The sequence below is a fragment of the Brassica napus genome, chromosome A6 (genome assembly GCF_020379485.1).
Source record: "Brassica napus cultivar Da-Ae chromosome A6, Da-Ae, whole genome shotgun sequence".
Taxonomy (NCBI): Eukaryota; Viridiplantae; Streptophyta; class Magnoliopsida; order Brassicales; family Brassicaceae; genus Brassica; species Brassica napus.
Window position 1 is genome coordinate 7222100 of NC_063439.1, and position 271417 is coordinate 7493516.

The 271417-nt window shown below is 37.3% G+C and overlaps 47 protein-coding genes, 4 long non-coding RNA genes, 1 other non-coding gene and 3 pseudogenes across 71 annotated transcripts in view; 30 read left to right on the forward strand and 25 right to left on the reverse strand.

The window, feature by feature from the left end:
- Window positions 1-1427, reverse strand: part of LOC106349874 — a 2518-nt pseudogene extending 1091 nt beyond the window's left edge.
- A 5975-nt stretch (window positions 1428-7402) lies between these two features.
- On the forward strand, window positions 7403-8158 carry LOC125609896 (receptor-like protein 36). Its single transcript, XM_048781505.1, has one exon. The coding sequence runs from the start codon at window positions 7403-7405 to the stop codon at window positions 8156-8158; it is 756 nt and encodes a 251-aa protein (XP_048637462.1).
- Window positions 8159-24544: 16386 nt separating this feature from the next.
- Window positions 24545-27247, forward strand: LOC125610240 (receptor-like protein 12). The gene is made up of 2 exons (XM_048782425.1): window positions 24545-25940; window positions 26070-27247. Exons 1-2 carry the CDS (start codon window positions 24545-24547, stop codon window positions 27080-27082), a joined length of 2409 nt encoding a protein of 802 aa, XP_048638382.1. The 3' UTR covers window positions 27083-27247.
- Window positions 27248-27546: 299 nt separating this feature from the next.
- Window positions 27547-28713, forward strand: LOC125609897 (probable protein phosphatase 2C 8). The gene is made up of 4 exons (XM_048781506.1): window positions 27547-27605; window positions 27766-27871; window positions 28149-28193; window positions 28522-28713. Exons 1-4 carry the CDS (start codon window positions 27547-27549, stop codon window positions 28711-28713), a joined length of 402 nt encoding a protein of 133 aa, XP_048637463.1.
- A 9956-nt stretch (window positions 28714-38669) lies between these two features.
- Window positions 38670-41372, forward strand: LOC125610241 (receptor-like protein 12). The gene is made up of 2 exons (XM_048782426.1): window positions 38670-40065; window positions 40195-41372. Exons 1-2 carry the CDS (start codon window positions 38670-38672, stop codon window positions 41205-41207), a joined length of 2409 nt encoding a protein of 802 aa, XP_048638383.1. The 3' UTR covers window positions 41208-41372.
- A 299-nt stretch (window positions 41373-41671) lies between these two features.
- On the forward strand, window positions 41672-42838 carry LOC125609898 (probable protein phosphatase 2C 8). Its single transcript, XM_048781507.1, has 4 exons — window positions 41672-41730; window positions 41891-41996; window positions 42274-42318; window positions 42647-42838. The coding sequence occupies exons 1-4, from the start codon at window positions 41672-41674 to the stop codon at window positions 42836-42838; spliced, it is 402 nt and encodes a 133-aa protein (XP_048637464.1).
- A 1338-nt stretch (window positions 42839-44176) lies between these two features.
- Window positions 44177-47098, forward strand: LOC106349873 (receptor-like protein 38). Its single transcript, XM_022687241.2, has one exon. The coding sequence runs from the start codon at window positions 44191-44193 to the stop codon at window positions 46849-46851; it is 2661 nt and encodes an 886-aa protein (XP_022542962.2). The 5' UTR covers window positions 44177-44190; the 3' UTR covers window positions 46852-47098.
- A 10978-nt stretch (window positions 47099-58076) lies between these two features.
- LOC125609899 (meiosis-specific protein ASY2-like) lies at window positions 58077-60622 on the reverse strand. The gene is made up of 4 exons (XM_048781508.1): window positions 60385-60622; window positions 60185-60319; window positions 59243-60105; window positions 58077-59171 (listed from the first exon to the last, which is right to left on the reverse strand). The coding sequence occupies exons 1-4, from the start codon at window positions 60620-60622 to the stop codon at window positions 58077-58079; spliced, it is 2331 nt and encodes a 776-aa protein (XP_048637465.1).
- Window positions 60623-67245: 6623 nt separating this feature from the next.
- Window positions 67246-68946, forward strand: LOC125609900 (receptor-like protein 30). Its single transcript, XM_048781509.1, has 2 exons — window positions 67246-68037; window positions 68155-68946. Exons 1-2 carry the CDS (start codon window positions 67246-67248, stop codon window positions 68944-68946), a joined length of 1584 nt encoding a protein of 527 aa, XP_048637466.1.
- A 357-nt stretch (window positions 68947-69303) lies between these two features.
- LOC106346828 (probable protein phosphatase 2C 8) lies at window positions 69304-71726 on the forward strand. Its single transcript, XM_013786273.3, has 10 exons — window positions 69304-69700; window positions 69838-69946; window positions 70089-70125; window positions 70211-70255; window positions 70373-70425; window positions 70565-70726; window positions 70816-70899; window positions 71041-71130; window positions 71216-71263; window positions 71427-71726. The coding sequence occupies exons 1-10, from the start codon at window positions 69345-69347 to the stop codon at window positions 71535-71537; spliced, it is 1095 nt and encodes a 364-aa protein (XP_013641727.2). The 5' UTR covers window positions 69304-69344; the 3' UTR covers window positions 71538-71726.
- Window positions 71727-73991: 2265 nt separating this feature from the next.
- LOC106346886 (G-type lectin S-receptor-like serine/threonine-protein kinase At1g61480) lies at window positions 73992-77738 on the reverse strand. The gene is made up of 7 exons (XM_013786350.3): window positions 75799-77738; window positions 75581-75691; window positions 75308-75471; window positions 75022-75232; window positions 74688-74925; window positions 74448-74598; window positions 73992-74368 (listed from the first exon to the last, which is right to left on the reverse strand). The coding sequence occupies exons 1-7, from the start codon at window positions 77051-77053 to the stop codon at window positions 74075-74077; spliced, it is 2424 nt and encodes an 807-aa protein (XP_013641804.2). The 5' UTR covers window positions 77054-77738; the 3' UTR covers window positions 73992-74074.
- Window positions 77739-79095: 1357 nt separating this feature from the next.
- On the forward strand, window positions 79096-83320 carry LOC125575444 (zinc finger BED domain-containing protein RICESLEEPER 2-like). The gene is made up of 3 exons (XM_048782427.1): window positions 79096-82572; window positions 82702-83029; window positions 83110-83320. The coding sequence occupies exons 1-3, from the start codon at window positions 80500-80502 to the stop codon at window positions 83190-83192; spliced, it is 2484 nt and encodes an 827-aa protein (XP_048638384.1). The 5' UTR covers window positions 79096-80499; the 3' UTR covers window positions 83193-83320.
- Window positions 83321-84145: 825 nt separating this feature from the next.
- On the reverse strand, window positions 84146-89307 carry LOC106346888 (eukaryotic peptide chain release factor GTP-binding subunit ERF3A). The gene is made up of 20 exons (XM_013786351.3): window positions 89131-89307; window positions 88511-88552; window positions 88342-88422; window positions 88078-88128; window positions 87917-87970; window positions 87720-87824; window positions 87436-87547; window positions 87304-87349; window positions 87087-87158; window positions 86930-86992; window positions 86676-86830; window positions 86524-86588; window positions 86291-86441; window positions 85906-86011; window positions 85686-85821; window positions 85516-85580; window positions 85224-85388; window positions 84775-84847; window positions 84593-84673; window positions 84146-84504 (listed from the first exon to the last, which is right to left on the reverse strand). The coding sequence occupies exons 1-19, from the start codon at window positions 89132-89134 to the stop codon at window positions 84615-84617; spliced, it is 1605 nt and encodes a 534-aa protein (XP_013641805.2). The 5' UTR covers window positions 89135-89307; the 3' UTR covers window positions 84146-84504; window positions 84593-84614.
- A 2242-nt stretch (window positions 89308-91549) lies between these two features.
- On the forward strand, window positions 91550-92027 carry LOC125609901 (uncharacterized protein At4g04775-like). The gene is made up of 2 exons (XM_048781510.1): window positions 91550-91714; window positions 91791-92027. The coding sequence occupies exons 1-2, from the start codon at window positions 91550-91552 to the stop codon at window positions 92025-92027; spliced, it is 402 nt and encodes a 133-aa protein (XP_048637467.1).
- Window positions 92028-100603: 8576 nt separating this feature from the next.
- LOC106346889 (guanine nucleotide-binding protein subunit beta-like protein) lies at window positions 100604-102283 on the forward strand. The gene is made up of 2 exons (XM_013786352.3): window positions 100604-101577; window positions 102040-102283. Exons 1-2 carry the CDS (start codon window positions 100693-100695, stop codon window positions 102139-102141), a joined length of 987 nt encoding a protein of 328 aa, XP_013641806.1. The 5' UTR covers window positions 100604-100692; the 3' UTR covers window positions 102142-102283.
- Window positions 102284-103635: 1352 nt separating this feature from the next.
- On the reverse strand, window positions 103636-105814 carry LOC106351424 (protein MOTHER of FT and TFL1). Its single transcript, XM_013791226.2, has 4 exons — window positions 105429-105814; window positions 105101-105162; window positions 104948-104988; window positions 103636-104078 (listed from the first exon to the last, which is right to left on the reverse strand). Exons 1-4 carry the CDS (start codon window positions 105621-105623, stop codon window positions 103855-103857), a joined length of 522 nt encoding a protein of 173 aa, XP_013646680.1. The 5' UTR covers window positions 105624-105814; the 3' UTR covers window positions 103636-103854.
- A 1746-nt stretch (window positions 105815-107560) lies between these two features.
- Window positions 107561-111038, reverse strand: LOC106346890 (mitogen-activated protein kinase 8). 2 transcript variants are annotated; one of them, XM_013786353.3, is made up of 11 exons: window positions 110574-111038; window positions 109667-110075; window positions 109455-109582; window positions 109295-109354; window positions 109070-109219; window positions 108819-108974; window positions 108589-108726; window positions 108417-108490; window positions 108208-108327; window positions 107921-108119; window positions 107561-107819 (listed from the first exon to the last, which is right to left on the reverse strand). In XM_013786353.3, exons 1-11 carry the CDS (start codon window positions 110814-110816, stop codon window positions 107751-107753), a joined length of 1746 nt encoding a protein of 581 aa, XP_013641807.1. In that variant the 5' UTR covers window positions 110817-111038; the 3' UTR covers window positions 107561-107750. The 2 variants fall into 2 exon arrangements, with proteins under 2 accessions (XP_013641807.1, XP_013641809.1); XM_013786355.3 differs by having other exon boundaries at window positions 109667-110066; window positions 110574-111031.
- A 5573-nt stretch (window positions 111039-116611) lies between these two features.
- On the forward strand, window positions 116612-122021 carry LOC106346891 (probable serine/threonine-protein kinase SIS8). 2 transcript variants are annotated; one of them, XM_048782428.1, is made up of 13 exons: window positions 116620-117623; window positions 117817-118257; window positions 118491-118594; window positions 118883-119994; window positions 120081-120121; window positions 120209-120277; window positions 120382-120482; window positions 120627-120705; window positions 120804-120902; window positions 120986-121054; window positions 121188-121237; window positions 121327-121503; window positions 121597-122021. In XM_048782428.1, exons 1-13 carry the CDS (start codon window positions 117120-117122, stop codon window positions 121730-121732), a joined length of 2982 nt encoding a protein of 993 aa, XP_048638385.1. In that variant the 5' UTR covers window positions 116620-117119; the 3' UTR covers window positions 121733-122021. The 2 variants fall into 2 exon arrangements, with proteins under 2 accessions (XP_048638386.1, XP_048638385.1); XM_048782429.1 differs by lacking the exons at window positions 120804-120902; window positions 120986-121054; window positions 121188-121237; window positions 121327-121503; window positions 121597-122021 and having other exon boundaries at window positions 116612-117623; window positions 120590-120704.
- Window positions 122022-122615: 594 nt separating this feature from the next.
- Window positions 122616-124799, forward strand: LOC106346893. 2 transcript variants are annotated; one of them, XM_013786357.3, is made up of 10 exons: window positions 122616-122773; window positions 122885-122954; window positions 123084-123151; window positions 123239-123300; window positions 123501-123582; window positions 123707-123940; window positions 124021-124149; window positions 124225-124286; window positions 124383-124499; window positions 124615-124799. In XM_013786357.3, exons 1-10 carry the CDS (start codon window positions 122723-122725, stop codon window positions 124643-124645), a joined length of 906 nt encoding a protein of 301 aa, XP_013641811.2. In that variant the 5' UTR covers window positions 122616-122722; the 3' UTR covers window positions 124646-124799. The 2 variants fall into 2 exon arrangements, with proteins under 2 accessions (XP_013641811.2, XP_013641812.2); XM_013786358.3 differs by having other exon boundaries at window positions 124621-124799.
- LOC106346892 (golgin candidate 2) lies at window positions 124700-128643 on the reverse strand. The gene is made up of 10 exons (XM_013786356.3): window positions 128379-128643; window positions 127010-127990; window positions 126598-126708; window positions 126435-126494; window positions 126177-126234; window positions 125933-125982; window positions 125748-125840; window positions 125454-125579; window positions 125329-125376; window positions 124700-125244 (listed from the first exon to the last, which is right to left on the reverse strand). The coding sequence occupies exons 1-10, from the start codon at window positions 128430-128432 to the stop codon at window positions 124879-124881; spliced, it is 1947 nt and encodes a 648-aa protein (XP_013641810.2). The 5' UTR covers window positions 128433-128643; the 3' UTR covers window positions 124700-124878.
- A 209-nt stretch (window positions 128644-128852) lies between these two features.
- LOC106409504 lies at window positions 128853-132873 on the reverse strand (annotated as a pseudogene).
- A 2096-nt stretch (window positions 132874-134969) lies between these two features.
- On the forward strand, window positions 134970-136548 carry LOC125610242. 2 transcript variants are annotated; one of them, XR_007340257.1, is made up of 5 exons: window positions 134970-135220; window positions 135327-135535; window positions 135937-136103; window positions 136186-136318; window positions 136405-136548. It is a non-coding gene; the product is annotated as an uncharacterized LOC125610242 (long non-coding RNA). The 2 variants fall into 2 exon arrangements; XR_007340256.1 differs by having other exon boundaries at window positions 136186-136548.
- A 362-nt stretch (window positions 136549-136910) lies between these two features.
- On the reverse strand, window positions 136911-137725 carry LOC106346894 (probable calcium-binding protein CML27). Its single transcript, XM_013786359.3, has one exon. The coding sequence runs from the start codon at window positions 137572-137574 to the stop codon at window positions 137071-137073; it is 504 nt and encodes a 167-aa protein (XP_013641813.2). The 5' UTR covers window positions 137575-137725; the 3' UTR covers window positions 136911-137070.
- LOC106346895 (thaumatin-like protein) lies at window positions 136911-141499 on the reverse strand. The gene is made up of 3 exons (XM_013786360.3): window positions 141269-141499; window positions 140795-141119; window positions 136911-140712 (listed from the first exon to the last, which is right to left on the reverse strand). The coding sequence occupies exons 1-3, from the start codon at window positions 141324-141326 to the stop codon at window positions 140364-140366; spliced, it is 732 nt and encodes a 243-aa protein (XP_013641814.1). The 5' UTR covers window positions 141327-141499; the 3' UTR covers window positions 136911-140363.
- A 652-nt stretch (window positions 141500-142151) lies between these two features.
- Window positions 142152-145202, reverse strand: LOC106346896 (ERAD-associated E3 ubiquitin-protein ligase component HRD3A). Its single transcript, XM_013786361.3, has 6 exons — window positions 144575-145202; window positions 144014-144505; window positions 143674-143889; window positions 143138-143461; window positions 142767-143009; window positions 142152-142671 (listed from the first exon to the last, which is right to left on the reverse strand). The coding sequence occupies exons 1-6, from the start codon at window positions 145097-145099 to the stop codon at window positions 142435-142437; spliced, it is 2037 nt and encodes a 678-aa protein (XP_013641815.1). The 5' UTR covers window positions 145100-145202; the 3' UTR covers window positions 142152-142434.
- A 236-nt stretch (window positions 145203-145438) lies between these two features.
- Window positions 145439-146579, reverse strand: LOC106346898 (protein FLOURY 1-like). Its single transcript, XM_013786362.3, has one exon. The coding sequence runs from the start codon at window positions 146314-146316 to the stop codon at window positions 145564-145566; it is 753 nt and encodes a 250-aa protein (XP_013641816.2). The 5' UTR covers window positions 146317-146579; the 3' UTR covers window positions 145439-145563.
- On the reverse strand, window positions 146571-156663 carry LOC106346899. The gene is made up of 42 exons (XM_013786363.3): window positions 156469-156663; window positions 156074-156149; window positions 155829-155909; window positions 155654-155734; window positions 155467-155543; window positions 155281-155335; window positions 155147-155195; window positions 154835-154972; window positions 154445-154523; window positions 154197-154275; window positions 154062-154108; window positions 153738-153932; window positions 153429-153504; window positions 153198-153278; window positions 153045-153125; window positions 152848-152924; window positions 152728-152782; window positions 152589-152637; window positions 152350-152487; window positions 151855-151936; window positions 151697-151775; window positions 151413-151459; window positions 150853-151064; window positions 150612-150699; window positions 150368-150487; window positions 150169-150287; window positions 149986-150058; window positions 149783-149902; window positions 149600-149668; window positions 149305-149475; window positions 149170-149217; window positions 148959-149100; window positions 148757-148854; window positions 148465-148609; window positions 148292-148377; window positions 148107-148217; window positions 147857-147931; window positions 147613-147678; window positions 147332-147520; window positions 147116-147223; window positions 146957-147037; window positions 146571-146876 (listed from the first exon to the last, which is right to left on the reverse strand). The coding sequence occupies exons 1-42, from the start codon at window positions 156574-156576 to the stop codon at window positions 146694-146696; spliced, it is 4134 nt and encodes a 1377-aa protein (XP_013641817.2). The 5' UTR covers window positions 156577-156663; the 3' UTR covers window positions 146571-146693.
- Window positions 156664-157770: 1107 nt separating this feature from the next.
- Window positions 157771-158733, forward strand: LOC106351426 (non-specific lipid transfer protein GPI-anchored 3-like). Its single transcript, XM_013791229.3, has 3 exons — window positions 157771-158240; window positions 158347-158400; window positions 158473-158733. Exons 1-3 carry the CDS (start codon window positions 157880-157882, stop codon window positions 158595-158597), a joined length of 540 nt encoding a protein of 179 aa, XP_013646683.2. The 5' UTR covers window positions 157771-157879; the 3' UTR covers window positions 158598-158733.
- Window positions 158734-158920: 187 nt separating this feature from the next.
- LOC106351427 lies at window positions 158921-162888 on the forward strand. The gene has a single exon (XM_048782430.1). It carries the CDS (start codon window positions 160825-160827, stop codon window positions 161347-161349), a length of 525 nt encoding a protein of 174 aa, XP_048638387.1. The 5' UTR covers window positions 158921-160824; the 3' UTR covers window positions 161350-162888.
- Window positions 162889-163066: 178 nt separating this feature from the next.
- LOC106346900 (nudix hydrolase 4-like) lies at window positions 163067-164266 on the forward strand. The gene is made up of 2 exons (XM_013786364.3): window positions 163067-163416; window positions 163528-164266. The coding sequence occupies exons 1-2, from the start codon at window positions 163229-163231 to the stop codon at window positions 163967-163969; spliced, it is 630 nt and encodes a 209-aa protein (XP_013641818.2). The 5' UTR covers window positions 163067-163228; the 3' UTR covers window positions 163970-164266.
- A 161-nt stretch (window positions 164267-164427) lies between these two features.
- Window positions 164428-167678, reverse strand: LOC125610243 (probable endo-1,3(4)-beta-glucanase ARB_01444). The gene is made up of 2 exons (XM_048782431.1): window positions 165517-167678; window positions 164428-164954 (listed from the first exon to the last, which is right to left on the reverse strand). Exons 1-2 carry the CDS (start codon window positions 167137-167139, stop codon window positions 164571-164573), a joined length of 2007 nt encoding a protein of 668 aa, XP_048638388.1. The 5' UTR covers window positions 167140-167678; the 3' UTR covers window positions 164428-164570.
- A 484-nt stretch (window positions 167679-168162) lies between these two features.
- LOC125610244 lies at window positions 168163-170305 on the reverse strand. 4 transcript variants are annotated; one of them, XR_007340261.1, is made up of 8 exons: window positions 169864-170303; window positions 169457-169752; window positions 169264-169365; window positions 169131-169166; window positions 168925-169056; window positions 168740-168801; window positions 168546-168653; window positions 168163-168450 (listed from the first exon to the last, which is right to left on the reverse strand). It is a non-coding gene; the product is annotated as an uncharacterized LOC125610244 (long non-coding RNA). The 4 variants fall into 4 exon arrangements; XR_007340259.1 differs by having other exon boundaries at window positions 169131-169163; window positions 169457-170305; XR_007340260.1 differs by having other exon boundaries at window positions 168546-168645; window positions 169457-170305.
- Window positions 170306-174738: 4433 nt separating this feature from the next.
- Window positions 174739-175937, reverse strand: LOC106346901. Of its 3 annotated transcripts, none has more exons than XR_001270583.3 (5): window positions 175701-175937; window positions 175388-175628; window positions 175121-175307; window positions 174999-175037; window positions 174739-174920 (listed from the first exon to the last, which is right to left on the reverse strand). It is a non-coding gene; the product is annotated as an uncharacterized LOC106346901 (long non-coding RNA). The 3 variants fall into 3 exon arrangements; XR_001270584.3 differs by having other exon boundaries at window positions 175382-175628; XR_007340262.1 differs by having other exon boundaries at window positions 175121-175628.
- A 5618-nt stretch (window positions 175938-181555) lies between these two features.
- Window positions 181556-183445, reverse strand: LOC106346902 (protein REVEILLE 7-like). Its single transcript, XM_013786366.3, has 5 exons — window positions 183188-183445; window positions 182974-183078; window positions 182775-182886; window positions 182627-182688; window positions 181556-182532 (listed from the first exon to the last, which is right to left on the reverse strand). Exons 1-5 carry the CDS (start codon window positions 183197-183199, stop codon window positions 181819-181821), a joined length of 1005 nt encoding a protein of 334 aa, XP_013641820.2. The 5' UTR covers window positions 183200-183445; the 3' UTR covers window positions 181556-181818.
- A 1233-nt stretch (window positions 183446-184678) lies between these two features.
- Window positions 184679-187013, reverse strand: LOC106351429 (general transcription and DNA repair factor IIH subunit TFB4). The gene is made up of 11 exons (XM_013791232.3): window positions 186805-187013; window positions 186645-186733; window positions 186285-186564; window positions 186005-186051; window positions 185802-185839; window positions 185670-185715; window positions 185530-185583; window positions 185374-185442; window positions 185172-185248; window positions 184987-185082; window positions 184679-184895 (listed from the first exon to the last, which is right to left on the reverse strand). Exons 1-11 carry the CDS (start codon window positions 186833-186835, stop codon window positions 184820-184822), a joined length of 903 nt encoding a protein of 300 aa, XP_013646686.2. The 5' UTR covers window positions 186836-187013; the 3' UTR covers window positions 184679-184819.
- Window positions 187014-188816: 1803 nt separating this feature from the next.
- On the reverse strand, window positions 188817-193419 carry LOC106346903 (kinesin-like protein KIN-7A). The gene is made up of 14 exons (XM_048782432.1): window positions 193214-193419; window positions 192665-192909; window positions 192479-192568; window positions 192288-192388; window positions 192089-192205; window positions 191937-192018; window positions 191776-191843; window positions 191630-191689; window positions 191401-191525; window positions 191111-191309; window positions 190917-191027; window positions 190732-190833; window positions 189339-190666; window positions 188817-189260 (listed from the first exon to the last, which is right to left on the reverse strand). The coding sequence occupies exons 2-14, from the start codon at window positions 192897-192899 to the stop codon at window positions 188936-188938; spliced, it is 2943 nt and encodes a 980-aa protein (XP_048638389.1). The 5' UTR covers window positions 192900-192909; window positions 193214-193419; the 3' UTR covers window positions 188817-188935.
- An 11851-nt stretch (window positions 193420-205270) lies between these two features.
- LOC106346904 (LEAF RUST 10 DISEASE-RESISTANCE LOCUS RECEPTOR-LIKE PROTEIN KINASE-like 1.2) lies at window positions 205271-210952 on the forward strand. Of its 2 annotated transcripts, none has more exons than XM_048782434.1 (4): window positions 205271-206318; window positions 208095-208127; window positions 208308-208945; window positions 210281-210952. In XM_048782434.1, exons 1-4 carry the CDS (start codon window positions 205592-205594, stop codon window positions 210785-210787), a joined length of 1905 nt encoding a protein of 634 aa, XP_048638391.1. In that variant the 5' UTR covers window positions 205271-205591; the 3' UTR covers window positions 210788-210952. The 2 variants fall into 2 exon arrangements, with proteins under 2 accessions (XP_048638391.1, XP_048638390.1); XM_048782433.1 differs by lacking the exon at window positions 205271-206318 and adding an exon at window positions 206372-207861.
- Window positions 210953-212419: 1467 nt separating this feature from the next.
- LOC106351430 (transcription factor BEE 1) lies at window positions 212420-214149 on the forward strand. The gene is made up of 6 exons (XM_013791233.3): window positions 212420-212876; window positions 212964-213086; window positions 213168-213233; window positions 213337-213405; window positions 213492-213569; window positions 213880-214149. Exons 1-6 carry the CDS (start codon window positions 212508-212510, stop codon window positions 213964-213966), a joined length of 792 nt encoding a protein of 263 aa, XP_013646687.2. The 5' UTR covers window positions 212420-212507; the 3' UTR covers window positions 213967-214149.
- An 8212-nt stretch (window positions 214150-222361) lies between these two features.
- LOC106349900 (kinesin-like protein KIN-14O) lies at window positions 222362-228637 on the reverse strand. Its single transcript, XM_048782435.1, has 19 exons — window positions 228584-228637; window positions 228400-228456; window positions 227845-228063; window positions 227639-227766; window positions 227472-227555; window positions 227265-227342; window positions 227043-227135; window positions 226919-226948; window positions 225711-226805; window positions 225567-225648; window positions 225386-225481; window positions 225101-225280; window positions 224858-224964; window positions 224603-224781; window positions 224318-224482; window positions 223970-224223; window positions 223385-223880; window positions 223083-223282; window positions 222362-222983 (listed from the first exon to the last, which is right to left on the reverse strand). The coding sequence occupies exons 3-19, from the start codon at window positions 228008-228010 to the stop codon at window positions 222925-222927; spliced, it is 3492 nt and encodes a 1163-aa protein (XP_048638392.1). The 5' UTR covers window positions 228011-228063; window positions 228400-228456; window positions 228584-228637; the 3' UTR covers window positions 222362-222924.
- A 1193-nt stretch (window positions 228638-229830) lies between these two features.
- LOC111198577 (non-specific lipid transfer protein GPI-anchored 10) lies at window positions 229831-230992 on the reverse strand. Its single transcript, XM_022687257.2, has 3 exons — window positions 230498-230992; window positions 230318-230401; window positions 229831-230154 (listed from the first exon to the last, which is right to left on the reverse strand). The coding sequence occupies exons 1-3, from the start codon at window positions 230832-230834 to the stop codon at window positions 230009-230011; spliced, it is 567 nt and encodes a 188-aa protein (XP_022542978.2). The 5' UTR covers window positions 230835-230992; the 3' UTR covers window positions 229831-230008.
- A 397-nt stretch (window positions 230993-231389) lies between these two features.
- Window positions 231390-233885, forward strand: LOC106349901 (putative aluminum-activated malate transporter 3). The gene is made up of 7 exons (XM_013789861.3): window positions 231390-231571; window positions 231738-231967; window positions 232041-232178; window positions 232275-232544; window positions 232637-232776; window positions 232848-232994; window positions 233057-233885. The coding sequence occupies exons 1-7, from the start codon at window positions 231390-231392 to the stop codon at window positions 233687-233689; spliced, it is 1740 nt and encodes a 579-aa protein (XP_013645315.2). The 3' UTR covers window positions 233690-233885.
- On the forward strand, window positions 233774-233845 carry TRNAD-GUC. Its single transcript has one exon. It is a non-coding gene; the product is annotated as a tRNA-Asp (tRNA).
- An 8-nt stretch (window positions 233886-233893) lies between the features above and the next one.
- Window positions 233894-235953, forward strand: LOC106351433 (peptidyl-tRNA hydrolase, chloroplastic-like). The gene is made up of 8 exons (XM_013791234.3): window positions 233894-234329; window positions 234414-234498; window positions 234747-234814; window positions 234909-234959; window positions 235046-235119; window positions 235307-235365; window positions 235460-235536; window positions 235614-235953. Exons 1-8 carry the CDS (start codon window positions 233991-233993, stop codon window positions 235725-235727), a joined length of 867 nt encoding a protein of 288 aa, XP_013646688.2. The 5' UTR covers window positions 233894-233990; the 3' UTR covers window positions 235728-235953.
- A 79-nt stretch (window positions 235954-236032) lies between these two features.
- Window positions 236033-240170, forward strand: LOC106346906 (actin-related protein 4-like). 2 transcript variants are annotated; one of them, XM_013786369.3, is made up of 20 exons: window positions 236035-236221; window positions 236313-236404; window positions 236548-236715; window positions 236800-236873; window positions 236950-237030; window positions 237123-237183; window positions 237267-237316; window positions 237429-237483; window positions 237706-237783; window positions 237863-237916; window positions 238181-238234; window positions 238308-238368; window positions 238518-238569; window positions 238917-238983; window positions 239104-239166; window positions 239258-239320; window positions 239406-239468; window positions 239562-239626; window positions 239780-239848; window positions 239940-240170. In XM_013786369.3, exons 1-20 carry the CDS (start codon window positions 236209-236211, stop codon window positions 239983-239985), a joined length of 1329 nt encoding a protein of 442 aa, XP_013641823.2. In that variant the 5' UTR covers window positions 236035-236208; the 3' UTR covers window positions 239986-240170. The 2 variants fall into 2 exon arrangements, with proteins under 2 accessions (XP_048638393.1, XP_013641823.2); XM_048782436.1 differs by having other exon boundaries at window positions 236033-236221; window positions 239406-239626.
- Window positions 240171-240208: 38 nt separating this feature from the next.
- LOC106346905 lies at window positions 240209-244141 on the reverse strand. Its single transcript, XM_048782437.1, has 14 exons — window positions 243794-244141; window positions 243206-243296; window positions 243028-243112; window positions 242762-242846; window positions 242568-242637; window positions 242192-242261; window positions 241991-242036; window positions 241638-241887; window positions 241351-241556; window positions 241201-241275; window positions 241050-241119; window positions 240883-240963; window positions 240699-240778; window positions 240209-240572 (listed from the first exon to the last, which is right to left on the reverse strand). Exons 1-14 carry the CDS (start codon window positions 243904-243906, stop codon window positions 240494-240496), a joined length of 1401 nt encoding a protein of 466 aa, XP_048638394.1. The 5' UTR covers window positions 243907-244141; the 3' UTR covers window positions 240209-240493.
- A 3680-nt stretch (window positions 244142-247821) lies between these two features.
- Window positions 247822-250934, reverse strand: LOC125610245. 8 transcript variants are annotated; one of them, XR_007340266.1, is made up of 6 exons: window positions 250749-250934; window positions 250503-250610; window positions 249644-250418; window positions 248858-248987; window positions 248282-248438; window positions 247822-248074 (listed from the first exon to the last, which is right to left on the reverse strand). It is a non-coding gene; the product is annotated as an uncharacterized LOC125610245 (long non-coding RNA). The 8 variants fall into 8 exon arrangements; XR_007340269.1 differs by lacking the exon at window positions 248282-248438 and having other exon boundaries at window positions 247856-248074; window positions 248858-248983; XR_007340265.1 differs by lacking the exon at window positions 248282-248438 and having other exon boundaries at window positions 247856-248277; window positions 248954-248987.
- Window positions 250935-252690: 1756 nt separating this feature from the next.
- LOC106346909 (shewanella-like protein phosphatase 2) lies at window positions 252691-254085 on the forward strand. The gene has a single exon (XM_013786371.3). The coding sequence runs from the start codon at window positions 252728-252730 to the stop codon at window positions 253949-253951; it is 1224 nt and encodes a 407-aa protein (XP_013641825.2). The 5' UTR covers window positions 252691-252727; the 3' UTR covers window positions 253952-254085.
- Window positions 254086-254165: 80 nt separating this feature from the next.
- On the forward strand, window positions 254166-257190 carry LOC106346908 (annotated as a pseudogene).
- Window positions 257191-257928: 738 nt separating this feature from the next.
- Window positions 257929-259165, forward strand: LOC106351434. Its single transcript, XM_013791235.3, has one exon. It carries the CDS (start codon window positions 258745-258747, stop codon window positions 259105-259107), a length of 363 nt encoding a protein of 120 aa, XP_013646689.2. The 5' UTR covers window positions 257929-258744; the 3' UTR covers window positions 259108-259165.
- A 1283-nt stretch (window positions 259166-260448) lies between these two features.
- Window positions 260449-261915, forward strand: LOC106351435 (plant cysteine oxidase 3). Of its 2 annotated transcripts, none has more exons than XM_013791238.3 (5): window positions 260449-260724; window positions 260932-261083; window positions 261162-261315; window positions 261408-261608; window positions 261685-261915. In XM_013791238.3, the coding sequence occupies exons 1-5, from the start codon at window positions 260529-260531 to the stop codon at window positions 261810-261812; spliced, it is 831 nt and encodes a 276-aa protein (XP_013646692.2). In that variant the 5' UTR covers window positions 260449-260528; the 3' UTR covers window positions 261813-261915. The 2 variants fall into 2 exon arrangements, with proteins under 2 accessions (XP_013646692.2, XP_013646690.2); XM_013791236.3 differs by having other exon boundaries at window positions 260467-260724; window positions 261405-261608.
- Window positions 261916-262312: 397 nt separating this feature from the next.
- On the forward strand, window positions 262313-265763 carry LOC106346910 (2-isopropylmalate synthase 1, chloroplastic-like). The gene is made up of 12 exons (XM_013786372.3): window positions 262313-263109; window positions 263200-263413; window positions 263496-263576; window positions 263665-263757; window positions 263873-263959; window positions 264208-264308; window positions 264551-264584; window positions 264672-264746; window positions 264834-264917; window positions 265003-265137; window positions 265223-265368; window positions 265465-265763. The coding sequence occupies exons 1-12, from the start codon at window positions 262412-262414 to the stop codon at window positions 265595-265597; spliced, it is 1881 nt and encodes a 626-aa protein (XP_013641826.2). The 5' UTR covers window positions 262313-262411; the 3' UTR covers window positions 265598-265763.
- Window positions 265764-265995: 232 nt separating this feature from the next.
- Window positions 265996-266958, forward strand: LOC106351436 (tetraspanin-16). Its single transcript, XM_013791239.3, has 2 exons — window positions 265996-266486; window positions 266568-266958. The coding sequence occupies exons 1-2, from the start codon at window positions 266040-266042 to the stop codon at window positions 266865-266867; spliced, it is 747 nt and encodes a 248-aa protein (XP_013646693.1). The 5' UTR covers window positions 265996-266039; the 3' UTR covers window positions 266868-266958.
- Window positions 266959-267020: 62 nt separating this feature from the next.
- On the forward strand, window positions 267021-269252 carry LOC106351437 (tetraspanin-11). Its single transcript, XM_013791240.3, has 3 exons — window positions 267021-267888; window positions 268057-268360; window positions 268745-269252. The coding sequence occupies exons 1-3, from the start codon at window positions 267382-267384 to the stop codon at window positions 269224-269226; spliced, it is 1293 nt and encodes a 430-aa protein (XP_013646694.2). The 5' UTR covers window positions 267021-267381; the 3' UTR covers window positions 269227-269252.
- Window positions 269253-269292: 40 nt separating this feature from the next.
- LOC106346911 (60S ribosomal protein L6-1-like) lies at window positions 269293-270571 on the reverse strand. Its single transcript, XM_013786374.3, has 4 exons — window positions 270248-270571; window positions 269922-270028; window positions 269645-269826; window positions 269293-269553 (listed from the first exon to the last, which is right to left on the reverse strand). Exons 1-4 carry the CDS (start codon window positions 270505-270507, stop codon window positions 269398-269400), a joined length of 705 nt encoding a protein of 234 aa, XP_013641828.2. The 5' UTR covers window positions 270508-270571; the 3' UTR covers window positions 269293-269397.
- Window positions 270572-270749: 178 nt separating this feature from the next.
- The window catches only part of LOC106346912 (kinesin-like protein KIN-8A), a 3097-nt gene continuing 2429 nt past the window's right edge, over window positions 270750-271417 (reverse strand). Inside the window, exons 5-6 of the mRNA XM_013786375.3 lie at window positions 271115-271417; window positions 270750-271033 (exon numbers count right to left, since the gene is read on the reverse strand). The exon at window positions 271115-271417 is cut by the window's right edge and continues 756 nt beyond it. Of these exons, the coding sequence (XP_013641829.2) occupies window positions 270977-271033; window positions 271115-271417 (360 nt within the window). The 3' untranslated portion in view covers window positions 270750-270976. The remainder of the gene's footprint in view (window positions 271034-271114) is intronic.

Consider the following 271417-nt stretch of genomic DNA (forward strand, 5'->3'; position numbering starts at 1 on the left):
GTGTGAGCTGTCTGAGACGTGGCTCAAATTTTCTTAAAATCATTGATATTTGCAGCAGAGATGTCTATCTGAAGATAATTTTTATGTGCTTCAAAGAATGCAAATGGCTCAAAAAGGGTATCCCAGTCAGCTTTGTTTGCTTCCATAGCCTGCAAGACATCAAACGACTGTCATTTATCAATCAATCTTCTTAGGAGCCAAAACTATCAGGACTATCAAAATCTTACCTCACATATATCATTGCCTCTCTGAAACTCTCCTGTCATAATCCGCAAGGTACTTGCAGAGACAGTATAACTGGAGTTCATACATGGATAAGCAGGAGTAATGATGGGCACCATGTGCAACCGGTCCTTTGGATTTCTTCTAGGATCCCAATCTTGAAGACCAAGAGATCCTTCATCCATAGAACAAAGAAGGACTAGATTCGGCCAACGCCATTGCATGTAGACCCTAAAGAACTGAGAGGCTTACATATTTGGGAGTGCGTTAGGTTAAAGTTGACATATCAAATTGTCAGAGAAATCCAGAGACCTAGCAATTTTCAAGAGAAAAACTTGACATAAGTGGCATTAATGAAATTAAGTAAAAGAGTTGTGGAGAAGAATTCTTCATACATTAGAGAACACTCCACGTCGGTTGACCCAAAACCGCACGCATCTTAATGTTGTCCTGAAGTTCTGCTCATAAACAAAACAGGGATTTAGACTAAGCAAATCATATGGATGAACTATAAAAGTTTAATACTACGCTATGTAACATCAGTAAGCATAAAACCTCAATGTTAGGAACCAGGCGCAAGATCTGGTCAGTAACATATACACAATGCCTCCGTATCACATACTCTTACGGGTAGAAAATGCAGTATCTGTCAGGTAAAGTCCAGATTGATCAGTCAATCCATATCTTCTCAAAACTCCAGAAATAAAAGCTTGTAGGATCGTTAGTTTCAGATTGATATTAATGTCCACGTTTTCTGATGATAGCATGAGTATGGTGGACAGGTTGTGAAACTGGACTGTGGACTTAGGTTCCGTAGCCAATGTGTCAAATAGAAAACCCACAATTATTTAAGGGACATATAATAAATGGCGTCTTGCAAGGGAGGGAAGGAATGAGTCAAGGGCGGTTCGTTTGGTTGCCGCAGGTACCAGCGGCAGCGGCAGCGTCAACATTCTGCGTCAACTCTTGTTCGTTTCGTTGACGCAGGAAGCTGCGTCCGAACGCCGCGTCCTGCGGCTAACGCCGATAAAACCTGCGGTCGCGACATAATATGTGGCAGCGTTAGCGGCAGCATCAGCGTCTGCAAAACGAACAACAACTGTCCTCATTGACACTGACGCCGAAACCTGCGGCAACCAAACGAACAGGGCTTCAGTGGTGTAGACTTCTGAGCCAAGTGGGGGAGAGTGTGGGGACAAATTCATTGATCACAGAAGGCTTGACAAATCAAGAGAGTTGACGCAAGACTTGAGAAGCCAAAGCTCTTTAAATGAGCCCCATAAGCCTTACACAACTCATTACTTACCACACAAACTTCAGAAACAAAAAAGAAGGATGATTTCAAGCCAGTTTTTTTTCTTCATCTTCTTTCTTTCCCATATATTCAATACTCTTGCTTCTCCTACGCTCCAAAGGGATGCTCTTTTGGAGTTCAAAAATGAGTTCCCGTTCAGTGCACCAGACCCAGATGAAGCTCCTTTTTATACCTCTAATTTAAGTTCGTGGAACACGAGCAGTGATCACTGATCGCAAGCTGTCGTCAATGGAAGTGATTCTGATCATGCTGCAAATTAAAGACTTGGCTCTTCTGTATTGATGTTATTGTAATGTAGGTGTGCTCATTTTGCGATCTATGATGGGCATGGTGGTCGCTTAGCTGCAGAGTTTGCTAAGAAGCATCTTCACCTTAATGTTCTTTCATCTGGCTTACCACGTGAGTTGATCTGTTTTAGAAGAAACTTTTTAGCTTGAAGATTGAATAGATCTCTCTTTGAGTTTGTGGAGAGCTTTATAATCATAAATTACATGATCAGTTTACAATGAATAAAGCAAGTAGGACAACGCTCTATTATCCCCTCTTCCGGTTTGTGATGAAGGGGAAAAAGGAACAAGAATAAGCTATCAAAACACATTCAATCTTGAGGCTGCGAAAACAACTGAGACAACTAATCAAGTTAGTACACTGTTGGGGGAAAATTATGAAGTCTTTTACCTGGTTATGGTAGGCCGTTTCGGAGGCCGCTCAGCAAGGGTGGTAAAAGCTAAGGACATGCGTGCTTGCTGATCCTTTTCAACGTGAGACTTCATACCATCATGTCTCCCATTGCTCAGACATTACTCTTCTAATCTTACGTGGTGGTGACAACACTGTAATCGCCGCATGTTTACTGTAAGAAGCTTTAGGTTCCTGCTTCCTGCTTGAGAATGGCTTTTGGAGCTTAGCACTTAGCAGGGGAAAGTAGGAGAAGGTGCGGAAGTAAAGTACTGAAAACGTATGAAAGTGAAGGTGTGAGAATAGAACTAAATATACTTTTGCTATAGACAGTTGATGAGCTTCCGACACCTGTGTTCTAAAGCTGCTTAACAGAAATCCTAGCCTCTGGGTCATAGACTTGTAGGTAAAACATCTCGGTTTCTCAGATTTGAAGGAAAACACAATTTTTTGGTTTTGGCTAAAAAATATAATTTCTCGGTTTGGTGGGAAAAAACAATTTCTAGGTTTTGACGGAAAATATAATTTTTTCGATTTTAGCGAAAAGACACAATTTTTTTCGGTTTTGGCAAAAAAACATAATTTCTTGACTTTGACGGAAAACGCAATTTCTTGATTTTTGTGGGAAAACACAATTTCTTGAATTGGCTGAAAAAAACAATTTTCAGTTTTGACGGGAAAACGAAATTTCTTGTCTTTGAAGCTGATGTTGCTGAAGACAAAGGAGCCAGACATACTATGAAAGATGTTTCTGTGGTTTTGCCCGAGCTTCTTTGGATTTCCCAGGAAAACTAAGGTAAATAAAAGAAAGTTTGGTAATTAAGAGCACATCAAGCTGGTTCTGTTATGGGAATTTAAGAACATCCTTGGTCTTGTTGTGCTGTAAAGTTTAAAGGCGTGATTTTTAAAATTGAAAACGATGTTCTTCGTTGACAAAAAAAGAAAGAAACGATGTTCTTCTGAATTGATGTTATATTGTTATGTAGCTGTGGTCATTTTGGGATTTATGATGGGCATGGTGGTCGTTTAGCTGCGGAGTTTGCTAAGAAGCATCTTCACCTGAACGTTCTTTCATCTGGGTTACCACGTGAGTTGGTCTGTTTTACTTTGTTCAGATTCATTAATAATGTCTTATTTTTTTGCGCAAAGCTAGACTGTTTTGGTGTCACTCACTCAGTAGGCCTCACTTGGCATTCTTTCTCATCCTTTTCTTGTTGTTCCAAATTTTGATTGCTGCTTCAGATGGACGTCAAAGTTGCTAAGAAAGCCATACTTGATGGTATATAAGTTCAGTCTATACCTCTTTTTTTAGCTATCTATCATTGAAACAGATGTCCATCTTTTTAAATTAACATTTCTATAATTCACCTAATTCATATAAAAAGTTAAAAAAAAAAACAAAACTCATATTAGTGAAATAGAAACGAGAACGAAAGCATAATTTTATAGAAGTAGAAAATAAAATCATTTATGTAGAGTTAATAGTAAACAAATCGAAAGCCGAAAACGTAATCCCTTTCCATCATTTTATAATTATTGTTGCCTATCTGGTTTTTGTGATTTGGGTTAGCCACAAAACTTAATTTTCTCTTATGCATATGAAGTCTTAAAAATAATTAAAATGAGTTGTAATACGTTAATCTTCAACAACGATGTTACATTTAAGAGACCAACATTTTTATTCGTCATTTTATAGTCGATAAAGATTGTACTGTTACAAAATGTTAAACCATTTAATGAACAAATATTAGTATAAAAAAATCATTCCGCGTATGCGCGCGGATTATCATCTAGTTGATATTAATGTTCATGTTTTCGAATGCGCCACATAGAAAAACCACAATTATTTAAGAGACATGCAGTATAATATTTATAAATTAATACTCGATAAATTCATGTTCGGAATGAATTATCATCTAGTTGATATTAATGTTCATGTTTTTGAATGCGTCACATAGAAAAACCACAATTATTTAAGAGACATACAGTAGAACCTTTATAAATTAATATTCGATAAATTAATAATCTCTATAAATTAATAAGTTTCACTGGTCTCAACTTGAGCCGGTTCCAAATTTGACACAAATTGATAAAATAATAAGATAATATTTTTTAGAAAATTCTATGTAAATACGTGGTCCCATTAAAATTATAAATTAATAATTAATATGTATACATATTTTGTATAAGTAAGAACCTATTATTATATTATTTGTTTTATATTCACAATAGAATTATATTTATATTTTCATAACACTTAATATATTTTCATAACAATTAATATATTTTTTATGAGATTTAGTAATATTATATCTAAAACCACATTTAAGTTCTATGCAATATATATTATATACACCAAATAATATAATAAAATTAATATAAATGTCAAATTTAAAAAAATAACAATTAATATATACTCCCTATGTTTCATATTAAGTGTCGTTTTTGGTTTGTGCACACGAATTATTATTTTTTTTTTTTTGACAGCAAGAAAATTTACAGACTCATAAAGACTCCGTAAACCAAGGTGGTGACTCTGTATCCATATGTATGACGAACGACGGTTGTATCCTAGCACTGCGTGCCAAGCGGTCCGCCATTTTATTGTCCGTCCTCGATACATGAATAACTTCTGAATTGGTGAAACTTCTTCTCAAAAGCTTGATATCCTCCAGGTAACTCTCAAATGCTGGCCATTCCTCTGGTTCCGAAACCATCTTCACCAGTTGAGAACAATCCGTTGCGAAAGTAACCTGATACTGTCGTAAATTTTTCATACATTCCATTGCCCAAATCAGTGCCTCTATCTCCGCATGAAGAGGTGATAAACTTGCCCTTACATTCCTTGCCCCTAACAGTCTCTCAAACCCTGGAAGTGTACTGAGCCAACCTTGGCCTGAAAAACCATCTTTATCCTTCCAAGAACCATCCGTAAAACACCATCTACCTGTGGTCACTAAGGGCAATCTGCCTTGAACTTCAGGAGCGACCCTTGGATTGTTGATATTCTGCGCTTCATTCCAAAGTCTTGACTCTAATTCTGCTAATTTTAACGTCTCTCTCGGCTCAACATCAATATTACTGAAAACCTTATTATTCCTGCCCTTCCAAATATACCATAGTATCCATGCAAACTGATGATCCTCCATTTTCGGATTAACTCTCCAAAATAAATGATCCATATTAGTAAAAAGGGAACCAGTTGGAAAAATATTTGGGTTTGATGGGATCTTTGATAGTGCCCACACTTGTCGTGCCGGAGGACATTCAAAGAAAACATGATTAACTGATTCCTCTGGATTTCCACACCGTGCACACGAATTAAAGAAATAATTAATTTTGTATATTTTCTATATAAAAACACAATTACCAATACACCTAAACATATTTCAACCAATAGAAAAATAAATTACTGAATAAAACTAATAAATTTTGCATTGAAACAAAAACGATACTTATTTTATAACGAAAAATATTCTCTACAATAACAGTTGATATGAAACAGAAGAAATACAATAAAATTAAATATTTTTTTATCTTAGAATAAATATATTTTAAAATAAAAAATATAGAAATAATGAAGTTTTTATAAATTAATATTTTATAAATTAATAAAATTTTAAAATCTCAATTTTATTAATTTATAAAAGTTCTACCGTCTAATAAATGGCGTGCTACAAATAAGACGAAGGATTGAGTCAACGATTTAGACTTTTGAGTCAAGTGGTGGAGAGTGTGGGACAATTCATTGGTCATAGAAGACTTTGCGAACCCAAAGCTCTTTATAAAGGAGCCCCGTAACCATAACACAACTCATCACTTACCACACAAAACTTAAGAAAAAAATAAAGGATGATGATTCCGAGCCAATCTTTTTTCATCTTCTTTCTTTCCATTATATTCAATACTCTTGCTTCTCCTACTCTCCAAAGGGATGCTCTTTTGGAGTTCAAAAATGAGTTCCCAATCAGTGAACCAGATGATCCTCTTCAAAAATCCTTGAGTTCGTGGAACACAAGCAGTAGCGATCACTGTTCCTGGGAAGGGGTCACATGCAATGCTAATTCCGGTGAGGTGATATCATTCTCCCTTCAGTTTATCTTTCTCAATGGGTCTTTGAAAGCAAACACTAGTCTTTTAAAACTCCAACATCTTCACCACCCAGCTCTTATCGATTGCTCTCTCAGAGGAGAGATTCCTTCTTCACTAGGAAATCTTTCAAATCTCAAACATCTTGAAATTTCTAGTAATCAGGACTTGGCAGGTGAAATTCCATCCTCCTTAGGAAACTTTTCTCATCTCATGTATCTTGACCTTTCTGCAAATGATTTGGTAGGTGAAATTCCATCTTCACTAGGAAACCTAAACCAGCTAACATTTATGAGATTTTCCACAAACAACTTGACTGGTCACATTCCTAGTTCATTTGCCAATTTCAATAAGCTGTCCAATTTAGATCTCTCAAGAAATCAATTCTCCGGTGGAGATTTACCTCTTATACTATCAAATTTAACCAGCTTGTCCGAACTAGACCTTTCCAATAATCACTTCAAATCCAAGCTTCCATCTAACATGAGTCGACTCCATAACTTGAAAGTATTTGACGTGAAAAGAAATTATTTTCTCGGGAATGTCCCTACATCCCTCTTTATGATTCCAATGCTACTAGGTGTTTATTTGCGTGGAAACCAGTTCGAGGGACCCTTAGAGTTTGGGAATACATCTTCATCATCATCTGAGTTATTCTGGCTAGATCTTTCTTCTAACAATTTCTTCGGACCAATCCCAGAAGATATATTTAGATTTCTCAAACTCTAAACTTTAAATCTTAGCCATAACAGTTTTACTGGGCCAATCCCTGGATCTATATCCAAATTAATTTCCCTCAATGATCTAGATCTCTCCTACAATAAGTTGGAAGGTCAAGTACCAAGTTTCTTGTGGAGGATAGAAACCTTGGCACTTCGTCATAATTATTTCAGTAGCCTCGAGGAACCACTGCAAGTTGTTCTCAATGTAAGTCACGCTGATCTTGGTTCAAATTCATTCCAAGGACTAGTATCAGATGTTGATCTTAGTTCAAATGCACTCCAAGGACTAATTCCACAATGGATATGTAAGTCTACATCATTGAGCTTCTTAGATCTCTCAAACAACCATCTCACTGGTTCCATTCCTTCATGTTTGATGAGTTATACTGCTTCTCTTGGCGATATAATTCTAAGAAATAACAACTTGAGCGGATTCCTTCCAAATATCTTTACCAATGCCATCAAGTTACGATCACTAGACGTTAGCCGTAACCGGTTAGTGGGGAAGCTTCCAAAATCTTTGATCAACTGCGAGTCTATGGAATATCTGAATCTGAAAGGAAACAAGTTCAAGGACACCTTTCCATCTTGGTTGGGATCTTTGGGATCATTACATGTTCTGTTTCTCGAATCAAATGCATTTTATGGTCCAGTCTCTTCACGTTTTTGGTTTCCAAGTATGCGAGTCATTGACATATCGCACAATAACTTCAATGGAACATTGCCACAAGATTATTTTGTGAACTGGCTTCAAATGTCAACGGTAGAGGGAGCTGAATTTTCTTATCAAGATGGAAAACCATTCAATTATGAGGATTTGATAGAGATGATGTATAAAGGTGTAGACACAGAGTTTCCACGGATCTTTCTTGGGTACAAAGCCATCGATTTTTCTGGAAACAAATTCACGGGACGGATCCCTAAATCAGTTGGCCTGTTGAAGGAATTGATTCATGTCAACTTTTCAAGAAATGCATTTACAGGCAGTATCCCTTCATCTTTTGCAAATCTAACAAATCTCGAGGCACTAGACCTCTCTCACAATAAGCTTTCGGGTAATATTCCTCGTGATCTTGCTGGACTCTCCTTCGTGTCATACTTGGACTTCTCCCATAACCTTCTCCAAGGATAACTAAAGTAAAGAACTCTCAAAGATTTCCAAACACAAACTTGTTTTATTAAGAATCTCTTAGACAATCCAACAGGACTTAGTCTAATCCGAATGATACAATGTCTAACCTGACTTGTGACGGACCAATTCTTAATCTACCCAGTGTACTAACGATGAAAGCTTCACCGTTTGCCAACCTAACGTGTGCTACTGAACAAACCTCAGAGCACGTAGAAACAGTTCTCAAAAGCGTAACCTAGACACCCTGCCTAGTTACCTTTTTATATACTCTTCCCTAAGATATCTAATCTCCCTGATATCTCTCCAACAGACGAGATCTCTGATTGTTTCTCTCTGAAGCAATATCTTCGAAATGGTTATCTGCCATGTCATTACCTTGTAACGACTTGTCACGCGATATGTCACATACCGGTTCAATCGTGTAGCACTTGCTCTGTTCGGTTCAACCGTGTAGCACTTGCTCTATTCAACATTGAACCGGCTCCAACTTGGAGCTAACATTCTCCCCCTTTTTGTCTGAATGTGACACTCTCAGCATCCTGCACATGTCAGAGCCCAACCAAGAATTCACAAGAACAAGAGCTCATAGAATACTACTGAATAGATACCATTAGTAACCGAATTAAAGCATAAGTCATGAGTTACAATCCTAAAGATAGAACGGTACAGAATCCGAAAACATGAAATGGAACAAATTACATGACACAGGTTCTAAGCCTATGTTTAGTTGTAGTGGTTCATCCATGCTGCTCAGCCACTCTCTGTGTCTTCATTCTCTCTTTGGAGTGGATATTCTCCCCCTGCAGAGATGCACATTAAGACAAAAACCATTAGATAGTGATCAAAAACACTTTTACCCCGCAAAGACATCTTACTCCTGAGCCTGCTGCGAATTCCTTTGAGGAAGGTGATCGTTTGGTCAATGTCTTCTTCGAGATTAGGTCCCTTCGAATCCGCTCTAGAGCCAAGACCAGCTTTCTTGTCCTTGACAACCAGCTTAGGAAAGTCTGACTCCACTTCATCACTGTTGTCTGGAGGTATAGTGCGCTGAATAAGGATGACTTGCTGGATTAAGGTGGGCAAGATGATCCTTCTCTTCTTTTCAGTCTCGGTGTTCTCAGCCATTCTCAGATCTGGTTGTAGATGACCTTCCCGAAGTTGAATCCTTTCCGAGGGGGTCGCGCTTTACCTACAAAGAAACCCTACCACACTGCAAATACACATTACTTGGCCCAAGATAAAATGGCCCATTAAGCATTGACAGAATCGTGAAGAACAAGCTAGGCTTAATGATTCATGTTTTTTGATGGGTTACACTATCCATTATGTGTGTCACACACTCTCTTTGCATGACACATTCGTGAGAGACCTGGTGAGCAATCATCAATAGGTCATGAACCTGGGTAACCTGAGGTTCTGAATACAAGGTTTTACGTACAGGACTACTTACATAGAGTCTGTCACGATGAGCCAGTCACTGAAGTTCAAAATTATGCACAAATCTAACCACACATCAAGTTACCAGCAAAGCCTTCTTAGTATCATACTGAGCATACACCAATGAGTAGCTGTTTCTCAGCTGAGTAGCTGTCACACATCAGTTCCAACCGTTTGAGCCACACACACTGTTCCAGAGGTTAAGTTGCTGACACATTACCTGCCTCCCACTTCATGCTCATCGGGAGGATTAGTCAACTTCTTATTTCCCCAGAGGTCAGACCATGTTTATGCTCAATCAGAACAGTGATCTATACCAGTTGAGAGTGTGGTAACACCCTGATCCAGACCGATTGTTCGTCACACTGAACCATTGTTCAAACATCTGCCCAATCAAGACAGTGATTGGCTCCAGAAGCACGAGTATGGTGATACCCTGTTCCAGGACGAGTGTCTATCACACTGGACCTTGCTTACCCCTTCTCTTTGTTTTTTTTTTCTTTTGTGGGCACTTCACCGTTTATTACCTTTAGTTGTTTTCAGGTGTTTCTTGATCCACTCCAGACAGTGATCATAGCTCAGAACTAAAATGCGGTGACATCCTGATCCGAGAAGAGTGTCTTTCTCCATGGGATATGTGTCAGCACCGTGTTCCACAGGTCTGGTATGTGTCTTTCAGCTAGTTGAATTTGTACGCTCAGGGTTTTGCTTGGTGTGGACTCGATATGTGTTTATTTTTGTACATGCAGACCTTCCCAGCTGACCCCATGATGCTCTGTTCAGAGATCTACGATTCCCAGGACCTTTCGAAGCCCCAGGAAAGTGTTGAAATCCAGCGGTTTTGTGAAGATATCTGCAAGCTGATTCTCAGATGGTACATGTTCAATAACTATCAATTTTTGCTTAACCAGTTCTCTTACAAAGTGGTGTCTGAGATCGACATGCTTAGTACGAGAGTGCTGCACTGGGTTCTTAGTTAGGTTAATGGCACTCATGTTATCACAATGAACAAACATAGAGTCAGAGAGGTACCCGTAGTCCACCAGCATTTGCCTCATCCAGAGTAGTTGAGTGCAGCAACTCCCCAAAGCGATGTACTCAGCTTCAGCTGTGGATAGCGACACACAGTTCTGTTTTTTGCTGTGCCAAGACACTAAGTTGTTTCCAAGGAAGAAACACCCTCCAGACGTGCTTCTTCTGTCGTCGACACATCCTGCCCAATCAGCATCGCAATACCCTGCTAGATTCACATTAGTCTCAAATGTATAATGTAGACCAAACTCTAGTGTACCTTTCACGTATTTGATGATTCGTTTGACAGCATTCATGTGGGATTCTTTAGGCGAAGCCTGGTATCGAGCACAGATGACCACGCTGAGGCATATGTCTGGTCGGCTTGCAGTGAGGTACAAAAGGCTGCCAATCATGGCTCGATATAGTTTTTCGTCCACACTAGTCCCTTCTTCATCTTTAGACAGTTTGGTCGTTGTACTCATGGGGGTTCTGGCAGTCTTGCTGGTTTGCAGACCAAATCTCTTCACCAAGTTCTTACCATAGGTGCTTTGAGTGATGAAAAGTCCATCATCCATCTGTTTGAATTGAAGCCCAAGGAAGTAGCTGAGCTCACCCACCATGCTCATCTCAAATTCCCTTGTCATTGTGTGCACAAATTCGTCAACTAGGGTCTTTGAGGTGCTTCCAAAGATGATGTCATCGACATAAACTTGTATCACCAGAATGTGTGAGTCAATCTCTTGAATGAACAGTGTCTTGTCCACGCCTCCTCTCTTGAAACCGGAAGCCATGAGGAACTGAGTCAATCTCTCATACCAGGCTCTAGGGGCCTGTTTCAGTCTGTAGAGTGCTTTCCTCAGCTTGTATACATGATCACGGAAATGTGGATCTTCAAATCCCTTTGGCTGGCTCACGTAGACTTCTTCCTGGAGCAGTCCATTTAGGAAAGCGCTCTTGACGTCCATCTGATACAGTTTGATTCTCAGCTTACACGCAATTCCAAATAGCAGACGTATTGACTCTAAACAAGCCACCAGAGCGAACGTCTCATCAAAGTCAACGCCTTCTATCTGTGAATAGCCTTGTGCCACTAGTTGGAACTTGTTTCTGACCACATTGCCGTTCTCGTCAGTTTTGTTCTTGTGTAACCACTTGGTTCCGATGATGTTTGCGCCGTCGGGTTTCGGAACTACGTCCCACACGTGTAGTCTTGTGAATTGTTCCATCTCCTCATGCATTGATGCAGTCCAGAATTCATCCTCCAGTGCCTCTTGTAAGTTCTTTGGTTCCGATAGAGAGATGAAGCATTCCACTTTTGCTAGCTCTGTGAGAAAGCATGCTAGCTTGACCATATCTTTGAAGTTTATTTTCTTCTTCCGAGTTAGGCGTTCATCATACACTCCTCCAATGACGTCGTCAGGTGAGTGGTTTTTGTGCACATTGACTTCAGAAGGTATAATCTGGTCATCAATCTCAGAGATCTCTTCCTGAGGAGGAGTTAGATCAGTATCTCCAATTATTTCTTGTGTGACACACACGTTTCTTCGAGTTACACCTTCTTGATAGAAGCCAACTCTGTCGTCAAAGACTACATTCACTTTGTCATCAATCAGCTTAGTTCTTGAATTATAGACACGATAAGCTGAGCTATTTGTAGAGTAACCAAGGAACATCCCAACATCACTTTTAGCATCGAACTTCCCCAAATGATCCTTATCATTCAGAATGTAGCAGAGACATCCAAAGACGTGGCAGTAGCTGAGGTTCGGTGTCTTTCCTTTGAGGATCTCATATGGTGTAGTCTTGGTCTTAGGCTTGACATACATTCTGTTGATGATGTAGCACGCTGTATTCACAGCTTCTGCCAGGAATCCAGATGGAACCTGATTACCAGCTAGCATCGCTCTGGCCATTTCTTGAAGTGTTCTGTTTTTCCGCTCAACGATTCCATTTTGCTGAGGTGTTCGTGGTGCAGCATACTGATGTTGTATGCCTTGATCTTCACAGAACTTGTCAAACAGGTTGTTCTCAAACTCTCCCCCGTGGCCGCTGCGAATTTGGACAATTCCTCCTCCTCTCTCTTGCTTGAGTTGCAGAGCTAGGATCCGAAAGCTTTCAAGGGCATTTGATTTATGTCGCAGAAATCTTACCCAAGTGAACCTGGAAAAATCATCAACTAACACAAAGATGTATCGCTTTCCAGCAACACTTTCAGGTGAGATTGAACCCATAAGGTCTATATGAATTAATTCAAGGACACGTTTTGAGTTGATTTGAGATACCTGTTTATGCTGAACTTTAATCTGCTTACCTTTGCAGCAGGCACCACATATGCTATCTGTCTGTTCTGAGAGGGCTGGGACTCCTCTTACTACCTCAGCCTTCACGAGTCTTGAAAGACCATTGGTGTTCATGTGTCCAAGTTTCTTGTGCCAGAGTTCTGTCTGTGATTCTTTAGCAGTTAGACATTGGCTTGATGGTTTCCACATGTAGCAGTTGTTGCCCGAACGATATCCACACAATACGATGTCTCCTCTGTCGTTTACTGCTCGACACTCTTTTCTGTCAAAGATGACTTGGAGTCCTTCGTCACAGAGTTGGCTCACACTGATGAGATTGGCTTTCAACCCTTCGACATGGAACACATTTATGAGACGTGGAAGATCAGCTCTATCTGTCAAGCCAACACCAAGTATCTTTCCTTGACCTCCATCTCCGAAGGTTACTTTTCCACCTTGAATTTCTTCTACATTCTCCAGACATTCCAGGGTTCCAGTCATGTGTCTAGAACAGCCACTATCAAAATACCATGGGAGATCAGGCTGCTTAGCGCTGTCAGTTGATGTGTATGCCACGTTTCCCACTATCATCTCATTACTCATGTCTTCATGTAGAGGATCACAGTTCTGAGGGAGTGACATTTCATCTTTGTGGTGTGACACTGACACTTCATCAGATGGTTCCCAGTCTCGAATAAATGCAAGATTGCACATTATAGCTTTTTCTTCTCTCTGATCACTGATAGGAGTGAGTTCAGGTCCTGATCCAGTCATTTCATCAGCGTTGATCCTTAGTGATGAGACTCTGTTTCCATATTTTGGATACAGATCAGTCTTACCAATCCACACATGTCCCACTTTGCTAGGTTCCATGAAACATCTGCTAGTCCTCCATGCGCGTTGAAGTTGATTTCTCATGAAATAACAGTTAGATGCCTTATGACCTGCTTTGCAGCAAAACATACATCCATTCTTTCGTTTTGTGGAAGATACATTGGAGCTCTTTGTGACCGTTGGATTGACGGAACCAACTGTCTGAGGTGTGCTTGTACTAGTCTGTTGAGAGCCTTTCACAAACGTTACTCCTTGGGCCAGATCCTTTGACTGTGAACAATAACCTTGATATCCAAGTCCACGGTAGGTGGCTGGTGATTGTCCGACACTCAGAATGTGATCAAGTTTGTCAGATCCAGTGTTAAGCATCCTCACTTTCTTGTAGTTCTCACTGAGCTCGTACTGAAACAGTCGACTCTTTTCCAACTCCTCATTCAGCAACAGCTTGGTTTGATCATATCTGGTCTCCAGGCTTTTTAGGCTATGTGCCTGATCTGAGATGGTTTTCTCAAGAGAATCTCGTTTCTCTTTTTCTCTGTTTTCAGTATTCACAGGAGTGATTTCATCATCTTTTTCCGGTTGTTCCAGTTCAAGAATGTTTACCTGAGCCTTTAGCATTGCTCGATCCTTGATCAGTTGAAGATTCTCAAGACTCAGCTCAGTGAATTTATCAAACAGAAGTCGGTACTCAGGTTTGAGATCGGAGTTATCTCCTTCTGGTTCTATCTCAGATTCTGAATCTGTCATAGAGATTGTCTCACATGCGTCATCTTGGCCAACCAGAGCTACAAAGTTCATAAGTAGTTCTTCATTGTCACTGCCCTCCTCAGATTCTGTGTCGCTGAAACAGATAAGTGATTTGTCCTTTTTGAGGTTGTTAGGACACTCGCTCCTTGTGTGTCCATACCCCTTGCATTCGATGCATTTCAGTTCCTTTCTTTTGGTCAAAGGACATTCATTACGATAGTTACCGTAGCCTTCACATTCATGACATTGTAGTTGTTTTTTACGGTTTCCTCTTCCTGAGTCATTTCGTGCGTTCGAGCGATCACTGTCTCTGTTCTGAAATCGGTTGCTAGACCTGTTCTGTCCCTTCTCAACCCGTTTAAGCATTTTGTTGAAGTTCTTGGCCATAAGACTCATGTTGTCCTCAATTCGTTTGACGCGATCAATCTCCTTATTGTCTGCAGTAAAAGCAATTCCTTTTTGCTCTTTGGGAAGTCCTTCTGCTCGTTCCAGGTCATGAACTTTGAGAATCCCGGCCAGTTGATCAAACTTCATCTCATCAGTGTTGATAGCAATCTTCAAGACAGCTTTGTATGCCTAAAATAGCGGAGGGAGACATCTCAACACTTTTTTCACAAGTTTCTTTTCATTATATTTCTTTCCAAGAACAGAGGCTTCGTTGGCTATGGAACTGATCTTTGAGATGAAACTCCCAATTGATTCATCATCCTCCATACGTAGATTCTCGAATTTAGAAGCTAGATGGTCAATTCTAGTGCGTCTTACACTTGTGTTTCCCTCAAAGTGATTGATGAGTGTATCCCACGCTTCCTTGGCTGATTCACATCCCTGGATGATTTTGAATTGATCAAGATCAACAGCTGAGAAGATCGTTGTGAGAGCCTTAGAGTTGAACTTTGATGCAGCCTTATCAGAGTCAGTCCACCTTTCCTTGGATAAGGGTCCCATGGACTTGTCATCCATCACCATGGTGGGAGCAGTCCACCCTTGTTCAACAGCAGTCCATGCGTCTTCATCTATCCCTCGAATGATATGTCTCATTCTTGCTTTCCAATGACGAAAGTTCCCCTCATCCAACATGATTGGTTTTTGTAGTGCAACGAGTTCCTTCATAGTTTCCATGTTTGTCGCAGGATCTCAACCTGTGAGTAGACTCGATGAGTCCACAGAGGTGACCTGCTCTGATACCAAATGAAAGATCTAGGATAACTAAAGTAAAGAACTCTCAAGGATTTCCAAACACAAACTTGTTTTATTAAGAATCTTTTAGACAATCCAACAGGACTTAGTCTAATCCGAATGATACAACGTCTAACCTGACTTGTGACGGACCAATTCTTAATCTACCCAGTGCACTAACGATGAAATCTTCACCGTTTGCCAACCTAACATGTGCTACTGAACAAACCTCAGAGCACGTAGAAACAGTTCTCAAAAGCGTAACCTAGACACCCTGCCTAGTTACCTTTTTATATACTCTTCCCTAAGATATCTAATCTCCCTGATATCTCTCCAACAGACGAGATCTCTGATTGCTTCTCTCTGAAGCAATATCTTCGAAATGGTTATCTGCCACGTCATTACCTTGTAACGACTTGTCACGCGATATGTCACATACCGGTTCAACCGTGTAGCACTTTCTCTGTTCAACATTGAACCGGCTCCAACTTGGAGCTAACATCCTGTTCCACGAAGCATTCAGTTTCAAAGCCAAAAATTGTTCTTCGTTCGAAGACAACCTTGGACTCTATGGTCTCGAGGAAATCTGTGAACCTATGAATGTATCTCATCCTACACCGGGAGATTTACAGCAGTCCGAGGAATTTTCATCAGAAGAAGTATTGAACTGGATAGGTGCTGCAATAGCCTTCGGACCTGGTATGTTCTGTGGATTTGTTATCGGACATATCTTCTTCACTTCACACAAATACATATGGTTCATGGAGAATTTCGGTCGAAACCATCCTGGTGGAATCATCACTGTTCGTTAAGCCCATCTCTCTCTCAACTTTGTTTCTTTAAGTTTCTTGTATGTCTTGTAATTTTCGGTTACATATGATAGAATTGTTATTTTATTTCTCAATGCCGGTTTGCGTATATATGTACTTGTCTGTGAAGTTGGAAGACTTTCAGGACACAGAACACATTACATAAATCTTAGCCAAACAAGTTTTACATGAACCTAATTAGGACTTGCTTTTAACATCATCGTGACATCGTGAAGCATATAATATAAAAATCTTAATTTATATGAGAATTCCTTTAACTTGGCATCTTGCTTTTAACTATTACTCTCCATTGGTTTTGCCTAGACAAGTGAAGTTTAGCCTGCCAATAAGAAAAGAGACAATAAAGAGCAAGCAAACATTGTCAAATCAAAGAAACAGAGTCAAATGAAGTAGAGAAATGCAACCCACTTATTTCACTGTTGCACTGAAGCTCTATGCGTCACCTCAGGTTGTCGCATTGGAAGAACCTTAAGATTAAAGAAAAATCAGACAGGAACAAGATAGAGAGACAAGTTTTGAGTATCAAAACTGATCATAGAAAAAGAACCTCGAGTTCTTCCAGTGCTCCATCATAGAATGGTGAGCATTTGAAATAGTCGCAACGAATGAAGGTAGTTGCAGTAGCCGTCGAGATTGCGTCTTTTTTATTAAATATGCTCAATCACTTGATTTCCAAAATCCAAACTGTCTTCGAGCTCCTCTGTTTCTTGACTAAGAGCTTCAGCAGTGGTTATCTTCTTTATTGGCCAACTCTCAGGTGTATCTTTATTAATAGCAGCAGCATTCTCTGGTGGAACCTTACTGATGGAATCAGAATTACCATTGTAAAATAATCTTTCATAGGACTTGAACGCAGGCCCGTCCCTGCTATAAAGCAGCTAAAGCAACTGCTTTAGGCCACTCAATATAAACAAATCAAACATTAAGGCCATATGTCACAGAGTAATAGTTAGGTTGGTTTAGTAGTTTAATTTGAGTTAGCATCCTGTAGTTTCGATCCTCCCTTTTTGTCCAACATAGTTTTAGTTTTTACTATTCGATGACTTTATACATTTTCGTATTGGTTGATTGTTACTATTTTATTGTTGGTATTTATATAAGAGGCCACATAATTTTTTTGTGCTTAAGGCCACCCCAAAATTTGGGACGGCACTGAACAAACGGATCCAGCCTTCACTATTTTCTAAAGGCACTGAAACAGCAACGTGTTTGGAGTTCCTTAACTGATCAGTGAGTGTCTCATCATCTCACCGTTTTCTCTACTTCCCATCTCCTGGACTGTTAGAACCACCATTACTCTCAGAACTCGCTTCGTTAGTACTAGTAGTTGCACTTGCTGTAGAAGAAACTCTGTCCTCTGAACGGCGTTTGCTGTCCGCCTGTCCCATGGTATGAGAAGGTCTGATTCCACTAGGAAACACAGAGCTCGGGATACTTGCTCGCTTTATATGGCTGACACTAATCTACATCCCGGGAATCCACAACATGTAACAGTTAACGGTGTGTTTAAACTCCTCAACGGTTCTTTTGATGTCGAATTGCTCGCTTTCAACATGCAATGGAGTGGTCAGAGATGCGTGTTGAAAATCATGTGGATGATATAGAGAATCATGAAGATATAAAACATAATTGTGAATATTGTTATTGAGATATGTATATATTTAGTTAAGGAAACTAGGTTTAACGTTTATATTCTTATCTTCCTATATAAGTTGTACATGTATAAGCTTTATCATTATGAGAGTCAATACAATATTCTTCCAATCGTATACTCTCATCATTCTCTACAGATGAGGGTGGCATTGAAGCATGTCATAAGTGTGTCTCTCAATTTAAGAATACAATGAATAAACAAGAGTGTCACCTTCAGTGTGAGGTGTCTAAGACGTGACTCAACCCAGCCTTCCCATTTTCTTAAATCATCAACACTGCAGCAAAGAGTCAATCTGAAGATGGTTTTTATAAGCTTCAAAGAATGCAAATTAAATGGCTCAAAAAGGGTATTCCAGTCAGCTTTGTTTGGTTCCATAACCTGCAAGACATCAAACGATTGTCACTAGTCACTTAATCTGCGTAGAAGCTAAAACTATTAGGACTATCTATATATTTGCCTCTAACTAGTCAATTAATCTATATCCTGTCATAATCCTCAATGTACATGCAGTGACATTATAACTGAAGTTCATACAAGGATAAGCATGAGTAATGATGGGCAACATGTGCAACCGGTCCTTTAGATTTCTTCTAGGATCCCAAACTTGACGGCCAGCGCTGTTAAGTAAATAAGATTATACTAAAGGATCTCTTTGTAAATACTTATAAGTACTAGTAGCCCTACTGTATTCTTGTATAAATACTTTTCACATACTGAATAATATATTCATTCAGCCAAACCTATATGGTATCAGAGCTTGATTAAAACCTAACCAAAGAGCCGCCTCTTCTCTTTTTGAATTTTTCTTTTCACGACCCTCTCCCACCATGTCTGGAGTCAACTCGCCGGCCTCCTCAACTGAAACCATTGCTGTCTCAGCCACCAAATCGATTCTCAACATCAATATGACCAATGTGACCAAGCTTACCGGATCCAATTTTCTGATGTGGAGTAGACAGGTTCATGCTCTTCTTGATGGCTATGATCTAGCCGGCCACATTGAAGAATCTGTTGTCGTGCCTCCTACAACGATAACCACTCATGATGGCATCGCACCCAACCCGGACTACACTCTCTGGAAGCGACAAGATCGCTTGATATACAGCGCGTTGCTCGGAGCCATAACCACAACGATTCAACCCATCTTGTCCACTGCGTCGACTGCGTCGGAGATATGGCAAACTCTCACGATGACCTACGCAAAACCAAGCAGGGCGCATATGAAGCAGATCCGCCAACAAATCCAGAACTGGAAGAAAGGAAGTAAGCCCATCAATGAATACTTTCAAGGACTTACCACACGGTTTGATGAACTCGCCTTGCTTGGCAATGCATTGGATCATGAAGATCAAATTGAGTTTATTCTCGATGGTCTTCCTGAAGAGTACAAGACCATTGCTGATCAGATCGATGGCCGTGAAAATCCTCCTACCTTACCTGAGATTCACGAGAAGCTTCTTAATCAAGAGGCTAAACTCCAGAGCACCACTCTTCCGGCTTCACCAACACCTGTTACAGCCAACTTCACCAATCACCGAGGCGCTCAAAACCAAAACCGTGGCAACTACAACAACAACAACTCGCGTCGTGGTGGCTATCGCGGACAGCAAACCTGGCAGCAACAACAAATGATTACCTCACCCCAGCAGAACAGCTCACGACCCAATGGCGGTTATCAGGGAAAGTGTCAAATCTGCAGCGTCTTTGGCCACAGTGCGCGACGGTGTCCTCAACTTCATGGTGGCGCCTCCAACTCGCAGAACAACCTCTCTTGGCAACCTCGAGCTAATGCGGCCCAAGCACACGCTGCACTCTACAACCCAAACGCTTGGCTCTTGGATAGTGGTGCGACACACCACCTTACTTCAGACTTGAACAACCTTGCTCTGCATCAACCATACGCTAGAGGTGATGAAGTTGCAATCGCCGATGGTACAGGTTTGAAAATCACTCACATTGGTTCTGCCTCTCTTCCTGCAGCTTCTAAAACACTTAAGCTTCAAGATATCTTATGTGTTCCCAGTGTAAACAAGAACCTGATATCAGTTTATCGTCTCTGCAATGCTAATCAAGTTTCTGTGGAATTCTTTCCTGCCTCTTTTCAGGTGAAGGATCTCAGCACGGGGGTCCAGTTGCTTCAAGGTCGCACGAAGGATGATTTGTATGAGTGGCCAGTGTCCCTAACCCAGCCTAAAGCATCCTATGTCTCCTATCCCGATACCAAAACCAGTTTTGCTCAATGGCACCAGAGACTTGGCCACCCATCCTCCTCTATTTTAAAAGCTGTTGTTTCCCATTTTTCTCTTCCATGTTTCAAAAACTCTACTTTTGTTTCTCCTTGCAACGATTGTTTGCTTAATAAAACTCAGCAACTACCTTTTCATCAAAGTACAATTGCCTCAACCCATCCTCTTGAATACATCTTTACAGATGTTTGGCAATCTCCTATCTTATCTCCTCAAAACTATCGCTACTACCTTGTCCTAGTTGATCACTTCACTAGGTACACCTGGCTGTTTCCTCTCACTAAAAAGTCTGATGTTAAGACCATCTTTGAAACCTTCAAACCCATTGCAGAAACAAAGTTCAAACACAAAATCTCCACCCTATATTCTGACAATGGCGGAGAGTTCCTCTCTCTACGTCCATTCCTTGCTCAACACGGCATCTCCCACCTTACTACCCCACCCCATACTCCACAACACAATGGCCTCTCTGAACGCAAACATCGCCATATTGTTGAGACAGGTCTCTCTCTCCTCTCAGCCGCAAAGATGCCCCTTACATACTGGCCTTTTGCCTTCGCAACAGCTATCTTTTTGATCAACCGCCTTCCCACACCCGTCCTCTCCAATATCTCCCCTTTTCAAAAACTTTTCAACACACCCCCAAACTATCAAAAGCTCCGCACTTTCGGCTGTCTTTGCTTCCCTTGGCTCCGTCCATATGCCTCAAATAAACTCCAAGACCGATCCTTACCATGTATCTTTGTTGGTTACTCTCTCACTCAGAGTGCTTATCAATGGCTTGAGCCCATTTCTGGTCGCCTATACATCTCTCGCCATGTTCGTTTCAATGAAACTGAATATCCTTACCCAACCATGACCAAACCAGCTACAAAAGACCATTCTGAACAGCCTGTAGTTCCTCTGTCCCCACCCGTAACCTTTATCCCATACACACCGGCACTCGTACAAACTCCGGCTGCGACTATGAACACTGAACCCACGGGCTGCGATCCTACGCCACCAACTCCTGCGCCATCACCTCCTGCTGCATCACCGGTTCCAGCATCACCCTCCCCGACGGAAGCAACTTCTGCTCCGCTTACTGCTCCTCTGCCAGCACCTATCGCAGAACCTGCTGCAGTTCCGCAACCTGTCCAACCCCGACACTCTATGACTACACGCTCACGGAATAACATCACTAAACCAGTTGCTCGCTACAATCTTACTGCAAGTCTCCAAGAAGATCCACATTGGATTCCCTCGACTTGGCAACAAGCTATGAAACACAAGCACTGGCGTGATGCAATGTCTAGAGAATTTACCTCCACTAATGAAAACTACACATGGGATCTTGTTGAAGCCTCAGAAAAGATGAATGTGGTTGGTTGTCGTTGGGTGTTCACAATTAAGTACAACTCAGATGGTACTATTGAACGGTATAAAGCGCGCATTGTAGCCAAGGGTTATCATCAGCAGCAAGGAGTTGATTATGAGGAGACTTTCAGTCCAGTTATTAAGTCCACAACCATCAGAATTGTTCTCGGCTTGGCTATCAATAACGACTGGCCTGTCCGCCAAATAGACGTCAACACTGCGTTCTTGCAGGGTCACCTAAATGAAGAAGTCTTCATGTCGCAGCCACCTGGTTTTACGGATCAAGATCGACCTGCTCATGTCTGTCGTCTCCGCAAGGCTCTTTATGGTCTCAAACAAGCACCTCGTGCGTGGTACTCTGAACTCAAAACATATCTCCTGCAGTCTGGCTTTATGAACTCCTTAGCTGATACGTCTCTCTTTATCTCCAAGAAGAACTCGCAATTTGTCTATGTGCTTGTCTATGTAGATGATATATTGGTCACAGGAAGTGACCCGCGAGCTGTGCAAGATGTTATCGCCTCTCTAGCTCATCGGTTCTCTATCAAAGATATGGGAAACTTGAGTTATTTCCTTGGTATTGAAACAATCAGAACCCTGCAAGGTCTTCACATGAAGCAACGGAAATATATTACTGATCTCCTGGTGAAAGCCAATATGTTGAACACTAAACCTGTTCCTACTCCTCTTGCTGCTCACCCCAAGCTCACACTGAATAGCGGTACGCCACTACCTGATCCAAAAGAGTATCGCAGTGTTGTAGGAAGCCTTCAGTACCTTGCTCTTACTCATCCTGATGTGTCCTATGCTGTGAACAAGCTTTCACAATACATGCGCTGTCCCACTACGGAGCATTGGCAAGCTGCTAAGCGTGTTCTCCGTTATCTCTCGGGCACCTTGAATTATGGGATATATCTTCGTAAACAGTCTTCTCCGACGCTCCATGCTTTCTCGGACGCTGACTGGGCTGGAGACTCAGATGACTTTGTCTCCACTAATGCCTACATTATCTTCCTCGGCTCTCAACCCATTTCATGGTCGACGAAGAAGCAGAAAGGAGTTGCGCGCTCCTCGACAGAAGCAGAGTACCGTGCTGTCGCTAATACTGCTTCTGAACTTCGATGGATTGCTTCATTACTCACTGAGCTTGGCTTCCAGATCACGACAGTCCCAACAGTTTACTGTGACAACATTGACGCAACCTATCTCTGTGCTAACCCAGTCTTCCATACCCGTATGAAGCACATCGCTCTTGACTACCACTTTGTTCGTGGTCAAATACAGAGTGGTCTTCTACGAGAAACTCATGTCTCGACGCACGATCAACTCGCAGATGGTCTCACCAAACCTCTACAAAGAACTCATTTTCACTTGTCAAGGTCCAAGATTGGTGTAGCTATAACACCACCATCTTGAGGGGGCATGTTAAGTAAATAAGATTATACTAAAGGATCTCTTTGTAAATACTTATAAGTACTAGTAGCCCTACTGTATTCTTGTATAAATACTTTTCACATACTGAATAATATATTCATTCAGCCAAACCTATAAGCGCCATTGTGTATAGACCATAAAGCTACAAGCAATACCACCAATAAATCCAGAGACCTAGCAATTGTCAGAGGAAGACTTGACATCAGTAAGCATAAAACCTCAATGTTAGGAACCAGACTCAAGATCTGTTCAGTGACTCTACAACCATCGAACAGTTTGCTCATCAGCATTCTGTAGGATGGAATCATGTGATATATCTAAGTCCTGCACCGTTAATATCAGGCAGAGAACATAAATACACAATGCCTCCATATCACATACTCTTGAATCTTGATGATAGAAAATGCATTATCAGTCAGGTAAAGTCCAGCTTGATCAGTCAAATCCATATCTTCTCAAAACTCCAGAAGAAAAGCTTGTAGGATTCGTGAGTGTCAGATAGATATTCATGTTCATGTTTTCTGATGACAGGATGAGTATGATGGACAGATTGTGAAATTGGACTGTGGACTCAGCTTTTTTTCTTTTTTTTTTTACTGTGGACTCAGCTTCCGTATCTAACGCGTTAAATAAATAGAAAAACCACAATTATTTAAGGGACATATAATCGTTGGAATTGTATCCTTTGATTAAACAAGAAAAATGTGAAAGGAGCAACAAGTCAAGGGAGTTAGTGAAAGCTTTTGTTTTGGAATGTAAAAGTTTTTGAGTTTGCTTGTTGTATTAGTCTAAGTCAAAAAGTATGGGCAAGATAGGGAGATTAGCACTTCTAAGTCTAGGTCAAAAAGTGAGGGAGAGAGTGGAGAAAACAGAGATTGCTATCATGTTTTCTTATATAAATATGTGTGTGTAATGTTGTGTTAAAACATCCTTGAGATCAATGTAAGAAATGTAAACAAAAAAAGAATTTTCTCTTCTCTCTCTATAGGAACAAGAACAACGACAAGTGAGAGTAAAAAGAGTAAGCTTGCGTACAAAGAAACACAAGTATAAAATCAGAGAGTGAACAAGAGAATAAAAACAGAGAGAAAAAAAGAGGCTGGCCATGAGTGAGAAAGGTTAAGCCAAGAGAAAAGTTCAACAATAATAAATGGCGTGCTGCATGGGAGAGGAAGGAATAAGTCAATGGGTTTAGACTTCTGAGCCAAGTGGGGAAGAGTGTGGGGACAATTCATTGATCACAGAAGACTTGAAAAATCAACTGAAAATCCAAAAAGAGTTTACGCAAAACTTGCGAAGCTAAAGCATTTTATAAAGGAGTCCCTAAGCTTTACACAACTCATTACTTACCACACAAAACTCAAGAAAAAAGAAGGATGATGAATCCGATCCAATCTTTTTTCTTCTTCTTTCTTTCCCTTATATGCAGCACTCTTTCTTCTCCTACGCTCCAAATGGATGCTCTTTTGGAGTTCAAAAATGAGTTCCCGTTCAGTGCACCAAACCCAAATGCTTCTTTTGATTTCTCTTTTAGTTGGTGGAATACGAGCACTAATCACTGTTCCTGGAAAGGTGTCACATGCAATGCTAATTCCGGTGCGGTGATATCACTTGTCCTTGAAGACATCGTTCTCAATGGCTCTTTGAAAGCAAACACTAGTCTGTTAAAACTCCAACATCTTCAGAACCTTACCCTTTGCAATTGCATTCTCAGAGGAGAGATTCCTTCTTCACTAGGAAACCTTTCTCATCTCATGCAGCTTGACCTTTTTAACAATGATCTGGTAGGTAAAATCCCATCTTCACTAGGAAGCCTTTCTCATCTCAAACATCTTACCCTTTCTTCCAATGATTTGGTAGGTAAAATCCCATCTTCACTAGGAAGCCTTTCTCATCTCATTCAGCTTGACCTTTCTTACAATGATTTGGTAGGTGAAATCCCATCATCACTAGGAAATCTTTCTCACCTCATAGAGCTTGACCTTAATAGTAATAGCTTGATAGGTGAAATTCCGACTTCACTAGGAAACCTAAACCAGCTAACATTTATGAGCTTTTCCTCAAACAACTTGACTGGTCACGTTCCTAGTTCATTTGCCAATTTCAATAAGCTGTCCAATTTAGATCTCTCAAGAAATCAATTCTCCGGTGGAGATTTACCTCTTATACTATCAAATTTAACCAGCTTGTCCGAACTAGACCTTTCCAGTAATCACTTCAAATCCAAGCTTCCATCCAACATGAGTCGACTCCATAACTTGAAAGTATTTGACGTGAAAAGAAATTATTTTCTCGGGAATGTCCCTACATCCCTCTTTATGATTCCAATGTTACTAGGTGTTTATTTGCGTGGAAACCAATTCGAAGGACCCTTAGAGTTTGGGAATACATCCGCATCTTCTAGGTTAGTCAGCCTAGACCTCAGTTCTAACAACTTCCACGAACCAATTCCAGAAGATATATTTAGATTTCTCAAACTCGAAACTTTAGATCTTAGCAATAACAGTTTCACTGGGGCAATCTCTAGATCTATGTCCAAATTAGTCTCCCTCAGGTTTCTAGATCTATCCTACAATAAGATGGAAGGTCAAGTACCGAGTTTCTTGTGGAGCCTAGACACCTTGACGCTTTCTCATAATTATTTCAGTAGCCTCGAGGAAGTTGTCGTCAATGGAAGTCACTCTGATCTTAGTTCAAATTCACTTCAAGTATTGGTTTTCAAAGTTGATCTTGGTTCAAATTCACTCCAAGGATCATTTCCCCTATGGATCTGTAAGTCAACATTACTCTTATTATTAGATCTGTCAAACAACCATCTCTCTGGTTCCATTCCTTCATGTTTGATGAATTCCACTGTTAATATACTTCTAAGAAACAACAATTTGAGCGGATTCCTCCCAGATATCTTTGCCAATGCCACCGACGTACTATACTTAGATGTTAGCCGTAACCAGTTAATGGGGAAGCTTCCAAAATCACTGATCAACTGCAAGTATATGCATTATCTGAATCTGAAAGGAAACAAGTTCAATGACACGTTTCCATACTGGTTGGGATCTTTGGTATCACTACGTGTTCTGATTCTCGGATCAAATGCCTTTTATGGTCCAGTCTCTTCACATGTTGGGTTTCCAAGTCTGAAAATCATTGACATATCGCATAATAGCTTCAATGGAACATTGCCACAAGATTATTTTGTGAACTGGCTTGAAATGTCAACAGTGTGGGTAGATTACGAAGGTATTCGAGGTTCGTTATACATGGGGGCAATCAATCATACGGATTCGATGGATATGATGTATAAAGGTGTAGACACAGAGTTTCCACTGATCTTTCTTGGGTTCAAAGCCATCGATTTTTCTGGAAACAAATTCACTGGACGAATCCCTAAATCAGTTGGCTTGTTGAAGGATTTGCGTCATGTCAACTTTTCAAGAAATGCATTTACCGGCAGTATCCCATCATCCTTGGCAAAACTAACAAACCTCGAGGCACTAGACCTCTCTCACAATAAGCTTTCCGGTAATATTCCTCGTGATCTTGCCAGACTCTCCTTCATGTCATACATGGACTTCTCCCACAACCTTCTCCAAGGTCCAGTTCCACGAAGCACTCAGTTTCAAAGCCAAAATTGTTCTTCGTTCGAAGACAACCTTGGACTCTACGGTCTCGAGACAATCTGTGGACCGATCCATGGTCCTCATCCTACACCGGGAGATTCACATCAATCCGAAGAATTTTCATCCGAAGAGTCAGAAGAAGTGTTGAGCTGGATAGCAGCTGCAATAGCCTTCGGACCTGGGGTGTTCTGTGGATTGGTGATCGGATATATCTTCTTCACTTCACAAAAGCACATATGGTTCATGGAGAAGTTCGGTCGAAACTATCCCCGTGGCATCATCACTGTTGGCTAAGCCCATCTCTCTCAACCTTGTTTCTTTGAGTGTCTTGCAAGTCTGTACTTCCACTAATTGGTTCGTCAAAGTGTTGTGTTTGTAATTTTGGTTCAGTTAAACATTGTTGGGTGTTTTTGTTGTAATGGTAAAATTTGCAGTTGTATTGATTGACTTTTACTTGTCTGTGAAGTTGGGAGATTTTTAGCATGTTCTTTTACTGAAAGCCGCGACCAACTCGAGAAATTTGTTCGTAATTTTCTTCTGCACTGGTCGCTGGTGACTGAAAATAGAGAAGCAAAGGAAGCTGGTTTGGCTGCAATGGAGAAACCGAACCAGAAACAAGCGGCTGACTCGTTCTCCAGCGAGGATTTGATCTTTCCGCCGGTGAAGAAGTCAGAGGTAGCTCGAGCTGTATAAGTGAGGAGAAGAAAGGATTTGTCTTTGAAGCTGATTTTGCTAAAGACAAAGGAGCTAGACATTCAATGGAAGATGTTTCGGTGGTTCTGCCCGACGCTTCGTTGGATTTCCCTGGGATACTAAGGTAAAAAAAGAAGATACTTTCGTATAAATATAGTTTGGTAATTAAGAACACATCAAGCTGGTTATATAAGAAAATCCTTGTCTTGTGTTGCAAAGTTAAATGCTTTATTTTTCAAAATGAAAAACGATGTTCTTTTCTATTGATGTTATTTGTAATGTAGGTGTGGTCATTTTGCGATTTATGATTGGCATAGTGGTCGTTTAGCTGCTGAGTTTGCTAAGCACCTTCACCTTAACGTTCTATCAGCTGGCTTACCACGTGAGTTGGTCTGTTTTACTTGGTTCATGGATTATTATTAGTGTCTTTTTTTTTTGCAAAGCAATACTGTTTTGGTTTAACTCTCAGTAGGTTTCACATTCTTTCTCGTTCTTTTCTTGATCCAAATATTCGATTGCTGCTTCAGCTGGACGTCAAAGTTGCAAAGAAAGCCATACTTGATGGTATATAACTTCAGTCTATACGTCTTTTTCCAGCTATCTAATCATCTCATTGTGGCTATTAGCATCCATTGATTCTGAACTGTTAACACAACTTTGTTACCAGGTTTCCGGAAAACCGATGAGTTGCTCCTCTAAGAAAGTGTTTCAGGTAGTTTTCTCTACGCGAATGTCTGAGCTTTTCTCTTGGATGTTGGTTGCTTTGCTAATATCTCCTCCATATAATCGATATGAGTTTATTCAAATTTCTTCTTACCCCTAAGTCCCTGACCTTTGTGGATGGTGCAGGAGGATGGCAAGATGGCGCCACAGCAGTGTGTGTCTGGATTGTTGATCAAAAGGTGTAACCACTTGATGACAATCATATGGTCGTTCCTCCTTTTGAATGCGATATATTGACTCTATTTCTAAATGGACTTCACAAAGTTACTCGACCTTTCTCCAGTATCCACACCTTTTAAACTCTCCTGCATTTTTAGGTTTTTATTGCCAACATTGGTGATGCTAAGACTGTTTTTGCACGATCCTCTACTACCAACGAATCAGGGAATCATACAGAAGCATGTACTCCACTCAAAGCAATTGTTTTAACCAGAGAGCATAAAGCAATTTATCCACAGGAGCGTTCTCGCATTCAAAAGGTTTTTCTCTATGATGAGCAAGACAAGTGATATCTATAGTAAATCGAGTACCACATGCTCTGTTAGTAACTTGGTCTGAGTTTCGCAGCAGGCGGTGTTGTAACCTCAAATGGACGAATACAAGGGCGTCTTGAGGTTTCTAGAGCTTTTGGTGATCGTCAATTACTCTTCCGGTTTGTAATTAAGGGGAAAGAACCTAAATCGCCTGCTTACACCAGCAGCAGTAAAAAGACAACCTAACATGTTGTGGTCTCACCAGAGAGTGAAACTGGAGGAATGTAAGAGGAAGAGGAAAGAACATTACTATTGGAACTCAAGGTAATGTTTCCCTGCGATGAAGGAAAACGAATACGTAAGCATTGAAAACACAAAATACCAAAGAAGTATATCAAGTACTCTGACTGAGAGTATAATAAGGTCCAAAGAGATGAAGCTTGGACTAAGTTTAATTATATCCATTATGAGTTAAGATTATTGAACCTGTAGAAACGGTCTTCAAAACTGCAGTCTGCTGCACCATATTGATTTGCATAAAACAAATGTTCTAGTGTTCTATACCAAGCAAACACCTATGTATCATCAAATATATGAAGATAATGAAACAAGTAGAAACAATGCGAAATAAGGTGCATTGAACATTTGTTGTAATCATGGGTATTCAATGTAATTTGAGCTGAGACTGTTTAATACATGTCTCATTTTGGATCATCGTTAGGCCATATCAGAAAATCCATTATAAGCGACGACGAGAAATTCCATCATTTCAAAAAAAAAAAAAAAATTCCATCATTTCCGAGATCAGCATACAACAAGAGATGTCAAAAGAGTTTCCAAGTGAATTTTCATCATTTCAGAGATCAGTATACAAACAATATATTTCTTCTTTCACAATACATTTCTCTATATCACCAGACCAGTCCTAGTTATATTATATCAGGAAGAGAACACAAATACTCAATGCCTCCGTTTCACATACTCTTGATGATAGGTAAAGTCCAGATTGATCAGTCAAATCCATATCTTCTCAAAACTCCAGAAAAAGCTTGTAGGATGGTGAGTTTCAGGTTGATATTAATGTTCATGTTTTCTGATGACAAGATGAGTATGATAGAGAGAAAAGGGTCAGGTTGTGAAAAGACCACCACAATAATTTAAGTGGAACCTTAAAATAATAATGGCGTGCCGCAAAGGAGAGGAAGGAATGAGTCAATGGTGTAGACTTTTGAGCCAGGTGGTGGAGTGACCACAGAAGACTTGACCAATCAACTGACGATGAAATCTTCACCGTTTGCCAACCTAACATGTGCTACTGAACAAACCTCAGAGCACGTAGAAACAGTTCTCAAAAGCGTAACCTAGACACCCTGCCTAGTTACCTTTTTATATACTCTTCCCTAAGATATCTAATCTCCCTGATATCTCTCCAACAGACGAGATCTCTGATTGCTTCTCTCTGAAGCAATATCTTCGAAATGGTTATCTGCCACGTCATTACCTTGTAACGACTTGTCACGCGATATGTCACATACCGGTTCAACCGTGTAGCACTTTCTCTGTTCAACATTGAACCGGCTCCAACTTGGAGCTAACATCCTGTTCCACGAAGCATTCAGTTTCAAAGCCAAAAATTGTTCTTCGTTCGAAGACAACCTTGGACTCTATGGTCTCGAGGAAATCTGTGAACCTATGAATGTATCTCATCCTACACCGGGAGATTTACAGCAGTCCGAGGAATTTTCATCAGAAGAAGTATTGAACTGGATAGGTGCTGCAATAGCCTTCGGACCTGGTATGTTCTGTGGATTTGTTATCGGACATATCTTCTTCACTTCACACAAATACATATGGTTCATGGAGAATTTCGGTCGAAACCATCCTGGTGGAATCATCACTGTTCGTTAAGCCCATCTCTCTCTCAACTTTGTTTCTTTAAGTTTCTTGTATGTCTTGTAATTTTCGGTTACATATGATAGAATTGTTATTTTATTTCTCAATGCCGGTTTGCGTATATATGTACTTGTCTGTGAAGTTGGAAGACTTTCAGGACACAGAACACATTACATAAATCTTAGCCAAACAAGTTTTACATGAACCTAATTAGGACTTGCTTTTAACATCATCGTGACATCGTGAAGCATATAATATAAAAATCTTAATTTATATGAGAATTCCTTTAACTTGGCATCTTGCTTTTAACTATTACTCTCCATTGGTTTTGCCTAGACAAGTGAAGTTTAGCCTGCCAATAAGAAAAGAGACAATAAAGAGCAAGCAAACATTGTCAAATCAAAGAAACAGAGTCAAATGAAGTAGAGAAATGCAACCCACTTATTTCACTGTTGCACTGAAGCTCTATGCGTCACCTCAGGTTGTCGCATTGGAAGAACCTTAAGATTAAAGAAAAATCAGACAGGAACAAGATAGAGAGACAAGTTTTGAGTATCAAAACTGATCATAGAAAAAGAACCTCGAGTTCTTCCAGTGCTCCATCATAGAATGGTGAGCATTTGAAATAGTCGCAACGAATGAAGGTAGTTGCAGTAGCCGTCGAGATTGCGTCTTTTTTATTAAATATGCTCAATCACTTGATTTCCAAAATCCAAACTGTCTTCGAGCTCCTCTGTTTCTTGACTAAGAGCTTCAGCAGTGGTTATCTTCTTTATTGGCCAACTCTCAGGTGTATCTTTATTAATAGCAGCAGCATTCTCTGGTGGAACCTTACTGATGGAATCAGAATTACCATTGTAAAATAATCTTTCATAGGACTTGAACGCAGGCCCGTCCCTGCTATAAAGCAGCTAAAGCAACTGCTTTAGGCCACTCAATATAAACAAATCAAACATTAAGGCCATATGTCACAGAGTAATAGTTAGGTTGGTTTAGTAGTTTAATTTGAGTTAGCATCCTGTAGTTTCGATCCTCCCTTTTTGTCCAACATAGTTTTAGTTTTTACTATTCGATGACTTTATACATTTTCGTATTGGTTGATTGTTACTATTTTATTGTTGGTATTTATATAAGAGGCCACATAATTTTTTTGTGCTTAAGGCCACCCCAAAATTTGGGACGGCACTGAACAAACGGATCCAGCCTTCACTATTTTCTAAAGGCACTGAAACAGCAACGTGTTTGGAGTTCCTTAACTGATCAGTGAGTGTCTCATCATCTCACCGTTTTCTCTACTTCCCATCTCCTGGACTGTTAGAACCACCATTACTCTCAGAACTCGCTTCGTTAGTACTAGTAGTTGCACTTGCTGTAGAAGAAACTCTGTCCTCTGAACGGCGTTTGCTGTCCGCCTGTCCCATGGTATGAGAAGGTCTGATTCCACTAGGAAACACAGAGCTCGGGATACTTGCTCGCTTTATATGGCTGACACTAATCTACATCCCGGGAATCCACAACATGTAACAGTTAACGGTGTGTTTAAACTCCTCAACGGTTCTTTTGATGTCGAATTGCTCGCTTTCAACATGCAATGGAGTGGTCAGAGATGCGTGTTGAAAATCATGTGGATGATATAGAGAATCATGAAGATATAAAACATAATTGTGAATATTGTTATTGAGATATGTATATATTTAGTTAAGGAAACTAGGTTTAACGTTTATATTCTTATCTTCCTATATAAGTTGTACATGTATAAGCTTTATCATTATGAGAGTCAATACAATATTCTTCCAATCGTATACTCTCATCATTCTCTACAGATGAGGGTGGCATTGAAGCATGTCATAAGTGTGTCTCTCAATTTAAGAATACAATGAATAAACAAGAGTGTCACCTTCAGTGTGAGGTGTCTAAGACGTGACTCAACCCAGCCTTCCCATTTTCTTAAATCATCAACACTGCAGCAAAGAGTCAATCTGAAGATGGTTTTTATAAGCTTCAAAGAATGCAAATTAAATGGCTCAAAAAGGGTATTCCAGTCAGCTTTGTTTGGTTCCATAACCTGCAAGACATCAAACGATTGTCACTAGTCACTTAATCTGCGTAGAAGCTAAAACTATTAGGACTATCTATATATTTGCCTCTAACTAGTCAATTAATCTATATCCTGTCATAATCCTCAATGTACATGCAGTGACATTATAACTGAAGTTCATACAAGGATAAGCATGAGTAATGATGGGCAACATGTGCAACCGGTCCTTTAGATTTCTTCTAGGATCCCAAACTTGACGGCCAGCGCTGTTAAGTAAATAAGATTATACTAAAGGATCTCTTTGTAAATACTTATAAGTACTAGTAGCCCTACTGTATTCTTGTATAAATACTTTTCACATACTGAATAATATATTCATTCAGCCAAACCTATATGGTATCAGAGCTTGATTAAAACCTAACCAAAGAGCCGCCTCTTCTCTTTTTGAATTTTTCTTTTCACGACCCTCTCCCACCATGTCTGGAGTCAACTCGCCGGCCTCCTCAACTGAAACCATTGCTGTCTCAGCCACCAAATCGATTCTCAACATCAATATGACCAATGTGACCAAGCTTACCGGATCCAATTTTCTGATGTGGAGTAGACAGGTTCATGCTCTTCTTGATGGCTATGATCTAGCCGGCCACATTGAAGAATCTGTTGTCGTGCCTCCTACAACGATAACCACTCATGATGGCATCGCACCCAACCCGGACTACACTCTCTGGAAGCGACAAGATCGCTTGATATACAGCGCGTTGCTCGGAGCCATAACCACAACGATTCAACCCATCTTGTCCACTGCGTCGACTGCGTCGGAGATATGGCAAACTCTCACGATGACCTACGCAAAACCAAGCAGGGCGCATATGAAGCAGATCCGCCAACAAATCCAGAACTGGAAGAAAGGAAGTAAGCCCATCAATGAATACTTTCAAGGACTTACCACACGGTTTGATGAACTCGCCTTGCTTGGCAATGCATTGGATCATGAAGATCAAATTGAGTTTATTCTCGATGGTCTTCCTGAAGAGTACAAGACCATTGCTGATCAGATCGATGGCCGTGAAAATCCTCCTACCTTACCTGAGATTCACGAGAAGCTTCTTAATCAAGAGGCTAAACTCCAGAGCACCACTCTTCCGGCTTCACCAACACCTGTTACAGCCAACTTCACCAATCACCGAGGCGCTCAAAACCAAAACCGTGGCAACTACAACAACAACAACTCGCGTCGTGGTGGCTATCGCGGACAGCAAACCTGGCAGCAACAACAAATGATTACCTCACCCCAGCAGAACAGCTCACGACCCAATGGCGGTTATCAGGGAAAGTGTCAAATCTGCAGCGTCTTTGGCCACAGTGCGCGACGGTGTCCTCAACTTCATGGTGGCGCCTCCAACTCGCAGAACAACCTCTCTTGGCAACCTCGAGCTAATGCGGCCCAAGCACACGCTGCACTCTACAACCCAAACGCTTGGCTCTTGGATAGTGGTGCGACACACCACCTTACTTCAGACTTGAACAACCTTGCTCTGCATCAACCATACGCTAGAGGTGATGAAGTTGCAATCGCCGATGGTACAGGTTTGAAAATCACTCACATTGGTTCTGCCTCTCTTCCTGCAGCTTCTAAAACACTTAAGCTTCAAGATATCTTATGTGTTCCCAGTGTAAACAAGAACCTGATATCAGTTTATCGTCTCTGCAATGCTAATCAAGTTTCTGTGGAATTCTTTCCTGCCTCTTTTCAGGTGAAGGATCTCAGCACGGGGGTCCAGTTGCTTCAAGGTCGCACGAAGGATGATTTGTATGAGTGGCCAGTGTCCCTAACCCAGCCTAAAGCATCATATGTCTCCTATCCCGATACCAAAACCAGTTTTGCTCAATGGCACCAGAGACTTGGCCACCCATCCTCCTCTATTTTAAAAGCTGTTGTTTCCCATTTTTCTCTTCCATGTTTCAAAAACTCTACTTTTGTTTCTCCTTGCAACGATTGTTTGCTTAATAAAACTCAGCAACTACCTTTTCATCAAAGTACAATTGCCTCAACCCATCCTCTTGAATACATCTTTACAGATGTTTGGCAATCTCCTATCTTATCTCCTCAAAACTATCGCTACTACCTTGTCCTAGTTGATCACTTCACTAGGTACACCTGGCTGTTTCCTCTCACTAAAAAGTCTGATGTTAAGACCATCTTTGAAACCTTCAAACCCATTGCAGAAACAAAGTTCAAACACAAAATCTCCACCCTATATTCTGACAATGGCGGAGAGTTCCTCTCTCTACGTCCATTCCTTGCTCAACACGGCATCTCCCACCTTACTACCCCACCCCATACTCCACAACACAATGGCCTCTCTGAACGCAAACATCGCCATATTGTTGAGACAGGTCTCTCTCTCCTCTCAGCCGCAAAGATGCCCCTTACATACTGGCCTTTTGCCTTCGCAACAGCTATCTTTTTGATCAACCGCCTTCCCACACCCGTCCTCTCCAATATCTCCCCTTTTCAAAAACTTTTCAACACACCCCCAAACTATCAAAAGCTCCGCACTTTCGGCTGTCTTTGCTTCCCTTGGCTCCGTCCATATGCCTCAAATAAACTCCAAGACCGATCCTTACCATGTATCTTTGTTGGTTACTCTCTCACTCAGAGTGCTTATCAATGGCTTGAGCCCATTTCTGGTCGCCTATACATCTCTCGCCATGTTCGTTTCAATGAAACTGAATATCCTTACCCAACCATGACCAAACCAGCTACAAAAGACCATTCTGAACAGCCTGTAGTTCCTCTGTCCCCACCCGTAACCTTTATCCCATACACACCGGCACTCGTACAAACTCCGGCTGCGACTATGAACACTGAACCCACGGGCTGCGATCCTACGCCACCAACTCCTGCGCCATCACCTCCTGCTGCATCACCGGTTCCAGCATCACCCTCCCCGACGGAAGCAACTTCTGCTCCGCTTACTGCTCCTCTGCCAGCACCTATCGCAGAACCTGCTGCAGTTCCGCAACCTGTCCAACCCCGACACTCTATGACTACACGCTCACGGAATAACATCACTAAACCAGTTGCTCGCTACAATCTTACTGCAAGTCTCCAAGAAGATCCACATTGGATTCCCTCGACTTGGCAACAAGCTATGAAACACAAGCACTGGCGTGATGCAATGTCTAGAGAATTTACCTCCACTAATGAAAACTACACATGGGATCTTGTTGAAGCCTCAGAAAAGATGAATGTGGTTGGTTGTCGTTGGGTGTTCACAATTAAGTACAACTCAGATGGTACTATTGAACGGTATAAAGCGCGCATTGTAGCCAAGGGTTATCATCAGCAGCAAGGAGTTGATTATGAGGAGACTTTCAGTCCAGTTATTAAGTCCACAACCATCAGAATTGTTCTCGGCTTGGCTATCAATAACGACTGGCCTGTCCGCCAAATAGACGTCAACACTGCGTTCTTGCAGGGTCACCTAAATGAAGAAGTCTTCATGTCGCAGCCACCTGGTTTTACGGATCAAGATCGACCTGCTCATGTCTGTCGTCTCCGCAAGGCTCTTTATGGTCTCAAACAAGCACCTCGTGCGTGGTACTCTGAACTCAAAACATATCTCCTGCAGTCTGGCTTTATGAACTCCTTAGCTGATACGTCTCTCTTTATCTCCAAGAAGAACTCGCAATTTGTCTATGTGCTTGTCTATGTAGATGATATATTGGTCACAGGAAGTGACCCGCGAGCTGTGCAAGATGTTATCGCCTCTCTAGCTCATCGGTTCTCTATCAAAGATATGGGAAACTTGAGTTATTTCCTTGGTATTGAAACAATCAGAACCCTGCAAGGTCTTCACATGAAGCAACGGAAATATATTACTGATCTCCTGGTGAAAGCCAATATGTTGAACACTAAACCTGTTCCTACTCCTCTTGCTGCTCACCCCAAGCTCACACTGAATAGCGGTACGCCACTACCTGATCCAAAAGAGTATCGCAGTGTTGTAGGAAGCCTTCAGTACCTTGCTCTTACTCATCCTGATGTGTCCTATGCTGTGAACAAGCTTTCACAATACATGCGCTGTCCCACTACGGAGCATTGGCAAGCTGCTAAGCGTGTTCTCCGTTATCTCTCGGGCACCTTGAATTATGGGATATATCTTCGTAAACAGTCTTCTCCGACGCTCCATGCTTTCTCGGACGCTGACTGGGCTGGAGACTCAGATGACTTTGTCTCCACTAATGCCTACATTATCTTCCTCGGCTCTCAACCCATTTCATGGTCGACGAAGAAGCAGAAAGGAGTTGCGCGCTCCTCGACAGAAGCAGAGTACCGTGCTGTCGCTAATACTGCTTCTGAACTTCGATGGATTGCTTCATTACTCACTGAGCTTGGCTTCCAGATCACGACAGTCCCAACAGTTTACTGTGACAACATTGACGCAACCTATCTCTGTGCTAACCCAGTCTTCCATACCCGTATGAAGCACATCGCTCTTGACTACCACTTTGTTCGTGGTCAAATACAGAGTGGTCTTCTACGAGAAACTCATGTCTCGACGCACGATCAACTCGCAGATGGTCTCACCAAACCTCTACAAAGAACTCATTTTCACTTGTCAAGGTCCAAGATTGGTGTAGCTATAACACCACCATCTTGAGGGGGCATGTTAAGTAAATAAGATTATACTAAAGGATCTCTTTGTAAATACTTATAAGTACTAGTAGCCCTACTGTATTCTTGTATAAATACTTTTCACATACTGAATAATATATTCATTCAGCCAAACCTATAAGCGCCATTGTGTATAGACCATAAAGCTACAAGCAATACCACCAATAAATCCAGAGACCTAGCAATTGTCAGAGGAAGACTTGACATCAGTAAGCATAAAACCTCAATGTTAGGAACCAGACTCAAGATCTGTTCAGTGACTCTACAACCATCGAACAGTTTGCTCATCAGCATTCTGTAGGATGGAATCATGTGATATATCTAAGTCCTGCACCGTTAATATCAGGCAGAGAACATAAATACACAATGCCTCCATATCACATACTCTTGAATCTTGATGATAGAAAATGCATTATCAGTCAGGTAAAGTCCAGCTTGATCAGTCAAATCCATATCTTCTCAAAACTCCAGAAGAAAAGCTTGTAGGATTCGTGAGTGTCAGATAGATATTCATGTTCATGTTTTCTGATGACAGGATGAGTATGATGGACAGATTGTGAAATTGGACTGTGGACTCAGCTTTTTTTCTTTTTTTTTTTACTGTGGACTCAGCTTCCGTATCTAACGCGTTAAATAAATAGAAAAACCACAATTATTTAAGGGACATATAATCGTTGGAATTGTATCCTTTGATTAAACAAGAAAAATGTGAAAGGAGCAACAAGTCAAGGGAGTTAGTGAAAGCTTTTGTTTTGGAATGTAAAAGTTTTTGAGTTTGCTTGTTGTATTAGTCTAAGTCAAAAAGTATGGGCAAGATAGGGAGATTAGCACTTCTAAGTCTAGGTCAAAAAGTGAGGGAGAGAGTGGAGAAAACAGAGATTGCTATCATGTTTTCTTATATAAATATGTGTGTGTAATGTTGTGTTAAAACATCCTTGAGATCAATGTAAGAAATGTAAACAAAAAAAGAATTTTCTCTTCTCTCTCTATAGGAACAAGAACAACGACAAGTGAGAGTAAAAAGAGTAAGCTTGCGTACAAAGAAACACAAGTATAAAATCAGAGAGTGAACAAGAGAATAAAAACAGAGAGAAAAAAAGAGGCTGGCCATGAGTGAGAAAGGTTAAGCCAAGAGAAAAGTTCAACAATAATAAATGGCGTGCTGCATGGGAGAGGAAGGAATAAGTCAATGGGTTTAGACTTCTGAGCCAAGTGGGGAAGAGTGTGGGGACAATTCATTGATCACAGAAGACTTGAAAAATCAACTGAAAATCCAAAAAGAGTTTACGCAAAACTTGCGAAGCTAAAGCATTTTATAAAGGAGTCCCTAAGCTTTACACAACTCATTACTTACCACACAAAACTCAAGAAAAAAGAAGGATGATGAATCCGATCCAATCTTTTTTCTTCTTCTTTCTTTCCCTTATATGCAGCACTCTTTCTTCTCCTACGCTCCAAATGGATGCTCTTTTGGAGTTCAAAAATGAGTTCCCGTTCAGTGCACCAAACCCAAATGCTTCTTTTGATTTCTCTTTTAGTTGGTGGAATACGAGCACTAATCACTGTTCCTGGAAAGGTGTCACATGCAATGCTAATTCCGGTGCGGTGATATCACTTGTCCTTGAAGACATCGTTCTCAATGGCTCTTTGAAAGCAAACACTAGTCTGTTAAAACTCCAACATCTTCAGAACCTTACCCTTTGCAATTGCATTCTCAGAGGAGAGATTCCTTCTTCACTAGGAAACCTTTCTCATCTCATGCAGCTTGACCTTTTTAACAATGATCTGGTAGGTAAAATCCCATCTTCACTAGGAAGCCTTTCTCATCTCAAACATCTTACCCTTTCTTCCAATGATTTGGTAGGTAAAATCCCATCTTCACTAGGAAGCCTTTCTCATCTCATTCAGCTTGACCTTTCTTACAATGATTTGGTAGGTGAAATCCCATCATCACTAGGAAATCTTTCTCACCTCATAGAGCTTGACCTTAATAGTAATAGCTTGATAGGTGAAATTCCGACTTCACTAGGAAACCTAAACCAGCTAACATTTATGAGCTTTTCCTCAAACAACTTGACTGGTCACGTTCCTAGTTCATTTGCCAATTTCAATAAGCTGTCCAATTTAGATCTCTCAAGAAATCAATTCTCCGGTGGAGATTTACCTCTTATACTATCAAATTTAACCAGCTTGTCCGAACTAGACCTTTCCAGTAATCACTTCAAATCCAAGCTTCCATCCAACATGAGTCGACTCCATAACTTGAAAGTATTTGACGTGAAAAGAAATTATTTTCTCGGGAATGTCCCTACATCCCTCTTTATGATTCCAATGTTACTAGGTGTTTATTTGCGTGGAAACCAATTCGAAGGACCCTTAGAGTTTGGGAATACATCCGCATCTTCTAGGTTAGTCAGCCTAGACCTCAGTTCTAACAACTTCCACGAACCAATTCCAGAAGATATATTTAGATTTCTCAAACTCGAAACTTTAGATCTTAGCAATAACAGTTTCACTGGGGCAATCTCTAGATCTATGTCCAAATTAGTCTCCCTCAGGTTTCTAGATCTATCCTACAATAAGATGGAAGGTCAAGTACCGAGTTTCTTGTGGAGCCTAGACACCTTGACGCTTTCTCATAATTATTTCAGTAGCCTCGAGGAAGTTGTCGTCAATGGAAGTCACTCTGATCTTAGTTCAAATTCACTTCAAGTATTGGTTTTCAAAGTTGATCTTGGTTCAAATTCACTCCAAGGATCATTTCCCCTATGGATCTGTAAGTCAACATTACTCTTATTATTAGATCTGTCAAACAACCATCTCTCTGGTTCCATTCCTTCATGTTTGATGAATTCCACTGTTAATATACTTCTAAGAAACAACAATTTGAGCGGATTCCTCCCAGATATCTTTGCCAATGCCACCGACGTACTATACTTAGATGTTAGCCGTAACCAGTTAATGGGGAAGCTTCCAAAATCACTGATCAACTGCAAGTATATGCATTATCTGAATCTGAAAGGAAACAAGTTCAATGACACGTTTCCATACTGGTTGGGATCTTTGGTATCACTACGTGTTCTGATTCTCGGATCAAATGCCTTTTATGGTCCAGTCTCTTCACATGTTGGGTTTCCAAGTCTGAAAATCATTGACATATCGCATAATAGCTTCAATGGAACATTGCCACAAGATTATTTTGTGAACTGGCTTGAAATGTCAACAGTGTGGGTAGATTACGAAGGTATTCGAGGTTCGTTATACATGGGGGCAATCAATCATACGGATTCGATGGATATGATGTATAAAGGTGTAGACACAGAGTTTCCACTGATCTTTCTTGGGTTCAAAGCCATCGATTTTTCTGGAAACAAATTCACTGGACGAATCCCTAAATCAGTTGGCTTGTTGAAGGATTTGCGTCATGTCAACTTTTCAAGAAATGCATTTACCGGCAGTATCCCATCATCCTTGGCAAAACTAACAAACCTCGAGGCACTAGACCTCTCTCACAATAAGCTTTCCGGTAATATTCCTCGTGATCTTGCCAGACTCTCCTTCATGTCATACATGGACTTCTCCCACAACCTTCTCCAAGGTCCAGTTCCACGAAGCACTCAGTTTCAAAGCCAAAATTGTTCTTCGTTCGAAGACAACCTTGGACTCTACGGTCTCGAGACAATCTGTGGACCGATCCATGGTCCTCATCCTACACCGGGAGATTCACATCAATCCGAAGAATTTTCATCCGAAGAGTCAGAAGAAGTGTTGAGCTGGATAGCAGCTGCAATAGCCTTCGGACCTGGGGTGTTCTGTGGATTGGTGATCGGATATATCTTCTTCACTTCACAAAAGCACATATGGTTCATGGAGAAGTTCGGTCGAAACTATCCCCGTGGCATCATCACTGTTGGCTAAGCCCATCTCTCTCAACCTTGTTTCTTTGAGTGTCTTGCAAGTCTGTACTTCCACTAATTGGTTCGTCAAAGTGTTGTGTTTGTAATTTTGGTTCAGTTAAACATTGTTGGGTGTTTTTGTTGTAATGGTAAAATTTGCAGTTGTATTGATTGACTTTTACTTGTCTGTGAAGTTGGGAGATTTTTAGCATGTTCTTTTACTGAAAGCCGCGACCAACTCGAGAAATTTGTTCGTAATTTTCTTCTGCACTGGTCGCTGGTGACTGAAAATAGAGAAGCAAAGGAAGCTGGTTTGGCTGCAATGGAGAAACCGAACCAGAAACAAGCGGCTGACTCGTTCTCCAGCGAGGATTTGATCTTTCCGCCGGTGAAGAAGTCAGAGGTAGCTCGAGCTGTATAAGTGAGGAGAAGAAAGGATTTGTCTTTGAAGCTGATTTTGCTAAAGACAAAGGAGCTAGACATTCAATGGAAGATGTTTCGGTGGTTCTGCCCGACGCTTCGTTGGATTTCCCTGGGATACTAAGGTAAAAAAAGAAGATACTTTCGTATAAATATAGTTTGGTAATTAAGAACACATCAAGCTGGTTATATAAGAAAATCCTTGTCTTGTGTTGCAAAGTTAAATGCTTTATTTTTCAAAATGAAAAACGATGTTCTTTTCTATTGATGTTATTTGTAATGTAGGTGTGGTCATTTTGCGATTTATGATTGGCATAGTGGTCGTTTAGCTGCTGAGTTTGCTAAGCACCTTCACCTTAACGTTCTATCAGCTGGCTTACCACGTGAGTTGGTCTGTTTTACTTGGTTCATGGATTATTATTAGTGTCTTTTTTTTTTGCAAAGCAATACTGTTTTGGTTTAACTCTCAGTAGGTTTCACATTCTTTCTCGTTCTTTTCTTGATCCAAATATTCGATTGCTGCTTCAGCTGGACGTCAAAGTTGCAAAGAAAGCCATACTTGATGGTATATAACTTCAGTCTATACGTCTTTTTCCAGCTATCTAATCATCTCATTGTGGCTATTAGCATCCATTGATTCTGAACTGTTAACACAACTTTGTTACCAGGTTTCCGGAAAACCGATGAGTTGCTCCTCTAAGAAAGTGTTTCAGGTAGTTTTCTCTACGCGAATGTCTGAGCTTTTCTCTTGGATGTTGGTTGCTTTGCTAATATCTCCTCCATATAATCGATATGAGTTTATTCAAATTTCTTCTTACCCCTAAGTCCCTGACCTTTGTGGATGGTGCAGGAGGATGGCAAGATGGCGCCACAGCAGTGTGTGTCTGGATTGTTGATCAAAAGGTGTAACCACTTGATGACAATCATATGGTCGTTCCTCCTTTTGAATGCGATATATTGACTCTATTTCTAAATGGACTTCACAAAGTTACTCGACCTTTCTCCAGTATCCACACCTTTTAAACTCTCCTGCATTTTTAGGTTTTTATTGCCAACATTGGTGATGCTAAGACTGTTTTTGCACGATCCTCTACTACCAACGAATCAGGGAATCATACAGAAGCATGTACTCCACTCAAAGCAATTGTTTTAACCAGAGAGCATAAAGCAATTTATCCACAGGAGCGTTCTCGCATTCAAAAGGTTTTTCTCTATGATGAGCAAGACAAGTGATATCTATAGTAAATCGAGTACCACATGCTCTGTTAGTAACTTGGTCTGAGTTTCGCAGCAGGCGGTGTTGTAACCTCAAATGGACGAATACAAGGGCGTCTTGAGGTTTCTAGAGCTTTTGGTGATCGTCAATTACTCTTCCGGTTTGTAATTAAGGGGAAAGAACCTAAATCGCCTGCTTACACCAGCAGCAGTAAAAAGACAACCTAACATGTTGTGGTCTCACCAGAGAGTGAAACTGGAGGAATGTAAGAGGAAGAGGAAAGAACATTACTATTGGAACTCAAGGTAATGTTTCCCTGCGATGAAGGAAAACGAATACGTAAGCATTGAAAACACAAAATACCAAAGAAGTATATCAAGTACTCTGACTGAGAGTATAATAAGGTCCAAAGAGATGAAGCTTGGACTAAGTTTAATTATATCCATTATGAGTTAAGATTATTGAACCTGTAGAAACGGTCTTCAAAACTGCAGTCTGCTGCACCATATTGATTTGCATAAAACAAATGTTCTAGTGTTCTATACCAAGCAAACACCTATGTATCATCAAATATATGAAGATAATGAAACAAGTAGAAACAATGCGAAATAAGGTGCATTGAACATTTGTTGTAATCATGGGTATTCAATGTAATTTGAGCTGAGACTGTTTAATACATGTCTCATTTTGGATCATCGTTAGGCCATATCAGAAAATCCATTATAAGCGACGACGAGAAATTCCATCATTTCAAAAAAAAAAAAAAATTCCATCATTTCCGAGATCAGCATACAACAAGAGATGTCAAAAGAGTTTCCAAGTGAATTTTCATCATTTCAGAGATCAGTATACAAACAATATATTTCTTCTTTCACAATACATTTCTCTATATCACCAGACCAGTCCTAGTTATATTATATCAGGAAGAGAACACAAATACTCAATGCCTCCGTTTCACATACTCTTGATGATAGGTAAAGTCCAGATTGATCAGTCAAATCCATATCTTCTCAAAACTCCAGAAAAAGCTTGTAGGATGGTGAGTTTCAGGTTGATATTAATGTTCATGTTTTCTGATGACAAGATGAGTATGATAGAGAGAAAAGGGTCAGGTTGTGAAAAGACCACCACAATAATTTAAGTGGAACCTTAAAATAATAATGGCGTGCCGCAAAGGAGAGGAAGGAATGAGTCAATGGTGTAGACTTTTGAGCCAGGTGGTGGAGTGACCACAGAAGACTTGACCAATCAACTGAAAATCAGACAAGAGTTGACGCAAGACTCGCGAAGCCAAGGATCTATAAAGGATCCCCATAAGCATTACACAAATTATTACTTACCAAACAAACATAAGAAAAAAAAAAGAAGTATGATGATTCCGAGCCAATCTTTTTTCTTCATCTTCTCTCTTTCCCTTATATTCAACACTCTTGCGTCTCCTACTCTCGAAAGGAATGCTCTTTTGGAGTTCAAAAATGAGTTCCCGATGAGTGCACCAGACCCAGAGGATCCTTTTGCTTCCTGTTTTAGTTCGTGGAACACAAGCAGTGATCACTGTTCCTGGAAAGGTGTCACATGCGATGTTAATTCCGGTGAGGTGATATCACTCTTCCTTGAGGACATCTTTCTCAATGGCTCTTTGAAAGCAAACACTAGTCTCTTAAAACTCCACCATCTTCAGCACCTAACCCTTATCAACTGCCATCTCAGAGGAGAGATTTCTTCTTCTCTAGGAAACCTTTCTCATCTCATGCAGCTTGACCTCTCTTATAACGAGCTGGGAGGTGAAATCCCATCTTCAATGGGAAACCTTTCTCATCTCAGTCATCTTTACCTTTCTAGCAACTACTTGGAAGGTGAAATTCCATCTTCAATAGGAAATATTTCTCCCCTTATAGAGCTTGACCTTTATGGTAATCACTTGATAGGTGAAATTCCATCTTCACTAGGAAACCTGTCCCATCTCACGACTCTTATTCTTGCTGAGAATCACTTGATAGGTCAGATTCCGCCTTCAATGGGCAACCTAAACCAGCTAACATTTTTGAACTTGGGCCCGAACAACTTGAGTGGTAACATTCCTAGTTCATTTGCCAATTTCAACAAGCTCTCCCAATTATCTCTCTCATATAATCAATTCTCCGGTGGAGGTTTACCTCATATACTGTCAAATTTAACTAGCTTGTCCTTATTAGACCTTTCCAATAATCACTTCAAATCCAAGCTTCCATCTAACATGAGTGGACTCAATAACTTGGAGATATTTTCTGTAAGTGGAAACTATTTTGGCGGGAATGTCCCTACATCCTTGTTTATGATTCCTTCACTAAAAGAGGTTTATCTGAGTGAAAACCAATTAGAGGGACCCTTAGAGATTGGGAATATATCATCGTTTTCTGAGTTACAATATCTAGACCTCGCTTCTAACAACTTCTACGGACCAATCCCTGAAGATATATCTCGATTTAGCAAACTCCAAACTTTAGATCTTAGAAATAATAGGTTCATTGGGGAAATCCCTGAATCTATGTCCAAATTAGTCTCCCTCTACTCTCTAGATCTTAGCAATAACAGCTTTATTGGGGAAATCCCTGACTCAATTTCCAAATTAGTCTCCCTCAATTCTATAGATCTCTCCTACAATAAGTTGGAAGGTCAAGTACCAAGTTTCTTGTGGAGCCTGTCTTCCTTGAAGCTTTCTCATAATTCTTTCAGTAGCCTCGAGGATTCAATGCAAGTTTTCGTCAATGGAAGTCACTCTGGTCTTGGTTCAGATTCATTCCGAGGACCAGTTCACCATGTTGATCTGGGTTCAAATTCACTTCGAGGATCATTTCCCATATGGATCTGTAATTGTACATCATTAGTCTTCTTAGATCTCTCAAACAACCATCTCTCTGGTTCCATTCCTTCATGTTTGATGGATTCCAGTGCTTCTGTTCGCCAGATAATTCTAAGAAACAACAAGTTGAGCGGATTCCTTCCAGATATCTTTAACAGTGCAACCAAGTTACGATCACTAGACGTTAGCCGTAACAAGTTATCAGGGAAGCTTCCAAGATCTTTGATCAACTGCAGCTCTATGGAATATCTGAATATGAAAGGAAACAATTTCAAGGACACGTTTCCATCTTGGTTGAGTTCTCTGGGATCATTACGTGTTCTGTTTCTCGGATCAAATGCATTTTACGGTCCAATCTCTTCACATTTTGGGTTTTCAAGTCTGCGAGTCATTGACATATCGAACAATAGCTTCAATGGAACATTACCACAAGATTATTTTGTGAACTGGCTTGAAATGTCAACGGTTTGGGTAGATAAAACCAAATGGTATGAGCATATTATAGACAAAGGCCGTCCAAGTTCGGTATACATGGGGGAACTATACAATTATACTGATTCGATGGATATGATGTATAAAGGTGTAGACACAGAGTTTCAACTGATCTTTCTTGCGTACAAAGCCATCGATTTCTCTGGAAACAAATTCACGGGACGGATCCCTAAATCAGTTGGCCTGTTGAAGGCGTTGATTCATGTCAACTTTTCAAAAAATGCATTTACATGCAGTATCCCTTCATCCTTGGCAAATATAACAAATTTAGAGGCACTAGATCTTTCTCACAATAAGCTTTCTGGTTATATACCACGTGATCTTGCCAAACTCTCATTCCTGTCATACTTGGACTTCTCCCACAACCTTCTCCAAGGGCCAGTTCCACGAAGCACTCAGTTTCAGAGTCAAAATTGTTCTTCATTCGAGGACAACCTTGGACTCTATGGTCTCGAGGAAATTTGTGGACCGATCCATGTTCCTCATCCTACATCGGGAGATTCCCAACAGTCCGAGGAATTTTCATCCGAAGAGTCAGAAGAAGTGTTGAACTGGATAGTTGCTGCAATAGCCTTCGGACCTGGTGTGTTCTGTGGATTGGTGACCGGACATTTCTTCTTCACTTCACAAAAACACAAATGGTTGATGGAGAATTTCAGTCGAAACCATCCTGGTGGGATCAGAACTGTTCGTTAAGCCCATCTCTCTCAACTTTGTTTCTTTAAATGTCTTGTAAGTCTGTACTTTCAATAACTGGTTCGTCAAAGTGTTGTGTTTGTACTTTTCAGTTTGAATTTCGTTCTATTAAATATTGTTGGTGTTGTTGTTGTTGTTATGGTAACGTCATTTGATAGAATTGGTATTTTATTTCTAGACAGCATATATACTTGTCTGTGAAATTGGACGACTTTTTCAGGACATAAACGAGAACACATCTTTTATATATATTAAGAGCTTGATTGGTTTTCCCGCTACCACCCGCAAACGCAGCTTTTGCGGTTGGTAGCGGTTGACAGCGTTTCGAAACAATCATACAAACCGCTATAAATCGCTTCAAACCGCTCCGAACCTCTTAAATTCAAAAGCTGGTTCCAGCTAGCGTTTGCGGTTGCGGGCGGTTGCGGGAGGATAATTTTTTTTTCTTTTTTTTTAAAAACCATATAAATACAAAAATAAAAATATTCAATAAATTTTTTAAAATGAAATTATAAAAATACTAAAATATATCTATGATATTTTAATTAATATTATAAAATTTTAAAATAAAAATATTTTCTATAATTTTAAAAATTTAAAACTATAACTTTGAAAATATAATTTATATATTTATTATAATATTATGATTTTTGATATTTTTATAATTATATAAAATGTAAATATTGTTAATTTATTATTTAACCGCTGCTGTATCTAGTAGTTAACCAGTCATAAGTATCCCGCAAACGCACCAATTTTTAACCGCAGAACCAGTCGTACAAATCTCTTAAAACCGCTAAAAACCGCAACCATCCGCATCCGCAAACGCCCGCAACCGCAACCGTAACCGCTGCGTTTGAACCAGTCAGGTCCTAAGAGAAGTCTTACAACATTTAAAGTAGTCATGTGTCATCACCATTAACCGTAATTATTATTAGAATTTTTAGAGAAATAAGTTGGTCCATCTAAATATATAATAATTTTTTTTATTAAACTAACCATAAATTAATTATTAATGTTCTCAATTCTTTTCTTAAATAAAAATTACAGAATTGTCTAATTTGACTAAAGTATATATCAAAATTAATGATATTGAATAATAAAGATTTGATACAAATTAGTGTATTCTCTATCATTTTTGTTTAATTTTAAGTTATCAAAATAAATTAAACAATCATATTAACCATATAATAAAATTTTTGATTTTTCCGTATATGTTATATTTTAAACTTTTTAAAAAGTCTCACATTAAAATTTTTATGATCCATTATTTAATTTTTTTATAACAAAATACAAATTATTAAAAATCATGTAAGTATAAATTCTCTTATATATATTAAAATCTTCTAACTAAACTATATGCCATAGAAAATACATAAATATCTTAATTTTAAAATTTGCTTTGAACAATTTTTTTGATAAAATCTTTGAACAAATACTGACAACTTAATATTTAAATTTAAAATTTGCATTGAAATTTTTATAGAAATTATAAATTACTAAAATTTTCAAAAACATTGCATAATAAAAATTTGTTATTAACGATTTAATTTTTTTGTTATAAAAAGATACAAATAAGTACAATGCATCATTAAAAAATTTATTAATATTAAAATATACTATTTATCTATGTATATATTATGTAAATTTAATTATATAAAATAGAAAATAAAAAAGTGATCGTTTGGATTAATAAAATTTATTTATGTATTTACACCAATTTAGTAGTTACTGATTTTTTTTTATTATCCAATAAATATATATTTATTTTATAATATATAAAAGAATATATAATACGTAAAATAATTTATATACATGATGTTCATCCCGTGCAAAGCGCCGATTTTAATCTAGTTACATAGATATTATCCATACGAGTTTTACATCGAACTAAAAGTATACAGGACATGCTTTTAATTAACATCAAAGAAAAACATAATATAAAATCTTATTTTACATAAACTAAGAAGAACCCTTCAACGTGTTATTACTTGGATAAACTCTGAGATTCTTGCCAGTCTAGGCAAACATCGTTATTACTTGCCGTTGGTTTTGCCTAGAGACGTGAAGTTTAACATTCGAGAAAAACAGACAACAAAGAGCACACAAACATTGTCAAATCTGACAAACAAAGTCAAATAAAGTAGACAAACACAAACAACTTACTTGATTATCGGCTTTCGCTGTTGCACTGAAGCTCTGTGCCTCACCTCGGGATGTAGGCATGTAGCATTGGAAGAACCTTTAAGAAAAAAAAATCAGACACGAATAAGATCGAGAGACCAGTTTGAGTATCATCGAAAATGATCATAAAACAGAACCTCGAGTTCTTCCAGTGCTCCACTAGATAATAGTGAACCATTTGGAGGTATGCACTAGCCGCCGAGGTTGCGTCTTTTTTTCTTAAATATGCTCAATCGCTTGATTTCCAAAATCAAAATTGTCTTCGAGCTCCTCTGTTTCTTGACTAGGAGCTTGAGGAGTATCTTCTCTATTGGGTGACTCTCTGGTGTATCCTTACAGAGAAAACCACCATTCTCTGGTGGATCCTTACGGATGGGATCAAAATTACTATTTGTACAATAATCTTTCATAGGACTTGGGCAAATGGATCCAACAGATGGATTCGGGCTCCAGCCTTCACCATTTTCTAAAGACACTGAAACAGCAAACGGGTTTGGAGTTCCTTAACCGATCAGTGAGTGTCTCATCGTCTCCCCGTTTTCTCATTCTTCCCATCTCCTGGACTGTTAGAACCACCTGCACTTTATGTAGAAGAAACTCTGTCCTCTGAACAGCGTTTGCTGTCCCATGTCCACTAAGAAACACAAAGCTCGGGGTACTTGTTCGATTTATATGGCTGACACTAATCTCCATCCCAGGAACCCACCACATGTAACCGTTAACAGTGTGTTTAAACTGCTCGATGTTTCTTCTGATGTCGAATTACTCGCCTTCTGCTGCTGGAACTCCTTGTTTACGTTGCAGACCCATGAAGTAAGAGCAATGGAGTGGTCGGGATGCCTCTTGTAAATCATATACATTAGGGTGGCATTGTAGCATGTCATAAGTATTAACATCAGGCAGCGAACACAAATACATAATGCCTCCGTATCACATGCTCTTACTGATAGAAAATGCAGTATCTGCCAGTCAGGTAAAGTCCAGATTGATCAGTCAATCCATATCTGATCTCAGAACTCTAGAGAAAGCTTGTAATATCGTGAGTTTCAAATGGAGAGAAATTAGTCTGTGGGCTCAGCTTCCATATCCAATGCGTCAAATATTGACTATTGAAGAAGAATGTTATTGTCATGTCTATAAAAAAACCACAATAATTTAAGTGGCTTAAAATAATTGCGTGCCGCAAATGAGAGGAAGGAATGAGTCAACGTTTTAGACTTATGAGCCAAGTGGGGGAGAGTGTGGGGATCACAGAAGAGTTGACAAATCAACTAAAAAATCCAACAAGAGAGATGACGCAAGACTTGAGAAGCCAAAGCTCTTTAAATGAGCCTCATAAGCCTTACACAACTCATTACTTACCACCCAAACTTCAGAAACAAAAAAAAAACAGAAGGATGATGATCCCGAACCAATCTTTTTTCTTCATCTTCTTTCTTTCCATTATATTCAACACTCTTGCTTCTCCAACGCACCAAAGGGATGCTCTTTTGGAGTTCAAAAATGAGTTTCCGTTCAATGCATCAGACCCACGTGCTCCTTCTGAAGCCCCTTTAAGTTCGTGGAACACAAGCAGTGATCACTGTTCCTGGGAAGGTGTCACATGCAACGCTCATTCCAGTGAGGTGATATCACTCTTCCTTGAGTACACCTATCTTAATGGCTGTAGGAGATGGATTACATCCCTCCACAAGGCCCATCATATAACAGGCCCTAGCCCGACAAGGTCGATCGAGCTTAGTCGGCTTAGCGGCTAGAAACGTCAGCTCGACCCTAGAGTACTTTAAGCCGGTCAGCTGAGCCGATCAGCTATACTCGGCTCGGACGAAATAGTATCGAGGCCCACATACTCGGCCTTTGGGCGACAAGGCCCAAAGGATAGGCGCGATTAGGGCATCACGCACAAGGGTACTATAAGAGAGGAGGAGGAGGCAACGAGAAGAGGACTTTTGGAACAAATCACATACTAAGCGGCTAGATTTAGGGTTTCCTAATCATCTCTTTGATCTTGTCGTTTAAACCTCTGATCTTGTCTCCTATCTTTGATCAGTCTTGTAACCCATTGTGTTGATTCTAATAAAACGTCTTTAGTCACCCCATTTTCTAAGTTCTTCATTCTAATCAACCGAATCCTGTACAAACAATTGGCGCCCACCGTGGGGCTGACTAAAGCAACGTTCTAGATCTACATGGCTCAAGACGACGCCGCCTTCGGCGCCCCAGGCGAGGAACCGACGCCTACGCCTGCGGCCGCGCCGCCCATCACCTCAGAATTCATGAGCTCCGTCATGGCTCGACTCGCCCGCCAAGACGAAGTCCAAAAGACAACCAACGACCAACTCGCTGCGTTGGTCGCGGCGCTCACAGCCCCTGAGGGACAAACTAGCCGTCCCCAGCTGACACGCCGCCGCCTCTTCAACACAAATCCTACGGCAGCCGGAGTCGACCATATCTCTGACGACTCGGAGCCTAACGAAGCCTTTCTCGCAGACGCTCCCCCAGCAGGCTCAGATCTCACGACAATACGCGAGCTCGCCGAGCTCAAACTCAGCCTTCAACAAATGGGAGAGAAGATCCACCATGTAACCAGCGCAGCTCCGCAAATAGAGAGCGTACTCGCCGCAACCTCGCGCACTCCTTTTACTCGCGCGCTAACTAGCGTCCAACTCGGAAAGATAGAAAAGCTGCGCCTACCTGAGTACAAGCCCGGCGGAGACCCGGTAGAACATATGACCGCTTTTAACATCGCGATGGCGCGAGCTCGTCTCCCCGACGACGAAAGGGACGCAGGTTACTGCCAGCTGTTCGTCGAGACTCTTCACGAGCAAGCCCTGACTTGGTTCTCCCAGTTGGAGGAGAACTCAATCGGATGTTTCCGCGACCTATCAGCAGCTTTTCTCAAGACATACATCATGTTCACAAAGCGCAGCGCCACCGCGTCCAGCCTATGGAACCTCAATCAGAAAAAGGATCAGAGCTTGCGCGACTACATGGAGAAATTCAAAGCCGTAGTGTCAAAGATTGAGATCCCAGACGGAATCGCTATCGATGCATTGCGCAACACCTTGTGGGTCCACTCCAAGTTCCGAGAAGACCTGTACCAGAATCCAACCAAGTCGCTCCAAGACGCTATCGCACGCTCCGATAACTTCATCCGAATGGAGGAGGACACCAACGCAATCCTCAGCAAGATGAGCGCACCCAAGGCTCCAGCGGCTAAGAACGCAAATGCGCGACAAGAACCGCGCCAGCACGCTCCAAACGACAAAAACGGTCCCAAGGATGGTTACATGTATGTCGTGAACGAGAATAACACACCAATCTCCACTCTCGTAGTTCGCGGGGAGGGGTGGAACAAGTGGGTAAGAGAACTCGAGTCATCCGACAAAAAAGTCGATTCTGTTTGCACCACCCAACCCGCAGCTGGAGTCGGATCAGCAGCAGGACCTTCCCGGACCGTCGACCTCACCAAGCATTGCAAGTATCACGACGTCAAAGGACACGATACCTCAGAATGCAAATCTCTCTACGCGCACTACCTCTCGTCCCTTGCAAGCGGCGAGTTTAAGTTTGAGCCATTGAAAGCCAAACCAAAGAACGGTAAGAGCTGGAGTAAGAACAAAGAACGAAGGTCCCAGCGCAAAGCCACTGGCAGAGGTCGACAAAACGACGCTCCGCAACGAGACGACGAGGAAGAAATCCCACGGGATAACGGCGGGGGAGACTCCTCAGCCGACGAAGAGCATCCGGCTAATCGCAGGCGCATTGAGGTTATACTCTCTCAGCAGTCCTTGTCGTCCGACGAAGACAACGACGATTCGCCTGTACCCGGAGACCTGAGAGACAGCCTTAAACGGCGCCTCGCGCCGGAAAACGTAAGCGATACCACACGCAGAGATCTCCGGACGACGCTCGATGCACGGAAGTCTCGGCGCATCTCGACAAACGATGGCAACAACAACGAAGGGCCAATTGGCGACCTCCGAGACAAACTCAATGCCGGAGTAAGCGACCTCCGCGTGAAGCTTAACAAGTCAAAACCCACAGACTTACGACGACAGTTGGAGCGAGCTAAAGGTCAACCTCAACTCCCACCTCCTGATACTAGCGTACCAAAAGACCTCCGCGCCTTACTGAACTCCAAGCGAGTACAAACGGGGCAGTCTTTAAACGTCATCATGGGGGGTTCCCCTAGCGGCGACTCAGTCCGTTCCGTGAAAGATTATCGCCGACAAGTCGCGACGTCTCAGAAGTGGCCGAGTAAACCGTCAAGTCATCCTCCAATAACCTTCTCATCAGATGACGCTGAAGGTGTTCACGCGCCCCATAATGATCCCCTCCTCGTCGTCCTTGGAATTGGAGAGTATGATGTCACCAAGATCCTTATTGACACCGGGAGTTCCGTTGACCTCATCTTCCGAGGAACTCTGCAGAAGATGGGAGTCGACCTCGACGATATAAAAGCATCCTCCAGAACGCTAACAGGATTCAACGGGTCATCCGAAACCATATTGGGAACGATCCGTCTCCCGGTGCGCGCATGCGGCGTTACTCGAACGGTCAAATTCGCCGTCGTTAGCACAAAAGCTCCGTATCACGCTATACTCGGTACTCCTTGGTTACACTCTATGCAAGCTGTCCCTTCCACCTACCATCAATCCGTCAAGTTTCCGGGCACGGACGGGAAGATAAAAACATTGCGTGGGGACCAAAAGGCCGCTAGGGATCTCCTAGTCGCCACGGTCAAACTCCAACGAGCGTCGCTACCCGTGAACTCAGTGTCCCCTCCAACCCCAAAAGTCCACTCTCAGGAAAGCGAAGTTCTCGAGTTACCTGTCGACGACGTCGACCAGAGTCGAACCGTGAGAGTTGGAGCATACCTCTCCGATGAGATGCAGCAGTCAGTCCTGGATTTCCTCAGACAGAACGTGTCCACGTTCGCCTGGTCTATGGCAGACATGAAAGGCATCGACCCGAGTATAACCACTCACGAACTAAACGTCGACCCAACGTTCAAGCCTATCCGACAGAAGAGACGCAAGCTCGGCCCTGATAGGTCTAAGGCAGTAAACGAAGAAGTTGACAGGCTACTCGGCGCGGGTTCGATTGCTGAAGTTCGCTACCCTGAGTGGTTGGCAAACCCGGTAGTCGTCAAAAAGAAAAATGGTAAGTGACGCGTCTGCGTCGACTTCACCGACCTGAATAAAGCCTGTCCAAAGGATAGCTACCCTCTTCCCAGCATCGACCGTCTAGTTGAGTCCACAGCTGGGAACGAGATGCTCACCTTCATGGACGCCTTTTCCGGATACAACCAGATAATGATGCACCCGGACGATCGCGAGAAGACGGCCTTCATCACAGATAGGGGAACCTATTGCTACAAGGTCATGCCATTCGGTCTGAAGAACGCCGGAGCAACCTACCAGAGGCTTGTCAACAAGATGTTCGCAGATAAGCTGGGCATCACCATGGAAGTATACATCGACGACATGCTGGTTAAGTCGCTCCATGCAACCGATCATCTCCGCCATCTACAAGAATGCTTCGAGACCCTCAACAAGTACGGCATGAAGCTAAACCCAGCGAAGTGCACGTTCGGGGTTTCTTCTGGCGAGTTCCTTGGTTACATTGTCACACAGCGAGGAATCGAGGCGAACCCAAAGCAAATCTCTGCGGTTCTAAACCTCCCAAGTCCGAAGAACAGCAGAGAAGTGCAGCGACTCGCGGGCCGCATAGCCGCTCTAAATCGATTCATCTCCAGATCCACTGACAAGTGCCTCCCATTCTATGATCTCCTGCGCGGAAATAAGAAGTTCATTTGGGACGAAAGATGCGAGGAAGCATTCACTCAACTCAAACAGTATCTAACTACACCCCCAGTACTCGCTAAGCCTAACGTCGGCGACGTTCTGTCTCTCTATGTCGCAGTATCACAGGCTGCAGTCAGCAGTGTTCTGATAAAAGAAGACCGCGGCGAGCAAAAGCCCATCTTTTATACGAGCCGACGCATGACAGGACCGGAGACGCGGTATCCAACTCTGGAAAAGATGGCTTTAGCAGTTGTTGAAGCAGCGAGAAAACTACGACCGTATTTCCAGTCGCACTCCGTGGAAGTACTGACCGATCAGCCTCTCCGAACGATACTCCAGAACACTAACAGATCTGGCAGACTCACGAAGTGGGCCATCGAACTCGGCGAGCTCGATATCATCTACAAGAATCGCACGGCGGCAAAATCCCAGGTCCTTGCCGACTTCTTGGTCGAACTGGCCCCAGAATTAGAGCAAGATCTCACACTCCCAAGCTCAAACTGGACTTTGCACGTCGATGGCTCGTCAACTAACAAAGGAGCAGGCGCTGGAGTCCAATTGCAATCCCCGACCGGCGAGCTGATCCGACAGTCTTTCAGCTTTGGCTTTCCCGCTTCAAACAACGAGGCGGAATACGAATCTCTCATCGCAGGACTCCGCTTAGCAAAAGCCGTCAAAGCTAAACGTCTAAGCGCTTACTGTGACTCCCAGTTAGTCGCCAGTCAGTTTAGTGGCGACTACGACGCCCGCAACGATCGAATGGACGCCTATCTCAAAATAGTGCAAAGCCTGGCGGCAGAGTTCGAATTTTTCGAACTCATCAAAGTTCCGAGAGGCGAGAACGTCTGCGCCGATGCCCTCGCCGCCCTTGGCAGCAAGCTTCGTGATCAAGTAAAGAGAACCATCCCGATACATCGTATCGAGAAACCAAGCATCGACGTCCTAACCGATCAAACCCTCATCGCCCAAGTCGCTGAACCCGCCACTCCAGACGACGATGGGTTTGGCCCTGACTGGAGAAATGAATTCATCGACTACCTCTCAAAAGGGGAACTCCCAGCAGAAAAATGGGCGGCTCGCCGGCTAAAAACCCGCAGCGCCCATTACGTCGTTCTCGATGATGAACTGCATAGATGGACTGCGAGTAAGGTGCTCTTAAAATGCATCCATGGCGACGAGACAGCAAGGGTTATGGCGGAAACGCATGAAGGCGCCGGTGGAAATCACTCGGGCGGACGTGCGTTAGCAATAAAAGTAAGGAGCTTAGGTTTCTTCTGGCCAACAATGAACGCGGATTGCGAGTCTTATGCGAGAAGCTGCGACAAGTGCCAACGGCACGCACCCAGCATCCATTGTCCAACCGAACTGTTGCGAACAACCACCGCTCCCTACCCGTTCATGCGATGGGCGATGGACATCATAGGACCACTCCCCTGCTCCCGCCAAAGACGCTTCATCCTCGTCCTCACCGACTACTTCACCAAATGGATCGAAGCTGAAGCATACGCTCAAGTTACAGACAAAGAAGTCCGCGGCTTCGTCTGGAAAAACATTATTTGCCGCCACGGACTGCCCTACGAGATCGTCACAGACAACGGATCGCAGTTCATGTCAGGCAACTTTAAGGAGTTCTGTAGCAAGTGGAACATCCGACTAAGCCCGTCCACTCCACGCTACCCGCAAGGTAATGGCCAAGCCGAATCCTCCAACAAACTCATCATCGACGGCATTAAAAAGCGTCTGGACCTCAAAAAAGGACACTGGGCTGACGAACTCGACGGAGTCCTATGGAGCCATCGCACGACTCCACGAGGATCGACTAAATCGACACCCTTCTCTCTCGCCTACGGTGTTGAAGCCATGGCTCCCGCTGAAGTTAATGTTTCAAGCCTCCGACGCTCCAAAATGCCTCAATACGTCGAGCTAAACAAGGAGATGCTACTCGACGCCCTCGATGAGATAGAAGAACGGAGAGATCAAGCCCTGCTGCGCATCCAGAATTACCAAAATCAGATTGAGAGCTACTATAACAAAAAGGTCCGGGCCCGACCTCTAGAACTCGGTGATCTCGTCATGCGCAAAGTGTTTGAAAACACTAAAGAGCTTAACGCCGGTAAACTCGGCGCCAGGTGGGAGGGACCATACAAAATCATCAAAGTTGTTAAACCTGGCGTATACCGACTCCAAACCTCGCGCGGAGAAGAAGTCCCGCGATCATGGAACTCAATGCATCTTCGACGTTTCTACTCGTAGAAGTATTTACACGTAAAAAAAAAAAAAAAAAAAAAAAAAAAAAAAAAAACCGAGTAGATGCACCCCCGCGGTCACTTCTACTCGACCGAGTAAATGCGCCATCAACAGTCACTTTTACTCTGGAGAAAAACGAACTACGAATGGCTTGATCCTCAACCGAGATACGTAGGCAGCCTTAACAGGTCCAGCTGTAACAAAAAAAAACAGAGTAGATGCACCCCCGCGGTCACTTCTACTCGACCGAGTAAATGCGCCATCAACAGTCACTTTTACTCGGGAAAAACGAACTACGAATGGCTTGATCCTCAACCGAGGTACGTAGGCAGCCTTAACAGGTCCAGCTATAACAAAACCAAAGTCAAAACCTTACCTAGGTCTCAATTGAACAAACAATGACTTTCACATCATGATTCCCGTGCCTCCAGCAGAGGATACGCGGACACTCACGCTCCCTTTCTCGCAGCTATGTCCTGATCAGACACTTGGCTCCAGGACCTTAACAGTCACGGTTCACCTATGCCCAAGCATTGAACCGACTAAACAAGAGTGAATCTCTGCCTTTTCTCGACTAACGAGTAACGGCTTAGCTACCCGATTGCTTAATTGTCACTGAGGAAACGGACGGAAGGACCTTTCACTCTTATACTCAATTCTTTGTTATCGACTTTTGGACAACTCCAAATCGAAACATGATGATAGCCGAGTAAAACCAATTACCGGTTCATCACTTGTCTATTTGCAACAATTAAGGATATGAAAATCTTATGTTTCAAAACACAACAGATTAATGAAAATGCTTAAGAGTTGCAAATACTGACAAGAAACACAAAATGGAAAGAGTTTTAAAAGTACAACAACAAGGTCTATCAAGACCACCGATGAAAGCATCCTAAAATATAACATACAACAAGATCAGACCACAACATCTTGGTCGTCTCTACTCGGGTCGAGCGCTTCGGTCGTCTCCCGTTCAACGACTTAATCACCAAGGCCTTCAACCGGAGCAGGAGGGTCGGAAACTGGCAGGATCGGGTCCATCTCTTCAACAAGCGCCGGCGATGACCTGGTCTCCTCCTCGCCCACTTCGTCCCCTTCTCGCTCCTCAGATGAAGAAACTAAGACCGGATCTTCAGCGGCTACATCCCCCATGTCTGTTTGAATCGCGTCCCCAGTCTCCTCGGGGTCGTTCCCGTCAAGGCGCTCCTCGATGGCAGTTCCTTCGGGAACGACGGTACGCTCCGATAAAGCAGAAGTAATGTCAACCATCGGCTCATCGATCGGATCTTCAGTCGCCTCGCGGGAAGTGATCAACTGGGAGGCTGACTCGTGGCCAATCAGACCAACATTCGATCCATACGGGTCAAGTACTCCCATGAGCTCTTCATTCACAAATCGAGAAGGAAGGTTGAGAGGAGAGAGAGCAAAGTCATCCTCAGAGAACGGCTCGAGGTAAAGATTGGCGACTTCAGCTTCATACATCTTCTCCTGCTCCGAGAAGATGTTGATCATACTCGGCGGAATCGCCACCCCGCTATCTTTAATCATCTCGAGGCACTTTTTGGTTCCTGAAGCCTGCCCGTACAGGTTCTTGGCCTTCTCTCGCGCCATGAGACGATCCAGATAGCCCTTCACCTTACCTATACAGCGAGTAGACTTGTCCGCCATAGCCGTCTGGACCTTGATCCTCTCGCGGGTGACCTCCTGAACCCTAGAATCCCTCAGACGTTGCCTCTCTTTGACCAGCGTCCCGACGACAGCGTCCCTCTCTTCCTCGAGTTCAGCCTTCTCCTTCTCGAGGGAAGCGACCAATCGCTCTAAGCGGGTTTTCTCGCGGAGAGCGTCCTTCTTCGCAAGACGGTCAGACTTCAGCTTGTCCTCCAACTCCTCAAACTTAACTCGGAGGACCTCTTTCTCTTTGGCCGCTTTGTCGCCGGCTTTTTTGTTCTCAGCGCGTAACCTCTCGATTACGCTCAATCTTGTCCGTGCGAGTTTATCCGAGGCGCCCAGCTGGACCATCGTCTGCTTCAGGGTGCTGTCGTACTTCTCCACGAGGTAATTCATGCTCCCGTCGCTCTGCGTGAAGCATTAAAAACTTAGAAAAATTTTAAGGAAGAAAAAGGGAAATAGGAGAAAAGCGAGTTTACCCGTCTGCCCGCCATAGCCGCATCAACATACTCCTTTTTGAAGTATAAGTCCTCGACCGGCGGCAACTCTTTGGTCCCACCACGGATCTGGCGAGTCAGTTCAGCACACCGAAGTGGATTCAGGACCAACGGAGTCGCCTCGTCGTAAAGGAACTCTACGCGGTCCGGAAAGCGAACTCCTCCCCCCGTCTTCCGCGGAAGCGAACCTCCGCTTCCCGCACCGGTCTCCCTCGCAGAAGACGAAGGGGCTCCCTTACTCGACGGAGATTCACCCCGAGATCCATCTCCGACTTCGGTAGCCGTTTCTCCACTTCTGGAAGGAATCTCGGGAGCTGAAGTCCCATCGTCTTCCGCTGCTTTCTTCTTCGACTTCTTCTTGGGACGCTCCTCAGGCGATCCCCGAGTAGAATCGGCTGGATCGTCTCTTTCCGCATCATCATCCCTTACGGCAGCTGAGGTTTCCCTATCCTCAACAGAAGCCTCCTCGCGAGACCTTTTCTTGCTCCCTTTTTTCTTCTTCTTCTTAGCCGCGACTTCAGTGACATTGGCAGAAGATGGCGCCACTTCCAAAGGGACACTCCTGTCCTTGGCTTTGGACTTGTTGGTCTTCTTCTTTGGGGAACTCTGAGCTGGCGGCTCGGAGTTCGCATCTCCGTCTACGGGAACAGGCCTGGCCTCCGAGGCGCCGGCAGAAGACGGTGTCGTCGAGAGCATTTGAAGCTTCCCTTTTAACAAAGCACTCAAGTCGGGAACTCCCTCCATTTTTCTAGCTCGGTTGAGAAGTTTCTGTTGCTTCCGAGTAAATAGGGAAAGACGTGATTTGCGGGGACCGAGTACACAAGGAAGTCTCGATTCCCAATCAACTATACAAGAAAGAGAAATCAGATACGAAGACTACAGAAAGATTCAAGAGCATCTCTCTAATGTAAACAGCCACTTTACCTCTGGCGATCCTAGCTTGTTGTCGACGTATCCACTCCCGACTAAGATCCGGCCACCTGAGATGACTGTGCGTCGCGATCAGTTGAGCGGTTTCAAAGAACTTCTCGGGATAGGCGATCGTATTGGGATGACGAACTGCAAAAGAAAAAGGGAACGTCAGAACCATCGATCAGAATACGAGTAAACAGACAAATTTCTACCAAGTTGCTTATTCCATAAAACGCGATAATCGTCCCCCGGCGGCTCCTCGAAGGCATGCTCGTCGGACTTAATGAAGAAATATGCACGTTGCCAATCCTGCGTCTTGTTGGGATGACCGGTCAAAACGTTGTAACTCGCTCTCATCTTTACCGAGAAGATCCCGTTAGGCTCCGCCTTCGTAAAAGTTAGCTCCTCAAATACTCTCACGCTCATCGAAACATCCATCTCCGCGGCCATAACCATCAACATGACGGCTATGCGCAGCGACCCGTTCAGCAGCTGGGAGATGGCGATATCCCGACGAAACGCGTAAGACGTGATTAGTCTGGGGATTGGGAACTAGAGCTTCGTCTGATCCTTGAAGTAGGATTCATACACGCACTGGTAACCAACCGGTGGCGACCACGGCCGCTGTTCAGCCGAAGGAATAATGAAGGTGACTCCGGCGCCACCACACTCCCTCAGCAATCTCTTCACGGTCTCGTGGGAAGAGCAGGAACTGAGAACGTTTCCCCACGATTGAACTTGCGGGTCGCGTAACGCTTCGGGAGGCAGCGAAGGTAGTTCTTCGAAAATCCCGCCAGGGTGATAAATCACAGGACGGCAGTCTACTTCGTCGAACGGAACACTTCTCGGGGCGGGAAAACGGTCTGACTGGCCGATGCCACCCCTTCGACGAGCCCGTCTCCTAGGCCTTACGACAAGGCTAGGCGCTTCAGAACCACTCGCCTCCCTATCCTCGTTCACAACGTTTTCTTCGGCTTCTTCGCGAAATTGTCTATGGGCGTCAGCGACCAGAAGACGCTGGGAAAGGCTCATATTCTCCGTATCCCGCAGAGCATCACGATGGATTATGTCGAAATCCTCCAACGGACCCCCGTCTGCATCCCTAGCCGGGCTCGGCGAGGTAGCTATGTCTTTCCCTTTTTCTTCGCGCGATAGCCGATTCCCTGGAGCCATATCCTTTCTACTCGGGGAACGACTAAACTAGCTAGACCACTAGCAAAAAACCCTACGCTACGGAAGGCTTATCTAGAGAGAGAAAATAAAAGTAGAGAGAAGGGAGAGAAAGTGGAGTACCTGAGCTTGCAGAGAAGAATGACGAAAGCGAAGGAGAGACGCCTATTTATAGCAAAAACGAGGCGCACCCTTCGAAGCGTCATCATTAGGTCTACAAAGGCCTAAATGGGCTTCAAGGGCCGCCTAAATGCCCAAAAACCTACTCGCGACGGTTCGGTTTCTCACCCAAACTGGTTTTCAATCAAGAAACCGGACCAAAATTAATCTCCGGTTCTGGCCCGAACCAACTCAACAGAGTTAACCATCCAAAGACCGCTTGGGCTCTTCATTCGAGGAGTTTACCTCCCGAGTAAAGCATAACGCATCGTGAGAAGACACAACACGGAGCGACCAGATGCGGTACGCGACTAAAACCACACACCGATAAAACGAGCCATCGTCGACATTAGGTCCTATTATATGAACGAACCCGACCCACAAATTCACTGAGACCGACAAGCCGCTCACAAGTGAACTGGGGGGGGACTTATTGTAGGAGATGGATTACATCCCTCCACAAGGCCCATCATATAACAGGCCCTAGCCCGACAAGGTCGATCGAGCTTAGTCGGCTTAGCGGCTAGAAACGTCAGCTCGACCCTAGAGTACTTTAAGCCGGTCAGCTGAGCCGATCAGCTATACTCGGCTCGGACGAAATAGTATCGAGGCCCACATACTCGGCCTTTGGGCGACAAGGCCCAAAGGATAGGCGCGATTAGGGCATCACGCACAAGGGTACTATAAGAGAGGAGGAGGAGGCAACGAGAAGAGGACTTTTGGAACAAATCACATACTAAGCGGCTAGATTTAGGGTTTCCTAATCATCTCTTTGATCTTGTCGTTTAAACCTCTGATCTTGTCTCCTATCTTTGATCAGTCTTGTAACCCATTGTGTTGATTCTAATAAAACGTCTTTAGTCACCCCATTTTCTAAGTTCTTCATTCTAATCAACCGAATCCTGTACAAACAATGGCTCTTTGAAAGCAAACACTAGTCTTTTAAAACTCCATCATCTTCACCACCTAACCCTTTACAATTGCGATCTCATAGGAGAGATTCCTTCTTCACTAGGAAACCTTTCTCATCTCAGACATCTTAATATTTCTGATAATAATTTTTTGACAGGTGAAATTCCATCCTCTATAGGAAACCTTTCTTATCTCAGTTTTCTTGACCTCTCTCATAATTATTTAGTAGGTAAAATTCCATCTTCCCTAGGAAACTTGTCCCGTCTCACAGTTCTTGATCTTAGTGACAATCCTAGCTTGATAGGTGAAGTTCCGCCTTCAATTGGCAATCTAAACCAGCTAAAAATTATCAGTTTTTACTCAAATCTAACCTATACTAAAAGCAAGATATCAAGCCCTCTAAACGTGTCCACATCAGCTGAAAAAATCAGCCAATTAGAGATCCTTAACTAGCCATGTCATTTAGGTTAAAATATTGAAACAATATTGACTTCAATTGTATTCACTAAAAACTTGATCGATTGGTTTTACTTCGTCTTTATGTTCTCTGGAAAACGTTTTGGTAGTGATCGTAATAAGCACAAGTTTCAGCCAAAACGTTTTGCCTCAACACAATCAGTCTCCGATTTCCCTCCTCTCTTACTAGCCGCTGATGCCGCCTTTCAGATCTCCAATAACCCTCAAACCACCACCAAAAAACATAAACATAAGCCGCTTCAAAAACCAGGCCATACTGCGTTAAGACTGATTTCCCTACAATGTTCCATCTCTTCTCTCCTCATACATCTCCACCAACCGCTTTGACTATGTCCTTTCTCCACTGGTTTGTTTCTGATCGATTCTCACGTTTGTGTCTAATATTTTCTTTGGATATGGCGCTTCAGTGTTTTATATATCTAATGAAGTTTTTTTCTCGCTCTCTGTGAAATGTTGTTATGCAGATGGCCCTTCGTATAAGCCGATCTTAGTGGAAGGAAACGGACACTCAGGTTCTACCAGTCTCTGGCTCTGAATTACTCTTACAGGTTGTTTTGAATTTCTTGCTTTTTGTTAATTTTTTTTCAAGATTATAGTCTTTTCTGTACAAGAGAATCTTCAATTAAGCTCTAACTTTCTATTCCTTCTTTCTTTCTTTAGTTTTGTTTAATGTGATTCTACTATGAAGTTATGGTTGAGGGCTCCGCTGGTTAACTCTGATGGTGATTCAAAGGATGCTTTCCCAAATAATCTGGTAAGACGTAGGACCAAAATTGATGCAATGAATTGATTTTTAACCTCTAGCCATTAATTTTCATTGTCTTTGCTGAATTTCAGGTTTATGTGCTTAACGGCTGCGTTTTCTGTTTTGCCGTAGGTGTTCTCCATGTGATGTTGAAACGTGGGTTTGCTTTCAGTGTCTACAATATGAACATCCTCTTGGAGGGTTTATGCAAGAATCTGGAATACGACAAAACTGTTACTTTGCTTCTTGAGGTAAAGTTTGAGTTCTCCGCCGCCGGATGCTGTTAGCTACAGCTATGTTATAAGAGGCTTATGCGAGGGGAAATAGTTGTAGAAAGCATTGGAATTGTCGAATGATATGCAAGGCATCCATAATAAGCACTGATATAAGTGTATAACCCTTTCACCACATCGTAATAAACTCAATTTTGAACTCATGTTATTATTCACAAATTAGTCTAATTTGGGTCTGCAGTCGTTTTTAACAAATGCTCAGAGGTTCTATGATGTCATGTTAGTACATAGGATTGCAGTTTGTTGGCGTTTTTGGGCTCTTTTAACCATTGCTAGGTTTGAGTTTAATTTTAATTTTTATTAGATAAGAGTTTGTAAAATGCAGATGGAGAATACAGTTTATGCATTGAATAACAGTATAAACACAAAAGCATATGATAATTTTGACACATAATCTTTCTTGCAACATGCCATCAATTTTGCTGCAAAACATTGGGGTCTTCAGTGCCTTTTACGAGATAAGTGAGTCATATTCTGCTCGACTCTTTGGCTGACTTCACTTGCTTGCCTGTTTCTAAATATGTTGTGTAGCCAGGGGATATCATGCCTCCTCACTGTTACTATGGAATGAAAGCTGAAGCTAAATGTAGAAATAGAGGCCCCGACACTTGAGTCTGAAGGTAAATTTGCATTCCCTATCTTTGCAAAACTTATGTTCAGTGATTGAGTAGTGTGCTTGGTACAGCTCAAGAATACAGAATAAAGCCTGCTTACTTTGTTTCTCATAATCTCCTTCACCAGCTTGAATAGGGGAACACCAAACCCATTTCAACATCGCAGGTATTAAGAAAAATTCTGCAAACTTGGTATCAGAAGCTGCAAAGGTAAAGTTAGCCAATGCAACATCATGTTTGTATTAAGTATTAACTATTTAGTTCACATGAGCACATCATAATAAGATGTCAAGCCATTCTTCAGTATTATATCATAACCTTTCTTTCTTTAAACTAAAAAATTAAAACGACTACCTCTTCTATTAGGTTTTTCTTTTCTTTATATATGCGACTAAAAGTAGATGTCACTACTATGTTTTTATTTTCTTTTTCTCTTACTAGCTTAATTGGGTATTTTTGTTGTTTATTGGTGTATAAGGGTCGTCTGCTCAAGAGATTAAAAATTTCCTTAAGAGATTTGAAGTTGGATCTGGTCCTCTACTTAGGGTTAGTCTCCTGATTATTATTTTTTTTACTGAAGTTGTCTCTTGATTTTTTATCCTTATAAATACTGTATTACTTTTGAAAATTTAATTTTTTCAAAAGCTTGTAGTGTGTTGATTGATTTTTTTCATGGTTCTGACTGGTATATATATATATAAATATATATATATATATGCATGCCTATACATACACTCTCTTATACTCTTTGTTATACGGTCAAAACAGTGTTCCAACAATGAATTCAATACAATAGAGCACATTGGTAGACTTCTACTCTTCAGTGATCTCTTAAGTTTTCAGAGGTTCAAAGAGTTCTATGCTTCAACCACTATCTCCACTGAGGATGAACCTTACAAAGGTCTTAGTAATCTGGTAAAGTGCTCCAATCTCTTTCATAATGTTGTTTATATTTTTATTTCTTCCTCATAACTTCAATTGATCTTGCCGTGCAATGAATGCATGACAATACATGAGTGTTTTCAGTGACTTACGGTCCAACAAGCAAATGACAGTTTTCTTGATAATAAACGAAATCTTAACATTTGAGATCTATATCTTTATCTTTTGCTAAGTTTTTTGTTGGTTTTTTTTTGTTGTGACTGGACTGGTTTGGTTAGTTAGCCCCTGCAGGAGACTTATTTTCTTACTTGGATGATCTGGCAAATTCATTGGATATTCAGGCTTACATAAGAGAGTGTGTTTGGACAGCCGGAAATTGATTTCCCATCCCAACACCGTCTAGCTAGCTAGCATCAATAGCGTATGACACCGTTAGATTGCCATTAAAAGCAAATCCACAAAAAAATGATTCATCTCCTTACCACTTCGGTTTTCTCCTTGTGAAATTAATAGAATTTTCTCATATGTATTCACCCTCTTAATGTTTTGTGGTTTTTGGGAATGTTTGTGTTTAAGTAAAAATAAGAATTTCGTTTCAGCAATTCAAATAATATGTCTATGGTTTTATATCAGGATGTCTACTCATATTGTTTTATAAAACACATATACAGTCAAAAACTGTTAAATACATTACACAAAATCTTGATCTTAATTTGATATGACAAAATAGATAGATTAAGATAATTAAACTATGAACTTTTTTACCAAATACAAAAAAATAATATTTAATTTAAGATAATGTAATAAATTTAGTTAAGCGAACATTTTAAATAAATGTCGCAAGTCATACTCTTAACTAAAATAAATTAACTTACTATTTTTTACATTTAGTTACTATAATTATAGAAATTAGTGCATTCATTATAGAAAATTTATTATATTTTTAATATGTGTGAACAAATGAAAAAATTATATTTGTGGATTAAGGGAGCAATAAAAAATTCATATAATATAAATATAACAAATTAATTAAATGATTAAAAAAGCATTTATTTGAATTTCACTCTTTTTACAATTAACTCAAAACTAAGTGATATAGATAGTCAATTAAAATGGGTTTATCTTCTTATTTGATGCTGTAAAAATGGAGGTCATTGTTGGTTTACTTTAAATAAGTACAAACGACACATAAAATAATAAATGTTAAAATGTCAATCATTTTGACACAGAAAATTAATGTTGATCAACAATGTTCTAATTTTCTATTCAGAACATCAACGCAGCTCATTTTAAAGAATTATATCAAATACAATTCAATTATTTTTTTCAAAATTACAACTTAACTACTGATCGCCTCAACAACAAATATTTTGAACACCACTAAAATTTTCAAAGCTTCGTAAAGAGGAACAAAAAAAGTTATTCACACATGAAGTCAACACTTAACTTAGCATCCTACAATAAATAAAGCTTTCCGTAACAAACAACATTTCAACGACAAAACATCTCATTTACCCATATTTGCAAAAGCTAAACATTCGATATTAACTAAAACTCATTTTATAATATTTAAAATTCAAACAACAATTAAAATTTTAAGTTTTTATGTAGCAAAAATCCGCGCGTAGCGCGGACAAACGATCTAGTAAACTGAATGGTACCATTCCTAGTTCATTTGCCAATTTGAACAAGCTGTCCTATTTACTTCTCACAGGTAATCAATTCTCCGGTGGAGATTTACCTCTTATACTATCAAATTTAACCAGCTTGTCATATTTTGACATTTCCGATAATCACTTCAAATCCAAGCTTCCATCTAACATGAGTGGACTCCATAACTTGGAGGTATTTAGAGTGAATAGTAACTCTTTAATCGGGAATGTCCCTACATCTCTGTTTACTATTCCTTCCTTAAGACTGGTTTCTTTGAGTGAAAACCAATTAGAGGGACCCTTAGAGTTTGGGAATACATCATTAGCTTCTGAGTTACCATACCTAGACCTTGCTTCTAACAACTTCAACGGACCAATCTCAGAATCTATATCTCGATTTCTCAAACTCGAGTTTATTGATCTTAGCAATAACAGTTTCACTGGGCCAATCCCTGGATCCATGTCCAAATTAGTCTCCCTTGATGATCTAAATCTGTCTTACAATAAGTTGGAAGGTCAAGTACCTAGTTTCTTGTGGAGGATGTCTACCTTGATGCTTTCTCATAATTCTTTCAGTAGTTTCGAGGAATTATCGCAAGCTGTCGTCAATGGAAGTGACTCTGATCATGGTTCAAATTCATTCCAAGGACCAGTCCAATTTGATCTTGGTTCAAATTCACTCCATGGATCATTACCTCGATGGATCTGTAAGCGTACATCATTAGCCTTATTGGATCTGTCAAACAACCATCTCACTGGTTCCATTCCTTCATGTTTGATGAATTGTACTGCTTCTCTTGGCTATATAATTCTAAGAAACAACAACTTGAGTGGATTCCTTCCAGACATCTTTACCAATGCCACCAAGTTACGATCGCTAGACGTTAGCCGTAACCAGTTATCGGGGAAGCTTCCAAAATCTTTGATCAACTGCGAGTCTATGGAATATCTGAATCTGAAAGTAAACAAGTTTAAGGACACGTTTCCATCTTGATTGAGTTCTTTGGGATCATTAAGTGTTTTGTTTCTCGGATCAAATGCATTTTATGGTCCAATCTCTTCACATTTGGGGTTTCAGAGTCTGCGAGTCATTGACCTATCGAACAATAGCTTCAATGGAACACTGCCACAAGATTATTTTGTGAACTGGCGTGAAATGGCATCAGTGGGGGAAAAGGATGGCTTTACATCTAGTGACGGCATAGACACATTTATGGAACACATGGGAGGAGGAATCTATGAGGATTCGATGGATATGATGTATAAAGGTGTAGACACAGAGTTTCCACTGATCTTACTTATGTTCAAAGCCATCGATTTTTCTGGAAACAAATTCACGGGACGGATCCCTAAATCAATTGGCATGTTGAAGGAATTGCGTCATGTCAACTTTTCAAGAAATGCATTTACAGGCAGTATCCCTTCATCTTTGGCAAATATAAAAAACCTAGAGGCACTAGATCTCTCTCACAATAAGCTTTCTGGTAATATTCCTCGTGATCTTGCTAACCTCTCCTTCGTGTCATACTTGGACTTCTCCCACAACCTTCTCCAAGGCCCTGTTCCAAGAAGCACTCAGTTTCAGAGGCAACATTGTTCTTCATTCGAGGACAATCTTGGACTCTTTGGTCTCGAGGACATCTGTGGACCGGTCCATGCTACATCGGGGGATTCAGATCAATCCGAAGAATTTTCATCCGAAGAGGCAGAAGAAGCGTTGAGCTGGAAAGCTGCTGCAATAGCCTTCGGACCAGGTGTATTCTGTGGATTGGTGATCGGATATATCTTCTTCACTTCACACAAACAAACACATATGGTTCATGGAAAAGCTCGGTTGAACCATCCCGGTGGCATCATAAGTGTTCGTTAAATACTGTCTCCTTCAACGCTGTTTCTTTAAATGTGTTGTAAGTCCGTACTCCGATGATTGGTTGGTCAAAGTGTTGTGTTTGTACTTTTGGTTGTATTATACATTGTTGGTGTTTTTGTTGTAATGCGGTAAATTTGAAGTTGTATTGCTTTTATAACACCTTGTACTATCTTTTTATAACTTCTCGAACCCCCAAAACGATAATCAGAGACAACGAAATCTCGTGTGGGAATCTATAACCTGGGGGGGAGTTCTATTTATTTAGACTCCTTCAATTAAATAACCCGACCCGATTTGAAATCCGTGTGAACAAAAGTGCAGGGGCTAAAATGAAATAAATAGATATTATGGGTGCTAAAAGTATAAATTCTTGCAACTTTGGAAAGCTTTAACGAACCATGGCGCGGCGGCTAAGATTAGCTGCGATGGAGAAACCGAACCAGAATTACGCGGCTGACTCGTTCTCCAGCGAGGATTTGATCTCTCCGCCGCCGGTGAAGAAGGCGAAGAAGTCAGAGGAGACCGGATGTGATAATACTAAAGATCCGAAAATCCCCAGTGGCGGAGAAGAAGTCATACCCGCCGTTGATAATAGAGCGGCCGAAGAAGGTAGCTCGAGCTGTATAAGTGAGGAGAAGAAGAAAGGATTTGTCGTTGAAGCTGATGTTGCTGAAGACAAAGGAGCCAGACAGGCAATGGAAGATGTTTCGTTGGTTTTACCCGACGCTTCTTTGGATTTCCCTGGGAAACTAAGGTAAAAAAAAAGAAGAAGTAACTTTCGTGTGAATGGTAATTAAGAACACATCAAGTCTTGTTATGCTGCACAGTGAAAGGCTTGATTTTTCAAATGAAAACGATGTTCTTCTGTGTTGATGTTATTTGTTATGGTAGGTGTGGTCATTTTGCGATATATGATGGGCATGGTGGACGTTTAGCTGCAGAGTTTGCTAAGAAGCATCTTCACCTTAATGTTCTTTCATCTGGTTTACCACGTGAGTTGGTCTGTTTTACGTTGTTCAGATTATTTATGTCTTTTTCTTTTTTTGCAAAGCAAGACTGTTTTGGTGTCTCTCACTCAGTAGGTCTCACTTCAACTTCTTTCTCGTTCTTTTCTTGATCCAAATCTTCGATTGCTGCTTCAGATGGACCTCAAAGTTGCTAAGAAAGCCATACTTGATGGTATATAACTTCAGTCTATAACCACTTTTTGTAGCTATCTAATCACTTCATTGACTTTGAACTGTTAACACAACTTTGTTACCAGGTTTCCGGAATACCGATGAGCTGCTCCTACAAGAAAGTGTTTCAGGTAATTCGTGACATGCTTTGTCTGCGTAGGAGCTTTTCTCTCGGCTGTTGATTGCTTTGCTAATTATCTCCTCCATAGAATCTTTCTTCTCAGTCCTGACCTTTGTGTATGGCTCAGGAGGATGGCAAGATGGCGCCACAGCAGTGTGTGTCTGGATCGTTGATCAAAAGGTATAACCGTGGGATGCCAGTGATATGGTCGTTCTTCCTTTGGAATGCGATATGTTGACTCTAATTCTTAAATGGACTTCACAAAATTACGCAACCTTTTATACATTATTCACACCCGTAAGCTTTCCTGCATTTTCAGGTTTTTATTGCCAATATTGGTGATGCTAAGGCTGTTTTGGCACGATCCTCTCCTACCGACGAATCAGGGAGTCATACAGAAGCATGTAACCCACTCAAAGCAATTGTTTTAACCAGAGAGCATAAAGCAATTTATCCACAGGAGCGTTCTCGCATTCAAAAGGTTTTTTCTCTATGATGAGCAAGACAAGTGATATCTATAATAAATCGAGTACCACATGCTCTGTTAGTAACTTGGTCTGAGTTTCGCAGTCAGGTGGTGTTGTGAGCTCAAATGGACGTTTACAAGGGCGTCTTGAGGTTTCTAGGGCGTTTGGCGATCGTCAATTCAAGAAGGTAAATTATTATTTGGCTTCCCACTTTGTCCTGAGCTCATAATCCTTCTGACATTTTACCATTTGGCTAGTCCAGACATTTATTCTTGACTTGTAAATTCTATGGTGGTTGTTCGCATCTAACAAAAGGTATTGATTTCAGTATGGTGTCATTGCAACTCCGGACATTCATGCGTTTGAATTAACTGAGAGAGAAGACTTCATGATTCTTGGTTGCGATGGATTGTGGGAAGTAAGCTCATAGTTGTATAAGAACATCCTTTTCCTTTTTTATATCCAAAGTTTACTCATAATTGACATACTGCATCCGTTTTCAGGTGTTTGGACCAAGTGATGCTGTTGGATTTGTTCAGAAACTCTTGAAGGTAACCACAAACACGCTAGTCAAATCGCTTTGTTCTTCATTGCACACTCTTTAGCTAGATGGACACAAGTTTTTTGGGTAGCCATGTGAGCTAATGTTTGTGTAGAACTTTGTGCATACAAGTAAAGGGCAATGAGAGATTTCTAAGAGCTGTGATTTTGCAGGAAGGCTTGCCTGTAAGCACAATTAGTCGTCGTCTTGTAAAGGAAGCTGTGAAGGAGCGTCGTTGCAAAGACAATTGCACAGCAATCGTGATTGTCTTCAAACGTGGATGACGAAAAGAAAAGCCTGTGGGCATCTGTTTTTCTTATTGGTTTTGGCTTTGCTTGAAGTGTTCCAAACCTTTTGTTGCAACACACTTTTTTTACATATCAATGTATCGGTGACCACCACTAGAAGGAAAAATGACTTTGAAGACTAAACAGATCTCTCTTTTGATAACGTAATCTCTTCTTTCTTCAATTCGGGTTCCTCTTTGAAAGATGATATTGAAACAACTTTCAACATTAACTTCCATTTTACGTTGGTATAATCATAAGTAACGCCACACACTGCTTCACTGAAAGTTTCAATCCTTATCCATTTTACGCAATACTGAACTTAGAAGCACGCACTTGTCAATGGACCAATGCAAAACCCCAAAGCTGCATCTGTCAGGTCGCATGGAGCAAAGGCAGGAAGAAATAAGGTACTTTTATAACGAGCATTAAGGAACAAATGGTGTTTCCTCAACTATTTAAACAGCAAACTCCAAAAAGTCGAAAGACAGACTCACAGCAGAAGGGTAAAAAAACAAGGGGAATTTGCCAAATATGACTCACAACTTGATTTTAAATACGAATTTATACCCAAACTTGAATCAAATGCAAAACTAACTTAAAAGCGTTGTGAAATTACAGCCAGACTCTTGTAACCAAACAAAAAAAACAGAAACCATTTTTACGAATATATACCCAGTAAGTCGTCTCAGATGCTAGAAATCTTCTAGACGACTTCTAAGTAAATCTTCTGGTGTAGCTGATCTTAAAAATAATTTATAATTTTTTTAAAAAATATTTTGATAAGCGAAAAATTAAAATCATGTAACTATAGACAGTTTTAAGTGATATAAATTAAAATATAACAAAACTGAATTGTTTTCAACATATATGAATATAGGTAGTGAATCATGGTATTCTTTGGTCTAGGGTTTGACAATATATGTTGTAGTATTGCTTGTATTCTTAGGGTTAGATTTTGGAAAGCTTGAATGTTTTTTTGAAAAATTAAATTTTTACCTGTAAATGTTTATTTTTGTGTATAGTAAACACTTTCGAAGTTTAATTTGATTTTATGAAGTGTTTAGTTAGTTAATTAAATTTAGGGATTATGTTTAGGGTCTAGACGACTTTGGTGAATAATTTTAGCTGGACGACTTACGTGTAAGTCGTCCAAATATTCCCGCCTAAAATTTTTTTTAAAATTATTTTCCCGTTTAAATAATTTAAACTAGACGACTTATTTGTAAGTCGTTTGGGAAGTCTTCTATTTTATTTTCCTGCTAAAAATATTTTGATTTCCCGCCCAAAATTTAAAGTCTTCTGGGCGACTTACAAGTAAGTCGTCTAGGAAGTCGTCTAGGAAGTCGTCTGAATCAAAAATATTTTAACCTAATTTGATTTTTTGTCTCTCTATATAAAAAAAAAATGGGGGTAAGAGCACCATTAACCCTGGCTCTTAGTCATGGGTTTTACCAAAAAAATAATTAAAAAATCAGTGGATCCAACTCACTTTTTAAAAACTGTTTCTTCCTCCTCTTTTGTAATTGTTGAATCTTGGGTGGTTTTTGGACTATTTACGGATTCCACCAATACGTGGTGTCCTGCAATTGATTTCTTTTTAATTAATTTTTTTATCACACAAGAAAAAAAATCAAAAACCTACCTATGAAACCGTGCATGGGATAATGGTGTTCTAAGAGCATGTGCAACGCGGGATTTTAGCTAATCCTTAACGTTAATCCTTAGCGTTTTAGGATTAAAAAAACATTAAAAAAAAAACGGGAAAGCTAAGGATGAATCCTTAATTAAGGAGAAGAAGGACCAAGTCCTTAATGTGCTGGCGTAACGGGATTGGTTCGGGGTTAGGGTTGTCTTTCGTAAGGGTAGAGAAAAAACACGCGACCAAAGTCATTATCTCGAGTAGCCGAAAAAAAAAACCAGAGGCGATTTGCGATCGTCATTGTTGAAGGTAAATCCGAGCCTTCTGATTTTTTTCCTTCTCGAGTTGATGCATGTTGATTTCATCACTTTTAAGGGTTCGATTGTGGGGTTTAAATAGATTTTGGTTTTCAAATCAGATTGGGGATTTAAATCGAATTAGGATTTTCGTCTGGGTTTGCTATTTTGTTCTTTTCGATTCGCTTGTTTGTTGTTCTCGTCGCGATTAAAGGTTCGGAATTGAGTTTACAATCGATTAAGGGTTTTCGTCTGGATCTGATTTGATTACAATCAAGTGAATCTGATAAGTTTCTAAGATTCAATTCAAATATATATATATATATATATTTAAGAATTTCATATTGGATAATACCATTAGACTTACAATTATAATTAGAGTCTTTAACTATTCAAAAAAAAACATTATTATATTGCTAAGGATTTCAATGGTGGGTAACACCGTTGGAATTGCTCTAAGGAAGCTAATGTTTCGTGTTTAAAAAAAAAAAAAAAAAAAAAAAAAAAGGAAGCTAATGTTTCAAATTATCCCCAGTTTTGGAAAAAAAAAATCTGCTCACTTTGAATTCCATAAAATTGGATCACACATTCCGTTCTTAACGTCCAAGGATCACAGTTTGTGATATCTCATTATCAGTGATCAAACCTTTAGATAGGGATTCTTCTTCTCGAGCATGAATTACAAATGTGGGTTCTTTTGGTGATGGAAGATCTGATGTTGTGGTGAGCATGGAGAGCAACTCAAGTGTGTTGGGTCTGTCTGAAGGTTGGTGCTGAACACAAAGCAAACCAATCTGAACACATCTCTCAACTTCTAATGGCTGACATGATTCAGCAACATCTTTATCCAAAAGATCAACTCCTCCGGTTTCACACCAAGATTCCCACGCCTGTTTGTGTATCGTTTAATAAGAGCAAGAAACATTTTGAAACATTTGCAAGTGTATGTAAACCTAAATTATCACTTACATAAGCAATAAGAGTTTTTCCTTCTTCTCCATGGCAGAATCTTGAGATCTTTTCTCCACTGATGATTTCCAATAGCAGCACTCCGAAGCTGTAGATGTCTGACTTCTCAGAGAACATCCCACTCCATGCATACTCAGGAGCCATATATCCTCTGTGCAAACATAAATTTATTTGAATCTAGTTTAATATATTACAATGACTATGAATTTTGCTAACCATATGTTGAGAATCTATTCTTACAGGGTTCCTACAACTCTGCGAGTGTTTTCCTGATACTCGGTTCCCTGATACATCCGAGCCAATCCAAAATCTGATATTTTTGGGTTCATTTTCTCATCTAGAAGGATGTTGCTCACCTTCAGGTCTCGGTGAATGACCTTGAGGCGTGAGTCACGGTGGAGATAGAGAAGTCCGCGAGCAATACCTTGGATGATATTGAATCTCTTTAGCCAGTCAATCTCAAGCCTTTTTCTTGAATCTAAGCAATGATACAGTGTTAAAAATATCAGACAAAGTGTTATGCACAGTGAGAAAAACTACTGATAGGAAAGTACTGAGACAAGAATAGACCCACCAAAGAGAAAAGTATCAAGGCTTTTGTTCAACAAGAACTCATAAATTAATAGGCTCTCTTCTCCTTCAATGCAACATCCTAAAATCCGAACTAAGTTTTTGTGTTGTAGTTTTGAGATGAGTACTATTTCATTCATAAACTCTTCTTTGCCCTGCCCCGAGCTGCTAGAAAGCCGTTTTACAGCAATTTCTGTCCCATCTTGCAGTTTTCCCTGTAACAGATTGCACAAGGCCTATCTTGAGAACATTAACAAAGAATAGCAGAGGAAAAAACTATACTCTCTTACCTTGTAAACTGAACCAAATCCACCTTGTCCGAGTTTGTTTGATAGACTGAAATTATTGGTGGCAGTTTCTATGGTATTCATCTCAAAGAAATTTAAACCTTCGACATCTTGTGGTTCCAGATCATTTCTCCATGCATATTGTGAAGCATTATTTGATTTATTAGCTGAAAATTGAGTTTCAAGAATACATAATAAAGGCATCAGTGTATACTAGTATTACCGAGAAAATGTACAGATAAATAAAAAGAAATAGTTGAGAGATAAACAATGTACCTTTATGTTTCACTCTGTATCTCCAGAAACCAAACGCAGAAGAACCCAATACAATAAAAAGAAAAAGGCTTGCAACACTAGCAGCAACAATACTCTTGCGATTGTATCCACCTGAGATTTATAAAAGAAAAAAAAGATTAAATCAATAAGCCAGGTTCCACTACCAATAAAGTTGTACTTTACGAAGTATCTCTTTCGTGTTATCTTGTAAACCGTACCTAGTTCAGAACGTGCAAGACGAATGGAAAGAAGCTCTCCTCCCGCAGAAAATTTCACCACGTCTATTAGCTCGTGACTCCACACCAAGCACCCTATACCATTAATAAAAGAAAAGGCCAAGCAAGAACAATTGTGGAGGCAAAATTGGTGACAATCTTCAGTGAACAAGATGGGAGTTGCTGAGCTTGCAAGTTCGTAACTATCTGGAGGCTTTGTATTGGCAATAGGATGGAAGACGTTTACATCCTTGCCAGTAGAGCTTCCTTGACAATGTAGTTCGGTACGTCTCACACAACCACCGGTCCAGTTTCCTCTTTGCCACTCCTCAGTATATTTTGGTACAAACCCTTTTAAGCATTTGCACTTTGGTGGTACACACAATCCAAATGGTCCACATTCACCATAAATATCGCATGAAGTGAGTAGAGCATCATATTTTAATATCCAGTCACTCCCACTATGCCAATAAATCCTCACTGAGCCATCTGATGTTAGGATTATACGTGAACGAAGTCTTGTTTCAATATAAGTGAAAGATCCTGACCCGTTTGCATCCTGCTGGAAGCTGAATGGACTTGCATATGTCACATCCATTGCTGGTATCCCCGCGTACCTTGTTTTAGTCCATGGACCGCTTCTCCAATAACGAGTTGAGCCTCTCATCGTATACACCTGTGATGGCACCTGTGGTGTAATCTCAAGCACAAAGTCACCAGGCGATGGATCAGTGTAACTTTTCCAAGAAGTCAACACTCGCTTCTCACCCGTGGCGAGATTATACATCATGGACGACAAAGGGAGCATAGTATCACTAAGATGCGCCAAGCTTTCCCATACAGTTCTTCCGGAGACATTTTCCATGACAATAAGATTTCCAGTGTCTAAAAGCTCTGCACGAGACCCGTTTGATGCGGAAGTTTCTCCAATGGACCAGACAACGCCATGCTTGCCATTAAATAATAGAAGAGTTCCATTGCTGTTGATAGCTAGATTTGCCGTGGAGTCTGTAACAGGCTTTTCTCTATTGGCCACCCACACAACCACCCGGGGAATGATACCCTTGTACCAGATTCCGACATATTGATTCTGCGAGTTATTAGGACTGAAGAACCCGAGTTCATAAACTCCATTAGAGGAACTGAGAGTTTGTCCTATTGACAAAGGACTCTCGGTCGTTATCCCTGCAAACCTCAAACTTGGAAATATGATAAAAAAGAGCAAAGAAGTAAAGAAAACGATCCTCTCCTTCCCCATGTGCTTTAGTCTCTCCAATAACTAACTTCTTCAGATTAGTTTAAGAAGCGAGAATATAAAAAGAGCAAGAACGCGAAAGAAAAAAAAACACCCTCAGGGACTTTTAATAACAATGTGAAACACCACACTTATGTTCCAGAATTATTCATTACTTTATACAGAAAGCTTACCGTAGTTGCCACGAAGAGAGTCCTACTTATTACCCAATCAAGTACGTAACACTATCTTTTCATATTATAGGACCCAGTGGAAAGATAAAAGTCCAACATTTTATCCCGTCAACCACACATTTATGGACCTCACGTTAACGTCTCGTCTTATGTCCATGTTCTTGGAATCAAGAGCTTGCGAACAAAAAGAAACTTGAACACGGCCGAGCAGCTTAAATTTTTATGGGTCTTAAAAAAAACCCCATCAAATTTATATTTCTTAAGGTTTATCAAGTTTTTTTCCTTTACAGTTTTTGTAAGGGCATGATTAACCCGGCCGGTCTCTCAACTGACGTTCTTAACTCATGGTTTGACATTTTTTTTTGTTTTTTTTTCACTTTTCGGCTAAAAAACGGTTTTTATATTTTTTATCTAAGAGACGATTTTTAGCTTTTTTTTAATTAAAATCTTAGAAAAGGTAAGAACCATCTTTTAACCGAAACTAAGAACCCCGATTAAGAGACTGGAGCTAATCATCATGGTCTAAGTAATATCTTCTGTAAACTGATAATAAAAACAAAAATACACAAATATAATATTTTTAGACCTTTTTCCATCCATTCCTTTTTTTTTAAATATGAAGTTGGACGATGGAACCATCGTACTTTTTTTCCATAAGCCGCCTCAGTTTGTGATTTTTCCTTTTGCGAAAATTATTCTCAAGCACGTCTAAATAACATTATTAACTTAAATCTCACCTTGTAACTTTGATTAATTTATATTATTATTTACGAAATAATTTTTCGCAACAGAGTTTCACCTTAAATCACTTTGCAAAATCTAATCTATTAAATCTGAAGTACAAATTAAGACTAACATTTAAACTTGCACAATATTTACAATCCAGTACCACTGAAATTTAAGAAACTAATTTCCTAAAATAGTTTGAGTATTAATATACCAAACAAGTACTAGTGCAGATACTTTTTAATTATGATTAAAAATGATCAATTGTTTAAAAATCAAATTCATTCATTTTTAGTCCAAACTACTTTCTATAATCTAGTTTACCAATAAATAATATTATATAATTTAGTTAAGCTTATCCCTTAATATCTTCCACTTTTACATTCTTTCATAAACGGAAATATAAACAGAAACGGAAAATATGTGAATAAAATCAAAGAGTATCCGTAATATATGTAATATCATTTTTCATAATTTCAATAGTATTTGGAATTAGTTTATTCATTTACAGAATTTATAGCACACTATTATTTTAAACACCTGTAGCTATATTTTCATTATTTAATAAATAAAAAAATCAATTTTAGAATATATATATATATATAAATAAGATACAAATTAATATGTTAATATATTATTGGTAGTATATTTTAATATAAATATAAATACGATAAAATAAATATGATAAGATATATAAACTATTTAATTGATGGTAGAAAAACAAAATATTTTATTTATTAACATCTGTAGTTATATATCTCATTATTTAATAAATAAAAAATAAAAACCACAAAATAAATCAATTTTACAATATTTAAATAAGATACAAATTAATATGTTAATATATTACTGGTAGTATATTTTAATATAAATATAAATACAGTTATATACAAATACGATAAGATATAGAAATGATATAATTGATGGTAGAAAAATAAAATATAATTATTTATTGTAATAAATAAAATATTATGTTTTAAAATGTCATTTTAAAACAATTATAACGTGACATATAAATTATAAATATATATTATAAAAACAATAATCTAGTTAAAAAAGTGAAACTTAATACATGTACGGTTACACGGTTCTAAATAAAATAAAAATAAATTTATGCGGATATACATGTCACATTCAATTAGGGATGGCAACTTATGTACTGGACCGCGGGCCTGGGCTTGTAAGGGCTTGGTCTGGGGCGGGCTTGGGCCGATATAATCATAACCCGCAAATTAGCGGGCCTTGCGGGCATGGGGTTGCGCGGTGCCGGGTTCATTGCGGGACGGCCCATATCACCCGCGGGATAGCCCATTGGGACCGCATCTAGACACTTCTTCGTGTTCCTCACCTGAAAACAAAACAAGATAGAGAGAGTGAAAAGCGATGGAGGCATGGAGCTTCGTCGATAATGGTGTGACGAACTGGAGCTCCGGCGAAGGCCGTTCGATGTCCGATCGACGAGGCGTCGTCAGTGCTTCTGGTGACCGAATCGCGTTCGAGCTGCAGCATCGAAGGTTTCTATTCCTCGTCGTTCCATCACCGGAGCTGTTCATCTTCCTCGTTCCATCACCGCCTCACCGGAGCTTCTCTTCTACATCGATCTACCACTGCATGCCGTAGATTATCACCGAGCCACCACCGGATCTTCTCTTCTTCACTGAGCCACCAGTGTAGCTTCTATTCTTCACCAAGCCACCACCGGAGGTTCTCTGCTTCACGGAGCCACCACCGGACCTTGTCTTCTTCACTGAGCCACCACCGGAACTACTCCTCTGCAGCCGTAGCTTCTCTTCTTCACGGAGCCACAACCGTAGCTTCTCTTCTTCACCGAGCCACAACCGTAGCTTCTCTTCTTCACCGAGCCACCACCGGAGTTTCTCTGCTTCACGGAGCCACCACCGGAGCTTCTCTTCTTCACCGAGCCACCACCGGAGCTACTCCTCTGCAGCCGTAGCTTCTCTTCTTCACCGATAAAAAGGTAGTGGTATCATTACTCGTTTAGCTAGCTAAGTAACTTAGTAGCTCACCAAAGACGTTTTTGTTGTTGCATTGAGTTTGATGGGGAACAAAGCGAGAACTCTTGAAGATATTGTGGACGCATGCTTGGCATATGGAGTGATGTCTCGATATAACAACCAAAGGACCTCGGGTTAGTGCTTCTTACAGATAACTAGTAAGCATTGCTAGGATCACGGTTTAGATAGGGGAACTCATTGTTTAGATATGAGTCACGGTTTAGGTAGGACTCGGGAATGTTGTTCGATCTGTTGTTTGAATTGTTGTTTGAGAATGTTGTTTGAACTGACTTAGGAAGTTAGGAGTTAGGACTCGGGAATGTTTGAGAATATTGTTTGAATTGTTCTTTGAGAATATTGTTTGAATTGTTTTAATTTTTAAGTTTCCTAATTTTACAAAATTTAATTAAAAATAGGGATCAAATTTAAAAAAACCCTACATCCACTTAGGTCACGACTCTAGCCGTAAGTTAGAATAAAAAAACTAAAAAACTAGCAAACTTAGAAACGTGAGTACGTGACTACGTGAGAGACGATGGGATCATCCAGAGACGATTCAGAAGAGCAATTCAGTTTGAATACTGACTACTCGCCACCAGCTACCTGTGACTTGGGGACTCAGCAACTCATTGCCAGACTTGCTGCAGAAGAAGAAAGGAATGATCTGAGAGCTGATGAGGCTGATGATGGAAAGAAGCAAGCACGGAAAAGAAAGTTGATTAGTCTGGTCGATTCAGAAGAAGAATCTGATGTTGAAATCACACCTCCAACCCAATCAACCAAGCCTCGCAGACAAACAACTTATGGAACAGCCAAGCGGAAGCCCATGTTACAATCCACTCTGGATGGTGGTAGTGGCTCGTCCGCACGGGCTCGTAGTCAGAAGAATGTTCCGTTGAAAGCCGTGATTAGGGGAGGAAGAAGAAAGGCATCAACTCAGCCCTTGTCTAGTGAGGCGCGAAAAAAGAAGGGCTCCTCTAGTCGGTCGCAGAAGAATAAGAAGAAGATTGATGAGGATATACCGGATTTTGATGATGATTTCGAAGAAGTTGAGTTGGATGAGGCTGAAATCAATTTGGAAGAGATGGAGAATAGGCAATGGTCAGACGTTTGGAAGGATTTCACTGTGGTTGAAAAACCAAATGGAGATTTGAAAGCTGTATGCAATCATTGCAAGAATGAGTATGCGTGGTATTCTCACTCGCATGGAACAAGTGGGTTGAGGAGACATCGAGGGAGATGTAAAATGTACCCAAGGAATGGAGGAAGGCAGCAACAACTCAATACCGAGGGTAAAGTAGTAGCTCGCAAGTACGATCATACTGTGTTTAGGCAGTTGGTAGCAAAGACAATTGTCCAGCATGATCTACCATACTCTTACGTGGAGTATGAAAGAGTGAGAGAGACATGGAAGTATTTGAATGTTGATGTCCAATTCATCTGTCGAAACACGGCGAAATCAGATGTTTATCGTTTGTATGAAAGCGAGAGAGAGACACTGAAACGTGAGTTAGCGAGTCTTCCTGGACGAGTCTCCTTCACTTCCGACTTGTGGACATCACTGAAACGTGAAGGATACATGTGTGTGACAGCACATTACATTGATCGGAATTGGAAGTTGAACAGCAAGATCCTGTCATTTAGTGCTCTACCACCACCACATAACGGAATGAGTGTTGCGGTTCACCTTCTTGAGTCGCTGCAAGAGTGGGGTCTCGACAAGAAGGTTTTCTCTATCACATTGGATAATGCTTCAAGTAATGACTCGATGCAAGACATAGTCAAATCGCAGCTGTTGTTAAATGATGATTTGTTATGTGGAGGAGAATTTTTTCATGTCAGATGTGCTGCTCACATCCTTAACCTGATAGTGCAAGATGGTTTGAAGGTTATTGGAGGCGCTTTGCACAAAGTTAGAGAGAGTATTAAGTATGTGCTAGCATCGGAAGCGCGGGAAGAGTTGTTTGAAAAATGCGTGAATGCTGCAGGCATAACTGAAAACGCGGGTCTGATCTTGGATGTGCAGACAAGATGGAACTCGACTTACTTTATGCTTGAAAGAGCCATCAAGTTCCGTAAAGCTTTTGTTAAGTTGGAGACATTTGATAAGAGAGGTTATAAAGTGGCGCCTACAGCTGAGGAATGGACGCGAGCTGATAAGATATGCCAATTTTTGTGCCCTTTCGCAGAGATCACAAAACTGATGTCAGGTGCTAATTACCCCACCTCGAACTTGTATTTTTATCAAGTTTGGTCCATCCATGAGTGGCTTCAAATGAATGAGTGCAGCGAGGATGAGATCGTCCGAAAAATGGTGCCACCAATGAAAGAGAAATTTGATAAGTATTGGGATGAAGTTAGTGGTGTTTTTGCAATGGCAGCAGTCTTTGATCCACGTTTCAAGCTTTCAATTGTGGAGTGTTGCTTAGGGAAGCTTGACATGAGTACACGTGATGTGAAGTTGAAGAACTTGCGCCAGAAGCTGAGTATTTTGTTCGAGTCTTACGACAAAAAATCCAAGGCTAACTCACCGTCTACGGAGCCACGTGAGACGGTTCCACAAAATGTCACTTCTGCAGGTTCCATGGGACTGTTTGGAAACTACCAAGTGAGTATTTAAAATCGTTTTTAAAGTATCAACTTTCTGTTTTTTTTAAATCGTTTCTTTTTTTTTTAAAGTATAAACTTTCTGGTTTTTTTTTAAATCGTTTCTTGTTTTTTTTCTATAATTTCATAGGAATTCTTTAAATTTCGCAAAGTCAACGGAGCTGCTACTGGAAAGACAGCTCTAGAAGCTTATCTTGATGAACCTCCTTTGGACATTGATAGTTTAGAGAGCTTGGACATTCTCCAATTCTGGAAAACTAACACTCATCGTTATGGTGATTTGGCTGCAATGGCTTGTGATCTGCTCAGCATTCCTATCACAACAGTGGCTTCAGAGTCCTCCTTTAGTATTGGATCGCGAGTTCTTAACAAATACCGGAGCCGTTTACTCCCAAAAAATGTGCAAGCTCTGATATGCACTAGGAATTGGATCAAAGGATATGAGGCTTATGAACATGGTAAATATCTCACATTATAATTACTTGTATAGTATCATTATCTTAAACACTAATTAATTCCAACTTTTTAAAATTTACAGAAGACGAAATTGATCCTGCAGAGGAGACATTACCATCTTTTGACTCCATTGCCAATGAAGAAAATGATGATGCGGAAGTCTGATATTTTTCTTGATTTGCTGTTTTGTTTTGTTTCAATTTCTTGGATTTGTTTGACTACAATGCTTGGGTTTTTTTGGCTTTATTACATTGGTGTTTTGGTTAAGACAATATGAAAATCCAATTGCTTTTCTTTTTGTTATCAACAAAGTGACTTTGCAATCATTTAAACAACACGGTTCAGCTGCACGACTATAATCTTACTCGAATACACCACCATAATCCTAACTGCACGACTAGAGACAGAGGCATGGTCGTATAAAAGCCATCCCTAGTCCTATACACGACCAATTCAAACAACACGGTTCAGCTGAAGTAATGGCTCGAAGCAGAAGCAGCTTGAAGCAGCTAGAATGGTGTTTTCTGTGACGTCCCGCGGGACAGCCCGCGAAGGCTTACACATTTCGCGGGACGGGATTGGTCAGCTATTTCAGGACCGCGTCCCGCGCGGGACGGTCCCGCCGTGTACCGCCAGAAGAGAAGCCCGCAGAGGGTCGGGACGGGACGGGACGGGAGAGCCCAATTGCCATCCCTACATTCAATGGATGATATCACAATATAAACTACAAAATTATTGTGTTTAGAAATAACAAATTAAAAAATTATTTAAACGAGTAAATTTTAAAACATATATGATCAATTATACAAATAAATATTTATTAATAAAAAAATGGCTAGAAGGAAAAATGACTTTGAAGACTAAACAGATCTCTCTTTTGATAACTTGATTTCTTCTTTCTTCAATTCGGGTTCCTCTTTCGGAAGATGATATTGAAACAACTTTCAAAATTAAATTCCATTTTACGTTGGTATAGTCATAAATAACGCCACACACTGCTTCACTGCAAGTTTCAATCCTTGTCGGATCTACGTAATACTGAACTTAGAAGCACGCATTTGTCAAAGGACCAATGCAAACCCCAAGTCTGCATCAGCCAAGTCGCATGGACCAAAGGCAGGAAGAAATAAGTTACTTTTATGACGAGCATTAAGGAACAAATGGTGTTTCCTCAACTATTTAAACAGCAAACTCCAAAAAGCCCAAAGACAGACTCAGCAGCTAAAAGGGTAATAACAACAGTAGTAATTGTAAAATTTAGCTCCAAAAGAAGTAAAAACTCTCACTCATGTTCATCATAATACTCTTTCTAGCTTTTAAATTTTTCAGAAAACGGTCTCAAGTTACACCTCTGTAGCAGTAACTCTCAAACCTCACCATACAGATGGTACTAAGATTTGAGTTTAGGGAACTCCAGATTCCTTCGTCAGAAGCACTTTCCTGAAGCCCCCTCTTGGTGCAATTCGAAAGCCGTCTCCTGCAGTTCAAAGAACCAGAAACCAGCTCAGATCGGATGTTTCTTCAATTTGGTGGTTTCAAATAATTGAAATCGTAAGACTAGTCACCTTTTTCCTCGCAAAATTGGGATCAAGCGCTTGAGGAAGCACCTGAGAGCGCAGTCACTTTTCCAACAGCAATTGTTTTCCCTGTAGTGAGACCCCAGATAGATTTGTAAACCATGCACATAAATTAAGATGAGTGATCATATTCTGCATTGCATTTAATATAAGTCTCAGCAAATCTTTACCTTCAGTTCGCAGAGTGAATCTTCCAAGTTGCGGAAAATCTGAGAATTTTTCAACACAGATTGAATTGCTAACCTGCAGAGATGAAGAAATGGATAGCAGTGAGCAGGATTAGAAAGACTAGATAAAAATTTGCTAAAGCTGTTAAACAGAAATCTCGTGCAGACGCTCTCAATGTTCCTGGTAAGCTTTGCAACAACGGTTTATTTACAAACAGAAAACGGCTGTGAACATTTTATTACTCTTGTCAAGCAGTAGGCAAGTAGAAAACTTACACATTCAAACCACAAACAATATCACCAAAACATTGTAGCAAGCTCAAATGAAATGAAGTTAAAATATTTCATGCTTTTTCTTAGATTGGCATAGGAACTTAAACCATAACTTCGCTGAAACATATGGCAATAAATAAAATATAAAAGGAAAGAAAGGCAAGCAGAAGGAACCAGACCTGTATACGGCAGACAACAGCAGCACCATTCTTCACAAATAGAATTTTCTTTTTCATGGGTTTCCTAGTCTTCATATCAATTTGGCTTATCAATTCAATTATCTCACATTCCTCAACAACCGCATGAATGTGGAGAATAGCCTTGTAACCAGCTGTAAAGATCGCCTACAGGAGCAGAAAATAATGATGACTCGAGGGATTAAAATTCTGAATGTATTGTAAGAACGCAGCAACACTATTAAGAAGTGCATATACTCAAAAGTTGTCATTCCATAAGAAAAAATGTGCTTACATTGTCAAGCAGCTCAAGGATTTGTAATTGGGCAACGAACTCAGTAACGGCAGGTACAGGCTTCACTGCAACAGAAAACAAAACAAAAACGACAAATTAGTACCACTTCAAAAAGGGAATATTATGATTCGAGATATCAACGAAATCACGTTAAAAATCATCATACTCACCCGTGCTAGATAAAACAAAACCTGCAAGGATATCCTCGTCTTCAATGCCAGTTATACGGACTCTCAAATTCTCACCAGGTCCAGCACGCTTAACTTTGTCTTCATCGCAATATATAGCAACCACTTTCACGTGTTCCTAGATTAGTAGATGATAGTTATCAGGAAGACAATGAACCGGCAATTACATATAGTCATACGAGAGAAGACGTTTGGAAAATACCTTGTTTGGCATAACAATCAAGGAATCACCCTCCCGAATGCTGCCCGATTCTACTTTTCCCATAACAACAGTTCCCATGTCTTTGAATTTATCAATAATGGGCATCCTATATAATACAATTCATAAGATCAATACGGGTTAACAGTTAAAAATATACAAAGATATGCTTACAGACAATAATTCTCATTTCAACTATAAAGAATGAGAAAGAAACTATAGAAGACATTTCCTACTCTGTAGTGCAAAAAATGGTGCGGAAAACAATGCATATGGTCGCTATGGTCAAGAAGCAACATGGATTAACGGGATTTCATGAATGCATCAACTAGTATTTTGAAAGACACATTCGAATGAAAAAAGAATAAGAAGCGGCATTGAGGTTCACCTGAATGGACCATTAGGATCCCGTGGCGGAACTTCAATAGCATTGAGGACTTCAAAAAAGCTAGGGCCGCTGAACCAAGGACAAACGTTTCGATCCATACTCTTGTCTATATTAATCCCCATCAGACCAGATATAGGCAGGAAGATAACATCTTCAAAACAAAAGAGTGTAAAACAAGTTAAACATGCAATTAGACCATAGCTCATTTCTAACGTTTATAGTTCACTGCATACCTTTCTTTGTGTTGTAGCCAGAGGATTTCAGAAATGGTACCATTTTTTGTTCAATTTCATCGTACCTGCATAAGAGTACATAAATACGAGGGTGAACAGAAAGAGATATGCAAATCAACAGTGCCAGGGATTAGAAAGGATTTTGTACGTACCTCTCTTTCGACCAGTTAACCGTTGGGTCATCCATCTTGTTCACAACAACCACCAGCTTTGACACGCCCAATGTTTTTGCCAGTTGAACATGTTCACGCGTCTGCCCGCCCCTCTCATATCCTGTTTCAAATTCACCTTTACGAGCCGATATCACCTACAACCGAGAAACAAAGGCAGGAAATTAATAGGTTCCCTACGAGAGACAAATGCTACAGTTAAGGAATCAGAACAAATTGACATAGTACTAACGAACCAGCACACCAATGTCGGCCTGAGATGCTCCACTAATCATATTTGGTACATAACTCTTATGACCCTGCAAGTTCAAAAAAAGGAAAAGAGAATTAGAAAGATACACTTGACATGAAAGACAAATGAACAAAAAACTATTACTTTAGGTTGATCCTTACCGGAGCATCCAGAATTGTAAATCTAGTGCTCTCAGTTTCAAAATGAGCCCTTCCAACTTCAACAGTTTTACCCTGTCGATGTAGCAAGTAAGCCATACCACATAGGAAAGTTTAGAATTAACCATAAACATTGCTGGGAATACTACAGACACGTGAACTCTGTCATCTGGGACACATTTACAGCAAACAAAGAAACACTAATCACCGCAGGAAGTACCTTGGCCCTCTCTTCTTCATTTGTATCCATTATATATGCCATATACCTAGCATAGAGGACAATAACAAGTTTATGGAAACAGAATAGAACATAAGCATTCCTTGTCAGTTTGGATTAATCAGAAATACTCACCAGCTTTCTCTACTTTTTTCTTTTGCTTCCTTTTCATACTTTTGGATTTGTCGGTCGTCCACCTGACCGCTAAGGAAGAGAATTTGTCCTCCAATTGTAGACTTCCCAGCATCTACAATGGAAACGGTTGACATGTGAATATTAAATCAATTAGCTTTGAAACCATGTGTCTACACAAGGAAACATTTACAATCTAAAATGGAAAAGACTTTCCCGGAAACTGCAGAGGAGTTATCAATAAAGAAAATTGAATTGATGGAAAAAAATCAAGTAGGTGACCATACCAACATGTCCAATGAACACCACATTCAAGTGTCTCTTTTTGTTTGCTTCTGCCTCTTCTTCAGCTTCCTCTTTGGCGGCCTTCTCCTGGGCTGCCTTCTCTTTAGCTATATTGATTAAATAGACGAGAGAGATAATTCAGTCGTCAACTAGACAACACGATCACAGAAAGATGAGAAACAAACGAGTATATAAGAACCTTTTGCTGGGTTATGCACTGGATGGAGCATTTCCTGATCATGATCCTCGGGAGCTGAAACCACCAATGTCCAGGAAAAAAAAAACATCACCAACGAGGTATACCTCACAAATTTTAACTACCTTTTAGGGAAAATGAAATAGAAAGAAAGATCTATCAACCTTGTTGCACATCAGGGACGGGCGCTGATTCTTGAACCTCATCTTTCAGGTCTGTAGAGAGAGGATAAATATCAAGTATTAGATAATTAGAATCAGCATTCAATCTCATGACAGCATAAACCTTGGACCCGCCTCCCTCAATCACAAGCTAACATCATACATATGTAACAGACACGGTGAAACTATAGGAGTAAACCGACCCACAAATAGACAATTCAAACAGTGTGACAGAGAAAATATAAACAAAAAGTGTAATGCCACAACCTTCATCCATTTTATCTACGATCTCAACTCCATCTGAGTTCTGATCTGCCGGAATGACACCTCCAACTCCATTGTTCTCTTCTGCACATTTCAACACCAACGTTTTAGCACCATGCGAATTGCAAACTAAGAAAAAGAAATGTTAAGCTTATCATCTCCAAGGAATTACCTGCGGAATCAAGCTGTAATGCGCGGATATCAGCCTCAATATCTACATAGTTGACAAAAGATATAAGATGGATGAAATATTAAAAAGAACAGACACAATAACTCATAACAGACATATTAATGATCAAATTGGAACCCTACTAATAACACTATTATGATGAACATGTTGTAAGCTCGTGAACTCGACAGTTAGATCAATTATGTACAGAAACACCTCACAAAGAACTACTTGATCACCAAAAATCACAAACTGGTATAAGCGAAAAGAGAAAGTCAATCAGGTCGAACAAGTTCCATATAGAGCAAGCCATAGCATAACCCTAACCCCCAATGCTACAAACCTAAATAGATCCGCAAAAACTCCAGATAGCATAATAAATTAACAAATCTCAGTTCTAAACAACACATTAAAAGTCAATCCAGTGATTCAAAACCCTAAATCCGATTACTAATTCTCACGCCGAAACATCTACCACGCGAGTAACGAATCCATCGGCTCCAAAACCGATGTAAGATTACAAGCATACACACATAACAGAGAGTAAGGTTAGATCGAGTAATACAGACGAGAATCGAAGTAGGAAAAAGCGACAGAGATAAACGGAGCTCGAGAAAGCCTACCCATGGGGGATGATGGTGGGAATAGAAGGAGAGGAAAGCAGTTCTAGGTTTTATTAAGAGGCTGTAAACTTTGCCCAGGTGGAAGTTAATATATATTCCGTCGCTGTGTTTCCTACCTTTTGATAATGTATGACTTACGTAATGAAATGAGATTTCTTTCTCATCCGAAGCTTCTAGTTTTAAGCCACGTCGTTAAATAAAATAAGCCCATTAAAAACGGCCCATATGGTTTGCTTTATGGCCCATTAATTGATGCTGAAAGTTTGAAGGCCTAACTATATGAGTCAGGTGCTCAGGTACAGGTACTCTTAATGAAGGAAAAAGTGATCTATCATACTCTCATGTGATCTGCCATACTCTTATCTATCTTTATACTCTTGGAGAATGTGGTTAATATCTAAAATACCTCTGACTGATTTAATGAATAAATTAATCAAATTAATCGAGTATCCACTCTCTCTCTCCTCTCCTCCTCCTTCCCTCTCCCCCCCGACAAATTTCGACTCGAAGATTCACTCGAAGCCCACTCGATACTTCCCTCGTACTCATCTTCTCGGGAATTCGTTTGGAATACGATCTCTTCGCTTGGATACTGGATCATCGAGCTATTAATTCCGTTATACAAGGTATGTATCTCAAATCGTCGTTAAGACCGATGTATAGAATCCACCATAGACGAACTCATTATTCACGGGATTCCGATTAGATAGAAGATTTCGTATTTGTGTATGAACTAATCGACGATCGGAAAGTTTGAATGGTCTGTTTGTTAGGGAATTCGATAATCAACAACTGTATAATTGAATGTCGGGAATCAAAGCTGATAACAATTTGGTTTTGAATTGAAGACTCGACTCCAAATTTATAGTTTTAATTGAAAAATTCTTATTCATTTGGGTTTCATGAACTAATCGAGGGTCGGAAAGGAATGATTGAATGTCGGAAATTATGACGATTCAATCGAAGATTAGACGTTCTGGCTTATCACTAATTGGTTGGTTACTGACGCAACTCTGTGACATGGTATAACGAAGTATAACGAAGTATAACTTTAATGGTTTAACTGTGTAACCAAGTATAACGTGAATGGTATAACTGAATAAACAAGTATAACTTTAAGTGGTTAAATGTTTTTATTGCAGACAATGTGTCCATTTCGACGAACATACACTTTGATTATGATGGACATTATTCTAAGGATGGAGATGATTATGAATGGATTCCAACCGATGCTCGTTTGTATGCTATATCCTTTAAGACATCATCGTTGGAGGAGATCACTTATTCGTTGTTGAAAGAGAGGATATGCAGGAAGATGGGAATATATTCGTTTACGAAGAGGCTCAATTTGGGTTACATTCCATTGGTAGTGGAACCTAAGAGGCAATCGTATATTTTGGATGATGAAGATGTGTTTGTTTATCTAACATCAGTTGATAGAGAGCAAAGAAGGAGTATTTTGCATGTGGAGGACATCGAAGAATTGCAAATAGTTCAAATAACCGAGCAACTGTCGAGAGTTGGAGAGAGCTCTTGTAGTAGGAACTATTGTGAGCGTGAGAGTGAATATGGAGAAGAAGATAATGTGGGCACAGGTTTGGAGCACGATGAACATCCCCACAAGAAACAGAATAAGAGTAGGTTGTAAACCTTTCGGTTTCAGTTTTGATGTGGATTAGGTTGTAAGCCTTTCACTTTCGGTTTTGGTGTTTGCCTTTCACTTTTGGTTTTGGTGTTTTTATCGTATGAGAACGTTGTGAGGTGAAATAAATTTTATTTGTGTGTTCTATAACTAAGTGAAACTGGTATAACTACGTTATGTAAATTGAATAATATGATTGTAAATTCTAAACTTTGTAATTTAATTTTATAAGTCATGGAAGTAATACGATTGTAGTTTATTATTAGTGCTATGTTAATTATGATTTAATCAGAATTGTTAAAATTCTATCTCATTGCTTGGTAGCAATCATATAGGAAATACAATGTGTTGTTATAACTTTATTGCTGAAACTGACCTCGTTAGATTTGATAACTCTTCATGGCACGAAATCAAGTTTATATGTACATGATCGTATGAGAAATGAACTCAGGAAACATAATTGCATTGGTATAACCACAAAATCATTAATTCAAGTCGAGTATAACTAAGATAAATAGAAATAATTAAAAAGTGCAACTTTGACGCTTTCTGTAAAACTGAGTACTTGGTGAAACTTACAACAGAAAAAACCGTGGGATTCTTAATTTTCCCGCCCAGCTTTTCGAATTTCTAATTTCCCAGCTTTTCCCAATCGTTCAATCGAAGTATTAAAGACCCTTTTTTTAGGTTTTCCCCATTTGCTATCTTCATTTTCTCTCTCTTCCCTAATCTTTCTCCACTCTCTCCTCGTCACTCCCTCCCCTCCCAAAAACCGAGATGTCCGCCGCTTCATCTTCCACGACCGGTGGTTGGAGACGGATACGAACTCCGGGGATACCTAGTAGGTGTTGGTGCGGGGTGGGCGTCATCGAGATCATCTCCAGAAGCAATCCAAACCCATATCGCCGGTATTATCGGTGTCTCTTTGCGGCTTCACAAAGGGTACATCCGTTTGTTGTTTATATATCGAACGCTTATGAATCACGCTTACTCGTTTTGAAAAAAAATCATGTTGTAGCTCGAGAACAACAATCATGTCTTCAAATGGGTTGACGAAGCCTTCACCGATGAAATACATCAGCTGAACTACCAAGTTCGAATGCTCGAAGAAGAAGTTCAGAGTCTCAAAGCAACAATAAGGAATGAAGGAGATATCCGCGAAGGTCCCAAAAAGATGCCCATGATAAAGATATCAGGAGGTTGTGTTCTTCTTACCATCGTTTTAGTTGTAGGAATTATGATGTACAAAAAGTAATTGAAATTCTAAGAGAATTCCAATTCCTATAACTAATTGTTATTGCTAAGCTATGTTTTTCTAAGTTATGCGAAGTTGAACAACCATGTAGTTTGATCTATCGAAAAAGTTTCTATTATTTTTAGTATGTTAGACAATTGAGAAAGTGAAACTAACACAATATCTGACCTATTTATACGAAAAAGTCGAACAGAGAAATAAGTTAAGCCAGAAGTTGGAACAGATTAAGTGAAACCAAAAGTTGAAACAAGTGAGATTAAGTGAAACCAAAAGTTGAAACAGGTGAGATTAAGTGAAACGAAAAGTTTGAAAATTGACTAAGTGAAACTATAAAGTTGGAAAATTGAACAATAGAGTGAACAAAGTTGTACCGACAATAGAGATAGTTTCACCAACATTAACACATAGTTGTACCGATATTTAAACAAAGTTTCACCGACATTAAACATTTACACGAGACCTTCAACCCCATATTTCTGAACATAAGGATCGCTGTTTAGTACAGACTGCCCGAATTCCTCAACCTCTGGCAAACGCGGATTGAACCTGAAGTCCGCAAATCCACCTTCGGTCTGAAGCCATATATCATCAGGACCAAAATAATCTATATGGTCTTGATTTTAGCAAAAGTTCTACTCAACTATCACATTTAAAACTAGACACAGAAACAACACTTACTCGTAGATTCACAGACTCTCCACATCTTAAGGACAACAAACACCTGTCTACGACCCCACCACTCATGTCATCAAGACCATCCCGGAAGGCAACTGCCTGAGTGCCGGTCACCACACATCTTATCTGATGGTCACTATTCAGAATAAAGAAAAAGTGCGTCAGTTACAATATATATATATATATATATATATATATATATATATAAATTTGCTTGGATCATATGTTACTTTATACTCACATGTTGTCCCTTATGTAAAACTCCATCCTTGGTTCTGAAGGGGCATCGAGATTAGCTTCTGTGTTGAAGACCACTCCCATTGTATCTACCATATAAGTGTTACTCAACTAAATCAGTTCGTTTCACTTAGTTTCACATACATCTACAGAGTTATACAAAGTTCTGAAACCAAGCCATGCGACTGTTGAGATTACCATTCCTAAATCAGTTGTGATTACCATTCCTAAACCATTCCTAAATCAGTTGTGATTACCATTTCTAAATCTGTTCGTTTCACTTACCTATGGGATATTTGAGGTCACGCCAGTGCATGCGAGGGATTGCATGGATGCTTTTGAAATCAAAGAAAAGACGATTGTTCAGAGGTTCGATGATGCGGACTTGCGTAAGGCGCGAAGCAATTAGTCTGAACGGAGACCTAGTTGTCTTGAAACATGGGTAGGTCCGTTCAACATCTACCACAAAGATTTCCACCCATCTTCCCTTTTCCTTCTCAAGGCCTCTAAAATTTTTATAATTCTCATAAGTGTTCATCTCCATCTTGTATCCCTACAAAAATAAAGTACAAAGATCATGTTTATTACATGTTACAAGGATCAAGTTTTTATTTCTGACGGTTACATGTTTATTACACAATTGAGAGATGATGATATAACACTTACATCTTCATCTGCGAAGATATAGTTATAGTAAGGCCCACTGTTAGTAACACAGGAATAGAAAGGGTAGATCATGTGTAGTTTCACTCTGAAACGCCAAACCCTGACCGCCGGGTTATAAATAACCTCGGAAAGCTTATCGTACTCTGCCATCTTGTTTGTTGAGAGATGAGAGAAGAGATGGAGTATTCGCAGAGATGAGAGAAGAGATGAGAGAGGAGATGGAGTAACAGTGAGTGTTTAAATGCATAATTCTCTTAAATGCAAGAGATGTAGCGTATAAATGATACTCGGAAGTTTAATGATTATTAAAAGAGACTTTTTCACAAGAGAAGTCGTGGGGACGTATTTTCCTTTCGACGAGTCTATCAAATGTCGTGTTCGTTCCACGAGTCTATCAACCTCGGGCAAAAATAGGAGTAGTAGATTCTAATAGTTCATTAAATTACAGGTTTTTTCTCAAAATTAATATTATCCTTTTCATTGATTATCTCCTACACTGGTAGTTGCTATCATTAAATATATGAACTCTAAATATATTCACTAACTATTATACATTTTGGAAACTGACCATCTTTTAAAAAATAAAACGATATAATATCTAAATTTCGTTAAGTTTTGTATAGTTTCAAATTTTCATACAATCTAAATTGTTACGTTTTGCTTAGTTTCATAAATTTAGCCCGTGATCTCCCCGAGTTTCACTTACTTATACATATTTATGTATGTTAAAATTCAGGAGAGGCGACTGTTGCAGTCAGAAAGCGTGTTAGATAAGTTGAAGTAGTTATGCTTTCTCGGGGAGAGAAATGGTTTAATCTCGGGGGAGTCTCGAGTCAATCAAGTAATAATACTCATCAAATCAACCTGAGTCAATCAAGTAATAATACTCATCAAATCAACCTTAAATGGACACGCCACTGTTCAACTTCATTAAATATAGTTAGATATATCTTAATAAATTATAGTTTTACAAAGTTTCAATTCCAACAGACGCGACTGCTATTCAAAAGGCGTGTCACAGAAGTCATGTCTTCTCGAGGAGCCCATCAAATCACCTATAAATGGTTTATCACTTCTACAATTACACTCTACAATTACATACAATTTCGAATCTCTACAATTTCCCTCATCTCTCTCATACAATAACATTTTTTCTTTTATCAGAGTTAGACATGGATTCTCTCCCTCCTTCAATGCTTCATAAGATTCTCTCTACGGTAGCAACGATGAATATCCGAGATTTTGGTTCTGCAAGGATTGCTTTTCCCGGGTTCAACGAAGTTGGAAGAGAAGATCACTTCTACAGATCGGCCAATCTCATTTACCTGAATGACTGGGTAGACGAGGTCAGTGCTGTTCGAACATTCAGGCTAAAATGCTACCGTTCGGGTAATCCAGAGGCCATATACTTGAGAGGTATGTATGAGTTCTTCATCCTCCATTTAGTTGATGAAGGAAGGGAAAAAATCCATCTTGCTGGTGAGAGAGGATGCGAGTTGGCCCAGTTTGTTGATGGAATGCTGAACTTAGCCTTTAGCGTTGATCATAGGGGAATTGTTCACAACTACCCTGCCTTTACTCGTCAACATGTTTATAAGATGTTTCAAATCATCTGTAGTTGGCAACTCTCAGGCCATTGGGATTACGATAAACCTGGCATGTTTCTATCTGTGGCTGAAAGGATAGATCCTAATGTGCCATGTGATTGTTGGTGTTCCCACATAGACCCTCCAGAGTTTGAAGTCTCCCTAGATGGATCACGATCACGGTGGAAATGCGATCGTTGTTTCTGGAATTGTGCAGCTTGGGACTTTTGCTACCAAATACACTTGACTGCTCGCACATGGTCAATTGAAGATTAGTAGAAGTTTTATCTAGTTTTACTAAGTTGTTAAGTTGATGAGCTGTTATGCTCTGTTATTTCTCTAGTTCTATCTATAAACATTATGTAATTACTCTAGTTATATCTATAAACTAATCTTTTTATTTGAACTTCACTAAATATATCAATAACAACACATGTGGCCGAACAATAACGTAATAATAAATTGCAATCTAAATGTGGAGTACTCAATTATGGATCGGGTCTGGATGGTCTGCGAAATGGCCCTGGTTGGGTTGTAATTATGTAAGTTTCTGTTGGCTCTGTGGTCTTTTAATAAATTTTCTGATTTAATTAAAGATATATTAAATTCCAAATCCGGTCAGTTTCGGGCAGGAGTATCTCAGATCATTTTTTTTTCGGGCAGGAGCACCTGAGCGTTTAATTCTAACTACATCGTTGGGAACAAATGAACAATGCATGTAACCAGGAAGAATTTCATAGAAATGTATCCGTAGGAAATCTATTCATAGATTATTTCCGTTTTTTTGTTCAAAATAAAAAGATTATTTCCGTTTATGCATTCATGAGCATGTAAGCAGGAAGAATTTTATAGAAATGTATCTTTAGGAAATCTATTCATAGATTGTTTCCGTTTTTTTTTTCAAAAAAAAAGATTATTTCCGTTTATGCATTCATCTACTATATCCATCCTTCAATCCCGACCGCACATTTTTTTTTCTTTGTTTTGATTTATTTGTTTCCCTCTAGTCTATATTATGTAATTTTGTATTTTCTGAAAAAAATAATTAATTTAGTGATGAATAATAGTACCCTTAATAATATAAAATCATAAGTAAGATGGTAACAAAATCCCCAAAATCTCTTACAATTTTCTACCCTCTCTCATTTTCATTAGGGTTAGATAGTATATAAAAGTCTTTCAAGTTTCAATGAGTCATTCACTTGTTATCTTTCTCTTATTTTCTCTCTTTTCAAAGTTTTTAAGATGTTGGTGAAAGATATATAATATTTTTTCAGCTGGAATAACATAGGATTTAAACTATATTTGACCCCAATACAAATATGTTACTGACCCCTATATAGTTTGAAGCCTATGTTATTTCAACAGAAAATATATTTTAAATTTAAGCAAAATCTCTATGAAAATTATGTTAATTTTAACTCCGGTTGAAAAAGTTTCTAGCTCCACCACTGAATATTATGATGGAGATCTATCTTTTTCACACAAGTTATATCCTTCCAATTTTCTTTTGATCCTAGTTGTCTCTTGTTTTGACCAGATTAAAGATTCATAGGCTAAGGTTTTGTATAAATTCAAAGTCAATTATTCTCTCGCTTGTTCTTCTTGTTTGCAACTCTAGTGAATTAAGCCTTGGTGTTTAGGTTCAAGTGCTTGAATTAATTCTTCCTAGCTAGTTTCTTTTCCCCTTTGTGTAAATATCTTTATGCATATGAAACATAGGTTTAGGTTAAAAGATGACGCTTGTGAGTTGTGATTGCTTACAAGAAGAAAGCATAGCAAAAATAAGAAGAAGAGCTTCTTTACATTTAAAAGAGGGTTTAGCAAGGTGAAGTAAAGCTGCTAATCTATGGACAAACTAAAACTAATTGATGATATTATGGATTCCATATCTTTGGAGTTTTCACTTGCCCTTTTAATGACTTCACTCTTCTTTGGATGAAGGAAGCTCTTCATCTCTCCACATGTCTCTCTTTCCATTATTATTATTATTTCAATAATTGTTTCTCGTAGCTTTTTTTGCTTTGCAGGTGTTTATACAAGGATGATGGATCTAACTCACCTGAAAAATGATATGTTCTGAAGCATACATGTATATATCATTTGTATTTTCTAAATTGTAATTTCCTTAATGTTGTATATACGTAATTTTTATTTTGTAACATTATCAAAACGGATTTGAAGAATTCAGTGTCCAGGCCTCCTATAATGAACGGTCCCATATATATAATCTTCGTGACTTTTTCAGAGTTTTATATATCTTTTTTATTTTTGCATGCACTTCATTTTTTTCTGGCTCGATAAAATTATCCAATTATGTTGAAGACGGATTGCATCCCATTACAAAAGTTCAACCTTAAAGCTTGACCCGAAAACTTGTCTCAAGAGCTCGACGCTCAGGGGATCAGTTCAAAGGACTCGGCCCAACATTTGGCCTATCTTATTAGGTCAGGCTTACCTTAGGGAAAACATAAGAGCATGCTTGGGTATAAAAGAGGGATATGAGATCACGGGCATTCAGATTTCACCTCAGAGATTGACGGCTAGAATTAGGGTTTATTCTATTTAGCTATTGCCGACATGTACTTTTTCGATACATTCTCACCAAATGTCATCACTCTTTTCTCTTGCTCATACAATAATTATAACCTTTTTCATTTAATTAGTAAAATGTATTTCAAATAACTCATATTGAGTTTTATTCATCTTTTTAAAAGGCCACCAAACTCAGATTCAACAAATAATGTGGACAATGTAGGAAAATGTCTTAAATATATACTCGCAGCCTAGGAATAATAAAATCAAATATGTTCTTTAACAATATTTTTATAAAAATAAATAGTTTAAAATCATGATGTTAGATATTGTGTTCAGTTTTAAAATCTAGTAATATTTTAAAATCTAAATTGCTAGTAAGTGCTAAGTGGTAACTGTTGTTCCAATACAGATGGTGAATGCTTGAGATCTAAGAAGAACAGTGTAGACGACCGAGATTTTGTAGATTGTTGCATTTTTACTAAATTTAATTGTAGTTTTAGGTATCCGTACATGAGCATGCATCTAATCAGCAAAACTAACAAGATTTTTGCTGTTTTAACGGCTGTCTTCACATCTTAACAAAGAAGATCTAATCATGATTATATATGATTTAGCATCGAATTAGTCAACCACTTATACCATTTGTAAACAATGTTAGCAATAGACAAATGGTTAAATATGTAAATTCTATGAAAATATAAAAATGTGCTTATTGTTCTTTTAGTTAGATCTGTGTGCTATTCACTCGACTAGTGTAATTGCTGCAATAAGATTTCATTGATGGTGAACTTGTTGATTTTTTTGTAACTCTTTTGGAAATATTACATGAATGGTATTTCTTACATATATTTCAAATCTCTTTTATATTATTTGAGGAAAACTTTTAGTAAGTAACCTTATTTTCATGTGTGATTAACCAAAATATCATTACTTATGTGACATCACTAGAGCTCTTCTCACATCCTTACATTAAAAGCCCTCCATCACCCAGATTTATTACATGTAATGCCATTATTCATTATTAATTATTATGCTAAAATTATACTATATGTTTCGTATAGAACCGAAATAATTCTGTCTTACATCAAATAGCTAAACCCAAAATAACCAATTTATTTGTCTTAACCAAATTTGAATTTTTATGTAGATTCATCTACTGTTTAACAATAAAATAATAGTTGAGCCATATATTGATTTTTAGAACGTATTCATCATGTACACTAGACCAAATTTATATTAGATAATGTACATTACACTATGTTACAAGCTCGATATTTCAATTTTAGTGACCACAAGTTACTCATTTACCAAAATAATAAAAATGCCATATGAGAATGATGACCACAACCAACATGTAAAATAATATATAACAGTTTTGCTAATATCGTAAAAAAAAAATTATCTTGCTAACAATCATTGTTATTAATAACATTAGCATATACTCTATAGTTATGGACCGAATGAAAAGAAGCATATACTCTATAGTTATGGACCGAATGAAAAAAGCCTGACATATTCAATTATATCATTAAAAGGGCCATACATTAAGTCCATGTAACATTATTTGGGTCTCATTAGTTTGTACCAACTTGGAGTAGTGTTGAAGATAAATTCAAAAAAAATTGTATTCTTATTAATTTTCTTGCCGTCTACTTACATGTTGCATCAATGGGTACGTGAAAGGTAATTATATAAGTTTACAAAAAGGTAACTTTGCATATGAAATGTTTAGTGATTATAATGCGTGTTAAAAAAAGTATTTATGTAATATGTACCACTAATTTAGCAAAATAATTTGTGTATCTTTGACTCAGTATAGCGATATTATTCTATATACATATGTGACCATTGATTATAGTGTGTGTTAAGGAGCGTATTAATTTAATATGTACCACTAATTTAGCAATACTAATTTTTGTATCTTTGACTCAATATACTGATTTCTAAAAGGGAAAATAATTAGTAAGCCTAGAAAATATTTTATTACGAGTCCTATATCCTAATTTTACAGTTTATAAATAGATATGTCATTGGATGCAGCTGTTTTGTCTATTTCTTACAAACAATTTATTTAAATATTTGATGCAGTCGTTTCTATACTTTAGTTGTCATATTATCATCTATATATAGTCGAACTAATCTGTGTAACCACTATTCCATGTTTACATAAGACATTTGTGGAGTTTTGGTTGCTGTAGATGATACTCAGTATATAGAAGATTTGCAAGTAAATGATTGTTATCATTCCAAAATTTTATTTTACTTAATAAATAGTGAATATGTGATGGAAAATATTATTGGTTATCAGATTACTTCTAGTTGTCGACAATTTTGGTTTTTTATTTTTATTTCGAAAGAGTCTATTTTTTTTAAATAAAATTATTACATATAAAAATATTAATAAAACTATTACTTTTAATGGTCGACAAATTTTTTCCATCAACTTCACCACCTCAGCAAATCGTAAAGCTGAAATAGAATTTATACATTTTTCTCTATATAAAATGTTACATCTTAGTTATATAACATGTATATATTTGTTACAATGACTTTTACATTTCTAATATATATAGTTTGAACATTATAAATTCTATCAAATAAATTTACTTCCTGCAGGGCGTGGATATCACCTAGTATTTCGTATAGTGCGTAACAAATTATTGGATGTTTTTTTAATGTCGGTGGGATTATTAAACCGTAAATCATACAAGTTAATCAGAAAATGAAAATGTTACTTCAGGTGCGTACCGCATCTTCCACACAAAGTGGCACAAAACATGGACCTGAGAACATAGAAGCCCATTTATAAATCTTATCCACAGGCCCAAGTAAAGTAACCCTAATCCATCATCTGCCTCTCATATAAACCGCCTCTTCCGTTTTGCACGCCATTTTCTCACGCATCTCCGCCACCCCCCAGAGAAAAGCGATAACCCTTCGTTCCACAAGCTCAGCTACTTACAATGGCGGAAGGACTCGTTTTGAAGGGCACCATGCGTGCGCACACCGACATGGTCACCGCAATCGCCACCCCCATCGACAACTCCGACACCATCGTCTCCGCTTCCCGCGACAAATCCATCATCGTCTGGAAACTCACCAAGGACGACAAGTCCTACGGCGTAGCTCAGAGGCGTCTCACCGGCCACTCACACTTCGTCGAGGACGTCGTCCTCTCCTCCGACGGCCAGTTCGCGCTCTCCGGAAGCTGGGACGGCGAGCTCCGTCTCTGGGATCTCGCCGCCGGCGTGTCGACTCGCAGATTCGTCGGACACACTAAGGATGTCCTCTCCGTCGCGTTCTCACTCGATAACCGTCAGATCGTGTCGGCGTCTCGTGACCGTACGATCAAGCTCTGGAACACTCTGGGGGAGTGTAAGTACACTATCGCCGAGGGAGGCGGTGAGGGACACCGTGACTGGGTTAGTTGTGTTAGGTTCAGTCCCAACACGCTTCAGCCGACGATTGTGTCGGCTTCGTGGGACAAGACTGTTAAAGTGTGGAACTTGTCGAACTGTAAGCTTAGGTCGACTCTTGCTGGTCACACTGGGTATGTTAACACTGTTGCTGTTTCGCCTGATGGTTCTCTTTGCGCGAGTGGAGGCAAAGACGGTGTCGTTTTGCTGTGGGATTTGGCTGAGGGGAAGAAGCTTTACTCTCTTGAAGCTAACTCTGTGATCCACGCGCTTTGCTTTAGCCCTAACAGGTACTGGCTGTGTGCTGCGACCGAACAGGGTATTAAGATTTGGGATCTTGAGAGCAAGAGCGTTGTTGAGGACTTGAAGGTTGATCTCAAGGCCGAGGCTGAGAAGTCTGATGGTAGTGGTACTGCTGCCACCAAGAGGAAGGTACACACAATTTGACTCTTGGTTCGATTATATGTTTGCCTTGGATTGCAAGTTTTCTGCTTTTGTATAGATAGATAAAACCTATGATCAAGGAGAATAGCTTTAATACCTGTAAAGCCTAAACTAGATGTGTTATAGAAATGTAGACGTGAAATGGTATTTAAAATGGATTGATCTAGTGAAATGCAAAAAACATGATGGTGTGTCATTTGTTTTCATTTCTATTTTGAATTCTATAAATCTGTTTGTTGGTGTTTCCTTTCAATGTATGTAGTTAGATTCCCTTTTTCTTTGTGAATTTAATTTCATACATTGGCTCTGTCATAGAGCAGTGATTGCAGTATATTGCTGACTGGTCTTTTATGGATATGTGATTGTTAAACAATACTTAAACATGTTAACTTTTGTGTAAGCTACATTTCTAGTGTTTTAATCATTTTATTGGAATTGGTTTTTGGATAGGTTATTTACTGCACCAGCCTGAACTGGAGTGCGGATGGAAGCACTTTGTTCAGTGGTTACACCGATGGAGTTATCAGGGTTTGGGGTATTGGCCGTTACTAGTTGTCCCATGTCTTTTCTCTGTCTCTCCTTGGTTGGTTTATCTATCACTCTTTTGTTTTGTCAGCAAACTCATATGTTCCATGATAAAGTACTCTGAAGGATATTTTGTTTTATGTCAATTTTAGGTTCGGATCTTTACTTATTTTGTGAGATCTTTTGCCATTCTATGTTACTTTCGTTTTGTGCTCATGTGATTACATTGATAATCTAGCAACATGGTCGAATAGTATAATCACACTTGACAATGAATTTATAATAATCTACTTGTAAGTTACAAGCCCTTTTCTTAGATTATATAGTACAAGAAACTGCCGCTTTTGTTTATGTCCTTGGGCTGAAAGTGAAAAAAGTATATAGTTCAAGAGTGCAGATGAAATTATGATCGGTCCATAAGCTGTTCTCAAGGAGCCAAACAAGATTAAGCTCTAAACAAACTGGTGTTGCAGCTTGAAAAGTTATATAAGAAACACTGATGAAATCAATATGGAAATAGTAGAGTACGGAATGCAAGAACTTTCCTTTGGGACCAATGGCTAAGCAATGGAATTTTCTTTTTCACCAAACTCTAAGAAACTTTCGGATGATCAAATAGGTTTCAATAATTTTCCCAAGCTTGATGATTCTATAATCAAATAAGACTGATAATAAGAACATAGATAAGGAAAGATCCGATCCCACATAAGACTATATAATTGAAATTCAAGTTCATGTGAACATTACTATAGAAAGAGTCCATGGAGCAAAACCTAAAGACTTCAAAGCGAAGCTGTAGAGGTTCAGAGAAAAAGGAAGGGCAATTGTCAATAATAGCATCTTTTGAAGTTTATGTCTCAAAAATAGCACTAGAAGGAGAAAATCACAAAAATGACATTCATTAAAGGGTAAAATATCCCTAATACTTTTGGTTTAAAATTAAATAAACAAACAAAAATAAATAAAAATAATTAAAATAAAAATAAAAAAAAAATAAAAAATAAATTTTTTTTATAGTTTCAGATTATATGTTTTCAGATTCGGAATTTTTATAATTTTTATTCTGAAATTTTTTTTTTCGAAATTTTTTTTATTTTTTTTTTCAAATTTTCTTTTTATAATTTAAAAATACTTTTTGAAACTGTTTTTAAAATTTTTATTTTTTATTTTAGTATTTATTTTTTATAAAATTTTAAACCCTAATTCCAAAACCCCACCCCTTAACTCTAAACCCTAAGGTTCGGATTAATTAACTCAAGGGGTATAAGTGTATATTTACCTCTTTAATGAAACATATTTTTGTGACTTTGAGCTTTGAGTGCTACTTTGGGAACAAAAACTTGGTTTAGTGCTATCTTAGTTTTTTTCTCAAAAAGGAATGCTAAGATAAACAATTAAAAGCAGTGTATTTGATTTTCTTTCGTCGATTGTAAATTTATATATTTTGGTTTGAATTTATGTGTAATCTCTTCTCTGCCTCTTTGTTGATGTACAATAGTATACGATTCATATACAAAAAGATCACACCAACGAAAACCATATATTACACGCAAACAACTTCATGTAACACAAAAACACAAACATATTTGTATAATCATAGACATATATAGATATGTAGCGAGAACCGGAATAATATAAAATATGGTTTGACATATAAAAACCACATTTCTTTCCAGTCCGGTTTTTGGGTAAAAACCCTGAAAAGGCTCTCCTCGTTATTCTTTAGTCTGTTTATTGGAATTAACGTCTGCCTGAAGCTGGCTCTTTCTGGGCATTGAAGTAAACAGTTGCCACAGGTAAACCAAGATCGAGATGACCAGCGAACATTCGGGTGCTGAAATTGGCTCGTGACGGCGGCTGCTGCACCATCAAACCCACCGGTGAGATCTGCCGGAAAAGTACAAATATGTAACGGTGAATCCCCACCGGTGGTTTCGGTTCCATATATGGCAGTATCTCCTTTCCTGAAAGAAAATGAAAACATGCAAGTATACATATTTATTAAAACGTTTCACGTGATACTTAAAATGAAATAAATTAAGCAATAGTTGTTCCAGTACTGGAAAACATGTTTATACTTGGACGTTTTCTTACTCTAGTGTATTTTGTCGTGTTTAAGGTTCTCATATGATGACATACGTTAATGTACACGTACAGACATACATGAGATGTTTGTTTTAGAAGACACCACGTCTCTTTATTGTGAGAAAACTTGTAAAGAACGAAAATTAGATAGTGGATCTTCTATCCTAACTTGTAAACAGCCAAATATATTAATTGTATATTATGCAACCTATGCATCTGAGAGACTTGCATATTTCTTTTTGAACCAATCAATATCTTGCAATACGGGAATCCATTTCATCAAACCGAAAGCACCACTTCTCAAGGATAATGTGTTTAAATGAATAAAGAGATTAGTGTATCCTTTTCATCTAAACACATCAACATGGACATCATTAACCATTATTAAATGTTTCTTAATAACCTTCACACTAACTTCACTTTATTTCTAAGTAAGTTAATTAGCATATTCCTAAAGGGCAAATAACTTAGGCCAGCTCCATCGGTTATAACCTGTGAAAGGTTCTAAAAAAAATAAAATGTTATTATAGTAATTTAATTATGTATTAATTTTCCAAAACCAATTGAAACACTACTATAATGACATCTGTCCTTTTAAGTTTGATATTGATTCTTAAAATCCTGTAATCAGAACCTTTCAACGTTCTTTCACCAAAATTAATTTCTTTTTCCTTTTTCTTAAATGCTAAAAACTCATTAAAGAGCTTGCCGATGGAGCTGCTCTTAGTTCCGACTCTCTTTTTCATACCTTTTGATGGATTGGTGCCTCCGGGGATATCCACGACAATCCTGAAACATAAGAAATAAGTGTATTATGTTTATACGCTATGTTTGTTTCGTATATAGTTAAAATTAAAAGAAAAACTCGATGTTTATGCATGAGTGTGTCACGCGTACGTACCAATGGACCCATTCTCGCATGTTCGGCTCGCTCGGGCTAGGTGCGTCCGGGTCAGTCATCACCTGCATGCATCCATTATTTACATTTACAAAAGGCAAATAATTTTTCAACTCATGCATACAGAAAAATGTTAATTATATTGTGGTCCAATAATCAGCTAAACCGTGTCTAACTCGAAAAAATAAATCATGAACTGAAAACTCAGTGAAAATACCAGAGCATATATTAAAGAATGTATGCATGTTCCTGTGGGCTGGTATAATCAAAGATATGTTTGCAAGGGAGATTGCACATAAATGTATATAAGTGATAAGATGAATAAATATACGAGGGTGTAAAGCTCATCAGGGTTGCCGGAGATGTTGACTTTGGGAGGCTTGACTGCGGCGGAGGGTTTGATCTCGCAGCCGTTAGTGATGTGTTTGGGGCCAACGTAGACAGACATGTTGGCAGTGGGGATGTACATGTCCAACACATCTCCAATCACTCTTCCAACCACCAAAGGATCAACCGAAGCTGCCATCGATCCACGGAAAGAGAAAGAGAGAAGTAGAGATAGAGAAAGAGAGAATTAGAGATTCTTTTAGTTATAGAAGAAGAATCGTTGAGCGCATGTCCTAATTCGGATGGACATCACTGTAATGATTTATATATAGAGATAAATTTTCTTACAACAAAAAAAAGAATATTTAAAATCCATCGACAAATACAATGAATTTGAACAATGATGCATCATGCAGTCCATTTTATTTGATATTTTCGCGGTTAAACTATAATACACTTCGATTGTTTTTTTTTGTCTTTGCTTGTTTGCGTTTTATATGTGAAAAACATGTATTTATTTACATTTTTCATAAATATCTGTCGAGACATCCACCACCAAAACATTAATTATTTAGATCTAGAACTCATTATAGTTTTAGGTTTAAAGAATAAATGTTAGTTTCCATTGCGTTTCCGTATATTTTCGTTGGTAACTTGTTAGTATTCTTATAATATAGTACTAATTAATGATAAAAATATCTCAACAAAATATCATAATGCGTTATTTTGTCGTCAATGGTACATATGTTACAAGACAATCCACTCGTGTCTTGTAATTCATGGTCAGGTCCACATTCATCAACAGATTTACCAAACATCAAAAGTAATGCTATATTACCGTGGAACCAACTCTATGATCAAATACTATATCAATGTTGAAAATAAGATGCTAAGTAAGTACATATCTGATCTTTCATGTAATATTTCGGGGAATCTACAGTACAGTTCTGACTTGTGGTAAAGGAACCGAGCCTCGTGGTCTGGTAGTAAAGAATCTTTGGCTGAGGTGTCCGCCACCACGAGTTCGAGCTTCGGCCACAGCGGATTTAACATGGCTTCTGTTTGATTTCTAAGACCTTTTTCGCTAATTCCGATTAGACGCGGTGGGATAGTCGGACTAAGTGAGAGGTCCGGATATTTGGATTATCAAAAAAAAAAAAAAAAAAAAAAAGGAAAAGGTTTAAAGAAGCTTTCGTCGGATCAGTGTAACCTATAGGCCATGCATAGGCCATTTCACACTTCGTTTCATCCACATATGACACGTGCATTATCTTGGTCTCAGCTGTTACCCACGATTCCTTTTGTTCGACCTGCCACGTGACACCAATTTTGCCGTCAGTTACGAGGATCCACCCTTACACGTGTGGGCGATCCTTGTGGTACTAGTTGGTAAACTAATTAACTTCCACTGGTGGTAACTCGTAGTGTCTTACAGAATAAGTAAGGTCCATTACAAGAAAAAAATTCACGTGCATGTCATACAACCAACTGCCAGTAATCTAATAGTAAGGCTCTAAAGGATATAAGGATAAAATGTACTCCGTGAACCGTGATCCTTTTCTCTTGGTTTGATTTCTATAAGTTTTTTTTTCATTTTGTATAGCCAGTTGAAGTGGTGTCAGTGGTCCAATGATCATATAATTGTTCTCAGTAAATATTTCACATCATCTAACAAATATGTTAAAAAAAGTCAACTATATTTCTCTAACACATATGCATCATGTGTTGCTAACGAGGGACTCAAGTTTCGGCATCTCCTCAGTTGAGTCTATTGGAGTTTTCAATTTGGATGTGTAACATTTTCATTCTAAATATTATTCTATCAACCATCTACTGTTTTGAGGAACCAATACATTTTTGGTTCTGATGAATAATTTTTCAATTTGGATGTGTCACGTTTTCATTCTAAATGTTATTCTATCAACCATCTACTGTTTTAAGGAAACAACACATTTTTGGCTCTGTTAAATATTACAACATAAAACCAAAACAAATGGGAACCGAGAGATTATAACTTTTAGATCTTCATAGGAAATATTAGACTCTATTGTCTAATATTTGTCCTCTCGGGATAAACTCAAACGATACACAATGTTCTAATATATATTATACTAAAGCAAATTGAATCGGTAGAAAGAACTTGAAAATCAGTTTATATATCAAAAAAAAAAAGATTTAGCAAAAGGAAAAAATACATGGAGATGGATGTTCTTATTTAAAGTTCTCATTCACACCCCCAAACTATTAAATACAACAATTCAAACCCAACCACGAAGATAGCTGTGGTAGAAGGGAAAAGAAATGGAGAAAACAATTTTTTTAAGAATCATTGAAGAGAAGAAACTCTATCAGTAAGTTCTGTAACTGTTTCATCATCTGCCTCAGCTACGGTGTCCTGCGAACAGAGAGAACAGTGCAACAGTAAGTAAACTCCATCTTCATGTTCCTTTCAAGATACTCTTTTTGCTTCTTCTTTCTCTCTTTATATTAACTAACCTCTTTGTCAGTTTTAGATTGGACACCGATGCATTTAGAACCGCTGATGCTGGAACTTTTCATGAGGTTACGAGCACTGTAACCTCCTCCATTGTCTGCTTCCTCAGATTCCAAGGTTGAAGCCACAGCAGCTGCTGCTCTTCTCTCAACATCACTGATTTCTTCTGCAGTTTCACCATTCTGAGCCGGAACTCTCTCTCTACAACACACAATCACATAGAAGCACAATGCTTTCAGAGAAAGAGGACAAGAAAGAGCAAGAGAGAAATTATGTGAAAGACATTTACCTTGGCAAAGAAGCATGATGTCTGTGAAGTGCAGTACTTCTTCCTCCACCTGCTGCTGCTCCTGGTTTACCTTGATTCTCTTCAAGATAAGCAAATTGCCTCTTAAACCGATCAACCCCACTGCGTAAACAACAAAAAGATTTATTCATTACGCAACTTTTCTTTTGTTTTGATGATTTATAGTTGTTGAGATGTTAACGAGAGCTAACCTAGGGTACATGAAGCTAAGCTGATCACCACCGCGCTTGTATTCCTCCAACATCTGAGGATGATACTCCAATATCTAATGTTTTTTTCCCAAATATGAGATATCGTTAAAACCAATGAAGAGCAGAGAAAAACAAAATGTGTAGAAGAAGAAAGGTTTTTTTTTTGTGTTACCTCTCGGTAGATTAATTCTCTGACATCATCTTTTGTTAACTTCTTTCTCTCAAAATCAAACTCAAGCTTTGAGATTGGCTGTGTTGATGGTTCGCGCTCTGAGTTTGACAGACCACTGAAGTATGGATCAGATAATGCCTGTAAATAAGCAAATCAGAACAATGAAACATAAGAGTTTCATTCTTGTGTAAGAAAATGGGAATGAAAAACAAAAGTTGCGTCTCGCTTACATCTTCAGCAGATGCACGATCTTTGGGATCAAAGGCAAGCAGGCGTTCAAGAAGGCGGAGAGCCAAAGGGTCAGCTTTAGGGAACTTCTGAGAGAAAGGGACTGGCTGTTTTTTCCTCATGCTGCTAAGGTACCTCCTCGCCTTTTCATTTCTAATCTGTTAAATTTCAAGATCCCAAAAAATCTCATTACAGAAAATGAACTCACTCTCAAATATGAACATGTTTTTTGCAATCTAGTTGAGTGACTAACCCTTGATATGGACTCAGGAGGTGGAGTGCCAAGAAAGTCAGTCATAAGATCCAATTGGTGCACCACGTTTTTCCCCGGAAACAAAGGCTTACCCAAAAGCATTTCCGCAAAAATGCAACCAACACTCCAGATATCAATGGCAGGAGTATACTACAATGTGAAAAAGAAGTTCACTTAGCATGAGATGTAACTATAGCAGTTGGTTTCAGCGAAAAAAAATCTTACTTTGGAGAAAAATGATCCGCAGAGTTCAGGGGCACGATACCACCTAGTAGCTACATAATCCTACAAAAAATACATAAGAGATTAAGAGTGAGTTCACAAACAAGGAAAGAGTTCACAGAAAATCTAATGACCAGTTTAGTTGCTTGAAAAGATGACTCACAGTCCAGAATATAGCAGTTGGGGCGTCGTTGAAAGAAACACGAGCGAGTCCAAAATCACATATCTTCAATTTGCAATCAGCATTAGCTAGAATGTTCTTTGGTTTCAAATCCCTATGAAACACATTAGCTGCAAACATAACACACTTGTCAATACATCTAAAAAGAGACCGTAAGCGTCGAAAGAGAACAATGTATACACGAATAAACTAACCTGCGTGAACATATTTAAGACCACGGAGAAGCTGGTACAAGAAGAACTGATGATGCTCAGCAGTCAAATCATCGTTGGCCTTAATCACCTGGTGGAGATCAGACTCCATCAACTCGAACACAACGTAAATATCCCTGAACTCTCGGCGAGAAGGAGGTAGCATGATGTGTTTGATCTCCACAACATCTGGATGACGAAGCAACCGCAGCAGCTTGATCTCTCTGAGAATCCTAGTTGCATCAGAGACATGCTCAAAGACATCGTTGATCTTCTTGATGGCAACTCTTTCACCAGTGTGTGTGTCTAGAGCAGAAGCCACAACACCATAACTTCCTTTACCAACGACTTCTTGAACTTGGTACCTGTTTGCTTCTCCATACTCCGTGAAGAACTCAGCTTCCTGCACACCCTGAAGAATACAATACATATGATTCCGGAGTTTGATTCAGTGAACAATAGGAACAATCAAATTGAACACAAAAAAAAAATGACATTGTAATCTTTTGTTCATAACACAGAACATGAAGAGAACAAAACACCAAATCTAAGAACAAGAGACCAAACTGCATCAAGTGTAATAAAAACAAATCATGTCTACAATACCAACAAAACAATCAATCATCACCAAACAAAAATAGAAACAACGATGAGAAGGAGAAGAATGATGAACATAGATTGGAACATTGTAACCTTTTTGTGGAGCAAAGGCAACAACACAGAACATTAATACAACAAAACAACAAGTCACTCAAATCTCAGTCAACAAGACCAGACAGAAGACAATAACTTTCAGACCAAACTGCATCAAATTCAATCATATCATGTCTAAATTCCCAACAAAACAGTTGATCAATTCATCACCAAACATAAATAGAAAGAAGCATGAGAAGGGCAAGAAGAAAGGAACCTTCTTTTGAGGATCCATGGGTAAGTGGTTACGTTTAGGAACCTTAAGAAGCTTTAACCCAGTAAAATCGAAATCTTCAGAAACAACAAGCTCATTCAAATCTCCAGCGTCACCAGATTGATCTCGATTAGAAAAAGTAGCAGAGGAGAGAAGAATGGGTTCGTTTTGAATATTGGAAGAAGAAGAAGGACGCTGAAAAAGCCAACGACGAACACCGTCGACGAGATTCCCACCACCACCCATCAACCAAACCACTACTTTAGATTAGAAAAACAGATTAAAAATGATTGGTAATTTACGATATTGGGTTTCCTAATTTCAGCTCAGCCAAACAATTCTCAGCATCTTTCTCGCCGCGTCCTTCGGAGAGTTGGAGACCATGTTCTTTCTTCTCTCTTTGTCTCTTCCTATTTTCTTTCAATTATTATTTTTTTTTTGGCATGATCAGATATTTTTCTTTCACCCTAATTGATTAGAGAGAGAGGAGAGGGAATAACTAAATCTATACTATTAAAGCAGGATCCTATTGTCATAATTACCTTAGGGGCATGTTTCCTTCACTAACATTGCATGTTTCATTAAGGGCAATTAAGTAATATTAATAACAAATCTATATTGGGTCATTATTTTTGGATCCAGCCCAAATCAAATCTCTCTTGGGCCATTTGGGCTTATTAAAAAATCAGATTCAATTCTCACTTTTTTTTTCTTTTGGGCCATTGAGTCCAAGTTCAAATAATTTTTTTTCAACTATTCTTAATTATTATTTTTTTCTTTTCTTAATATAATTTAAGCATTCATAAAAATAATTGCTTTTTTTTATTGAAAAGTATAAATCTTTATTAAAAGTATATAATTTTTTAATTAAAATATTAACCCCATAATAAAATTAATTTATCAGAGTTATACCAACTTAATTCATTAAAAAAATAAAGTTTAATTTTTTTAACATAAATAGTCATTTAAAATGAAATACGATAAATAAAATAAATTTTTTAAGTCTTTTATAAAATAAAACACAAATATATGAAAATGTGACATTTACTAAATATTTGTCAATTGAAAAAAAAAACAAAAATAAACCCGCGCTTTCAAAGCGCGGGTCAAAATCTAGTGTGTATATTTAAAACGTAAGAATCTTTCAACGACCCGGTTTGAAATTACCGGTTTTGTACTAACCGGATTCAGGTTACCGTAGTGACGTGGCCGTGTGCCGTGTGGTGTGGGCATGCATTTGTAGTGGTTCATACAAGAAGTGTGTACTTAATACTTATGATTCTTCTTTTGAAATCAAAGAAAATATTTTTTAAGGGATTGGATTTAATCCAGAATTTAAAGTGATATATACTAAAATAAAAAAATCTTCTGTTACTCAAACATAAATTTTCTATCTTTTTCAAATCCAGTGGTATTGAATTGATTTATAATTTTAAATGTATTTGAAATTTCATGTCATTAATTAAAAGTATATTAGTGGATTTATAAAGATTTGTGATGATTCTATGGTGTTATGGTACAACTATTGTAACTAAAAAATGGTTTTAGATAGAATTCTATAGTTTATTAACTAAAAAATCACAACTTCTATAATTTATCTAAAAATCCACTAAAAATCAAACAAGAGAAAAAGACTAGGATAGCACCAAACTAAGTTTATGTTCCCAAAGTAGCACTCAAGGTTCAAAGTCATAAAAATAGGTTTCATTAAAGAGGTAAATATACACTTATACCCCTTGGGTTAATTAATCCAAACCTTAGGGTTTAGAGTTAAGGGGTGGGTTTTGGAATTAGGGTTTAAAATTTTATAAAAAATAAATACTAAAATAAAAAATAAAAATTTTAAAAACAGTTTCAAAAAGTATTTTTAAATTATAAAAAGAAAATTTGAAAAAAAAAAATTAAAAAAAAAAATTTCGAAAAAAAAATTATAAAAATTTCGAATCTGAAAACATATAATCTGAAACTATAAAAAAAAAATCTTTTTTTCATTTTTTTATTTTTATTTTATTTATTTTTATTTATTTTAGTTTGTTTATTTAATTTTAAACCAAGAGTATTAGGGATATTTTACCCTTTAATGAATGTCATTTTTGTGACTTTCTCCTTCTAGTGCTATTTTTGAGACATAAACTTCAAAAGGTGCTATTATTGACAATTGTCCATCAAACAACTCTAAATAATATATTGAATACACTTTCCTTGACCAAAATTAAAATATAAATAAGCTTTGTTTGCCCATCCAAAATAGGTAATCTACTGATTAAAACCACTGGACAAGGTTCTACATTTCTACTACTACTACTACTAAATGCAACACAACAAACTGAACCGGCAACAAATTAGAATGCTCTAGTTTTGAAACTCTCGGAAAAGTGACAAGAAACCGTTTTGTTTATTACAAGGAGATCAAAGCATCGTCGTTAGGGCCGGCATTGCTAGCTTGTTCCATGACCGTGTGGATGATATCGTCATCTTCCATCATGAGCTGAGCAGGAGTCTGTCTTGGCCTGAGGAAGCTACCGTTAAAGATGAACCTAAGAGTCCTGTAGTCTAAGTTTCTCCTTTGGCAGTAAGCAAGCATTAGTTTCTTCAGATGTACATGAGTACCCATTTTGTAGACATCTATCCCTTCGTCCTCTAGGTTTGTGACCTTAAGAATGACCTTCTCTTGTGGAGCTCGACACCTCTTTGATGTAAAAGAAGTCGATGAGGATCTCATCATTATATGTTAAGAAGAAAGCTTTCAGAGATTTTTTTTTTAGGTTAGGTCTTGCAATGTAGATAATTAGAGACAGAATGTGTGAAACTGGTGAACGTTAAGAATTCTTGAGCTTAAAAGGACTATCCTCGCCTACTAAAGACTACATACTATTGGTCCATCCATCTATCTTTTTCTTTCTTTTGTACTTTTTGAGTGTCCTTTTTCACCCTTGGTCTTTGGTTAATCTTGACTAAAAATTGCTTTGAATCGTCCTCACTTTTGAATCTGGTACGGACTCACAAAAGACACACAACACTGCAATTGTAACAGCTTCCCTACGTACTACCCCTTACAAACAGGGACATGTATTTCAAATGATAAGAAAGATAAAAACAAAAGTTTTTGAGAGAAAGAGAGAAGAAACTGGGTATGTTTACCTGTTCAGAGCTCGAGACTTTTAAATGCTTCTGGTATTGGGTTTTTGATCATTTATACTCACGCATAGACTAGACTCCCCATTAGTGTCCCCAAACCAAAACCAACCATATCAATCTTTATTATTAAAGTAGAATTACTTTTAAGAAGTGTTTGAAAACATAGATAGCAGTAGAAAAAGTATAATATTGTTTGGAAGCATGTATAGTATATTAAGAAAAAAAAAGTTGAACTTATGTTATTAAGAAAAATTGAAAGTCTATTATATTATGAGAAATTATATATTCGGGCCAGTTTTAAAATATAAGAAAATGACACAATCTAGTTACCTAAAAATATCTTATGGCTAAAATAATCATAAAACAAAATTTAAACTTTATATACATATTTCAAATCAAAATATTAATTAGAAGTACCTTTATGACGTGATTAGAAACATAGATAGCAGTAAAAAAATATAATATTGTTTGGAAATATGGATATCAGTATATTAAAAAAAACAATTATGGACTTATGTTATTAAAAAAAATTGAAAGTCTATTTTATTATGAGAAACTATATATTCGGACCAATTTTTAAATATACGAAAATAACACAATCTAATTACCTAAAAACATCTTTTGTCTAAAATAATCATAAAACAAAATTTAAACTTTTTATACAGATTTCAAATCAAAATATTAATTTAAAATTGATTTATATCACAAATTGATTCAAAAATATACACATATTCAAAAGTTAATTTTTACTAAAATATTTTCTAATAACCATTATAAATAAATATATATAAGGAAAATACAATACAAAGCCTAATTTCAAACACTAACTTAAATTTATGTTTTTATATTTCACATTAAGCTTTAAAAATATAATATATATGATTATTTATACAATGATACATATAAAATGTTATTAGTTATATGGTTGCTTATATGATAGTACATATAAAATATGATTAATTATACGATGACACATATATGATATATAATAGTGACATGAAAAATAAATAGCAATATATTTTTGAAAAAATAATATATGAAATATATTACATTATATTTATAATAAAAATAAAATAACATTTAATGCAAAATAATAATATAACTCTGTCTACATACAACAAATATATATTTATATAAAAAATAAAGGAAACACCCGTGCAGGTGCAGGAATCAAAATGTAGTATTCCCTTAATATGTAAGGTGCATATATACAGTATAGTCTCGAATATATTACATGTCAATGAAACTTGATATTGTCATGTCTTTTCTCAGCTTATTCCCTCGTAATTTTTAGATTTGACCATTAATCCGTGTACTTGGTATTTTAGTTTGACTCATGCAATCCGCTTTTAGCATCCAGCAAAGATCTCAATTCTCTACTCAAGACTGTCCTCATTATTTCTAATACTTCTTATATGATAACTAACTTTACAAGCAATTTGCATTTCTTCAAGTTTCAAAGGAAACCATTGGAAAGCAATAAACGAATATAGTATTTATGAGAGACACGAGATATCTAGAATGAGATTACGTGCAAAGAATGAAGAATGGCTACTACTTCCTCCTATTTTGTTTTGATATATATATGAGCAACTTTATTTTATTTATTTTACCAAAAAAACTTTATTTTATTTATGTTTAGTTGGGTTTCGTCCTTGATGGAAGTTAATTTTTTTTTTAATTGTCAACGCTTTTAAAAACATTATTTTCGTGAGAGGAAGAAAACTGCTTGGTGGGATAGGTGGTCCCTGGCGGCGATGACGCCTAATTTGCCAATTGGAAGGCCAGAGACCTTCTTTCCAATTTATTTTCTCTGTGGATAACAATGACGTGGCATTAATTTGGCATAAGCCAGTATGGCATTAATTTGGAACAATCATTTTATTGGTGAAGAAAACCTGTTGTCTTTTTTTTTTTCAAATCGATCAATGATAATTGTAATTACTCATGACGATATGTCATGGGAGCTTTTTTTTCTTTCTTTAGGCTTCGAATAATAACGCGGTTTAAGCGGTGCGGAACAAGCGGTTTAACTGCGATGCGGTTTTAACAGTTATAAAAACGTATAGATATATGGCATATGTAGAGATTTTTGTTAGTGTTAACTGCGGTGCAGGACGGAACGGTTCGTAACATTCAAAACTTTTAGAAAGTATGTCATGGGAGTATTAATTAAGGCATCAAAGTGTTGATCTAAGATTTTTTATAACCTAAAGACAATTTTTATTTAAATGAACTATTTTAATAAATCCGGATACGCGAAAAAGGAATAATGAATATGGAATGCACGATCATAAATAATGTTGTTATTTTCATTCTTTTAATTAAAAAGATTGCATAATCTTTATTATTTCATTAAAATGAATAGATAAGTTTTTATATTGCTTAATTAGCTTTTACTGGTTGTACAAAACAGAAACTAGTTTATAACAGAATTGAGTCTCTGGATTTATTCTGTTTTCAACAAGAAAGAGAAATGTTAGTTTTGTTTTGCTAGACTGGAGAACTTATAAAATAAGACTAAGGGATTTCCCTAAAAGTAAAACAAAATAGTTTTCTTGTAAAACAAAATAGTTTTCTTTTTACAAAACTAATGAGAAAAGAGAACAATATATGTTATAATTCCACTTGTTATTCCAATAAATTATGTATTTTTGTTACAATGTAAATTTTTTGTTTTAATAAATTCTGGTGTTGAATAAAATTGAGAAAATGTGAAGTGAAGAACAAAATTCCGCTTTTATTCTAATAAATTATGTATTTTGTTACAATGTTAATTTTTTGTTTTAATAAATTATGGTGTTGAATAAAAATGCGAAAATGTGGAGTGGAAAAAATGCTTTTATTTTTGCATGACACAACGATTGCAAAAAAAAAAAAAGAAGCAAAAAAGAAATTAAAGTCTCCAGCTCAAGAATCCACTTCTCTAGTAAGCTATCTACTCCTCTCTGTTTTACGTTAGTTTTTAGTTGATTTTTGTCGGACTTTAAGAGAAAGAGAAAGTGGCCTATCGACTATCGTGGACTTTCTCTCTATAGAGAGAGAGAGAGAGAGCAAAGAGGATTCGTTTACTTGCTCAAAGCTCGAAACTTTCATCTCTTCCTCCTTATTGGGGCTTTGATCAGCTTTTTTTAAATCCGGAGAAAAGGAACTATCTTTAGTCTCTGCTCGTAATCAAAATCCGATCTTTCTTGAGGCGTTTGAGAGAGAGAGAGAGTCTTGCTTCGATTTGGATCCCGATTAAAGTTTCCTTCTGCTTGCAGTTAGACTCCGTTGATCTGGACGGAGCTCCGGATCTCCGGGTCGTGTTAGCGAGGAATTAGGGTTTTACCCTTCCTTCTTCATTTCTCTGTTGATTCGAGGGGATGGAGAAGCTCACAGGCCCATGCTCGATGCTCTAGCATTCCGAGTATGAAGATGAACATGAAGAAGTTTCTAAAAAAGCTGCGGATCACTCCGAATCAACGCGAAGACGGGGAAGGCTCGGTCTCAAACAGGAGCAACAAGTCGAGTGATGCAGAGCCATCTCCTTCTCAAGATAGCCATCATAACCCTGAGTTCAAACCCTTTGCGGGGTTTTCGAATTGGTTAAGCTCTGTTGCTCAGAGGAAAAGCTCTAGCACAACAACTTCTTCCAATGCTAATAATAGTAGTAGCACAGGGGATGAGGCGAGCTTGGAGCGTGGTGGTGGTGGTGCTCCCGTTGTGTCTGAATCCGTGATGAAAGATTTGGGTTCTGGTACTTCCAAGGATCCTGTGGTTGAGGAAGAGTATCAGATACAGTTGGCTTTAGAGCTAAGTGCTAGGGAGGATCCTGAAGCTGCTCAGATTGAGGCTATTAAACAGTTCAGTTTAGGTTCCTGTCCTCCTGCTCCTGAGAATTCTCCTGCTGAGCTCATGGCGTATAGATACTGGGTAAGGCTTTTGACTCATTGCCATAATTAGAAATGTTTCAAAGTTTTCATTTTTTTTTTCTGCTAGAGAGTGATAGATACAAGAAAAGCTAAGTTGATTGTCCACTATAGAATTCCAGTAATGTGTGTTATTATACAAGAATCCACCTCAAGACATTATATATGATCTGGAATTTGGATGCTTTTTTTTGCAGCATTATAACTGTCTTGGCTATGATGACAAGATCGTGGATGGTTTCTATGACCTGCGTGGAGTGATAAATGAATCTTCCTTAGAAAAGTTACCTCCCTTAGTTGATCTTCAGGGGACACTTGTGTCAGATGGTGTTACTTGGGAAGCTGTTCTAGTGGACCGAAGCAAGGATTCTAATCTGTTAAGACTTGAACAGAAGGCTCTTGATATTGCAGCGAAATCAAAGTCAGTGTCTTCTTCAGGCTTTATGAACAGTGAATTGGTGAGGAAGCTGGCGGTTTTAGTTGGAGATTACATGGGTGGACCTGTTGTAGACCCAGATAGCACATTAAGAGCTTGGTGGAGTCTGAGCTACAGTCTGAAAGCAACCCTCTGTAGCATGGTTTTGCCCCTGGGTTCTCTAACTATTGGATTGGCTCGTCATCGCGCCTTGTTGTTCAAAGTATGTACCCTGCTCTCTCTTATTTTTGTTTTGTGTTAAAATTAGCATAAGAGAGGAATTCATTTTCAATCTTGTGACCGTTGAATCTTCTTACTAGTTTGGTGCATGTTCCGTTGAAATTTTGTGTCAAAGTCCCTAGTCTGTATGACTTTACGAATATTACAGACAAAGCTTATTGCACCTCTAAAACGCGTGCGGTGTTTTTGTTTCTTCTTTCTTATGAGACTTTGTAGGTTTTGTGTGATAGTGTTGGTGTTCCTTGTCGAATAGTCAAAGGACAGCAATATACCGGTTCAGATGATGTGGCAATGAACTCCATTAAGACTGATGATGGCAGGTGACGTTCATATTCAAATAAAATTCGCTATCTATATTTCTCAATTTCTGTAACACTTGTAGAGGAGAATGTGTGTATACGTAAAAGTGAACATTGGTGCATATGGATTTGGGTTTGTGTTGTATAGCTAACTCGCATCTTTCAAAGTTCAAATCTAATAGAGGCTAGATAAAAAATTTCTTGGACTATAAAATGAAAGCATGATTGAGTGTGTTTTTGGCTTGTATTGTGATTATTTCTGCTGGAGTTGCAATGTACTTCCCTAACTAATGGAAATGTGAACTTCAGGGAGTACATTGTTGATCTCATGGGAGATCCAGGCACCCTCATCCCCGCTGATGCAGCTGGACTACAAATGGACTATGACGATTCTGTCTACTCTGCTAGTCCCAGAGACGTTGATTCATCTCATGTAGCTTCTTCCAGCAGTTGGGTTGAGACCTCATTTGAAGAGCCCGCAGAATCTTGGTCAGCAGAACATCCCTCTAGGACCAAGGGTTCCTGGGAGGAAAAGCAATCTGAAGGTGGAGGTGATCTCATGATCCGTCCAAATACTTTTAAAGAAGTTGTGGGAAGCCAAAAGGCTCCAGTTCAACATCTTTCCAGCAAACCTACTCATTCTTTCGCGCATGCCAGATCGCCTTCTTGGACTGAAGGTGTTAGCTCTCCTGCTGGACGAAGGATGAAAGTAAAAGATGTTTCACAATATATGATCGATGCTGCCAAAGAGAATCCTCAACTAGCTCAGAAGCTTCATGATGTATTACTTGAAAGTGGAGTCGTTGCTCCTCGGAATTTGTTTTCTGAAGTTTATTCAGAGTCAATGGAGGCAACAGTTGAAAGCAGATCTGTTGCTGAATCCAACGATGAGAAAGGGGAAGATTTTGGAACCATTCAACAAGGAAGAGTCCAGAGCAATCTTGGTCCTGTGAGGTTTTTGCCTCCACTCCCAAGGCCGCAATCTAAAGCAAATACTCATGATCAACGGGAACACTCGGGACCTCTCGGTCATTTGTCTGATTCTTCACATTCTGAAACATCTACCGACTATCCCAGAAATGTTCCTGTTGCCGTAGCTGCAGCTGCTGTTGTTGCATCTTCCATGGTTGTTGCTGCCGCAAAGTCGGCAAACTCGGATTCCTCCACCTTAGAACTTTCTGTTGCAGCAGCTGCTGCAGTTGTGGCGACAGCTGCCGCAGTGGGAAGGCAGCTTGAACTAGATTCGCAAAGCAACGAGGATGGTGGTTCTGGTGGGCCTTACGGGCCAAGTTCAGGAGGAGAAAGAATATCCGACAGATCTACAGGCAATGAAAGTTCAAAATCTGATGCTGCAATTGATGATGTGGCTGAATGCGAGATTCTGTGGGAGGAAATTACTGTGGCTGAGCGTATCGGACTGGGTACTGTCTTATGCTCTCTACTATATGTATTAGTGTAACTAGTTCTACAACAAATAAGCATTTTAGTTTTATCATTCTTTATGCAGGATCATACGGAGAAGTGTATAGGGGAGATTGGCATGGAACTGTGAGTAGCTCTTAATTGGCAGACAGCCACACAGAAGTCTTAAATTTACTTTTTGTTTCAATAACGATGAAACTCTTGATTTGGTAGGCAGTGGCCGTCAAGAAGTTCATTGACCAAGATATTACCGGAGAGGCACTGGAGGAATTCAGAAGTGAGGTACAAGCTTTTCCTTCTCTGGAACCCTCTCGTACCTTTTCAAGTTTCTATGCTTTATTGCTAAGTGAAAGATTTTGTAACATTTCATTTGAATTTGATGCAAGGTCCGGATGATGAGAAGGCTCAGACACCCTAACATTGTTCTCTTCATGGGAGCTGTAACCCGTCCCCCAAACCTCTCAATTGTTACAGAATTTCTTCCTAGGTATTATTTTGATCCTTTCATAATGATAACTGCCCCTCTCCCATCCATTAATGAGCAGAGCTCAGACTCTTTTCTGTGTGTACTTTCCTTGGATATTTACTTTACAGCTTTTCACAAATTTGAAGGAAAAAATTGCTTGTGCAGAGGTAGCTTGTATAGGTTAATCCACAGGCCTAATAACCAATTAGATGAGCGAAAGCGTCTGAGGATGGCTCTTGATGCTGTATTATTACTCTTTTCACTTCCACTCCTTTTACCTCCAGTGTCTATTAGTATCTTCTTGATTGTTTCTTACAAGAAACTTCTTCCAACCTCCTGCAGGCTCGTGGAATGAATTATTTACACAGCTGTAATCCAGTAATTGTCCATCGTGATCTAAAATCTCCAAACCTTCTAGTTGACAAAAACTGGGTTGTCAAGGTCAGCTCTCCCAACTTTGTTTTCTCTCCGACCAAAATTATGTTACTATTCGTATATCTGTAATGGCTTTACATATTTCTCAGGTGTGCGATTTCGGATTGTCTAGGATGAAACTAAGCACATACCTCTCTTCAAAGTCAACAGCAGGCACGGTAAGCTGCTAGAAGAAATTCACTAGTTCATCAAACCGGAGAACAAATTTTCTTTTATCAGGAACAGCATGATGTCTTACTTGCCAGTACTTTGATTCTTAGCTAGGTTTAATAAAGTGTTTGCTCATTTCAGGCTGAATGGATGGCTCCAGAAGTACTTAGAAACGAACCTGCGGATGAAAAGTACGGTTTTTCTAAAGCACCTGCTTTCTATCTTTTTATACACGTGATGTTCCCCTTTTAAAGAACCAGATCTATCATGTGAAAAACAGGTGTGATGTGTACAGCTATGGAGTCATTCTATGGGAACTCTTTACGTTACAGCAACCATGGGGGAAGATGAACCCAATGCAGGTTGTTGGAGCGGTTGGGTTTCAACATCGACGACTAGAAATCCCTGAATCTGTGGATCCTAGGATTGCAGATATCATCAGTAAATGTTGGCAGACGTAAGTAGTGTTATTGTAGAATCTTTATCATTTTTGTTTTCTTGATGAATTTAGCTCTGGTCTGTAATGGTTATAATCTTTTTTTTTTGTTAGGGATCCAAGGTTAAGACCAAGTTTTGCAGAGATTATGACCTCTCTAAAGCAGCTACAGAAACCTATAATGAGTCCAAACGTTCAAAGAGCAGCAACTCCCAGTACTTCTTCAATGATCACTGAGCAGGAGCAGTAATAGAGTTGAAGAAGATGACTAAAGTGGGATCACTATGTGCATGGTTTGTTGTGGTGTGCCTGGTTCATGTGTAATTCCCCAATGTTTTTTTGCGTAACAAACTGTAAAAAGGAAGAAGGCAAAAAAGGAAAAAAAAAAGAAAAGAAAATTATTTTGGTAATGGTGGAAACATTGAGAATTGAACTTGAAAGCATGACTCTCATGTACAAAATTCAAAAGAATTCATCATTTACCTTGTTGGGAACAAAAGACTCATTTATTTCAGTGATATTTGACTGGTATTACTACTTATTACAATGAATAGACCTTTAAACTGTTGGTGGACTGGACACAATTGGAAACAAAGACAAGAAAGAAACCATTGGCAATTGCGGTGGGTTCAAAACCATATAGGAAAGGATTGTGACCTGATCCCGCTGGGAGTATGTAGTTGAGATTGAGGGAGTCTCAACTGCTCCTGCTTTAGTTTTGATCTCTTGTTAAATGCTCCAGTCTGTTGTTGTGAATAGTGTTGTAATTGACAAAAAAATATACTTGTGTGGAGCTGTTTTATGATTATATATCAAGTTATAATTTAGATTTATAAATTTAGATTATTTATTTCTAATATTTGAACAAAAAAGGAAGATTATTTCTAATATGTTGATAAAAATAAACATATGAATATGGTTTTAAATGATGGAATAAGTCGTTGACAATAAATAAAAAACAATCATGGAATAAGTATTTCCTTGGTTAGTGATTCAGCAAATAATAAACATGAGACGTGTTTCTATGGTGATGTATGTATGTATGTATGTATGTATAATACTAATGTATGGTTCGCAACCACATGAAATTCAGCACCACTCACATTTATAAAAAAAGACGGCTAATTTAAAACCACGAGTCACTTTTTTTTCCATTAAAGAGGAAAGGAACAGACTTTTTCTCCGGCGAATAGGAAAAAAAAAAAAGAGAGAAGAAGAGTTTGGTTTGGTTAGGAAGAATATGGTAAAGGTAATCGATTCCCATTACCTGACCATCACCGCCATTGTCACCGTAAGTCTTCTTGTGATCTTTTACTTCTCGTCGTTAATCAAGAGTTATCGAGAGTCTCCACTCTCCTAATTTCGTTGGCTGTTTTCTTATTTTCTGGTGGGTGGGGGGCAGGTGGTGTATCAATTCATATTCTTCGTAATCACAGCTCTTTTCAAATTCGATCAAGTTACCGACTTTGCCGGTATGATTGATGATCATCATCTTCTCAATTTCGGAACTTTCGATTGTGGTTACGAATGTGTTAGAGTTTTCCTTTCCAATTCGTTGACTTTTGCTAACATGATTTTGACTCAAAATAATGTTTGGTCAGGAAGTACAAACTTCGTGATACTTGCTGTCTTGACTCTGGTTCTCAAAGGCACTTGGCATTTTCGTCAGGTTCGTAAAAAAATCTCCTTTTCTGCATTGAGTTATTCTTCGTGATTCTGTAAAAATTGACTGACTCGGTTCTTTTTATCTTCTCAGGTAGTCTTGACTTCACTAGTAGTCGTATGGGGACTTCGTCTTGGCATGTTCCTCCTTATGCGGTTTGTAGTTCTTTCTACCCTTTACTTGATGATAACCACTTCTTACTTCATCATTTATGCTCTGTGCCACTATTCATTAACTAGTTAGTTAGTTTTCTTTTACCAAATTATAAACTTGAATGCTCTGATATCAAATATGCATCTACCAATATTGTGTGAGAGAGAGACAGAAACATTTAAGTATATTTGTGTGTGAATAGGATCCTGAAATGGGGTGAAGATCGACGCTTTGATGAAATGCGTGAAAACATGGGGAAACTAGTAGTCTTTTGGACTCTTCAGGTTACCTACTACCTCTGGTTTCTCTTCCCATCTTTAAAATTTAGATAAGAAACTAGTCCAGCTAAGCTCTATGCTTGTGATCTTAAATCGTGTGGGTTTTCTTCTTTTGTTTTACCTTTGCCAGGCCGTGTGGGTTTGGACAGTTAGTTTACCTGTTACTCTTGTTAATGCAAGCAACGGTGGAAGATTGTTTCAGCCCGCAGATGTTATTGGTTGGGCTATGTTTGTTGCAGGGTTCTTGGTGGAAGCTATAGCTGATCAACAAAAGCTTCTATTTAAGAATCGTCAAGAAAACAAAGGAAGATGGTGCGATGTTGGACTGTGGAAGTATTCACGCCATCCAAACTACTTTGGAGAGGTTAGTATTGTTTATAGAAGACTTTGATCACATTTCACATATCGGTTATAATATTAATGGAGGGTGATTATGAATTTCAGATGTTGCTCTGGTGGGGCATATATGTGGCTTCATTGCCTGTTCTTAAAGGTGCAGAGTTCCTTGTCATAGTTGGACCAATCTTTCTCACTTTGCTGCTTTTCTTCGTTAGCGGCATACCATTACTCGAGGTTCTCTCTCTTTCCACTTTGACACTTTCTGAATCACGCAGCAGAAGTCAATGTTCTTATTTTGTATGAATGCAGGAATCGGCAGACAAAAAGTATGGTAACTTGGGAGCTTATAGACACTATAAGAAGACAACCAGGTATCATACAAGCTCTTTTAACATCGTTATTGGCACTTGATATGTGTAGTATGAGACTTAAGATTCAAGTGTTTCCTCTTTCAATTGGTTTTACAGTCCCCTGATTCTGTTACCGAGAGGAGTGTACGGGTACTTACCAAAGTGGTGCAAAACAGTCTTTCTCTTTGAGTTTCCATTGTACAGCAAGAATCTCCCTCAAGAAACTACAGTCTGGTGAGTCTCGCGAGCATTGATTGAATTCATTCTGTTTTCGGTTTGCATATCTTTGTAACTCTACAAGGCTTGGCGTGTGAACTAATGAGCTTTCTGCAATTTTCTTATGCGCAAGGGATAGAGGAAACTCAAAAAAGAAACATTGACTGAGAGATGAAGAGATGATTACAGTCTTTGGCCACATGTCCTGTGTTCTCTCATGATCAAACTCTCTTTTTGTATAGATTCTCATTCCGTCTTAAAATATTCGTGAAACGTGATTGATACATTGATTGAGAATACAATTAAGATTCAAATCAACCTTATAAACTGTTGAAAAGAGAAAAATTACATATGATTTAAAAAGTAATTTTCTTTGATAGTTTCTAAAGGAAAAAAGCTAATGAAGGGAACTATTATTGAAATTCTCTAAGGAAATAACTGCACCTGATCTGAGTTCACTCGAGGAAGAATCACTGGAATGAGATAATAAAATGTATAGTACCCAGAGATGAAGGCAAACCAGATAGACCAAAGCCCAGATTTTTGCAGTGGGGTTTCTACGCAAGAAGACAGTTCCAGAGACGAATATAGCGTTTAGTTGCATCACTAACCATCCCAAATGTCTCTTGCCTGACCTGATTTTATCTTGGAAAGCTGGTTTGAACTTTGATCCTGACAGTTTCCATTCTCCTGCTTCAAGATCTTGGGAGGAAGCTTCGGTTGCAGACATACCTTTGTTTTCTTCTATAAGCCTTGATACAGCCTAGCAAATAATCAAAATTGGGTTGTGTGTGAAGAACACATATCTTTTCTTTTAGGAGAAGATTGGTGGGATTCATCTATATACCTCGATTCTAAATGATATAGTTGCTTTCTCCGAGGATAGCGCTTCGACCTGGCAAATTTAGTAAGAGTGTTGGAAGTTTTAGATTAGTTTTGTCTGAATTCTCTTTATTTATAGTGGGCATATACCTGGGATTGTTTTTGAATAAGATGGTCTGTTAGCTGATCAAGCCTTCTTTTCAGTTCAATTTCCACTTCAGTTGGTTCTTCGAGTTCTTTCCTCATTGTATTGATGTCTGCTTCCAGTTTATTTGCCTGGAGTTTCACAATTTCAAAAAGAACAGTGAGAGATTTTCACAAAAGCTCAACCATATATAGTGAGTTCCCAACCTTTCATAGAAAATTATACAGCTTCATATACTAAATGAGAATAATAATTCCATATGAAACCTGAAGAGTAAGTCAGTTAGACAATTGCGGTACCTTATCTTGTAACCACCCGATTTTATCAGTGAGCAACGAAATCTCTGCTTCAAGCATTTGGTGTTCGAACATATCTCCTCTAGATGCATCCAACTACATATACGCAGACCATCATTCTCATACCCAATTAGAACAAAGATTTCCACGCCAAAATTCTGAAAAGAGGAAGAGAAGAATCAAGGCACCTTGTTTACGAGATTTCCTCCTTGGATATTAGAAGTTTTTCGCTTCAGTCCTACATGATAAACACTTCTTTAGAATTAAAAGACTATAATAAATCAGTTATTATCCCCAAATGACAATGAGAAGTATAACAGGGTCATTTGGGGTAGAGGAAGCTTTCTTTTTTTGACATCAAGAAGCTTTCTAGAAGAGGGAAGGCTTTAATATATGTACGTAACTATACTCTCCGAAAGAAAAAACATATACCTTCAAGGGCAGACTCTTTAAGCTCAACTTGTTCTCGGAGTACTGCTACCTGATCTATCTGGTCACATCAGAAAAGAAAGAGATTAGTAAGCAAATGCAGATATAAAACTTAGTGAGAAAAAGCTTGGTTGAAGCTTTCTTTGCATCGGACACTCTACATCTTTAAGTTACAACAGCAACCATGAACCATTTTTACCTTTGTACATTCCAGCTAATTAAAGCAAACCAAGAAACAAGATAAAAAGATACAATCTATACCTGAGCTTCAAGCTTCTTCTGCCCAGCAGCAAGCGATCTTGTAAGTTCAGCGTTTGCCGCCTAAAACAATCCATTTTCAATGTCAGCATCTTGCTCCACTTATAAGGTAACAACACTAAAATCAATTTGACTGTCGGCAAACAATATACACATTCTGTAATACCTCTAATCCTGCTAAGCGTGAGAAAACTTCCATCCTAGTGTTGTTATGCTTCTGCTTTTCAAGGTCGGCAGCTTCCAGTGTTTCCATCATGTTTGTTTGCAATTCCGCAGCCTAGAGAAATAGGACAAAAACAGCATATATAGTTAGTTCACCGAGCTCGAATAATACAAATATCAAACATATTATAGATCTTCACAGCTATCATAAGCACAGTGATTTTTGCAGTTCCGGCCTAATGGTACAACTACTTTTTTTGCTAGTGTTCGACAATAATGAATATGCCATTTCTTAATCTGAATCAAGTAACACCCGTGCTTGCATATTGTCAGCTAAAACACGAAGCAAAGTCCAAGAGCAAACTTAAGAATCAACTACCTCATAATTGCAAGGAAAAAGCTTGATAATTGTTTACCTCTTGTGCCTGTTGTTTAGCTCGTTCCTCAACTATTTTCTCCAAACTCTGTTTTTCACCCTCAAGTCTCGCTACCATATTCTCTCGCTCTTTGATAACCGCCACAGCTTTTGCTGCAATTTTTTCAGCGAAAACTTTCTCTCTTCTCCTCCTCCGCTCCTCCCTCAGACGCTCCCTCTCAGAGTCCGTGCTTGAATCAGACTCATAATCCGATTCAGATTCATCGCTGGACAAGGAAGAATCCTTCCTCTTTAAACCATCAGAAACATTTCTCCGCAAAATTTCTCCCCTCACTTGTTTCCCTGCACTCGGTAATGGCTCCCTAGGGAGAGTCTCCTTGGCAGATTTTGTGGAGCCATCCAGCGAAGGTGGCTCAGCACTGACACCCTTCTCACTCTCCTTGTGAGTTGACTTCACAAATATATCCTTAGAAGGGCTAGACACTTCCTTGTCGCTTGGTTCCTTATTCATCTGTTTTGGTGACTTCCCTCTTGAATCAACCACATTACCACTAGTCTTCTCACTCCTCTTTGCATCAGACACCGAGGGACTTTTCCCACCATTCCCTTGCCTTTTTACATCCTTCTTCAATCCCCGAATCACAGCTGCTCCACGGGGAGTACGAGGCTTAGGAGTGCTGGTCCCCTGATTCGGAGGAGCACTCAGCAGCTCTGTCCAGTCAGCGTCAGTGAGTGTAGGTTTCTCTTTTGTCAAACTTTGTGACGGTGAACTTGTTGTTGTTCTTTCTCGAGATTGATCTGGTTTGCGTAGATTTTTACTACTACTTAAGTAGCTAGGCTTTTGCTCAGTTGAGTTTCTCTGAGATCCACCACCACCAGAGTCACTACCATCATATGTTTTCTTCCTCAACTGATCTTTCAAAGAAACTGGACTTGAAGATTTCGAAGAGGTCTCAAACACCTCTTCATGTGTCTCAGACTTCTCATCTTTTCGAAGAGACTCTGCTGCCTGCTGATCGATCTGAATGTAAAAAAAAAAAAAACAATTTTACTCAATCCCCAGTTAGTACATTCCTAATCAATAAAGATCCATGAAGAATCTTAAGTAACTTGGAGCATATAAACTGATAAGGAGATCCCTCGGCTAAAGAACAAGTGAATTCATTAGCTTTTTGAGCTAGACATTTCAATTTCCCAGATGGTGTAACAAACAACATTGAAAATTTGATTTTTAAGATTTGGTCGAGCTTGGATCACGTCCATTTGAGATGAAGATCTTTAACCAACGAAACAATAGAGTGTAAAACCGTTCAAAACATGGAGATCGAAATTCAATTGGGACCTAACGCCTTCCAAATCGGATGATTCCATCGAAATGTTTCTGCCGTTTACTATACATACAATCGTACCTGTTGAAGAATGGTTTCGGCGGCTTTGAGCTTCGACGAGATCCAATTCGCCATTTTTCTTCACTGTCCTTTTAAAAATTGAGATTTTAAAGAGCAAATGCTTAGTCACCCAAAGTGATCCTGAATTAGTCACATCCCATCGGAGAAGAAGAAGAAAAGATTTGGAGGGTGTAATTAGCTAACCCAGAAAGAAACTCCACACCAACCAAACCGAATCCGGTTCATGATTAATTTGTCTGTTGGTTCGATATCTTCTTTATCGTTGTGTGCTCTCGTTAAACGAGTGAATCAATTAAACAAAGATAGCTACTTGGGCCAAAAGCAGGCTTTATAAGAATTCACAAACAAGTTGAACTTCATTTTTTGCCCATGCGATTATTCCTTACTCGAAGGAGGAGTATTGGAGTTCCACATCTCTTGATAGGATTCCATTCTTTTTAGCCTCCATCCTTTTTCTTTGGTGCCCAATTGGATTCTTTTTCTCGAGTTGCTTATTATTATTATTACTAGATCGTTTTTCCGCGCTACGCGCGGATAATTACTTTTAAAAATTCATAACTAATTTCTTGTGTAAATATAAAATAATCCATATTTTCATATATATTTTTGTGATATAGTCTCGTTCTTGCATTTTTGTAATAAATTTTTAAATTAGTTTACTAAAATACCAAAACAGAGTTTAGAATACAAAAACAACACGAATTATTATATTTTGAGCTACATATAAAAGGTGTAGTTCTAATTCATGTATAGAACTTGACTCTTATTTTTATTTTGAATTCCTTGATAATTTTAAAGATTTAGTTAAGTTTTTGAGAATTATGTTTGAACCTAATTTTATGCTTATGTTCAATTTATATGTGTATGTAAATTTGGTTTTATAAATGACATTTTTTGAAAATTTTCTTCTTATTAACAAATTGTGTCATTTTATAATTTCAATATAATTTTAAAGGTTATACCTATTTAACTTAGTATTTATTGTAAAAAAAATGATTGATATCTTAAAAATACCTTAATATCTCAATGAATATTAGTTAAACAGGTGTAATTATTAGGGATAAACATGAATTCAATTATATTTTGATTTGTGTGAAAAATGTCAAAATGAAAATTTAGTAAGATAGAAACATAGTATTTAATTTTATTCTATTTTTAAAGTTTTTTTGTTTGACCAGTTTTCAACTGATTTTATTTTACAACACAACATTAGGTTCTTATGTTTTTAAACCAACCTATAGATTTTTATATTTGAAGAAAGTATTCATGACATATGCCATATTTTGCAAATACGTAGAGTTCATGCAATATTGGTAGTTGAAATTTTCAATTGATAAACATGAATAGAAGTAGATATATTTTGTGGTGTAGTAGGAAAAACTCCAACAAATGGACGACTAAAAAGTTATTTTCTCCCTCTTGCCATGAGAATCAGTCTTTGGGGCTAGTAATGTTAATAAGATGTTTAAGATGTTGTAGGTGAAATTTCACTTTTTCTGTTGTTATTTTTGCTGCTTTGTTTAATTTAAGCCTGGAAATATAAAATTTTCAATATGGAACATTATTGTACCAGACATGTGTGCATATATATAAACTGATCAAACTTGTGGTTCCTTGCTGCAATTGTTTTAAGTGAGTTTAAGCCGCAATAATTTATATAGATAGTGTCATGAAACTATTGAAATACTTTAGATTTGGTTTCAATGATCATTAAAGCTTATTAAACTTATTCAATTTGGTTTGATGAAATTAAACCCTATAATTTCACACAACATAAGTAAAATAAGACTTTGTTAACACAATCATATATGGATCACAAGATTAACAAAAGTCTTAAGACTCCAAAAATATTAATAAAAAAATGTGTATGAATGAAAAACTAATATCAAAATCTCAATTAACCAAAAGCAAGGCCAAGACAAATCTCTTAATAAAAAACATTGAAAAAAGCTCAAGAAACCTCTGCATATGTAAGTAAACTTTCTTCGCCTCAGTCTTAGATTTCTTGAGAAGACTGGAAGTTCTGAACTCAACATTGTTTCTAATAGAGCTCCACCAGAGAACGGTTAGAGGTATTGTGGCGAGGTGCCAAATAGAGTGAGCTTTCATACGGAGAGAGAAGTCATATATCTCTAAAACCATAGCTAAGCCACAACCACCCACAGTTTCCAATTAGAAGGATGTCTAGAAACAGCGGCCCATCTTGCCCATAGGAAAAGCTGAGCAACTCCCATGGCCACACACACAATCATGTTCCAACCTGTAAACATTGAACTCACAAAGAATACGGAGAACAAAAAATAGAATTGGTTTCAGAAAGGAGACAAAAATTTTCTGTATATCATAGTCAAGTTTGTATAAGTTAATGTACATTATGTGTGAGGTGACAAAAGCTAGTACTGGAGGGGATACCATGACTCTTGCAGCCTCCACCCGCACATCAAAGGTTCTTAAGATGGATACGATGAGTGAGAATCCGAGAATGGCTATTGCAGATGAGTAGTCCAACGTCTTTGTGATGTCAACATCCCTGAGAACCATAGAGACGGATCACCAGAAGACTGTGGATGATAAAATAAATGTGTATATGATTACCGAGTGTGGAAAACTGCACTCCAGAACCAAGAGTTCATGCACAGGAAACCGTACAAACCGACGTATTGATAGTAACCCGTCTGGCTGTCTTATCGTTTTTGGGAGGCAACTTATAATATAGTGTAATGAAGATGGAGAGCCACCCATGGAAATGCATCGCTAGGCTTAGCACAGAGAAAACAACAGAAGCAGGCTCATGACAATGACCATCGGCTCTTCTTATCATGGCTACCATGTCTGTTTCCTGAACAAATTCATTGATTATTGCAGTTCTCTAAACATAACATCTAAATGTTGTAGCTTCTCAATTTTACCAAGGTATTCTCCATTGAGCCAGACATGGAACGCGTGGCCAAGGCTAGCAACTCTAACAGTAGGCTTGTCTTCTTAATTCTTAAGGTCACTGTTATTTATCTTGAACCTATAATATAGAAAATTAATCAGATAAAATTCTTATGTTTATTTTTGATGTTTTCTTTTTAAAATTCTGATCATAAAAAGAAATCCACTTGTACGCTTACTTTGTTGTGTACCATCCGTAGTCAGACTCGTCTTTGGAACACCTTGACATCAAACTCTATACCGAGTCCCAAACATCTTTCATGTTCCTGAGTTCATGGAAGTTTGATTACAAAAAAAAAAAAGAAATACATAAAAAAAACAATAGAGGAAGAATAGAGTGTTGTTCTCCTTCGAGTTGTCTCTTTAATTTGAAGTCTAGATCAACTCAATGCTAGCAATAGTCTAATATTCAATGCTAGTAGATCCATTAAACCCACATTGCGCAAAATGGATGTGTCGTGATGTGCCCTGCAAATGATAATATCTAAGTACTATAATATAACTAAAAACTAAAGTTTACTCTTTATAAAATGTTACAGGTTTATAAATCTAATTTCAAATCTTAATCTCAAAGCTTAAACTTAACTAAAAGCATTATTCCCCAAATCTCAAACCCCAATTATAAAGTTCAACACTTATACGACTTATAAAGAATTAAATCCATCCTTTTTTTTATCCTAGATCATAAATTCAAAATTTATAGTTGAACCCTTAACCATAAACTTTAATCTTAAACCCTACACTCTATCTCCTAAACCCCAAACCTTATTCCCAAAACCCAAAACCATATTTTTCAGCGCAAATAAGAAATGATAGATTTAAGTACCCAATGCAAATAATTTTTTAAAAATAAATAAGAAAGTTGGATTGTTATTGACCAATGCAAGAAGAGGGCGAGGATAGCCAACGTCTAATCTTAGCCGCTGATGAAGGTTGATCTAACGAACAAAATGGTTTGTTTTTAATATTCAATATTTTATTCTATTGTTTTTTGTCTTCTCCTATCTCTCCAGATCTGTCGTTCTCTTATCTCTTATCTTTCATCTCTCTCTCCCCTCTTTCTCCAGATTTGTTAATCTCTTCATCTCATCTTTTTTCTCCAGTGGTCTAAGGCATGGTCTCCTCTCCTCTCCAGTGATGCAAGGCGGTATGGTAGTCCAGTCTCATCTCCCGTTTTCTCCTCGGTGGTGAGCAATCCAGTCTCCTCTCTCCTCCTCCATAGTCCAGTCTCCTCTCTGCTCCTCTGCATTTCAGTCTCTTCTCCGCTCCTCCGCAGTCCATGCTCCTCTCTGGTTTCCAGTGGCAGCTACATCTGATTCTTCTCGGCATTCCTGCATAAACATCTTCAATTTTCTTGTTGTCTTTAGATTTCACTTCTTAGTTTCAACTTTTTGTTTGTGTATAGGAAGTTTGACATCAACATATTGTTATGTTTAGGAATTTCATATTCTTCTTGTAGTACTATAATCTTTTTTTTTTTTTTTTTTTTTGTAGTACTATAATCTTGTACAACTATTTCTGGTCTTATTTGTATAGTTAACATTATAATCAAAGCTTTATAAATTATTTTGTTATGACATTAACCAAAGCTTTTTTTTTTTTTTTTTTTTGGACAAATAACCAAAGCTTTGTCTGTTGCTATATTGGAATCCGAGATTTGATAATCAGACCCGTAGCTATATATTTGCTATAACTTTGCTAAGGATAGATTGTAGTTAAATACTGTGGCTATTAGATACGGAAAGTCTTTCGTTAAAAACGTTGCCACTGAGCAACGGACAATGTGGTGGCCATGCCGTCGCTATTAACTATGACCATTGTTCTCGTGAATCCGTTGCAAGCTAGCTATGAATTGGCAACGGCTCACATTTAGCGTGGACGCTGAGGCCACCGCTTCCATCCGTCGCCATCCGTAGTTTTTTATTTTCTCGCTAAGGATTGTCCCTCCTAGCTACATAAAATTCTGTAGCTATATCACTGATTTCTTGTAGTGATACTTGAGTACACAAAAGGAGAATTAGTTACCAAGGAGCTGTTTCCTTGTCGTGAAAAATGAAAAAAAGGCTAGAAAAACAGCTTCATAACCAAATCCAGAATTTCTAACTTACCTTTGATTCTTTACCAAAATGTTATAGTTTTGAATCATGAGGGTCCAAGGCGGTAAGGTTTAAGATAATACCATTACCAGTTGATAGCTGCTGCTGTGCTGCGATGAAGCTTGTGCACCATGACGAACGGGATGGTGAAGTCAACAGGTGGAATCAAATTTACACCAACATGTTCTCATCTAATAGGAACATTATGTTCCCTTCTATACACATTACAGCGACACATACATAAGTTAGATCACATAGAGGATGGATTGAACAAACCAGACGTAATGGAAATCCCATGTCGCCTCTTGTAACTTACTGTCGCCTGTTTTTACCTTGCTCATGCCTTCACAATGCCCTTTGCAGAGACCTGTAATCATCAAGAACATAAGGCACTTGGTTTCCGTATAATAATGGTGAGTGAAACACTCTTTAAAGAATACATGTAGAACCTTTTTCCTTGATGGTCCCGGGAGTAAAGTTTTGCATCTCTGTCGCAAGACCTCAGATGAGAGATTTCCAGTTCTAATGGTTTCAGTTATTCTGCTGCTTCATCTCCACTTTCAAAGCTAGCCCACATCTCCCAACCATCCGAGAACTTCTTAATCGCCTATCTCAACTTTTGAGTTCATGGTCTATTCAAAAACATGAAAAATGAATACATACCAAGTTAATTAGTTAAAAGAACACAGACAAATCAAATTCCCTCTAAATTAATATGGTTCAAGAGGCTGGGAGATATAAGAATTAGACAAACAAATAGAAACTTTATAATCTATTCAAAACATAAACATAAATCTATGACATGGTCGTGTGGGAAAGAACATCATGCCTACCTGCTTAATTATATGGTAGACATCAAAATCAGATCCAACAGAAAATGCAACAGTGAGTGACTGTGGAGATACAGTTTAATGATCACCATCTCTCTTGCCATGGACTCAATACGTCTAATTGAATCTGAAAATTTGGTTAGCGTGGAGGGGAGAATCAAAAAAGGGAGATATATAATTGTGGAGCTGATGGGAAGGGAACAGATTCATATCGTTTGGGATGATAAACACATGAAATTTATGAAACTTAGATATGGAGGCAAAGGAGAATCAGAAGTGTTGGAGCGGCTGTTTGCTCCACGCTTTGGAGGAAGACGAAGCGGAGAAGTTCGAGAGAATGAAAAATGATGTGGCAAAACATAAACTTTTGATTGGTTGATTATTTCAGCTGAGGTGGCATAGCTAAGAGGGCTTCATATTGCCCTTTTAGTATAGTATAGATTACACTTGAATAACAAAAAAAAAAGATTCACGCGCAGTATTTTGTTTTATACAATTATACTTGTACAACTTTCTATAAAAAAAATTAATACGAAAAGGAACGAAAATAACAATGCAAAGTACTAAGGTCGCGAACATAAATTTACGCGTTGACCGAGTCAATTTGATTCCAGCGTTCATTATTAGCAACCGTATTATTAAATTCATTGAAACCAAAACTTCAGTTTTTTTACCATTTAGAGCAGGATTAACGGGGTCCCTTAAGCAAGTCTCTTATGTTATTTAGCATTAAAAATAAAAGAAAAATACTGATTTATCAAAGACACGTCTCCTGATTAGGAGAAGCAAGGAACGTCTCTTGTGAGACACGTGTCCAAGCTTGCAGCAGTTTCGTCTCTTTCTCTGCTTTCTCTCTTCTCTGCTTTCTCTCGACGGTGAATTCTCTTCACATTAGATGGCTCTCTGATTTCTTTCTCTCTTGGTGGCTGTTGTACCTCATCTCTTCTTCCTCCGTTACGTTCCGTTCTCCACAAAAAAGGTAAAAACTAATCATTAGTCATCTCTCGATTATATTCATTTCTTTGAAATTTCGATTCGTCTAATACGGATCCTCGATTCCGATCCATCACCTCTGACTTGATCAGCGATTGAATGGACTCCATCTCTCCGCTTTCTAATCATCAGACGACAACGAGCTCGAGCTCCGATCTCTCTCGCCGTAAGCGTAAGAAGAAATCTCCACCGTCTCCGCCTCCATCGTTAGAGAAATGGAGATCGGAGAAGCACCCACAGAGCGTTAGCCATCGTTGGAGAATGGGGTGATCATGTTACCCTTCAGGCTGCTGCGGATTGGGTACTTACACAACCTCTGCTCTTCGTAGCTTGTACAATGTTTTTGTGTAAGAAGAAAGAATCTTCAGAGACTTTGACATTTTGTTTTGATGTGATTGGCAGTTTGGTGTTAGGATGTTTGTGATAACTTGCTCTGTTTGCAGTTCGAATGGTAAAAAGCTGAATGATGGAATGAAACTCATTATAGCAACATTCGTTTCAACTAATAGCAACATTCAAAAAATTACTTGCTCTGCTTTCTTGTTAAGTTGATCACAGTATATATGGGTTTTGATACTTGCATCATTTTTATTTGCCTGAGTTCCTACTGAGTTGTTGTTGATTACTGTATTGCTTATAGAATGGATATTAATCCCTGATTTTTTAAAAAGGATGTTTCTTTGTTTTTGAAAAAAACTACAGGTCAGAACAAAAGCTTGTGAAGGATGGCTTCATCATCAGGAAACCAACCAAGATCCACTCGCCTGAAGAAATACTAAGTGTCAAAGAAGATTGACAAGTACATGTACCATGATTGTACATGTGTGTTAAGCTATGTGAGGTTTCATCTTTGATTGAAAAAAAACTATGTGAGTTTCTTGCTTTTCTCCTAGCTTTGTTACATGCTCTGATTGTGAACAAGGTTTGACTGCTTTTTCATGTCTGTTGCAGATAACTAAACCCATCTTACAAGAAGCTTGACAAGGCACATGTAACAGATGGTGACGAGTTTGATCAGGTGGCTCGTGCTTCGGCGTTTAGCGTGGGTCTCCTCTACGGGAGCATGAAGCTCAAGGTCTTGAAGGTAACAACACACTTTCGATTTGTGATTTTGTAATTGTGGATGTCTTTTGTAAAACCTAAAGAAGATCTTTTGTGTACACCTTTCAGAAATTTTCTCTGGCTTGTTTCAACATCATGTATTCATGTTGCAAAAGGTTTACTCTTGTTGTTTGCTCATCTTTGCTTGTAATGTTTACATTCGTTTACAATGTTATTCATTTTCTGAAAACTAGTTTCATAATGTTGGCTTTAGTTTTCTGTTGGTTTGTGATTATGAACTAATAGAAGAGATAATGCATTTTTTTAAGAACCCTTATTAAGAGACTAGCATTGGAGGAGGAAAATGATGATGTCTCTTAATTAAATTCTTAACTTACATTTATTATTAAAAAATTCACTAAGAGACCTTAATAGGGTTGTTGGGTTAATCATGCTCTTAACAATTCGAGTGGGGTGTAAACAAAAGTAACACAGAAACCTAAATTCAAATTTCAAAATGATTTAATCAGTTTCCATTGAAACTTTTCAAGACGTAGAAAAAATCTGATTCGATTTCAAAGCCAAAGTAATCATCGTTCAAAACTATAGCATCGAGAATGTAAACGATGGGAAAATTAGAAAACCAAATTTGTTTGAACAAGAACAACCGAACAACGACGGATCGAAGTTAGACTTTTTTTATCACATTTTTTTTAAAAAAGCACCTAAACGAAGCATAGTAGTAATTATTCTTCCCAGTTTTAGAGACGATCCTGATACGGAATCTAGAAAACCCTAGGCCGACGATCCGTTGTTGCTGTTAGCGAGGGAGGATGACGTCATCATCTTCTGAAACTCCTCGAAATTTACATTCCCGTCGCCGTCAGCGTCCACAGGCCCGATCATCTTAGCGCAGTCCTCCACGGAGCACGACATCCCGAGGCGGTTAAGCACCTGGTGGAGCTCGGCCGCGGAGATGAGCCCGTTCTTGTCCTGATCGTACAGATCGAAGGCGTCGCGGATCTCGGAAGCGGAGGAGGACGAGCGGCAGAGAGCGGAGAACTCGTCCACGTTGATGAAGCCGTCGCGATCGGTGTCGACCTCCTCCAGGACGCGGTTGATCTCCGTCTCGGTGTAGGAAGTCCCCATGGCCTTGAAAACGCCTCCGAGCTCGGTCACCGAGATCTTGCCGTCGCCGTTGGAGTCGAACTGGTCGAAAACCTTCTTCAGCTCCTCGGGATTCGCCATGTCCACCGGTGCAGGCGTGGGTTTGGCGGTTACAGGGTTACCACTTGCCATTTTTTTTTCTGTTAAAAGGTAAAATGTTAGAGAGAGAGGTTTTGGAGAAAATTTGTTAAAGAGGCTTTTGCGGATGTGTGACCTTTTATAGACCGTTTTTTTCTTCTTCTGTAGATGCCTTTCGTCTCTATCCACGTATTTTGGTTGCCATTGGTTATACATTTTGAATCGAATCTTTTACGGTTTTGATTTCTTTTCATTGTATTATTATCGAATTTTCTGGATTAAACGCATTTACACATTGAAGAGATTACTCTGAGTTAATAATAAGCTTTAACTGCATTTTTATTAATCGGAGGAGAAAAAACGCTATAAGCAATTACATAGTTTTTCTATTTCAAGAAAGAAAAACAATTACATACTGTACTTTTTTATTTTGGTGATTTTTAGAGACGTTTACGTAAACTTTAACTAAATACTTTTATACTCCTAATTCTAGGTGAAATACCAATATCTTCGTATTATTTTAGTGAAACTTTCCACGTGTTACGAGGTTTAAGGAACACGCGACCTTGTCACCTCACGTGGCTTCATGAGATTTTCATTTGTTTAAAGTTGTTACTATCATTGGGTTTCATTCATTTCTCATTAGAATACTACTCGTTAACAGACTATTTCTCTTATTCATCAAGTTGTAGTCAATACGTTTTCGTTATTTTGAAATCTTTAAAAATATAAAATTTCAACACATAAAATATAAAAATACGTTTTTGTTTATTTGTATTTGGACAGAAAACCTTTGTTTGTTTCGTAAATGCTGCATTAAAAGAAAAGTTCGAGGAAGCCTTCGTTGATGATTCAAAAAGATGCTAACGCGAGTCGTGAGTGGGAAATGTGTCTCAATCCAACGCGGTAAACGCGTCACGTACACACGCTCCTTTTACGCGGCATGATAATTAAATCAGTGGGGTCATTTTTCCTTTTTAACATACTACTAATAGACAGGCACTTTTAAAAAATATTTATCTGCTGGCCACAAGAGAAGAGAGAAGAGAGAGCGTGTGTGTAGGAAACCCCGGCGTCCGGTGGCGCGTCCGAGCGCGTGCCGGCGCCGGAGGTTCCCGTTTGGTTTATTCAGTCCAGTCCTCTGACTGTGTGCTCCGATCTGTGGTCTCGCTCCGATATACTAGCGGTTCTGGGCTAGGGTTTTGCTCCGGGAAAGGCCGCTCGTGGGGGGTTTTTGAACGGCGGTAACTCATCTCCCTCTGGCTTCGCGGTGAGGAGGTAGGACGATGGTTCGACGTGACAGCCAGCTTTCGAGTTCAGTATCTGCTCCGGGATATGGAGGCTTTTATAGCTCTGTAGTCGCCGACTAAGGTTCCGGGAAGGTGGAGGCTTTCTCAGCTTCGCGTCGCCGGCAAAGATCCCGGGAAGGTGGAGGCTTCTAAAGCTCCAATGGTCTCCGGTTTGGTCCCCGAGGGGTGAAGGTTTTCCTCTCCTTGCCTCTTCGGTTTTGTTTTTTCTAGATCTGTTTTAGGGTTGTGTCATTATATTTGTTCTTCTTATTGCGGTGTCGAGTTGGATTCGGTGGCTTGAGCTCTCGTCGTAGAACGAGAGAAGCTCTCCGATGAAAGTTGTTTTATGGTCTGCGCGATGCTTTTGCTCTGTGTATGCTCGAATGGTGGTGGATGAGATCTTGCTCTTGCGATTGACTCTCTCTGATAAAGAAGACACGAGCTGATGCGGTTGCGGTGAAGATGGATGTAGCTCATGGGCTCCGGTGTGTTCCGGATGCGATGAAGGATGATGGTTCAGGGGTGATTCCGGTGAAACGCCGTTGAGGTCGCCGGTGGTTGTGAAGGTGAAGAGATGGAGTGACGCGTGTCTTCCGGGTTTGTGATTTAGACACGTGGGCACGATGGTATCGATGGTGTCGACGTTTGGGGCGGTAGTTCCGGTCTTTAGAAGTTTGGGCCTAGCCCATTTCCTTTCCGCTTTTGTGCCCGTCGTTTTTGGGCTTTTGTTTTGTAATTCAGAATGTTTTACTGGGCTTGGCCTTTTAATAAAACTAATTAGGAAAAAAAAAAAAACATACTACTAATAGACTCTGTAAATTAGACATCTAAAACTTTAGCTGTATTTCACATTCAACCCTTTGCAGATATCAAATCCTTTATCCTAATCAAACCAGACGGTTAGGTTTCTGTTTTAGTCTTGTTGCTTTATGTCACCAGAGATGTGAGAAAGATACACGTAATTTAGGGTTGAGTGAGCATTATGGAGTCCAGTAGTATCATTTAGTATGAACTTGCATATTTATATATTGGCAATAAGATAAAATAAATAAAAGATCAAATAGTTTCCCTTTTTGTTGTTTTGGTTGGTTCGTAAAAACTATTAAAACCTGCTAGTATGATTATTATCAAAGTCTGGGTGTGTATGTATTTAGACTGCAATCGAATTTAATATGCTGTAGAAGATATATAAAATTGTTATTAAAAGGGCCCAATAAAAAAATTAGGCCCATTGTAAGTTTCTGTAACATGACCTCCTGCATTACACTAAGCCGGCCCTGGACTTTGCTTGCTTACTTTTCACAAGGGGATCCTATAACTCACATGCCCATCATTTGTTAGTTGTTTGTTCTTAAGTAAAAACCTTAATAAAATGGAAAATACTTATTTTTTTTTAAGTGTAATCAATAACAAAATCTACTGATATTGATATTGTTATAGGATTTTGCATTTCAAGAGTGTTACAATTGTAGAAACATAAACCTCAAAGATTCTCAATTACATAACACAAGATTTTGCTAATAAAGAAATGCTTTCTTCTTAATAATTGTGATTTTAACGGCGATGGTGAGGGCAAAAGGTGACGATGTAGTTAGCCTTGGAACAAGTTGCGATGCTGGTTGGGTCGTCGTAAGCGTATGAATAAGCTTTAGGGCAAGCGACCTTGAAGATTCTGGAGTAAGACGTTGGCTTGCAGGTGAGTGGGTTACCGAACGTGCCGGTACAACAGTACTGTGGTGAGTTGAAGGCAGAGCAAGCGCTTTTACAGGCTAACACCCGTTTCCCGTTGCGTGACCGGACTTGTAACCCAACCGGACACATCCGGTTTAGATCGCTCACACAACCGGCGTAGCTACATTGACCTCTACCTTTCACCGGCATTATCGACATCGCGAGGTTATAACTGTCATTACACAAAAACAAAACAACACTTTAGCTAGATTTATAAAAAAAAGTAGAAGATTTGATGTCAGAAGTTTACAGACCCGTCGACGAGGCTGACGTCATAGAAGTCAAGCTCTTGGCCAAGGGTGATTTCTGCGAGAGTGGCCGGAGGTGAACCGCCAGCTCCGTTGCAAGTGAGAGAACCGCCGCAATCTCCGGTGGCGCAGCGACCACGGCCAGATCCGTCGAATGTGCAGCCGTGGCGACCCCAGAAGCGGCCGGACCAAAGCGGTGGGAGCTGAAGGGTGTAGGCTTTGTTAGCCGGAAGCTTAAATCCACCGCCGGCGAGTATGTTTTGGCCGGCGCTGGGCTGGATGCCTGGCCACACTGGGTATCTGCATTTGTTGAAGAATACTACCGTTGAAGCTGGTCACAACGAAGAACAAATCAACATGTGAATGATTAGAGAATCTGTAACTAAAATATTTACAAATCTAATAAACGTGAGACATAGCTTTTCAGTATTTTAAACTAAAATGTGAATAATAAATAGATTTCTAATATTAAAAGAGAACCTGAAGCGTGAGAGATAAGAAGAAGGAGAGCGAAGTTGAAGAGGTTTAGTGAAGCCATTGATGGAGCTCCACTTGAGCAAGAGTGAGTGAGACTGAATCAATTTGTTTCTTCTCAGTTCTCAGTGCTTTTTATGGAATTTATGGAAAAAGTTGGCTATGGATATTATTTTTGGAATGTAATAATGAAAATGTTACCACATGTCTCGAGACTGTCAGACCAGTTAGTGCGTGATAGCTTTTTCTTTTCACAGTCAAAATAATGTAACTGTCCTCTCATCAGCAGTTTCGTTGTCAAGTGACACTGATTAATCATTCTCCGTAGAATTCGAAATATTAGTTAACTATCGAATTAACTAAACCATTCTAGTTCCGTCTAACTATACAAAAAAAAATCATCCCTACGAAAAAGAGATATCTAACGTAAGCATCATCCCCAAATGAAAAAAAAACCCTTAAACTGTATGTAATGAGGTTTCCAGCATTAATTACAATTATTAATGAAAAAATGTAACATACTCCTAATTAATACGCTCATCGTGTGGATGTGCTTGTCGTTCTTCACACTCTTTATACGTATTTAGCTATATTTTTACATGCACAACAGTGCTGGAAACGTACAAACATTCACGTCTACTTCAATTATTCGTCTGCATTTTTGACTGGTTACGTTTACTTATTTCTTGTACATTTGACTTTGGACCTTGTAATAACTATTTCATGAAAAGTTTTGTGGAGTTTTTAAAATAATTTTCTAAGTAATTAAGTAACTTTCTTATAAGAAATTTTCTCCGCTTATAAGTAATGGAGTTTTTATAATTAAATTTTCTTCCAGTTAAAAATGTTAATGTAAAGGCAAAGCATAACTTCACCCCGCTACGCCAAATTCAAAAAAAACAAGATACCTTTTTCAAATCTTAAGCGCAAAGGCACATTATAAGTTTATAACCCCCATTGAAAAAGTTAAAGAGCAGAGCAAGTCAGGGTTCAGTGGCCTTATAGTTTGGTTAATATAACGTAATAGGCCACATCTATCAGAGACATAGGCCCAACGAGATACACTGTAAAAAAAAAGCTGGAAGATTCTACGGTACAATTTTTGAAGCACGTTTTAAGCTGTACAATAAAAAAACTCTGCTATTGCAACGAAGAAGAGGATGATAACCGCATCACCGTGGGAACGCAGCAAGGTGTTGTGCAACGTCAGCATCAAGAGGTTGAGCCACATCGCCTCCCACTGGATCGGGGACAACGACTTGTCTTCGTTGTCTCTCTCGGAGATATAGAATCGTAATAAGGCAGACAAAAAGTGTGAGGATTGTGGCGTTACCTTCGTCAAATACCACATTCTCAACCCAAGTCTCTACCTTTGGATAAACTTCTGGTAACGAGTCCACAACTCTCACCTATCAGTTTATAAAAAACGCATTTCCTCAATTGTCATTTCGATCTGACAATTATTGATATAAGAATTGAGAAACAATCAGTTTTTTTAGTTTACCAGGAAGGTATCAGCATAGTTTCTACGTAGCCATAAGCTGGCGAGAGCAAGTGTGACTGGCAATTTAGCTGCTGCATCGCTCTGAAGTGCTTGATCATAGTAACGTTTTGCTAGATGCAGGTCAAAGGGAAGCCCTTGTCCATGCTCATGCATGTAACCTAGGTTGAACATTGCTTGCGCGTTTGACTGTGATTTAGCATGCATGTATGCCTCAGCCGCACGCACATAATCTCTCTCCGTTCCCTAAGAGATCCAAGAATGAGCACAGAGAAATTTAGATTTTCTAGCTGATTCACATTTTATTCGAACATTGTAACATCTCCGAAAGTTGTTGGTCTCATGATTTAGTTTCAAATAGTAGGAAAACTAACCCGGCCATAGTAATATGCATCTCCAATAAGCAGAGCAGCATGTTCATTGCCTTGTTCAGAGGCACGCCACCACAAAGAATGTGCTCTCTCATGTCTCTCCTTGTCTGTGCAAAATCCAGATACTCCCATGCACATGCTTCTTTCACCGTATTTATCGAGGATCCATGCAGCATTACTTTGAGCTACTTCATAACCCATCTCTGCCATTCTTGAGTATAAGATTAAAGCCTTTCCCACATCACCTTTAAGGTAAGCTTCAAGTGCCCATCTAGAGAGAGAACTCCATGGTCCTCTCTCTGCTACTAACTTATAGAACGAAGTGGCCTGAAACCAAAATGCAAGGAAAGTTAACAAACAACTAAAGCATAAAGTCCCACAATAATATGTGCCCAAAGTGTTCAAAGACATATAAAAACAAGATGTTCAATATTTTTTAAAGAGTTTCATTCCCCTTAACTATATGGATTTAGAATCATTGCATTTAGCATCCATGTTTAGGCAGAGAAAAAAGTCTGAGAAATTTAAAAGTATATTACCATTTCCAGGTTCTTCTTAAGCCCAACTCCAGTATGGAACATCTTGGCGAGTTGATAGAAAGCCTTTGGCTGACCAGCATTTGCAGCAACAAAGAAGTATTTTGTTGCCTGTCTCACATCCCTTTTGACTCCGATGCCTTTAAGATACAGAACCCCAAGGTTATAATGCCCACTGGGGTCTTCATTGTCAACAGCCTTTTCAAAATATTCTTTTGCCTACATTTGAAGCCATATTACAACGGAACGTTAGATTCATAAGTTCCTATATTATATCCATCGTCTAAATATGTTCCTGCTAAATCAAATAATGACTTAAGTCCTGGGAATTCTGAGGCCATACCTTAGTGTAGTTTTTCTTCTCTACTCCATAGCCTTTAACATACAAGTAGCCAATCCCATTAAACGCTGAATAGAGACCTTCTTTAGCAGCAAGTGTAAGCCATTCAAGCGCCTTGGTATAATTTCTCTCAACACCAGCTCCTCGAGCATATATCTCCCCAAGAAGCTCCATAGACCTCGGCTCTCCTTTCTCCACCGCCTTCGAAAACCAGTGCAACGCCTTGGTGTGATCACGCCTTAACCCTCGCAGACCAAAGTAATAGAACAGTCCAATCTTGTACATAGCCGCAGCATTGCCTTTCTGTGCTTGATACTCCAATATCTGGAAATCCTCATCCTCCTCCCCTCGTGACTTCCTTAGAGCGCCTTTGTTCTCTTCAGTCCCGCTATGGATCCTAGTTGGTTCCACCACGGGAGAGTCCTTTGAGATCAGGAAACTATTCACAGCGGTTTCTGCTAGCTCAGCATATAGCTTCACAGCTTTATCATGCATCTGCAAACACAAGGGCCAATCAAATAACAAACTCAAAAGCTTAAACTCACAAAATAATATTTAGCTTACATCTTGTCGCAGATACGTGAAGGCAAGTGTCATCTTTGACTGCATGTTCCCACCTTCAGCAGCAAAGCTATGGTGAAGGAAGGATTTGCTTTTGCTCTTCTCCCTCATCATCCCTGTCCCGTAGACGAATCCCATCAGCGACTGCGAGTGCGGATCTCCGGACGAAGAAGCAGCCTCTATCTCCTCCACGGCTTCCTCCATCAACCTGTCGTTTCCCTCGCTCGCCGCCGAGAGAATCTTGTGGAGGCCGGAGTAGTACTGCGGCGACGCGGCTTCGACGGTTGAGTCGTCGTCCGGCTCGAACATCCGTCGCCACGAGCCGGGATCGAGCTCCTCTTCGGACTTGGGTTCGGATTCGCCGAATTCGTCGAAGTCGGAGGAGTCTCCGACTCCGGGATCGTCTCCGCCGCTGTTGAGATCGTCGTTGGAGAGGACGAGGACAACGGGACGAGCGTGAACGCTATGATCGATGAAATAGAATAAAAATACAGAGAGAACAACGATTCCGTAGCCTGAGATTCTCATTCTTCCTCCACCTTCTTCGTCGTCGTCGTAGTTTCTCAGTGATCAGATCGAGTTTCAGAAGGAGATGACTCGGGAGAGAAAGAAAGAAGATGAAAGGGGTAGTTACGTAATTTCACCCAGTCAATAAATTGCCACGTCTAATCGTTATCATACATCCAATAGTCACATGCCACGTAAGTAGACTTGTCCAAATTGCCACGTAAGTAGACTTGTGATAAATCCAATTGACGAGGGAAAGAAAAAAGATGATAGGGGGTAGTTACGTAATTCACCGAGTCCAAAATTTGCCACGTCGAATATATCATACATCCAATAGTAACACGCCACGTAAATATATACTTGTCTAAAATTGCCACGTAAGATAAATTCAGTTCAGTTTCAACTTTCAACTGTGTTAAACAAAAATACATGTCTAAATTTTTTGTTTATTTATATGCATACAAAGAGGACGATCAAAGAGTTTTTTAGTCTTGAATCTTATTATTATCTCCGTCATCGAGCTTCATCAACATCCACTGTAACGATTGAATCACTTCTTGGTCATAGACTTGCTTCTGTTCCGCGACTCTCTTGTACTGATTCGCCTCCATCTCCACCGCGCTCTTCTCCATCCGTAGCTTCAGAAGCATAGCCATGGCTTCTCCAGCAGCTGTTTCCGCCGCTCTTCTCTCCTTCTCCAGCTCCATCTTCAAACCATCTCCGCGTTTCCTCTCTCTCTTCACCATTTTTCTCAGAGTAATAACGTCGAACACCTGATCTTCACGTGACTCCTCCTCGTCCTCGCTTTCCTCTGTCTCCGATGACGCTGGAGCAGTGTCTCTGTTCGTTCTGAGATTAAGCTCGTCGCTTAGAAGAAGTTTATCACAGTTCTCACAGCTCTTCTTCAATTCATCAGCAGAATCAGGGTTCCAGTGTAAGATGATAGCTTTCTTCTGATCCAGCTCATCAACCAAACAAGATTTGGATACAAACCCATCTTTGCTGTTGTCTTGATCGAAGGAACTGCAACACTCAATCTTCGGAGAGACTCGATATATCTTCTCTAGAGACTGTAGAAACGAGGAAGGACACTTGAAGAGCAGAAACTTGAGTGACAAAGCAAGCAAGCAAACGAGAAAGAAGAGATTGAGAATCTGAGAGAAACTGCAAAAAACGAAGAGCCCACATCCAAAGCCATCGACTTTACTCGAAAGATTGAGAAATGAAGCAAAACCCATTACGTAGAGGTAGTAGTAGACATCAATAGCTAAGAACGAAGAAACTCATAAAGATATACACTTTGAGCTTTTTCTAAAAAGAAGGAAGTAGATTCCCAATGAAGAATGTGTGTGAGAGTTAGGGATTGTAGATTGGGGAACGAGAAGATAAAACGGCGAAGATTGCGAGGTTTATAATGTCTAGAGATAACAGCCATGTATAATTAGTAAATTTATCCAAAAAAGAAAGTGGCTTCCCATTTAAGAAATTCGAATTTCTTTAAAAAAAGTTTTCTTTATTTTTCAACAATTGTACATTGCATACAATGGTTATTTGGATGTGTGGATATGATTTACAACTGTAAACATACTCTCACTGTGCATTGTTCATTAACAAATTAAGCTTTTCCGGCAGAGCCAAAGAGACGAATCTTGTCACCGATCACAGCTTTCATGGCTGTTTTTGTTGCCGACATGAGGTCAACAAGGTCGGTCTTTTTCTCGGAGGTAAGAGCATCCATGTACGCCTTTCTTACTTCTGTGTTCACGTTGAACTTCCTCACTCCATTCTCAATGCAGTCCTGACGACAACATGAGACCAACAATTCATTACCCATAAAGAGTTAAAGCCATAACAAAATCTTGATAAAGCTCTAGATACCTTGATAAGTTTCTCAGGCAAACCAGAAGCTCCATGAAGAACAAGAACGACGCCTTTCTTCGAACTTAAATTGTGAAGTTCCTATACACATGAAAAATCATTTAGAATAAGAGTGAAGCAAACTCAGTAAACTGCATTCAGCACAAGAGTATGCTTGACCTTAAGTAAGTCAAGCTTGAGGTTTGGGCCGGACTCAGGGTATTTTCCATGTACATTTCCTATACACACAGCCAGAGCATCTATACCAGTCTCCATAAACTCCTGAGCCTGAAAAAAACTCATTGATGTTTGTTTTAGAAGACCTGAATAGTAAAATGTGAGAGGTGTTTTTTTTTTTGGAACACAATGTGAGAGGTGCTTGAAAACAACAAAGACCTGATGAACGTTGGTGAGCTTTGCCTCATAATCTTCAACGGTCAAGCCATCCTCGGTACCTGAGAGTCTACCTAATTCAGCTTCCACCATAATGTTTTTTGAACGTGCCAACTCTGTTATTAATTTCGTGTAGGCTACATTTTCCGTGAAGGAAAGATGAGAACCATCTACCATCACTGAATCAAATCCCTGCACCAGAACAATTGGTACGAAGTTTTCAACATAAAACAAGTACAAGATACAAATGTTTTGAATGTAGGCGACATATATCTCAAACTTACGAGTTCAAGAGCTTCTAATAGCTCATGTTTTGTTGTTCCATGGTCAAAATGCACTGATATAGGAACCTGCCACATTATGCCTATTAGTAACAAAATTTTAGTATTTATTCCAGACAATCTGGCTTCTTCTTTTTTCCGGTTGCCGAGTTAGTAGCTTTTTGTTTCATTCGTGATAGCAAAGCAAACTCAAGATACATGACTTACAAATAAGATATAAATATAATGCATAATCAAAGTTACTTACCCTGGCTTGTTCAGCTGCGGAGATGCAACATGATACTAATGGAATACCTCCTTGCTTGAACGCACCTGGATGGACCTAAAAGCATAGCGCCATAAGAACAGGGAAAAAATCAGCTTTCAGTTTTTTTCTGTCATGCATTTTTGAACAACTGAGAACAGAGTGTTATGCTTTGGTTTCTATCAGTGGCTGACGTCTCTCATATGAAACCCTTTGACGTATCCGAAATTGACTTTTTGATCACAACACTAACCTGCAAAATGGCAGGACTGTTTTCTTCCTCTGCAGCTTCTACAACAGCTTCTATTCCTTCAAGGTTATACACATTAAATGCTCCAATCGCATATCCACCATTTTCGGCGTTCTGTTTCACATAAAAACACAATATCAATAGATGAAAGAGAGAAATTGAGGCCATAGAATAATAGAGATACTCACAAGAAGCAGCTCTTTTGTTGATCGCCCAGCTACAACTGACCATGACTTCACAACTTCTGCAAGAGCTGTGCTGCTACCAACATTACCTGTTACATGTTCACATACATTTTTCTTTTCATTTAAGGATACCTATTTTCTTCAGTTGAATATGTTTTTTACAAACTAAGGTTTACCCGGGAAAACAATGTAGGGAACTCCGGGATGTCTACTTTCTGGACCTAACTTCCATACTGGAACACCAGCAAGGGCTTGACCAATCACAAGTGCGCGTCTTGCTTTAAGTGCTTTTGTAGCTGTGTCTGATGACGTAATCCCACCCTAAAACAAGGATATGTTACAGTGTCAAAATACAACAAACTATAAAACAGTTGCAATCATTGACTGTATTGTACATTGACAGATTGTGCCAGTAAGTTTATGATATGGTAAGCTGAACAGAGAAGTAATAAGTGTATGCAAAAGTACCTTAGCAAGAATATAACGGGGTCTAGTAGTTATCTGGCTCACTACTTCAACCAGAGCGGAGCTCACTTTGCTATTAATATCAAGACTCTCCGAAGATGCTGTCAAAATAGATAGCAGACCCGTTAATGATGTTATTCCTTGGTCATCATGACTTTATTACTCAGTAATAAAAATGTATAAAGAGTAGGAATGGAGAAACAACTTTTCCCAGTGATGAGCTCGCGACTGCTCATAATTAGAGTCTCTCTGCCAGCACGAAGGAAAGAATCAGCCATCTCAACCGCTCTAGTGATCTCCGCAACTCTCTCTTCGGAGGACTTAAGAGCAACTTTCTCTACAGAGATCTGTTGATCACATCTAGAACTTAGCTACCATAACAACTATCCTTGTTAGCCATATCTACTTGTTTTTACCTCAATGCTCCTTAACTTCTGCTTATGTTGTGACTGAAGTTCCTCAACCTGTTGGTTTAAAGAAAATGACTCATGACTCTTTTAACTATTCCATTTACCGCAACAGAGAAATCAGAGTTAGTAACGAAAGTTAACCTGCTTTGTTGTTTTTGGGACATAGGAACCCACAACTATTAGCGCACCACTACTTTCTTTGTTAGAAGCAAAATCTTTCGGCAACACAAGATCTTTTGGAATAATCCCTATTCGAGCAGACACAAAGCTAGCAGCAGTACGGCATAAGAAAGATTTCCCTTTCTGTTCTGCCTGCCAAAGATAATGTTTGATCAAGCTAAAGGACCAAAAATATAAGATAAAAACAAAAATGCATACTCTAATGGATCAATAAGGAACAGTAAATAAAAACTGAAAGAATAATAGGCCGGCTTACCTGAATCATACCCGCTGCAAATACAGCCATGTCTCTATCACTAGCTGCATTGACAATACATGCAGATCCCTGAAATGGAAATAAAGTTTCACTTTATATCAAACCTGGAGTTACTGGTTCCACCAGTTCTAAAGACCAGAAAAGTTCCCTGAAAGCCGTAGCAACATATGCTGGAAATATTACCTTCTTTAAACTGCATAAGAACTCACACACTGCATCAGGGCCACCTGTTCTTAGAAGTTGGATTGATATCGACTCAACGCTGTTAGCAGGAATGGTGCCAGCTGTTTTTTCCTCAACCCACTGGAATCATAAATTTGTTCGTTACTACTATTTCGTTGAGGTCAAATTAGATTAGATGATTCTGCTGTTGGAAGAATTCAGACCTCACGGAGATTTGAGGATTTATATCCAAAGGATGCGTCTTTGGCAAACTCTGTCTCTCCTGCAGGAACTAGTCTGCAAGACATGAAGAAGAGCTGACGACTATCAAACTTCATGCTATGAAGGGAACTTTTCTCTGATTCAGGAAGTTAAAACACACACACTCTTTGTTCACAAAGATATACCTATCAGAATCTGCAACATAATGCACATCATCGATAGTATACCGTCCTCCTTGAAGGAAGAAGGGGCAAATAATCCATGCGTCCATTTCCCCAAGTATAGAGACAGCAGCATCTGCTTCCTGCATGGTTCATAATTTTAATCTCAAATCCAACAGTGATATGATGGTCTGCCATTTCATTCTTGGAGCACCAAACTTGCCTGAGGAAAATGACCACGCAATGTTGAATCACCACGCAGAACAATTGTGTAGTCAGCATTGCCAGATTCTTTTGATGCAGCACATAGGTTGGTACAGATATCTTTGATCAGTGCACTAGCCTGTTTAAGAAATATGCAGTTAGAGCTTTAAATTGCTAAAAGCTGAGGTAGCATCAGCTTTTCATTGTTCCAGGAGTTTAGAACTCTTCAATAAGTAAAGTGCACAACATAGGAATGCCTTGACCTTCTCAGAGCTCAATGACCTCGAATTTGTCAATATGAAGAAGCACGCCGGCTTCTTTCTGAACTGCTCAGAAATAGACTCAACACTCCTGTCAAAATGTAGGTGAAAGCAATAACCAAATATCAAATTCTGGCATTGTTTCCTAAGCTAGCAACTTGTCAACTCAATTAGTCAGATTCATGATAAATTTTGTAATAGCAAGATAACTTCAGTCTTTATAGAGAAAGCATGCAAAACTAACCATTCTGTTAAAACCTCTACGTCATGAACAGTTTGTGTCCCAGTTGGATCATCATCTAGAACAACCAACGTCTTTGACTTTCCCATATTTAATCTATGTATGTCCTCTGTGGGGTCGAAAGGCCATTCAGATGGAAGAGATTTTAATACTTCTTGTTTCTTCAGAACAGGAAGCCTCCCTTCTACTTTAACCCCTCCAAGGGTTTCATATACCTATAAATAAAATCAAACCCAAGCAGAACAGAAATCTTAATACTGTTATAGCTTCACTCTACCATCTATGGTTAAGAAGGATAATCAGCAAATACTGTATGTAGATCTTGAGTCCAATAGTTCATATGCTATAAGATTAATGCAAAATGTTTCAGCTTCTACTATTCATTAACAGCATGTCATCTCAATAAATTGTATGTATTTGCTTTACTAGTAAACTTTTTCCCTTGTCCTCTCAAATAGAAATAGGATTTCTTTTAAAAGACAGATACAAACAGGCAAAAACTGTCTCAAACTCAATCACTATAAGCTTGGCGCTACAAATCAGTGCATTTATGACAATTATACCTTGACCACTCCAGCATCATCTATCCGTCCCCAGCCCGCAGCGGAGCCTGCAAATGAAAATTTCTTTAAGTATACGGGGCACAAAAGAAAAAGGAACTATAGTAGTATTAGTATAGCTAACTAAAAGTAAAACTATTTATCTCCTTCTCCAAAACATTAAAAAAGAAGCACTGCCAATATATTTTTCAAGAAATTTGAAACACATGAAACCATATTGTTGAAATGGTAGGACCGAAATAATGCACGTTCCAGATGAATTGAGAAAAGTAAAAAGATTAGTCTACCGGCTAAGAATAGCTGATGTGCCACCGTCGATATATGGAGTGGAACTTTACGAGATGAACCGTCTCGGGTAACAATTCCCTACAGTCAAAACTCTTGCTAAATTTAATATAAAACAAAAGAGCAAGTTTACAAAATTGACTACAGTTGCTAAACTTACCAAATCCTTAACAAAAATATCAAGAGCAGAGTATGGTGTATAATCATTATCCAGCATGTGTGGAACGCGATTCTCAAACATCCTGCAAGAATAGAAGCCATTCAATTTATCAAATAGCAGGCCAACACAAACGTTATTTCATAAACTTGTAAAGATAAATATCAAGCAAAATCTAGGGTTTCAGAAAGACAATACTTTGGGCTTAAGATTGTTAATCCTACAATTGTTTTTAATAACTTTAAGCTTTTAGAGGCTCCGAAATAACAAAATATAGCAAACTGGAGCCTGTTTGGCAATATCATCCTTTGGGAGACTAGGACAAGTAATGATACAGCTACTACAGAAAAAAAAATAAAGAGGACAAACTATTATCTGAGATTATGCAGTGCATCAGAGTGGTGCACATCAGAAATGCTATTGCCGTTTATGGTACCACATACTCTTCCAGAGATGAGAAAAGAAAAACTTATTCCACAAAATCTAAGTAAAACATACCAAGATGTTCCACCGCAGTTGGAAATAACATTGAATAGCTTTCGAGTATTCAGACCTAACCGAGCTCCAAATGCCATTGCTTCGGCAGCTGATGCAATATGAACTCCCGCAAGCAATTGATTGACCATTTTAACACCACTATGGAACATCAAGTAACCACGTAACAAAGAAAGTGAAATGATGTCTATGTCAGTATAGAAAGGATCGTGATGGCGATAAAAAAGAGCATAACAAATTACCTTCCTGCACCGCAACCTCCTCTAATCACATAAAGCTTCTCACTTAATGCTGCACAAAATCAATAATAATCAGGCACGTCCAGGTTACTGATGTGAACAAGAAAATAATTCACGAGAAAAGTGAAAATGAAATCGTCACCTGACAACACCATCCCCGCAGACTTGAGTGCTTCTTCGGTACCTGAAGCCATTATCTGAGGAAAAAAACATATAACTTCAGCTTCATTAGACATTGTATATAGGTATCTAGACTTCATACCGTAAGTTCTCCCATGGCAGCCCTCTTAACACCACCAGAAACAGGAGCATCCACCAGCTTTAGGTCCTTACCCTCATCTAAAAGATTACCAAGTAAAATATAGAACTCAATCAAGTGACAGTAAAATATCATGATGGAAGTAACAATTTGATCAGGGGATCATCTGACCATCAAGATCAGCTCAGAGTGGAACTTACTTTCTAGACGCCTTTCAAGCTGACTAACAAATGCGGGAGAGACTGTTGACGCAAGTACAACAGTTGTTCCAGACGGAATAGCTGAAATATTGTTAAAGAAAAACTTAGGAAAATCAGCTCTAAGCTAAAAGCTAGGATAACAGAGATGTATACCTTCAACTGCTCCAAGATGCCCATACAAGACATCCTCGGCCTGAACCTCGTTTGTTACCATAATTACAAGAACATCAACATCTGTAGAAGCAGATACAAATAAAAACATATATCAGGGGAAAATTTACTGGATTCACAGGATCAAAGAAGGATTTTCATCTCAAAGTTCTGAGAGCTACAAGACACATCTACACTGTAATCTGTTTCACTTGTCTTGATTTTGAGGACTACCTTTTGTCACATCAGCTGGAGAATTTGCCGCCACTCCGCCGACACCCTCAAATCTGACGAGCGTTGGCTTGTATACCTGCAATACAGTATCAGTATCAAACATTTCATGTAACAATGTCATCTTTTCTACTCAAGATGCACAGGCTTTTTTAAAGTTAAGCCACTATCAGCTATTCCTAAATTTATAATAGTCTGAATGATCTAACGCTAATACATCAATAAGTTAACAATTGTTTGAAAAGTCACCCAAAACACGAATACCATAGATTCAATAAAGTATTCACAGTGGAGAGTTAATCAGAGGCTTACATCATAACCACGGACAGAAAAGTTTGATTTCAACAGGTGCGCTGCCATACCAAAACCCATTGCTCCGAGACCAATGAAACCAATTCTTTTCACAGGCTTTGCTTGAGTAGTAATTTCTTTGGCCAAATCCTCTGGCTTGTAAAGTTCTTTATTGGCTGCTTCTAGTATGCCAACACCAAGCACTTTTTCCCAGATCTGTTTAATCATTACGCAAACCTTTCATTAGACAGGCATGTATCAAATACATGGTCTATGACAGTAGTTTTCCGTTCCTTTAAATTTGCCACAAGTTCCGAAAAAGAAGAAAAGAACTCTATAAGGGACCTTAGCCAATGAAATAGATGTATCATCTCCGTGCATTTGAGATATTCCTGGACAAGGAGAAGTTATGCATAAAATTAGACAAGTGGAAAGAGGTCACTATCATTGTACCATACATAAGATCATATTGATATGTACCGAGGATTAGTTGTTGACGTGCAACTGCCAACAGCGGGACAGGAAATGGGAGCGATTTGGCTTTATCTTCAACAATGCCCTAACCATTTGGAAAATCAGTTAGCGTTTCATTAATTTATGTGCTAAACATCAAGATTTAATCACTGTGAGTTTAAAATGACTCATTAACTGGATCTATATTTTGTTTTTCTCTCTTTGCTAAATCAATTTGAAAGATATATAGTCACTTTCAATTTGGTGTATCATACCAGATTCTGAGAGAGAACATCGAGGAAGTGACCATCTATATCACTTTTCAGCAACAAGGGTATATGATTCTTGTAAATCCTGAAAACAAAATGCACACAAGACAAGTTAATTCTCTGACAGCCATTGTAGGAATATTGACATGCTGATATGGCATAAACCTTCAGGGAAATCTTTAGTCTATCCTATTCTCAAAACTTTCAGAATGAAACTATTCTGCCTATTCTTTTTCCATCCCTTTAATGAGTGTATATTAAAGTTCTACTACTACATGAAATGTAGTCAACCCTATTATTCCATAACAGTCCTATCAAAAATCTTTCTGATTTTGGTACTGGAATACTTTTGTATTACTCGTAACCAAAGGGAAGTCCTTGTAGCATAATGCATACCATGAATTCCCAGCAGCATTGGAAATGATGTCATACAATATCCATGGATGCACACCCGCCTGAGAACCTAAAGATATAGCCTCCACAGCAGCAACAAGATGAATGCCCTCAAGTAGCTCATTAACCATTTTAACTTTACTGGTTCAGAAAAAACAACGAGATCAATGTTGTCTCTAATGCAGAGGAATAGTTAGAATCATCAACGGTTTTGTTCAAGCATGTTATGATCAAAGAGTTCATAGGTTTCATGATATTTCGGTAAGCAACTTGACCAACACGGGAAGGTTATTTATCACCCCAAAATTTCCATACCTTCCAGCACCAATTTCTCCCTCAAAGGTGTAAAGCTTCTGACACATTGCTTCACGAAACAAATAAATTGTCTTAGTAAGAAAACAAACTATCAGAAAGTCTATATGTTCTATAAACTGGAGTTAACATTTTACCAGTAAGATAGGGTTGTGCTCTTGTGATCGAATCAGACCTTCCAGATGCTATGATCTTATAAAGTTAAAATGAAACGTGTTACTACAAGTACAATGACAAGCCACTTTAAACAATGAATGGAGATCAAACTAGCTCAGTGACACTTCACCAACATCAAAGACTTAGAAAGAGAGGAGAGATTATACCATTAGTTTTCCATCAAGAAGCTCAGACATTCCTTTTAAAACATAGGCATCGACTACAAAAATCTGCTCTTTACCCTCTGCATCGGAAACCAAACCCCATTTTCAGTTCACGACTGAAAAGTGGAAACTTCAAAATACAGAGATGAAATGCAAACGATGCCTCAAAAGTATCCAAATTTGTAGCAACCTGCAAGTTGTTTCTCTAGCTTCTGGAGGTGCAAAGGCGGTATTGTGGAAGACAAAAGCAAAACAGTGCCCTTCTGTAGACCTGACTAGAGATGACGCAATCGCATACAGTCTCTTAGACAACAATCCCGAGATAAAATTCAAAAACTGTGAGGTAAAGAAACTTGGGGAATAACCTTTAATAACACCCTCATCGCCAAAAATAACATCTTGAATTTGGTCAGGGTGGGAAAGTAAAACAACCACGGCTGCTGCACCTGCGTAGAGGTAATAAAGACAAAAAAAAAAAGAGAGATAGAGAGGAGAGTAAATAACATAACACATCAAAAGTAAACAGAGAGGCAGCAGCAGAAAGGCTAATACTAAACTTTTCTTCCATGTATCTTAATTGTTTCTAATTACTTATAACACAATCTGGTACCTTTGCCAACATCTGCAGGACTGTCACATTTGCATCCTCCCAGTTCAGTGAACTTCTCCACCATCTCTGTACTTATCTGTTGAATATAGACACAACCGTTTAACTTTCCTCCTCAATTTAAAAAGAAAAAAGCTGAAGAAAACAAGTCTGGTTTGTTTCTTTTTAGACAAAAGCAACAATCACTGAACATTTAATCAAATCATTTCATTTCAAAACACTTTGTGTTGTGAGAATAGAAATAAACGTGTAAGAAACAGCTGAATTCCTCTGAGATAAATTAAGAAAATTCTTAAAAGATCGAACACACAAATTTTCACATGCTTGGTACCAATATTATGAAACCCGATCAACCTTGATTTAACATAAAACCAGCCGATCAAAAAAAGAAAGCTGACCTCGAATGCTTGAACCCTAAACCCAGAACTAAGAAGCGAAGAAGCTAATTCGAAGCTGAAGAGATCCAAACCAACGAACCCAACGACGCCACCACCATCACCTCCCATTTTTTTGTTCTCCGATTCTCTTTCCTTTCTCCACCGATTGTAAAATAATTTAAGTCAGCTAACCAATTTCATACGCATATGTTTCTGTAACGTCTATATCAACATCCGTTTGATTAATCTCCACTAATTAACTAATTAACTAATAATTTTATAATAAGCGCCATTGTGATTTGCGACAGATAAGTTAACATCGTAGACTCATACGTGGAAATCCATATCCAAAAAGCTTTTTTAACTTATCTGGCAAAAAGCTCCAAACTCGCACAAAATAAAATAAATAAATAAAGATAGTTTTGTAATTGTTAGGTGAGATTCGTGAACATTAGGCCTCGGCCTTTTCTCCGGAACTAAAGATCTGAACCGGAACCGATTCGGAAATATATGTTTGGATTCGGATCCGAATCTATGCTAAAGTACATGTTGAGTTTTTTTTTTGGAGCTGCGGGTCTCGGTTCGAGTCTGAATCCTATTAGAGACCCCATCGAATACCCGAAATAACAAAAAATTATTGTATATATTAAGTATATTTGGGTGATTAGTTACATTTTTGGTATTTCAGATATTTTTTTAAGTTTTAGTTTGGGTTTTTTGGTATAATTTCAGGTTTCGGTAAAATTTTAGATTTTCAAAAAATATAATTCAGGTATTTTGGTATCTTTTGGGTTTTGGGTTTGATTTTGGATAAATTTTCAGGTATTTTTGCGGTTCTTCAGATATTTTTAAAGTTTACAGTTAATTTTCGAGTTTTCGGATTTTCGGGTCCTAAATACCCAAACCGACCCGAATTTAAAATATACCCGATAATTACGGATATTTTACGTATATTGAAATTTTAGACTTGAATCGATCTGGATCCGACAAAATCCGACTTAGAACCGACCCGAAAAATTATAAGTGCCTATATGAATCCAAATATCTAGGACCCGGATGCCCATGCCCAGTGAACATGGTTGAAAACTACAACAAACCGTATGTTCATGCTCTGTTCTGTTCATGTAATAGCAATCTTTTCTGTGAACTCTTATAATTAGATTGAAATTAGGATTTAACTAATTAACGTCAGACAATCCAGAGCTTAGTCTTCGATCCATTGCATAAGAACCGGATCAGAACAGATTTTGTTACTGTTTCTCGAAAAACCAGGGAGAAACTCGATTAGATTGCAAAACAAACAAAACTATAACCAACGTGTGTGTACTATATAAGACACGTGAAGATGTATTACATCAATCCACACAACTTTCAAAGGAAGACAACATAATAACCGTTTGTTTGAAATATTAAGCTCTTTGCTTTTTTGAAAATGGAGGTCGTTAGATTCGCCGTCGCCGTCGTTTTTGTATTGTTCTCCGTCTCGTCATCTAAGGCTGAGCCTACACCGGCAATGGGTGGAGGCGGAGGAGGAGGAGGAGATGCTCACTCAATGCCGTGTATACAAAAACTGATGCCATGTCAGCCTTATCTTCACTCGGTGACTCCTCCACCGCCCGCTTCGTGTTGCCTGCCGATGAAGGAGATCGTCGAGAAAGACGCCACGTGTCTTTGCTCCGTCTTCAACAATGTCGACATGCTCAAATCGCTTAACCTCACTAAAGAAAACGCTCTTGTTCTCCCTAAAGCTTGTGGCGCCAAGGCTGACATCTCGCTATGCAAATCCAGCAATGGTAAGCCACTTAATACGACGCCGATTATAGTAGGTTTTAGCTTGATGCACGCACGTTTTTGTTCCTTATCTTTATTATTTTTAATTTTTTTTTTAATTTTACTAAGGCACCACTACACCTTCGACGGGAACTACCACAACTCCTCCGGCATCTTCCACTGGTATGATTACATAATCTTATAATAACAGTTGTACGTGGTGGAGTATATATTTATCTTTGTATACATGAACAGGGAGCGGTTCCACCGGAGCTTCATCTTCTTCAACGGCCAAACCAACAAACTCGGCTCCTGCCATCAACTTCGCCGGAGCTAGCTTCGCATCAGCTTTCATGGCATTGGCAACAATCTTCTTCTGATCTACTACTATATTGCATTTTTTCTTTATTCATTATTACGTAGGTTTTTTATATGTTGAAAATTTGTTTGGTTATTGATTATTATTATCATTATGTACTTTGAAATTTCTAATAATAGTAATAATTTCCAGCATGTCTTTACCAACACTTTCTCTAATTAGTTTAATGCCCAAATCTAAATTCATCTCATTACGGTTTTTGTTTTAATTTATTTTTTGTGTACATGTAATGCAATCACAAACATGTACATTACCACAAGTCGATATGAACTATGAATTAGTGATACTATGAGGTTACTACTTCAAACTATTAATTTTACATATACTGGTGTATAGTATACATATGTCAAGTATACAATATGTTTAAAATAGGTATATACCTCGTTAGTCTGATAGCTAACGTTTTTGGAAGCTAGTTTTTAAGCTACTGTCGAGATTTTGACGTTGCAACTCCCGGATAATGTAATAGGAAATGATTCCCTGTTAAAATATGTTGACGATAGCTACTTGAGATCCCCTTTTTACTTTGATTATAACTAACGTTTTTATATAATTTTATCAAGTGTTTGTGACTGTGCTTTTTAAGATATAATTGAGTAGGAAATCTTGTGACAGTTCATCAAATGGATCCGGTATAGTTTTTTTATTTGTAAGATTGATTCAAATAATAAAAAATGGGCAAGAATACAAAACAAGTAGAGTCTGAAGTCCAGGGCACTTTACAAATAAAATCATATAATTCGAACCACTGACAGCGACAAATGCATATCTGCAAGCAAACATACAGCCGCATAAACATATACACATGCACATTAGTGTGTATTTTTTTTTATCCCCGTATGAAGGCATAAGTTAAGAGTGCTCAACAAAAATTTTATACATACTAATTAGCTTCATCATCGCTACTAAATTGTTTGTATGTAATTTTCTTAATCAATTAGAGAGTATGTATACTGGAAATTATAATCTGGAGGGTGGAGCTAAATATATGTTCGTAGCCACATGAGTTAACTCTGATAATCAAATCTACAGAATACATTCTCACATATGGCATATGCTTTTTACAATAATAATATACAACGTTGATTAATAATCATATAAAAATGTCGCAACTAACAAAGATACATCTATACATGTATGATGTATCCAGACATCTAATGAGCTGTATTTGTATATTATGATATTCCTATTTGTTTCATGGTACCTACTTATGTAATCTTTGTTTTTGGCTTTTGGAAATTCTAAAAACAGATAAACTAATTAATATTATAATAAGTAAAAAAATGTAAATAAAAAGGAAACCGAAACAAGAGAAGCCATGTCTGATGATGAGTTAGGTAGCGTCGTGACTCGAGCTCAGCCCAATCGCCCAGCTTATCCCAATCAAACCCATCCTTCATGGCTTCATCCATGTGCTTCTTTGTTATACGTAGTGTAAAATGTAAGAAAATCGTTAAGCCATAACTTTTGATTTTATGATCTTTAAAATTTTTTAATATACGTAAAATAAAAAGTGTACATTCGTTTGAACGAGGGTTTACAAGTACCCATAGCTGAATAAGAACATTTAGATCTAAATGACATTTGTCACGACAAAAAGTTCTAAAGTCTGGAGTATATCCGAGGAACCGACCATTAAAAATCATAATTTTAACCGATAATTTTAGTTGTATACAGGGCATTATAAAAAATTTACATAAATAACAAGGATATAAAATTTTAGTTTAGCTTGGGGCATCAAGAAAATTTAAAAATGTTGGACCAATACTGAATAAACATTGTATTTTAGTAATTTCTAGTGTTTGGTAGAACTAAAGATAGATAGACAATGGAGCTGGTCTTATAAGGGATGAATCTGATTAATTATCGAGTTTGACTTGATTATATGATAATTATTAATTAAGTAGCAGCCAGATATATGTGAATTAATGAATTAAACTGATCAACGAAAACCTTACTTTTTGTAATTTGATTACTATATCTATCGGATAAAGCCCCAATAAAGTTAAGAAGCGACAAGTATAAACCGGAGAGAGGAAGATACACCCAGACCTGTGAGTTGTACACAACCAGCTGAAAGAATAATTAACACTTAATCACCTCTTAATCCATAAACTAATAATGTATACACATAATTATAAAAGCCATCCCATTTCTGAGAAACTTCTCTCTTTGTGTATGCGACCTTCTCTTTCTCTCGTTCTTAATTCTACTTTATCATCACAATAATGGGAAACACATCTTCATGCGCACCATTGATCACATCATCAGGAGTAGTCAAAATATTATCTCCTTTCACCGGAACGCTCGACGTTTTCTCAAAGCCCATCAAAGCTTTAGATATCGTCTCTCAAAACTCCGGTCAATTCATCACCGACTCTACACTTCTCCAAATAGGCCACCGAGTCACCGCCGTATCTCCCGACGAGTTTTTGCGGCCGAGACGACATCTCTACCTTCTCCTTCCGACAGACATGCTCTTCTCCGTCTTAACACACGAAGAACTCGCTCTCATCTCCGAGAAAGCAGCAGAGATACTCAACGAGAGCCGGTATAACCATTTGAAGAGAGTATTCCCTGTTTGTATGTTTCCAGTGTCTGGAGACAAAAGAAGAAACTCATCATCGAGTAATGAAGATGATCACCATGATCATGATGGTGTGGAAATAAGAGACACTCTTGAAGAGAAGGTACTATGCGAATTGAACTATGGATCTTGGAGACCTGGATTGGAGACGATCGTCGAGAGCTAAATGAATAAAATCTTGAAGATCGATCGTTAAATATTTTACTATATTATTAATCTTAGACGAGTACATTTTTGTTATTTATTTTTGTTTCCCTAGTTTTTTTTTTTGTCCGAGTTATGAAGAAAAATTGAGGCCTAAATACATGAATATATTCACGATATACTGAATTTTAGTTGGAATCATTGGTTAATTATACATTTGAATTATAGAGATTGGCCCAATCTCTATATCAACTTTTAAGAACAAGTAGTTTAGCAGTTTCATTGAAACAAAATCAGACTCCTAACAGAAAAAATTACATAGTTTGAGATAACCTCACATGCAAGTAACTAATTTTGACTGGATATTGTTTCTTGTAGTATTAACCCGACAGCTATACTGAGTCTGGGTGTTTTTTCCATCCGATAAAAAAGATAATGGTCAACGTAGACGCTGGTTTCTGGTAAACCAGATTTTAGGTACAACTATTTTGGTACGTATATATTTATAAACATACATGTTAAGTTTTGAACGTTTAATTAATATAGATTTGAGAACTTAATTGGAACCATAGCAGATGCTCTGAATATAAAGATTTCGCCAGCCGATCTAATAACCAAAGAAGGAATATTATAGAAAGGACCTGCATATTTTTTTCGTCCTAGGCCAAAGTCTACACACCTACCTGAGTATAGGTATATCATAATTCATACATAAGCAAGCTTTTAGCATTAAATAATCTGTGATAAGAACACAGACAGAAAATACTGATGATTAGTGTTCAATCCAATTCAAAAATACTGATGCTAGGTTAAGGCCCATTTAAAATAAAAGCTTATCGGTTGTATCCATGTTTGGGCTTCTAGAAAAAAAAATGAGGATGACAAAGCAACAAGAGTCACCTTAGATAGACTAGAGGAGGGGCCTCGCCTAATAGCGTGTTTGCGTCAGGAGTTTGTGGATGAGCACACACTCTTTTTAGTATTTTTTCTGTCCGAAAAAGCATAAACAGACAAAAATGAGGAACCCACTTGCACAGCTTCCCCATGCGCTCATAGTGCGCGTGTCTCCTACGTCTTCCATTTTGTGTCTTCTCCCGTGTCTGTGCCGAGATTTTTCTGTTTTTGGTCGTTAACGAGTTGACTTTTTTTAATAGCGATCTAAGTTTGATTTTTCTTGACGAAAAAATTAAACAAAAATCTAGAAGAACAACAAAAACATGGCTTATCGATTTGTCAGTAGAATCGAATGTTCCGTAGACCTGGAAAAAAATCGAATGTTCTGTAGACTTTTGTATCAATTTATATTAACTTTTAAATGGTTATTTACATACCTCATGGTTTGTTGTAACTAACAAAGTCTCTATTTTGTTAAAAAAATTTAAGATTCAGAATCAATTAGGCTGAGAGTTAGCTCAATAACAAAACAACAAATCTCAAAATAGAGAAATAAAACAGTTAAGCTAGATTCAGTTAGCCAAGAAACCTAGAAAAATCAATTCATTAACTGTGGAAATCAATTTAATAGCCAGTCAAATATTATATTAGACCTTTCTCAAAAACTAAAATAAAATAAAACATATATATATATATATATATATTTATACATTATATAATTCTAAAAATATATATAGCGAGTTGATATTGTAAAACAAAAACAAAAAGAGGTTGGACGAAACGTCTGAAGCGCGTGAGAGGTTCCAATATCTCGTGTGGTTTTCCATATAAAGACAGTTCTAAAACCGAACCATCTTAACAAAATCGCTTCTCTCTCTCTCTTTATTGTTGCTTATCCATTCTCTCTCTCTTCCTTAAATCGATCCTCTCGAATTCGAGAACAGAGCCTTTTGATTCCAACCCTCTCTCCTGTTCTCAATTAGTGGGTCAAAAGAGGGATTCAAAAAATGACAGGCTTCTCTGTGTCTCTTATCGTGTCAAACTTATCAAACGTCGCCTCGTACCTATCTCCCATCTTCGAGACCATCCCGTCTAAGGTTGTTCCAGCGCAGATCGAGAAGGTTGTCTCTCTCGTCTCTCGCACCGGGAGAGATTTGCAGCGTTACGATAACGCAGGGTATCGTCAAGTCGTCGGGTACGTCAAACACGTGTTGAAAAGTTTTTCCACCTTTGACGTCACTCTCTATCTATCGCTGTTCATTTGGGAATCTCATATTTTTTTTTAAATTTGGTCAAATCTCCGCAGATGCGTTCCGTACAGATACAAGAAACGACAATGCAATGGAACCGAGACAAAAGAGATCGAACTTCTCCTTATCAGTGCTCAAAAGGGCAAAGGAATGTTATTCCCAAAAGGAGGTTGGGAGATTGATGAGTCTATGGAGGAAGCAGCTTTGAGAGAGACGATAGAGGAAGCTGGTGTAACGGGAGAGCTCGAGGAAAGGCTTGGGAAATGGCAATACAAGAGTAAAAGACAGAGCGTGATTCACGAAGGTTACATGTTTGCGTTGCTTGTTGACCAAGAGTATGAGCGGTGGCCTGAGGCGGAGACTAGACAACGGAGATGGGTTGGTTTGGATGAAGCGAGAGAGGTGTGTCAGAACTGGTGGATGAGAGAAGCTCTTGAAGTATTTGTTAACCTGAAGTGTAAGGCCGAGGAGGTTGAGATTGAAGCTAATGATGTTTAGAGGTTGGTGGAACAGAGCTTTTAGACTTAGTGTCCACAGGGATCAGAAGAAGAAGCTTACTGGGGAGGATTCATTTGGTCACAGCATCTCTCTGTCTCTTGAGAGTTGTGGAAAAGTTTTGATTGTATGAAAATAAGATGTCAACTATATACTCCTAATTTTATTCAATCTTTTTGTATTTAATGATTCATTTATTCTTTGATTGTGAAGAAAATGCTAGTCATTTTCCTCTTTTTTTTGTACTATAAGCTTCTATAGGAACACATTTAGTGTAAGAAAGTAGATTTTTCTTCGAAAGACCACTATATTGTGAATAATCTATTACCGGATTACCATTAAACTGCATGGACTAAAACCTAAAACCTGATTTTAATTCAAAAGAGCTTGAATTCCGGAATAAGTGTTTTAGCACATCTCCAGATTTCACCTACCGATTGACTACAACAATGCGGGCAAAGTTAAGGTTCCTTAAATAAAACATTTTAATAAACTCAAATCAAATGTTTAGCTTCATGATCACACACACGTCTGATAATACTTAAGAATTGTACTGCAGAATCTTAGCTTTAATTATTATTACTAGACTTCATGACCAGCGTCTCTAGTCTCTACTGTGAACCCACCACAATAGATTACTGAGAGAGTTTCCATCGTCAAACTCATGTAATCCTCGAATCTTCTGTAAAGCTTCATATTTGTCGTAAACACTTTCCAAAGCATAAACGAACCCTTTCCAGCCATCTTCAACGCCGTCTCTCTTCAACGCGGGCAAAGTCCACTTCACGAGCTGCTTCACGAATTTAACATCGGAGAAGAGGTTTTCCGATACCGGAATCAACGGTAATAACTGTTGACCAAGCCGACACTCTTTCCACTCCTTATCACCGAACCATAGGCTACTGTCTCTCTTTGTTGACCATAATACCCCAACCAAACGATTCTTGGCAGTGAATTCTTTTGGGTATATAGTGTCATCTTCTTTCACCTGCATACCAAAAAAGAAAAACAGTAGTCAAATTTGATTACCAGCTACTATTCCAGCAATTCGGTTTGAACCTGGTTATCAAATATATATATATATATGATGTATCTTATGTTTTGGTTTGGTTCATTTCAGATTTTAATCCGGTTTTTAGGATATGGTTTAATAAAAACCAAAACCGAACCACAACGATCTAACAATTGTAACCAAGGAAAATTAACCTGATCCAATTTCAACAATTACATATCTAAACAAATCATAACAAAAAAAACCCCATAGAAGAAAACTAGAAAATTGATTGGTAATTGGTTTGTCAGATAAAACTTTAATTTCTTCAGATATAACTTTAATTGTAAAGTAGAAACTCACCTAATCATTCCCAAAAATGTGATTTCTTTGATGTACTTCCTAATCCTAGTTATTCAATTTTTTTCATTTGATTTCTACAAGTGTCCCCCTCCTATAAACCAAACAAACCGGACTAAAACCTACGGCACAACCCAATTTAGTTTCTAAAATACAGTTGTTCCGGTTTATTCGAATGACTTGGTTTGAAAACCGTTACCTGCCACCACATTTTCGAGGCGTGGATCTCAAGCGACATGATCGTGGAAGCCGCCGCAACAACATGAACGTCACCATACGCTAAACCTAACAAAGCAGCTGAGTAATAAGCGTTCACAGCCTCGCTCGGACACACCTGATTCCTCCCGTCGGCGAACACAGTCAACCCTCCCGCCCAAGAGTGTAGCTTGAAAACGTCAAAACATCTCAAACGGGGGAAAACAGAATCATAACCATCACACTTCCTCCCCAACGTCATGTAATCCGCCATAAGAGTGTACGCATGAGATTTGTATCTCTTCCCCCACAAAGGATCGATCTTAACGAGCACAGCGATCGCGTAGAGAAAGTAACCTAGATGAACATGGTGGTTATTGTAAATCCCATACCCGTGATCTTCTCGTGCATTTTTTGATCCGTGGACTGTGATAATACCTCCCCATTTAGGATCATACACAAACGAGTTTGGTCCGAAGCTTCCGTCAAGCCACGGCTCGATCATGTCCTTTAAATATTTACCGATAGCTGGAATCACGTGGAGATATGAGACTTCTTCAGCGATCAAAGCCAGCCTCGCCGCTCTCGATATCACTTTCCCGTAGTGATAAGACCAGCACGAGACCGGAGACGAGGAGTTTAATGCGATAACGTCTTTGATGAGAGCTGAGATGATCTCTTCGCGTGACGAATCTTGTTTCACTCCTTTGAGTGAATGCCACGTAATTGAAACAGTGTCCGGTTTAAGAACCCATGAATCTCCGATAACACCGGTTAAGTCTCCGTCGATGCTTTTGTATTTGATTTTGTCTAGTACGGTGGCTGATTCTGACAATAGCTTTAGATGAAGAGGATGCGCGAGCAGCAGGAGATCTCCGTGGCCTCTCTTCTCCCATTTGTACTCTAAAGTGAAGGGCGTTGTGAAGTCAGCGTCGCCGGAAACCGGGTAAGAGCGACTGAACCGGTCGAGGATCGGTTCGAAATCTGGTTTGGAGTTAGGTAACACAGCGATTCGGATTAAACCGGAAAACTCGCCACGGCAATGAATCGAGGAGTTGTCTTTTTTGGTTAGTTTAGTAGGCGTAGTGGTGTAAATCAACCATGTTTGGTTGTTGTTAAGCTTGGCTGTGTACTTTGTACACGAGCTGTTTCCGGAAAAGGACACGAACTCGTGGCTTGTTGAGATTGTGATCTTGTTGCAGGAGACCGAGAAGGTGATGAACGGGCTTCCTCTGACGAGGAAGAATCTGAGATTAGAGTAAGGGAAGTCAAGATTGACGCCGAGATCGCTGAATGAAGAGATCTGATGAGTTTGTTTGGAACTCTGGTCAATGGGTGAACCGGAGATGGTAATGTCCGGTTTGAAAACCTCGTGGAAGAAGTCTGAGTTATGAAACAGAGATGGGTACGAGATGGAGAGTGATGATTTCGCCGGTTTGATGAGGTAAGGGTGGAAGTACTCAGGTTGGTCGTCTTTACCGAGAGTGAAGTTCTGGAAGAAAGAGTTAGTAGGAAGAGGGTTTGAGAGGAGATGGTTGCTGAAGAAGCGAGATGGGTCGGGTAAAACAGAGGCTTCGCATTTCGGGAACCGGAACGGAGCGTCGCCCTTTGGTTTCGACTGAGCCATTTCTCTCGAATTTTGGTTTCCCCTAGTTCTCTGTCTTGTTTGTTTTTAGAAAGTGATTAGAAGATGTATCGTCTGAATCTGCAGCGACATTGGTATGGTAGGAGAAGAAGCGCGATGATTTGTTTTCTTTCTCGGAAACGCACACTACTTCTCATGCAACATGCCACGTGGCACATTTGATCCCCCTCCAAGAAAAGAAAAACATAATCCGACACAAATTTAAAATATACGCTTTAATTAAAGAGAAAACAGTCATTAAAACCTTGAACTTTCAAATTAAAACCAAAAAAACCTTCAACTTATGTTTGAGTCAAAAAAATCATCAACTTTCAAATATTAGTCACTAGGGCCGGACCCGCCCTACGGACGGATCAGCAAATGAAAGAAACAGTACAAATACATTTTAAATTTTAATAAATTTTAGTTTGTTTTTAATTATAATTTTTACTATTTTTACTACAAAATTTACTTCTCTTTTTTTACAAATTATATATTTGTTATTATATTAAAACAATTCATAAATATTATAAGTATTTTACTTTGTTCACAATATTTTATTTTCTTGAATTTATTAGATTTTTAATAAATTTCTTCTTAAATTTTATAATTTTAAAAAAATCGAAAAAGAAAATTCAATTTTTTTTTAAAGAACAATAAGCAAGTATCATTAAAAATATTTGTTATTTTTATGATTCTTCAAATTCACATTAACAAAAATCTGAAAAATAATAAATTTCGTAATTGTTTCCTTTTTTCTATTATCAAATTTTTTTCTTTTTTTTTTATCACCAAAATTTAGGTTAAACCAAAAAAAAAATAGAAAACCATAACTATTTGATGTATTGTTAGACTTAAAGATTATTTATAGAGAATTTGATGTATTGTTAATATTTATTCGAATGTTATGAGAACTTTGAAAGAACTTTTACAAATGATTAATAAAATAACATTGTATTTCTTATATTCTTGTAGAAGATGAATCCAATTAAAAATATTTTAAGGAAAAAATAAATTCATTTCAAATTCTTAATCTAATAAAATATTTTATTTAAAGTGAAACGTTAAATAAAAATCAATAAAAAACCATACTTTCAAAAAACTGTAAACCACATCCCTCGATAACTCAATGCAGTTAAAATAAATATTGAATCCTAGATATTTAGCCTATTAAACTCAAATCCTCACTCACCCACTCAACCATTCACCAATAGGAAAAAAGTATTAAAACTTTTTATGAAAAATGTGACTTGGCTCGTTCTCTGGTTTCTTTTTGGAGGACAAACACCGCCGCACTTGTGCATGTATTCCCTCCTGCACCAAGTTAGTTTGTAACCAAACATTAATCCAACTGTTCATATTCAAAGTTTTGAGCTTTTACAGCTCTAGCTTTAGTTGGGTTTAGTTACCTAACGGCTTATGCTGACTTGCATCTTTGGATTCTTTGACACATTTGTGTTGTTGTTGTTTATTGCTCCACCATTGGGTCTCTTGCTCAGTGGTTCCACTCTTTATTCCTTGCATTATTGATCCAAATTTCACAAGCTTTCAAAGCTAAAATGTTTGTAAGCTCTTGCAAAGAACCAGTTCTTTAGGAAAATACCTTTAAGGTGTTTCCTCTTCTTTTTCCGAGTCATCCTCATCGTCATCTGAACCCATCTAAAACTAAATAAAGCAAAATCAGTATACAGATCATAGCTTTCAAAAAAATTAAGTGAGTCAATGCTACTCTCAACCCATCAAAAAGAAAACTAAACTTTGCACTAATTAAAACGAATTTAAATTTACCACATCAGAGTTAAGAGTCAGATTTATCTTTGTCATCTGCCTCAGATTCACCAGCTTCAATGTTGGCCTTTTCATCAGCTTCACTGTTGGCCTTTTGATCATTCAACCCAGTGGCGTTTGATTTCTCCAACTCTAAAATAACAATATCAATTTAGAAGTCGTAACAAAACCACAAAACTAACTTTAATACAGTAAAGAAAACTTACCATTCTGAAACCTATCCATGGTGATTTCCTCATCTTCTTTTGAATAAAAATATGGAAAAAATTGAACACAGACAAAAGATAAGCTTCCAACTTCAATACATATAACCATTGTAGTAAAAACATTGAAACTTACCAGAGTTAACCTCACATCTGAGACTACAGTTTGTTTCAAGTTATTTGAATAAATGGAAATGGAATCTGTCTAACCAGTCACATGGGACATATTTGTATAATCCTGTGAGAAAATCCAAGAACAAATCATGCATTAGCATCATCTCAGTATATTGAGTTTGAGATCACATAACTGTTACTGCTGTACTACTCACACTTGGTTCTTGAGACGCTATCTTCTGCGCAGAATTTGAGCCATAGCACCAGTTGCCTAAAAGAATAAGATTAGAGTTAACTTAGAAGTTTCAACTCAAAGCAAACAATCTTTCATTCTCCCTTTTAGCCTGCACAATGATCTTTCGTAAAGCAAACAAAACCAAATCCAAGAAGACTCAGAAAATAACATGAAACGTTAGTAAAGTCAAAACTACACTCATTGCCAAAGCTTATAGTTACTCTGAGAAGCAACCCTGCGGCTTGTGCACTACTATTACAGTCCTCAACCACTTCACTGCAGGAAGTTAAAATAAAGATTTGGAAACAAAAGTATGAAAATTCTGAGATTAGACACTGGATTTTGTTTAAAAACTCCGATGATCATGAGTATAAAGAACGGAATAACCTTAGCGCCGAGGAGAAGCATGTCCACACCTATATGCTCTCACCACCGCGTATCACGTTCTCTCTTCCCGGAACTTTAAAAGTCAGACCCAGACTGTGGAAGAATAACGCCCAACCTTCAAATCAAGGATGAATCTGTAACAGGTAGCTTGGGATCGTCAGCAAGAAGATGGAAGAACGCTATCAAATTCGAGGTTGTTACTCAATCAAGAACGACGAAGATAAAAACTGGTTCAACCCTAATATTAAAACGCCGTGTTTTCACTTAGAGGTATCAGCACGGGCTGGGTCAGTTGTGCAAGAAATAAGGCCCATAAAGAACACGAAGCCCACCTGTACATAGAATAACTTAAATGAAACGATGTGTTTTGGCAAGGTGGGACACGTGTTGACACCAGAAGCTTCGACTTTCCAGGCTGGAGGCACAGGAGAGAGGCAAACAATTTTATATATATATAGACTAGGGATTAACCCGGGCTACGCCCGGGATTTTTATTTTTTTTTTAATTTAAGTTGTTAAATTATTTATATTTAGGTTATGATATATGTTTATATAAATGTTAAGATGCATGTCATAACTAAAATTTATTTTTAAATTTTAACACATTAAATTAACATATTTTTTACTATTTAAATATTTTTTAGAATTTTGTTGGCTATCTAGTTATCATATTTAGCAAAACTATCTGTTGAGTGTTGGAATAAATGTTTTAGATATTTAATCAAACTGCATAATATTTTCGGATCGACCACATGCTCAACAATCGATCGATCCGTAAAAAGATGGTCGATCTCCTTAGCCAGGTAAGTACAATTTTAGCAAAAATATCTTTGATTTTTAAATATTAAGTATATAACTATTCTTTTGAATATTTTTTTTTTTGAATTGTATTTTCTGATTAAATCATTGTATTATAATGTTTATGTAAATATTTTTTTGTGATGTTTGAATTTGTGTTGTTCGTATACTTAACCTAGATGATATTGATGTTTAACAATTTATTGTTTTCTGGAAATAGAAAATAAAGATATATCAAAATGTATCTAATACTTATTAAATGATAATATAATGTAAATTACATCCATTATTTGAAAATACCATTTGTTGTTTTTATTTTATTTTTTAAATCGGAAATTATTTTTATTTAAAAACATTATTCATATATAATATAATAGTTTAAGTTTAGAAGATTAATATATATATATATATATATATAAATTATGTATATTTTTTAAAAAATAATTTAAGATATTATATATTGAGTAACTGAATAAAAGCTGAATTTTTTATCTTGAAATTAAATATTTATATTTTTGTCTTCATGTTATACTCACCAATCCATCATTGATATCTATAACTCAGTATGTTTTAAAAAAAATTTAGTTTTAAGTAATAAACAAATTTAATAAATTAAATTCATCACCTATAATGTTTTGTAAACTATATTTGAAAATTCTCTAAAATTGTATTTTAAGCATAATATTACTATTATTTAATTTAAGTTATTTTAAGCATAATATATGCTAAACCAACTTAAATTATATTTACAATAGGACCATCCTAAACCGGTTAATAAACCAAAAACAATATTAAACCAACATGAACCAATACCTGATTCGGCGAGAAAGGAAGTGTTTTGGGATAAACGCTTGAATGATTATTAACAGTAATGGTTTGATCATGAAAGAGTTAGTATGAATATTAACAATAAAATTATGGATTAGATTAATTTAAATTTGTAAGAATACTTTTGAGTCTATGAAAAGCAATTCAATTACCATGAATAAGTTTGGCTTTTGGAAGTTGCGGGTTTCCCAACAATGAATCCACCTAACAAAAAGTTCGTTGTTATAAAAAATCTCCTTCAAGGTCATTAAAGGTTTTTGGGACGGCAAGAGTTGATGGTGGAACCATTTTTTTGCTCGAGTGCTTTGAAGTTTTCCTTGATAGTGTGAGGTTGATGTTGATGGAATAATGAGTTTTATAGGGACTTTCTTGATGTAAAACTATACATTTTTATTTTTTTTTGTTTAATGTGGTATTTCCATTTTTATGTAGTTTACTACCATTTGAAGATAGATGTACATTTTAAGATAGATGTTTAAATCTTAATGTACTTTTTCTATTTTTTAAAATGTTTATTTCCATTTCTTATATTTTTTATTAACATAATATCTATATTTTATATTTTAAAATAGATATTTAAATCTTAATGTACATTTTCCATTTTTTTAAATTGTGTATTTACTTATATTATATATTTTACATTTTAAGATAGATGTTTAATGCTTCATGAACTTTTTCCTTTTTTTAAAAAAAATTGTGTATTTACTTATTATTATATATATAATTCATATATTATATATTTACATTATTTACTTATTGTTTATTTTCCTGTATATGTATTTCCATTTCTTGTACTTGTTATTTACTTAATGTCTCTATTTTACATTTTAAGATAGATGTTTAAATCTTAATGTATGTTTTCTATTTTTTTTAAATTGTATATTTTCATTTGTTATACTTTCTATTTACGTAATATATATTTTAAATTTTAAGATATATTTTGAAATCTTAATTTAATGTTCCATTTTTTAAATTGGGGATTTACTTATATTATATATTTACTTAATATTTATTTTTCTTTATATTGTGTATTTCTATTTCTTATACTTTCTATTTACTAATAATTTTATAATTTTGGATAGATTTACATTTTAAGATAGATGTTTAAATACTAATGTAATTTTTCCATTTTCAAATTGTGTATTTCCTTTTCTTATACTTTCTATTTACGTAATATCTATATTTTACATTTTAAGATAGATGTTTAAATCTTAATATACTTTTTTCATTGTTTTTAAGTTGTGTATTTTTTCTTTCTTATACTTTCTATTTACTTAATATCTATATTTTACATTTTAAGATAGATGTTTAATATTTAATGTACTCTTTCCATTTTTTTTTTAAATTGTGCATTTACTTATTATTGTATATATAATTTGTATATTAATATATTTATAATATTTAATTATTATTTATTTTTCTATATATTGAGTATTTCTCTTTCTTATAATTTATATTTAGTTAATATCTATATTTTATATTTTATATTTTAAGTCTTTATGTATTTTTCTATTTTTAATGTAAAACGGTAATATTTAATAGAAGAACTTGGACAAATAGTCAAATAGTTATATTTATGTTTTTTTATTTTTTTATAAAATGGTAATGTTACATTATGGAGATAAGCCGTTTTTTCTATTTTTCTAGTGTAAAATGGTAATCTTACATATGTTTAATGTAGTATTTTCATTTTTTATGTTGTATGTTTACATATTATTTATTATTTTCAAAATTATATATAATATTTTTTTTACAAAATAGTAATGTTACATTATGGAGATAAGTCGTCTTTTTTTTAGTGAAAAATGATAATCTTACATATGTTTAATGTAGTTTTTCCATTTTTTATGTTGTATGTTTACATATTATTTTTTTAAAATAAAAATGTAAAATGGTAATCGTACATATGTTTAATGTAGTATTTCCATTTTTTATGTTGTATGTTTACATATATTTATTATTTTCCAAATTATGTATAATGTTTTTTGTTTTTTATAAAACGGTAATGTTACATTATGGAGATAAGCCGTATTTCTTTCAAGCGAAAAATGATAATCTTACATATGTTTAATGTAGTTTTTCCATTTTTTATGTTGTATGTTTACATATTATTTATAATTTTCGAAAATTAGTAATATTAAAATGTAAAACTATATTTTATGCCACGTGTCATCTTTTGGGAGAAGTTTTTTCCGCTGATGTGGACGTCCTATAGAGCCTCAAAAGCTCTCTTTTATTAGTAGAGAATTTTTTTATGTTGTATGTTTACATATTATTTATAATTTTCGAAAATTAGTAATATTAAAATGTAAAACTATATTTTATGCCACGTGTCATCTTTTGGGAGAAGTTTTTTCCGCTGATGTGGACGTCCTATGGAGCCTCAAAAGCTCCATTTTATTAGTAGAGATTTTAATTCTCATATTTTGTTGACTCTGCCGTTTAAGAAACCCGAATAGTCAATTGTTAAAATCAATTAAAACTAAACGTCTATTAACTATCCAAACAATATTTTTCTTATAAAACTGATTAAAACATTGATTAAATGACGTCTTTTTGCTTCTGGAAACACTCAAATCATCTCTTTCGCAAAACTAGAGCCCCAAATCAACTTCATCTTCTTCACTTTGGTCTCGCGAAAGAAATGTTTTAAGTGTTTCAGAAGAAAACAAAACCTCGGTTGATCAATGTTTTAATCGATTTTTAAAATGATGTCGTTTAGAGAGTTAACATGCATTTATTTTTAATCAAATTTAACGGTTGACTATTCGGAGCTCTTAAATGACCGAGTCAACAAAATATGAAATTTAAAATGACCAATATTTGAAAGTTGGTGATTATTTTGGCTTAAACATGAGTTTGAGGTTTTTTTGGCTTTAATCTGAAAGTTTGGGATTTTAATGGCTGTTTTCTCTTTAATTAAATGGTAGAACTCCTCTCAGGTTTTTAAAAATCATTTTTTTCTTTTAATTTTAGAAATTGAATTATTAGATTTAAATTTTAAAAAACTCATAAATTGTTGGATTTTATAAAATTTAAACAAATATGACATAAAAACATATTAAAAATAGGAATACAAATTTATAATTAAAAATTTTAAATAAACATGAAAGAAAAACATAAATCTAGTTGGTACTTGGAAAACTATATATATGCTTTCAAATCTGAAGAAAAGTTTCCAATGGTTTTTTTGTAGCCACCTTTCTAGAGATGGAAGTTCAACCATTTGAGTAAGATTTTCTCCGGGAGTAATCTCAGAAGTTCTTCTATATCATGCAACAGACATGAAACTATTTATTGTTATTTACAACACACATATACATTAGTCAAAATTCAAAAAGAGATATGCTTAATCATTACTTGGTTGTCCTCACCACCAACTCAATAAGCTGAGGCATCTTCTTCAAACTAAGATGAGCGAGGAGCTGAAACTGCAGTTCCCAAGATTAGTTAATAAATCATCAAGCACAAATACAAAGGAATATGAGTATAGAGAAACAAGTGTGGACCTTTATGAGTTGTGAGATCAATCCAAGCACAAGATGAGGCTGCAAGAAAATTTATTCAGTGGTCACAATCTTCTCTAGCAGTCTAAACATCATATATTAAAAATCAAGCAAGCAAAGCATACCCATCCTTCAGCTAGGTCATGTGTCCCAATATTAACCATGTTGCTTCCAACAGCTCTAGCAGAGTTGAGACAGAGCGTATGATTTTCATCTCTCTCCCACAGTTAAGTACTCTCTTCGTGTTGATGGCTCGTTCATCAATCGTCCCAGGAATTGCCATATTAATAAACTGCTATATTAATAAACTTACTGTGCCAAAAAAAGAATCAAGTCAAACCCCCAGAAACCATATCTAAGATGCAATTCAATGAAAAAAACTCTACATTTACCATAGAAGCACACCATCTTTCACAAGCTCATACAAACAAACATTATCTTAGTTATCTTCGAGTCCAAGAAACACATTTAAGACATCGAAAGGGATTCACAAAACTAATCAGAAGCCAAATCTGGTAAGATCTCTTTGATTTCTTTCTCCTTGAACGCATAGGTGAGTGACTTCACCTTCACCAACACAGGTGGAAGATCCTCTAACGTAACCTTATTTCTCTAATTCTTCAACGCCGCAAACTAAAACACGAATCCGAAAGGTTTATATACAGATTGAAAAACGAGATTGCATAGCCATGGATTCAGAGTTACCTTGGAATTGAGAGAATGAAGCTCGACTTGCATGAGCTGGCTTTGTAGCCATGGATCCGAAACGATTACTCCCACGCCAGATATCAACCTCTTTGTAAAGAGAAGGAGATGGAGATCAAAAGTGAGAGAGAAGATAGAGTGATTGGGATTCGAAGAGGAAGAAAGAAGAGAATATTACATTGGGAGACAGTTTTATGTTTTTTATAACACAATAGAAGAGTTTCTATTACCAAAACAGTTTATTCTAGGGGTGGGTGTTCGGGTACCCGTTCGGGTTCGGGTTGGGTATTTTGGATTTTCGGGTATTTCGGTATAGAGGTCTAGAACCCGTTCGGGTATTTCTGTACTTCGGGTCGGGTTCGGGTATTTTTAGTTCGGATTCGGTTATTTCGGATCGGGTTCGGATATTTAGATTTTGAAAAAAAATATTAAAATTTTCATTTCTCAAGTTTATTGTATTTAAAAATATAACTTTTAGTTAACTAATTTTTTATTTTTAATAGATTGAATGGTTAATAGATTTGGATATAACATTTTAAAACTAAAAAGGCACTAATTTAGTTATTTTTTTTTAAATTTTGGATATAACTTTTTGTTAATTTTTGAAATAAAAAACTTGACATGCATTTTAAGTGAGTAGCAAATCATTTTTTCCGGAATTGTATGTATATCATATGAACTTAAATTATGTGTAGTATCAATATAAATATTTTATATAAAATGAGAGATATAAACTAGAAACATAAGGTTAATTATACATATGTTCGGTTATCTTCGGATATCCATTCGGGTTCGGGTATTATCCGTTCGGGTTCGGGTATCCAATCTCTCCTTATTCAATACCCGTTCGGGTATTTTGCTACTTCGGTTCGGATTTCGGTTCGGTTTTTTCGGATCGGGTTCGGGTGCCACTTCGGATATCGGGTAAAGTGCCCACCCCTAGTTTATTCTAACAGTTTCCTTTTTTCTTAACTAAACTAGTCTATTATTAATTATGCATCTGACTAACTAAACTAGAATTATAGGCGGGAACCTACCTCAGCCGCACATATTTCTTTCCATCCGACGACCAAGATTAAATCAGAACACATTGGAATAGACATATATATGTCTTAGTGGGGGTTATTGGTTGGTGTATTTTGATAGATTTGAAAATCCAAACTAAATCTAGTGTTATTGGTTCTATGATTTTAAAATATGTATTGAAATCATGTGTTATTCGTTTAATGATTCATAAATTCTAATTCAAATCAAGTGTTATTCGTTTAATGATTCATAAATTCTAATTCAAATCAAGTGTTATTCAATCATACATATTTACTAATATATTTGATTTCATAATGTATTTGAATGGATTTGCATGGATTTCTTTGTGAAAAATACAAAGGCCCAAATCCGAAGGAAAACTTCCGGATTTGTAAATACTAATCCGAGAAAATTTGAAAATTTGTATATTTTACTTGGATTTATAAATACTATACGGATTTCTAAATCAATAAAAATATATAAACCAATAACACCTCCTTAATTCCTGACCTTTGGATTTACTGCTGTACTTTTACTATTAATGGCTCATATTCATTTTATCATCTAATCCCACTTCATTTTTTTTTATCTGTCTCGGTTCATCGTTTTTTTTTGTCCAGAAAAATCCAAAAACCTTAAACTTTGACCATAAACTCTCTGGATTATTGCTTCTAGCCACTGTCGTGGCTTCTTTTCAGCAAAAGAAGATAACAGTTCATATCTGGTGGAGGGGAGATTAAGAGATAGATGATTCAGATCCTCTCTGGTGTTGATGACAGAGTTCTCAAACTTGCAGATTTTGGTGTCTGTGATTGTAAAGTTTCGATCTTGGACTCAAGTTATTCCTCTTTTATATGATAGATGATACATTTTAGATTTGTCACATCTTTTGAATTTATACCTCTAGTAAAGTTTCGATCTTGAGTCAAGCTTTAATAAAGTTTATTTTGGCTGCTTGGTATACTAACATACTTTTCCAAAAATAATTACGACATGAACAAATTCCCAGATATTGTGTACACGTGAATATCTTTACAACAGTATACATGTGGACATCGTTAAAACATGTACCTTTAAACATAGGAACACATGGACATGTTGAGCCAATATCGTATCCATGTGGTTACTCAATATACTCGTGTACACGAACATGTTGTACATAAAAATAAAAATGCAACATGGAGTTCATTTATTTTATCCGAATGAATCAAAATTTAACACGAACATGATGTACATCTCTAACTTTATCCGAAAGAATCAAAATTTACATAATTAAAACAATTTTGACTTTGCTTTGAATTCTCTTGTGACATAAATTTTGGGTATATATGTTCACCATTTAAATATAAAATGTTGAAACTTGTAAATCTATGTTACAAATTTGTAAATGTCTAATTGAATGTTGCACTATGGTAAAATGTATATGTCGATATTGGTAAACAAGTATACATGTAGATATATTCATCGTGGAGCTACTTTTAATATTTCAAGATGTAATGTATTTAAAAATGTTTTCTACATTTGTAAAGCCACATTTGTTATCTTTTTGAAATATCCACCTTACATATTTTCATGTGGACAACTATATCAGATTGTGTACGTGTGCAAAATATATCTGAGTGTACAATCTTTTTTTTGATGAGTCATTCTGGTATTTTTTTAAAAAATACATCTACCTTACACAATGTATCCATCCGATTGTACATATGTACATTCCCATCAAAGTGTACATGTGTACACTATGTATCCAAAACAAAATTATACAAAAGCTGAAGGACAAAATTTGCAAACAAGTATCCATGGAGTTTGTTTACTTTATCAAAATGAATCAAAATTTAACATGAACATGATGTACATCTCCAACTCTATCCGAAAGAATCAAAATATACATAATTAAAATAATTTAGACTTTGCTTTGAATTCTCCTGTGGCATAATTGTTTTGAACATATATTCACCATATAAACATACAATGTTGAAACTTGTAAATCTATGTTACAAATTTGTAAATGTCTAATTGAATGTTACACCATGGTAAAATATATATGACGATATTGGTAAACAAGTGTACATGTAGATATGTTCATTGTTGAGCTACTTGTAATATTTCAAAATGTAATGCATTTAAAATGTTTTATACATTTCTTTGTAACGCCACATTTGTTATCTTTTTGAAATATCCACTTTACATACTTTCATGTGGACAACTATATCTGACTGTGTACGTGTACAAGATATATATCTGAGTGTACAATCTTCTTCTTGATGAGTCATTCTTGTATTTTTCTTTTTTTTAAATATGTCTACTTTACACGCTGTATCAGAGTGTACATGTGTACATTATCATCAAATATGTTAAGCCATATTTGTTATCTTTTTGAAATATCCACCATACACAGTTTCATGTGGACAACTATATTAGAGTGCGTACGTGTACAAGATATATATGAATGTACAATCTTCTTCTTGACTAGCCATTTTGTTTTTTTTTAATACGTCCATCAGAGTGTACATGTGTACATTATCATCAAAGTGTACTCCAAAACAAAATTATACAAAAACTGAAAGATTAAATGTGCAAAAAAGTCAAAATTGACCATTGGTGCTTGAGATTCATTTCGTGTCCATGTACTGTTGGTCGGAGATGAACCAGTGACGACGAGGTGAGACTTGAGACAAAGATGACATAAACGTCGTCAGTGAAGCGTTATCCTTGACCTCCTGCGTAGAAGAAGGAACACCGAGAAGAAGATGATATCACCGGTAGTCGCTCGTCGGATTCTTCCACCACTGGGCGGCTCTGCAAATAAACATAGATTTGTTTTTTTTTCTCCAGAAAAATACAAATAAAACCAAAGAATTCAAAGCACTTACTAGGCCTGGGCGTTTTTAACTCAATCCGAAGTACCTATCTAGACCCGAACCGGAAAAACCGAAACCGAATCCGAACTGTTATACAAAAATATCCGAACGGGACTTATGAGCTTAGTACTTTGGTGTTTGGTTATAATCCAAACCGAACCGACATCCGAACTAGGATCCGAAGATATCCGAAATTAGTTAAATATGTTAAAGTTTTTATATATTTAAGATGATTTAGATATTTTAGGATATTCAAAATATTTTTTTAGTTTGTTTTAATTGTTATTTTGAATACTTTTTAGTTAATTTAGATAGTTTAACTAATTTTTAATTTGATTTTTAAACAATTTATATATTTTGAAAAAAAATTTGTCAATTTTTAAAGTATAAAAAATATATTTTTGGACGATTTTAAACATTGGTTACATCCGATCCGAACCGAACCCGGAAGGAACCTAACCGAAACCGATCTGATAATTAGTAAAACCCGAATGGTACTTCTGAGTATAACACTGAAAATCCGATAATCCGAATTATCCGGACCGATACCGAACGGTCCACCGAACGCCCAGGCCTAGCACTTACCGGTAGACATCTCCGACGTTCCGTTTAGTGCGTCTCTCACCACCAAAACATCCTCAGCCTCCGTCGTTTCTGCTCCTACAAAAAATCCCAGAAACATCAAATACATACTCCCTTAAGATCTACAGCAAGCACACAAATGTCGGGGAACTCACCGCCGTCCTTCTCTTTCCCACGCCGGTTGCGTATCCTCGACATTCTTCTCCGAGCAACTTTCTGAGATTCTCTTTCGCCGGAATTCACAGTTGTCTCGCTTCTTCTTTGAGCAACTTTCTGAGAATTGGATGATTAGTGATTTTAGGGATTGTAAAGTCAATCGTCGGAAAAAAAAATAGCATAATAGATCTGAAAAGAAAAAAAGAACTAAGAAGACGAGAAGATATACAAAAAGTACTTTACTAGTTATGTATATAAAATCAGGTTTAATCTTTTATGGGATCCTTCACTAATTTTGAATTTCGAAAATCCAATCAAACCAAAATCTTCTAACTAAAAATTAACTTACTAGTTACACTTTTAAGAGGGCATTTTGAGTCTTTTCACCAAAAAACTGCTCTATTAGCACAAACTGCCCTAAAGTGATAATAAAACTTGTAAACTGCCTTAGAGTGTAAATCACTCAAGAAAGAAATTGATTCTGTGAAAAATATTTGACGAAGAGAAAAATATCGAGGAAGAGAGAAACTCAAAAAAATTAATCACCCAATACAAAAAAGACACGTAGGGAATTGTAGCCAGTTCTCTTTTTTTTTTGCGATCAAGTAGAGACTCATACTGACTTTCTGTGAACCACTCCGGTAGATTTTGATCAATGTGAACAACAAACGACGGTTATTTCCTGACACTGCGTGTTAGGCTATCCGCTCTTGAATTTTGCGTCCTTGGTACATAAATAATCTCCGAACGTGTGAAAATCTCTTTCAGAGACTTAATATCTTCCAAATAATTTGCAAATACAGACCATTCTTCTGGTTCCGAAACCATCTTCACCAACTAAGAACAATCCGTTGCAAATGTAACCTGAAACTGATATAAAATTTTCATACATTCTATTGTCCAAAATAGTGCTAAAAATGTCATATTAAGCATCAGTTCTGTATTTTTAGCTCATTTTTTATTTATTTATTTTTGTTTTTTTAGAACCTTTTTAAAAAGCTCTCCAATTTGGAGGTGGTCTTATATACCAATGGGTCTAGAATGTTTAGATCTGGCCCTGAAGAAAGTTCCAATTTGTAGGTGGTCTTATATACCAATGGGCCTAGAATGTTTAGATCTGGGCCCTGTAGAAAGTTTCAATTAGCCGAAGTCCCTTCCCTCTTGTCTTCTGCCTTCTTCATGGTTGGCTTATTAAGCTGGTTAAATGTTCACTCTTTTGTAATCATAACCTTTGACAAATCTCCTGACTGTTATTCATGAAACGATGCTTAAGCTTGGAATAGAGTTACAATCAGTTGATTGGACAAATACACTTGTCTATGAAGCAAAAAAAAAAAGGAACCGTCTTTTTTTAATGTTAGACAGTGGATGAAACTTCATCACAAGTGCATTTGCTTCCTCTCCAATCTCTAACAATGATATGCCCTTCCACCCATCAGTATCAATCCTAAAAGTGGTTTTGTAGCAACTGTACAAGATGGCGTGTTCTTAGGCTACGAGCATACACGTGCTCTTCTCCGGCTTCCCTCTTCTTCTGAAGCTACCAAGGACAAGGACGATGTCACTTCTCTTTCTGATAAGCATCTCTTGTATGGTCTGAACCCATTTGCACGATAACAAGGTTCTTGTTTTTCTAACGAGGTTAGCCGTTTCCGTGCTTCTGCACTCTTCTCCAAGTTGTCTGAAATTTCTGTGACCGAGCCAAACACGTTGGAACCGGTACATGACGTATCCCATACCCCTAGAGATAAAGCAGTGTCGACGTGCCTAGAATCTTGACCCGTCGTTGATTTGTGATCAACACCTGAGTCCTCTCTGGAAGAAGATGTTTTGTGAGATTCACCCGTCACTAGGACAATCTTCCCAAAAAGCATAATGCTAGATATGGGTTTTGAACCGGTTACAGCATCATCCTCTTTAAAAGATTGCTTGGATGTTGCATAGTCATTCTTCTTATCTATGGACTGCATGTCACTGGTACACGAGTTAGGAGAGGAGCATCGGTTGACCTGATCCTCTGAATCAAATGGTGATAGCACAGAAGTTGGAGACTTTGTTCCTTTCTCCAAATTAGAGGAAGGAGACTGAGCATATGGAACAGGCGACTTCCGAGGATAAGGATGTGTTGGTTTCCTCTTTGGACGAGGAGGCGGGATCACAACCGTTTTAACCGAGCCGTCCCTACCACTGTCAGCTTCACGAGCCACCTGCAAATGGATCAAACAGAAAAAAAGTCAGATTAAAAAACCAGCTAGATAAGTAATACTAATGTTTGAGATGATGTATGTATATAGACAAGACCTTGGAGAAAAACTTCTGAGCATGGCTTCTGATCTGAACAGCTGTTTTCGTACCTATATGTTCTGCACCAAAAAATCAACACTAACTCAGAACTACCTCAAGCTAGAAAGTTGCCTTCTGTCAAAGCAAAACAAAACTGAAAGAATACCTTGGATTTGCCGCCAAGCACGACCATAAAGCTCGATAGCATCAAGGAACCTCTCATGCTCTGCCTCGCTCCACTTCTCTCTCTGCTTAGATACTGTGTACGGCTTCCTAACCTTAAAGAACAATACACAGAGAGTTCAGCAAATGAAAAAAAAAAAAAAAATCTCCGACAGTGGAAATTGTCTAAACAAAGCTGATACCTTAGCAGCGTTTGCGATCCGACAACTGCTGGTTTCATGATTGGTTCCTTCATTTGAATTGCAACTTCCATTCTCTACATTGCTACTTCCATCCTCACTTCGATCCTACAGTATAAAACTAAAGCAATTAACTAAATAGCTTACAAAGCAATTCGCAAGCTAACACATCTTTAATTAAATCAAATCTGTTTTCCAAAAGAAGAAAGTTAATTACCGGAGCAGCCATGTAACAGTATCTGCAAGCTTTCTTCAGATCTCAGCACAGTTAATAGATAAAAAAAAGTGTGACTAGTTCTGTTTTTTTTTCCAGGGGAAATCAAACTCCTGGAAACAGGAAGATTATCTCCGAGAAAGTGAAGCAAAAACAAAAAAATTAATAGTTAGAGAAGAAGAGATTAGGAAGGAGACAGTGAGGAGAACATACTAGAAAGGGCAAGTGCTAATATAGCCGTGCTTTGCCACGTCAGATGCTAGTTTCTATATTTTTTTTAATCTCTATGGAAATTTCGAGAAGGTGAGAGACAGATAATCTTGTGGCTGTGAGCTAACCTAACCTAACCCTTCACGCTCGTTTCTTTGCGGTGTACCTCACGCGATTCGTCTACAAAGATCCGATCTGTGGATAAAGTGGGGGCGACGTTAGAATTTATGAAAAAGATATTGAGTGTCTTGTAATTATTGAGAAGATATTTTTTTGTTTTTATTTATTTATTTCATCATCTCCGTCCCTGTTTTATTGCTCTTTGCCCCTAAACAAATCTGGTTGTTAAGAACTTTAATCCTGGATTTTATAAGAAACAAATATCTATATATCCTGAATTAATTTCTGTAAATAGTTCATCAATCATCAGGTAGTTTATGTTTACTCCTTTTCCATTAGATGATTGATTGGTTGTAATTTGATTAAATAATAATACACCTTTACTGAAAATTTAGAAAGTTCACACATGAAAATTGTAAAAGTAAATGGTTGGGATAATAGGGGAAATCAGCCACATCACATGGTGGCGGATGCGACAACGAGATCTCTATTAATCACAGAGGCTATCGGAGCCACAATTTTGATACGACCACATCAGCCCATCCCTCTTTTATTTATTTATATTTGTTTCATATTTTTTTTAATATACTTGCCTTAGAAAAAATGGAATTGGATACCTATTAGATTTTTTTCCCCCTCCATTTATGAGAAAGGACGATTTGTTAACACTCAGTTTAGTTTACATGTACACATTTCAGGTCCTAAAGTTCCTTTCTGTTACGCAAGAAAACCATTACCACATCCACACTTCATATTTTCTAATCTCGTTATTTGTCTACAAGGACGATTTAAGGTTCGAGTCTTCATGATTCAACATTTAAGGCAGTTTTGAAAAGAAAAGTTATCAGACTAATATCTCTCTGATTCATCAATATCGAAACCTAGTACAAGATCAGTTTCTTACACTAATCAGTCCAAGTCCTAACTCTGTACTATCTCTCCTAAAGGTTAATTAAACCAGACAAAAGTACACACAGCTTACCAAATTTATTGTATGCTGATGACAGACGACTGGTTGGTTGCGAGGACTCGGGTTTCAGAATGGGGTGTCTTTGGCAACACAAATGCCTTTGAACAGTCTAGTTCAATCTCTAGGTATTCGAGTATTGTTTGTTCATGTCAGAGCTTTGCAAAAATAAACTCAAATCACTAGGGCACTATAGGTGATTTGATCAAAACTGTAATTAAGTTGATTTTTCAATTTGGTGTTTTTCTTCATAGATTGTTGTAAATCAACGCAAAGACTACAATACGTAAATAAATACTAAGCAAATTTTGAAGTGTCTCCAGCGTAAAAGATGACTTTTAAGAATCAGGAGCTTTTCTCTTCTTATCACTGACAGTTGAAGCACCATCAAGCTTAGACTGACCAAAAACTGACCTGCAAATTCAGTTTATGGATACTAGAATCAAACAACTTCTTGATAGCTTATTATATTGAGAAAGAACAAGAATGGGTCAATATCTCTTACCCGCACGTCGAACATTTCTTGTGATGCTCACAGAAAATGGACAGACATACCGAACATACATACCCCATATCGATAGTCTTCTTGTGGCAAAAACACCTGCGAGTTTTTTGTTTGTTTACATTTTACCATCTCTTACTTAAAAACATGCGGAGGAAGACTGTAAGAGTTCTATATGTGTCACTTACGATGCTCGAAAATCAACGCCTACGGGTTTAGGAAGTTGTACAAAGCTACGGGTGTGCAAATCAGTAGCAAAGATCGTCTTTTTATGCAAAACAGAACAAAGGAAAGTTAGGACCCTTCGATTACGCTAATGTAACCGAGAGACTTAAAACTACACAGTACACATGTAATAGTTTTGTGTTTGGACTTTAGCTGAGAGCATACCGTAAGAAACTGAAACAGCCCATCCAACTGTTTTGGTGCATGATGTACACCGCCGGTTATGTAAGATGCCTACATATATGCCACAGATGATGAAAAACTAATGCATAGGTTGAGGGGTTGAAGATTTAAGAAGATTCTAGGGAGAAATGATATTACCTGCTGCAAAAACGCCGAGTTCTGTGTACCTATGTAACAGGAATCAATGGGGACCTAAATAACCAAGTCACTTGAGGTACAGATCTTTGAAATTATTGAGAAACCTTAAATCCCAAAGAACTAATGAAAACAAAGAGTACCATTAGGCGTTGGGCAGAGAAGATAGAGTTCATAACAGCTACATATCTGAAAAGAAGAACAACATCCTTCATGAGACCAGACAAACAGGAGATGATATTGCAAGTAGAAAAGGGATATAGAAGCAAACGTACTGTTCAGGGCCATCAGGGGAGCCTTGCAAGCATAAAATCTGTATTTCATATACATGCCAATAGCACAATCAGTTCTATTTGAAAGAGATGCAATCAAATATCAGGAGGTACGAGCTCTAAGCTGAAGACTTCTACAAAGCAATCAAGATGAGAACTATTATCCAATACAATTGATTGAGATGTATATCATACTGAACACGCACCCGAGGCTGGGGATGAAGATGTCCAGAACGGAAAACCCTCTGTATATCTAACCGGAAAATCAAAGAAAACAAAAAAGGTGAGTTTTCCCTAGAGATATGCTATAGGTTTAGCCGAGAACACACATAGCGACCATTTTTTTCCTAACTTAAGAGGACGCTAGGCCTTAAGATCATTAGCATGATGTTATGTAGCATACAGACAAGGCCTTTACTTGCCAATAAAACACACAAAGAAGAGAGATCAAATACTAAATGAATCATTATTTTCAAGAAAGGATACAGCAAAGAGCCATGGAGAGTGATCCTGACAAGAGAGAAGAAGCTATCCTCTCATCATGCTCCTGCTCCTTGATAAGCTCCTCATCTTTAACAATAAAATCTTCCAACTTCTCAAGCAAAGAGCCAAAAAGAGCAGGCATTCCAGTTCTACCACTCTCAGAGTTCCCACTCAATGTCAAAGACGAATCATAGATGTAATCACACGAACAGTACCCAGTAGCTATCACTACAACTCGGTTCAGTTGATTCAACCCCAAAACCGCGTTCAGAAAAGCAAGCACCTACCGTAACAAAACAGCAAAATCAAGAACACAAAACGAAATCATTCACAACGTAATTCGAAAGAACAACACTTACTTACATGAGATAGGAACTGAGAGAATGTAGTCGATCTATTGCTCCAGAACAAGGGATTCGTATCGAGTAACAACACTAGAAGACTAACATCGTCTGCGCGAAAACAATCAGAATCGTTTTCATACTATGTGTTAGGGTTTTCTAATCAGAGAGGAAGTTAAGACCTGAATAGAGCTTAGAAGCAACGGTAGCCATTTGATATAGCTTTCACGAGAATCCAACTCAAGAGTTTCAGTATCTTCCCGCTAGAAACGAGATCCGATTAGCTAGCTTGACATCTTCTCCTTCTTCGATATCTTCGCAGCAAGTCTCGAGTTTCCACTGTTATTAAAAGCTGGAGATGATCAGACGCCGACCCGTTTCCCTGAGGTGATTCGGTAGGATCCGGATTTGGATCCGAAACAGGCCCAAATATTATATACGTTGTAACGCCCAATTTCCAGCAAACGTGGGTTTTATAACTTTATTTTACATACGCCACGTGGCACGTAATAATAATAATCTCTAGTTAATAACCCGCGCCTCGCGCGGGATGTGATTATTAGTTTCGTTATTTTTAATAAAAACATATTAAATCTGTTTAATCTAGATATTGGTTCAGTTTTAAATTATTTTTTGGTTTATTCTGTTAGAATGTTTGATTTTTTAGTTTTTTTTGGTAAAAACAAAAAATTATTATTATTTGTTTATTTTTATGATATAAATTTTAGATAATTGTCATGTCGAACCAATGGTTTCATATTATAGTTTGTAAACGGATAATAGTTCAAGAAAAAGAAAAAAAAATTATTAAGACTAATCATTTCACTACAATTTGGTCGGTAGTGAAAGAAGCATTAAGAAAAAAAATATTTCAACTTCCAAAAAAAAAATAGATACTTCAGTAGTGGTAAATACTTATAAAGTGCTCACATCAAGGTGCACATATATGTGTATGTAAAAGTATATAAAAATAAATGACAAATATATAAAGATATTGTTAATTAATATTAATGATATTTTTGTTCTAAATAATACATAACAGATAAAATTAAAATTAATTAAAAATTAAAAAGGCCTTGACATTAGTGAATTTTTTTCATATAAAAAAAATCAACTGTATCCGTAAATAGAAGTGGGCACAGATCGAATATCCGAGTATTTGGAGGCATTCATGTCGATTCAATCTTTAGCCACTTGGATAATCGGTGACTATGATATCCGAAATGATTTAGAATTTTAAAGAATATCCGACTTGATCCGTAAATAAAATTTAAAAAATAACTGAAAATTTAATAATAACGTTTTATTACAAAAATAAAATATTATTTACTTTTAAAATTTTAATACCTAATATAATAAATTTAATTCATAAAAATATTGTAATACTTATATAAACTATAATATATATAACATATATATATATATAATTCTGTACATATATGTATATATATATATGCATATAATAGATCAAATTTGATAATTACTCCTAAAAATATTGGTATTTGTGATTTGCTTTTTTTTTTAATTGTATTTTAGTAATTGATTTGTTTTGTAGAGTTACAGATATCCATATTTTTTGGTTCAATTCAAAACGGATAACGAATTGAATCAAAACTTATAAATATTTTGCCCAACTTTATCGGTAAACAATAAAAATAATATATATATAGTTTAGCTTTTGATTCGTTATTTGTTTTGATCCGAACCGAAAAATCAAAAGTTTTATTGGAACCATGCATATGAATTTTATATTAAAAAATATAAAGTATATAGTGTAAACACATTTATGAATATAGTGTGAACGCGTTAGCATATTTATTATCAAATCATTGTGAGGCTGCCACGTGTCTATTATAGTGTGAATGCATTTATTATAATGATTCTCCTTTAATATATAAGGGATTCAAAAAACTTTGCTGATAGTCTTTCCAGATTCCCAAAACAAGATAACAATCTTTGACCTATTTTGTAAATTCAGTAGCATTAGTCAAAATCCATTATTCTTGGATAAACGATATGACTGGGACTGTCAAATGTAATATAGTGTGAGCGCGTTAGCATATTTATTATCAAATCATTGTGAAGCTGCCACGTGTCTATTATAATGTGAATGCATTTATTATAATGCTTCTCCTTTAATATATAAGGGATTCAAAAAACTTTGCTGATAGTAGCATTAGTAAGTTCAGTAGCATTAGTAAAAATCTATTATTCTTGGATAAACGATATGACTGGGACTGTCAAATGTGATAGGGAATACAAAATCAAAATGATAAGAGAACATAATTCACAAACACAAACAAAAAAAAAGTTTCATAGATGAAGAAGGTTAGAGATGTTGTCCCAACCAATGTTCCACCTTTTATCCGAAGGCATGGCGAAGTTGAGCTCAAACATCTCTTTAGAGATGTTCCCACTTTCGCAGAACCCAACAAGCTTCGCCACTATCTCTGCGCTCTCCTGCACGTGCCTTGAGTCGTAAGGATCAGTCCATAGCTTGTTCACAAACTGCAGCTTCCTCTGTTTCCCTTCCAGTGGCACGTCCCATTTCATGTACAGCTCCTCTCTCTCCTCAGGCGTCAGTCTCGAATTGATCCTTCTCGCCAAAAACTCCCTCTCACGTCTCAATGCTCTTATACTGCATAAACACAACACATTAGCTTTTTGTGAAGTGGCTAATGTAAGAGAACTCACTTGTATGTATGTGTGTGTGTACCTTGATGATAGAGATACAACTGCAGTGTCATCGCCATTTTTAGATGGAGTTCCGTTACCTATTCGAGCTGGAGTTGCGTTACCTACTTCTGCTAGGTGTTGTTCTAACCATGTCAACCGTCTCAGCTCGACTTCCATGTAGATTTGGTCTGCCTGATCGCCTTTGAACAGTAGATAGAACTGTGTCCTGTGGATGATGGAGACGTGGCAGACATGCCACAGCTCTATGATCTGTTGTCTCTCCTCTATGAATGTTATATGCCACGCTACTTGACTCTGCTCTTCATTTTCCTCTATGGTCTTCTCCTCGTCCTCTACGCTGTATCCAGCTCCTTCATTTGCTTCCAGCTCAAGCACCTGACAAACGAGAAGTTGTTTCTGGTACTGTAGTTTGGCGACACGTTCTTTGAGCTCGGTGACGTATGCTCTTATGCTTCTCACGTTCTCCTCCGCTGCGTTTTGGAACATCTGCTGCATTTTCTTCATGTTCACTGAGCTTGATCTTCTGTACCCTGGAGTGCCTTCTCTTGACGACACATCTCCGCTCTCTTCTCCTCCTTTCTGTGGAGTCTCTTGTGGTGTCACTGTCCCTCTAGTTGCGGGACTGTTGTTCTCTTGAGGATCTTTGTTCTCAGCATCACAGTCCAAGACTTGCTTAGAAGCTGAAAGAGGAGAGCATGGAGATTTCAAGAAATTCTGGCGGTTGGACACGCTGCTCGGCGTCAATGGAAGCTTCTTCTTCTTTGAATGATGATGATGATTCTTTGCCTTGGGGGTTTCATCTCCAGCATTGGTGTTGCTTGTAAGTGACATCACCAGCTTATCTATTGACTTCTGAACACTCTCAAGTTGCTCCTCTAGATTTGCGATGGTGCTTCCTTGTGAATGGAGCCTTGTTATCTCTTCCTTGAGGTTGGCACTTACACTCTTGTTAGGAGCTATAACATCTCCCGTATTCAAAACATCTTTAAGCACTGTGGAGGATGATCTCACGGTACGCATCTCCCTTATCTCTTCTTGAAGCTTGGCGATGGTCTGAGCTGCATCTTGGTTTCCTAGTCTGTGGCAAGCTACTTCCTTCTGTAGTACTTCGAGAGCCTTTGTTGCTTCTTCACCAAGCTGTTCTTGAAGGTGTTCAAGTTTTCGGATCTCGTGCATTAGTGTGAAAGGAGCTGTTGATGACTGGCGTATCATAGATTGACGTATAGTTGTCTTTCTGGCTCTCTCGTTCCTGTTTAGCGTTTTGTTCTCCGCGCTAGGGGTCACGGCAACAGAATAGGAAAGACATTTTCTGACCGGTGGGTCTGGTGAATCAAAAGGATTTAAGCCCTGAGATACAGACAAAGTCTGTTAGTACATATAGAAACAGTAGAGAGAGAGGGAGACTTAGGAACCTTATTTTGTTGTTGTTCCACTTGAAGCTTTTGGCGCAACTCCTCAAGTTGGATTTGTGCATCATCTCTTTGTTTCCTAAGCTCTTCAATTTCCATTTCCATCTACAAAAATCATCACTAAGTATCAAACCTTTTGTTCACTATATAATCTATGCGGTTTTGACGAAACTGAAGTGAATAGAAACCTGCTGGATCTTAAAATCCTTTTCTGTTGATGGACCAGGTGTGCGACGCTCTGCCTCCAGTCTAGCCACTTCTTTCTGAAGATGTTTCACTAGTTGCTTATCAGAGACAACCTGTAGTAGTTACAATACTAGCAAGTTAAATATTTTGTTTGTTTTCATCCAAAAAGGGCACCAAAAAGAACAAAGATCATTACCATATTCACTTGAGCATTGTTTGTAACTTCCTTGGCTCGGTTGGCGAAGTAGAGAGTATTTCTTGATTGTTCAGCATGAGTCGAGGCTGGACTTAATGTACATATAATGGCTGTTCGAGCATTTCCACCGAGTGAATGCTGTAATATCCGAGTGAGCTTGGAGTCTCTGTAAGGTATGTGGCCGCTTCTCTTCCCCACACTATGAAGAGTTCAAAATTCAGATGAAATCAATTTATTAAGAGTTTTTGAAATTTCAAGTGTCACTCTCAACAGATATATAAGTATCTTACCTTAGTTTCCTTATGACAGTTGTAAGGGTCATTAGACTAAGATTGATATGGCAACCTTCCCTGAGCCTCGTTCCATCTGCCTGCGACTGTGACGCTCTTTCACTTCCTGCTAAGTCCACAAAGTTCTGCAATGAATTCACGCACACACGCACCAGTTAAAACACATATTTCTAGATATACTGAAGACTCAAAATATAGAGAAACTGAAAAGAGAAGGATCTATTTTTACCAGACTAGACATGTATGATCTCACACAATCTGAATTTTCGCGGTGAGTACTTTGTATCGTCTGCTTTGCCATCAAGAACTTGTTATCAGCATTTTACAGGGGATGTTTAATTTTGTTTCAGTGAAATAATGAATAAAGAACATTACCAGTCTGATTATTTGGTGTGACCGTGAGCTAGTATCATTCAAAGCAGTTTCTCCAACTTGCCTTTGAGCTATCAAAAAGGAAGTACCAGTCAGAAATGTCGAACATGAATCAAACTTGGAGATTATGAGAAACCGAATATGATGCAACAAGCCCAAGTTACCTTCACAAATGCTAATCAGATGCCTCAAGTGTTGGTCATTATTAGCTGTTTCTTCCACCAGTTTTTCGACCACAGTCCCTTTCTGCAATCGTGGATCGTTAGGCCATTATCAACAAGAAAATGATTCCAATGCAATGTAAATAAGTGAGTACCTCAGGGTCATCAAGGAGTTTAAGGGCACGCCCTGAATCTGAATTCAGCAGATCCCTAACATTCTCATTGTATATTTCCAGACCAGAGATCTTGATAGTAAAATCTCTTTCAGGGGTCTATAAACCAGAAAAATTAAGCAACTAGTCAAAAGATCTGCACTGACATATAAAGCTCTGATCATAGCAAAACAAAGCTTACGTTAGTTATGTGATTGTAAATATCATTGACAGCTTTCTCCGTTACTCCTCTCATGGTATATGTCTTCCCACTGCTCGTTTGTCCATATGCAAATATTGTTGCTGAAACATTAAAACTAATTAGTCATCTACTAATCAATCCAAGTAAAAGCTACAAACAAAACAAGACTATCTTAGTCATAAAGCATCTACCGTTTATGCCCATCAGAGCAGACAATGCAACATTCTTAACACCATCTTCATACACATCTTCTGTGACACTCTCTGGTCCAAACACTTTATCTGAAACAAAAAAAAAAAGAGTGCATTCATTAGACACAAGATTCCTCAGGAAACAGAACGAAAAAAAAAAGCAAAGATATGGACTCTTAATATTACCGAATGTAAACGAGGACTGGTGATGCGAACGTTCTTGAGCTTGTGGTTTGGACACAATGGTGTGGTCATCAACACATTCCCAAGCCACTTGGTCTTTAGCTAACTGTTCCTTCTTGTTCAGTGGCCTTAGCCTCACGGTAACAACGATCTTCTCCTCCCTTGATCGTGAGCTTCCACCTGGTGTTACAGCTGGTGTTCTGTCGGTTTTCGAAAGTGGAGTTCCAGGAGTTCTCATTGTCGTCTTCCTACAAATGATTACAGATTGTTTCGTCAGATCTATTACATCATCAGAATTCCAGATTATTTTCCCCCAAATCTAGGGATTACTTTTAATCTTTCTTCTGAAATATTACTCAGATCTATGTAAAAACTCATATAAGGCAACATTAATAATGGATTTTCTTAACGAAATTTGATTTGAGTCAAACCTAATCCATAAAAGGTAATCTTAGGTTTGCTTAAAGCTCGAAACTTTCCAAAAGAAAAAAAAAACACTTCACTTCACTAAACAGAGTTACAGAAAAAAAAAATAAGGGATGGAGTACTTACAGAAACCAAAGGAATCGAAGAGTTACTCTCGGATCGAAGAGAGATCCAGACACCAAAATTGTCTGAGATCAACGATAGAAGAAATGAATTAAAGAATAAAAGAATGTGAGTGAAGTAGATAGTGAGAGAGGTTTCTGATTAGTCTCGTGGTAGAGATGAAGAAGAAATGAAACGGGTTTTGGGCTTCTTTTGTCTTTACCGAGGTGAGAGAGAGATTTTGAATCTGAGAACCCCCAACGGCTAGTCCCTTCCGAGTTTCTTTTGAGGGGCTTTCTTTTTCGTCTGTTTCAAAATCTACCCTCGCATTTTTAATTTCTACTAAAAGTCACCTTCAACTTATTTTCTAAAGATCCCTTATATATTAATTGAGGAACATTTGAAAAGATGTAACCTCAATTTTGTATTAATTAAAAGAGGTCCCAATGCATAGGTGGCACTCAATTAGGTAGTCAATTACATTCAATTGAAAAATAAGTAGGTACACATTCGATTTTTATATGTTGTTAGATACATAAGTTGGTCAAACTATATGATATAATGATATGATATGATATTTTCTTTCCTTAAATAAAACCTACGGAATTACCATAAATGACTAATATATATATGACAATTAATGAGTTTAATAATAAAGATTTGATAACAATGTATATCTCCTCCATCATTTTTTGTTTAATTTTATATTATTAAAATAAATTAAACAATCAAATTAGCTATAAAAATAAAATTTAGATTTTTTCGTATATGTTATATTTTGAATTTTTAAAAACGACAATAAATGACTAAAACTATTAAAATTATTATGTTAAAAATTAATGATCAATGATTTAACATTTTTATTATAAGAAGATACACATGATTTTAAAACCATATGAGTAAAAAATTTCATTTAATAATAAAATAAATAAATATATATATATATATATTAAACACTATATACCATAAGATTACATAAATATTTTAATATTAAAACTTTCAATGAATTTTCAAGAACATTTATAAATTATAAACTTATTAAAGATTTCAGATTGAAAATTTTGTTATCGATGATTTAAATATTTTGTTATAAAACGATATGAACGATCATAGAACCGTATGATTATAAATTCTTATATAATAAATAACTATACAAAATATACTATTCCTAGAAAAATAGGTTGGTCCATCTTAACTTATATTACACTTTTTATTAAACTAACTATCGAATTGATAAATAACGTATCAAAAAATGTTTTGCACTTTCCTTAAATAAAAGCTACGAAATTACCTAATATGATTAACGTATATGTGAAAATTAATTATAATGAATAATAAATATTTGATAACAATTTTTGTATCTTAGTTCTTTTTTTAATTTTATATTATTAAAATATATTTAAAAATCACATTAAATATATAATAAAAACATTTATAATTTTTCTTATATGTTATATTTTGAATTTTTCAAAACGTCTATAAATTATTAGAAATTTGAAGATCCCCACTCTGAAAATTTTGTGATCAATAGATTATTTTTTTGTCATAATAAGTTACAAATGATCATAAAATTGTATTAATATGAACTTTTATTTAATATTATAAGAAGATACACATTATTTTAAAACCATATGAGTAAAAAATATCATTTAATAATAAAACATATATATTTATATATATATATATATAGATTATACTATATACCATAAGATTACATAAATATTTTAATATTAAAACTTTCAATGAATTTTCAAAAACATTTATAAATTATAAACTTATTAAAGATTTCACATTGAAAATTTTGTTATCGATGATTTAAATATTCAGTTATAAAATGATATGAATGATCATAGAACTGTATGATTATAAATTCTCATTTAATAAATGACTATATAAAATATACTATTCTTAGAAAAATAGGTTGGTCCATCTTGACTTACATTATATTTTTTATTAAACTAACTATAGAATTGATAAATAATCTACCAAAATTTTTTTTACACTTTCCTTAATTAGAAGCTACGAAATTACCTTATATGATTAACGTATATATGAAAATTAATTATTATGAATAATAAATATTTGATAACAATTTTGGTATCTTAGTTCTTTTTTTTTAATTTTATATTATTGAAAGATAATAAAAAATCACATTAAATATATAATAAAAACATTTACATTTTTTCTTATATGTTATATTTGAATTTTTCAAAACGTCTATATATTATTAGAAATTTGAATATTTCCACTCTGAAAATTTTGTGATCAATAGATTATTTTTTTGTTATAATAATTTACAAATGATCATAAAATATAACGGATATGAATTTTTATTTAATAAATATTCAAACTAAATAATATATATATATATACACTAATGATTTAAAGCAACAAGATTGGCTGATCAATTTAGTCGTCCAGTTGAAATCTTTCAAAAGTATGTGAAAGACTAAAGTCAAAGTAAATATGAATTTAGAATAGTAGTTATATTTTACTAACCAAATACCGAAAAAATCGAACCGAACCGAAACCAACCCGATATCCGGGTTGAACACCCGTAATCCAAATGCAGCCAAACTATTGTTTCATTCTCCAAAATATAATAAAAATAATAACTTAATCCCGCGCAAGGCGCGGGTCTTATCCTAGTGTTATATTATTTTCTCCTCTTGTATTTCCTCGTCAACTTATTCTTGTCAGCTTGTTGTTGATTTTTTTTTTCTTTTCATATTGTACACCTTCGTCATCCAGTTAATTGTTACTTTTTTTTTTGTCATCTGATGGATTAATATTAACTTGAAACTGAGAGTACACAAAGCCAACAAAGGTATCCAACCTTTTTGGAGCCAAAAGCCGGCAAGGTGATAGGCACCATCCGGAGACAAAGTTTTACACATACACTACACCCATAAACTAGACTAAAGGAAGAAATAAAAGTTGAGGAAGAGCATGGTGGAGATACACGATAAACTGCAGGAAAGGAGAAGCTAAACCGAGCCGGAAGAAGAGATGAAAATGAAAGCGATGCACGTCTAATTATTTGAGTTTGAAATATGATCTCCACGAGCATAATCACCAGAGGGAAACGCTCCAACACCACATATAAAACTGCTTCATCAACAAGAAGCCACAAGAGAAACATATCTTCAAACCGAGCAGCCAAAGAAGTCGATGGTAGGCAATGAACTACTCAAAGACTGCACGCAATTGAGCTAATGCTCCACAACCTTACCAAGAAATCCGGAAAACCCGTTGGTTTCAAACCAAGGGACTGCACAACTTCCACACCCCGGAGCTTCACCAACTGAAGTCAACTCAAACAAGAACAAAGGTCTAACCATGTGGACTTACCAATGATAAAAACAATGAGAAACAGCCGCCTTAAGAAAGACCAAGCATAACCCACTTCAAGAGCAGAAATAACCACCCGAGAGCACCGGTAATGACGTCTTCGAACGGAACCACAGACCAAACAAACTCCACAAGACCAAAGACAACTGAAACTCCTCCTTCCAACAACCTTAAAGCAGAGTCCTCTACACTCTCTCAAGTTGTCTCCACATGGAAATCTCAACCTGAAACTCCACAAGAACGCCCCTCAAGCGACGACCTTGATGCAGAACCGAACTTATATCGAGAGGATTTGGACACAAAGCTACAACAAGACACACACAGCTACAAACTACCCGAGATTGAGAACTTTCGAAAAGCCAAAACGAAGTCGAAAGGCAGGAAACACACGAAAGCCAGCCACTGATATACCTGAGCTCCGCCTCACAAGATCCGATGGAAGAAGTACCACCCCACATCAGAGTCGGTATAACCTGCACCGCACACCAGAAAAAGCTACGGATCGAGACAAGGCAGACAAGCAATATCTACAGGATGAAATCGAAGAAGAATCCCAAATCCAAGACTCCCCTGACTCTCAAAAGCTTCATCTCAGTCAGACTAAACCAGAAAACTAGACTAAAGACCTCCTCACGGCACCAACGAAGCTCGCCGAAGACCGGAGGAGATGAGAACAAGGATCGCTCTTTTTTACTCCAGTTAATTGTTACTTAGGAAATGTATTTACTTCCGGTGAATTTAGATGACAATGGTTGGCTTTTGTATGAGAAATTGCCATAAATAGCACATTTATAATACCATTTTTTATGTTTACACTAATCATTTTTATCTTCACTTTTAATGAAGGATAAAGGAAAATTGCCACAAATATCACATTCATAGTACCACTTTTCATGTTTACACTAACCATTTTTATCTTCACTTTTAATAAAAGCTAAAAGACAATTATACCCTTAGGGTTAAATAATATAGACTTAGGGTTTAGAGTTAAGAGGGTGGGGTGAGGTTTTTGGAATGTGAAATTTAGGATTCTAATAAATATATAAATAAATATTTAAAAAATATATATAAAATTTTTAAAAATAGTTTCAAACATAATTTTCGTTTTCTAAAAAGAAATTTGAAAAAAAAATAAAAAAAATTTAAATTTTTTTTTTTTAAAAAGTTCGAATTTGAAAAAGTATAATTCAAAAACATAAAAAATTACTTTTTTAATTTTTTATTTAAATAATGATTTATTATATATATAAATAACAAGGGCATAAGAGTCTTTTACCACTTAGTGAAAAAATATATTTTTGAAAATGTCTTTTTAATGGTAGTAAAAATAAAAAGTAGTACCATGAAAGTGGTAAACATGTAATTTCCCATTTCGTTTCCACCTTTTCCTTTACTTTGATTTTGAAATGATTATTGTCGTCTTATGAATTATTGGCAAAAGATCAAAATAGCACTAAATCGAGTTTTTGTTCCCAAACTAGCACTTAAGGCCAAAAGTCACAAAAATAGCACTCAAGGGGTGGGGTTTAGGGTTTAGAATTTAGGGTTTAGGAGTTTAGGTTTTAGGATTTAGAGTTGAGAAGTGAGGTTTTGGGGATAAGATTTCAAATTTTGAAAAATAAAAAAAATTTAAATTTTTAAAAAGATAAAATGCTATTTTGGTCATTTTAGTTTTTGAGTGCTTATTTTGTGATATAAACTTAGAAATGTGCTATTTTGGAGATTTGCCCTTTAATTAATTAATTAATTAATTAAACGGTCTTCTATTGTTTATTTATGAGTTATTAACACTATAGGTCACTTTTAAGATTTTATTGTCACTCTCGGACACTTATAGCTACTGGGGTACTTTTTGAGTGGTTAATTACACCAATAACCTCCTAGCTGTTGCAAACTGAATTGTGGTATTTTTTTTTTTTTATGTTTCCCACTTGTTACGTTTTCTTCTTTTTGGTAAAATATTTTGAATTTTAAATTGACAAAATCACTCTTTCTCTCTCTTTGTGTTCTCTATTTTCCTCAATTTCTCAGATCTGTGTTAAACTAAACATGGAACCTTTTTTGGCGAAAAACTTAAAGCTTTAATAATTTATACAAGTGAGTTTTATGGAGTCTTGGTTTGATGTTGCCTGAATATGTAAAATACTATGGAACCGATTGACACAAGATAAGAAGAATAAGATGACGTTTTACATTTGTCTCGAATCTTCCAAGGTTCGTCATTTTGATTTTGTCTATATTTTGAGTTTGGTTTTGTTTCTCTTGAATTAGTCACTAGTTAAGATAAATGTTTGGTTTTGTTTATATTTTGGATCATTTGTTGCAAGAGCCATCTGAGTATGAATCAGAAACTCTGTTTTTTCAAGGGAAACAGAGCACCTTCACAATCACACTATATGTTCATAAATATCCCAGAAATTTATCAGTTGGTAACACACAATTATATGTTTCAATATATGTACGGCGAAAACTTAATCCACGTGTACACATTTTTCAAAGTCTACATGTACACCAGATCACAAAGCTTCACTATCGTATCCACATGTACACCGGCTGGCAAGATCCATGTGTACACCACAATTATTTTTAGTTTTGATCATGAAATATGAAATACTTTTAAAGAAGATTTGCTCATTATTAGAGATTACAATTAAATTAAGGTTTGATGTTTGAGGAAAATGGTTGGATATGAACTCACTTAAAAGATTAATCATTTTAATGACTGGAGATGAGGAGTGGTGTCCATGTGTATGATATGCTGGAGTGTACATGTGGACATTTTAATGACTAGAGATTTACAAATATGTAACCCTAACGCCATACGTTCATATACCATTCTGAGTTTAGTGATGTACAACATTAGTTTCTCGATCTCCTCCATAGGAACATGATGAGAACATAATTTTCAACTCACAAGCATCATCCGTACTATTGGAAAAAGATTCACAATGACATGCATGTTTTTGGTTATTAAAAGATGACCGAATACAGTTGAGTGTTTGTAAGCAATTGTAATTTTGAATGCCAATTTTGATAGTTTACGTAATGGTTGCACAATGTTGTTTAATTGTTAAAAATGTATATATGTGTACATATGTACACTATGAGATTGATGTACACATGAAATATGTACAATGGACACATTTCAAAAAGGTTACATGGATATTATGTACAATGCACAATGGACCCAAGCATTTTTCTAGCTTTCATCCACCTCTGCATGAAACTCTCTTTATCTCTGACCACTCGGTCCACTCCCAACTTTCAACTATTTCACAACAACTTTTTCTCACTAGGGAACACACCTTTGTGTACGTAACCAAACTTGCCTTGTCCTAACAAGTTTGCCTCAGATAAGCCATTGGTGGCTCTAGCTAACTCCTCTTATGTGAAAGTGCTTTGGAGAAGCGTAGCACAAGCCATGGAAAGAGTGGAGAAAGTACTAGACAATCTGAGTAGTTGGAGCTGCCGCTTCTGCTCATAAAAGGCGGTGGTGGAGATGGAGGCTTACATGGTGGTGGTGACGACGACGTCAGAACATGATCTTACGGCGGAATTGCGTTTTGTTGCCGCCATTTTGTTGATGTCCATCGTAAAGTCCTCCAACTGAGAAACAAAATAACATTCCAAATCCTAAAATTAGATTTTCAATTTTCGAAAAAGATTGAAACGTTGTAACCAGTTCATAACAAAAACAAAATTGCAACTCTCTAAGAAGCTAATACGTTTGGGGCCAGGAGGATGTGAAGGGAAGCATAGTAAGCACCTTATCGTCGCTTTTTCGTTTCTTCTTACAAATAAAAACCAAAATGACTATCACAAGAAAAGAGACTCCTCCGATGGAGTTACCAATCACCACTCTTGTTGATAATCCATCCTAAGAAAGAGATAACGAAGATGGAATTCGAGGAGATTTTCCTCCGTCGCCAGAGATGAAGGGTATCAAATAGGGGATTCAGGAGGTAATAACAGGTGTGGGAGGAGACAATTGAGGAGAAAGAGGAATACAAGAAGGCTGAGGAGATCTGGGATTAGTGGTTGGCGGCGGAGAAGAAGAGATTGTGGTGGGACGAGACGTAAAAAGTAATTAAGTTTTTTTTTATTGTTGAGAAGAAGTAGGGTATAATTGACATTTTATCTTTTCACTTATGTTGAAAAGCTTGGACAAAGTGTCCTTGTAGTAAGATGTGTTCTATTGTGATATTAAAAAGTGAAAAGTGACTTAGAATGTAAATGTTTCTTTATTTATTTACCACGCTTTACAACCCTTTTCATCCTCCACAAGGTAGAAACTTCCACACTGCAATTTGCAGTTTTGGGTCTTTTGCAGTTTTGGGTCTTTGAGCTATGAAGTCAAGGTCTTTGCGGGAGATTTTAAAATATGTGTAAGCCTGGATGGTTGTTTATTTTAGAGTCATTTACACTCATAGTCACTTTTTGAGTTTTAATTACATCCTAAGACAGTTTGAACTACTGAGATAGTTTATTCATGGTTGTTTACCTTGTTACCCCCAACTTACTTTTACTCACCAGCTTTTCGACAGCACCTTTCTATTTATTTACGGCTAGAAAATAAACATAAATTATATTATTTTTAATGTTTATCTCTTTCTTCCTCAAAGATCAAAATCTTATTTGCACAGTTCTCCAGTAATGACAAGAAGCATGTTCTTCATACCCTACTACAAACCAACTGTAAGAATAGACGCTTCCACACAACACGAATTTAAACTCATCGCCCCCGAGATGAACTGATCGAATCCATGGTTCTGCCGGCACGGGCCAGCCGGATAAACGGTAAAAGTTGCTAATAACAGCACCATCTCATGCCAATATCCAAATTAACGAAGAAATTGAGACCAACCAACTCTACCGCGTACACCAGCTCCACCTTCTACCATGTATGCTATCTTCCCTACCGCTTTTCAGCTTCCCATCAATTAGACAGCTTGCTTATGGCGTTTAGGAGAAATTCACATGATTTCGGTTTGAATTTAGGATTGGAAATTTTGATTAAGTTTAAAGAATGTTCTTTTTGGTCTTACTTCAGTTCAGCTTTTGTCTCTTTTTTTATCTATGATCTCACAGGCGTAAAGCTGTATGTGTTCTCTTACCATGGCTTCATGACTCTTAAAACTCACTACGATGAGCTGTATGTCCTACTAAGCTTGTTTGGTTTGTTGCTTGTTTTGTTGTGCTCTTGTTGTGCATGGTTTGTGTATATTGCTAGGAGGTCATTCATATATATATGTAATGTCAGTCTGATCCACGTGTCCATGTTTACACACAATTAGCGCTATCCAAATGTACATTAGTTTAAGTGTACATGGTTTACAAAATATCTTCATGTACATCTTACTACAAAAATGTCACTGGCGACGTAGAGATTTACAAATCCATTGCTCGCTTTAACCAATTTTTAATATAAATATGGTCAAAAAGTATTCATATGTACGCAAATGCGTGTGAGGTTTTCTCTGTTTCAACGGTTAAGCTCTGAAAACAATCTATTTTATACGTTTCGTCTACATGGATAAGTGGTCTCGATGTGGATTTGTGCATACATTATTGATTGGATAAATGAATAGTGTACATAGGTCTTCATATCCACGTGTACAGTATTATCATGTACATTGTAGATTTGTATAAATGAGTAGTGTACATAGGTCTCATCATCCACGTGTACACTATTCGAACTTACATTGGAGATTATATAAATGAAAAGCAGTTTGTACGTCTCCAGTTTCATAACCAAGTTTCAAATAAAAACCAAATACAATAGCACTTGTGGTACAACAGTTCCCAATATGCACGATTCCCCACCTGCCTCATAACTCCTCCCATTCAGATCTTAGGTGGGCTATGAATAACACCAATACACATCTTAGGTCGGAGCCCGCTGCTGCTGCTCATGAAAGGATGTGGTGGAGGTGAAGGAGGTTGCTATGGTGGAGATGGAGGCTATGAGGTGGTAGTGACGTCATAACATGATCTGACGGCGGTGTTGCGTTTTGTTGCCGCCATTGTTGTCCATCATAAGGACCTCTAGCCGAGAAACAGAAGAACATTCCAAAACTTAAAATGGGACTCTTCAAAACTGCAGAATCACCCCCCCCCCCCAAATTGCAACTTCCTAACAAGCTTATACCAATCAAGTCACGCATATCACCTATGGCGCAACGAATTCTTCAATAAACATTAGCACCATATGAGAAGGGAAACAAAAATGTAAGCATTTACTTACACTAGCTGTTCCATGGAGATCGGCTTCACTAGCTTCTTTACGTTTAGCTAACATTTTTCACCAACTCTGATATGTGGAACAATATCCATAACAAACAGATGAAACTCATAAACTACAGGGTCAACTTCAAAAAATTAAAAGATACATATTTTTCTTTAATTCATAGCAAAATTAAAAACCATAACAGAGATTTAATAAAACAGGGGAAGTGGCACTGACGGCTTTTTCTCGCAAATCAAAAGTAACCTTAGACGTTCAGATGGAATTAACGAGGCGGAAGAAAACATTCAGAGTCGTGCTGATTTTGTATAGCTCGACGGCTACATCCTGAGATGGATCCCAACAAGACAGACGTCTCTGCTTTCTCCCACTATTGGCAATCGGAAATTGAGAGCCAGCTTCGAGATCTTGGAAACACATCCTCTTCTCTTTTGAATCTCTATCTCTTGGGGGAACAAAAACGACAAAGATCTGTCAGATTTTGGTATTGTTAAAGTCTCCCAAATTTATTGTTAGTTAAAATTGTTAAAAAAAAAAGAGTTTTTGTTCATAAAAAAATAAAAAATAAAAATTGAACAAAATATTTATCTTATGGTGGTGAAGGGCAGTCGTGGAAATTCACTCTTGATTTTGTTAAGGGAAGAGAGAGAAAAGTGTCTCTGTAATTGAAACTGTCATATTGTGTTATTATTAACTAGAAAACTGACCCTCTATGTAATATTTTCTTTATTTTATAGCAACTTTAGTTGAACATATATATATAGTATCAACTATGTCAAATGACTAAATAGAATATATATGGGAAGATCCTTGGATCCCTACGATGCCAGCTAGGCCGGCGAGAGCCCGAGCTCCAGCAGTGAATCCTAAGATGCTTGTAAGCAGCCTTATTAATCCGGTTACCAAAGAGTGGGACACCCGACTACTGGAGGACTATGTAGCTCAAGAAGACATCCCGATGATTCAGAGTTTGGCCATTAGTCCTACTCATCGACGTGATACGTTTTGCTGGAGCCACACAAAGACTGGACAATACACTGTCAAATCGGGATATTGGGTTGCGACAAACTTGATGAGAGAGGAAGAGGAGTTAGAAGTTCTACAGCCGAGCATCAAAAAACTTCAAGCCTTTGCTTGGAAGGTGAACGCGCCACAAAAGATCCGCCATCTTATATGGCAACTAATATGTGGACAGATAGCCGTAACAAGAAATCTGGTACGACGCAACATGAGATGTGACAATTATTGCCCAAGATGTGGAGCACCAGAAGAGACTGTCACTCATGCTATCTTTGAGTGTCCACCGGCCTTACAAGCATGGGAGTTATCATCAACACCATCGAGCTCTGAAATCTTTCCTGTATCGAGTATTTATGCTAATATGGACTTCCTCTTTTGGAGGAAGAATGATATTCTGGAACCAGAAGAGGACAGGGACCCTTATCCTTGGATAATTTGGTATATCTGGAAAGCTAGGAATGATAAGTTGTTTAGAGGCATAGACAGAGATCCATTGGAGCTAGTCAGGTATGCAGAGAGTGAGTGCCAAGCTTGGTACAATGCAAGAGACTCTGTGCCGGTTGTGACAAATGCACAGACTATTGAAGAACCACAAGTCTTATGCTTGGGGAATATCTGCATGGTGGATGGTTCATGGACTCCCACAGCTCAATTTAGTGGAATAGGATGGGTCTGGAAGGATGCAATGGGGAAGATACAACTCATGGGGTCAAGGAATTTACGTAGGAGGGAGACATCGTTACACTCGGAACTGGAAGCTTTAAAGTGGGCAATGGAGAGCATGATACAACACTCGACTTGTCAAGAGTTTGGGACGGACTGCAAGGATCTGATAGCAATGATGGAGCAGCCACAAGATTGGCCCAACTTCTCAACTGAGCTGGAAAACATTCAAACTCTTCGGTTGTGTTTTTCAGACTTCAAGATAACCTATATTCCGAGGACGCAGAATGAGATTGCGGATGCGCTAGCTAGAAATGCACGTTCTTTTCATAGATCATTATGTTTTATTGGTTGTTCTATTCCGGTCTGGCTCCCCAGACCACCTCAAGTTTGAGTAATAGAAGAGCCGTTTGCTGTCAAAAAAAAAAAAAAAAAAGACTAAATAGAATATATTTTTTATTTTAAATAAATAGAATATTGACACAACCAAAAAATAATATCTGGTACATCTTCCTTGGTCAAAACTCAAACTTCAAATACAATAACATCTCCATCTTATTAATTTAGTTCGATGGTGTGACGAATCTTAATATAAAAAATCACTACTCTATCCATCCGCAGTTGAAGAAAATATGTGAAAATTCAGAACAAATAAATATAGTCAATATTCACTATCATATTGATGCATATACATTGGCGATTTAAGTTCAATTATTTAGAATTTTTTTGTCAACAGTTATTTAGAATTTTATTATTGAAAATCTTAGGCAAGAAAGTGGAATTAAAAAGAAAAATGAGTAAGAGAAAATTAGAAATGTCAATATAAAACATCACTAGATCAATTGCAAGACAATATTCACTGTAACAACCATCACGTCGCCTTCAGTACCAACGTAAACAAGTCAAAAAACCATTAGAGATTTTGAGATGTGAATGGAATATCTGACCGCTTCTATCTATATATAAAACATAAAATATTTTATCTTGTCTGTAATAACTCATTAACGATCTAAATCATCGTAAGTAATAAGAAGTCGACACGATCGTATTGACCAAATCTCCATAAAGTCTTCAAGAAGCAAAAGGCCTCAACTTCTTGTTGTTTAGTCTATCGTTAGAACCCTATGTCGTCGATCTCTCTTCTTCTCATCACCATAGTCAGCCTCCCGTTTTGCTTCTCCGCCGATGAACAGTACGAGAAGTGCCTATCATCGCCTCTGAGATGTGGACATGGACCGTCGGTGTTCCCGAACAACACCACGTACCCGTTCTGGGGAACCGACATCGGCAAACCGAGTTATTGTGGCCAAATACCGTTCAAACTCTCCTGCGAGGGTAATCAAACGCTAACCGTAGAGATCGCTGATCTCACTCTTCCCGTTATTTCCACGAAGCTGGAGAATAAGACAATCACCGTAGCCGATGAGAGATTGCTCGAGGGTGGTTGCCCAGAGGTTTGGGACTTCAACGGGGACGAACGGTTCACATTAAGCCATAACACAGAGAAGATTGGTCTATTCGAGTGCTCCAGTTATGACCTGGTAACACCGCTGTCAAGTATTAGTTGCGGAGGAAGAACATATTATGTCTTTTTACCAAATGTTTCTGATCATGGTTGTCCGAAGGCCGGAGAAGTCCCGGTGCTTAAATCTGCTAAGAGCGCTCTTCACGAGTTAAGAAAAACTTTGATGGAAGCTTTGGAAGAAGGGTTCGAACTGAGGTACAGTATAGAGGATAAAGTTTGCCAAGGTTGTTCCATTTCCAAGGGGGTTTGTGGTTCGGAGTTAGGGTCGGGAAGTTTCCGATGTCTGTGTTCAGACAAGCCTCACAAGTCCTCGTGCGACGACAAAGGTTAGTCCTTTATTTATTTTTTTTAGATTCAAGGTTTACTTATTTCCGTCCCAATATTCATTTTAGATTGCGATAATTGGCACCACTCACATTTAAGATTAGTTCCATCAAAACGTTTCTGCACATAGACTACTACTCAAAGAACGTATACTTTGACCAGTTGATAGAGAATTGTAGACGTGATTGACCCAACCTTCAAAATATCTTCAAAATACTTGACTTTTCCAACGTGTCTTGTTTTCCAATTTCCATTATTATTAAATCTCTCTTAGATCATTACAGCTTCTCTTTTTAAGACCCAGGCTGAATTAACTCTTGGGTTATAATGGGCCGATGCTAATGATTATGGGCCCAGTTTAGTTTTTTCGTAGTCGGTTTTAGAAGAAAGTCCTGATTATTAGCTGGGAATTTAATGAAAGAACGTATAGTTTTTCCTTGTGGTTGAAGTTTCTGCGAGTAGACCGACCCGCTCCTGACCTATCAAAAAAAAAAAATTTCCATTATTGCTTGCCACTACTTTTCTAGTTTTAGAAATACTAATTTCAAGTTTTTGTGGGTCATCTTCGACCTGCAAGAGAGAAATTAAAAATGTTCAGTTTCAAGTCAAATTGCAGTCTTTATTTTCTTTATTCAAAAGAAAATAGTTTTATACTCTTCTTTTGCACACACTAGTTGAACAAACTTCAACTCTCTCACCCACTCCTCTTTAGTTTGTTTCTCTCTTTTGTTCTCTTCTGTTTGTTCCTATCTCATTTTCTTGTTCTCATCCTCAACATGATTACTCCATGTTTCTGCTACACATCATCCCTACACAAAATCTTCCTCACTTTCATACTCTTAGCTACTCAAACCCTCTCTCTCGATCCAAAGTTTGAGGCTTGTGAGCCCAAATCATGTGGCAAAGGTCCCAAGATCTCCTTTCCATTCTATCTATCAGGCAAGCAAAAACCCTTTTGCGGCTATCCCAGTTTCGAACTCACCTGTGACGATGACCAAGAGCTCCCTGTTCTCGGGATCGCCGGTGAGGATTACATCATCAAGAACATGTCATACGAGAAACAGTGGCTACAGGTCGTGAACTCAAGGGCGTCTCATGATCCATGTCCTATCCCTATGCATAATCTTACCCTCCACAGGACTCCTTTCTCAGTGAACCCTTCTCATGTCAACTTCTCCATACTTTACAATTGCTCTGGCAACCTGTGGGAAGATTTTAAGACATATCCTCTTGCTTGTTCCGGCAACACGAGTCTTCCATCTTTCGGGGTCTTCCAGAGGGAAACTCCAGAGAAAGAGAATCTTTTTGCATCCGGGTGGTGTCAGAAACAAGTCGATGTTCCTGTTTCAGCTAGTGACAAGTCTGATGTGAACCTGTTGTCAAGAATGTCTTTTGCCGAGATCTTGAGGAGAGGTTTTGTTCTGAATTGGACTGCACACAGTTGCGTCCGCTGCAATAGCAGTGGCGGGCGATGTGGAACTGATGATAAGGAGTTCGTTTGCTTGTGTCCTGATGGACCTAACATTCATAATACTTGCAGGAAGGGTAACCAATGCATCGACGTCTTATTGATATTTTTTTTTTTTGAAACACTGACGTCTAATTGATTCTCTGACATATATTCTATGCTTTAGTTCTATTAATATCAACCCTTGTATTATTAGCCTTTGTTTAATCTCAAGTTGGTTGTTAAAATATCTAGTCATGCATCAGTTTTGTGTTCTAGAGAATGCTCAAATCTGATTAAGGTTGTATTGGTTTGTTTATTTGTATTTCAGGTGGTATCGACTGGAAGTTGAAGATTGTCATAAGTAAGTATATTTCAAAGTTCTAATTTTTTTTTCTGTATTTGTAATATGGTTTGCACCTAAAAATTAAAACCATCAAAACCGATTGCATTTTTTTTTACTAATAAAGCCCAAAACCTTTTCTTCTATATTCTGTCTTTCAAGTCTCACAAATTACAAAACATATGTTTCTGTCCGACGCAGGTGTTGTCGCAGTAACCGTGGGACTAGCGATAGCGAGCATAGGTTGGTTTGTGTACCATCGTAGGAAAACCAAAAGTTACAGAACTTCTTCAACACTGCTTCCAAGAAACAAATCCTCAGAACCTTCTTCAAAGTCATCAGACGTTGAGAAAGCAGAGGATATGTTAGTTGGTGTTCGTCTTTTCTCTTACGAAGAACTCGAAGAAGCCACTAGTAACTTCGACCCATCTAAAGAGCTAGGCGATGGAGGCTTTGGTACTGTCTACTACGGTAAGCTTAAAGATGGACGAAGCGTAGCTGTCAAACGGTTATACGATAACAACATCAAAAGGGCAGAGCAGTTCAGGAACGAAGTTGAGATCTTAACAGGGTTACGACATCCGAACCTCGTGTCTCTCTTTGGATGCTCCTCGAAACAGAGTCGGGAGTTATTGCTAGTGTACGAGTATGTCGCAAACGGCACGTTAGCTGATCATCTACATGGTCCACAGGCTAACCCGAGTTTACTTCCTTGGTCTACTCGGCTCAAGATCGCTGTTGAAACCGCATCTGCTTTGAAATATCTCCACGCCTCCAAGATCATCCACCGTGATGTTAAGTCCAATAACATCCTACTCGACCGAAACTTCAATGTCAAGGTCAGTAACTCACATTCTGGCTATTACTTATAAGCAGTGTTCTAAAATGCGCGTCTCTTTACGTGGCATGAAAACTTCTAAAGCCTATCTAAACGAGACTACAGAAATATATTTTCATAAATATAAATATAAAATTAATATATACATTAGTTTTTAAAAAGTGAACATAAAATTTTTGAAATACAAAATTTATGTCTAATGTATAATATTCATTTTAACATATACAAGTGGTTTCAGACATATAAAAATGAAAAGCATTTTAAATATAATAAATAATAAATTTAAAATTATTTTGTAAACAATTAAACTAGTAACTATAATAATATAAATATATAAAATAAGTAACAATTATTAATAAATACTAACATTTTAAAGTTACATAATAATATCAATAGTTTAGATTGTTAAGTATTAATGCTTAAAATCCGTCTAAGTGTCTAGATCTTATAATATATGTCTAAATACTATTATTCATTCAAATGATATAAATTTGTATAAAACAATGTATAAGGTTAAAATGGTATCGTAGACTACCACATATGTGCCGCATATAGGGTTGGACAAAAAATCGAATCCGAAAAACTGAACCGAATATGATCCGAAAAAGTAGTACCAAATCTGAATCGAAATTAATTAAATATCCGAACAGGTTTAAAATTTTGGTATCTAGAGAACCGAAACCGAATCAGACCCGAACCGAAGTATTTCAGATACCCAAATGTATCCGAAGTATATTTATATACCTAAATATATTAATTATTTTTAGATTTAATGTATATTAAAAATATCCAAAATATATAAGATACTTTTAAGCTGTCTAAAGTACTTAAAAATATATACAAACAGTTAAAAATAAATGTCTAAAATAGCTAAAATATACTCAAAATACCAAAAATACTTGAAATAAGTTTAGGTATTTTGACATATATTATTCAAATTTATATTAGTATATTATTTTATTTATAGATTTTGAAAAATTTAAAGTATATAATGAATTTTAAAATTTTAAAATCATTTAAATGGGTTTTCCGAACCCAATCCGATTCCTCAAAAAACCGAACTAAACCCGAACCAAACCCGAACAAAAATTTAAAAATATCCAAATATGACTGAAATCTTTGACTCCGAAAACCCGAAATCCGAATAGATCTGAACCGAACCCGAATGGATATCCTACTTCTAACCGTGTATATACATATTTTAGAACACTGCTATGTCTAGTGGACCAACTCTACCGGTCTAATTGGGACCAAAGTGATTCAAAGATTTGGTCTGATCATAAACTTTCCAACGTTAACTTCTTTAACATATTTTTGCTTGTTTCTCGACATTTAGGTTGCGGATTTTGGACTTTCGAGACTGTTTCCAATGGACAAAACACACGTATCAACCGCTCCACAAGGAACTCCAGGCTATGTCGATCCAGATTACCACCTATGCTATCAACTCTCCAAGAAAAGCGACGTGTACAGCTTCGCGGTAGTGTTGATGGAGCTTATCTCCTCGCTTCCAGCTGTAGACATCACGAGAACTCGCCAAGAGATCAACCTCTCGAATATGGCAGTAGTTAAAATACAGAGCCACAAACTCCACGAAATGGTTGATCCTTCCCTCGGGTTCGACACGGATACAAGGGTGAGAGAGACGGTGATCGCAGTCGCTGAGCTTGCGTTTCAATGCTTGCAGTCGGATAAAGATCTTAGGCCGTGTATGTCGCACGTGATGGACACGTTGACGAAGATAGAAAACAATGGGTTTGGTTCGAATATGGATGTTAATAAGAGTGGACCGTTGGTTGTACAGTCTCCTAATAGTGTAATGGCGAAATGGGACAGTAAGTAAATTAGTCACACGGACACTAACATTTGTATGTCTATTAATGTTTAAACTTGTTAACTGAACAGTTAGAGATTGATGTCTGTGTTATGTAATAGATTATACTTTTTGGGAATGTATATATGATCTGAGTTTCATAAATAAATACAATCTCCACTGTTGTTAGATCCATGCATGCTCTTGTTTAGAACATTCTACTATGCCTATGTACTATGTAGACTAGCACATGTTCAAATTTAACTTTGTTAAGGCTCATTTGCATATTAACTACTGGAGTAATTAAATCAGTTATTTTTGCATGATTTTACTACTCACACAAGTATGAAGAATAACAAAAAGAATTACATACAAAGTTTTCAGTTTCTTTAATTACAGAAAATTGCTGAACTAACTACAGAGATGTATAATGATTCATATGACTACCCAGCCATCTTGGAGATTAAAAATAATCCAGAAAATTGTATCAAGCATGGAATCCATAATAATGGTCATTTCACCATCTTTTAGGTTTAGATAAATAAAGTTTTTTAACGTCATGGTTATTTATTTCACTGAATATTGATATAATATGTTTTCATTTTTAATCATATAACGGCATCAAATCAATGTTAATAATCAACCAAGGATGATCGATCACTGAAATTTAAAAACGTCACAAACTTATTAGTATATATTACGAGTTTGAAGCCTAACTTTTTGCTTCCAAAATTTCCTAATTAAAGCACACCAGTTTAGGGAGTAGATATTTTGCTACTTCTAATAATGAACAAGTTAGAGGGTAAGTCGTCTTGAATGGATGTAATTGCATGTCAATCATATCCCTCTACCATTCATAATTGAAGCAATGGCCCAACTAAATATTGACCTTTGTTGCAACCTAACTCTTCCCTATAACTTAGTGTTTGATCATCAAAAAGGACAAAAACTCAGCAAATGTCGATAAATTATTTTCTTACCTAGATATTATATTATTTGGTAACTGACAAAATTTACATAAATATATGAAGATACAATAACAAGATACAAAAACTATATATATCGTCAACTTCGGTTTTATGTTAAAAAAATATTAGAACCCCTGTTTTTTACTTAATACACAACTCCAACCTCTTACTACATGTTTTCACTCATCTCCATATTCCACAAGTTCTTTTCCTTCTATCTCATACACATATACTTTTTTAAGTTCTGTCGATTTCTTGGCATTAGCCATTTGGAAGCATAAGTTGACAAATGGATGTGATGTTTTACCCAATATGCCAACATAAAACCCTCCCTATAAAAATAATAAAAAATATTTTTATTAAGCTAAGCTTTGACATGAACTTAGTTTGACTACATCCATTTCATTGTCTTCCCAAAATATTAAAAATTAGTTAAAAGACAACCAAACTATTTCGTAACCTTACAACCAAACTATAAATAAATATGTTTAGTTCTTCCCCCTTGCAAAGAGAGAAGCCTTGTAGGACCCACAACCAAAACAATGGACCCACTTCCCTTGTTTGGCCATATCTTCCCGACACACAAATCCCAGAAGGTTCACTTGCCCACGTGTCTCTCCCTTTATTTCTTTAGTCTCATTCTACATTTCTTTTTCTCCATTATTAAATCAAAATACTAACTATAAATCAAAATTAAAAAAACTCCAAATGATCAATATAAATGTCTCAAGCTTTTGTATCATAAACCAATTCAAACTGATATTTCAATTCATTATATCAAAATGGCGAATTTCGAGAACCTATCTTCCGAGTTTCAGACAATAGCCATGGATATATATTCTTCCATGACTCAAGCTGCAGATCTAAATAATAACAACAACATTAGCAGTAACCTTCAGTTTCAAACGTTTCCTCCTTTCTCCACTTGTCTCGACTCTCTCTTCCTTCATCATCGTCATCCACAACAACTACTTGATCTTCCCGGGAAATATCCAGGCAGTGATAATAATCTCTCCACGACTTCAACTTTGTATCATTCCAGTCACAACAACGTCGACGAGACCAAGAAGAGAAAAGCTTTGTTACAACCTTTGTCTTCATCGGAGAACAGTAGCGTCTCTGATCAGCTGAATATCAATACCACCGAAACTGTAATTAATCTCAAAACCCTATTTTTTTTTTGTTCTGTTAACGCTTTCATTTTAATGATTTTTGTTTTTTCTCATCAATTTTTTTAGGGTTGTTCGAGAAGAGGTAAGAGGTTGAAGAAGAAGAATCAAGAAGAAGAGAAAGAGAGAGAAGTTGTTCATGTTAGAGCCAGAAGAGGCCAAGCCACTGATAGCCACAGCTTAGCAGAGAGGGTAAAGCTGCTTAATTATTTTTAGTTTGTTATATACAAAAAATAAACGTCCGTGGTTTATTCATTAATATCAAAATTTCAGGTTCGGCGAGGGAAAATTAACGAGAGATTGAGATGCTTGCAAGATATTGTTCCCGGATGTTATAAGGTAACTAATGAATGGAACAAATATGAGTAAATCCAAATGTAATTTTTATATCGAGTTTTTTTTTGTTTGGTGACAATGAGAGTGTGCATACATGTTTCTGCAGAGTATGGGAATGGCTACGATGCTTGACGAGATTATAAATTATGTCCAGTCTCTACAAAATCAAGTCGAGGTTATTAATCAAAAAATCTCTAGTTAATATGTAATATTTTAGGTTAAACTTTTACTCATTCTTGTTTTTGTTGTATGTGGATTCAGCTTCTCTCGATGAAACTCACTGCTGCAAGCTCGTTTTATGACTTCAACTCAGAGACCGATGCTGTTGATTCCATGCAGGTACAAACAGATTATTAGTGGCCGTGGTCCAGTATGTGTTTGATAGAATCGGTTCTCGTTAACTTTATTCAAGTATATGTTTTATGTTTATGATTTCGGTTCGGCCTAATAAATTATATCATCAAGCATACTAATTAGCCCACAGTGAAAATTGACCGTTTGTCAATTCCGATCTGGTCCGGTGCGGCCTTTGCGTAATTGATCTTAAATCAAGACTTTAAGTCATAGTAGTTTGCTGTGCAGCTATTTTTTAATGTGATTAGTTACTTATTTCTCTAAGTATTGAATTTGAATGGAAAACAATTGGCAGAGAGCAAAGGCTCGTGAGGCAGTGGAGATGGGGAGACAAACAAGAGATGGGAACCCTGTCCTCCATTTATCAGCATGGTCCCTTTGACTTATGTTTTCCCCTTTTCTTATTTTTAATATTTTCCCGAAAATATTCTTATATTCATTTGAATGTAATATGTTGTTATATGACCCAACTTGGGATAGTATTTGTAATCTATATACTTGTAATTTCGAAATTATAAATTTGTTGGTGGCTTATATTGTTCTAATGTAAATGTCTCAATTCTCATTCTTGTCTTGTTATCTTATAAAACTACAATATATCATTTGGTTTTTGTGAATAACTACCCAAAGTCATAACTAAGTGAATAATCACTTGATCAGTGTCATCACTTAATATTTAACACCACCTCCAATCCATATTATATTTTCTTCTATAATAAAACTATTATAGATGTACATTTTTTACTCCAATGTACTTTTAAAAATAGAATTATTATATTCTAAAGGATATATAATATTATTTATGTTTCTAAATTTAGAAATAAAAATAATATTTCTATATATATTTCCTATAGAAAATTCTATTATATAAACATACACGGATCAAATTCACTTTTATAATAGAATTCTTTTGCTAGTTTATATTTTTTCTAAGATTTATCCTTCTTATTATGGAAAATCTATTCTCTATTTGCTAAATCATTGCATGTGACGTTCAAGTTCAGTTTCCAACATATATTAAATGAGATTAGTTTCTGTAATGATTAATTCTGTTAAGAGACAATTTTCCCACATATATAACTGTTTGGGCTAATTGGCTGAGTAGCCACAAAAAAAAATAAAGTCAAGGGAATGGACAAGATTTTGACGTAATGCATTCGTTCGCTTTTTGCCTTCTTTTCTGCCGGTTATGTCCTTATACATAAGAAGTTACCGGTTCCAACTCATGGAAAAAACAACGTGGTGATTTTGTGTCCTTTAATAACAATGACACACTTTAGAAAGCGCGTGGGTAAACCATATTCAAAAGCAAAGGAAGGAAAACATGGAGAGAGATGAGTTGATGAAAAGCTTAAGTGTGAAAAAAACAACGGTGTTTAACGGAGAATGCAAGAATGTAGTTCCATACTATATATTTTAGATAGAATTCAAATATATGGGAGACGTTTCCATTCGACATGACTAACGTAGAATAGAATCCTGTTTGTAATTTAGTAATATAATCACGAACAAAGACAGTGGAATGGGCGGTTGGGGAGAGGCAATGATGTATTTACTGCAATAAATTTACAATTGTGGTTTACAACTCTTCCGTTTTTAAGAGTAGGAGAAAGCCACAAGAATGTAGTTCCATACTATATATTTTAGATAGAATAATATAAGTACAAATATATGAGAGACGTTTCCATGTATATCTTACATACATATGACGAGTGTTCTGTTCCATATCACCTAAGTAGTATAGGATTATAAATCCACTTATAATCTCTAAATACTAAACATATCCCAACCACAATTCCTAGATACTAAACATTATCTCAATCTCACCCAATCCCTAAATACTAAACCCTAAAATTTAATCAGTAAACCCTAAAAACAAATATAAACAATAAACTCAAATATAAACCCAAAACCCAGATAGAATGGAACAAAATAAATAACATAGTACATATTGGTGAAATTATGAAATGTCTATGATTGCATAAAAAAGTTAACGTCGACAATAACCATACTTCCCCACCTTCTAAATACTAAACCCTAAACTCTAATCACTAAACCTTTATCCAAATATAAACCCTAAACCTAAATATAAATCATAAACCCAAATAACATGGAATAAAATAAATAACATAGTACATATTGGTGAGATTATGAAATATATATGATTGCAAAGAAGAAGTTCATGCCAACCCAAAACCATACTCCCTCACTTTCTAAATACTAAACTCTAAACTTAAATCACTAAACCCTAATCCAAATATAAACTATAAACCTAAATATAAATCATAAACTCAAATAGCATGAAATAAAATAAATAACATAGTACCTATTGGTGAGATTATGAAATATATATGATTGCAAGGAAGAAGTTCATGCCGACCCAAAACCATACTCCTTCACTTTCTAAATACTAAACCCTAAACTTAAATCACTAAACCCTAATCCAAAGATAAACCCTAAACCCAAATATCAAAATTTAAAAAGTACATAAAATTGTGTAGTATTAAATTATATTATGTAATATTAAAAAAACATCATATGAATATCATTCGACTCAACATCACATTGTATTATGTTTTATCTGATGTCATAATAAATTTTATTCCATTTGTGTTTAATATACTATTTCTCTTTACAAAATCATATACACATCAATATAAAATATGAAAAGGTCAATACATTCAATATTGTTTGTCATTCACAACAATAAAAAGTAAGTATATCTGACGACATCAGTGAAGATAGTACATGCAACCGCATCGGAGAAAATAATTTTGTTGTTGATTCACTAGATAGAAGAGAAAACCATACAGTCATAGAATTATGAGAAGAGGGACAATTGCGGCAGAAACGAATACAATAGTTTCGATTGTATAGATGGAGGTGATCGCCACTGAACAAGTCATGTCACTCGCCACACAAGTCTTCAAAACTCTATTATTCACCACAATCCTTCACCATCAACAGAGACAATTTCATCAACAATTCCATACATCACAGAACATCACATATTAAATTATGATGATTAATTATGTGGTGATGTCAACACACATTATTTTTAAACTGAAAACCACTTCTATAACATATACTATACTATTAACATAATAATTACTATACTATGCGGGTAGATATATGTACTACTCCATTTATATACAACACAGTCACCCACCAAAATATAGTTTATATATTATGGAAATAGACATCTATACTACTTTATTTACTTCTATATAGTATATTTTATTTACAAATTCACACAAACAAAGTATTAGAGGTTGACATAGCTATCTTCATCAGGTCTATTTCCATGTATATACACAGTTAACTATATTGTCATGCAAATGGAGTACAAGCATAAACAGAAAATCCCAAACTTCTGGTTTCTTTACTTTACAATATTAGATTCCGACATGTAATGAATAAAAATTCAGAAAGTTTAAGAGCAGTAAAACAACTTACATAATAAGCAATGTGATTTTGTTTTACCGCCGTTACGGTGCCGTCTTACTCATGCCTTTTGTCACCTACCGAGCCTTCGATAATGGTCTTCTTCTCCACAAACTCACCAAAAATGTAACCGGTGGCGTCTTAATCACTCAAATATGAAGATGAATCTGTTGACCTTTCCATATTTTACCATTTGTTTTGTTAACTATGTGAGAGTAACTAAAGGCCACGTCTTTCTTTTAGAATCACTAGTTAATAATTTAGATTATAATTTTTTTGCAGGTTTTACCGGTTAAATGAAAGGGTAGGATGGCAATATTATAGAAAATACACATTGTGTATCGTTATATTAGGGAAATTGACTACTTCATAAATTATCTTTTTTTTCTTGGTTATACAGACATATTTCCCTAACTGTTTTGGGCTACTTGCTACACCACAACACTATATATATATATATATGTGTGTGAATTATGCAAGTAGATTTTGTAAAAAGTGTGACTTCTACCTTAAGAATTGATAGATTATTTTCTTTTTAAAATAATAAACTAGAAGACTTTTGAAAAGGATAGGTTAAACTAAAAAATTCTTTACCATTCAAGTTATTAGTTGGTTACTTGGTTTACCATTAAACATGTTAAATATATCTCCAATGATACATCAAAATGAGAAAAAAACATTAAAAATAAGGAAAGTATTTTCTCCAATAACCCATCATTTTGATAGGAAAATGAATATATGAATAGTATTACATCATATTTGAACTACTATTTAGAGCATCTCCAAAATAAACTCTATAATTTTAAATATAAAGTTTTTTGCTCTCCAAATTTGAAGTTTCAATATTCAAAACTCCAAACTTGAAGTTTCACCTTTTTGTTTGCATTTTGGTCCTTATAATTAATTACACATCATATTTATGATTCTTAAGTATTTTCTCATTTATTGTTTTAATCTTTAAAACTTTTGTATATCATAAATATTTCAATTTTATTTTTATCAATTCAAATTTTACACATAAATTAAATACAAGTTTTAAAATAAGATTTTTAATATTTTTAAACTAGAAAAGACAACAAGAATATTACAAAATAAACTTAATAAAATTTTTTTTATAAAGATACATGAAGACATAATTATTGCACAAATTTAAATATTACAACAACACTAATAGTCTAGTAATTATTTTCCAGAACCTCTAAAATATTATCTAAACAAATTTTGTGTAACCGAAGATAGAGCATTACGCAAATAATTTATGGAATATTGTGATATTTTACTTGTATTTTAATATTTAATTATGTAATTCTATTTATAATTTTATATTTTAGTGTAAGAATTTATTAATTAATATTAATGTAATATTTTTATATATGTTGTAGTTATTTATAAAAGTTTTATAGATTTATATTAATTTCGACAAATATAAAGACCGTAGTGTAAATTACAAATATTTTTGAAGTTAAATTTGATGTTTTGCTTTTGGAGAAAAACACCTTGAAACTTCAAATATAAAGTTTTACAAACTCTAAAATAGAGAGTCTTTTTTGGAGATGCTTTTACAAACTCATTTTGATGTTAAATTTGCATAATAATTCCTCTATTTTTGATAAAGACTTTATTTTATGTTTAAGTAATATATTTACACAAATTATTACTTTTAAATTTGTGTTTAATATATACACACACTGATTAAACTTTTGTTTAATATATATACACACTGATTAAAATTTTGTTTAATATATATACACACTGATTAAACTTTTTAACTTGTATTTTAATAGTTATATAATAAATAATAAACAGTAACATTAAAATATATCTAAACAACAATTTAAAAATACAAACCTAACGCAGAAAACATGTTTTGATTTATTATTTGTGCAAAATATATAGTAGTAGTACTGTTTAAATAAAATTATATTATTGTATTGTATGTGGTTATGTAACTTTATAAATACAATACAATAATATTTTATTTTAATAAAATTAGATTTTCTTTAAAATAAAGTAACATAATTTTGAATTCTATCAAATAAAAGGTGTTATTTACAATATATAAGAAGTTGCGAAATGAATATATTAGAAATTGAAATGAAAAATGAGAGAAATCAGTGGAGCAAATCATAAACTCATTTTGAATTTGCATTATTTTAAAGAGAAAAATAATATAAATAATTGGAGATGGTTTTAACAGTTATCATAATGGAACCTTGCAAACTAGTTTTCAGTCCATTACTAGAAGAGTACACTAGATAATAATAAATAAAAACTCTCAATGTAAAAGAGTCTTTTTCCTTCTTGAAAACGAAAGGTGGATAAATAGCAAAACCAAAAAATAGGTTTGACCAAGTCAAACAGCGAGATAGGCGTATTCACACACACACATAGCGATACGATAGAGTGGGAGAGGCAAGTTGCAACTTGAACGGTTCAGAAACGGAGAAGAGGATTGGAAGTATGGAACCAAAATACTTTGTCGGAACGAAAAGGCAAAAGCACCCTTCACATTCTGTAGCTTTCCTAAGACAATGATGTGTGTCTCCCAAACCAATCACAAAGACAAAATAGTTAAGTTGCGATGCAAAGCCAATGGACGTGTTTTTAAGACGAACAACCAAATATTTTTGAGATTTTCTTCTCTTTTTGTGGTGCTCTCTCTTATCACATCTCTTGTATTTATTCATTTCTTCATATATTGATTGCAATAGAGACGGTTCACAGAATCAAACGATGTTGCCCATTCATAATCTTCATGATTGAGGTGTACAATTCAGATATTTCAGTATATATTTTCATATAAAATTATAAAATATGACATTTGTGATCTGTTATTCTCTATGTTTCTAAATTTTTGTACACACATATATAAATACAAAATATAACATTTTCATTCCATTGGGCAGGTCGTATCTGAGCATATACAACATAAATAGTTCGATTTGAAATTTCATTATATATGTATTAGGACATGCTCGATCGAAATTACCTTTTGTTTTCCTAATGTAAAATGTCTAACTCAGTGTGTACATTTCTCATTTTTGTACGTGAAATATAATTTTATTTTGTTTGGATGCTTTAAGAAAATATATAGGCAAAGCTTTGCAAGTTGCAACGCGGTAATTCAGTTTAAACATTATAGATGTTAGTCAAGTTGGGGTTTAAGTTCTATCTTGTTTTTTTTTTGAGAGAAGTTCTATCTTGGTAAAGCAAGTTTCACACAATTCACTCGAGATTGCTTATTATGGTGATTGTGGCTTATGATGAACACATAAAAAACATTTGGCTATGTTACATGCATGTATTGCATGCATTAAACTTCCTATTTATTTGTTTTATTATAATTGGACAAATAAGAAATTAAGTACGTTGTCCGACGTTCGCGTAAAAGAGAAAACTCCAAATCAGACTAGAAATGCCGTAGGAGTAGCTTTAGGGCATTACAAACGAATTGCTAGAAAAAAAAACGAATTGCTAGAATGCAAACTACTTGCTACTTTCAGAATTAATAGAAAAAGAAAAAAAGATGCATGCATCCAGCTTGAAATGGACCATACTTTAAAAGGGTGATCAATGTGGGATTTGATATTTACTTTCTCGTTTCTATTTTAAGGGAAAAGAAATAAAATTAGAAGTACTTAGACTTGAAAAGGCTCGTTTTCATAATTAAACCATCACAAATTGGCATGGTTTCATTTCTCAAAAAAACAAATTGGCATGGTTTCAGTTTTTAAACATTTTATAGTGATGTGAAAAGATATTACAACTAGGCCCTAATTACAACAAATAGGGTATAAATCATGGGGCACGTTGTATTTTGAATTATTCCTTTTAACAGGCAACTTGTTTCTACGTATCTGTTTTTTTTTCCTTATTCTTTTTGTTTAATATTGTACTATATTGTCTTTTATCAATACCATTAAAAGAGGATCATTCACTTAATGAAAATTACAGTTTCTCAAAAATACCCTTATTTTTACAAAGGATGAATAAAATTCATTAATGACATTTAAGTCTTTTGGTTTTGGGCCTACATATACACCTAAATACATTTATAAATAATGGGCCTATATATATTTAAAAGATATACTAACTTTAAATATAATATATGTATAAATATATTACGAACTATAAATAAATTAGCAAACATGAAAATATCATTTTCTTAAATATACATATCAATATTCAAAACAGATCATTTGAATATTATACATTTTTTCAATACAAACCAAAATCTTATATCCTACACCATATATCATATACATATTTGAATATCATTTTTCCATTTATAATGTCATTTTATACATAATATTGATATGGTAATTATGAGTGTTCAAGAAAATTTTAAAAACTATATTAAAATTAATTTTGAAATCTAAAATAAAAATACAAACTTATAATAGGTTATTAATGACGAAAATAAACTAATATTGTCATATCAATAAGTTTTTTGTATTATCATTTTTTATTTGGATAACATAATAAAATTTTATCAAATTCTAAGGAATCACTAATTTATGTAATATTAATAAATATATGAGTAATTTAATCAATTTAAAAAAAAATTACTATTAGATATTTTGTAATCGGATCAATGGTATCAGATTGCAGGTTAATAGTGAGTTTTTGGATTTTTACATGGTTATATCAGATTTTTAATTAACGAATTTTTCATTAAATCCGAACCGGATTATATACAATGTATCGGGTCTATAGGTCCAACCATGAATCTAGGTCAGATATGAAAACAAATCTTAAAACTCAAACATTATCATAGAACAACTACCATATTTCGAAAAAAATATCATATTTTGAAGAGAAAAAAAATGATAAAACCCTAAAAACTCAATTGTTATGGTTCGAAACAAAAATAATGGTAATTTGCAAATCAGTTTTCGATTAATAAATGAAAATCAAACAAACCCGCGCTTTCTAAGCGCGGGTCAAAATCTAGTATTTTTATTATAATTTTCCCCATTTTGTGATCTAAGAAGTCTATCTTCTTTGTCTCCTTTAAGGCCAATGATCTATTTGTTCTTTTCCTCCTTTGATTAATATTTGTGCAGTGGGCAAGAAAGCAAATGTCAGAGAGTGTCTATCCACTATTATATAACTACTATCATCTTAAAATGTAGTGGTATGCAAAATTGGTTAAAAGCGCCATTTCTTCATGCCACACTAATCAAACAGAACCTGAACTTAATCTTTTGTTTTGTTCAAGTACAAGTAAATGCTTCTGTTAATATCTTGGCAAAAGAAAACAGCATAGTATTGTTCATGAATCGTCATGTATTATATAGGTACAAGATGCTGAAGAGGACATAATTGGGGGTTTACAATAAGTCATGAAATCATTGGGCCCCCAAAATATTCCAGAAATAGATTTGGTGATCACATCATCAGTTTGGTGGGAGAAAGAACAAAAAATGGGCTAAATTCAGGTATGCAAAATAACACTGTGGGGACTGCTCACCAATATATTGTAAGTGGATTTACTATGGAGCTAGCTGTTGTTTCTATGTCAGCATTTCAAATCTCAGTCACATTTTATAACAAATCCATTTCCATGTACAATTATAATAAGTATCTTGGTATAATACCTGGTTATCTTGATTCACATATATATTTTACAGTATGAGAATAATCATTACAAGTTAATTTCACACCATGAATCGTAAGATTATATGTGATGAAACATTTATTGTAAATATAAGAAATATTTGGTGAGAATAATGAGATTCGTATATTTACAAATTTTGTACATATTTAAACCAAATGAAACTACAAAATTAAGTCTCAGTTGAAGCCAATGGATTCAATAGAGAGTGAAAGAGAAAAATATAAAGTATTTGTTTTTAAAAAATAAACCGGCTAAGGACCAAAAGAGTTTTTTTCTTTACGACCACCGTTTTGGTGACTTGACCAAATTAGAAGCACTTCCTGTCTTCTTTATGCCTTGAGAAACAATCAATAATACACCATGAGAACTAAAACGAAAGAATAACTAATCTCTTCGATTTAGAAGCTAGAAATTATATTTGTTTGATGGCTTACTTGGTGACATCAAACTTGATGTGGGCTTACTTGGTGACATCAAACCTGATGTAGGCTTGCTTGGTGACATCAAACCTGATGTGGGCTTACTTGGTGACATCAAACCTGACGCGGCCTTTACAGCCCTCGTAGCGACCTTAAGTTTATCAAGTGGCCGTGTTGTCTTGGTAGAAGCCCTTGGCGTCACTGGCTTAGACGTTCTGCAATGTTCGGTTTCAGAAATCTTTTTTAAAATGTTCAGATTGCACCTAGTTAATTTCATTTTATATTTAAGAGAGGAAAACGAAAAAAACGTTACTTACTTGTCTGACATCTTCAATGGTTTTCTTCCTTCTGCTGCACGAGGAACATCGATGGACCCTTCTGTTTCATCATCAAGCCTCTCTTCATACTCTGAACCAATAGAGGAAGCTAAGGCCTCCCCGTCCGTGATTGAGTGTCGTGATTGTCTGAGATGATCCTGTTGGGATCTTGAATCTTCTTCTATAGATAACTGTGACTCTTCTGAGTAGAACTCATCGGAATTTCCTAAGCTCTTTCTCTGCAGTCTCTGTGGGTAATTAATGTCCTTAAGCAAATGTAGCCTCTCTATCTCGTCGTCTTTTCTTGCTATTGTGTCCTTAAGGGACCCTAACTGCTCCATTAAGTCTCTAACATCTCTACCATCTTTACTGCTCTTTGCAGCACCTAACTCAACTCCAGAGACACGCTCTGCGAATTTCAAAGTACTCATCGACTCTGAATATGAAATAACATCAGGATTGAGTTGCACAAACATCAATGTCTTTGCTCGCCCACCTGAAATGTGTTAAAGCACATGGAGAAGAGTTAGGTAATATCAGTTCCTTTCATGATGTAAAAAACAGTACACCAAGTTTTAACTTAACCTAGAGAGCTTTGGAGAAGCTGAGTTAGTTTGCTGTTTCTATATGGTACATGAGAACTCTTTGAAGCAAGAGAGAATATAACATCTCCTAGAGCTGAAAGTGACTTGTTTATATGTTGTGCTTCTTTAAGCCTATCTCCTGTAACTTCAGAGCGATCAACTCTCTCACTACCCGCCAGATCTACCAAATGTAGATTCCCGTACAAGGCAGAACCGGTCTTCAAGTCCTTCCCACGAACATGAACAGTGACGATACTGCATAAGGAATCGTTAGCCAAGTTTAGAGACCAAACTATCTAGATAATGGACAAAAGACAAAAAGTGTTTGTTTCAAAGATCTTAGGCGAACCTATGAGATCGGCTACTTCTTTCATTCAAGGCTGTTGAGCTAACGACTCGGTTATTTAGCCCGATGTTCATTAGTTCAAGAACATCTGAGGTCGATGTCACGGGATACATGCTTGCATCAGGTACAGCAAGACCGTTTTGTTGGGTTGTAGAGAGAATACCTAAAGTGTGAAAGTCAAGGAGAACAAAAGACTTGCACACAAGCACAAAGTAGGAGGACATCTAAATTGCAGTAGAAAGTTTGAAAGAGATGTAGAAAACCAAGTAAGAGCAGATAAAAGGATATCTCTTTTGAGAACTGTCACCAGAGAGTAAATCGCGCACTTGTTCATTGTATATCTCCACCATCTGCACCCCGACTTCATAGGCTATGTTGCTTTTTCGAGACTGAGAGATTTTAAAGAGGTCATTTAGAGCACGATAGTTTACTCCCCATTCTTCCTCACTTGCTCCATCTGGACCGGTCTGTACAAAGTAATAATGATGGTAAAAAAATGCAACAAAATGACATATTTATTGGAAAATGGTAGTGAGTGAATACCATTGTGTAAGTTTTGCCTGATCCTGTCTGACCATAGGCAAAGATACAAACATTGTAACCATCCAGAACCGATCGAACAAGCGGTTTTATATCCGAAAATACCTCAGCTGAAAGAATAGGAAAAATACAACAGAAATTCTGATAGCTTTTAACTTGATTAAGAAGATGAATCAAAAAGAAACTTTAAATGGAATTATAAAAAGAGCCCTCAGAATAGAGGTCAAGAGGCTAACAAAAGAACACCTTGAGTAGAGGCTGGACTGTAGACCTTATTGAACCTAAATTTACGAAGACCATCTTTCCCAGGTTTTGTGGGATTGAGAACTACCAACTCCCCATGCTCACCAATGTGTTCCACCACAGTGTTTGATGCACCTTGCCCTGGCAAGAAAGGCCTTACCCGGCAATACACTCTAATGTTTCCTGCAAGCCATAACTTGAAAACATATAAGATGCATATAACATGATTTTTTTTCTAAATCTGGAGAGTTGTAAAAGCATGAATATGTTATACATGATCCACGTTACCTTTTAGCTCCTGAAGTTCATTGAAGAGCTTTTGGTTTTCAGCTAGGACAGCGTGATAGTTTTCGGCAGCTTCTCCTAGTTCAAGTAACTTCTTCCCTGCAGAGCCAAATCAAACTTACAAAGTCGCAAAACATAATAATGAGTTATTATTAACACAAAATATATGTCCGAACTTACTCACCTAATTGACTAAACTCTCCTTTATAGCTGTCTTGAACTTTTAATATTTCTTGTTTAATTGACTTAGAATAGAGCCTCAACTCCTGGAAAATTTAGCAGCTCTTGGTGACTATAAAACAATAACTAATTCAAGATGTAAGCATACCTGAAGTGCTTGGAACTGGAAGTTGATAAATCTTCTATATGAAAGTTCTTTCTGACTCCAACTCCGACTCTTCAAGTCTAAATTTTCTTCCATTTCTTTGGCTTTACTCTTCCACTGGGCTAGATTATGTTCAAGCTCTCGATTCTTTGCTTCAAGGCTTGTATTAACAGTTATTGTCTCTATTCTAAATTGTTGCAGCTCCTTCACCTTTTCCTCAAGAATCGTTTTAGCAGAAATTGCTTCTTTCCCCATCTTTTCAAGCTCTCGGTTTTTGGCTTCTAGGCTTGTATTAACAGCCACTGTCTCTTTTTTGAATTGTTGAAGCTCCTTCACCGTTTCCTCAAGGGTCGTTTTGGCAGCATATGCTTCTTTCCCCATTTTTTCAAGATCTTGGTTCTTGGCTTCAAGGCTTGTGTTAACAGTCACTATCTCTAATTTGAATTGTTGAAGCTCTTTTACCTTTTCCTCAAGAGCAGTCTTAGCAGCATTTGCTTCTTTTCCAATCTTTTCAAGCTCCTTAATCCTCTCCTCAAGGGCAATTTTTGAAACGCTTGCATCTTTTGTCATTTGTTCAAGCTCCTTCACCCTGTCCTCAATACCCGTTGTGGCGACCTGTGTCTGGCTTTCCATCCGCAAGCATTGTTGTTCATATGCTTTCTTGGTTGTCTCTAGTTCTCGCCTTAAAGTGGAAATTTCAAGATTATATTCACCATTCACCTTCTCTAGCCTAACTATATCCTGCTCTTTGTTTTTCTTCTTTTCTTCCAGCTTTGTCTGGTTTTCCATCCGCAAGCATTGTTGTTCATATGCTTTCTTGGTTGTCTCTAGTTCTCGCCTCAAAGTGGAAATTTCAAGATTATATTCACCATTCGCCTTCTCTAGCCTAACTATATCCTCCTCTTTGTTTTTCTTCTTTTCTTCCAGCTTTGTATGGCTTTCCATTTGCAAGCATTGTTGTTCATACGCTTTCTTGGCTGTCTCCAGTTCTCGCCTTAAAGTGGAAATTTCATGATTATATTCACCATTTGCCTTCTCTAGCCTAACCATATCCTCCTCTTTGGTTTTCTTCTTTTCTTCCAGCTTGGACTTTTCTGTCTATTATAGTCATCTCAAGCAAATTAAAGATCTCACCAAAGTCAAGTTTATCACGGCCAAATCGCAGTAAGTAATTTTACATGATTGCAGTGGACAGATGCAAAAAGCATTACCTTTATCCGTCGAAGTTGTTTCGTAGCAATCTGGTAAGATATAAGTTGATCAGAAGAGTAAGATATAAGTTTCAAGAAACAAAAAAAAAGAATTCTCAGGGCTTAAGTTTTTTTTAAATGATACCTCATTTTCTTCACTAGTTCCTGAAGCTAAGGTTTCAAGAACTTTGATCCTCGATTGATACTTCTCCTCACGAGCTTTAAACACACTGTTTTGCTGCACAAATAAATATCAGAACATAAAATCAGTTGAACACAGTTTACTATATAGATTCTTTTTTTTTGGTAATCATGTTAAAACTTAAAACACAGTTTACTATATTGTCAATGAAAAAACAAGAAATACCGTTCTTAGATGCTCAGATTGAGTTGATATACGTCGCTCAATTTCCAGCACGACTTTTCTCAACAGACATGCTACACGCTGATCATTACTGATTAGGTCAGAAGGTTTCCCAAGTGTGTGCATGCGTTTGCTTTTGCAGTAAACTATTTAAACAAAGACGCATCCATCTAAAAGTATGATGAGAATTGTTAAAGAGTCACAAAGTACCTGAGGGACTTCACCATTGTTTCTCTCAATACTGTCATCAAGAATTCCAGTTGCAATACTTAAAAGTGACTGAGTGGGAGCATTCTGCATCCAATAGTAAATGAGTTTGAAAATAAATTATTATTACAAAAGAACAAAACCAGAGTCTAGGAAATGCAGAAAAATACATCTAAATTATTAGATTTCATCATCTCGGAGATCTTTGCGGCTTGGAGATCAAAACGGCCTTGTTTCATTTGGAAAGCCTCGTGGAACTTGTGGCCTCCATGGAGCATTGATGCAGGGGATGATGGATCTGTGGTTAAAAAAAATAAACCATTAAAGAATAACTATATATATGTGAAGAGAGAAAATAAAATAAAAATAAAAGTACCCAGTGGGGAAGAAGAAGAAGTGGCTTGGGGACGTTGAAACTTGGAATCCGCCGCATAAGCTTTGCGCCTTTCATAAGGAGAAGATGGAGAGAAGGGACTACGAGGAGTGGAGTCTCCACGAGAGCTGCCTGATTGATCAGTGAGAGAATTCATCATCAATCGCATGGATGGGTCGAAACCAAACTTATGAACGATCCTTCATTCTCTATCAACAACGCCTGAAACAATCCATTGTGTTTCATAGTTAATTGAGCCATTAAGACCACATTACGTGCTTAGCATCATTATTCATTTAATGTTAAAGCTCGATCTAGCTTACTATGTGTAACGTCTAATCACCAGGATCGCATATCAACCGATCGATATTGTACTTTAAGCTCTATCTATTCGTTTTTCAATCTGTAAATTAAATCTCGAAAATGATCTAAAGCAATGAAGTCTGATCTAATTACTAATCAAATCTCTGGAGAAATAAAATGACGTATAACCACCATGTTCCAAGTTGCGACAATGCGAATAAAAAAGAAGAAAACAGCTGTTAGAGACGAACCTACCTGGAGAGTAGCAGAGACTCGCTTTGGTGCAACACGAGAAGAACGGCATTGAGGAAACTAAGTCAAAACACACACATAAGTAGAAAGAAATTCACGATCAGAAAATCGGATCATGGCAAGGAAAAAAAAAGAAGCAATTTTTTTTCTGAGGAGATGTCTTTGTCGGGAAAGGGGGAAGTCTAACCTGCGAGAAAACATAGAGACGGAGAAGGAAACGTGGGATGGATTGATTAGTCACGTCAAAGAGTTTTGTGACTCTATTTTTGTTGTTCTTGTTGCTGTAGCGCGAATGTAGGAAGACGCGCGAGTATCCCTCTTTCTCCTCCGATCGTTTTATTATACACCGGGTCGGATCGGGTCGAGTCCGGCCAGGTCGGGTTTTCATTTTAAATCTCACCTAAACAAAACCATTATATTTCTGTTTATTACAGATATGCCTATTTACATTTTTCTAATTCGGATATGTCCAGGCCGAGTTTTTTTTTTGTAAATTAATTAGGATTTATTTAAATTTATAACTTTTTTTGGACAACAATTTAAATTTATAACTATGTTAACATTTATTTTTGGATTCAAATTCATTTTAAATTTATTTAATAATATTTTAATTCAAATAAATCGAATATCATAACAAAAATTATGACGTTTTTAGATAGTTATTTATGTTTTGAATATTTGTTTAGATATTAGGGCCAATTTTCAAATTGATTTTTTCAAGTTTTAGGTTTTCTTTAGATATCATTCAGATAATATTCATAGCCCAAAAATACAGCTTTACATTTTTCATTATTCTACAGATGAGTGCGGATTAAGAGTTACCCAAAAAAAAAAGAGTGCGGATTAAGATTTTTCAGTCTGGATTTTAGGTTCATTTACAAATGTGCATGCCAAACTTTTATTATACAAAACTGAATGAATTTCTTAACATTTTGACATGTATGTTACAGACCATCTATTCGGATTATTCAATTCGATTTGTTAATGTCGGTTAAACTCTTATTGGATTGAGAATTTCAAAAGTTTTTTGGGATTTTAGATTTAATTATAACTTAGATGGATTTATTTAGTTTTCAGTCCTTCTCCACCAGAGTTGACTTGCAGGTTAGCTGTGAGATAGTTGACTGGAACGGTATACTCCATCCATTAAAACCGTTAACTCCAACGGCAGGTACGTCCTGCTTGGGGAAACTTGCTATTTCCAGTCTCTTAAACGTGTCCACATCTTTTAATGATTTTTTTCTCGAAATGTGAATCTTTCATTTCATTTTGTTTTTGTTGTTAAATACGCTTTTAATGTTTGACAAGGGACATCACTTGTAACTTGACCCTTTCTGATTGTTATTTTTTGAAGGTTGGACAATTGTTTTACAAGGTCTCTCTTAAGCAAGTACGTGTGGTACACTTTACCAAACAAAGACGGTAACAAGGGCATTGAAACTTTGAAAGAGACATTTGTTTCTTTGTTCTGTTTTGGTTCCAAGAAACATTACAATGACTTCATTCGCCAAGTTATCGATATTATGTAGTTGTCCCGAGTTCAGTAAGAAAAGAAAAAAAGAGGATAGTGTAAACTAGGCGGAAGATCATTGTGGTTATTACGCAGGTAAAGTTAGACGAGGAAGAGTGTGCCGGCTAGAATTGCTGCGATCACAAAGATTGTCACCTGAATCTTAAACTTTGGACCAGATGATCTAAGACCATCACCTATTCCCATCATATTGCTTGGTTTTGGTGCCACTTGAGCCACTGGAGTTGCTGAAAAGGAAAAATGGTACGTTAAGAGTCCTTATGACACAGAACATCTTTATTTACCAAATGAAGGTTTCACACTTTTTCTTATAATATGATTCATGTATTCCATTCCTCATAGTTAATGTTTGTGGTTCAGCTTAGGCCTGAAAATTAATAATTGACTTACCTGCAGCAACAGAATTGTTCTTTGCACCCATAGATACTTGAGAGCCGGTTGAGTTAGTAGATGGTGGAGAAGCAGTGGAAGCTCCTTCCAGCAAGAAAACAATTTTTCTTATGAGTTTCACAAAATCTATACATTGAGTTTTATTTGTGTGTGTAAGAAGCGACAGGAGGATTTACAAACCTGAGGAGCAAACAGATGAATTAGCTGGAATGCTACAGAGCTGAGGCAATTGTAGCGCGAGGGTTTGATTGATGGGAAAAGCAGATGATAAAGTGGAGTTGTTGTTAAGGAAGAGACAGAGGCAGGTCGGTTGTTGGCTGTAGATCTGGCTCAGGCTGCTGCAGCATGGCTGAGCCGGGAACTGGACAAAGCCCTGCACGAATGGACCACAGGGAGCCAGAGCTAGCAGAAGAGAAGCACAAGAAGCTGGAGGACTCTGACCTTGAGCAAGACCTGGTTGGAGGAAGACTGGAACCAAGGAAATTAAGACAGTGATAAAGACACTTGAAGATGCCATTTTTGTTTATTGTGTCTTAACAATTACTTGGAAAATAAGTTTCTTATTTCTTTCTCTGTAACGGTGGAGATTGCTAGGGTTCATAGAAGAAGAGCAGTATTTAAGGTTGGATTCAATGGGTTTATTGTGCAACTGAAACTTATATATCATGCAAAATATGTGTTCTGTGCAACACTTGAAGTTCTTCATGTTGTAACCTTTAAAGGGTGAGGTCGTTGCTGTTATAAATTTGACCGTTTAGACTGTTTATTTTTTTGGTATTATAATAAACATTATTGAGATTATGTGGGGATAATAACTGTAATTAAACACGACAACGTGGTTCCAAGACGTGCATACCAACTATACAAGATTTGCAAACCATTTCTTTACAAATATCGGAAAGTTCCACTTTTGGAATCTGGGGTTTTTATTCATGATGCCATCATCGTGTAATGATACAAATCATGTGTTAGGCGTCTTTAAAACCACAATGCACAAGAAATAGAACCTCTTCTTCCCAAACCTCCCGTCCCTGTTCCTCTCTTGAGAGATCATCAGAATCACGAACCAGAAATGGCGGCACCAAAGCTGGAATCTTTCAGGAGGGGCAGCATGTTTGACGTATCTTTCAGGCGAAGTAGTATGTTCGATGGTTCGTTTAGACAAAGCATAAGGGATAGGCTTCTCCCACATCCGACCAGAGACTCTTTCTATCCCGGTGAGGACAAAACTCCCGTCCGTTGCTGCTCCTACAGGTTATATATCATCTACATACAATCTCTCTTTCTCTCCAGAAACTATGTTGACCAAATTTTGTGGAACCCCTTTTATCGAATCTGATGCCTCTTGGAACCAAAATCTGAGTCGTGTAACAAAAGTTGAGAATGGTTTGACTTGAAATGACGCGGGTGGTGTTTGCAGGTACTTCTCCGACAAGATCACTGGGTTCGTGACGAAATCACAGGATGTTTTGGTTACGGCTTGGGAGATGGGAACATCTGACCCGAGGAAGATTATATTCTCAGCTAAGATGGGTTTGGCTCTGACACTCGTCTCCATTCTCGTCTTCTTTAAGCTCCCAGGATCAGAGCTGAGCAACCACTATCTCTGGGCAATTCTGACAATAGTTGTTGTCTTCGAGTTCAGCATAGGTAAATGCAATAGAGTTAACAACATTCTAACAAATTCAATACCTGATAAGAAAACCATTTCTTCTTGGTGTAGGAGCCACATTTAGCAAAGGCTGTAACCGGGGACTAGGAACGTTATCCGCAGGAGCATTGGCGCTTGGCATGGCTGAGATATCCGCATTGACTGGAAAGTGGGCAGAGGTTTTCAACTCTGTTAGCATCTTCGTAGTAGGTATATACATGGATCATCTGATCTACCAGAAACCTTCCACACCGTTGAAACTCATTCTGATTTCTAACAATAGTCGTGTGCCTGCTCTTGTATCAGCCTTTTTTGGGACTTATGCAAAACTATATCCAACGATGAAGCCGTATGAGTACGGATTCCGGGTGTTCTTACTGACCTATTGCTACGTAATAGTGTCGGGATACAGAACAGGAGAATTCATGGAAACGGCTGTCTCAAGGTTCCTTATGATAGCACTTGGTGGCGGCATTGGCCTCCTTGTCAACACTTGCATTTACCCCATATGGGCAGGGGATGATCTCCACAACTTGATCGCAAAGAACTTTGTGAATGTCGCTACTTCTTTGGAAGGTTCATTACTCTCTCTCTCTCTCTCTCCCTCTCTGACTCTAGTTGAAAAAAGCTTAGTCTAAATCTCTGTCAAAGCCAATTCCTTAATGCAGGATGTGTGAATGCATATCTCAACTGCGTAGCATACGATACGATCCCATCGAAGATGCTGGTCTATGAAGCTGTCACGGACGATCCAGTGTACAGTGGTTACAGATCAGCCGTTCAATCAACAAGCCAAGAAGACACTCTGGTAGGATTCTCTTCACTAATCAAACACATAACTTACTTCAGAACCTCACATCTAACCTCTTCTTTGTGAAGATGGGGTTTGCTTCATGGGAGCCACCACACGGTCCATACAGATCCTTCAGATATCCATGGAAGGCGTACGTGAAAGTAGGTGGCGCATTGAGGCACTGTGCATTCATGGTCATGGCACTACACGGATGCATTCTCTCAGAGATTCAGGTACATTAGCTTCAATTCCCTACTTAAAAACCACAGACCTAAGAGTACGCATTGTAACGCAGGCTGCAGAGGATAAACGAAGCGTGTTTCGTAACGAGCTACAAAGAGTCGGCGTGGAAGGAGCTAAAGTACTAAGATTCATCGGAGAAAAGCTAAAGACGATGGAGAGACTAAACCCTATAGAAGACATCCTCCACGAGATTCACCAAGCAGCTGAAGAACTCCAAAGCAAAATCGACAAGAAGTCGTACCTTCTCGTCAACGCCGAGACCTGGGAGATCGGGAATCGATCGAAAGATCTTACCGACGATCTCAAAATATCGAATCTCGACGAGGATGTGAGTCGGATCCTGGCGCATAAGTCACAGAGCGAAGCCACGATTCGTCCGCCTAAGAACTGGGACGTTGTGACGACCACTTCGAAGAATCCGATTCCCGCGACGATCCAGAGCCAGCAATCGAGGACGGCGATGCAGAAACAGTCGTCGTGGCCTAGTCGGATCTCGCTGACGCCGGGAAGTTTGTTGATTACGCCGGGAGATGATGATGAGGCGGCGAAGATGTACAGGAGCGCGAGTGCTCTGTCTCTAGCTACGTTCGCTTCGTTGTTGATTGAGTTCGTCGCGAGGCTGGAGAATCTGGTGAATGCTTACGATGAGTTGTGTGAGATTGCGAATTTCAAAGAGGCTGCCTGATGAGTGTGTGTGTGTAAACGAATAATGGCTTGCCGTTTGTTTTGTTTAAATAAAATTATACTTCTTGGAATTATAAACAACTGAGTCGTTGTAGTATAGTGGTAAGTATTCCCGCCTGTCACGCGGGTGACCCGGGTTCGATCCCCGGCAACGGCGCATTTTTTGGATTTTTTTATGTTTTAGCCCCGCGACTTTTTCTGTACTTTTTTTCAGTTTATCTTTAGTTTGACACTTGACACCAAGAGAACGAAACCAATCCAATCCTGTCGGAGAGATGAACTAAACCCTAATTCACAGCACAATGAAAGCTGCCGTCTTTCCCTCTAAAATCGCGAATCTGGGCCTCCCTTCTGGCCACCGTTGCTTCCGATCACCTCCCGCATTGTCTTCCTCGTTTTTTACAACTCCTTGTCGGAAGCTGACAAGAGGAATAAGGGGTAGTGGAGGCTTCATGTCTCAGTCTTCGTCATCTTCTCAATTGTTTTCGTCTCTATCGAATTCGTTTTCCTCTCAGTCGGATTTGGAGTTACCTCAGGTTCAGTTACCTTCTCCGAAGCCAAAGTCTCCGCCGCCGCAGCTCCCATGGCTCATAGTCGGTTTGGGGAATCCTGGGAAAAAGTATCAGGGCACTCGCCACAACGTATATATCTATCTTTCCCTAAGCTGCATCTTCCCTTTATGTTCTCCTTTTGGGGCTTGCTAACGTTTTTTGTGTTTATTGCAGGTTGGGTTTGAGATGGTGGACGCTTTGGCTGAAGCAGAAGGGATATCTATGAACACCGTTAACTTCAAGGCCTTGTTTGGCAAAGGTTCTCTCGTTCATCCTCCATTGTGAAGTTATCATCTTTTCTTTTGTCAAAGTGAATTTTTGTTGATGAATTGAATTGAAACCATGGTTAAGTAGTTAACTGTATTTTCAGAATCCTATTTGATAGTTCATAACTATTAGCTTCCTAGTTATACACTTCTGCAATTGTTTTAGCAGAGTGATTGAAACAGACTTTCCTCTGTGTTTGGATTGTTTCTAACTTTGGTTATTGGTTTTTGTCTATCATAGGCGTTATTGGAAACATACCGATTATGCTGGCGAAACCTCAAACTTTCATGAACGCCAGTGGTGAGTCTGTAAGTGAAGCTCATTGGCATGAACTTATGTTTCTATTTATCATCTCTTGTAATTTAATTATTTTTTTATTATGATTGCTGCAATTGTTTGAAGGTTGGACAAATTGTTTCCTTTTACAAGATCCCGCTAAAGCAAGTACTTGTGGTATACATTATCTTCTCTCTCACTCTTTACAACTGGATTTAGAGTGCATCTGTGCTCTGAAATAACTTTCTCTGTGTCTTGTACAGATTTACGATGATTTAGACTTGCCATTTGGTAAACTGCGTTTATTGCCAAAAGGTGGTCACGGGGGGCACAATGGGTACAAGACCTTTTTCTCTATGCTAAAGGATGTTTTTACTAGGCTTAAGTATTATTGTCTGAAGAAGCAATGTGGATGGATAGTTTTGACTGTTTTCACTTATCAAAAATCATAGAGAATATAAATATATCTCAAATTTTAAGAGGAAGAGAACATTGATGAAACTGTTGTGGTCATTTACTTGCAGGATGAGAAGCATTATAGATCGGCTAAAAGGGAGCCGTGATTTCCCTCGTCTAAGAATAGGTAAAGTTTTTCATCTTCCTTCACTTCAAGATATAGCCAATGTCTCTGTTCTCTTCTTATGGTTTTGCAAATCGGTTTATGTTTTATGTTTCAGGGATTGGACGGCCTCCAGGGAAGATGGATACAGCCAATTATGTTCTTCGCCAGTTTAATAAACAAGAACAGGAAGAGGTATAGACTAATCCCAACACTTACCGCAACGTTTTAGATAAGATAAAAGGAAGTAAGATTGTTTCTGGTCTTTGCAGTTGGATTATACATTTCAAACAGGGTTAGAGGCTATAAGGATCATGTTGCTTGAAGGGTTCAACAAAAGTGCAACCTTTGTCAACACTCAAAAATCTATGCAACAACTCAGTTGAAAAAAGAGGAAGAGAAAGATTGGTCCAACAAAAGTGCAATAAAAAAAAAAAGATTGGTCCATCACATATGAAAGACCTGCAGAGTTTCCAGCCTTATTCATTCTTAGAAAATCAATTCATATTCCCTTTGAGCAAATTGTACTATATCAGAAGAAAAAAACAAATTTATTAGCTTTGACATAATTTGCTTTTGATTATAATAAAATTTAAATAATAAATTATCTCATCTAAAAGTGCAACCTTTGTCCAAGAAAAATAAATCAAAATTGTGCTTTTTTTGGTGTTATACCATGCAATTTCCCTTTGTAATATTCAGTTTATCTGAGTTGTTAAAAAAAAAAATATTTAATTTATATGTAAAGGTTCTTCAGTGAGCGGATTCAACTCTGTTCCACTTTCTCTAGTCTCGACAAAAAATTGAGCCCGAGATTGCAGAGAACCCCGCCCGTGTATAAACCCTCCGACGAGCTCTCCGGCAGCCATGTACGGCGGAGGTGAGTTTCTTCTTTCCGAACCCTAAAAATTGCTTTATCGTTCGTCTCTTTCCCCAAGTTTGAATCTTTCCGTGGTGGGTTTGTTCCACAGATGAAGTGTCAGCTATAGTGGTTGACTTGGGCTCTCACACTTGCAAGGCTGGTTACGCCGGCGAAGATGCTCCCAAGGCCGTCTTCCCTTCCGTAAAGCTCCCTCCTTTTTCGATTTCTAGCGCTTCTTGTCGTCTTGATTCTAGCATTTTTCGAGCTTCTATGAGCTTCATGTCTCTTACGGTCGATTTGGGATATGAATTAAAACTTAGGGTTTTTTCTCATGTGTTCATAAGGTTGTTGGGGCAGTAGATGGAAGTGAGGCGATGGATGTGGATGCTGATTCTGCGAAGAACAATTCGAACTCAGAGGATTCGAAGACCAACGAGTCTGACAAAGAAAAGGGGAAACGTAAGCTGTATGTGGGATCTCAGGCCTTGAATTACCGCCGGGATCATATGGAGGTTATTTGCTTTTCCCCTCTTTTGATTGATGTTTACAAATTGTGAAGTGGTTAGTGAACTATGAGTTGTATTCTCTGTCAACAGATATTGTCACCCATTAAAGATGGCATAGTTTCTGATTGGGATTTGGTGGACAACATTTGGGAACATGCGTTCAGGTAACGGTGTTGAGCGTTTAGTTTTCTCTTAGTTGTTGTTTGATGTTATCTTTAAAATATTGTTTATGATCTGAAGGGGTTGTCTGATGATTGATCCTAAGGAGCATCCCATGCTGCTAGCTGAGCCTCCTTTAAACACCCAGCAGCAGAGAGAGAAGTCTGATTTATCTGCTTTATAGATATTCCTTTTTTTATATTGATTTATCTTGATGCGTGTTACTGATTTTCTCAAATCATTTTATTTAACAGGGCGGCAGAGCTAATGTTTGAAAAATACAAAGTTCCAGCTTTGTTTATGGCTAAGAATCCTGTACATTACCTCTACCTTATGTTTCCCTCTTGTGAAACCAGATCTCTAATTATCTACATGGCTTTTGGCGTTTTGGGTGCTAGGTTCTCACGTCTTTTGCTACTGGGCGTGCTACTTCATTGGTCGTGGACTGGTAAGACACCTGTACTCTCAAAATTATTAAACTTTTCTATAGTATGTGGAAGCTTCCACTTCTGTCGTATCTGCTGTGAAAGTTTACCTTGTTTCTGTTTGATGTGTTCCAGCGGTGGAGGATCCACAACCATATCACCGGTGCATGAGGGTTATGTCCTTCAAAAGGTTTGTCAAGATTCCACGCTTTGTGATGCCGTTTCCTTTGGTTTTAATTTTCTACTGCAAGTGCGAATTTTCCATATTTTATCATTTGGTTTCCAAAGTGGTATCTGTAGCTAATATAAATTCGCATCCATGTGCATAATGACTAGTTTTACTTTACAGCATTGATGTAGTTTGTATACTGCTTTCTTATTTTCTGATTGTTGACCATGCTTTTATTCGCAGGCGGTTGTATCAGCTCCAATTGGAGGGGAGTTTCTCACTGACTGCTTACTGAAAAGCTTGGAGAGTAAAGGAATCAAAGTAAGTTAAAACTATTTTTACACTGTTCTATAACTTTTGAGCCATTTTACCTGAGTTTTGCTGGTCATTTCTTTTGCAGATAAGGCCTAGATACTCTTTCAAGAGAAAGGAAGTACGACCAGGGGAATTCCAGGTTCGTATGTGGATCAGTGGATGAAGCTACTATTTGAGTATTATTTATTCATTGAGAGGGAAAACGAGAGAGAAGGATTTGAACATTGATTTTGTGCTCTTGACATAGTATAATTGATATTTTTAGTTGGCAATGACAAAGCAACTGTAGGGTTCGACTCATTTTCAGTTAGGATAGTTGACACTAGCAAATTCCTTAGAGTTTTTTTTTTCTTATCGTTGGAGTGTAATATTGTCTTATTTCCATCCCCTCGGATCCTTGCAGGTTGAGGATGTAGGTGTTCCTGACACCACGGAAAGCTACAAGCTCTTCTGTCAGGTCCGTAATTGATAATGACACCTCGTTTGAATTTTTTTGTTGTATTTTAACTTAGTGGGTTTTTATTAAACAGAGGATGATAGTGGGTGATATCAAGGATTCTATTTGTCGTGTTCCTGATACTCCTTATGACGGTATGTTATGTTATGTCTTTCTTGGTAAATTTGTTTTTCTTCAAAGTTTAGAATTGTTTAAGAGTTGAATGGTTAAGTACTTTTTTTATCCTTAAATGTTCAATGATCTTGTAGCCATAGATTACCTGATGTGATGATTTTACCTGCAGACAAATCGTATGCAAACATCCCAACTACGTCATATGAGCTTCCTGATGGCCAGTAAGCTCCAGTTTATATGCTTATTGTGGTTTTTTTATATGCTGCAGTTGCTGTTTCTTTCCATGTATAAGTTAAGATTCGTGGTTGTTTGCTAGAGAGAACTTAGCGCTATTGTGAACCTTGTTTAATCTGAAATAAAGTCCTGAGCTGGATCTGAGTCGTTAAACCATTGGAATAAAAGTTTTGAAGAGTCAGACTTTGCTTTTGGAAACCTGCATGGAATCTGAATCTAATGTAATAATTAAGAATTAAGTTAGATCTATCAAAGGGCAAGCTTTGATGAAGATAGAATGCTTAATCATTGATTTGTTAGTCTTTCAATATTTTATTAAGCGTGTCTACTGCAGGACGCTCGAGATCGGTGCTGATAGGTTCAAGATTCCTGATGTGATGTTCAACCCGTCAATAGTTCAGGTACCAAAACCCAGCACCGTTTAAACTACGTATTTTGTCTTCTCTTGAGCTCTTTCGAGCCTCAAATTGCTATTCAAAGATATTATAAAGTGACTCTCTGTGTTTACTGGAATCTGGCAGACAATTCCTGGGATGGAGAAGTATGGAGACATGATTCCTACTATTCGTGGGTTGCCACACATGGTATATATGCACAGTCTCTACTCTCTAGTCATTACAGCTTTCGCTTCTTTACTGTCTCTAACTCCGCTCTCCATTTTATTAAATTGTACAGGTCATGGAGAGCATCAACAAATGTGATGTGGATATCCGGAGAGAGTTGTATAGTAGCATACTGGTAACATAACAATCAATATCAACTCTTAAGTCCCTTTAGCTTTCTTCGATGATATTCAGTACTTTTCTTCTTTGTGTTATGGCAGCTTGCTGGTGGCACATCATCGATGCAACAATTGAAAGAACGCCTCGAAAAGGACTTGATAGAAGTATTGTGTTCTCCCTCTCTCTTTTGTGCTCGCTTGTTAACATTCCTTGATTTCGAAAATGGTTCATCGTCTGCTCTCTTTCGTTCGTTTCAGGAATCTCCTCACTCGGCTCGAGTTAAAGTGCTGGCGAGCGGTAACACAACAGAAAGAAGATTCAGGTTGGATATATAGTTTCACTTCTTCCTCTGCATTTTATGAGTGTTACCAGATCATTGCTTGATCCTTACTGTGAACTCAATCTCCTGCAATTTTATGACCATTAAAATTTTGGATCTGATAAACCTTGAAAATGTGATGTTAAATATGTGCAGTGTATGGATAGGAGGGAGTATATTGGCATCACTGGGCTCATTCCAACAGATGTGGTTCTCCAAATCTGAGTAAGTCCCTCCCTCCTGTTTTGCTTCGTCCCACTGATCACAGACTCGCAAACTAGAAACTGATTTTTAATTTCTCTGGTGACACATGAAGGTACGAGGAACATGGCGCTTCGTACATTCAGAGAAAGTGCCCTTAAAACAACTTCTGAATCTGTTGAACTTTAAGAAGACAAAACTTGAAAACTAAGCTAGTGTGTTAGTTTCATGGTTTATCATTGTTGTTCTTGCTACTTTTCACCTTATCTTCATTGCGTGTTAGACATCAACAACATTTTAGTTTTTAAGCGCTATCTATTAAAAAACTATCTAGTGGTGGATGAAAGGCAATGGACGTAACAAGTCGCGGACTCATAGCAGAACTTGATGAACTGAAGTTATTTCACCCAAATGAAATATATAATACAAAAATTGAGAGAGATATTTATACAAACTTGGCATGTTATTGCTAAAGTACGTAAGAGATTGTATGTATGGGGTTTTCTACAAATGACATTTATGCACCTATACATTTTGTACTAATGCTGATCCAGACAAATAAAAAAAGATTCAGCAAAAACAAATCAAAAGTATGGTAAGAAAAGGAAGGAGTGTTTGGAGCATCAACCTCAAATCCTAATCTCGAGCATGGGCCAAAGTTGGATACATTCAAACGTCGTATACAGGAAGTCGTTCTTCAATAGCTACACGACATATCGGACACTTTGTACACTTATCTGAACAGATTCTGAAACAACAAAAATGGCACATAAACAATACATGAACATGAGAGCTGAGTCAGCTATGTAGATTATCAAGTGATAAATCAAACTTGTGCAAGTATAATATTGGATTAGTTACCAACTTATCATACCTGCAGAGAACACGGTGTCTACATGGAAGCAGTACCAAACTGATTTCTTTTTCAAAGCAAACCCTACACAGCACTTTCTCCTGGAGTAAAGACATATTTGGAACAGGTTTAAGCCAAAGAGGAAAAAAATACCAATAGAGGAAACAATGGATACACAAGCGTGTGGAGGAAGGAAAAATTTTACATTTTGCAGTCTTTCATATTCTTGCTGGCTAAATTTTGTGATCTCGGTTTGTTCACCAAGAGCGGCTTGAAGTCTCCACACCTACAGGGCATCAGTATAGATCGAATGTAATCAACAGTTAAGTAGTATTGCAACTAGAAGACAAAATACTCGACAAGGAAAGTTACCTCTTCAGCAAGATCTTCCTTTGGCATTTTCTTGACTATCTCAGGCGGGTGACCACTGAATGTATTGTAGCTGCACAAGCATATTATCATGTATATTCACCGGGTCCAGTAATTGGTAGACTATATAGAAAGTTGGATTATACTAACTAACCCAGATTCTCCATCAATGTAAAGTCGTGCTTGTTCCTCCATGCTTCCTTCATCAATCGACCACCAACCTAATAGCCTGAGCAAATAAGATCATCGTTTGAATTTTGCTAGTTATAACCCTTTTGAGGAAATAGACAAACGTGTCTGTCACCTGGAACCATGGTGCAAGAAACCCAAGCAATCATGTGCCCTTGATGAAACTCTAAAATACAATCCTGTACCAGCCTCCCCTCGTAGTAAGACGACAATCTTCTCTACTAGTTTGGATGTAGCAAAGAGAACACCAAGGCCTTGCAACAGGAACATCGGAGAAAACAGGACTGGGATAGATATATCCTTAGCTATTTCAGGAGTCCCCTGAAAGTCCAAACCATCAGAATGTTTTTTGATAATGTCCAAAGACAATATGGTAAGTATAGAGAGACATGTGGTGGTTACCTCTAAATGCATGCAAAGAACAACTTGAAATACAATGACGGGGATTTTTAACAAGTGACCACCAATATCTTGTAGACCACAGTATCTATCTTGGTGACTATCCTCCTCCGGAGTAACTACGAGCCCACTGTTCCAGTCAAGATATCTAATTGGGGTAGAAGATGACCCCGTTTCACGAGGGCGTGAGCTTCTATGGATCACTGGGTTGGACCATTTTGTACAAACGAGAAAAGCAAAGCACTCGGCAATTCTGCAGGCAAAATACATTTTCACACATATTATTCCTACAAGATCATTTACACCAACAACAAAAAATGATAACTACGTCTTAAACAAAGAAAGACAATGCATACCCAACATTTATAAATAAGTCCCACCAGCTGAGAGCAGCTACATCACCTGTGTATCGCAAATAAACAACGAGGGACTGATAATAAGAAAGGAATGAAGCAGTAACTCCATCAATAACATCATCTTGGGAAGATAAGGATTCCAGTAGAAAGAGACCAAGTAAGAAAACTATCTAGGCAAATATTCAAGAAACACAATATTACCAGTAAGCTTTAGGAGGGCAAAGAACGTAGCAGCCAATGTGAACACCATGGAAATAGCAACCCAGAAATGCTGCAGTGCAGGCAACAAGGCAAAAATCATCTTAAATGTTTTTTTTTTTAGTCCTGACCAGTGATCATAAGATTCTTCGTTCTCACTTCATTGAATTGATAATCTCAGTACTAATAGGTTGTGTACTTGTGTTATTGGAAAATTAGAGACCGTTTGCCATTCATATGTAACAGATAGATCTTTACCTAAACACTAAAACAAATTGCATATTAAAAGAGCAACAAGCCTAAAGCAGCTGAAACCTATCTCCATTAACAATACGATGAAGCCTTAAAGTATTTACGTAACACATGTGGAGTGACTTACAGGAAGTGCCTCCCATATTGCTTCATCATTTATGCTGTCGTCGTCACCTGGCATCAATGCTCGACACATTCTGAAGATGAAGCTAGCAGCAATTAATAACTTTTATATCGATTCAGTTTGATATGTGTTTATCTTTGGTTGAGAATTTGTTGAAGTTAAGTAATCAAAGTATCAAACATATTACGTTTCAATACCTCAGATTGTCTATCAGTATCGTTACTTCAAACGCCAGCAGCGGTAGGGATGCAATCTTCAAACTCACAGCTGGTGGCCAGCTAGCTGCATTTAAGATATAATAGGTCTTAATCCGATCAAATGGGAGAAAAATGAAAAATTTTATCCTTACTACTTTTATAATGTCCTCCAACATAATCTGCATTCTCCAAATTCAAACGGTAGCAAGACCAAAATATGAGAATCAGAGATATCATTTTGGCATTTGAAAGGAGAGGTTATTTACCATAAGAACTCTCGAGGTATATACAGAGGAGTAACTCGAACGCTACAAGCAAGGGTGTGGCGACAACAGCATGGCATGGAGCCCACTGTACACCAAAAGGAATCATAAACATACTGGAAATGTAGACACAAAAGAGTATTTGAGTAATAGTTTGCTGAAAGAGGTAAGAAGGATATACATGACGGTTACGAGGAGCAACAGGAGCAGGAAGGGAGAACCTTCCTCTTGCAACAACCGCATGAAAGGCCCACAATGGGAAAAACACCATCCTACATAATCCACAGAAACTTATTAATCAAGTTTTGTAACAAATAAGGAAATGGTCTCTTGAGATAAACTCAGTGAGTCATTAGCAAACGCATACCTCTAAAGGGTGTGTACATACGTGAGTTTCCAAAAACTACAATGACTTTATTATTCAGTATAAATTATTTGATGTGATTGCTTCTTTTGTTTTTTTTTTGTTTTATTTACTCTAAGGGCGAATAAAGACAAGGAATCTGAAACTGTTTTCAAACCTCTCAAAGAAACTGCTACACATGTGAACCCAAAAAAAAAACCGAAACTTTCCCTTAGAGTGAACCACAAACAAAAAAAACCTTATTTCTATTCGAGATAGACGATCTCTAGCTTAAAATATCAAAACAGGATTCTTGAAAATGAGAATCGAAATCGAACCAATCAGATACCCAACAAAAAGAAAATAATTCATGCACCCAATTTCAATTTTCAGACAACTGAGAGACTCAAAGAGATAGAGACTAACCACCATGAGGAGAGGGTGTGATCGAGCTTAAGAACGAGCAAGAGCGTGAAAGAGAAGAGTAAGCTATGAGCAGCCAAGGCTTGTATCGACTTCAGCAATCTCCTACAACTCATCTCTCTCTCTCTTTTTTTTTTTTGTCTGTCTAAGGAAAAGTTTTTACCTTTGAATCCATCTCTGTTTCAAAGCTGTCTCTTTTATGTCTCTGTTTCTAAAGTGGAGTTATTGGAGAAAACGCCATTCGAGAAACTGCTTCAATGTTATTAATGGACCCCCTCTGCTTCTTCTCCTTCCTCTCTGATCCTCGTCGTTTTTCTTTATTTTTACTAGGTTCTTGTCCGCGCTACGCGCGGATTATTGGTCTGTAAATTTTGAAAATGAAATTTGTTGTAAGAAAAATTGAAATCAAGGAAACAATCTATAATACAAACTATTTTAGAGTTTGTCATGGTACAACATAAATACATTCATTATTTTATTGAAATAATTTTGAGTGTTGTTTAGATTCGATTATAATTTGTTTTTTCAATTGTTTGATGTTAGCTTTCCAATAAGTTTGCACTGGTATCAATTTAATTTTATATAAATAATTTTTTTTTGTGTACTATTTTATATTAATTTAATAGACATGATTCTTTAAATTAATACTTTTTTAAAAAAAAGTTACATTCTCTAAAACATTTTTTGTTATTTAAGATTTTATATTACTTTTAAAATAGTTATTATATATTTCATGTCAATTCTTTTATATTAAATATTATACATGTTAATTTTAAGTTGGCTTTTAACTTATATATATATATAATAAGATGGATGTTTGTGACTAACATAATTTTGCTTTTCTATTTTGATGCTCAATTATTGATGGGTGCACGTGTGATTTATATATATTAATGTAATATTATATTGTGTATTATTTATATATTTTTAACTATTTTCTCCGTATAATAGTGTAGTAATGTAGTATGTGGTTGTAAACGTATATTCTCGAACCATTATAAAAGCATGTAATCGTAATTTATTGTAACTTAACCATATTGATAAATCTATATTTATAAAAAACATATTATTGTATTTTTGGTGGAGTTACATTTTTGTGGTTTAAAATTCAACTAATAATAATTTGTAATTATATTTATTTTGTATAGCAGTATTGACGTATTTATATGTGAATGTACTTATTAGTTTCATTTTGATTTGTATTTTAAAAAAAGTTTCATTTTGATTAGAGAATGTATTCAGCGTAAGTGTCTTTGTAGCGGAAAATCAAATCTACAGTTGCTTTAATGCTGTAACACAAAATTTAGAATTTGGTTTTATATAGAAATAATTGGATTAAGAATTAGAACATTTCAAATTTCTCCATAAAAATAAGATATGTTTGATTTCTTCGACCTTCGTAGGAAATATAGTTTTGTATTTCTTAACATTTGTACCAAAAATAGAAAAAAAACAAAGTTTAATTAAAAAAGGGTAATGATGCGTGTATCTTTATAAAAATGTTATTGTATTAATAAATATTTATTAGAAAAATATTACGTTTTTGGTTTAGATTAGCAGCGTTTATATTCAGATATACATTTTCATATTGGTATGTCTGTATGTATGATAGCAAAATAGGTACCATTTGGCAGCCTTTAATGCCAAATAAGTAATTTAATTATTTCCAAAACAAATGGTTAGAAATTGAAGGGAAATGAATTAATTTTTTTATATAATAATATATTATCTATGAAAATAAATACATAAAAACTAAAGTTTAATATTTTCTAAATGTTTTTTAAAACCTAAAATAATAGTTTAGATATGTATATATTTTATGTTTAAAAAATATTTAGAAAACACTTAACTTTAGTTTTTATATTTTTATTTTCATTTGACATACAAAATATCAAAAAATTATTTAGACTATTTAAAATTTTATGTAACAAAGTAAAAATTATGACATCTGAAAAAATCAAAATATATAAATGTCTAATGTGAATAATAAACTAAACTTCAAATTCAAAATAAACTAAAAGTTAAACATCATTGTAATAAATTGTCAATAACGGAAATAAACTAACACCAAATCACATAAACTAATTTTGGTTTTCTCTACCATCGTTCACTTCATTTTCTTTAAGTGGCATAGTGAAATCTTCATCAAAATCTAAAAATCACAATATAAAACTGAAAAAAAAACCTAACTTTTTTCTACAGCACCTAACTTCTTAATTAGAAACTTAGAATATAAAACATAATCTAAAAACTTTAAAAAAAGTTATTTATTGGTTCAACCGGTGGTGGTTCAACCGGTATCGGGTTCCGGGTTTTAGTGGATTTTTGCGAGTTTTTGCGAGTTTCTAAATATTGGGTTTTTCACAAAACCCAAACCGGATTTTTTATGGGTCACCGGGTTTAGCGGTTCAACCACGGGTCCAGGTCGGGTTTCAAAACACTGGTGAAGGGTGATTAAGGAGCATTGAAGGTTGGGCTCGGTTTTTCATTGATACAGGCGTTATTCCGGAGGAGGGAGATAGACAATCGATTTCGAGAACTTGATGTCGGAAGAAGCGCCTAGGATTCGCGAGGAAGAAGCTGCAAGATGACTACTGGACCTCAAGAAAAATAATAAGAATGGGCTCAAACCTTTGCTTGCTGCAAAATGACTGTTGGGCCGTGATGACATGGCAAAATGATTGGTGAGAAATTTTTTTGCCTATGTGGCATTCCTCTTTGGCCTTTAAATTAGTTTCTTTTATATAGTAGGATTTGCTAACAAAAGAAACAAACAAAATCATTATTTTTAGCTTTGCTGGGACGCCATTATTGAAACGCAAACGCACTTACCATCACTTTCGTTAACTAATTACGTAATAAATATCTTTCATATCGTAATGGATATGGACCGCTCGGATTAAATGGGAAACAAGAGCTTGATGTCAAGTTAGGTAACCGCATTATCGTTTATTAATTGATTCTGATAATCTCATGTTCTTATAAAACACACTAAAAAGTAATTAAAGAATCTACAACCACATGTTTATAATTTGTTAAAAGTAAGGAGTCCCTCTAAAATTACAAACACTTGTTTAATTTAAAACCAAGTGTGTTCTGACTACTTAATGCCTTGGGAAGTCGCGACTTATCACAATCTCGATATTATGTAACAATACAATTGCACTGACTTATTAGAATTGTAGCTTTCTAGTATATATCTCTTTCTACATAGTTACAGATAAATGTATGTAGCAGGAAACAGTCTTAAAACATGTAAACGCATGATCTACAAACTGAGAATAAATTAATACTCCATAACTGAAGATTAACAAGTACTAATAGGTAATAGCAATGTATCGTTGATGGTGCTAGAAATATTAAAAGGATGGTCGCAATAATACTGACACAACTTATATTGGCGATTAGCTTAAGTACCGAGAGGACGAAGCTCTCCATACTCTTTTTGTTTGACAAAAGGGATTTCTATTAAGAAGACAAAACATACAAACTAGTCTCCTTACATATTTTGGAGGTTAGTGTGCGATATGTTTAATATCTAACACAAAAACACAGTGAATTAAGTTGATAATTATTGTTTAAACAAATCATAAGTAGTTTACTCTTATGGTACGTATAACTTTGCTATAAGCATCTCAAACATTCATAAAAGATGATATCAATAACAAACAAAAAAAAAACATGTGTGGTGGTTTACGAACTAATATATTCTCTATTTAAGTTCGCTCGTTCCAGAACATACTCAACTGTGAAGTTTTTTTGTAAACCTGATAGATAGTCGACCATAAAAAGTTAACAAAGGAAAACCTCACGAGAAAAAGCCCAAAACAACCCAAGCCCAATTCCTAAATGAAGCAAGCATAGCCCAACAAAATACATAATTACATCTTTTCTCTTTAATTTAATTTATACTATCAATACTATTAAAACTGAAGGGCCTTTTTTGAGGTCACCTTAGAGTTTTAAAGTATTTACAATATACTGCCACTAACTTTATTTAAACATATGCTTTTAATTAAAATCAGTATTTTCGAAATTCTTTTTATTTAAACAGAAACACCTACATTACAGCTACGTAATTCTTTTATTTTAAAAGTAACATAATGTCTTCCTAATGAAACATAACGTATCATTAAATAACAAAGTAACATCTACATTTTAAACAAACTTCAATTGCATCAACACTAATTTTCCTTTTTTTATAGATTAGATGTACCATCTCTTTGTATATTGAGAATGATGTTCCAGCAATACCAAGCTTGAACGTTTATTGGATTCTGCAAACTTCAAAATAAAAACAGTACATATCTGTTAATATCATTGTTTTTACCAGTCGTCACTTCCAAAGAGAAGTTTTGCTTACAAACGATTGCACCATAAATCCTATATGTTGCATTATTCAAATATAGTTGACCGAATTATTTAAATCCCAAACTTTCCCACATCAAATACCAAAAATATAATCCACTAAATCAAAACCTCAAAACCTACGTTGCACGGAAGCTTCATCGGACGTCCGCTTCCCGCTTCGGAACCGGAATCAGAATCGGAACCTCGTGGAAGCTTGCGGAATCTCGCTTCCAAAACGTTTCTAAAATATTCTCTTTAAAAACCTGTTGGAAGCTTATGATTCCGTTTTGGAATCACGCTTCCGTTTTAAAAAAAAATACAATGTATATCAATAAAATATAAAACCATAGTTTTAATCTATATAAAATAAAAAAAATTAATAATAATGAATATTGAGTTATAAATATACAAATATCAAAAATAATACTATAAATTATCTTTATGCATTGAGATTTTTTATTAAAGATATAGCACATATTGAAACATAGTGTCAATTATTTATGAAGTATTAAAAATAATTAATATAATATTTTTTTTGTAAACATAATTTATGTGTATTTTTACAGTTTTAATATAAAATAATTTCAAAATTATTATAAATGAATAAATGTTTTATTTCAAATTTAAATCATATAATTTTTAGTCCTAATTTTTTAAAATTTTTGCATATATATATATATATATATTTATATATGGATATACGCTTCCAACACGTACCCGCTTCCTAATATTTTAAAAAATCTCGCTTCTGCGCTTCCTTACGCTTCCGCTTCCACGTACCCGCTTCCGTTTCCACGTAACATAGCTCAAAACTTGGCAAATAAACTTGATTGCCGGAAGAGCCTACCTAACAATATCGAATATACTAAATCGTTTGTACCACCAATTTTTTAAGAAAATGATCTAAATTTTCGGAGGTTCCTTAGATAACAATAAAGAATATACCAAAGCATAACTACCAGGTCAAATTTTTTATTTTCATATCTTCAAAATATAAATAACAACCAATCATAACAAGATTAATGATTTTAATAAACTCATGCCTTATATACTTTAACAGTATTGATTTGGAATATCTTAAACCCACGGCCTTTTTTTCCTATATATACAGCATATTAACCTCGGATCAATCACGCAGATTTCAAAACAATTCTCATATAATGTCTTCTAAGAAAAAACTGGTCTGCAAACCAAAGTCATACACATCTGCAAACCATTCAAAGCCGAATTTGGTGAGACTTTAGAGATCATATTGGCAGACAAAAAGGTAATACTGCTATAATTTAAATTTTTCAAGAGTAATGATTAGTTTTACTTAAATCGTGAATAATGTGTTATTCTTTAAAATTTCTTCGAGGGTATCAAAGTTCATGCTACTTGTAGAAATAACAATTTGAAATCTTTGGGGGATCAATGCATTGTTGGCGAATGCAAGACTATTGAAAACTTCCAAGTTAGTGAACTTGGAAAAGAGTTACGACCAAAATGAGAGCTAATAATTACCTGATAATAAGAGGAACCTTTGTTTGGTATAGATTGTAACCATTTTCATTTACTCCTGAAACAAACCAGAGAATTAAAGTTCATGGAACAATAATCAAACTATATTGAAAATAAATGAGAGCTATGTACTGAATAACAAATGATATATCAATTAGAAATTTTAAGATTGGAGATCCTTTTACCGTTTCTGGTTATCATAATCTAATAAACTAAACAATAATAGTTCATGACAGAGATCTTAAATGTAGATATCAATATTCAATACAATCATAGGAACATTAAAATAAACGGACAAAAATACAGTGAGTAAAAACAAACAAATCATGAAGTTCACATAACGCTTTGAGAGGGTTCCTTTTAATCAACAAATAAAAGGTAATTGCTATTGATACCAACATTATTATATTGTAATTTAGTAAAGATTCAAACATCCAATTATCAAACACTAATATATTCAATCTCGAAACTTTGATTAAATAATAAATCAACTAAAGTACGAAAGCTTGTGTCCTCAAGTATGTATACGAAAGCTTGTGTCCTCAAGTATGTATTGATACAAATTTTCAAACCATTCAGCAAAATCAAACATAGATCAAAACGCAACATTTGAATATGAACGGATATTATATTATAGCATACAACTTTAGAAATGTGAGAAAAATTGAAGACTTATCTTTAGAACAAGAAGTTGAAGGTATTGAGTAAGAAATTTTCTCCCGATCATTGATCCACAAGCATTTAACGGCATAACTCATCGGGTGACATGAAACATATTCTGAAAATAGTAAAAACTTCAGATTTTGATTTTTTTATTGTTTAAGTAGACTGTCTGAACAAACTTATTTGAAAGTAAATTGACCTGAAGAGATCGATCTTTCTGTATCCTTTAGCTCCAGATATTTTTTTTTGTCTTGAGATATGACTTTTCTGATCTTCTTCAGACATAGACGACACTGACAGAATCAACCTGGGATGAAGCAGATCATTCATCATATTAGAGATGCAAAGTAGATCAGAAAAAGAAAATTTGATTTTAGATCATAACTAGCTGTTTTGATCATGAGCCTATGATATATTTATAAAAAATGGATTATTGGAGATATACCTTTAACGATCTGTGTTGATGGAGCAAGTTTCATCAGATCTCTGTTTACCGAAAATTTTGATCCAGAGACGAACATTTTTTTTTCTGAGGAAGCTAATTGTGGAATGTCAAAAAGACAGCTTATCTTTTTCGGTTGGTACTATTAACCTGTTGTGGGTCTGAACAATATTGAAAATATTTCAACATGAATTATAAGCCCAACTTACTTGAATAATACCCCAACATGAATTATTACCCTGTTTTTTCAATAGTTGTATTCGGTTAGTATTTGAATTTAGTATTAACAATGGACTTTTCTTTTTGAAACATTTTTATAAAAGTCTTTAATATCTTGGCCAATGTATGCAGAATGTTTTTGAAATAAATATGATCAGCGTTTTTCAAAATTAAATGTAATAAAGTAGAAGACTTTGCATTTAGTTTATTGTTCCAAATTAAACATTCATGTAGCAAAATCTTTACTTATATTTAAACTTTAAGCATTAAATTTATAATTTGTTATAAAATTTATCATTAAAAATATTTTAAAATCAGTTATGAGCAATGATTTAAAACCCAACCCTGACACTGAACCGGATGACTTACCGGATTGCTGGGTCACTGGGTCGCCCGCGGGTGAACCGTGAGTTAATAAATAAATTAATTTTATTATATAATAATATATCAACTATGTAAATAAAAATATTGAAACTAAAGTTTAATATTTTCTAAATGTGTTTGAAAACTTAAAATAATAGTTTAGATATGTATATATTTTATGTTTAAAAAACATTTAGAAAATACTTAACTTTAGTTTTTTTATTTTTTTATTTTCAATTGACATACAAAATATCAAAAAATAGTTTAGACTATTTAAAATTTTCTCTAACAAGGTAAGAGTTATGATATCTTTAAAAAATCAAGACATAAAATTTATAAATATTTAAATGTCTAATGTAAATAATAAATTAAACTTCAAATACAAAATAAACCAAAAGTAAAAAATTATTGTAATAATTGTCAATAACGGAAATAAACTAACACCAAATTACATCAACTAATTTTGGTTCTCTATACCATCTTTCATTTCATTTTCTTCAGGTGGTATTGTGAAATCTTCATCAAAATCTAAAAATCGCGGTAATATAAAAGTGAAAAGGGAAAACCTAACTTTTTTTTTGTCAGCACCTAACTTCTTAATTAGAAACTGAAAATATAAAACATAATCTAAAAAAATAATTTAAAACTAAAAAAAAAAGAAAAAAAAGTTATTTATTGGTTCACCTGGTGGTTCAACCGGTATCGAGTTCTAGGTTTTACTGGATTTTTGCGGGTTTCTAAATATTGAATTTTTCACAAAACCTAAACCAGATTTTTTCTGGATCACCGGGTTTACCGGTTCAATCGCGGCAGGTCCGGATCGGGTTTCAAAAACACTGGTTATGAGTCAAGTGCAAGACAAGTTTTTTTAAATAAATTTAAACCTCCACATATAAATCGAACCAAACTAAAACATACCAAACTCAAAACACAAAAGTAAAGAAGAAAAAATGTTCATATAAATCAGAATGAATAATATATTTATAGAATATGAAAAATTGAACTAAATTATAACTAAACCAAAACCGAATCAATGTACCAAATATCAAAAACTAATCACGTCAAATAATTTGAGCCAAATCTATACATAATCGAATGGTTTTTATATCTTTTTAATCTAAAAAAATTATGACAAAAAAAAATCCTGCGCTTTGATTTATATATTTGTAGAACATGAAAAATTAAACTAAATTAGAACTAAACCAAGAACGGAATCAATGTACCAAATATCAAAAACTAATCAGGTCAAATAATTTGAGCCAAATCTATACATAATCAAACAGTTTTATCTCTTTAACCTAAGAACTTAAAACAACAACCGAAGTAGAACCGAAAAGAAAAATCTCGCGCTTTTAAAGCGCGGGTCAAAATCTAGTATTTTTTAAACGAAGTAGTTAGATATGGAAACAAAGCGCATTGTTCTTGGCCGCCACCGTGAAATGTCAACCAGAGAAAACCACAACGGAATCTGCAAAAACGTTCCGAATCTCATCTCTTCCTTCGTCGACGCCTTCGTCGACTACTCCTTCTCCGGCACCTTCTCTCCGCACCATCCCACTCCACTCAACCACACTCCCCAAACGCGTTTCGAGAAACCGGACCGTCTCGTCGCCATCGGCGACCTCCACGGCGATCTCGAGAAGTCCAAGGAAGCGTTCCGCATCGCCGGATTGATCGATTCGTCGGGCCGATGGACAGGCGGATCCACGGTGGTTGTTCAGGTGGGAGACGTGCTCGACCGAGGCGGAGACGAGCTAAAGATACTGTATTTCCTGGAGAGGCTGAAGCGAGAGGCGGAGAGGGAAGGAGGTAAGGTTGTGACTATGAACGGGAACCATGAGGTTATGAACATTGAAGGTGACTTTAGGTTCGTTACTAAGGAGGGTTTGGAGGAGTTTCGAGTTTGGTCGGATTGGTATTGTTTAGGGAACAAGATGAAGAGCTTGTGTAATGGTTTGGAGAAAGAGAAGGATCTTTACGAAGGGATTCCGATGAGCTTCCCTCGTGCTAGAGAGGACTGTTTCGAAGGAATGAGAGCTAGGATTGCTGCATTGAGACCACAAGGTCCGATTGCGAAGAGGTTCTTGTCCAAGAACCAGACAGTTGCTGTTGTTGGTGATTCGGTGTTTGTTCACGGTGGTCTTTTAGCTGAGCATGTTGAGTATGGACTTGAGAGGATGAACGAGGAGGTTACTAGTTGGATTAACGGGTTAAGAGGTGGGAGATACGCGCCTGGGTATTGTAGAGGAGGGAACTCTGTGGTTTGGTTGAGGAAATTTTCGGATGAGAGGCCTCATAGATGTGATTGTGCAGCTCTTGAACATGCTCTTTCCACCATTCCTGGGGTTAGGAGGATGATCATGGGACACACGATCCAGGAGGCTGGTATTAATGGTGTGTGTGATGATAAGGCTATTAGGATTGATGTTGGTATGTCCAAGGGATGTTCTGATGGGTTGCCTGAGGTTTTGGAGATTCGTAAGGACTCTGGTGTGCGGATTGTGACGTCGAATCCATTGTACAAGGAGAATCCGAATTCTCAGTTGGTTCCTGAGAGTAAAACGGGTCTCGGGTTGCTGGTACCTGTTGAACATGTCACTAAGCAAGTTGAAGTCAAAGCTTAAAGACCTTGAAGTCATAATCTCTGTTTAGATGATTGTTTCTAACAATGTTTGTAGCAATTATAGGGAAGTATTTGTTCCAATATTGTATCTGATTCAATACATTTGCTAAGGGTCTCTTATTGTTTTGATGCCTCTTTGTAATCACTAATCAGTCACTCTCAGACAAGTAATGTAAACTACACACGTGTTCAGTTCGGATAAGGAAACTTATCTGATGGCTTATCTTCTCCAGCCACTCCCACAGCTGTCTACTTTGTTAGACTCTCGCCGGAGCTATAAAAAGTCGACCATTCCTCGCGCCGTAGCCGTTTCTTCCACTTCAACCAATGGTGAGCATCTCCTTCGTCGGGTTTCCGGTTTATGTGAAACCGGAAACCTCCACGAGTCCTTCCGGGTCATCGAGGAGTTCGACCGAGAGGAGAAATCATCATCTGATGCGTTTCTTCTTCTCCGAGAAGCTCTCGGGCTTCTCCTACAAGCTTCTGGGAGGAGAAAAGACATTCACTTGGGGAGAAAGATCCACCAGCTTGTTTCTGAGTCGGCTCGGTTAAGTAACGACGATGTTCTCTGCACACGTGTCATCACCATGTACTCCATGTGCGGCTTTCCTGATGATTCTCGGTCTGTGTTTGATGCCTTGCGTAAGAAGAATCTCTTCCAGTGGAACGCTGTCATCAGCTCTTACTCAAGAAACGAGCTTCACCACGACGTGTTAGAGATGTTTATCGAGATGATCACAGAGAGTGGTCTTTTACCGGATAACTTCACTTTCCCTTGCGTGGTTAAGGCTTGTGCTGGGGTTTCAGAAGTCCGGGTCGGGCTTGCGGTTCATGGGTTGGTAGTGAAAACCAGATTGGTAGAGGACGTTTTCGTAAGTAACGCGTTGGTTTCTTTCTATGGAACACACGGTTATGTTTCTGAAGCGTTGAAAGTGTTCAGTGTGATGCCTGAGAGAAACTTGGTGTCATGGAACTCAATGATTCGAGTGTTCTCTGACAACGGTCTCTCGGAAGAATGTTTCTTGTTTCTTGGCGAAATGATGGAGGAAGATGATGGTGCGTTTACGCCGGATGTTGCTACACTTGCTACATTGTTACCGGTTTGTGCGAGGGAAAGAGAGATGGGAGTAGGAAAAGGTGTTCATGGGCTGGCAATGAAACTGAGTTTGGACAAAGAAGTTGTCGTTAACAACGCCTTAACCGACATGTACTCCAAATGTGGTTGCCTAAACGATGCAAAAGTTATCTTTAAATTAAACAATAACAAGAATGTGGTTTCTTGGAATACAATGGTGGGAGGTTTCTCAGCAGTGGGGGATATTGACAAGACTTTTGATCTTCTCAGACAGATGCTGGCAGGAGGTGGAGATCTCAGAGCAGATGAGGTAACCATTCTAAATGCATTGCCAGTTTGTGTCGACGAATCAGTCTTACCAAACTTGAAGGAACTTCATTGTTACTCGTTAAAACAAGAGTTTGTACACGATGAGTTAGTAGCCAATGCCTTTGTTGCTTCTTACGCAAAGTGTGGCTCGCTGAGTTATGCACACCGTGTGTTTTGTAGCATAAGGGATAAGACAGTGAACTCTTGGAATGCTTTGATTGGCGGCTATGCTCAGACAGGTGATCCTAGGCTGTCCTTGGATGCTTATTCGCAGATGAAAAGTTCTGGATTGTTGCCTGATGTGTTTACTGTTTGTAGTCTTCTTTCAGCTTGCTCTCAGCTAAAGTCCCTACGGTTGGGGAAGGAAGTGCATGGGTTTATAATCCGAAACCGGTTAGAGAGAGATTCGTTTGTTTATACATCGTTACTCTCATTTTATATTCACTGTGGGGAGTTAAGCACTGCACATGTGTTATTTGACGCAATGGAAGATAAAACCTTAGTATCTTGGAACACTATTGTCAATGGTTACCTTCAGAATGGGTTTCCTGAGAGAGCTTTGAGTCTATTCAGACAAATGGTTTTGTACGGAGTCCAACCTTGTGAGATCTCTATGATGAGCGTGTTTGGTGCTTGTTCGATGCTACCGTCTCTTCGTCTAGGGAGAGAAGCGCATGGTTACGCTTTGAAGCGCCTCTTCGAGGACAATGCGTTTATCGCATGTTCAGTCATTGACATGTACGCCAAGAATGGTTCTGTAATGGAATCATTTAAGGTTTTTAACGGTTTGAAGGAGAGAAGTGTGGCGTCATGGAATGCCATGGTAATGGGATATGGAATCCATGGGAGAGCAAAAGAAGCTATCAAACTCTTTGAAGAGATGCAGAGAACAGGTCATAGTCCTGATGAGTTAACATTCTTGGGTGTTTAACGGCTTGTAACCACAGCGGTCTGGTCCATGAAGGGGTGAGGTATCTGGATCAGATGAAGCACTCTTTTGGGATGAATCCAAGTTTGAAGTATTATGCTTGTGTTATTGACATGTTAGGCCGAGCTGGGAAGCTAGACGAGGCGTTAAAGATTGCTACAGAAGAGATGTCTGAGGAGCCTGACGTTGGGATTTGGAACTCTCTGCTAAGCTCGTGTAGAATCCATCAGAATCTGGAGATGGGAGAGAAAATTGCTGCGAAGCTATTCGTGTTAGAACCAGGAAGGACTGAGAATTATGTTCTGCTTTCCAACTTATATGCAGGATCAGGGAAATGGGATGAGGTGAGGAAAGTGAGGCAGAGAATGAAAGAGATGAGTTTGAGAAAGGACGCTGGATGCTCCTGGATTGAACTAAACGGGAAGGTTTTTAGCTTTGTTGCTGGTGAAAGTTCTTCAGATGGTTTTGAAGAAATCAAAAGTCGTTGGAGTTTACTGGAGAGAGAGATAGGGAAGATGGGATACAGACCAGACACAAGTTCGGTACAACATGAGCTAAGTGAAGAGGAGAAGATTGAACAGTTGAGGGGACACAGCGAGAAGCTTGCCATTACCTACGGGTTGATCAGAACTGCAGAAGGAACAACTCTTAGAGTTTACAAGAACCTAAGGATTTGTGTGGACTGCCACAATGCGGCGAAGTTAATCTCAAAGGCTATGGAAAGGGAGATAGTTGTGAGGGACAACAAAAGATTTCATCATTTTAAGAATGGGTTATGTTCTTGTGGAGACTACTGGTAACTGGTGCAGTGGTGCTATATAAATCAAGTCGGTAAAGACAGATCAGCAGAACTTAGTTCTTGTACCGAAACATCTACGCAACTCTGTGTAAGAAGGAAATTATAATGCTATGACCAAGCTTTGCTCTCTCCTGAAAGCTGATAAAATTTGGCTAATGGCTGAAAAAAAGTACAGAAACTAATATTACATGTTGTGGTTTCGGGCCTAGGGCCCGAACCACCCGGTATTCAAAATAAAAAAAGGGAAAATCGCATAAAAAACCTTGAAAGTGTCACTTACTAGCACTTTAAACCTTGAAGTTTTTTCGCTAGCACTTTTAACCTTCAAAGTGACATTTTTATCATAAAAAACCTCCAAACAAGAAAAATGACCGGTTGAACAGGTTAAAAACAGTTTTTTTTTTCAAAAAATAATTATTTAATTAATAAACTAAACAAAAAAAATAATAAAAATCAAAAAATTTAACAAAAAACTCACAAATTAAAAAATGAGAAAAATAAATAAATATTTAAAAATTAAATAAAAAATTACAAAAAATTCAAAAAATAAATAAGATCAAATTAAAATGGAGAAAAATAAAAAAAATCATAAATTTTTTAAAAAAGTGAAATTTTTTGAAACTGTTTTTTAAATTTTTATTTTTAATTTTTTAGTATTTATTTTTTATTTTATAAAATTTTAAATCCTAATTCCAAAACCTCACCCCTTAACTCTAAACCCTAAAGTTTGGATTAATTAACCCAAGGGGTATAAGTGTATATTTACCTCTTTAATGAAACTTATTTTTGTGACTTTGAGCCTTGAATACTAGTTTGAGAACAAAAACTTGGTTTGGTGTTATCTTAGTCTTTTTTCTTTTTTTTATCAATACATATATCCAATGATAATTTCCGACATTGTATTTGAAAATGAAAAAAAAAACTTTTTGAATTTTCAATTTTTTGAAATTTATTATTATTTTTTCTGTATTTTAATTTGATCTTATTTATTTTTTAATTTTTAGTTATTTTTTATTTAATTTTCTAAATCTTTATTTATTTTTCTCACTTTTTTAATTTATGAGTTTTTTGTTAAATTTTTCGATTTTATTTTTTTTTTGTTTATTTATTAATTAAATAATTATTTTTTGAAAAAAAAAACTGTTTTTAACCTGTTCAGCAGGTCATTTTTCTTCTTTGGAGGTTTTTTATGATAAAAATATCACTTTAAAGGTTAAAAGTGTTAGTGAAAAAACATCAAGGTTTAAAGTGCTAGTAAGTGACACTTTCAAGGTTTTTTATGCGATTTTCCCTTAATAAAAAATTGGTTAGTTGATGATTTTGCTTCTTGTCTGAAGCTTCTCTGGTAGTGGAACTGGTTAAACTGCTCTGTCTTGATTTTTCCAAAGATCATTTAGAACATGTGCATCAACCAAAGACTAGTTGAGTACAACCTGTGAATATATACTTTTCTTCTTTATGTTCGTTACTTATTTGTGATGGATCATGTCATACATGTATTGGTAAGCTTTTACTTGAAAACTGATGGAACATTGGAAACCCAAGATTTAATTTATTACATAGTAAACTGAAACCTTCTTTTAATGCGAAACAAGTTTCAAGTCTCTCATATTACTTCACTATATATATAAACTGTCTATGCACTTCTTATCCTAGTAGAAACAGCAAGAGAAGACAGAAGCAATGAAGGTTTCCATAAGCATCATCGTTGTCCTCTTCTTTGCGACCTTCGTCGTCATCTCTGCTGCCCCTTCCCATGAAACTTGCATAAGAAGAAACATCGACAGGTCACAACCACCAAGCTCTTCACTCGAAACCAAGACGGCATCAAGATTTATCACTCTTGCGGAAATGATATGCAGAGACATGGCTCGTTCAGTCATGTTCCATGTGAGGATCACCGGAAAATTCCCATCTCAATATGTAGAGGCGATGTGCAATGTGTTTGGAGATGATGAGAAGAAAGTGAAGGAGTATGTTGAGAAGATATGGTTGGGACTGGGAGGTCCGAAGCTCGTGTCTAGTTTATCTTGTGTCTTTCATTGATTTGTACGTGTTGCAAAACTTTAAACACTTATAATACAATTTGAGTTTTTATTTACCATTATAGATTTTCTGTTTATATGATAAATATTGAATTGTATTTTTATTGATATATATGTTTTTTTATTGAAAGATATTATATGTTTTATGAACGTTTGATCTTGCTAATAAATGTAATTATAACAAAATAATTAGTTTAATTATATTTTTAAATTACATATTCTCAAAAAATACTCCCTCCGTTTTTAATATAAGTCGTTTTAAGGAAATTTTTATGTTTCAAATTATGTGACGTTTTCAGTTTTCTATGTAAAATTTATTAACAGTTACTGTTATATGAACAATAATAATATACATTCTATTTTATTATTGGTTGATTTGTGGTTAGGTAAATAATAAATGATGTTTTTATTAAAAATACTCTAGGATAGTACTAAAAAGGTTTATATCACAAATATAGACTCTAAAAATCAAAATGACCAAAATGTTTTATTAAAGAGGTAAATATACACTTATACCCCTAGGTTTAACTAATCCAAACCTTATGATTTAGAGTTAAGGGGTGGGGATTTGGGTTTGAGGTTTAAAATTTTATGAAATAAAAAATAAATATTAAAAAATTTTCATTTGGGTTTGAGATTTAAAATTTTATGAAATAAAAAATAAATATTAAAAATTTGAAAATAAAAATTTTAAAAATAGTTTCAAAAGTATTTTCGAATTACAAAAATTAAAAAAAAATCGAAAAAAAAATTCAAAAAAAAAAATTATAAAAAATTTTGAATTTGAAAACATATAATCTAAAACTATAAAAAAATTTATATATATCTAGGGTATTAGTGTTATTTTAATTATTAAATAAAATATTTTGGTCATTTTCCTCATTGTAGAATATTTTTGTGACTAAAACTTAAAAATGGTCTATTTATGAGAATTGCCCTAATATATAGGTATTTTAATAAGTTTCAAAATGCAAAAAAAAAAAAAAACAAGTTATGCATTTAATACTTTTTGTTTCAAAATGATCTTTATCTAAAACTTGTTAAAAATTTATATTTTTACCTACTTTTATTTGGTAATAATGAAAAAAATTAAATGAAATTAATTATGTTTATTAAATTTAACTGAAAAACTTATGAAAAATAATTAATCATAAAATAATAAATCTATATTAAAATTGAATATATTTTTAATATATGTGAAAATTCTTAAACATATGTTATTTTATTTTGAACAAATGGAGTATTTCTTTTTGACCGAATCCTTCCTTTTGTTTTTGGGTCAATGTTAGGGAATCCATTTGCTTCAATAAAAAAAACGTTAATGGTTTGAGACTAAAGAGCATCTTTAATTACATAAGTTAATCACACTAGTCCCGGATAAGAACATTCGAACAAAACACCAACACAAAAAGAAGAAGAAGAATGTTGTCGAGGTTGTTCAAGGCTGGTGAGAAGGTTCTGTCCAATCTTGTTAACAAGAAAGACTTTCACATGGCGTCGAGCAATACAGAGAATCCTCCCAAAGTGCAAGAGCTTTACGAGCTCTGCAAATCCACTTTCACTGGGAAAGCTCCTTCTCCTGCTTCCACCCCCGTCCAAAAACTTTGCTCTCTCTTGGGTATATTCGTTTTCTCCCTTTCTCTCTGCTTCATTTCGGCGTTAGGGTTTGCAATTAAGGTCGGGTTTGATCGAATCAGTGTAACGTTTTATCGAATCAGAGTTGAATATTTTAGGGTTGGTGAATAGATGGTTAAAGGTAGAATCTTTGAGAATGTTTTGTGTGTTACAAGCAGAGATGTGATTTGGGTTTCTGGTCATCATGCAGATTCAGTGAGTCCTGGAGATGTTGGGCTTGAAGAGGAAGCTCAAGATGATGATAGAGGCTATGGTGTTTCTGGGGTTAGCCGTGTCAACAGAGTAGGAAGATGGGCTCAGCCGATTACATTTTTAGACATTCATGAATGTGATACCTTTACAGTAAGTGTCTTTTGAGATTTTGATACTGGTGGTGAGTGATACAATCAAGAAATCTAAATTATATGTTTCTTTCTTCAGATGTGTGTTTTCTGCTTCCCAACTTCCTCAGTGATTCCATTGCATGACCATCCAGAGATGACTGTGCTTAGCAAAATCCTCTATGGATCACTTCATGTTAAAGCTTACGATTGGGTCGAACCTCCATGTATTGTCACACAAGACAAATCTCAAGGTTATCGATTTTGATTTTCTTCTCATCTCGGTGTCTAGTTTTGGTTCATTTGTGATTGATAATTTAAGATTTTTTGCAACTGCTTGTAGCAGCACGGTTGGCGAAATTGGTTACCGACAAAGTGATAACGCCACAGTCTGAACTGCCAGTGTTGTACCCAAAGACCGGAGGCAATCTCCATTGTTTCACTGCGCTGACTCCATGTGCGGTGCTGGACATTCTCACACCTCCTTACAACGAAAGCGCTGGCAGGTCTTGCAGTTACTACATGGACTATCCTTTCTCCACTTTCGGTATGCAAACTTTCTCCTTCTTCAGAAGGACACTCTGTTTTTCTTTGACCGTTGGGTACTTCTCTTTGGTTTACAGCACTGGAGGAAGGAGTGAAGAGCGTGGAAGGAAAGGAAGACGAGTACGCTTGGCTTGTGCAGATCGACACACCCGATGAGCTTCACATGCGTCCCGGATCGTATACGGGTCCAAATATTCAAGTTTAGATTGTTGCAAGTTGGTTTTGTAGCGAAGTAGAGAGTACTCTTGTATCATTGTTCCTGGAGAAGATGTCAAATACAGTTTCGGGTTAAAGATACTCCTTCATCAGTGCATGTCTGCTTCACACGGATATAAGCTATTGAAACTGATTTAAAAAGTACATAAAAGGTCGGTAATGTCTAATGAGAAATGCTACTCAAGTTCAAATTCAATTCTATGATAGTGGCCTGCAATTACTTTACATCCCCATTAACAATTTAAAGGACTCAAAAACTGAGCACACTTTGATGTTTCAGCAAAAACAAATCCTCCACAAATATCATGGTTACAGTTTCATTTTTTAGTTTTTACTGATCTTCTTCGTCGTAATTAACAGTGGCCGGTAAACTAATTTACCTGGTGACGATGCTGTTAAAATCATAAGAGAGTGGTCGTAAAAGTTATTTAAGGAGGGAACTTTCAGGTGGGACCTTTTTTTTTAACTTTTTACTGGTTGATAAAGAGAAAGTGACGATGAGACAGAGCTGGATCAAGTTACCGCCGCCACGTTGAACCTTCTTCTCTATCGTCGTCCCCGTTTAGGTTTACCACACTTCTTTCAACAATGGCGTCTTCGATTCTCAGAAACCCTATGCTCTCATCACCAACAACAACAATCACCACCCCTTCTCTTCCCTCCTCCTCCTCAAAACCCTCACCTCTCTCATTCCGCTTCCCACCCTCCCACCACCGCTCCTCCCTTTCCCTCCGCATCAAATCCCTCCGCCTCTCCTGCTCCCTCTCAGATCCCTCTCCTCCCCTCCGCCGCCGCCGCCCGGAGTACATCCCCAACCGCATTTCCGACCCCAACTACGTCCGAGTCTTCGACACCACTCTCCGCGACGGCGAACAGTCCCCCGGAGCCACCCTCACCTCCAAGGAAAAGCTCGACATCGCGCGCCAGCTCGCGAAGCTAGGCGTCGACGTAATCGAGGCCGGCTTCCCCGCCGCCTCCAAGGACGACTTCGAAGCCGTGAAAACCATAGCTGAAACAGTGGGAAACGCCGTCGACGGAGACGGTTACGTCCCCGTCATCTGCGGACTCTCGAGATGCAACAAGAGAGATATAGAGACGGCGTGGGAGGCTGTGAAGTACGCCAAAAGGCCGAGGATCCATACCTTCATCGCCACGAGTGACATTCACTTGGAGTATAAGCTGAAGAAGAGCAAAGACGAGGTCATCGAGATCGCTAGGAATATGGTTAAGTTCGCGAGGAGCTTGGGGTGTGAGGACGTTGAGTTTAGTCCTGAAGATGCAGGAAGGTTCCAGATTTTTACTTTTTTTGTGAATAAGAGAATCTTATTATGGTGTAAAGTGTTGATTTTTGAATTTGATTCTTTTCTTTTTTTTAGATCGGAGAGAGAGTTTTTGTATGAGATTCTTGGGGAAGTGATAAAAGCTGGAGCGACAACGCTTAATATACCTGACACTGTTGGTATAACGTTGCCTAGTGAGTTTGGTCAGTTGATTGCTGATATTAAAGCCAATACTCCTGGGATCGAGAATGTTATCATCTCAACGCATTGTCAGAATGATCTTGGGCTCTCCACTGCCAACACTTTATCTGTATTCTCAACTTTTCTTTCTCTTGGATCAGATTAGCTTAGCTCTCAGAATGTTCTCAGGATATCGTTTTTTTTTAATTTAGGGTGCACATTCGGGTGCAAGGCAAGTGGAAGTGACTATCAATGGCATTGGCGAAAGAGCTGGAAACGCTTCACTAGAAGAGGTTAGGTTCTGTTTTTGTATGAAATACCTTCTGTAGTAACATTCATGATCATCTAGTGTTTTGTTACCACCTCTTTGTAACTGTTTAGGTTGTGATGGCCATAAAATGCCGTGGAGATCATGTATTAGGAGGCCTATATACTGGAATCGATACTCGCCACATTGTTATGACAAGCAAGATGGTACACTTTTGAATTTCTTTCTTTAGGAAAGATTAATTTTATTATCTTAAGAAGGGGAAGGAGTTTGTGGATTGTTAAGATAAGGTATCTCACAACGTGTGGCTTGGTTTCTCAGGTTGAGGATTACACAGGAATGCAAACACAGCCCCATAAGGCTATTGTAGGAGCGAATGCCTTTGCGCATGAAAGTGGTATTCATCAGGTCAGTTGATGAAAATCTTTTTGTTTAATATGTATTTTGATTATTTCTGTGACGAGATTACTCTTTCCTGGGTATACTGTAGCGTTTTAGCATCTTTTGCCTGGCTATTAATAAAATGAATTGATATATACTTTCAGCTATATACTCTTTTGACTTGCATCACTCTTTCACTCTGCTTCATAACTGAACAATTATCTTCATGATTGTTTTCTTCAGTTTCGCTTAGTGACTGTTCCTACTTCTTTTAGGATGGAATGCTGAAACACAAGGGCACATATGAAATTATATGCCCCGAAGAAATTGGACTTGAACGATCTAATGATGCTGGCATTGTTTTGGGGAAGCTTAGGTATGAAAGCTTTTCTTGCTTAGCCTGTAAACTCCCAATTTGTCTCTGTCTTGTTCAGACAATGCAACAAGCCTTTATTTGGTGGATATACTCTACCGTTAGGATAATTCCTTTGTGAAGTTGAATATTTCCAGACACTATTAGCCCTTTGGCTTTATTTGCCAATTCATAAGCTAGGGTACACAACTTATATGCTTGAAACCTGAAGTTTAATTCTGTTGTGTTTGGATATGATATTGCAGTGGGCGTCATGCGTTGAAAGACCGTTTGACTGAGGTACACATCAATCATACCCATACACATACTCTCTATTGCCATCTTTGTTGGAGACACTAATGTCGTTTTGTATTTTTATTCTACCAGCTTGGTTATGTACTAGATGATGAACAGCTAAGTTCCATTTTCTGGCGCTTCAAATCTGTGGCTGAGCGGAAAAAGGTAGTTGGTTTATATGCGTTATTCATTCAAACTTATAGTTGTGTATCCAATTCAACTGATCGTATACATGTTATTCTCATGATTCAGAGAGTTACCGACGCAGATATAATAGCTTTGGTTTCTGATGAGGTTTTCCAGCCAGAAGCCTTGTGGAGACTCCTGGACATTCAGGTGAAATTGGGATCGAGTTTCTTTTGCTTGTTTTCTTGTTCAATGTCCTTGGTCACTTCTCATTTTAGTTGAAACTGGAATGCAGATTACATGTGGGACTCTCGGACTCTCAACAGCAACCGTTAAACTTGTTGATGCTGATGGCAAAGAGCATGTTGCCTGTTCTATGGGTGCTGGGCCTGTCGATTCAGCTTATAAGGCAATCGATCTTATTGTCAAGGTACTTTTTCAGACAAACGTGGCTCACGTATACATAAAACATCACCTCATCGGTTATTTAAAAACCTTCATTTTCCACATTGTAGGAACCAGCGACTTTGCTTGAGTACTCAATGAATGCGGTAACAGAAGGCATCGATGCCATTGCAACCACACGAGTTCTTATCCGAGGAAATAACAATTACTCAACTACAAATGCAATCACTGGTGAAGAAGTTCAAAGGACCTTTAGGTAAAAAAAAATCGTCTTCCCTCCCTATACCCAACTTATCTTTATTGCCTTTTTGATTCTTTTATAACACGGAACTGAGTCTCTGTCTTTTGGCAGTGGAACCGGAGCTGGAATGGACATTGTGGTGTCGAGCGTCAAAGCTTATGTAGGAGCTTTGAACAAAATGCTCGACTTCAAAGAAAACGCCCCAACGAAAGTCCCTTCTCAAAACAACAATGTACCTGCCTGAATCAAAATTGTTTCTGAGTCAGACCAGAGTTAGTCTTTTCTGGTATAGGTACATAGTTTGGTAATAACGAGAGTTCAAGGCTTGCATATTGTTTTAATGAAGTATCTTTGCTGAAAGAGTTCGTTTACTATAAAATATTTATATAGAACTTAAATCTCTTTTTATTTTTTTCTGAACACAACTTAAATCTCTATATTTAGAACAAATAACCATGCTAGCATAAGAACTAACCCAACGGTTAACAGTTTAAACCTTAACTGTCCTAAGACGCCTGTCCTTACTAAACTAAGGTCTTAAAACTGGAAAGCACCTGATACCTCTCTGTTTTTGGATTTTGTTTCTCTATTTGTTACAACTTCTTCATATCGAGACTCAAAAACGTAACTTTCTTTGCGAATCCTTTTACATTTTTGGATTCGAGAATAACAAGGGAAAGAAGAAAATGTCGGAGCTACGAACCGGGTTCCTAACAATGGCGACGATAGTTCTTATATGCCTAGGTTTAACGATGACGGGAACAGGTTTATATCACAAGAAAATAGTCTCAAAATGCATCGGAGAAAGCGATGGCAGTTTTGTCTTCATTGGCCTGCTCTTGCTTGTGTTTCCTCAGTTTGGTCTTTACGCAATCTGTCTTCGATCAAAACGTATCTTCACCTTTTACATCTACGCGATGATGTTCGTCTTCATTGTCCTTAGTGGCTACTCTTTAAAATGCTTCATCTACAACACAACTTTTGGTATCGCCAAGAACCCAGCTCAGGAAACCAGGACCGTCAAGCAGTTGGTTGGGCGTTTAGTCCCTGCAGAAAAACTCGGTAGAGTCACCAACTGTATCATTCACAATCATGATTGCAACTTCAACGCCAGCCTAAACAGCAATGTCTGGGTAAGGTCTTTTTATTCATTTTATATAGCACAAATGATAAAAGATCAAACTCTAATGGGAAAAACACAATGTATGTTACAGAAGTTTTGCTGCGCGCAACCACCAGGATGTGGAGAGATGACAATGTTCGGTGCACCAGGAGAATGGAGTTGGAAACGGCAGCACGTAGAGAACAAAGTCCCTGAAGAATGTGCTTACGACTATTGTCTTAGCTGCAGAGGCTGTCAGCTCAGCATCTTGAAAGCCATTGTTCATCAATGGAAGTATCTCTCCATCTTCGCTTACCCTTCACTCTTTCTCGTTTGTCTAAGCCTCGTCATTGCCAAGTTTATTCTTGACACGTTCGATGAACCCGATGATTATCGTGGCTCTTATTCTTGATTCATAATCTTCCATTTTGATACATTATCATGTATTCGTATTTTAGTATTTTCAATAGATGTATTATTAATATAACCATGTCTCTCTCTTTTTTTTTTTTGTGCATTCTAACAACATTGCCTCAAATTATTTTTAAGCTATATCAAAAACAATATCAAAAACATATATTTAACAAAAATAACCTTTAGTTCTAATTTATATATTCATCTATCTATCTAAAAATAAACTTATTTTTAGTCTAAAATACTATAGTCTCTAGATAGTCAATTCGTCATTGTCAAATCTAATTCACTATTAACTCCTCTCTAAACTAGAGAATCTTCTTTAACCCCCACACGTTCTCTAATTCTAATGGCACAAAGTAATAATCTCCACTAATATCCCCCACTACCTCAAAAATCAACCGTTCACTCTGTCCCATAATAACCACAACTCCACACACACACTAAAACGTTACAAAACATAACTATCAAATTCCAAAAGCAAACCTCTCTGGGAGAAAAGAAAATCACAAATGTTTAGACTAAGCAATTTCGTGGTGGGTTTAGCCAACACGTTGGTGATGTTAGTGGGCGTATCAGCCATAGGCTACTCCATTTACATGTTCGTTCACCAAGACGTGACCGACTGTGAATCAGCGATACGTGCACCAGTTCTCACGACCGGGATCGTCCTCTTCTTGGTGTCTTTAATCGGAGTGATAGGATCTTGCTTCAAGGAGAATCTCGCCATGGTCTCTTACCTGATCATATTGTTTGCGGGCATTGCTGCGTTGATGGTTTTCTCGGTGTTTCTCTTCTTTGTGACTAACAAAGGAGCCGGTCATGTGGTTTCTGGTCGAGGGTATAGAGAGTACCGGACAGTGGATTTCTCGACTTGGCTTAACAGCTTTGTTGGTGGGAAGAGATGGGTTGGTATAAGGTCTTGCTTGGCCGAGGCTAGCGTTTGTGATGATTTGAGTGATGGTCGTGTTAGTCAGATCGCTGATGCGTTTTATCACAAGAACTTGTCTCCCATCCAGGTATATACATTTATATTTTCTATTTGAAACGTTAAGAGTTTTTATACAAACCTTAAAGAGTTTTTATGCATCGTTCTGTTTAATAGTGTTTTATGTAATTTTATTACCATAATACATGAAAAAAACCTCCTTCATTTTCGTATTAATAATACTTGATGTTTCTCGCAGTCCGGTTGTTGTAAGCCACCGTCAGATTGCAACTTTACGTTCAGAAACGCGACGTTTTGGACACCGCCGGCCAAAAACGAAACGGCGGTTGCAACCAACAACGGTGACTGCAGTACGTGGAGCAACGTGCAAACGGAGTTGTGCTTTAACTGCAACGCATGCAAAGCGGGTGTGTTAGCGAACATAAGAGAGAAGTGGAGGCATCTTCTTGTTTTCAACATCTGTCTCCTCATTCTCCTAATCACCGTCTATTCTTGCGGTTGCTGTGCTCGTCGTAACAATCAAACAGCTAAGAAAAGTGATTCTGCATGATCACTTTATGTTCATTTGTGTCTTGTTTTCTTTTCTCTGTTTGTTTTTTTGTTAATTATCTTTTGGTTTCTTAGGACAATGTAATGTTTGTTTCGAACCTATCATCATGAACTTATTCACAGTTCGCAAGTATTAAACATGTCACATTTCTAATTATACGTTGCTTCCTTAGGACAAGATGTATAGAAAGAAATTCTTGGTTTTTTATTTCCTATTTTTATCAGTAACAATTAACTAATGCCACAAAGAAAACATTATCACATACAAAACAATTTCATAATTTAAATCGATCTTAATCTCCTCTCGTTAATCATCATTAACCTCTCTCCTGGACAAATTGATTGATCGATTTGGAGTTTGTGTTCCCGAAGAAAAAACAGAACAATGGAAGGTCAGCTAAGACAATTACAAGACATATTCAACCGGTTCGACATGGACGGAGATGGAAGCCTAACCATCTTAGAACTCGCGGCGCTTCTCAGGTCCCTTGGTCTGAAACCTACAGGCGACCAAATCCACCTTTTGTTAGCAAGTATGGACGCAAACGGCAATGGTTTCGTCGAGTTTGACGAGCTTGTGGGCGCCATTCTTCCTGACCTGAACGAAGAGGTCCTTATCAACTCCGAGCAGTTAATGAACATTTTCAAATCGTTTGACAGAGATGGTAACGGATTCATCAGCGCGGCTGAATTGGCTGGAGCCATGGCTAAGATGGGACAACCGTTGACGTACAGAGAACTAACGGAGATGATCCAAGAAGCTGACACAAACGGTGATGGCGTTATAAGCTTTGGTGAATTTGCTTCAATTATGGCTAAATCTGCTGTTGAATATTTCGGTTTAAAGATTAATTCATGATGATCCATTTTCTTTATGTTTTTTTTTTTCATTTCTTAGAATTGATAATTGTTGACTATTGATATATAAATCAGAGAAAATAGTCTTTTTAATTTAAAAGAGAACCAAAACTCAGGGGAAAACAGATTCTTGAAATGTGATATGATGGGAAACAAGATACGATGATGAAATCTAGAAAACAAGCTCATGGGGTTTCATTCCTTGTGACAATGAGAACCTGGCGCCGAGGTAAGTCTTGAGCTCTGGCACTGCTTCAATGGCTTTGATAAGAGCTGCATCCACGGTCTTCTGGTCTTCTTTCTTCTCCTGTGGGATCTCTTTCTTCACCTGCAGATAACATCATTGATTTTAAGGCTAGAGCAAGTTAGATACTCAGATTCATAAGAGTGTTTATGTTTGCTAAGGTGATGTTAAATACCTCTTTATCTGCTTCAAAGAACTCGCCTTCTCCTTTCTTGGTTTTCTTCTCAGCAACCTTTCCGAAGTACTTGTCATCGAACTTCTCAATGCTGACTCCAGAAATGTCAACCTTGGTGGAGGTTCCGATCACATAGGACTGGTTAACACGTCTCAATGGCACACCATTGATCTTGAATGGTCCTGAAAGAAGGAAACAAACAAAAAGACCAAGACTACATGAACAAAGTTTCGAACTTGAACAACCAAACACATCCAAACAAAACACTGCTACCCACCTGTAACCAAAAGCAAACCAGAAGCAAGTTGCTTGAGGAAGACAACTCTCTTTCCCTTGAATCTACCAGCAAGGATGATCAACACAGTTCCTGGAGTTATGCTTGCTCTGCAAGCACATACACAACAACACCATCAATACCAAAATAGCATAAAGTTTCAAACTTTGCAAATCTCAATGAAATCTACATTTCAACAAACACTAACACATCTCTCACATTCCCGACAAATCTATTCTAACTCAAAAATCTGTCGGAACCAACCAAACATTTACATTTCCCCCTTGAACTTAATTAAAAAAACACTAAATGCAAGAAAATGGATTTACTTGAGCTTGGTAGGCTTAGGTTTGCGTCTGTTAGCGAGCGGCTTCTTAACGTCTTCAGCCGGATAAAACTTAGGCGGCTTCTCAACGGGAGCTTCCACTTTGGACTTAGCGTCGTGACGAGGGAAAACGCCGCCGTTCTTGGCCTTAATTGCCCACAAACCTCTCTTGTGGTACATTTGCGAGCGAGAGTATTTGCCTACACCCCTGATCAGATCAGGGTTACGGCTAACTTTCGGGGTCCTCTGCTTCGCCGCCGGCATCTTTTTTCTCTCTTCTTTTTCTCTGTGACAAACGAACTTCAGAGAGGCGTAAACCCTAGATGGCTTTTAAATATAAGGACGATAACTAGCCAAGAAACCCTAATGGGCCTAATATGTGTTAGAATAAGTCCAATGGGCCTAATATGAGTTTAAAATATAATATGGGCTTCTAAGTTAAGCTTATGTTCAAGTTGGGGAAGCCACACTGTACTCTACAATCACGAGTAAGTAGTCTCAGACTCTCAAACAAAACATGATCTCTCCATTTTCTTTTGACTAAACATAACAATGAGAGTCATGAAGTACAACTGATGAAAAGAATTGTAAAAATAAATTAGTAAAAAAACAAATTATTGTGTTTTTTGTTTCTATAGAATACAGATGCTAAGCAAACAGTGGATGAAACAGACAAGAAAAACAAAAACACTTGATAACATCTGAATCTGATCAGTCTTTTTAAACTCGTGTGTTAATGCTTCTTTTGTGTTGTTGTTGTTGTTGTTGTCCTTGGACGAGCAAACCCCGGCTACACCAAAAAAAAACCAAAACAACACATATATTAGTGAATCACAGAATCTTGTTGAGCAAGTTTGTTAGTAAAGTTTACCTGAAGCAGCATTGAAGGAGCTTCTTGATTAACAGGAAGCACATGGCTTCTCGTTTTCCTTCTATCCAACGAAGGACTATTAGCTACGGTTATGTCCCAAAAGCTTCTCTTTTTAGCTGCTGCAGCTGGAGATGCAAACCTATGACTAGGACTTTTTATCAGCTCCTTCTCTCTCTCCTTTGGTCTCAAGCTCCCTCTCGTCACAATCCTCCTTGTTGTTGTCTCTTTGCCTCTCTCTGGAGTTTTCTCGCTCTTTTTACTACACAGTTCTTTCATCAGCTCTTCCTTTTGCTTCTTCATCTG

Bases quoted from the DNA above. Each gene is read 5' to 3' on its own strand.
- LOC125609896 (XM_048781505.1), top strand. From the start codon at position 7,403: ATGAGTTATACTGCTTCTCTTGGCGATATAATTCTAAGAAATAACAAC.
- LOC125610240 (XM_048782425.1), top strand. From the start codon at position 24,545: ATGATGAATCCGATCCAATCTTTTTTCTTCTTCTTTCTTTCCCTTATA. The intron at 25,941-26,069 runs GTAAGTCAACAT...GATTCCTCCCAG, and splicing joins ATCATTTCCCCTATGGATCT to ATATCTTTGCCAATGCCACC.
- LOC125609897 (XM_048781506.1), top strand. From the start codon at position 27,547: ATGGAAGATGTTTCGGTGGTTCTGCCCGACGCTTCGTTGGATTTCCCT. The intron at 27,606-27,765 runs GTAAAAAAAGAA...TTTGTAATGTAG, and splicing joins GATTTCCCTGGGATACTAAG to GTGTGGTCATTTTGCGATTT. The intron at 27,872-28,148 runs GTCTGTTTTACT...CTTTGTTACCAG, and splicing joins CTGGCTTACCACGTGAGTTG to GTTTCCGGAAAACCGATGAG.
- LOC125610241 (XM_048782426.1), top strand. From the start codon at position 38,670: ATGATGAATCCGATCCAATCTTTTTTCTTCTTCTTTCTTTCCCTTATA. The intron at 40,066-40,194 runs GTAAGTCAACAT...GATTCCTCCCAG, and splicing joins ATCATTTCCCCTATGGATCT to ATATCTTTGCCAATGCCACC.
- LOC125609898 (XM_048781507.1), top strand. From the start codon at position 41,672: ATGGAAGATGTTTCGGTGGTTCTGCCCGACGCTTCGTTGGATTTCCCT. The intron at 41,731-41,890 runs GTAAAAAAAGAA...TTTGTAATGTAG, and splicing joins GATTTCCCTGGGATACTAAG to GTGTGGTCATTTTGCGATTT. The intron at 42,319-42,646 runs GTAGTTTTCTCT...CTGCATTTTTAG, and splicing joins CCTCTAAGAAAGTGTTTCAG to GTTTTTATTGCCAACATTGG.
- LOC106349873 (XM_022687241.2), top strand. From the start codon at position 44,191: ATGATGATTCCGAGCCAATCTTTTTTCTTCATCTTCTCTCTTTCCCTT.
- LOC125609899 (XM_048781508.1), bottom strand. From the start codon at position 60,622: ATGGCCGCGGAGATGGATGTTTCGATGAGCGTGAGAGTATTTGAGGAG. The intron at 60,320-60,384 runs GTAGAAATTTGT...TTTCTTTTGCAG, and splicing joins TTTATGGAATAAGCAACTTG to TTCGTCATCCCAATACGATC. The intron at 59,172-59,242 runs GTAAACTCGCTT...TGCTTCACGCAG, and splicing joins CGGCTATGGCGGGCAGACGG to AGCGACGGGAGCATGAATTA.
- LOC125609900 (XM_048781509.1), top strand. From the start codon at position 67,246: ATGAGTGGACTCCATAACTTGGAGGTATTTAGAGTGAATAGTAACTCT. The intron at 68,038-68,154 runs GTAAACAAGTTT...TTGGGGTTTCAG, and splicing joins TGGAATATCTGAATCTGAAA to AGTCTGCGAGTCATTGACCT.
- LOC106346828 (XM_013786273.3), top strand. From the start codon at position 69,345: ATGGCGCGGCGGCTAAGATTAGCTGCGATGGAGAAACCGAACCAGAAT. The intron at 70,426-70,564 runs GTATAACCGTGG...CTGCATTTTCAG, and splicing joins TCTGGATCGTTGATCAAAAG to GTTTTTATTGCCAATATTGG. The intron at 70,727-70,815 runs GTTTTTTCTCTA...TGAGTTTCGCAG, and splicing joins AGCGTTCTCGCATTCAAAAG to TCAGGTGGTGTTGTGAGCTC.
- LOC106346886 (XM_013786350.3), bottom strand. From the start codon at position 77,053: ATGGGGAAGGAGAGGATCGTTTTCTTTACTTCTTTGCTCTTTTTTATC. The intron at 75,233-75,307 runs GTAAGAGAGTAT...AATCTGTTACAG, and splicing joins GATTTGGTTCAGTTTACAAG to GGAAAACTGCAAGATGGGAC. The intron at 74,926-75,021 runs GTGGGTCTATTC...ATCATTGCTTAG, and splicing joins CCTTGATACTTTTCTCTTTG to ATTCAAGAAAAAGGCTTGAG.
- LOC125575444 (XM_048782427.1), top strand. From the start codon at position 80,500: ATGGGATCATCCAGAGACGATTCAGAAGAGCAATTCAGTTTGAATACT. The intron at 82,573-82,701 runs GTGAGTATTTAA...ATAATTTCATAG, and splicing joins GACTGTTTGGAAACTACCAA to GAATTCTTTAAATTTCGCAA. The intron at 83,030-83,109 runs GTAAATATCTCA...TAAAATTTACAG, and splicing joins ATATGAGGCTTATGAACATG to AAGACGAAATTGATCCTGCA.
- LOC106346888 (XM_013786351.3), bottom strand. The intron at 87,825-87,916 runs GTTCTTATATAC...TAATCAATATAG, and splicing joins AGTGCATAACCCAGCAAAAG to CTAAAGAGAAGGCAGCCCAG. The intron at 85,389-85,515 runs GTAAGCACATTT...CTGCTCCTGTAG, and splicing joins TCCTTGAGCTGCTTGACAAT to GCGATCTTTACAGCTGGTTA.
- LOC125609901 (XM_048781510.1), top strand. From the start codon at position 91,550: ATGTCCGCCGCTTCATCTTCCACGACCGGTGGTTGGAGACGGATACGA. The intron at 91,715-91,790 runs GTACATCCGTTT...ATCATGTTGTAG, and splicing joins TCTTTGCGGCTTCACAAAGG to CTCGAGAACAACAATCATGT.
- LOC106346889 (XM_013786352.3), top strand. From the start codon at position 100,693: ATGGCGGAAGGACTCGTTTTGAAGGGCACCATGCGTGCGCACACCGAC. The intron at 101,578-102,039 runs GTACACACAATT...GTTTTTGGATAG, and splicing joins CTGCTGCCACCAAGAGGAAG to GTTATTTACTGCACCAGCCT.
- LOC106351424 (XM_013791226.2), bottom strand. From the start codon at position 105,623: ATGGCAGCTTCGGTTGATCCTTTGGTGGTTGGAAGAGTGATTGGAGAT. The intron at 105,163-105,428 runs GTATATTTATTC...GGATGCATGCAG, and splicing joins CTGATGAGCTTTACACCCTC to GTGATGACTGACCCGGACGC. The intron at 104,989-105,100 runs GTACGTACGCGT...CTTATGTTTCAG, and splicing joins ATGCGAGAATGGGTCCATTG to GATTGTCGTGGATATCCCCG.
- LOC106346890 (XM_013786353.3), bottom strand. From the start codon at position 110,816: ATGGGTGGTGGTGGGAATCTCGTCGACGGTGTTCGTCGTTGGCTTTTT. The intron at 110,076-110,573 runs GTTCCTTTCTTC...TGTATTCTTCAG, and splicing joins CCATGGATCCTCAAAAGAAG to GGTGTGCAGGAAGCTGAGTT. The intron at 108,491-108,588 runs GTAACACAAAAA...AAAAAACATTAG, and splicing joins GAGAATTAATCTACCGAGAG to ATATTGGAGTATCATCCTCA.
- LOC106346891 (XM_048782428.1), top strand. From the start codon at position 117,120: ATGAAGATGAACATGAAGAAGTTTCTAAAAAAGCTGCGGATCACTCCG. The intron at 120,122-120,208 runs GTGAGTAGCTCT...TTGATTTGGTAG, and splicing joins GGGGAGATTGGCATGGAACT to GCAGTGGCCGTCAAGAAGTT. The intron at 120,278-120,381 runs GTACAAGCTTTT...ATTTGATGCAAG, and splicing joins TGGAGGAATTCAGAAGTGAG to GTCCGGATGATGAGAAGGCT.
- LOC106346893 (XM_013786357.3), top strand. From the start codon at position 122,723: ATGGTAAAGGTAATCGATTCCCATTACCTGACCATCACCGCCATTGTC. The intron at 123,941-124,020 runs GTTAGTATTGTT...TATGAATTTCAG, and splicing joins ATCCAAACTACTTTGGAGAG to ATGTTGCTCTGGTGGGGCAT. The intron at 124,287-124,382 runs GTATCATACAAG...TTGGTTTTACAG, and splicing joins CACTATAAGAAGACAACCAG to TCCCCTGATTCTGTTACCGA.
- LOC106346892 (XM_013786356.3), bottom strand. From the start codon at position 128,432: ATGGCGAATTGGATCTCGTCGAAGCTCAAAGCCGCCGAAACCATTCTT. The intron at 127,991-128,378 runs GTACGATTGTAT...TTTTACATTCAG, and splicing joins CCGAAACCATTCTTCAACAG to ATCGATCAGCAGGCAGCAGA. The intron at 125,245-125,328 runs GTATATAGATGA...ATTATTTGCTAG, and splicing joins CTATATCATTTAGAATCGAG to GCTGTATCAAGGCTTATAGA.
- LOC106346894 (XM_013786359.3), bottom strand. From the start codon at position 137,574: ATGGCAAGTGGTAACCCTGTAACCGCCAAACCCACGCCTGCACCGGTG.
- LOC106346895 (XM_013786360.3), bottom strand. From the start codon at position 141,326: ATGGCTTCACTAAACCTCTTCAACTTCGCTCTCCTTCTTCTTATCTCT. The intron at 141,120-141,268 runs GTTCTCTTTTAA...CGTTGTGACCAG, and splicing joins TCTTATCTCTCACGCTTCAG to CTTCAACGGTAGTATTCTTC. The intron at 140,713-140,794 runs GTCTGTAAACTT...GTGTAATGACAG, and splicing joins GACGTCAGCCTCGTCGACGG to TTATAACCTCGCGATGTCGA.
- LOC106346896 (XM_013786361.3), bottom strand. From the start codon at position 145,099: ATGAGAATCTCAGGCTACGGAATCGTTGTTCTCTCTGTATTTTTATTC. The intron at 144,506-144,574 runs GTAAGCTAAATA...TTGTGTTTGCAG, and splicing joins TCACGTATCTGCGACAAGAT to ATGCATGATAAAGCTGTGAA. The intron at 143,010-143,137 runs GTTAGTTTTCCT...TGGATCTCTTAG, and splicing joins ATGCATATTACTATGGCCGG to GGAACGGAGAGAGATTATGT.
- LOC106346898 (XM_013786362.3), bottom strand. From the start codon at position 146,316: ATGGGTTTTGCTTCATTTCTCAATCTTTCGAGTAAAGTCGATGGCTTT.
- LOC106346899 (XM_013786363.3), bottom strand. From the start codon at position 156,576: ATGGGAGGTGATGGTGGTGGCGTCGTTGGGTTCGTTGGTTTGGATCTC. The intron at 148,378-148,464 runs GTAAACCTTAGT...AACATGTAACAG, and splicing joins TCCCTACATTGTTTTCCCGG to GTAATGTTGGTAGCAGCACA. The intron at 146,877-146,956 runs GTATCTAGAGCT...TGTTGTCGTCAG, and splicing joins TGCCTGAGAAACTTATCAAG to GACTGCATTGAGAATGGAGT.
- LOC106351426 (XM_013791229.3), top strand. From the start codon at position 157,880: ATGGAGGTCGTTAGATTCGCCGTCGCCGTCGTTTTTGTATTGTTCTCC. The intron at 158,241-158,346 runs GTAAGCCACTTA...AATTTTACTAAG, and splicing joins GCTATGCAAATCCAGCAATG to GCACCACTACACCTTCGACG. The intron at 158,401-158,472 runs GTATGATTACAT...ATACATGAACAG, and splicing joins TCCTCCGGCATCTTCCACTG to GGAGCGGTTCCACCGGAGCT.
- LOC106351427 (XM_048782430.1), top strand. From the start codon at position 160,825: ATGGGAAACACATCTTCATGCGCACCATTGATCACATCATCAGGAGTA.
- LOC106346900 (XM_013786364.3), top strand. From the start codon at position 163,229: ATGACAGGCTTCTCTGTGTCTCTTATCGTGTCAAACTTATCAAACGTC. The intron at 163,417-163,527 runs GTACGTCAAACA...AAATCTCCGCAG, and splicing joins GGGTATCGTCAAGTCGTCGG to ATGCGTTCCGTACAGATACA.
- LOC125610243 (XM_048782431.1), bottom strand. From the start codon at position 167,139: ATGGCTCAGTCGAAACCAAAGGGCGACGCTCCGTTCCGGTTCCCGAAA. The intron at 164,955-165,516 runs GTAACGGTTTTC...TTTGGTATGCAG, and splicing joins CCTCGAAAATGTGGTGGCAG to GTGAAAGAAGATGACACTAT.
- LOC106346902 (XM_013786366.3), bottom strand. The intron at 182,887-182,973 runs GTATCAGCTTTG...TTGTTCTTTAAG, and splicing joins GGATCGCAAACGCTGCTAAG to GTTAGGAAGCCGTACACAGT. The intron at 182,533-182,626 runs GTCTTGTCTATA...ATCCATTTGCAG, and splicing joins CTCAGAAGTTTTTCTCCAAG to GTGGCTCGTGAAGCTGACAG.
- LOC106351429 (XM_013791232.3), bottom strand. From the start codon at position 186,835: ATGGCTACCGTTGCTTCTAAGCTCTATTCAG. The intron at 186,052-186,284 runs GTATCCTTTCTT...TTTTCCGGTTAG, and splicing joins ACTCTCCATGGCTCTTTGCT to ATATACAGAGGGTTTTCCGT. The intron at 185,584-185,669 runs GTACTCTTTGTT...TTGGTTATTTAG, and splicing joins TCTCTGCCCAACGCCTAATG to GTCCCCATTGATTCCTGTTA.
- LOC106346903 (XM_048782432.1), bottom strand. From the start codon at position 192,899: ATGAGAACTCCTGGAACTCCACTTTCGAAAACCGACAGAACACCAGCT. The intron at 191,690-191,775 runs GTAATGTTCTTT...ATGGCAAAGCAG, and splicing joins CACACCAAATAATCAGACTG to ACGATACAAAGTACTCACCG. The intron at 191,310-191,400 runs GTAAGATACTTA...AACTCTTCATAG, and splicing joins ACTGTCATAAGGAAACTAAG to TGTGGGGAAGAGAAGCGGCC.
- LOC106346904 (XM_048782433.1), top strand. From the start codon at position 207,093: ATGATTACTCCATGTTTCTGCTACACATCATCCCTACACAAAATCTTC. The intron at 207,862-208,094 runs GTAACCAATGCA...TTTGTATTTCAG, and splicing joins TCATAATACTTGCAGGAAGG to GTGGTATCGACTGGAAGTTG. The intron at 208,128-208,307 runs GTAAGTATATTT...TGTCCGACGCAG, and splicing joins GAAGTTGAAGATTGTCATAA to GTGTTGTCGCAGTAACCGTG.
- LOC106351430 (XM_013791233.3), top strand. From the start codon at position 212,508: ATGGCGAATTTCGAGAACCTATCTTCCGAGTTTCAGACAATAGCCATG. The intron at 212,877-212,963 runs GTAATTAATCTC...CAATTTTTTTAG, and splicing joins ATATCAATACCACCGAAACT to GGTTGTTCGAGAAGAGGTAA. The intron at 213,087-213,167 runs GTAAAGCTGCTT...TCAAAATTTCAG, and splicing joins GCCACAGCTTAGCAGAGAGG to GTTCGGCGAGGGAAAATTAA.
- LOC106349900 (XM_048782435.1), bottom strand. From the start codon at position 228,010: ATGCGATTGATGATGAATTCTCTCACTGATCAATCAGGCAGCTCTCGT. The intron at 225,649-225,710 runs GTATGCTTACAT...TAAATTTTCCAG, and splicing joins TCCAGTTCCAAGCACTTCAG to GAGTTGAGGCTCTATTCTAA. The intron at 224,965-225,100 runs GTGTTCTTTTGT...CTATTCTTTCAG, and splicing joins CAGTCCAGCCTCTACTCAAG to CTGAGGTATTTTCGGATATA.
- LOC111198577 (XM_022687257.2), bottom strand. From the start codon at position 230,834: ATGGCATCTTCAAGTGTCTTTATCACTGTCTTAATTTCCTTGGTTCCA. The intron at 230,402-230,497 runs GTTTGTAAATCC...TCTTGCTGGAAG, and splicing joins TTCATCTGTTTGCTCCTCAG to GAGCTTCCACTGCTTCTCCA. The intron at 230,155-230,317 runs GTAAGTCAATTA...TTTCCTTTTCAG, and splicing joins GAACAATTCTGTTGCTGCAG to CAACTCCAGTGGCTCAAGTG.
- LOC106349901 (XM_013789861.3), top strand. From the start codon at position 231,390: ATGGCGGCACCAAAGCTGGAATCTTTCAGGAGGGGCAGCATGTTTGAC. The intron at 231,572-231,737 runs GTTATATATCAT...TGGTGTTTGCAG, and splicing joins GTCCGTTGCTGCTCCTACAG to GTACTTCTCCGACAAGATCA. The intron at 232,545-232,636 runs GTTCATTACTCT...TCCTTAATGCAG, and splicing joins TGTCGCTACTTCTTTGGAAG to GATGTGTGAATGCATATCTC.
- LOC106351433 (XM_013791234.3), top strand. From the start codon at position 233,991: ATGAAAGCTGCCGTCTTTCCCTCTAAAATCGCGAATCTGGGCCTCCCT. The intron at 234,815-234,908 runs GTAAGTGAAGCT...AATTGTTTGAAG, and splicing joins TGAACGCCAGTGGTGAGTCT to GTTGGACAAATTGTTTCCTT. The intron at 234,960-235,045 runs GTATACATTATC...TGTCTTGTACAG, and splicing joins CGCTAAAGCAAGTACTTGTG to ATTTACGATGATTTAGACTT.
- LOC106346906 (XM_048782436.1), top strand. The intron at 238,984-239,103 runs GTACCAAAACCC...GGAATCTGGCAG, and splicing joins TCAACCCGTCAATAGTTCAG to ACAATTCCTGGGATGGAGAA. The intron at 239,321-239,405 runs GTAACATAACAA...GTGTTATGGCAG, and splicing joins AGTTGTATAGTAGCATACTG to CTTGCTGGTGGCACATCATC.
- LOC106346905 (XM_048782437.1), bottom strand. From the start codon at position 243,906: ATGAGTTGTAGGAGATTGCTGAAGTCGATACAAGCCTTGGCTGCTCAT. The intron at 241,557-241,637 runs GTAACCACCACA...TTGGACTTTCAG, and splicing joins TTCTTTGCATGCATTTAGAG to GGGACTCCTGAAATAGCTAA. The intron at 240,779-240,882 runs GTAAAATTTTTC...TCTTTACTCCAG, and splicing joins AATATGAAAGACTGCAAAAT to GAGAAAGTGCTGTGTAGGGT.
- LOC106346909 (XM_013786371.3), top strand. From the start codon at position 252,728: ATGGAAACAAAGCGCATTGTTCTTGGCCGCCACCGTGAAATGTCAACC.
- LOC106351434 (XM_013791235.3), top strand. From the start codon at position 258,745: ATGAAGGTTTCCATAAGCATCATCGTTGTCCTCTTCTTTGCGACCTTC.
- LOC106351435 (XM_013791236.3), top strand. From the start codon at position 260,529: ATGTTGTCGAGGTTGTTCAAGGCTGGTGAGAAGGTTCTGTCCAATCTT. The intron at 261,084-261,161 runs GTAAGTGTCTTT...TTCTTTCTTCAG, and splicing joins ATGAATGTGATACCTTTACA to ATGTGTGTTTTCTGCTTCCC. The intron at 261,609-261,684 runs GTATGCAAACTT...TTTGGTTTACAG, and splicing joins CTATCCTTTCTCCACTTTCG to CACTGGAGGAAGGAGTGAAG.
- LOC106346910 (XM_013786372.3), top strand. From the start codon at position 262,412: ATGGCGTCTTCGATTCTCAGAAACCCTATGCTCTCATCACCAACAACA. The intron at 263,110-263,199 runs GTTCCAGATTTT...TCTTTTTTTTAG, and splicing joins AGTCCTGAAGATGCAGGAAG to ATCGGAGAGAGAGTTTTTGT. The intron at 263,758-263,872 runs GTACACTTTTGA...TTGGTTTCTCAG, and splicing joins TTGTTATGACAAGCAAGATG to GTTGAGGATTACACAGGAAT.
- LOC106351436 (XM_013791239.3), top strand. From the start codon at position 266,040: ATGTCGGAGCTACGAACCGGGTTCCTAACAATGGCGACGATAGTTCTT. The intron at 266,487-266,567 runs GTAAGGTCTTTT...TGTATGTTACAG, and splicing joins GCCTAAACAGCAATGTCTGG to AAGTTTTGCTGCGCGCAACC.
- LOC106351437 (XM_013791240.3), top strand. From the start codon at position 267,382: ATGTTTAGACTAAGCAATTTCGTGGTGGGTTTAGCCAACACGTTGGTG. The intron at 267,889-268,056 runs GTATATACATTT...TGTTTCTCGCAG, and splicing joins AGAACTTGTCTCCCATCCAG to TCCGGTTGTTGTAAGCCACC. The intron at 268,361-268,744 runs CTGCATGATCAC...CCCGAAGAAAAA, and splicing joins AACAGCTAAGAAAAGTGATT to ACAGAACAATGGAAGGTCAG.
- LOC106346911 (XM_013786374.3), bottom strand. From the start codon at position 270,507: ATGCCGGCGGCGAAGCAGAGGACCCCGAAAGTTAGCCGTAACCCTGAT. The intron at 270,029-270,247 runs GTAAATCCATTT...ATGTGCTTGCAG, and splicing joins CCTAAGCCTACCAAGCTCAA to AGCAAGCATAACTCCAGGAA. The intron at 269,827-269,921 runs GTGGGTAGCAGT...TCCTTCTTTCAG, and splicing joins TGGTTTGCTTTTGGTTACAG to GACCATTCAAGATCAATGGT.